We start from the raw sequence: 288,358 nt of genomic DNA, 5'->3' as shown, positions 1-288,358 counted from the left end.
ATGTATCAAAGCTCAGTTAGGACATGTCAAAGAAGAGCATTTTACAATGTAGAACAAGGAAATTCCTAATTATTATTACATTTTTAAATGCAAAACAAGTTTTGCATTTTGCTATTTTTTATCTGTAAAATAAAGTCAAAACAGTTGCCGATTTTTTTTCCTAATTTGAGTAGTTTGATGACTCAGAAAATTTGAAGACAAAAGTCAACATACATTAAAAATCATGAAGTTATACAAAATTAGTAATGAAAGCAAACCAACAAAAAAGAAAAAAAAATTAAATTGTGTTCATTACTAACATTTGTTTTTATTTATCATTTCATTTTATTTCATTTTTCTTACAATCATATTTCAATATATTGTTTTTTATTTTTTATTGATTTATTTTTTTATTTATCCAAACATTTTTTGTTCCATGCCATAATCGATCTGACATCAACAGGACATGTCTCAATAATTTGAAGTTTGAACACATCGTTCATGTAATGAACCATGAATTATCGTACTTGTTTAATTGGCTGTGAAGTATGTTAGTACACACATGCATACAAGACAATTAACACCTTGTACATACATGTATTTGTAGTTTGTACATTTAGATTTTTTATTACATTATAGAAGATTCTAAACCTATAATTGATCTGAAATAAACCATTTGGGGGTTTTATAAACCTTGTAATTTAGCATAAAAATTTGGGGATAGCTCTGAAACAGCTCTTTCTTATATATAACATATTGTGGCAACCCTCTTTTAAATATTTTTTTCAGTCTGTATTATGCAACTTACATGTACATGTAACTACTGAATTGAATTTATTTTATACAATTTCCACTTATGTTGTTTCACATATTCCATCACAAAAGATTTGTTTGTACAGCAATGGGCAGTCTAATCAATTAAAGTGTTATTAAAAGCAAAACTACATTAATGCTTTTATGTACATTCAGGAGATCCCTCAAAACATATCTTTTCAATGCATAAAATACCAACTTTGAACTAATGATCCAATCTAAAAATATCTTGATTACTTTACTCTTAACTTTCACTATTTCTTCTTAAAGCACATAGGGACATGCTATGCTATGTGTGATGCGCTATACAAGAATTGAGCAATATTATTATTATTATGCTCACAACACATATTTATCCTTAACATGGATCAAAATATCTCTGTGCAAAATTAGTGATTTGATGTGAATAATTAATATTATGGCTTTATGCAATTGTTTGTATATTTGGCCTGTATTCTGATCAAAGTATTCTGTGTTCAAAATTGAACAAAATTACACGAGCTTCATCTTAGCCACACGCAACATCCTGGAAACAATTCTTAGTTTCTAACCCAATAACCAGGGACTTTAGTCAACTGAAAAAAAAATCCCTGGTGCGGACTGCCATGCCAATCAATTCCTCTTAACATTTTAAACTCAAGTCAAAGCATCATTTGTATAAAAATAAGACCCAGTTTCAGGTCAATTAAACCCAAATGGTATGTACAGGTAGAGAAACATCCACATTTAGCCAATAGTACTCATTGTTTTTTTAATTGTGTCTGAAAAAGAGCCATTTTGTTGAATCAAAATACAATATTTGAGTGTGTTGTATATCACACACACTTCCCACTTTTTTTCTGACTTGATATACACCTGTGTCCGAGTAAAAATTATGAATGAACTCTAAGTGAAAAAAAAGCAAATCACGCAATATTCAAGTTAATAATAGAAATTTTGTCCTGCTAAACCACCATGCACTAGTGTGTTTTGAAGTGTTTAGACCAATACTTTGCTGAAATGTTTTCTATTTAAGATCTAATGGATAAATGCCTATTTTTGAGGGAAGTACACAGTCGATTCTTACTACAGTGATTCATCATAAATCTCAAATACTCAATGCATTAGGACTTTACCAAGGACTCCTTTTTATAATTATGAGGGGAGCAATAAAAATCTCTCCTAAAACTTTTAAGGGGAGTGGTAGGGAAGCACTGCAAAAAGCTCTTCTTTGACATACAAATGGATATTTTTTGTGCAATTACAAAATGGATGGAGGAATGTACACATAGTTACAAACAACAACCAAAGGAGACAAAAAATCAGATGTCCTGAATATCTCAAAAATTTATCTTATTTTTAATGTATGTTACTGCTTCAATGTAATTGTGTGTTATTCATAAAACCTTGACTGAGAATGAGGTTTTCAAGGTTGGTTCAAATAGTTTAATCATGGACTGACACTCATTCTCCATTCAGGTTAAGTGATGTCAGAATAGAGATATTTATACATAAAAGGGTTGTACAAACAATACAAATATCAATATGTATGATGTTGCTTGATTTCTAGTTCTTATGCATTTATCATTTTATGTCACAAAAATCCATTTTGCTTTAATACGCGAGCAATGAATCGCTCCACCTGAAATGGCTTAAGGTGAGCTGAAACGAGTGATTGCTCTTGCTCCCTGTATAATGAGTCCCTGCTTTTTACAGGGTTTTTATTTTATTTCATTTTTCAAAATTAAGTTGATTTGAATTCTAAACTTCTACCAATAGAGGACCCCAAATTATACTCAAAATGACAGATTTTGAGAGCTTTTAAGTTATATTGATAAATTTATTTTAAAAAATTGAATGTCATGATATGAACATATACACACATTTTTACTAAAAATACTCAGTAATGAAAACAAAAACATGTTAAGTAGAGTAGTTTACTACTCTAAGCAACATGTTTACTCAAAAGTTTACTAGCAACACTTATTTGGATGTACACTGTACCCACTATGTTGGGCTGCACTTATTGTGATTCTTGTTGTTTTCTTTTTGTTCTTTACTATTTTAAAACCAAATCCTTTGGTAAAATCCCCCTACATGTATATCACTAATCTCCTGAGCAAGTCTATAACTTAGCTCAATGGTTACCAAGTCTGATCATGGACCTAATACAACTGGACATTCAAGGAATCCTTCTTTTGGGCCAAAGATGGTTGCCGCTAATCCTTTAACAGAGCGCAACAGCTGATGATAATCAAGTAGGCCGTAAAACACGCTGTCACTGAAGGGCAGCAGAAATCAAATGTGCACTGCTCCCACACATTGCGATGTTGTTCGTTCACTTCCCAAAGCAATATGCACAGCAGTGAACACTAGCGCTGTCAAAATGATTGCAGAAACAAGAAAACGGCCTTGCATTTAAACAATTTTTTTATTATTTGTTTGGCGTCACCTGTGCCTGGGAGGTGAAAAGCGAACTGAATCACTATGACCCGCAGGTCTCTCCTCCCGATATAACTGGTTGGGGGGAATGCAGGTGGACCACTCCACCGGGGTTTCCCCCTACTCTTATACTAATAGTGCAGTGGGTTCTTATCGTGCAAAGGTGGTGACTCTCCTCTACACGGGGCCTCCATTTAACGTCCTATCCGAGGGACGGAGTGTTTTCAATTGTAACATAGCCTGCATCTATGAAACATGGGAGAGACGTTTTCACACAACGCACTGGCTTCAGTCATCCGCCCGGGGTGGACTCGAACCCATGATCTTTGGTTCGACGGGCAGACTCGTTACTGACTGAGCCAACACCGCACGCAACCGCTCACAGAATGCATTGCTATCACTGTGAAGATTATATCTACAACGAAACTGCAATGAAAATGCAGCGAAATTTCGTAGGGAAAATGTAAGTCTCACTAACCTTTATTCGAAAGTTGATTTAGACATGGGCGTAAAATTCCACAGGATTGACAGAATTTGTCCAGAGTTTTGGTGATGATCAGACAACAATCGCGCAATATCAATAATGTAATATCATACATTGAAAACTGGATGTTAAGAGCGCATTGCAAAATTTAAAAAAAAAGTTGCAGGGGATAATGAAACAGGTAATACAACTATTGTCAAACTCAAAACTGGTGTGCACCTCCAATTGACCGACCCACAACTGTGAATCATCTATTAAACAGGTAGGTTTTGAGTAGGGTTTGAACTGATTCACAGACTTGGCATTATGAATGTAAGATGGTAGCTTATTCCAAAGGGAAGAGGCAATTGAAGAAAAAGCGCGGTCACCATATTTTGTAGAGGTTCGAGGTCCAGGAGCACTTAACTGCATTGTAGACGATGAACGAAGAGGTCTTGATATTGGAAATGCGCGCATAACGTAATAAATTGCACATACCAGTATGGCAGTGAGTCCAAACTTCGCGCGTGTCCATACTTCGCGGACGATCATTATCTAAAAAACTAGCCAATATCCTTAGAATATGACATCACCAACGTGAAAAGCGACCCAAAATTACCCTTTGGTGTAAGTTTCTTCAGGATGGTTTCAGTATTCATGAAAATATTGACAAAAGATCGGCAAATTTGTCACCGTTAGCGCCAGTTTTGAAGAAATCTGATATTCTCAACAAGTACGATATCACCATTTTGCAAGCAGAAATCATCTAAAATGTGAGTTAAATGTGATACTTACCGATTCTATAGCATTTTGCGATCAATCTGATATAGATATTTCACTATCTGAGCTTGAGTTTGTGTTTAAATCTCCACAAATACTTTTGTCCGCGAAGTTAGGTCACACTTTTTTTAACGGTTTTCCAGCACAGCGCGCATTCGCCGATCGGAATAGAATTTTGAGATCGCGATACCGGCGAAACCCCTTGACCTACTTTATATTTTCGTCTATGATTTCATAATTTACGATCTTACCGTCAATGTGGTAACTATTTCTTGAACTGGTTTTGTATAAATTATGAATATTTTGTGAAAAAATGTAAGCCTGATGAATATTTTTGAAAAGTGCGCGAAGTTTGGACACCCCATCATAACCGTAATGGCGTGCTATCAATCATGGGCTTCCCAATCATACCTTTTAGTTCTGTGCAATACGGTACAAAGTCAAGATCTCAAAATGAAAAAGCCTATATATCTCCTAGCTATAGGGCCTACAGTACGGCCATTTTGAAGTGGCTGGCCGTTGCGTCGCGTCGGAATGTTTCTTTCTGAATTTAATTTTGATATAAAGCCAAGCCCAAGGTGCAAAAATTTGGCTGAAATTTTAAAGCTAAAATAGACATTCAGATTCAGGCTGGCTCAGAAAATTGATTTACTTGCGCTTTCTTCATACAATAAATAATATTAAATGGTGCATCATCATACATGTGTATAACGACGACGTTTATTCTGACTCTCGTAGCTCTGCGAATGCAGCTGCATGCACCGTACTTACTGCGTAGCCTGCGACTGGGGCCCCGGAGTTGCCGTTGGTTTCTTGTGTCCTCCGCGGTCATCCGTCTTCCGATGTTTCGGTGGCTTACGCTTCTTTCTCGCCTGGATCGCCATAACTGCAAATAGAAACAGACAATAATATCATTGAAATACAATCCGGAATGATAGCGTAACGAAAATCTTATTACAGATGAAAGATATCTACTCACCTTTTCTCGAACTCATGGTGACTTTTATCCAGTGTACTTGTCCACAGTATGGATTTTGTAGCCGCATGTAATAATGCACGGTATCGGTACACAAATCATAAGTTGCAAGTTAACAAATATACGCATGCGTGGAGACCTTACCGCGGGATATATTTGATTGAAAATTTCATCGAAAGCAAGGGAGATGATCTCCATACGTTGCCCCATGTTGCTTTTTACTTTCTTTCTCTCTTTTTTTTTCTTTTTAATTAGAGAGCTATTATAGGCATGTAATGCCTACATCAGCATATACAGGCACTGACGTAAAGGAGTTGGAGAGGGGTCACCCGAGGGGGGGGGGTCACTGGCGGCATTGGCGGCGGAAGCCCAAAAATTTAGGGGGTGTCCACCTGAAATTTCGGGATGGACACAGGTAAAAAATTGGACAAGCGCCCCCCAAAAAGGTTATCAACCTGAATTTTAGGAGTGGCTAACCAAAATTTTTTGACAAGCTTCCGCCGCCTATGACTGGCGGGGTCACTGTCCCTGAAACAACTTGAAATTGCACAACCAAGAAAAAAAAGTGAAAATGAAAGAAATGGATGGGAAAAGAGGTAAAATGTAATATTCGTTCAAATAATGCTGGTATTGTTTATATGTTTTTATATATATATATATATATATATATATATATATATATATATATATAATTTGGAAAGTGAATAAAGGAACTTAACTTGGCATTGCAAATATTGCATTACTCGTGATGTTTGTATACGTTTTGAACTGATCGAAAAGTGCCTTTTAAGGACTGCTTGCATTTAGCCACGAAGACGTTACATATTTCAACAATCAAAAAAGCAAGCGCGAAGCGCGAGCTTAAAAATGTTGACATTTCTACATAAAGAATGGAAAACTTTAATCAATTTTTTGTAAATCATAAAAGGGATGAGAAAGGGGGATCTTCCTACATTAATAATTCGAGCACAAAGGGCGAGCAGCAAAATTGTGATATTGTGATCTGAAACTGGATAACTGAATGAACATGCGCTCACGTGTTTCAGATTTAGACCTATAGAATCTAGGCATTCTAAATACATCTTTATCATGAAAATAAAAGCGAGCGCGAAGCGCGAGCTTAAAATATTTGATATTCTGATCTGAAAAGGGGGGTCAATTTCAGCTTTATATTTCAAACACTTTGTAGGAAAATTGTAAGGTGGATATAAATCTCACTTGATAAAGAGCTGATATTTTTCATTATTACTTTGAGTTTGAGACATAGGACCGTGACATCCTTAGGACATGTTATCATATGAATATGATGATACTATTTCTTCCTATTCACTTATTGCTAAGCGCGAGATCTTATTTATTAATGCATTATGAGGGCGCGGAATCTGATGATATTATGGCCTGAACACTGTACATTTCAAGCACTTTTTTATTATGAAAATGATGCATCAGTAATGGAAAAGCGCTATATGAATATAATGGAAAAGCGCTAGATAAATCCAATTATTATTATTATTAATCAGTTGATATATTTTTAACCATTAATGCGAGCGCAAATCAGTAGTTTGTTATATAGTCAATATTGAGACATACATAACCCGCCAATCAAAATGCAAGCATGGCAGCGCTAGCTGCGTTTTGACAATCAGACCTGAAAAGGGATATTTTGAAAACTTTATGAAATAGGCATGAAAATAATAGGTACCTGATAAATAAAAATTCGCGAGCGCGCAGCGCGAGCGGAAAATGTTAATATTTAGACCATAAAACTGACATTTTTACAGAGCACTGTTTAAAAATTAATTTGTAAATCACACAAAATAATGAAATTTCGATTTCCGAGGAAAAATATGTATTGTATATTGACTTCCAAACTTGATATTTAAGCTCTATGTTGAACAAGATATGTGAATCACTTAACAAGCAATGCGAGCGCGAAGCACGAGCGAAAATTTTATATAGTGACATGAAATATTTTTTTTCCAAGTCTTCCTCTCATCTTATTTTATTCACTCGTCTTCCTCCTCTTCTTTTTTCCCTTTTCTTTTCCTTCCTTTTTTCTTTCTTTTTTTTCCTGCTCCGCCAATGGGGGGGGGTCCCTCGGGCCCCCACCTGGATCCGCCTATGAATATATATATATATATCACTTAATCAAATTTTCGTTTTAAAAGAGATCGATTTTAAATAAAAATTCATATTTAAAAAGTGATCTGTATATATATTTATGTGGAAATAGGATCCACTCAAACGCTTGCCCCCCCCCCCCGCCTCAAGAAAAAAAATAATGATAAAGAGAAAGAGAGAGGAATTTCTGTTATTTATACCAAGATTTACTGGAAACACACAAGAATTCAAACCAATGGCTATAGATGGGGGTAGCTGTTGGCAATGCATGGCCTCAAGGAAAGGGGGCATATATGTTTGTACTCTCATACCCCAGGAGGGGGTTGACAGATTCAATTAAATATTACAGTCGTACTATATAAGGGTGGAAATCTGAATCCAATTAGAAAAAAAGCGATGTCCAATAAATTTCCAGTATGAAATTTCAGCCGACTCTGGTTATCTGCTTACGTCAAATAGGGTTTAAATGGGACTATGTGCTACTGGACCCCCCCCCAAAAAAAAGGGGGAGTTCCACGACAGAGAAAAAAAAGAAAGGTCAAGGGAAAACACATGGAAGGGAAAACATGAAAATATTATACATTTTTAAATATCATGTTAAAATCTGTTAGATATTCTTTATTCTACAAGGTAAAAAAAAATGTCGCTCCAGATGCCACATTGTGCCTCTCTTTATTTCTTTTTTTAGGGGGGAGGGGGTCATGACGCCACTGGCCAGATCAAATCCATCAGCAACCTGAGTATCAGTCTTGTATATCAACCTGAGCAAACTGTGAGTGTGTTGCATTTTTTACAAGATAAAAAGATTAATTATTAGAAACTAAATTGAATACCCTATGAAAATAGTATATAATTTCACTTCACAGGGGGAAAATAATATAGTCTGTTCTAAAAAATATAGGGATTTCGTCTGAAATTTCATATACTTCACAAATTATGCAAATGAAATGTGATGTCATCATATCATTTTGGCAAGTTAATTGTGTTGGCTCATGTGCACACCGATTGCTTGTAATAAAATCCAAAATAAGGTCTTAACAAACTAAAGTTCTCGGTGTGTGCATGGTACTTGGAAGATATTATTGGAAAATAATATTAAGCAATAATTAGGTGTGAAATGATACCCGTCATTATCATGGCAACGGGGACATGGATTGCCCTTGCAATAGGCCTATTGGGAGAAAGAAGAAAGAGGAAGGAGAGAGAAGAGGACAAATAATCAGAGAAATGCAATGGAAACATATATGTAAGAAGAGTAAAGGCCTATACTAGTAGCTGTCCCTGTTATATTCGAGAACAATGTAATCTTTTGGTAACCTTGCCCGTTATGCCGCCCTGAAACCGTCAAGGCAAGAACTTGCGATGACGTGTTCGGGAGAAGTAGAACGACGCAGGATGTGAGGGGGAAACAAAAATCTATACATTTTTTCATTATTATTTTGAATAATAACGACAAGAAGGTTGGAATGGAGAAAAAATGTAATCCGCATTGTATTATTCGAAATAGAAATCTGAAATACTCCAAAATTTATTTTGACCAATTGTATGCCGCCACCGTGCAGCGCCAAATCGACGTTGCTCTTTGGGGCATTCCCATCTTTCCTTTTAAAATTATTGTCGAACGCCGGGGTCGAACGCCAAACAGGATAGCAGCAATTCTCATTTCTAAAGGCTTGGTCACACCGCCAGAACTTTGCTGGAGCGTTCTTGGAACGGTGAAAAATATTAATAACAGCTCGTTACCGTCCTACACCGTTTAACAGAAGTTGGCTTCCTTTAGGCCTGGTCACACCGCCCGAGCGTTGTCTGGAGCGGTCGTGGAGCGGAAGGGAAAGAGGAAGAGGGTCAAATTTCGCTCACAAAATTGGGGGAAAATCGAAAACAAAAATCGAAAAAAACAAACAAAAAAAAAAAACAATCTAAATAAAAAATGGTGAACGGTAGCGAGCGGCGATAATTTTTTTTCTCTCCGCTCCAACAACGCTCGGGCGGTGTGACCATGCCTTTAAAGACAACGTCGTATACGCTCGGCCACCACTAATGGTCCCTTTCCCACTCCGAAAGTTTTGAGCTGCACAATAATTATTGCGAGCGGGGAGGAGCGGTAATTTTACGCTCCGGCAAAGTTCACCACAGTTCCAACAACGCCCAGTCAAAGTTAGGCACCGCTAGGCGCAAGTTCGTGGACGCTTGGGTCCGCTATAGGCCAACGCAGAAATTGTTGAACGCTGGACCACCGCTGCTTCGCTATAGCTATTCCCGGGCGGTAATTAAACGTTGGGCAAACTTTGGTGGAGCGGGTGTTTTACAAGCGGACACGGGATTGCTGGACGGTGTCGGGCGTTGAAGCAGCGATCCATTGCGGTGAAGAACTTTGGTTTGGCGTTGGTATGGAGGTGTTGGAGCGGACCAACGCTCGCTACCGTTAATCCCACGCTAAAGTAATGGAGGCTTCAGCGCACCGCTAAGGCAACGCCCGTGTTTTCGATTGCCCCCCCCCCCCATATTGTGCGCGGTGACGAGCGTTGTCGGAATTCGGCCCCTCTCCCTACCGTTCAACGCTCCAATAAAGTTCGGGCGGTGTGACCAGGCCTTTAATCTGACCATGGACCTACTGGTCCATGATCTGCGGCGGCCGGGAGTTGAACTTTCGACCTGGGACTGAGACTGACGCTCTTTCCCAACTAACTGAGCCAAACACGAAAAGAGCAGAGCATACTGTTTAATCACAAGGTGGCGCACCAAACATGACTTCTTTGCGATGGAATGACTCCTTTCACCGCGAACAATATTGGATTAGATCATGCAGTTTGTCCCCTTTTGTCATTTTTGTTGTTGTCTATTAATATTATTATTACTTATTATTTATACTGCGCTTTTCCCATTAGACCCAAAGCGCTTGTCTAGGCCTAAAGCGTTGTCTAGAAACAGTTTGGAGTGTTTTCTATGAAAAAATAGTATTATTAGCGGGATTGACGTCAAGAGGCAAATCTCCGTCCGATAAAAATTATGCAGAGAAGGGGGATGGGGGTATTGTCAATTTCCAAAATAATTATTTTTGCACCTTATTTTCCAATAAGGTGCAATTGATATGTAGGCAGGAATTTACGGTAATGATCATGATTATAATATAACAAACACGACGCCGTTATTAATTTCTTTTAGAAGAAAACTTACTACAGTTTATTTGTCGAAAATATGTTATTCTGTTCTGACGCTTTGGCATCGTGCTCATATTTCCATTGAAAAAGCTTTATAATAATGTTTTGTCATTACTTATGAACATGATACGGTGTCTATATTCATCAGTATTTGAAATAGGAACAACTGGCAGGTTATAGCAAAGGCAAATAACTTTACTATTAGCCAGTACGCAATATAAAAAGATTGCCTTATCACCCCCAGGCTGACCCCCCCCCCCTTAAAATAAATCGGTCAAATTGACTCGATCAGTATGGTCAGCTGGGTGCAACTGATGTACTTGAAACTTGAAAACTTAAGACTCTATATAGTGAAATTTCTGACGTATATTCTTGTCAGAAATAACTTTGCTCTATACAGCGAGCAGGGGCGGATCCAGCTTTTTATTAAGGGGGAGGGGTTGGGGTGGTATGCGAGGGAGCGTAGCGACCGAGTCCAAGCGAGCGAGCGCGGGGGGAGGGTGTGGGAGGGGGTGTCCCCCCTCCGACAGTAGGCAAAAATTTTGAAAATCTGTGTGTGAAAATGGCGTTTTCTTGCATTTAAAACACCACTTTTTTTGGTATAGAGGTCGTTGCCAAATTAACCCCCATGTTAATTTGTAAAATTAAGTTGCATTTTCCTGCAATGTAAGGCCAGTTAACAACACAGATACAAAGAATTGGGGACCTTGGAAAGTTGGAATAATAATAAACGAAATAAATACATAGAAATAGAATAAAATAAAATTACAAGTTTAAAAAAAAAGATAAGATTTAAAAAATGGTCCCCGGATTTTTTTTTTTGTGGGGGGGGGTTGCAACCCCCCAACACCCCCCCCCCCCTCTAGATCCGCTTCTGGCGAGTATCAAAAAAAAAGTTTACACTGTGAAAAAGTGTCAAGGGGAAATGGCGAAATCAAACTTACCCTGCAAAACATTTCTCATACATTTCCCTTGCACTTATAGTCAATTGAATAAAACGGATACATTCAAGCATTTTGTAACAATTTTGCCACCCTAATTGAAATTTTAACACTTAGTAAGCACAACCTACGCCTTTCATAAACCCAATTACTATGAATTAGGCGGCTAATAGCAGCATAATTTGGTCGTAAAATTGGAGGAGGACAAGAGTTATCCGCATTACTCTGATGCTGCTATTATCCGCATAATAGCAGCATCGGGATAAGATTTTGAGTTTATGAACGCATTTCCAAATAATGCGGATAATTGCCATGGTGCGGTCACAAGGTCACCCTCTTCCAACACAACCGCATCGGAGGGGGCGTGTCCAGTTGTCATAGCGATTATCCGCCTTTTTCAGGACGGGCGCTCGTAAAAATAATGCGGCTTATTTTCGGAGTTTATGAACGCAATTTTTATTGAATTATCCGCATTACTCTTAAGCGGCTAATTGGAGGATAGGTTTATGAAAAGGGTATAAGTCTTTACCCTTTTTGTGCCAGCTGCATGGATCTGAGGTCAAAATTGAATCTGAACAAAAGTTTATATCAGACATCTCCAGCATGTTTTCACTAATTTGTTTTTATCATTTAAAGTGGGTTTACATTTCATTTTTCATTTAATACTTGTTTTCCACACTTTTCCCAAGCTTGACAATGATTATCAAAATAAAAATCAAGCCTATATAATTTCATGTAAATCACAGTTCAGTGTAAAGCAAATATCGTCACAATGGCCTCGGTGTGTGGGGGAGTTGGGTGGGGCGCATTGCACACTTTGAAGTGTTTTGGGCAAGGAAACAAGTGAAACAAGATTAAAAAGGGTAAAAGATATCTTCAAATCAATTTTACTAGCTAAATTCCACGTGTTCTTCATGATTAAGGTCTACTTTTATTCGCATAACTATTTCAAAGTTCTGCGCAAATAATTTTTCACTCACTTTTCAAAAGTAAGTGGTGCTCACTCAAGCGGAAATATTTTCGACAGATATATCGTCATTTGCTTAAATGGATCTGTATTCTGTACCAATGCTAAAATGTGGAAAAATCTTCAGGATATTACAAATGTATAATTTTACAGGATTTTTCAAAGTGTATTTTTTTTTTGCTACGCACTGTATAGTACGACTAGAAAAAATATGACTAGAACATTGTTGCACCCAGCTGACCCGATTAAATAGTCACTTCGACTGATTTGTACACGCCTGCACTTTATGTTCTATACCATTTGGCTTTTAACCCACTCCCTCCACGTCCACCCATCCTCGCCTGTAATATTCTTTTGTTTCTTTTGTTCTTGAGATCCATGGATGCACGTGCGTACTCCCCCAATAGCGTTTATAATCCAATGGACGAGCTTCCGCCAATAGCAGCGCATAATCTGCTTTCTTCTACAAGCCGTGGAACGACAGCATGAAAAGTCAGTTGTGGTGGAACTGGAAGAAAGCATCGTGCGTATTGCTCCCATAACTTCCAGGTATAGATATATATATGTCTTGGTATATCTCTGAGGCTGAGATATGAATATGAATTTGTGACGCTTTCATACCAGAGGAAGAGGGTTTTCAATCTTTAAAGTATACGAAATTGGATACCTAATAGCTGAGAGTGAAGTGGATACGCGCGTTGAACAAAGAATCTATTCAGATTTAAAGGGTAAGAATTAAGAATATATACCTGCAAGTTCTCTTTCTTTTGATATACAATGAAGATACTTTTGTAAATTTATTTTGCCAAATTTTTCGGTCAACACATTTTCACCAACATATTACTGGTTACTTTGAAGATAGTTATTCTTGTTTTTTTTGCGATGAAATTGAATTGAGTGCTCTCTTTGCGTGATCTTCTACAACGGATGAGCGAATAATCTATCGATGACTTGTTATGAAGAACGTTTGTCATGAACAAATGAATTGCATAATTCTTGATTCATGTTTTGAGAATTATATTCTTCCCAATTTCACTCAACACCGATATATGTGTAACAGATGTACCCCCGACTGGGACTCGAACCGGTGACCTCCGGAGACCCATGTAGCCTGCAGAGCCCAGGGTAGAATTATGACTCATTCTTTTATCTCTCTTGCATGGAGCATGGACCTATTACGTAATCTCGTAATAGGTCCATGCATGGAGTGAAATAATCCAAAGATTGCGTAGGACTATCCCAAAGGTTGATCTTCATATGTAATTATTTTATATAGAAACTCGGTCTGTAGGCCTACTTGGAAATGTATTCGTGAAAGGAAAACAAAACAAACTTCGTGATTGTCCTGTACATACATTAGGCTCTAAATAATTGTGATTGCCAAGTAATTTACATGGTAATTTAGGATGTCTTTTTATTATTACTCAGAGCTCGTCTTGTTTTGAGGTAATTTCATCTCCGACGGAGAGATCATATGGAATTATAAAACACAGAGAGATTATGACACTATATTGCTTCAATCACTTCTCGATTCTTCATGAATACCTTGTAGAATACAACATGGGAAAACACCACACATGTCAACCGATATAATCCTCCTTCCTGACTGGAGATTTTAGTTTTCCCCTCCTTTGTTTGGGGATGGACACCCTACCAGGATAATTGTGGACAAAGCCCCTCATCTGCCTATCTACAATGCACGTGATATCAATTGGAGTTTCGTTCATACGAAGTTTGGTCCGTCGCGTTACCGATATAATTATATTTTATACGTTTTATTTATAGGAAGGAATTAAACATACATGTAGGAAAAAAACAATCAGGCCCCGCATTTATAAATAAGACAATAAGGAAAACTAGACTCACATTTAAACACAGAAGATGCGTATATGCTAGATCAGGGGAGCTATAAGGGAATACATTTTTCAAAGTCCTTTTTAGCATCGAATCTCAACTTTGTATTATAAGAGTGACTAAGGTAGCAGGTCATTCACACCTTTATTATTGCATCTTTTGTTCTCTAATCCCTTATTAGTTTGTGTGACGTAATGATACACACTGGCGGTCATATAGCAAGAAGTGAACTTTGAAATTTCAATTTTAAATGTGGAATATTACTAAAGCGTTCACGTATAAGAAAATGGAAATTTCGTGTCATGTAAATGTTCTGTGACATTTGTCTGTATAGCATTCTATATCTTTACGATTGCTTTTACAACTGCAATTATCTCAATCCCCGTCTCAATCCCATATGCAGCAGAAAATCGATTCTGAATGTGCTGGTTCGCTGCGTATTTTCTTCTTGTTTAGAGGCATGTTTGTGGTTCAGTTTGAACACTAAAATGTCGGTAGTTTGGAGGTAGAATACAAAGATTTCAATTTGTTAATCATTTTTTAAAGCATATTCATGTGTATGATTCGACTTTCCAAAAAGTTTTAATTAAAAATACCCCAGTTTTCACCGGAAAACAAGTACCAACAATTATTGTTAATCGTCACAAAGTCATTATATGTTTTGCTTTAGATCATCAAATTAAATTTTAATGATTAAAAGCAACCTAATGAACAGCTTGGGAGATTTATCTATCGTAAACAAGTTTGACAAAAAAATATATTATTTTGTATATTTTCTTTACGGGGTAGGAGAGGAGGTGGGGTCCATATTATACGTTCAAACATTTTAAAACAAAATTTGGTAATACAATATAGCTTCTCGGATTTCATACTTCTTTCTTTTTTTAAAAGAAAACTATATAAAACCGTAAATGCGATCGGATAAGCTTGTGTTATGAATTTGCTATGCATGAAAATTTGATAAAATATACTGTTTTAGTAATTTCTTTTTTTTTAACGGATTTCTTATTCTTAGTACATATACGGAAATGGTAACCATTTTATTAATGTGAAAGTTGGGGGAAATCACTTTTGACCCTATTATGTTTTGCAAGCGAAGCGGAAGTTACAAACTTTTCTTTCATCCGTTTGTGCCACCTGAAAGTTTGTCAGCATTGAAATATCATGCATTATACAACTTCCATCCTCTGTACTTGTTTTATACATGGGTCAAAATTTTACAGGTTTTGATCAGGCTTTTTATGAATACACTGTATTAAATTGTGTATCAAGAGCTGTTTCATTTTGTTAATCATTTAAAAACATTTTTAAAGAAAAAAAATCGAACAATAGTGGATATACAATTTTATACAAAAGTAAGGAATATGTATGTATTTAAAGCTTTAGTGGCCGATTGAAGAAAATTATAAATATGTATCAAGTACATCTTATTATTTTTCATTCTCTTTTTATTTTGCGTAGGGAATAAAATCCAGGTTCTTGGTAGTACATAATGTTACTCTGCTATTTGGTTGTTTATGCTTGTAATATGACCTCTCTATAAGAATTCAGATTGCAATATAATTATCGACCATTGAAGGATGTTTTCGAAACTGTTCACCTGATTAACACTTTCACAACAGGCAAAGTACTGAATACGTACTTGATACGTTTTATTTTATGCATAAAGATTCGGCTATTCAGATAATAAACCCCAGGAAAAAAGTCACAGACACCCCCCCCCCGACAACGTGAGCTCATGTCATACGTAAACAGAACACACGTTTTAAATAGGTTTACTATACAAGACAATTCTTGTTTTGCATCAATATGACAAATTATTGCTTTATTACAATGTCGAAAAAAGGAAATGGATTAAATAAAATCCATGTGAAGTGCAGAAAAATAAAATACATGTATACATTGATTTTATGATATAGATATTTACTTGAGAATAGTATGACCAAGGAAATGGAAATGCACGATATGAGATTATATACTTTCCATATTTTCCATTCCAGGGTGACACCATATTATGTTCTGATGGGAGGGGGGGGGGGTATCCTAACGTTTACCCTTTAGTGCATAAGAGGGGTACATTTCTGAGATCTCTCCTTTTGATACCCTCGAAAATAAGGAAGATCTCACCGTGCACCGCACCAAGTTAACATTCTCTCAACGCTTCTGTATCCCTGCAGGACTGGTGTTGAACGAAAACAGATCCTCATTAAAATCGTTATGAAAATACAAATTGAAACAGCAAGGGGGTTAATACTTATAAGTAGCAGAAAACTTTTTATTTTTCTACAAAACATTCATTATTTTAATATCTCTATATTTTCACCAAAGTTCCTTTAATATTTGACCGGTTTTATTAGTTAGAAAATATGGAATTTGGAGGCTCGCTCGCCTTGTTCACTCTTTCCAGAAAGAGGGCACCCGTTAAATTTTTTGCTTGAATCTACCACTGTTCTATAAGTTTGCATCTCGATTAGGGCATATTGATCAATTCTCAGTCGTCATCGTAGTTATCATCACCATATAAACGCGCTACAATCGAGAAAGATCGATTTGCCCACTCCCCTGTTTTTAATATTCTGACTGGAATAATAATATATGGTAACTCCCGCAGGAACTGGGCAGGATAGCAATTTGCGGGTAAACGCCGAGCTGATATATAACCAATTACCTAGGAAACATTTTACGTCTAGGCCGACGTTATAGACGACAGATATCACTCTCGGGTCGCTTTTTTTAAAGTGGGGACAATGACAGAGTTGGGATTCGAACTCACAACCTTGCTATTATGAGTCCAATGCTCTAACCACTGGACCACACGACCGTGGTATTTTCATAAAACCCTGAATTTATTCCCCTTAATCATCATAATCTTCTTGCAATTCCTCCTGCTATTTTTGTCGGTCCATTCCTCTTTTTCTTCCTCTCCCCACCCCGGCCCCTTCCACTCTCCCTCCTACCCCCTCCTATAAATACACCGATATAAGACTTAATGATTATATGGTTTCTAAACTAATACGGTTATGAATGTAATTATTTTCCATGCAGAATGATGGCTAACGACATCATCCTCCGTGCTCGACCACGTCGAAGTGAGAACTTCAACAACGCTGGCGCATGCTCAATTGGTCTGCTACAGCTACTAGGAGCTCTCTCTACCATCGCACTTGGTGTGGGTGCTTACGTCATCGAGGGGTCTCTCATCTACTATGGTGTACCCATTTGGTCCGGAAGTTTGGTAAGAATATGAAAAAAATATAAGAAAGTCGACTGAATCGTTGACCCGGCCTTCCTAAAAGAGATTTGATCTAACAATATTGGCACAATGATATTTTTCACGCCACATGATATTTCGGAGGTATATACCAAAAGAGACATTAATTTTCTTTCCATATACGAGGTGGATATTTCTCCTTTTTTTAGTTACAAAAAATCAAATTGTATGATTTATAATTCTGCGTATGATTGCTCTTAACAGTGTTTCATGTGTTCTGCACTTATCTTTAACAGCACACATGATTTATGTCAGTGGCCGCATGGCTTCAGTGGATCAACATGTATTCACCTTGTATTATTTCGGGAGATCAATTACGAAAATGCAATAGTTGAATCAAATATAACTTTGTTTAGATATGTGATTCAAGAAATACGCTTAAAAGAATTACACTATCATGAAAACTTGGGTCTTAATAGTTTCCCTCATTAATTACCTGTTGAAATGTGAAAAAAAACTTAAATTGAATAACTAAAGAGTGATGAGGAAAAATACCTTTGAGAATTCATCAATCCTTGTGGCCAAGTGGCGAATCAGAAGTATACATGACTTTTTTGTGGTAATTACAAGATGGATACCATATCGTGTTCGCCAATGGATTTTTAAAAAGTACCCTGCCCAAGTAATCTGGCTTCGATCTCTTATACCCTTAATAAATTTATTTTGTCATGTTTCCCAAGCATATTATGTTTCAATTGATTTTTCATATTATATTTTCAAAGCTACATGCACGTAATGCCGTTTTGATTGCCCTCTTATGTACTTTTTTGTGAGCATGGTTTCCACCTTCTAATAAAAGCACCCTCTCCCCTCCCGGTGGATAACTTGATTTGTACTTTCAACATGTTTGGATTAAAGAAATAACACCTTTGCAATGCACAATTTTAGCGAGCATTAATTTGAAGAGAAGGTCGGGTGACGAACACAACCGGTTGATTCTTTTGTTTACAGAATGGCGACGAGACGTTACCAAGTACTAAGCATTTGCTAAAATATACAATGAAAATGTTTTCGATATAAAAGTCATTGATTCTCCTTTCATTAATCCTGAGAGATTAATCGAGATGAAATTATGAGAGGGAGATCGAATAATAGGGGAAATTTGAATGAAATAAATAGAAAGACAGATAGAGATCTGCATATGGGAAATAAAACGCGTTTGTGTGAAAGATATAAAAAATTGAGTGTCACATGACCGACGAGATGGATACATATTCTATCTTATCTAAGTCGATTAATCAATATTATATCACGTCGTCTTATAGATTTTGTAAGTCGACATAATTTATGAAAAAAAAAGTTACATATCGCAATGATGACATGACATAACTTAAATCAATAGGATGACAGGAGACTGCTTTGAAGCCGACTTGGCTAGATTGCTATATCGACATGTAAGGGTCGAAGTAGGGTTGATAAGACAAAATATCTAGCCATCAGATCAAGCAGTACTATATGGATAAGATGTGTAATATAATCCCATTATTGTCTCCTGGTTTGGATACTTAGCCTTTCAAGAAACATTTTGTTATGTTTTACCGCAGTTCTTTCTGACAGCCGTCACAGCATTTGTATCCGTCCGGAAAACTATTTGTGGGGTGAGTTACGCAACCGATGATAACACGACTCTGAAATAATGCTTACAAACTTGTTATCCTGATTCTATAATGAATGTCTAGGATTCTTAGATTAATGACTATTTTTCTTTACTGAATATGAAGCCGAGAGTTCTTGCATCAATATCAATGTACGAAGTTTACCTATACGACATATAGATATTCGTCAGTGCATATCAATGCTCACTGATGATGATGATGGTGATTGATGATGATGAAAGTGATGATTGATGATGATTGATGATAAAAGCAATGATGATGGTGGTGTTAATGATGGTGATATTGATGGTGAGATGATGATTTGTGATGATGATGATCATTATGATGATTATGATTGTAAATAATAATGGTGAAATTTTATGTGCGGGTGATGGAAAAGGGGGAAACTAAAGTACTCTACATACTTATGTAAACATTTTATTTTTTTACCATTATAGTATTTCAATCACCATATACTTTCTAGTTTATTCTTCCCTTATGGACAACTTATTTCATTGAAGTTCAATTCCATGTGTTTATTTTTCAGATAACCACATTCCTTGTGATGTGCATGTTATCAACGGCTGTTGCTGCTGCTCTACTGATCTTATATGCCCGCCTCATCACTCTGGATGGAAGATATACATACTGTGATATAAGAGACTCCAAAACGTTACTCTGTATTCGTTACGCTTCACGGGTAAGGTGACCCTATGAGAGACTGGTACTCTTAAAAATATTCTTTAGCTAACAAAAAAAGAAGCATTTTACATCTTACTACATTTTTCATCAATACTTTCTTGCTTTTCTGCTTCTTACTTCGTTTTCTAACACTGATAATATGGTCTAAAATGTAAGCACAATGATTAAGCCCCTCACTTTAACAAAAAGTTGTTTAAACTCTTAAAAATGGTTATTTTTGGCAACTGCCTTAACTTTTTTAAACAGCTTTTTAACTTAAAACAATAATTGTTAGTGTGATAGGCTTAAAAAACATGCTAAAATTTTAAAAGCATTTTACAGTGTGCATGCAGGGAAAGCTAGATCCAATAATTTAGACTGAATACCATTGTCACAATTGCTAGTATGCACTTGCTGTAAGAAGCCTGAAGTAAAATACAATATGTAGATAATTTTCTTGTGGATCTCCTTGGTTTATCTTTCAGCCAACTCTAATGATAGTAGATGCTATCACCTTGGGCATCTTTGCAATCCAGTTCCTCACCGGAGCCATTGGGATGGGGCTCTCTCTCTGTGGGCTGTGCAGAAGAACCCTGGGGCGAACCTCCTCCATCCCGCCCCCTCAGCCAAGGGCAGCTGTTAACACCCATGGGCCTCCTGTCAACGCCACAAATGCCGCAGCTGTAAGTTAACTCTTCTGCATCAGTGAATTTGGTTTCTTTGCAAAGTGAACTTGAATGCATGGATGGCAGTGAAGAAAAGAAAAACTACAGAAACTCAACATGAGGGATTGAGAAGAAAGATGGAAGAAAAGGAGAATGGGGCATAGGGGTATGGAATGGGAATAATTACTACACTTCTAAAGTGACCATATATTCCAAGGAATGCTCAAGGAGCCTTACAATTCAACATTATACACAGGAAGGTAGAGTAAAAATAAAAAGGAAAGAAATAGAGAAATAGGAAGAGAGAGGGAGAGGGGGGGGGGGCATCTTATGTTAATGTAAATTAATGTATGTTAAAGGAATACTTTAATAATCAATGCCAATGTTTACAAATCAAGAGTTTTAATCCAAGTCAAGACTAGATGTCTCCATACTTGACTTCTGAGAAAATTATCATAAATGAAGGTTAAGGGAGGAAGTATGATGTGTATTAATTCTATAATGGATATTTAGATGCAGATGCAGAGGTATCCCAATGAAATCCCCGCCGCCATCCCCACTGCACCACCGGAGTATGTTGTAGCAGAAGAAGAATTCAGGGGTTCTGCACCACCGGAATACCTGGTATCAGAGGAACAAATTGGAGGTGAGAATCATTTTTCCACAACTGAATATTTGTTTTTCTGTGAACTCCTGGAAACAATTCCTGGACTTTGGATACCTTACTGGGAAATTTGATATGGGACTTACAGAGTAATGATATAAAATTTGAGAGACATGTTAGAGGATGATGTATTATTATATTATTACATGTACCTTTTTTTCGTTGCAAATGAAAATAGTGAGCAAAAAACTATTGATATATTGAAAAGGTTTAAGAAAATAAAACAATGATTAAGGCCCCCCCCCAAAAAAAAAAACCATAGTAACATTGCATTTTGTATTATAAATTCCTTCCACTTTTTCATTTACAGGAATTTCTCTAATAAACTTCATTTTCTCAACATTTCCTGGAAAGACTAGTAGTTTTCAGTTTTTAGAAGAAACGCTGGAAAAGAAAATATCAAAACCGAGCAATTTGAACAAAGAATGAAAAGAGGAGCAGGAAGAGAAGGGGAGGGGTAAAAAAGGATGGAATGAAGATGATAAAAACAAGAAAAAGTAGAGTCATTTGAATGAGTTGGGGTGGGGAGAAATTACTTTATTAAATTGTAAAATATGGCATAGCAATACATGATAATTATAATTTTCATCTTTTTATTTGTTTGTAATTAGTTTGATGAAGCTGGATGACTACTTATCTCACAGCAACCTTTGGACTCAAGACATTAAAGGGAGAGTGCTCAACCCATTATCATGTTTTCTACCAACTCAGCTGGAGTATCAACTGAAACCTAAAAACATTCTTGCCCCATTATGTATATAATGTATACAAGGTGTCCCAGAAAACATGGAAGAGTGGATTTTAAGTACTTTTTTTCATGTTGAAACACATCAACAGATATCCCAAAACAATATACATCAATGAAGGGCCATTCTTAACACAGTTCTTTTCTCATCTGTTGCTTGATTTTGTCAATATTTTCAAGCCTGAATAATGAGAATCAGGCATAGAATGGAAATATACTTCACCTGGTAGGTGTTTCATAAAGCTGTTCGTAAGTTAAGAGCGACTTTAAGAACGACTGGTGATACCATTTTGTGGTAAATGGCAATTACATTGGCGATGGTTTAGCGCGTAAGAAAGGATCACCAGTCGTTCTTAAAGTCGCTCTTTACTTACGAACAGCTTTATGAAACGGGCCCCAGATTTGATGATCTTGGTAGCATTTTTTGTTGTTGTAAATTTCAAAATTTTGAAGTCAAAGTACTTAAGACCCAATTTTCCCCTCTTTTCAAGAACACCTAGTATAAACACATTGAAAGATCTCAGTACTAACCTGAATTTTAAACTTTTTTTTAAACACATTCACCATGCATTTTTGTTTTAGATTTTGTAATATTAATGTGAAGTACTGATTTTTTATGGTTGCACAGTACTCCGTTTTGTACATAACTTTTTTTCTAAAAATATGTTGCGACTTTACATTATTTGTTTTGTGTCAAAGAAAAAAGATGCATGTATCATTTCATGAAAGTTTGAAGTTAACCATTCCTGAAAAAAGATTGCATTACAATATGGTCAATGACACATACATGTATTCTGTATTATGAAGTATTTCTCTGGAATTTCATGTTAATGTTGTGCCATAGTTTATTTACAGATGTTTGTAAGCCCTGTATTTATTAGTGTGCCAAAATAATATGAAATTGGCTATTTAAGGAAATGTATGATACAGGTGCTAAATTGTGTATGCCGATATTAAAGATTTCAAACCAGCTTGTTCGTTGGTTGATATACATGATGAACCAAGATTTTGAACAAGAGCAGTGCAGTTTTGCATTGACCGGCAACTTACATAGATTGTCACGTCATATGAATGAAGAACTATCATCATATCTATTTATGTCTGACAATGATTGGAATCTGTTTCCTTCCATGTCTGTTTTAAATGCATCCTATCAAGGACTTGTTCACATTCAACATTTTAAACTCCATCCCATTCTGGTTCAATGGTTTATTTTTCAAATATATTGGCCCGATTTCACAAAGGTGTTTTTTTCAAAACCCTGGTTAAAACCATCGGTTGAACCCATGGTTTATGCAGATTTCCTGTATAAATTACACTTATTTAATGCGTATATTAAAAAAGTGTCCCACACTGGTGCGTGCTTTTGTCACAGTGCGCCAAATTGACGCCTGTTGCCATGGTTATCCACGCTACTTTCTTCACGAGTCCACTGATTTGAATTAATGAGTCCACTCTTCAAACAGTGGACTCATGAATAAAATAGCATACTTAGCCACGACAACAGGCATCAATTTGGCACACTGTGACAAAAGCACACACCAGCATTGGACATTTTTTTAATATACGTGGTAAATAAGCGTAATTTATACAGGAAATCTGCATAAACCATGGGTTTTAAAAAACACCTTTGTGATTTCGGGCCATTCAAATGACAAGAGACACTGCACATCACAGCCATATCTTCTTTTATCCATATGCTCCAGCTGAAATTAAATATTAAGTTCAGGTTTGGTATACAACCTCACAAAGGATTTCAAACATTTTTTGTTAAACATTCTTCAACCAGGTGCAAAACTTTAAGATTCTGATTCTTTTTCCACATCTACATGAATAGCAAGCAAAAGAGAGCCAAAAATATGTTACATCTATATTCCATTCTGGATACTTAACAAACTTGGTTTGTCATCACATATAAAACAAAACCCCAAACCTCATGAATAGCTAATTTTGTCGGTCAGAAAACCAGAGTCATCACACTAGCGGAGGTCAAAGAGCCAATTATAAATTGTTTTGATTTTACTCAGAGACTGAAATTCACCTGAAAACGTTATTGAATATCAAATGATATTGCAATTTTGGTTTTTCGAGGTGGGTGATTTGACTTTAAAGGGATGGTCTGGGCTGAAAGTATTTATAATAAATAGAGTAGAATTCACTGAGCAAAATTTCATCAAAATTGGATAATAACAAAATTATTGAATTTTTAAATTAAAAAAAAAAATTGTGAAAACAGTTGTCATGAATATTCATCCCCACTTGTTCTTTTGTATTTTATTATATGAAATTAGGTTTATTCATATTATTTCCTCCAAGAACTAAAAAATTGGATTGACAACTGATTTAGTGCATTAGATATTTATTGCTGCAACTTATTCAATTATAAGAGAGACATGTTATTCAAACAAGTATGAAATAATGAAAAATTATGATTTTATGTAACAACATAAGAAAACTGAATGTGGGAATGTGACATCATAGGCCCACCTAAAGACTATTCATGACGACTGTTTTCACAAAGTATTGCTAAACTTTAAACTTCAATAACTTTATTATTTATCTGATTTTGATGACATTTTCTGCATTTTGCTCAGTGAATTCAAATATTTTTAACCCGGACCATCCCTTTTAATATGCAGGCAGAAGATAATATTTTTTGCTGCTGATAAACATAGCTTTCATGTCAGTACAGTAAAGAGTCAAGAACTTTCCAGATCCTAATGACCTTTGACCCTTGATTATGGCCTTAGCCCCAATCCTTGTAAGTGCAGAATCACACAACAGTATGGTCTGCATAGAGCTGGAACAACTATTAAATGTTTGAACATCTACAACTAGACATGTGTATTTAAACAGAATTATTTTAAATATCGACGAAGCTATGTAGAATGTGAGCATGGCCTTGGGGATATCCTGAAGACAATTTCCTGCAACATGGTGACCAGACCGATTTCGAGGTTTTTATATTTAAATGCAAAAACAAAACAAAACAACCATATTAATGTAAATGTATCTGTGCTTTGTATATATTTATGTTAAGTATGCTATATGTATTTATATAACCATTTGTGTGCTTTTATATATTTTTTTAAAACCCAACATGTGCATATACCGGTAGTAAGCTGTAGTAATGTGTGAACATATACAATCATTCGTGTGCTATTTATTATAAAGTATCATTTACACATTTAGTGCAAAAAGTGACAATATTCATGTATGTCATAATTGTGTGCTATTTATCCACTGTTGGTATCATTAATAGTTTATTTACCATGTAAGTACCAAAATGAATCAGTGATATTGCTTATGATTATTAATAATTTTCTGTGGATGTGGAATAAGCCAGTGTAATGAGTAAAGTGTGAAGGCAGAGATTAATCCCAGCAGTGTAATTCTCACTATTCTTACCATGAAATATAGTAATACAGGCAGCTTTTTATGAAAACTGCATAAACCTACAAATAATTACAAGAAATCAAAACATTTTGAATTATAACAGTGATGCATTTATAAAAACAATCTTTCCATGTAACTAATGTGTTCAACTTATGAATTCTGATTAAATCGAGGGGGAAGGGGGAGGAGTAGATGATGTCAGAATACATACATCAAAATACATGAACGCCAGTATTGGATCAGTGCACAGTTTGGGACAAAGGCGGTTCTCTCCTGTTTAACATTATTTTTACAGTGCATAGAATTGTTTAGAAGCTGGCTACTATTGAAATAATGGTTATAGTATGCATAATGGTGCATCATGGTCTAGTGGTTAAGACTCGTCTTTCAATGTGAGGGACGTGGGTTAGATTCCCAGCCATGGCGTGTTTTCCTTCGGCAAAAATTTTACCTACTTTGTGCTGCACTCAACCCAGGTGATGTAAATGGGTACTGGCAGGAAGTAATTCCTCAAAAAGCTGTGACTACCGGAAAAGGTAGACTAGCTTAGGTGGGGTAATATATAGGAGCAACTTGAGCACCTAACAATGTGGATATGTTGTCTGCAGGCACAGACCCTGATTGAAACTCTGATCAGCAAGTGAGTCTCCACACAAAGACTAGACCATACAAAATTTGCTATAGGCTGCACATTCAGACCCTAAATTCGAGAGAGGGGTTTACACAGCAGACTAGTGGATATGTGCGCTATTATACAAATTCAATATTAACCATACATTATGAACTAGATAATCCGAAACTGACATGGAAATATTGAATATACATGTCTTGTGAAAGAGCTCAAGTATTAAACCATCATTGGATGTAAAGATAAGATGAACAAACTTTTAATGGTTCATTATGTTAGTCCTGAATAAAGACTGTTGGGTTGGTGATATAAATAGAAAGTAATTCAAAAGGAATGAAAATGAAAGAGGTGAAGTGGAAATTGAGAGGCGAGAAAGTGGTAGCATTGGAGTGGTTTTAGGCTCGTTCTGAAATGGCATGACAAACCTCAGCAACATATTTGTGTACAAAAAGTCAATGGAATGCGGGGTATAAAAAGACGGTGAAGAGGCAAGGGGTTTTCATTTTGTTACCAGCATGACAATAATCTGCAGTCCAATCAAACTCCTTTGAAAAATGGGTTATCAAATAAAATGCAACTCGACATCATTATGTCGTAAATTTGCACACTTCTGGACATTTTGAGATTTGCACATTTATTAGATATTAATTAGATAAGTAGTGGGGTTTGTCTCACCACTATGGATAATGCTGCTCAGCTTTATCTCATCATATTTAAATAAGGCTTTAAGAATGGTGAATTATGATTTTCTTCCATATTGGAACAAGTAGAATGAAAATCACAAGTTTTCCACTTAAAAATGTAGATCTATTGCATATGATGTAATAATCTCATAGCACCCTCCCTTGTGTAAACAGAAATATGTCAGAGAGGCAACGACTTCAGCCTCTAAAATGGCGGTGCAATGACATCAATGAATTAGGTCTATAATCTTGATGCACAATTTTTTTTACAGAAACTTCCAGGAACAAAGATAAGTTAAAATTTCTTTCCGACATGTAACTAATAACAGCCCAATGATCCAAGTAATCACATTCTCTTTTAATATGAATTACTTATGAATATTACTTTATTCCTTTCTGTAACTTAATATGTACATCACATAATCATTGATCTCTACAAGACTGGTTTAGTGCACAGAACAAGAATGGGTAAATCTCAAATAGTTGAATTACTCTGGATAATTCATAGAGATTAGAAAAAATGCTAAAAAACATTGTTTGATTCTAAGAATGTATATAACAGAAAGAGAGATGAATGGTAATCAAATGATTATGAAATCATGCATTATTATCTGAAAAGATTGATTTACCGGTTTTGTGGAATTGAAAAAAGTGAAACAGGGTTGTTATAGAGGTATAAAGGTATACTTCCATTTTCTAAGAGTATTGCATTTCTATCCTTCACATTTGAATACAGTGTCTGTACAAAGTACAAAATCACATTCATTGCTACACTTTAACCAATCTCTTTGAATATCTTGTTCGTCAATTTCTAACATTAGAAATGATTGGAGCCATTTCTTACAACTGTTGCAACAAAATTTGCAAGTACATGTTTTGCATTTACAAATACTCTTTGTTTGTAATCCACATTCCTTACCAATAAACTGTCTTACAAATTTCATATGAAATTCCTTTATGATTTATTGCTTGTATGTCTACATTGCTCCTGAGGGTCAAAATAAACTTTATTACTGTTCATGGTAAAGTCAATGATCTAATTTCATTCTGAGTATATATTTGATTCCAAGTATAAAGGGAATTTATTTCCAAGAGCAGTGCTAAATGGTGATTGCACAGTACTGTTAAAAATATGATTTATTGGAAGTGAATTTATCTATTTCATCTTCTATTATGAAATTAATTCAATAATTAATTATCTCTCATTTCTTCATAATCACTTCACTACCATTGTAAAAATGCCCAAAAACACATATAGTACAGACATTATCAAACATATTTTGGCAACTTAAAGAATACAAATGATTAATGCAAATGAAAATACAGTTATTTTCAGTGATAAACTGATGCTGCTACAAATTAGATGCTGCTGGAATAATATGTATAATATTGCAAGTGTTGTTAAATGTTTGCTAAATAAAAATGCATATTTCATCAGGCAGAGTGAAAATGAGTGCAGAGTAGGCTGAAAAGTGACAAATCTGCTATAAGTCAACTTTCCATAAGTTGAATCACCAAAGTTAAAGGGATTATTGATTCTTCAGACAATATGCATAAACATGTTCATTACTGTACCTATGTTTTCTGGGGCCTGTTGCAGAAAGAGTTGCAATCAATCGCAACTCTAACAAACATGCGCAACTTGAATTTCAACCAATCAACAGCGTGCATTTGGGACTTGCGATTGATTTTTTGGCTTGCATTTAAACGCAATGGGTCCCTGAGGTCACAACAGATTTGACTATGGGTGGTTTCAGATATTATCATCACTTGCGATGAACACAGCTATCGGACAGTCACCTGAGGTGATCAGTAACTTGTTATTCATCACCACTTGCAATAGATAGTAACATGTGATCTTCTAAACTGGTTTTGTGCAGTGGTTTTAGGGAAACCAGTCCAAGAAGTAGACAAGAACGTGTTAAACATATCTTTTATGGGAACACCTATAAATCATTTATTTGCCTAGTTCACAACATTTAGATCCAGGCCAATTATACATGTACATTGATTTCAATGGGGCTAATTATGTATTCATGAGGTCATATCCTGGCGATCTTTGACCTATTCCCACAAAATTCATGTTGTGGAGGTATTTCAACATCCTATACTGAAATATGGTATGAAAACTGATCACACTTTGGTACTCATGATTTTCACAAATTATTCATTCTAGGTTAGTGGATATTACCTAAAACCTCTCTCAAGAACTTTGACTGAGATGAGAATATTTATTTCATGAATCAGACAAATCTCTGAGAATATAAGAATGACTATAATTCTTTCGTCATAATGTGATATACTTATCTTAAAAATTACCATTCTTTGGTAGTCATTGCATAGGCTTAAATGTGTTGTCCGCCAACAACATTGGGGGTGATCTTGACCTTGAAATAAAGTACTGATGCTAATGATGAACACTGTTTTGAGTTTACATACTATATACCTAACAAAATTTCAGCATGCTGATTTGACTTGACACAGTGTAATTAATTTGATCATGAGATGTGATATTGAAAAATATCCCTGAACTGGTTCATAAAATGTCTAAAACCCATCAACAAAATCTCCCCAGAGCCACATGATTCATTCTGAGAGAAAAAAATTACTTGCATATAAATAAGACTTAATTCAAGATCACCTTTTGGTAACCCATTCAAAGTGATTACATCTTGCCTCAGGGTTGTTCTTATGGCCCTCGGGTCTGTTGCACACAAAGAACTGCTTCCCCAGGTTGGGTCCAGCCTTCTTGACTGTCCGCAATAGGCAAGGCTCTTGGTGTCCTCTGCACTTTGGTGGAGGTGGAGGACCTTTAAAGAGGTTCTTCCAAGTAGATGATAGTTGCTGCTTCGCTTTGGGCTTGGCTTCAACATGTTCTTGACGTGTCTCTTTGGTATGGGATGTATCAGGCACTGAGTCATTGGAACTACAGATGCCAGTATCAACAATAATGTCACTAACACGACTTTGAGAACCAACACTGCCGTTGATGTCTCCGACACTTCTTCGACTGGTTGGCAGTGAACTGGGATCATCCAGACTGGTAAATACCTTGTGAATTTCAAGGTCAGTCTGGCTTTGGAGTTTTGCATCTACCTTTTTCTTGAAAAAACTTGCAATGTTCCCTGTCTTGGCCACCTTGGCATCAGTTTTGGACCTTTTACTTGAGTTACCCATCAAGGACTGCCCTTCTCGCTTACCAACACCCAGTCTGGACCCACCTCCCTGTTGATTCTCCCCGGACATAGCCTTCCCATGGATCTCAAACTTCTTGGAAGGAGACACTTTCTGGAAGAAGTTGGACAATTTCTGCTGCTTCCCTGCAAACTCGGGCATGAGCTTGGCACACAATGAATGCAGCTGTTCCGCTGGGGAGCAGCCACCTCGTAGAGTGGCCTTGACGGGGCAGTGGTCAGATCCTTCAAAGTCAGGCATAATGTCACACTCCGTCAACTCATCAATACACAACCGCTCATCAGCAATAATGTAATCAATCCTTGTCCCATAGTTTGTCTGTCGAGCCCCTGTTAGAGTGGACCAACAGGTAAATGCATTCTCCCGTGTTGGATGGAAGTAGCGAAAAGTGTCTACAAAGAGGTTATCTTTTGATGGCAAATCTTCATTGTCAATGTTACTGTCATTGTGGGATTGCCTCTCTTTATCATTTAACTCTTGGTCTGGAGATGATGGTGATGTATTTTCCTCCTTTGGACAACTGCAATCCTTCAAGAATCCATCTAGCCATCTCCTACTTGGATGAGATTCAAATTTACCCTGTTGATAGGAAAATGGAAATACAAAGAGTTTTGACGGATAAATGATACTGATACCGGAGTTCATGATTGTACGATCCATCTGCACAAAGCCTCAATTATAGCAGACTGATCATAGGTGAAAGACAATGAAAATATTGATATAAATAATTTGTTTATGCAATGAGTTTTCAAAATCCTGTTATCATATTAACGAAAAAAGAAATAAAAACAGATCTTTTTCAATTTTCATAGTCATGAAAAGTTTGAATTGCTTCATTGTGTCACATGATCATGACTGCAATACTCTGTGTTACAGGCTGTGTATCCATTATCTAGCAGTATGAAATACCGATAACATAAATTTCTTTTTTTTTTTAAAGAGAAAAAGTTAATAGACTAAAAAACTTAGGCATATCTAACTGCCCTCAAACAGTACTTACATTAGAATCAAGGAATGAGTAACAATAATAAAACAGATACAAGGATGTGGCCAGAGGTCAGAGGATTATGGATATATATGAAATTCATGGGTTGATGCTTTAATTTTATACAACCGACTAGCATTCATTTTTTTTAAGCAGCATTTGACTTCAAGCATGGACAAATTGAGATTTGTCATGAAATTAGTTTTCTTTCAAATAGGAAAATGAATTTTGTTGTGCTTGCTGAGGCACACATTACATTCTTCATGAATAATACGGTGATGTCATAATAGAAAGCAGATAGCCTTACTGTATTAAAGATCTATGTAGATTGTGAGGGATTCTTACAAATTTTCCTAGTGCTAGATTTCACCAGTGATCTTTAAGAAAACAAATAGACTAGTGTACATGACTAAATTTATGATTTTAATGGTGATGCAGGCATCCTGGGTATTTCATATAGGCAAAGACATCATACTGCTCTAGCCTCTAGCAGTGTTACAACACCATTGAATGTGCTGCTTACACACTCACATATTGTGAACTATTTGTATGCAGTATACCTAGTGCTAAGTATACCACAATACCCTACATAAAAGCCTAGAAGATCAAGTTCATGCTTACTTTATTGAGAGGCAATTGTGTGGGATACAAAACACAGCAAATATTTACCAATGAGATTCTTCGAAAGATAAAAAATATAGAAAGACCCCCACATTCAGATTAATACTATCTACAATAAAATCTGGGCTTCATAGTGCTAACTCCCCCCCCCCCCCCCCAGACTATGTAATTGTCAAACTACCCTGATTTCCACCAACCATTTTTCAAAAAGAAATTAATGACTATAAATTCATCTAGATATTCTGTTAATTGAGAAAAACTGCATGCGATAAACTTTTTGCACGATCCACCATATATTTGCCTTAGCTTTCAACATGGCCAAATGTTTTTCCATGGAACAGAGACAAATATCTTTCGGCTCCTTTAAACTATAAAAAATATTTTCAGGCCAAATTTCTTCACTTTATATTATTTAGATCTAAATGATCTTTTCAATAAACAAAAGTATTGTGATTTTAATAGTGTTAGATTAGCATTATCTTCTTAGTATTTCTAGCTGTGGCAATTATGGGGTTGTTCCATCTGTCATATTTTATGAGACATGATTTTCGGGTACTCAGTAACCTACCTGAAAATTACCGTGGGTACTGGAAGAGAAAAATAACCGAAATTCCCAGGCCTAATGACTATAATTTTAAAAGTGGTCCCTATATGCTTATTGATACTCTATCCCACAGTATATTTAATGTCTTAAAATTGGGAAAGGGGGGGTAAGAAAATACATGTTTACTTTTGTTGTACTTACCCCATTACCACTTGGATCACAGTGATCAATACGCCTGTGTGAAGCATTCACATCACCTACGATCACAACAGATCTATCAATTCAAAACAAATTGAAAAATGAATGAAACAGATAACAAGATCAGAGAAGCTTGTAATACAATATCATTGAAAAACAAGGAACTATCAAACCATTTGAGTGCATAAGTATCTAAGAGAGAAATATCAAACCAATTTGAGTATCAAATAACTGTCCACTGCAACATTCTATGATTATGGTCCTAGAGTTTTTAAATTGCTAGAACAGTTCTTTTGAGCGAATATCATTTAGCAATCAATTTAGATCAAGCATTGTGTTATAATAACATCCCTTTTTTCAAATGATGCACTGGCATCTGGAATGTTGTAATCAGTGTTATTTGATACCTCATTTCAAGCCAATCATGAGCAAGTATACATAACAAAGAAAAAAAATTAGTTAAATCTCTTGTAGTGCTCTGACATTGTTACCTAACCATCACTGATAATATATTCTAGGAATATTTTGAAATCATATCAATGAATAAATTTCATACTATTGATAATTGCATTTGCATACATCAAAGCTCAGCTACAGCTGTGGTAATACTATCATAGAGCATGTTGTTCAATAGAATCTGCAATATATTTATGCACAATGTTCTTCTTTTTTTTACTATCATTGTCATCATTCAGCGAGTGGTGGCTATAATTGGGGATTGAGTAAAAATAGAGCTAAAATTATAATACATCATTATTGTAAAAATACAGTAAGAGTGGAAATAGATACAGAAATTCGAACATCCCCCAAATTCCCCATCAATTTTGTTTTAGATTTCTGAAGATATCACAAAACGTTTAAGGCATGAGATATCCCAAAGAGGGTGGATACTAAACATGTTCATTATGAGACGATCCAGTGTCTAGTCACCCTTGATTTAACCAATAGACAAACGGCATTGAATGATTGTAATATCAGATTATCATAATTTCTCAGGAAGGTATCATAAGAATATTAATTTCTCACGGATAAATCAAAAGCATAATATTTACTTTCCAGACTGCAGCAAGGCCTCAGCTCGGAGCTGCAAGATACCATAGAATCTCATCTTAAAGCTAATCCTCTCAGGGTTATCATGATCTGCGCGAGGGCAGTATACGTTGATTATGACAAGATCTCCGGTCGTACCATCTTTCTTCCTGTCAATAGAGAAATAAAATTGGTCAGTGTTATCCATTATATTTCAATTTCACTAGCAAATATACTTTAACAAAATAGCACTTAGTACATTTACGAATACTTTTGCAAAAGCAAAATATTCACCAAATTAGGAATGGACATGAACATTTCTGATATTTGTACACTTCATTGTTTAAAGTAAATTTATGTACTGTACGGCATAATTTCTAAAATGAAGAAAACAATCCAATGTATATGAAACCCAAATGACCTCCCACAATTTGCAGTCATTGCATTCAAGACTAAAAGTAGCCTATGCAATGCCAAGTTTTCAAAGAACATGTATCCCAATTTTACTTATAGATACAACTAAGGCACACAAATCAATGCATAGTTTTCTACACATTGTATAAATGTCCTACATGGAGTGACAATCATGTTTCTCAGTCAATTTCTTTAGCCGTTTTTATTTCTATTCATTTATATTTTCATTTGTTAAAATTAATAATTCAATAAAATTACTCTTATTCTAATGTGCTTCACGCAGATCTGAATGTACATGTACATCTCCAATCAGGAATTTATACTACTGTGTATGAACTATGGGAACAAAGTCATTATACATACAATACATGACAGGACAAAAAATGATCACCAGATTTTATGTTACCAATATCAGGCAATTTAATTCCGGTCACAACAATTACCTGTATTGATGCTGAGTGATAATGGTCCTGCCTTCTGCATCAATAGACTGCAACTCTTCTGGAGTATACTCAGACTGGTCTCCATAGCAACCAATAAGACTCTGGTTGGATCCACGAGAGAGAAAGCCAGTCAAACCTTCTTCTACAATCACAGGCGTATGGCTATTTTTGCAATAAGTTGCTACACCTGGAGAATTATAAATTGAATCTGGATTACTATTCATGTACATGTAGGTATGCACTAAATAAATGTATACATGTATCTGTACAGTAATGTACTACATGTAGCACCACAACCATAAAAAAGGCATCATTTGAAGAGTAGATGAAGGAGGAACATTGAACAAACATTGATACAGATACTATAATCACATGCATATTTTAAACAAAAATATGAAAATAAAAAAATTACTGAAATTTTTGGCATTTTATCAAGCCCTCCCCTTCAAAGAGCAAAGGTATGGCGAAGGGTTTGAGAAATGCATCCATAGAAAAAAAACTTGAGCTTTCTTTATATATGCAGTGATATTTACAACTAAAAAGATTATACAGTTTATGTTCAATATTTCATATATTAGCTGCAGATGCGAATGACTGTTATCTTAACAAATCATATTTCAGGTCAGATTATCTATGTAATCATGGGTTATTACCTGAATATCCACTTCTTTTCTTGGAGAAACTGAAGTAAGCATTGTAGTCATCCACATTAACTAAATCATTATCTAGTTGATCTCCTAAGAATATAAACAACAAAAAAAATATTTGAAATGACAAAAATATACAGAATACTCAAAACCAGGGTTGGTTACCAGGGTTGGTCTCTGGCAACTTCCATAGTAACAGTACTGACTACCGACTGTAGCCAATCAAAATAAATGTTTCCATAATGGCAAAATTACCTTTTAGAATTATACATTGGCCTTGAAGTAATAGTAGTGTTTTTTAGATTCCCCTAAGAAACCAGGTAGTCTTTATGAATGAAATTGTCTTATCTACATGCCTAGGACTGTGGTCATTACCAGAGGGCAGTGGTACTGTACTGAACACTGAAGACATTGTGTCGACATATATTATTATAACATAAAATACAAAAAAGGCCACGGCCTACACCATAACTTTAAGAAACCCACTCTGGCACATTTTATTCAAGATAGTTTTGTGATCCTCTTCTTTTCCATAAATCTAAATATCTTTCATAATTTTATTTCAAGCATATTTTTGTAAGACTCTAGTATTATAATCTACTGAAATGGATTATACATTTGCAATTTTTTTTTTACATATCAAGGAAATCTAATCTAGTCAAACTTCAAGGGCAAGGCTAATAATGTTGGGAATCGTACCAGTTAGCTTGCCATAGTTCAGCATACGTGATCGACGCAAATGTATCACGGAGGATTCCATGTATCGACAGCGATGTGGACGACATCGCCATCATGATTATACTTGAATAAAGGCAACAGCCATCCAGATACATAACTTGAAACATGGTGTCAGAAGTGGAATCACCGGACATATGATTTGACAACACATCGAGCCTGTAAGAAAGCCAGAGTTCGTCGAGATGTCAAGTAAGTTCGGTAGAATTTGATTGCATTTCGCGGGCAGAAGTTGACCTGCTAAGGCCTGGCCGCGCCCCCGCGGACGAGTGGGTTAGCGTAGTGAAGGAGCCACTGAAGCCTTTCTTACCCAAGAGTGCATACCAGCACGGGAGCCGGGTCAAAAAACTTTAGCCCAAGATTTGCAAACGGTGAAGGATTATAGACTTTGACAAACTCAAGCATAAATTCGAACTATAGTTTGATAAATGATGGCTGCATCAAGCAATTTTCCAGTCCCATCACCCATGGATATGAAGGGGGATTTGAGGGGAAATTGGAAGTTTTTTCAGTCGCAATGGGAAAACTATGAAATTGCGTTAGAGCTAGATAAGAAGCCAGACAAAGTGAGAGTAGCAACTTTAGTATCACTCATAGGGAAAGAATGCTATAAGCTGTACACTACACTAGAAGAGAGTCAGAAAACGACAACCACACAAATCCTTGATGCTATGAAGAAGCATTTTGATCCTACGACTAATGTCATATTTGAACGGTACCAGTTCAATACTAGAAATCAAGGTGAGAGGGAGACAATCGATCAGTATGTGACAGCACTGAGAAGTTTGGCAGAAACCTGCGAGTTCGACACGCTAAGAGATGATTTGATCAGAGACCGCATCGTCCTAGGAACCAATGATCCAGACGTAAGGGCGAGGTTGCTGCGTGGGGAAAATCTAACGCTACAAAAGGTGATAGATGTGTGCCGTAGTGCAGAAGTGACTAAACAACAACTCAAAAGCATCGAAAGTGCCAGCACTCATACTGAATCAGTGCAAGCAGTGTACAAAAAGCATGTGAAGCCAAGAAAGGCGAATTCCGGTCATGAGAAGAGCCACAGCAAAGGACAGCAGAAGACACAAATGATACGAAATTGCAAGTACTGTGGTGGAGAACACAGGAGAGAGAAGACCGCTTGCCCAGCATGGGGAAAGCAGTGCGGCAATTGCAAGAAAAACAATCATTTTTCAAAAAAATGTTTGGCAAAAGGACCGAAGCCAGTGAGGTCTCTTGATGATGAGGATGATGACCTGTCAGATGAATCCATCTACACCATAGAGAGGATAAGCAGTGTTGGATCCAATGGTAAGCGATGGAGAGCAAATGTCATATATCGAGCTAATGGATCTGACAAAAAAGAGATGAACAGTCAGATTGACACAGGTGCTACAGTCAATGTGCTGAGCTACACTGACTTATGTGATGTCCTACAAGATGGAAACCCAAGGCTGGAGCACAGCAAGGTCAGACTGAAGCCATTCAAAGGAAAACTAATCAAACCAAGAGGACAGACAGCACTAGAAGTCCAGGTCAAGAATGGTCCAGTACACCTGCTTCAATTTCAGATAGTTGATGGATCAAGTCAAGTTCCAATCCTATCAGGTGACTCTAGCGAGGACTTAGGGTTAGTCACAAGAAACAACCCAGAGCGGATAGAGATCCTTAGTCAAGCAACAGAACAGCCTCTGACGAAGGAGCAGATAATGAAGGAATACAAGGATGTATTCACAGGGCTGGGATGTCTGCCTGGAGAATATCACCTTGAGACTGACAAGACAGTGAAACCGGTACAACACATGCCACGGAGGGTACCAGCAGCACTCAAACCAAGCCTGAAAGACAAGATAAGTGAGCTTGAGGAGAAGGGAGTCATAAAGAAGGTGACAACTCCCACTGAGTGGATCAGCAGCATGGTAGCAGTGAAGAAACCAGGGAAACTGAGGATTTGCATAGACCCAAAGGATCTAAACAAAGCCCTGAAAAGATCACATTATCCAATGCCTACCATAGAAGAGATCCTGCCCCAATTGTCACAAGCCAAGGTGTTCACGATCCTCGATGCCAAAGATGGATATTGGCAAGTGAAGTTGGATAAAGAGAGTAGTTTTCTGACCACATTCTGGACGCCATTTGGTCGCTACCGATGGCTGAGGATGCCATTTGGCATTGCTACTGCTCCCGAAGAATACCAGAGAAGACAACATGAAGTAGTCCAAGGGTTACCAGGAGTAGAGGCAATAGTTGATGATCTCCTAGTCTATGGAAGTGGAGAAACCATGGAGGAAGCGATTGTCAATCACGACCAGAACTTGAGGAGACTTCTAGAGAGAGCAAGACAAGTTGGGCTCAAGTTCAATAAAACCAAGATCCAACTGAAACAGACCGAAGTCAGGTACATTGGTCATGTACTTACTGACAAAGGACTCTGCCCAGACCCAGAGAAGATCAGAGCGGTTGCGGAACTGGAAAGGCCACGAGATGTAAAGACGGTTCAACGTTTTGTAGGCTTCGTCAATTACCTTGCCAAGTTCCTGCCACATCTGTCAGAAGAGTGCGAACCACTGCGGCAACTTACACTTAAAGAAGTAAAGTGGTTCTGGGGTCCGGCACAGGAAAGAGCTTACAGCAGAGTAAAGAAGTTGGTGACAACAGCTCCAGTACTCCGGTACTACGACGTGAACGAAGAAGTTACAATCCAATGTGACGCCAGTGACACGGGCTTAGGAGCAACCCTCATGCAGAAGTCACAACCAGTTGCGTTTGCATCTAGGGCTCTGACGGAGACAGAACGAAGATATGCTCAAATAGAGAAAGAATGTCTAGCGATAGTATTCGCATGCGAACACTTTCATCAGTACCTATTTGGGAAGGAGACAGTAACTGTAGAATCAGACCACAAACCTCTACAGTCTATCTTCCTGAAGCCATTGCTGTCAGCCCCAAAGCGTCTGCAGCGGATGCTGCTAAGATTGCAAAAGTACAACCTCCAGGTCACATACAAACAAGGGAAGCTTATGTATGTGGCTGACATGTTGTCAAGAGCAGCACTACCGCTGAAAACCCAAGGAGAAGGAGGATACTACGAAATCTACACAGTCAGCCAACAAAGACAAAGAGAATTCGAAGAAATCAATCCAAGAGAGTCGGTGAACTTCACAGACAAACGGTTCAAGCAAGTAGAAGAAATGACCCAGAAGGATGAGATCCTACAGGTGCTCAAACAAGTCGTGATCGAAGGTTGGCCAGATACAGTAAACACTGTACCAGTAGAAATACGCGAGTATTGGGCTTATCGAGATGAGATAACTTCGCACAATGGTATTCTCTACAAGGCCAACAGAGTCATCATACCGAAGCGGCTCAGAGGCGAACTACTGCAAAGGGTGCATGCCAGCCATCAAGGCATGGAATCTAGCCTGCGAAAAGCAAGAGAGACAATCTTTTGGCCCAAAATGAACCATGAGATACGGGATGTAGTTCGACAATGCAGTGTTTGCAACGAACATCAGGCACAGCAGGCGAAACAGCCACTACTTCCTCGCGAAGTTCCAGACCGACCTTGGAAGACACTTGGCACAGACCTCTTCACACTGAATGGGAAAGATTATCTCATTACGGTAGATTACTACTCAGACTTTTGGGAAGTAGATGAGCTCCAGTCGACCACAAGTGCAGATGTGATTACATGCCTGAAATCACAGTTCAGCAGACATGGCATTCCCAAGGAAGTCATCAGTGACAATGGTCCACAGTACTCCAGTGATGAGTTCAAATGCTTCATGGAGGAGTGGGAGATACATCATACCACATCTTCGCCTCATCACCCCCAATCCAACGGGAAGGCAGAATCTGCTGTAAAGATTGCCAAGAACATCATGAAGAAGTGCACAAAGTCAGGCACAGATATCTACAAAGCAATCTTAGAGTGGAGAAACACCCCCACCGAAGGAATGCAGAGTAGTCCTGTCCAGAGATTGATGTCACGTCGGACACAGACAACACTGCCAACAGCACAACACCTGCTGAAGCCGAAAGTAGTGACAGGAGTTAAGCGAAAAAAGGTAGAGAAAGGCAAGAAAGCAAAGACACAGTTTGACAAATCAACAAAAGAGCTACCAGACTTGAAGGTTGGTCAAGCAGTCAGAGTTCAATTAGCGATCAACAAAGGAAAACCAACATGGCAGCTAGGTGTTTGCATGAGAAAGCTTTCACCAAGGTCTTATGTGGTAAAAGTCAATGAACAGCTCTACCGTCGAAATCGCAAACGCATTCAGTCAACCTATGAATCTTTGCCAGCGACTCCAGATGTGTGGACCGACATTCAACCTACCACGAACACAACAGGCCCACAGTACAACAATCCTGGAGATGAAGAACAACGCGAGCAACAACAGCAAGCGACGCCATCACCGGTAGTAGCCCACACCCGCACGCGAACCATCAGGCCACCAAGTCGTTACAAGGACTATGTACAGCCGTAAAATATCAAACACAACAAATAACTGTAAATACAAAGAAGACAGAAATTGACAGTCTTAAACTTACCTGGAACGCTCACAATATATTTAACAGCGAACATATGAACAATGATGTCTACGAAACAATTAACCGCGGACAATAAACAAAGAACAATCGCGAGAAAAAAAAAAGTTTCAAGGACTGTAAGATAATTTTTTAGTGTTTATTGTCCAAGTTGATTTTGGATATGTTTTTTCCTTTAACTGCGATAGTTGATGCATATTGTGTTTTATGTTTTCCATGTTTATTTTGATGTAAACAGTTGAGTCGATTTGTATGTGGACATGCAAGCAATCGCAAAGTTTTAAACAATATTTTTGTTATAGTTAAAAAACAAAACAATAAAAAGAAAAGGAAGAGAAGGAAGAAAGGATAGATGAGAAAAAAACGATATTGATTTTAAACATCATAGCTACAACTGAACTCCATGTCAGTTAGAAAATTGCGTCAAGTACATGCAGTATTTTTATACACTGATTTTCTGGAAAAGAATTCATTTGCATCATTCTTTCATATGAAAAGGGGGATGTTGGGAATCGTACCAGTTAGCTTGCCATAGTTCAGCATACGTGATCGACGCAAATGTATCACGGAGGATTCCATGTATCGACAGCGATGTGGACGACATCGCCATCATGATTATACTTGAATAAAGGCAACAGCCATCCAGATACATAACTTGAAACAAATAAGGGATGGAATAATCAACTGTATAGTATAGAAATTGAGTATTTCATCCCCTATCAAAATCAAAATGTAAAGTGAATATTCATGAGATCATGACAATCTTTAACAAATTCACTTTTCTCAGTCGAGGTCACTAGCACCATAGGTTGTTGTTGTTATTTTGAATAGGCAAACAACAGGCATAGGTACAGGCGCATATGGCACGCTCATAGGGAAACAATTAAATTTATATTTCAATTGAAAAAAATATGTTTCTCTTCCACTAAACCATTTCACTTTTAAAAATTGTATTCCACTTTATGAAAAAAAAAATATATTTTACTTTTGAAAAAAAAATATATATTTCACTTTTAAAAAAAAAATATTTCACTTTCAAAAAAAATATATTTCACTTTCCAAAAAAATATATTTCACTTTTCAAAAAATATATTTCACTTTTCAAAAAAAATATATTTCTCTTATCAAAAAAAATATATTTCACTTTTCAAAAAAAATATATTTCACTTTTCAAAAAAAATATATTTCACTTTTCAAAAAATATATTTCACTTTTCAAAAAAATATATTTCACTTTTCAAAAAAATATATTTCACTTTTCAAAAAAATATATTTCACTTTTCCAAAAAAAATGTTTCACTTTTGAAAAAAAATTAATTTCACTTTTCAAAAAAAATATTTATTTTTCGACGAAGAATCATTTCACTTGTTACATTTCAATTTTGAGAGAAAACAAATCCTTTCACTTTTTATCTACAAATCTATATATCTGTCTCTTTATCTATCTATCTATCTCTATCTATCTATCTATCTATCTATCTCTATCTATCTATCTATCTATCTCTATCTATCTATCTATCTATCTATATCTATCTATCTATATCTATCTACATGTATCTATCTATCTATTAATCAGGGGCCGCGGAACGGTTTTCAAAGTGGGGGGGGGACCATGCAAAAAATCACAATCATATGGTCATTTTTACGTTTTTGTACACGGTTTCAGAAAAAAGTGTGGGGGGGGCTGAAGCCCTCCTCCCCAGTTTTCGCGCCCCCTGTTAATATATCTATCTATCTATCTTCTATTAATCTATCCACCTATCATTTATCTCTCCAGCCATCTATTTATCTATCTTTGTTATATATGTATCTGTTTGAATATGTATGTCTGTTTGTCTATTTATCTTTCATACTTATATCCACTCATTTGTTTAAATAATTATGTATGTTTATCTCTGTATCTACGACAGACCAATTAATTCGTCCGCACGACGAATTAAAATTTAATTTCACTTGTTACATTTTAAATCTGAGATCAAACAAATCCTTTCACTTTTGTTGGATAACACATACGGCTGCAGTATTAGACCGTAAGTAAATTTCGCTCTTCACGTAAATATCCCCATTCCTCTCGCTACGAAAAACATTTCACTCATGTTGCAAATTCATTTCACTCAATTGCAAAAAATACGTTCCTCTTTTTTCTCGGCCTGTAGGCGGCGCACACCATTGTTGGTGGGACGAGGACAATACACCACGAGGTGGGCCCATAAACACAAATTGTAAAGTTTGAATTTATCGCTGATTATACACAGCTGCCAGGGCAATCAGCTGTTGCATTCGGCCCTACGATCAATCGCTAACCTTAGCACGGCCGGTCTGGCTATAACGTTTTATAGGCATAAGGCATGAATGCTTTTTACATACACTATCTACGGAGCTGAATGGTCAAGGTATAAGTGTTGAAATTTCCCTTTTCTCCATTCTGTCTGTCTTTTACTTCATTGACATACGATGGTCATAATGACTGATGAAATGAAGCTTACAAAAAGCTACATTTCACTGGTCAACTCACTTGTACCTGCACTGCAAAACCAAATTCTCTCCATTTTGTCCGAGACGTGATGAGGGGGGGTCACCATCTTTAGAACAGACATAAAAAGTGAGTATTCGGGACTGAAGATGGATGATGACGTCATCGCTCAGCCCGAAAAGGTTGGTGTTAGCCATAGATACTTATATAAGGCGCAATTAGTATACATCTCTGTGGTGTTAGCCGAGAATGTCCATGATGTCATTACCCAACTTCAGTCCCGTATACTCACTTTTTATGTCTGTTTTAAGGATGGTGACCCCCCATTCATGTCTCATACAAAATGGAGAGAATTTGGTTTTGCAGTGCAGGTACAAGCGAGTTGACCGGTGAAATGTAGCTTTTTGTAAGCTTCATTTCATCAATCATTATGACCATCGTATGTCAATGAAGTAAAAGACAGACGGAAGGGAGAAAAGGGAAATTTCAACACTTATACCTTGACCATCCAGCTCCGTAGATAGTGTATGTATGAAGTATTCATGCCTCATGCCTACAAAACGTAAAGCCAGACCGTGCTAAGTTTAGTGATTGATCGTAGGGCCGAATGCAACAGCTGATTGCCCTGGCTATTGTGCATAATCAGCGATAAATTCAAACTTTACAATTTGTGTTTATGGGCCCACCTCGTGGTGCATTGTCCTCGTCCCACCAACAATGGTGTGCGCCGCCTACAGGCCGAGAAAAAAGAGGAACGTATTTTTTGCAATTGAGTGAAATGAATTTGCAACATGAGTGAAATGTTTTTCGTAGCGAGAGGAATGGATATTTACGTGAAGAACGAAATTTACTCACGGTCTTTACGGCAGCCGTATGTGTTATCCAACAAAAGTGAAAGGATTTGTTTGATCTCAGATTTAAAATGTAACAAGTGAAATTAGATTTTAATTCGTCGTACGGACGAATTAGGTGGTCTGTCGTAGATGCAGAGATAAACAAACATAATTATTTAAACAAATGAGTGGATATAAGTATGAAAGATAAATAGACAGACATACATATTCAAACAGATACATATAAGAAAGATAGATAAATAGATAGATTGATGGAGAGATAAATGATAGGTGGATAGATAATAGAAGATAGATAGATATATATTAACAGGGGCCGCGGAAGCTGGGGGGCAGCCCCCTTTACTTTTTTCCAAAACCGTAAAAATGACCGTATGATTGTGATTTTTTGCATGGTCAGCCCCCCGCTTTGAAAACCGTTCCGCGGCCCCTGATTAATAGATAGACAGATGGAAAGGTAGATAGATATAAACAGATAGATAGGTATCGGACAGATAGACATTGACGATAAAAAAATACGATGAGGAGGCTGATACTGATAATGATTGATGAAAAAAATACGATGATTCCCAGCGGTGATAATGATATCATATTTGATATACACATAGATTCAGAGACAGGTAGATACATAGGTACATACACAGATAGACAGACAGATAGATAAATAGATAGATAGATAGATAGATAGATAGAAAGATAGATAGATAGAGAGAGAGAGAGAGAGAAAATAGATCGATATATTTATTGATAGGTAGATAGATAGAATAACATATTAAACAAATTTGATAGATAGATATTAAATAGTTAAACAAACAAATAAACAGACATAACTATTTAGACAGATCAATAGTTATTAGATTGAAAGATAAAAAGTAGACATACGGATAGACATATGTATTCTGAACAGATAGACATAAGATAGATAGGTAGATAAATAGATAGATAGATATATCATGTACCTTCTCCTCGTCCCGCCAACAATGGTGCGCGCCGCCTACAGGCCGAGAAAAAAGAGGAACGTATTTTTTGCAATTGAGTGAAATGAATTTGCAACACGAGTGAAATGTTTTTCGTAGCGAGAGGAATGGATATTTCCGTGAGGATAGTTACGGTCTAATACGGCAGCCGCATGTGTTATCCAACAAAAGTGAAAGGATTTGTTTTCTCTCAAAATTAAAATGTATCAAGTGAAATGATTTTTTTTTTGAAAAGTGAAACATTTTTTTTTCAAAAGTGAAATATATTTTTTTGGAAAAGTGAAATATATTTTTTTGGAAAGTGAAATATATCTTGTAGAAGAGTGAAATATATTTCTTTGAAGAGTGAAATATATTTCTTTGGAAAGTGAAATATATTTTTTTGGAAAGTGAAATATATTTTTTGGGAAAAGTGAAATATATTTTTTTAGAAAAGTGAAATATTTTCTTTTTGAAAAGTGAAATATATCTTTTAGAAGAGTGAAATATATTTCTTTGAAAAGTGAAATATCTTTTTTTTGAAAAGTGAAATATTTTTTTTTGAAAAGTGAAACATATTTTTTGGGGAAAAGTGAAATACTTTTTTTTTAAAGTGAAACATATTTTTTAAAGTGAAATATATTTTTTTGATAAAGTGGAATATATTTTTGAAAGTGAAATATAAATTTCTTTAAGTGAAATGGTTTAGTGGAAGAGAAAGATATATTTTTAAAGTGAAATATATATTTAATTGATTCCCTATATGCGTGCCATAGGCGCAGGCCAAATTATTTAAATAGTCCCTACTTACACTGTACTTACTTGTTATCTTCGTCTCTTGAAGACATATAATGTCCGCGTCTAGATTGGTGAATAATTCCTTGAGAGGAATTCGGCAAGCTCGGAGCCCATTAATATTCCATGTCAAAATTTTCATCTTCGCAAGTTTAAATCAGTGAAGACCAAGCTATACTGCTACTGCCACAACTTCCACTTTAATACAAGTACAGGCTCAAGTTTGAGCGAGCTCGAGCGAGGGACGTGTGTGTAAATCGACATGTGCAATTCGAGTCATCTGCAAGGGAAAATCCCAACCGTGAATGGATAGTATACCCGCAATAAGAGTAGGCTGACTAACAAGAATTTTGATTGGACAAAACAGGGAGAGGCGTGTTATAATTAACCAATAACCTCCGCTTTCAAATGTGACGTCGGAAGTCTTCTGAAAATGCGCGCGGGCTTGCTCGATTGTCAAATACCAACAACAAGAAACAGATTTTGTATTTTATTTTAGCTATTCAGTATTTTTTTTATTTTTGGATACCGGCATGTCGACCACAGTGGGAAACCCAGCAAAGCTGACCATCAGCCAGCTTAAAGCTCAGCTTAAAAAGCTAGGTGTTGAAGCTCCAAAAGATGCAAGGAAAGCGGAATATGTGCAGCTTTTTGAGAGCACTGTCAAGGCGTCGCGTACCCAGAGAGCCAGGCGGGCGACTCCGAGGAGAGCACCGGTGAAATCTCAAGTCAAGCGGTCAGAGTTTTCAAGTGATGAAGAGACAGAACCTGTGTCAAAATCGAAACAGGTATACCATACTTAATATTGTTGTTTCATAAACCTCTATAATGTGCGAACAGATACCCGGACCAGGTAGAAATCGGTTTAGCGACAGCCACCCAAAATAACAAAATAAGTATGATGGTGGGCCCCAACTTCCCAAGTCTGCGCACCTAACAATTTGAGTTAAGATTTAACTTGAATTTCTTCTTATTTCAAAAAATCTTTAAGTTGATAATGTTCCTTACATCATAATGAGTTAGTGTGCCAAATATCTCATAAAAATTTGAAAGAAATATATGATTTTCTTGGATAAAACCTCGAGCAGTCATTTTCAGATTGAAAAAAAAATGGTACCCCATGTCTGCGCACGTTTCACTTTGCACACGATTCGGGAATTTTGATGACAAAAGGCCGCATTTTGAGACCGTCACATGAAATGCCCTGAATTCATTATTTTTCCACCATTTTGAGTCGGATTTTTTATGAATGTGCAAAGTTTGTGTTCGTTGCGTATATTCTTTTACTAGAATCGCGCAGATACGCGGGTGCACAGACTTGGGAGACCGCGCAGATACGCGGGTGCACAGACTTGGGAGACCGCGCAGACATGGGGGAACTGACCATATAAAATTTAAAAAAAAACCTCTTCTTGGAAGTTTGGTTGTTGATGAATGATGTTTCTTGAGTTGAGATTGGGGTTGTTTTTAAATGCTGTTTCACTGACACTGCTGATTAATTGAATGAGGTGGATGTCTGAAACACGAAACTCTGTCATATACGTGAGTGTGTTTGATTACATTTGTTGTTCAATTTTGTCATGTGTTTGGAATGGACAGAGCCTAGTAGATCTACTTAGCCTAGTAGATCTACTTAGCCGAGCCCACTTGTTCACTGCAACCATCCTGCCTGTGTGGGGAATCTACAGGTAGGACTTTGGTTAGACAGGAATAACCGTCGTTTCTGGGGATTTATTCAACAATTTCTGACATTTTACTATAATCCCCATTCACCAATGCAGTTCAGCGGAACAACCAAAATACAGAGACTGAAGCTTTTGGTCTAGACTATGGTATGCCACACTTGTTCACTGCTACCACCCTGTCTGTGGGGAATCTACAGGTAGGACTATGGTATGCCAATGTTGTAAAGAGCACACACTTTAAAAAGTCATTAAAATATCACTTTTGTGACCCAAAATTACTAATTTCCATACAGTTGCAATTTATTTTTCATTAGTAACTTAAGAATAATTTTTGTATTCACCAGAGCGCTCAAAAACTTGAATTTTGGGCATATTTTTTTGTACGCCCTCTATTGGTGGAAAGTAATATGGCAAGAAAATTTTCATTTTTTGATATCTATTTTTAATTAAGAAAAAAATAATTTAAAGAATCAAATTTAAATAAGAGTCAAGTTGTATGAATAATAGGTGTAATGGAAACTTTCAGTGTAAAAAAATCAAGCATTTGCCCCACAGAAAAAGAGAAAATAAGCCAAACATTGCCACCCTAATTTTGCCACACATGGAGATATAAGTGAGAACAAGGTTATATCATAACCTTGTTCATTGAATGAGTGGTATGCCAATGCTGTACATAGCACACACTTTAAAAAAGCATTAAAATATCACTTTTGTGACCAAAATTACTAATTTCCATACAGTTACAGTTTATTTTTCATTAGTAAGTTGGGAATAATTTTTGTATTCACCAGAGCGCTCAAAACCTTGAATTTTGGGCATATTTTTGTGTATGCCCTCTATTGGTGGAAAGTACATGTAATATGGCAAGAAAATTTTCATTTTTCAATCTCTATTTTTAATCAAGAAAAAATAATTCAAAGAATCAAATTTACATAAGAGCCAAGTTATAATGATAAATAGCTGTATTGGCAACTGACAGTGTAAGAAAATCAAGATTTGTCCCATAGAAAAAGAGAAAATACCTAAATAAGCCAAAATTGCCACCCTTATTTTGCCACACATGGATATGTAACTGAGAACAAGGTTATATCATAACCTTGTTCATTGAAGGAGTGGCCGAGCCTAGAGTCTAGACATGTTGCTAGACCGCTTTGCTAAAGCTAGTAGTAGTAGTAGGGGACTAGGGGGTCGGGTGTCCAGACACTTTATCTTTTTGAAGCCTTCTTTTTGTCTGTGGATTACACTAAAAATATGAATTCATTACTTGTAATCATCTATTTTGTTCTTTATAATATTTCCTCACATTTTGTAATAAAAATTGATGAAACTTCGCTTGTAAATTTTTCCAAATGACTTTCTAAAATTGATCGTCCGGACACACAACAACTGGGTATACTAGAGGCTAGATAGCTCGATCTAGATGGCACTCATTCTTATGAACAAGGTTATGATATAACCTTGTTCTCTGTTACTCCTCCCTGTGTGGTGAAATAAGGTTGACAATGTTTGGTTTATTTTCTCTTTTTCTTTGGGACAAATGCTTGATTTTTTGACACTGTCCAGTTCCATTACAACTATTCATCATATAACTCGGCTCTTAAGAAAATTTTATTCTTTGAATTATTTTTTCTTGATTAAAAATAGAGATTGAAAAATGAAAATTTTCTTGCCATATTACATGTACTTTCCACCAATAGAGGGTGTACACAAAAATATGCCCAAAATTTAAGTTTTCGAGCGCTCTGGTGAATACAAAAATTACCCCCAAGTTACCAATGAAAAATAAATTTCAACTGTACTGAAATTGGAATTTTGGGTCACAAAAGTGATATTTTAATGATTTTTTAAATTGTGTGCTGTGTACAGCATTGGCATGCCATAGTCCTACATGTAGATTCCCCACAGGCAGGATGGTAATGAACCCTTGGGTGAATACATGTAGATGGGTTAGACCTATTAAACGTTAGATCTCATCGATTTCCAGTGGATTGGATTTTGTCTCAATGATCGTTCTTGGCTTGTTTTCCTTTGCTTTTTATTAGACCCTATTTTCATTAACTAAAAACAAGAATATTATTATCTTTGTCGTTTCTCTTAGTGTTAAACTCTTTCTTAAAGAAAAAAATTTAAAAAAAATTAATGCATCATTTTCATGAGCTTTAACTCCCTGTACCGATGCCAATGTGTCTTTCATTGTTAATAAATTTTGTTGTTGATATTTATCTGAATTAAAAAATTTTAATGATGTTTATACTTTTAAACTTTAGACTTCTTCTTTTCTTCTCTTTTTGTTCCTCTAGTCTTAGGCCTAATATTCTCCACATTTCCCTGCCCTTTATTTCTATCTTCTTGTCTTCCCTTTCTCTTCAAACTCAAGAGTGAACTAAAGAAGTATTGGACTTTGGTGGATCAAGTTCAAAATTGGTCCAAGTATGCATACACTGGTTTGGACAGCCAGTTGTAGCAAAAAATAATGGAAATAGATTGTGTTAGAAATAAACTCCTGCAAAAAGAAATAAAACGTTTTTGAAAAATTATTTTAGATTTATAATATTTTTAATCGTTTGAAAACAGATTTTTTCAATGAATGGTGCAATTTCCTGTAATCAAACTAATGTATACATTATGATTGAGGCTCTTGATCGTGATAGTTTGAGTAAATTTTTGAAGTAAGCAAATTATGATTACTACAAAATCAAAGAAAATTTAATAAATGACAGTTATGGCATTTTGTTTTTTATGATTAATTTAATTTAGTGAAAGCTAAATGATCATGTTGCAATTCAAACTTTTGTATAGTTCACTGACTCCATTGAATGGGTAGTAGGCATATTATTAAAATTGTGCATGAAACCATGCTTTTCAGCCAATGTGCATATGGAAGTTTACTATAGCCAGGACAGAACAAATTTTGTCTCAAAAGATGTGTTAGATATTCTTAAAAAGTTATTGAACATTATTTGAGAGACATTGATTTTGTAAGTTACATATTTTGGTACAGTGTAGTTTGACAAAAAAATACGTAAATCATGTTTTCCATGCAGGAAGTCAGTGAATGGGAACAAAATGTCTCATAAATAACTCCCATTAATAGTAGCATGTCGCTTTGGTCATATAGCCTATAGAGCTTTCAATTATATGTTTTTGAGTTATGAAATGAAATTTGCCTTTGGTGTGACTTTGTGACTTTAATCACACTGAGTGTAAGTTTATAGTCTAGATGAAGTATTTTAGAGAATTTTTTTTAATTGAAATAAACAGGATGGGGGGGGGGGGGTGGGTGTGCCTCACAAAACCCTGAAATAGGGGTCTAAGGAACCGACTATAAGAGTGAAATACAACTTGCCCGTCTGTACAGGGTCTTGGGGAAATAAAAATACTGTATACCGTGCGATGTGAAAAACAGAGTCTATGGAATGGGATCGCGGTAAACTGTGCGCACTATTATATATATCGGTAATTATAGCGCTGTGCATGCGGGCCCCAGCTATGCTAGGCCTTAGTAGGGGCATGGTATAGAGGGAATGTGAATCTGTGCGTCCAGCTATAACTGTGGAGCTTGTGCTGGACAATTTCGGCAGGGCTGGGTAACTGAGATGTTTCGTTCAAGGGGTCTTGTGAGCGGGGTGGGCGGCTTTTGAACATAAATTTTGTCATTTGGAGTATGATCTAGGGAACTGAAAAAAGGGGTGTAATCAAAGCGGCACGCCCCCCATACTACAAATGTATGTGAGTGCCCCATTCCTTCCCCCCCCCGAGATTATCCTTCTCAGTGATATCAATCACCTTGATGGCTTGATGTTGAATTTTCTACAATAAACTGTCAGGGACCCTCAGGGTGATTGGTGGTGATTTTTTTTACCTGATTGCTAAGAAAGCATGAATGCTTGTAAGCAAGCAACCAGAGGACGGACGGCTTAAGGTATGATTGCTACATGTACATGTATCATTACATGTAATAACATTTGTAGTACTTTGTAGTAGAAGTAGCATAGTAGCAACTGCAGATATTAAGTTTACCTTGAAATCATTTTACTTTTATTTTTTACAAGAATGACAGTCTCTTTAACATGCAGTGGAAGGGACTTTTCCCCATGACGTCATGACCTATTATTAGAATTTACCGGTATATGAAAACTTTTATTATACTGGGGTCAGCTCAAACTGCCCATTCTCCATATAGTCTATGATAGCAGACCTTCATTAATTTTTAACTAATGATTTTGTCTCAATTTTTTCTTCAGATTTTGTGGGTTTTTTTTCTTGTAACTTCTGTTTCATTTATTGATAAGAAAATATAAAACATGACAGGTATTTAGTTAGACAGTTTTTAGAAATGCTAGTAGCCAAGAGCAATCCATACAGTACTGAGTAGTAAGCGACTGCGGCATCTTTTTTTGTATTACTGAACTCTTGACTTGTTATGAATGTATAGGCCAGCCTGCCACCTGACAGTATTATTTAATTGTAATCTGTTAAAGCCTGTCTAAAGCTGTAGGAATGGGTCAGCATTAATGTGAACTATACTCGAGAGTCGAGAAGAATTTCATCAAATATTACAAAATTCAAAAGCGTGCATGTATGTTGTAGTCACTGAATGCAAATTTTGACCCATTAGAATTTAAATATGGCATTTTTCCAGCCGTTAGGTATTTGAATTGAAATGTAGTGCCCTCTCTTGGTAATGTTTTTTCTTCTTTTTTTTTAAAATTTGAAATAGCTGTTTACATTGTCCTGAAAATTTCCAGCCCATTCTCTTTCTCTTAATTATATAATCACAACAAATATACACTAATATTTTATTTTGATTGAACACCTTATCAAATTAAAGTTTGATGTGAAATCAGTAAATTCATCCAATACATGTACCACAACTGTTTTGGGGTGGTCTATTACAATGGGTATAACCCGATTGTTTCCAATTATTTCGGAATTTCTATAATACATTTTGTCCTGGTAAACAGATCAAGTTCAAGTTAAAAAATGAAAGAAAAAGATGAACATATACTGGAGCAAGTATTTTGATTACTTATTCACAAATATGATTGACATTATTTTTCCCCTAAGTTAAAAGTCTGAAAGGTCAGACTACTTTCATATCAGATGTTGGAGTGGGTTTTCCCAATTTGGGAAATTTCTCTTTCTCTTTGTGAGCTGGGCCATGGACACTAGTCAAGTGCTGTACATGTGTTCGTCTTGCGGGTTTACTTGTAGATTATTGGTTTGAGTAGTTTCACTTCCTATTTCTGTCCATGAGTACTTGAAACAAGTCACAGATATACTCAGATTATTTGTGCAGTTTCAATCCAGCAGCATCAAAATTTAAGGTTAATGTTGTGTGACCCTGTCTCTCACTTCTGCATTCACCGTAAGTACAGTGTTGGTACTCAGCATGGTAATACATTGGGGCTTTATTTCTCTGTGTGTGCGCGAATAGACTAAGAGTAGGCCTATAATTTTTTTTAAATTGAGGTTATTGAGCTGTATTTCAAGTTTGATCATTCCTGACCACATACATGTACATGGGCATGTACTCTACCTTGTATTTGTATTTTGTGGTAGAAGTGAAGATTATTTGTTATTGTACAACGCCTACTTAGCTTGTTGTACGCGATCAAATGGGAGGCTGAATGTCACACATTCGTACCGTTGCACACAAGACGTACCATCCAAGACGTACCATCCAAAATGTACCATTGCACGGCTTTAGGAGGTGACGTCACAATGCGATTTCATTGAATAAGGTAACAATGCGCGTACAGCCCGCTGGCTAAATGCGCAATGCTGTCCAAGATCATTTGCGCTTGTGGGCCCGGCTTGTGGGATTTTGCTTTTCGCTTTCAATATTTTTGCTCCCTTTTCATAGATTACTGGAGGGAAAAACTCTTGTTTTTTTCATATTTTCGCTAGATTCCGAGGCGTTGTACAACACAAATAGCGAATATTCTTATTCGTGCAATGGTGCGAGATTTCGCATTCGGTGAAAGAAACCCTCTATTCAGCTCGGCTAACGCCTCGTTGATTAGAGCATCTTTCTTTCACCGAATGCGAAATCTCGCACCATCGCACTCATGCCTATTCGCTATTTGTATACTATCACTTTGATTATACAATATGGCCAGTATTGTCATGCTTAAAGGTCAAGTCCACCTCAGAAAAATTTTGATTTGAATCAATAGAGAAAAATCAGACAAGCACAATGCTGAAAATTTCATCAAAATCGGATGTAAAATAAGAAAGTTATGACATTTCAAAGTTTCGCTTATTTTCAACAAAATAGTTATATGAACGAGCCAGTTACATCCAAATGAGAGAGTCGATGATGTCACTCACTCACTATTTCTTTTGTTTTTTATTGTTTGAATCATACAATATTTCAATTTTTACGAATTTGACGATTAGGACCTCCTTGCCTGAAGCACAAAATGTTAAAATAATGGAATTCCACGTGTTCAGGGAGGAATGAAACTTCATTTCACATGACAATGACGAGAAAATAAAAATATTTCATATAATAAAATACAAAAGAAATAGTGAGTGAGTGATGTCATCAACTCTCTAATTTGGATGTGACTGGCTTGTTCATATAACTATTTTGTTGAAAATAAGCGAAAATTTAAAATGCCATAACTTTCTTATTTTACATCTGATTTTGATGAAATTTTCAGTGTTATGCTTATTGAATTTTTCTCTTTTTATTCAAATCAAGTTTTTGTTGGGGTGGACTTGTTCTTTAATGTTTTCTTTGATCTTGATCCCTCTTATGTGATCAAATTCTTTGTATTGTTAGTTTTTACAAAATGTGCTGCTCAGCATTTTCTTTTAACTCAAATCACAAGTTTTAAGTTGATGAGTGAGAAATCCTGCAAATGTATTACTTTTCCTTACTGAACGTTTGTACTTTGAAATGTTTTATTTTCAGATGCCAAAGACAAGAAGGAGGAGTGTTAAGGATGAGAAGATGGAGAGGAATCTTGAGACAGTTCAAAGTTTGACGGATAGGGAGCTGAGAGATGAACTCTCCTATTACAATATTTCAGCAGCTATTACAGGTAAATACATCTGCTATCAAATCTTTCAACATCTGTATGATGTCACACCAAGCTGATATGAATATTTCAGTATTTCACAAAGAAAGGATTGTCAACAATATTGAGATAAATGGGAACTAAGCTTTTAGGCAAATTCAATTAAAAAAAACATTCTTTATGAATTACAGCTGCAGATGTTTTCGGTTGTTGAATTATTAAAGCTTGATGCTATTATCATAACCTTGAGGTTCATGAAAGACAACACCCAAACTGAAGGTGAAATCACAAATACATGTAGCTCCAGATTCTAGTCTTGGTGAAGAGGGAGAAATAAACCAAAATTGTTAACACCACTTACACCAGACAACATTTACAAAGTTCTGTTTACTAGAAGAGCATTTTTTTCTATTTACTGAGAGCTATTAAAGGCCAGTCTGAAATACGAAATCACTTCGGGTGTTGTCTTGTCCAGGTAATTGTAAAGAAATTCTACTGCGCAAAGGGCGACCCTACCCCCCCCCAAAAAAAAAAAACCATCGCATTAAAGTTTACAAAGAAGTCAAAGTGCCCTTATGTCACTACAGGGTTAAATAAAAAGCATCTTTTCACACAAAGATGATGAAAAATTATATCAAATTTCAAACACCATCATTAGCTTTCAACATGAATCTTAAAACTTAACTTAATGGTGATCTTTGTTAAAATGAAACTAACACTTCTTGCCTCAAATTGTGTTTTATTTGTCATAGCTTTAAATATAATAGTTTTTTATAGCAATGAACATGCATGCTAAAACATGTTGCATACATGTATAGTCCCTGCGAGCAAATGAAGTGTATCAGCCAATTTAATTCCAAAAGCACTGTCAATGTCACACTTATCTGGGAATCATCAAATGAAGTTCATTTTCTACTACATATTTAGTTAGCTAATAACTTACTTTATAGCTACTCTATGCCTGGAGACAACAGTTGTACATATGCATAAAAAATTTTGCTATAAGACCCATTTTGATGACGGATTTGAAATTCATATGCACTAGGTCTGGGGTCACACGTGATTATCAAATATTTTGGCTCTCCATACCACCAAAGGATAAAGATTATTTTTACACAGAATGCATTTTCAAGACTCTTCATAAAATCCTAATGACATTGTTCATATGTAATATAAATGTTTATTATGCTTTAGCTTCAACAAGAGGGGCATATGAAAAGAAGTTGGCAAATCTGATGACAAATCCTCCAGCCCCACCCCCAAAACAAGAGGAGGAAGAAGAAGAGGAGGAGGAGGAGGAGGAAGAAGAAGAGGAAGAATTCAGTGATTCTGAACCAGAAGGTAAATATGATAGTCAAACTGGATTTGTTAATAATCATCATTCATTAGTGGAAACATGAGATTTTTTTCACAATTTATTCATTTTATTAATTAAATAATGAATGAATTAATTCTTTCATTTATTCATTAATTAACTTTTATCTGTTTATTTATTAATTTATTTATATATATTTGTTCATTAATTTGTTTTATTACTTTTTTTAGGCAGTGATTGTCATTAAATATTGAGTCTTTTTAGCAATCAAGGCCAAACTAGGAGGCCCTTACATTCCTTTCTTTTCCATTTTATTTATTTATTTATTCATTGCAACCATGACAGTTGGATTATTGACAATTCAAAGAAGTACAATTAAATACACAATTACATATGAAATAAATATTTAAAAACCAGTGAGAAATTTGTAACAATATACACTGTACATTAATACCAAAAACAAACAGGAAATAGGGAATAATCAAGAAAACAAGAATATCTATTCAAAGTTGACAAAATACTCACATGAAAGAGGGGGGGGGGGGGGCAAACAACCTGAACCGCAATTCCTAATAATGGTCAAACCAGATCATTCAGAATAAATTAGGATAGTTAATAGATAATTCGGATGGGAAGGAGAAAGAAATGGGGGAAAAGTAATGAGGAATATGAGGAAGGAGATAAAAAGGAAGAAAATGCAGAAGAAAAAGAAGGTGAATATGAAGAGAAGCAGAAGAAGAAAAAGAAGAAGAGAAAAAAAAGGAAGTTCAAAAAAAAGGAAGAAGAAGAACTAGAAAGAGGAGGAGGGAGTATGAAAAGGGGTAAGGGGTCAAAAAGAAGAAGGAATGAGGAAAGAAAGAAAAAAAAGAGATGAGAGAGAGAGAGAGAGATCATTTATCCATAATCCTAACAACTTTGTTTCACTTACTTTTACCAAGTTCAGGGCTTTGCTGGTGACATTAAGAATTCAATGTTGTTATAAATTTGTTACCTCTTTTTTAGTCATGACATGCCCATTTCCCTTTGCTGAAATACACTGTTACAGACATAAATATCCTATTTCAACCTTGTGCATTGTTAGAGTTGTTATTGTATTTACAAATCCCATTCAAAATTCATTTCATTTTATTGATTTATTTCCAAGCACACACCCTGTTTTGACAAGACTCCCATAAGTGGTCTGAGCACTCAGACTATTCAATTGAATTGAATTTCACACTTACAGCTTGTGAAACTAAGTGATGTGCAGCAAGTCGGAACTTCAGTTAGAATTTTGTCGAGACCACATTATTTATTAAAGTGCCAATTGGGGTCTGGGCCTGCAGACTAGTTGATGATGGTTAACTTCGGAATGAATCACATAATAATAATAATAATGATAATAATAATAGGCATTTGGTCGCATGTCATAAGGTGGTCCAATTTCGCGAACAGGGTAAAAATGGTCAAAAATTTTATTTTTTGATATGTTATAGCTATTACCATTCTCTAAATACTTAAAAAGTTTTAAGTCTCGAATACCGTTAGTTTTCCTTAAAATGACTAATTAACAGCTAATTATTACATGGATGTCAATGTAAATGTGAATTTTGAAATGTGTTTTTCTCAAATTGGACCTGCTGCACATAAAATGGTGTCAAAAGTTAATGCAACATTGGATCACCCTAGTATTTTGCAGTTATAATCTTGAAACATCAATGATTAAATCTGTACCAAACATCGAATGATTATCTATTATTTTATGCATATTAATTATACTAATTAATTAACAGTATTTAATTTCACATTTTTGCCCCCAAAATACCTGTCACTGTATTTGTATGCTTGGCAAAATGACAACATCATGTGTAGAAATGTTTGTTGCAATGATACAATTGCAATTGTACTAAAAATTAAGATTACAAATTAGATAATTAACCACATCTCTCCGGTTTACTAATTGATAAGGTTGCAGATCAGAGCTGACATACGTATGTATTCCATTGCTGCATATTTTCAAAATTGTCAAATTTTTATGACATTTAGTTGTTCCCTGCTTTAAAACACCCAGAAATATGAGGATATCAGTCATATTACATACTGTAGTAAGTTGTTAATTAGGTTTAATTAATATTTTATCATTTACCGCATCCACCGGCTCCGCCACCCCTGTTACTTCAAACTTAATGTGCTATAGTTTTTGTTCCTGATATTGTATTGATCTAATTCATAGTAATATATTTAGCCTATAGTTCTAGCTTCAAAATGAGATATTACTCAATAAATTTGGTCAAGATGCTGTGATGTAGCAACAATTTATCCATGGCACCGTGTGGAAAATTGTTCATACGCCACCCTTTTTGCATACCCAACTTATGAAATGCGACCATTTATATAGCGCCATCTATCTAGAAATATTCTATTCCGAGGCGCGTTATTATTATTATTACCCCGGCTTTAGCTCGAGCTGCCTCTCAGCGCTCATGCATTCAAGGAATTAATCCTGCCGGGTACCCATTCACCTCACCTGGGTCGAGTGCAGCACAATGTGGATAAATTTCTTGCTGAAGGAAATTACGCCATGGCTGGGATTCGAACCCACGACCCTCTGTTTCAAAGTCAGAAGACTTATCCACTGGGCCACAACGCTCCACATGCATGACTGGTTCAATTGTACAAATGTATGCATCAATCGATAATCTGATGGCATGTTTTTTGTAGAAAATTACACTTTGAACTGTTTTATTGTACATGCAAACTTTATTTTTTTATTTCTAGGATCTTCACATATATATAATATTTCCTTTTATAATAGAAAGAATGAACATTGAAGTTGTAATGTTAAACAGCTGCAACCTAATTCAAATTTTAAGTCTTTATACTTAACAATATTCATGTTGTTTTCTTTAAAACTAGACACCTCTGAAATTTTCTTTAGTTTTTCATTTTTCTGTTAAATGTTCATCTGAAACACTTATCAATTGAATAACAAAATACCAGGTTGAATGAAGAGGAAAAAAGAAGAAACTGAAAAAACAGAAAATTCAGCATCATCTGATCAGAAGATTTCCCATTACTATCAAAACATTTTGTGTGTGTGCAATTTATGTTTTAAAAAAATTATTACAAAGTAATATTTTTTCACTGTTGTATCTTGCATATTAATAACAGATAGTCTTAGTGGACATAATAAACTGCAGGTTACATTCACTCTGGTGTTCATAATACACACTGAAATTTGCATTTTTTTATCCTTTTAAACCTACATGTATAAAGTGCATTCATTAGCTTGTGCTGTATGTACATATAACACATATTTGTTTAGTTCAATAATCTCTTGTCTATTTATCTCGTTTTCAGAAATTCAAACTCCCAGGATATCTGCACGAGGAGATGCTAGAGAGTAAGAAGTTTATTTATTTTTTTGTGTGTAAATTTCATTATATATTTATGGTCCCATACTAAGAATCAGTTGAACTCTATCAAACATTGATAACTAGTGCTGGATAGTACATAATTTCTGTTACTTAGGAAAACTGTTACCCTACATTGTACCTTAAAGATCCTGAAAGTGGTCTGTTTTCTGTTACTAGTATTTGTGAGGATTTTTTTCAGTCTAATATATGTGCAAATTTCCCTACGAAAGTTTACATTTTCTTGTCTTGTCTTTTTTCTTGTTTGTTTTTCGATTGCTTATATAAAGCCATATATCATTCATGAAAAAATTAAAAAATCATTCATCAAATCAGACTAAACAATAATGATCTTTGTCAAATTGAAGTAATTCTCAATCACTTGTACCCATGCGTTAAGACTCTTCACCGATATTTCTTCTTTGTCTCGAGCTAAAACCTAAATTCCAAGGCCTCTACAAAAAAAAATTTGTCACTTGCCCAACAGGGCAAGTGATGAAAAAATTTGCTTGCCCGATAGAAAAAACTGCTTGCCCTATTTGTTTTATGATTTTTTTATAATTATGATGGCACTTTTACAAAATACCATACAAAATGACAACGATTGAGAATCATGTACAGTATGAAAGAACACACATTTGAAAATATATTTTTAGCAACGTAGGCCTGAGTCATTTCGTTTATTTCGAATGTTTATTCACTATTTATAAATGGGGCTTAATTTAAGGTTTAAAAAACCTTCACCAAAAGTTGCTAAAATTTCATATTTTGCATCTTTAAATCCACAAAATGGTTATCTGTTTGCCATATTTCCTTAGAATTATTTTGATTTAGTTGGAAACTATACAGAAAGCCAGTGAAAAATATTCAGCTCTTTATTGACTCTGAAAAAGATTGTTTTATGATGTTGGAAAAAAAAATCAAAAGTGGAGTGGCTGAAATTTCACATTTTGCATCATGAAATAGTCATTTATTTTCCATATTTCCTTGATTTTTCTTTAAGAATTAGAAACTATCAAGAAAATTAAGAATATTCACCTCTCTCTTGTCTTTTCTGCATCATTTTATGTTACACTCGGTCAATATTTTTTATATTGTAGTCCCGCATGTAGACTTTCATGTTTTTTTTTAATGTTGTTGTAGCGTTGATCGTATCGTTTTGATCGTTTTACACTTGGTCAACATGAAAGTCTACATGTGGGACCACAATAATAAAAAACATTTACCGAGTGTAACATCATCAGAAATCAGAGTAAAGAAAGAGCTGAATATTCTTCATTTTTTCAGTAGTTTCCAACTAAATCAAAACAATTTCAAGGTAATATGGAAAAATAGATGGCCATTTCATGGATTTTTGCAAAATGTGAAAGTTTAGCCACTTTTGGTGGTTTTTGCATCGGCAAATTGCTCAAGTAGTGCATGCACAGTCATTGCACACATAGAACGTAAGATGCGATGGTACGGTTTTTCGAACGAGGTACCTGGTGATAAATTATTGGTAATTGGCGCTGATTTTATATCAGTTTCCACTGTTTTTTTACTAGTTTGACATAATCTGAGAGACACATGTAGTTGTGATTATCCAAAAGATATTGAAATTTAGAGGGTCTACTGATATTTTATTTCCAAAACAACCACTTGCCCAATCGGGCAATTGACTTTGAGAAATGCTTGCCTGCACGTCATTTTCACTTGCCCCAGGCAAGTGGGTTTGTTGCACCCTGCATACCCATGTATCCCAGACAGAGGTATTAACCGTTTTTTTCGACCACCTCTCTTTTCATTCAAGGAGGCAAACTCCTGCCACCACCAGACGTCGAGCAGCAGCAGAGGAGAGAGTAGACCAAGAACAACAAACCAGTCCAAGGAAGACAGAGGTTGTCGTCGAAGAAGAGGGCGGTATATCATTCTGGGTCCAGCTTCTCATCCTTTTCTTCATCGCTTCTGTTGTCTTTTTGATTTGGTATTTTAGCAAGGACAGACAAGATGGCGGCTCCACTCCTGGAGTCACGCAAGTTTAAATAATGGTCCAATATTCTGTTGTCTGTTCCTCAGGTTATTTCTATTCAGCTTATCTGCTTTGAGCCATAATGGTGCTGTTAACTTGAGTCAAGAGTAAAGTGATATGAGTTAATAGCCCATATGTTATCAAATAATTCAGCAGAACCCCTCTTTCAGGAACCCTGCCATAAAATAGTATCAGAATTTGTATTTTAATATTTGTAAAAGATCTGACATGACAGTATAGCCAAACCTATCTACATGAAAGGTCACCCAAGGGTAGAAGAATGTGGTTGCTGTTGATGAATGTTACCTTGGTGGAAAGTGGTTTACAAGTGACCTTTTCAAGACAGCTTCCAACACATCCTACAAAATACATGACTAGATGCAAGTGACTTGTAAGTTTTCACTTAGACATGCTTGAGTGTATTTTGATATGGTAAAGCACTTGTTTTCACAGGGCTCAGAGACATTTTGTATGGATTTGAATGTCAAGAAATGTCAAAGTCTAACATCTAATTTATGCAACAGAAGATTTTTTTTAAAGATTTGCCAATTGTTTGCGGGTTCTCTTTGTGTCGCTTTTTGTTCAGAAGAAGTTTAAAGAATCAACATTACTCACGAACAAAAAGCGACCCCCAGGAAATATAGCAAAGCTATCGAACATGTAAGGGCACGTTTTACACACTTATTTTAGTTGTGTAAAATTTGAATGTTGCCATTTTTTTATTTTTGCAAACTTTTGGAAAACGCTTGAGAGCCCTTTGAAAATGGTGCTTTACTATAGATACAGTTTCTTTATCTTTCGAACAAGGTTTTTATGACATGGTTCTAGACATTTTGTTGTAAATATAATTTTGTTTCTTTGTAGATATATAGTGTAATAATAGATTGAGGAGAGATATAGGGGGGGGGGGGGGAGAGAGAGAGAGATCATTCAGCATGGAGTGCCCTGATGCCTGTATTATATGTAAGTATTACTGTTTGGCAGATATTACTGTTGCAGTTTATTTATCATCAAATTTGCAAATTACTCACTGGGAATGTAATTTTTGCAAAACAGAAGTTTTCTAGCCATTGATTTTGAAATCGTAAGAAACTTGTGCTGTATCCCACTGGTTACAGTGTGAATATGAGCAACATGGGATATACAAATACCTTGCTGTGAAAACATTGTTTTGATCCGCTACATCATTAAGTTTAATGTTTAAAAGTATTTTGATTGGAGATGACTTTTTTTTTGAGAACATAAAGTTTTGTCTGCTATGACTCAAGTCTTTTTGAAACACTAAAAAAAAAAAAAAATTCAAATTTTTTGTTTCATATACTGCCATTTGTTGTGAGTCATAATTTATGTATCATCCCGTTTTAGGAAGAGATTTTAAAAAGGGAAATGGCTAATTCATCAACTGTCTAGCAATATGAAATGAATCCACTTTGTGCTGCTCTTGATCAATGTGAAGTCCAATTTAATTAGCACTTATTTTTCAAATCAGCATCAGTAGTATTTTCATTGCTGCATTTTGCCTTTTAAAATTGATGTATCAGTCTCAGTTACACATGCAAATGGAGATCAATACAGAAATTCATCTGTTTATTTGCTAATTTGCATGAGAAAAGTAATTTTGAAGTTTCAATAATATAGCCAAAATGAGGATATAAGGGCAATTCCATAAAATATGTACATTCGACTCACAATATGTGGGACCTTCATGAAATTTTCTGTCTCTTATTTCTTGTTCTCTTGACAGTGTGTAATGTTCACAAAGGACCCTGACTTGGTCAGTTTATGAAGTTAAGTAAAACTTGAAAAAATTGAGAAAAGATTCGGACATACAAAAAGGGTGGATCGTTTTATGGAATTGCTCATAAGGGACTATTTTTTTCAGTGTTTATAGGCAGCTGACTTAAAATGAAGTATATTATATAATTTTAGTACTCTATTTCAAACCTACTTGGTCTAGAATGGATCAAGAGCTGATCAATGCATATTACACATATTCAGCTTTAAAGAGAAATTCCAGTAGTTGCAGTAAACACTGATTTCATGAGAAAGTCTGTAAAACAAGCTTAATTGTCAGTATATCATGGAGGATCTAGATCTGGTACAGTTACATTTGTACATTAACTGAGCAATTACACAATTTCTTCCAGATTCCTTTGGCACATGCGTTTTATTTATACAAACAGACACTTTGGTGGTCATTTCATTGGAATCTGTACGAACTCATTTTGATATCGTTACCAAAACTAGCATTTACATTGTATCTTTAATGGTATGGTCAGTAATACTATGCTTACAATGAAACCCATGAGAAAGGCTATTTATTCTGATGCTGATCAATAGTACTTGATGACAAATACCAAAGAATTAACATGACATTATGGGAGACATGATGTTATCATTCATTCGGTGTTCAATGGCCATTTTACTGAATGTAAATCATTGGTAAATTCTTTTGTTCTATTCCAAGTAATTTCATCACATAGATTTTGGCATGTGCAATAGCCGCAAATGAATTTAATCTGAAATTTTGTATTTGAATGGCCATTTAAAAAGTACCAGAGGAAGAAATGGCATTGGCTACTGTATGGTGTATAATGTTTACATTTTCACAAAATGTCTATGTGCTTCCCCTTTTTTCTGATAACAAAAAGAAAATGAAGAAAGCTTTGTTATCATTTCCTGTGCAGATTAACCATAATGCTAAGAAGTTGTGCCAAAATTGATTCATATTTGGTGATACGTGTACTGTTGAATATCATAATGCTTTGCTGGGTTTGGTCAGGTGTAATGCTGAAAACATGGCAGTCTTTTAGGGAATGTAAAATGTATACTTCATAATTCTGCAATTCTCTTTTTAATTACCACTGTACAGTAATATAGAGTGTTCTATTTAAATGTCAAATGAAATTGTTGATTTTTTCAGATTCAGAATCATAATGTAGCGTCAATTTTAATTCTGTTAAATATTTTATTGGTTCTGAAAATAGAAACCTTAAATCTAATTAATGCAACAATCTTTAAACAGTACATGTATTACATACATGTATATATATTTTTTTAATTTGAAGAACACGGCATTCCATGTAAATGTTCCATTTTATTATCATTTTTATTCCAATTCATTGGCTCCCTTGAAGGTTTTACTGGCTATTGATGAATGATGATCCATGTGAAGCCAATGAATTCAGATTTTCAATCCTTGTACATAGTTTATGACATTAGATGTCTTCTTCTTTTTGAACTTCTTTTGAGTGATGTTTTTTTGGAATGATTGAATGGATATTTCTACCTAGATGAGATATTTAAATAAAACTTGTACATAATACTGCCTTTTACCGAGAACGACTCCCACCAACGTATTGATTTGTTTGTATGTAGAATCTGGGCGCCGTAAGTCCGTAACACAAAGCTTAGCGATGAATCGCAAGTATGAGAGAACACTTCTGATTGGTTCCTGGTCAGCAGTTTGAACTGAATGCGTGTGTAACATTGATCTTGATTGGTCAGTCCATTTAGCAATCGATCGCTAATCTATGTGTTACAGAGCCCTGATTACTATTTGGGGAGAGAGAGGAGGGAGTTGGGATGGAGAGATAGTAAGAGATATAGAAAGGAAGGAAATGAGATGGCGAAAGGTGAGAGTTGAAATGGAGAGAGTGAGAGATGGAGAAAGGAAGGAGTTGAGAGAGGGAGAGAGAAAGGAAGTTGAGATGGAGAAATGAGGAAGTTGAGATGGAGAAAAGGAGTTGAGATAGAGAGGTGGTGAAAGGAAGGAGGCGAGAACTGTGAGATGGAGAAGGGAGCGAGTTGAGATTGCAAGAGATGGGAGAAAAGGAGTTGAGATGGAGAGATAGTGAAAGGAAGAAGTTGAGATGGAGAAAAGAAAGAGTTGAGAGAGAGAGAGATGGAGAAAGGAAGAAGTTGAGATGGACAAAAAGGAAGAAGTTGATGTGTAGATGGTGGAGATAAGTGGGAATAAATGGAGAAGCTAGAGAATTAGATACCAGTTGAGATCAAGAAAGATAGAGATGCGGAGTGTAGGATACATGTATTGGTATCTATCTTGCCTCTGCTGATTTGTAGGTTCATGTTTTACTATTGTTTACAATGGGAAAGCCCCCCCCCCCCTCATTGCCCTTTAATAGCTTGCAGGGACAAGCTCTTGCTTTGTCAAGGAACAATAAAGGGGTCTAAATGTTCAGGCTACAAGGGGCTAAATGAAACATCTGTGCATGACTAGTCTCCATTTGGTGAAAGTTTCAATCAGGATCCTGTATCTGGGGAGTTTTTCACAAAGATTTGAGTATGACTTAAAGAGTCGCACTTAAATGCCTAGTTGCGTGTTACAAAAGGCATGGCCACATTGGTCAGATCATGCCAAGAGGACGAACACTACTGGGCATTAATCAATAAGATCACCCAACTTTTCTGCATTATACAGGAAAAATCTGAATTCTTATCAGAATTTTCTTATTTTTGTTGATATTGTGAAACACTACCCAAGGGATAAAAGAAAAAATGCCTTTGTGAGCAAGTGGTCTTTAATAACCGGTTCCTTTTGGTATTTTGGGTATACGCTTTCCTATGAGATGCTGTTTGTTCTTTCCTATTTTGGGGGAGCAAAATCTGCACTTTTTTCAGAGAAAAGGGTCTGGAAGCCTGCTTCATAGGTTACTTCATAACACAAAATGAGTTCACTCTAGTGACCACCTGTCTATATAAAGTTCCTTCAGTCCCCTATTGAAACATTTATTGCAGGTACCTGTACATAAAGACCTGCACATTAAAGACATATGTTGTCTCACTTGGGTGATCTTTATGGACAGATTTCACTGCATGAGATATTGTAACCTGCAGTTACAAAATAATATATAACATAGAATCATACACATATACACTCACTTACCCACACATACACACACATGCACAACCATGATTCAAATGGAGCATTGAAATGGTAAAATTGATTAATAAGTAATATCAGCACACCAGTAGAACAACAGAAAAACAGTCCGAGACCAAAAAAGGTACATAAACAACATACACTGTACAAATTGCAAAGTCATACTTGGAATGAATTTTTATTACCATTATTAAAATAATACATTTAAAATTTGATGAAAAGTTAATGCAAATGATATTCAAATTTCAGAAAGAAAGTTAAAAAAAGAGAAAGAAAAATAAACTCCTAAAGCCTCAAATTAGCAGCATGATATGATATTTCAATCATTTCCCAAACACCAGCTATCATCAAGAGAAAGTTTCAGTTTATGATTATTGCCTTTATTTTTTTTTTTAATAAAGGTTTGTTCAATACTTAATCATGACAATGAAGTAAGATTCACATTTTTTAAATACCCCCAAATTTATGGGCAAGAATTATTTTTTGAATGCCAGCATAAATAAAAACAATGCATACTTCCCCATTTAACCAAATATTAATCATATTCTAAACTTCTTATCTGAGTTGTAATCTATCTTAATCCAAGCCATCTAATCCATTCTGAATCCTTAAAGATCAACCAATTATGACTACTCTTAGAGGTTCATCTTGAAATAAGCAATAAAAAATAATATACGCACCTCAAAATTGCAGGATTGCCAAACATTGCCTATGAAAAATACAAAAGCTATTCTCAAATTGACAAGCTGAATTCTTAAAACTATTTCATGGCACTTTATGCAGCATATTGGTTCTATACATATAACCTCGAGTTCATTTAGTTTCTACGATAGTAAAACTGCTTTTTTTTCAACAAACTTGTACTATGTCAATGTAAACTGTACATTGGAAAGGCATGCATAGGCTTATAGAGATAGAGATCATTTTTATTTCAGGCAAGATGAAATAGATACATTCATATCCATTTTTCTTCAATGTATATGTAAGGCATGACATGACTCCAAGCACGAGTAAAAAAAAATATAAACCATGTGAGGTAAATACACTTCCTAATATCCAAAACATTTTACACTCATTTAACTTTAATTGCACTTATGACAGAGTGACTGTTCAAATATCATATGGCAACAAAATACATGATTACAGGGATATAAAGACATTAGGTTTAACAAAACATATACAAAAATAGAGAATTGAAGAGTAAATTTTAAATATAAAGATTCAAATTTCTCTTATTTTAACCATAACCACCCACCACAAAGATCCCCCAAACACACCCCCACATAAAAAAAACCCACACCCAATAAAACAACCCTTACAATTCCTCATTGTTGAATGAAACACCATAGATCTATACCCTACTTTTGATGAATAAATAAATGCATCTGACTTTGTCTATAGAATCATGACATTGGCAACATGCTCCCTAGCCTATATAATCAGGTAGACGATGCAGCTTTAAGATGGAGTACTTGGTCATTGAGAGTAGGATCCAAGGAAATGTTTAAAATATTTGTGACAAATGGAACACTTTGGCATACAACACAGAATACAAACTGGCTATTATATGTACCATTAACAAAAGTTGTGTCCTCAGTTTTTTTTTGTCCTCGGTGGATTTCAAAACGGTCTTCCAGATCCACCATTGTTTTGTACGTGGAGATACTTGAGAATTGGAAGGGAAAAAGATTATATTCCTGCTAAAATCTGCAGTTAGACAAGGCTCAGTATTTTGGAAAGGTTATTTAGTTATCATTCACACAAACTATCAAGAACACATTTGAAAAAGTTAACAATGATTATTCTCCTATTGTAAAAGTTATTTCTCAGTAAATTGAGGCAATATTATTCCTTTATATTTGGATTACTTTAAAAGATAAAATGGCTTTACCACATATCATGCCATGATATCTTATATGAAAAAAATATGTAACAAGTAGGTAACCACATATGAATGTTTGATAACATGGTACACAGTAGAAACGAGCATCAAACTAAGAATATATGCATAATAAGCAGGTGATATAAAAGGTGTCTCGACATAAAAAGTAGATTTCTACATTCAATTAAATATATTTAGAAATTTAGAATCATTTTGTGAGAAACATTGCACACATCACAATGATTCTTGAGTATCATATTTGACAGACCTGAGAGTTATATACCGGTATATAAAAACACACTTTTCTATTATTAGCATCTTATAATCACAATACTACTTATTTCATCATCGGAATGTTGAAATTATTGTAAATGATAGCAATCATCCAATTTTCACCACAAAGGAAAGTCATAATACTGGAGAGAAACAAATTCTAACCTAAAAACTTTGCATTGGCATCATCGATCATGAACATCACCACAGTAATTTAGCGAATCACATTCAAGAACCAGAAATGCACATAGGAATGAAATATGGCAGTACATCACAGATGTGATCCTCCCTTTAAAATGAGTGTGATCCCACAGAGAACCTAATCACCCCTGAAGCTTTGATAAGAATGTTTTGCCATCCTCAAAAAAGATGAACGTAACTGTTGGCATTTACACATCTTTTTCACAGAAATCGCCCAAGGTACTCTGGTTGTATGTTTACATTTCACAGTGGTGAATATGTCCCTGAGTGCCCTATTCTCATTTCCACAATGGGTAATTCGTCAGCCAAGACTATCCCATGGTGATTCCAAGTTGAAATCACCCAGAAGTCAACAAAGACAGATGCCCCTTCTTAATAACACTCACCCAAGTATCACCTGGAAGTCATTAGGGCTCTGTCAAACACAAAGATTTTCAATCAATTATTAAATTGTACTGGCCAATCAAGATCATTGTTATATTTGCATTTTGTTCAAAACACAAACCAGCAACCAATCAGAATGGTGTTTTCATTTGTGTAATCCTTACCAAATCATTGTTTTTTTGGACCCATTTGACTTTCATTCATTCTAAAATGAGTGTACCTGATCTAGTTAAAACCTTCAAATATTCAAATATTCATTAAACAAAATTTCACAACGAAAATACCCAACAATCAAAGTGCTGTAAGAAGAGATGCAAGTACTTCACAAATTGAAGATGTAGTCTTGTTTCATCCCTTTTTGAGGTAGATCTACTTGAGGATATCTTTCAGCATCTCAATACACATGAACAGACATCTAGGTACATGGAAGAAACCTACAGATGAAACAAAGAAATTGAGAGAAATGGGTAGAGTGAAAAAACAGGAAAGGCAGGGGGGTGGTTAAGAAAAATAAAGAGGGGGAAGAGAGAGAAGGGATATAAAAAGAAGTTATATAATAAAGGCAACTATATAACTTAGAGCTTTACTTTCGCAATGCAAATTTTCACAAAATTCTACCAAAGGTTTGCATCAGATCCTTTAATCATATCATGAATACACAAAAAATGTTCTTGTATTCAGCTTGGATGTTTTGCTTCCTGACTCAGCTTTATACATTCCTTTCACCCATAAGAATAAAAAAAATTCCTGCATACACCCATGCCAAATATCGTCGGGATAAGCCAATGCCCTTTGTGTCACCATGAAACTATCCTCTCCACACTAGTCTATTTAGCATATCAGTACGAAGTTATTTCCTTTTATTATGAAATTATTTTCCTTGCTCCTTTGGAAGGCATAAGGCAAATGATCTAAGGACAGAAAATCCTACAGGCAATCCTTGTGAGATACTGACTTGAATTATTGAATTCAATAACGCAGTGTCAAGCGTTAAAGGGAAATCCAACCCAAATAAAAAACTCATTTTCAGAGGAAAAAGACAAATCAGACAAATTGATAGGTGAAAGTTTGAACAATATCAGATAAAGAATAAGAAAGTTATGAATTTTCAAAATTGGAAATAACTATACCCAAGGAGATTTCAAATTGGCCGCATATATGTATTGTCATAGTGACAAGGACTACTCTTCTATGTACTCCAATACACAAAATGGCTAATATGTCTTTTTTTTTCAAAAGTGTTCCTTCAAATCATATTTTTCTTTTATTAGGACATAAAACAATATACTACCTGGGTTATATTTAGATCTCTGCCCCAGAGGAATGTGTACATAGGAGAAAACCACAAATCCCTGACACATGGCCTATGGGAAAGTTGTTACTGACCCTTGTCATAATTTACTAACAGTTGCCAATCTGAAATCCAAATAGTCTTAGGGATCTTAAAGCAACCATAACTTTCTGATTGCTAGTCTGATTTCTTTCAAACATTCACCATTCTGTTTTCTACATTTTCTCCTTTCAAACACACCATTTTATGACCAAGGCTGGATTCCCCTTTAAGGAATTAGTTCATTTTGAGTGTCTCTATGCCTTCAATATAGTAAATATGTAACTTAAAGATAACAGTATGTGACCATGTCTATTTACCTTTCCATGGTCCTCCTTTGAAATCTTGACTGACGACTCCTTGCTTTGACAAATACCCATACCATCCTCCATGATCAGGATCTACAAACTAATATAAATATATATATATTATGATATTGGGGCAAGTTTTAGGAGTTTGTAATTTTCAGCATACGTGTATACGATTCCTCCAATATTTGCAATCTTTAGCAGACTTGTGCTCAAAACTTCATAATTAATCTGATTTAACATAAAATTCCATTAAGTCTCTAGCACACGTGCAAGTATATTTAATCATGGTAATAGAAATCACTAATTAATTCTATAAATCACAAAGTGTTTGAAAAAGTAGCTTCTACATTTTTTTCATGTAAGACAAGTTTTAAAAATAAATGAAAGTAGTTGCAGTAAACACTGATTTCACAAGAGAGTGTGTGAAACCAAGCTTAATTGTCACTATATCATAGAGGATCTAGATCTGGTACAGTTACATAAACTAAACTTTCCGAAATCTTGAAATCTATGCTGAAAAATGTTCACACGGAAGATCACCAACACAGATAAGTGCACATGGGACAGTGTATTATTATTACTTTGAATGTTGGCCCGCCGCTTGACCCGAATCCCATGCTTATTTGCTAATTTCTCAGCAATTACACAATTTCTTCCCGAATCCTAAGGCAAATATTTTTATTTATACAAACAGACACTTTGGTGGTCATTTCATTGGATTCTGTACGAACTCATTTTGAAATTGTTACCACAACTGGAATTTATCTTTAAAAACAAATAATATCTAACCTAAATATAGAATATAAAAAGGGCGTAAATTACCATCACGAACATGTGTTTTGATTTCAACTTTAAAACACATACACCTGTACATTTATGCACATTTCATCTCCTTATTGAAATTTTAAAAGGCTTTTGAATATGGTAAATGAAACATTATCTTTTTTATATATGTGTATATTGTTAAATGTATAAATTAGATAATGAATACCACATTATTGAACTCAGCAATGAAATAAACTGATTTGAATAATTCAAATTGTACAACGCCTACTTAGCTTGTTGTACATGAGCAAATGGGAGGCTGAATGTCAAACATTCTTACCATTGCACATGTACTGTCCAAAATGTACCGTCTATAATGGACCACTGCACGGGACAGGAAAAGGTAATGTCACTTTAAAAATATGATTCAACGCATTTCACACGCTTAGTAAATGCAGATGCAATATGCTTACTGGCTGAATGCACATTGCTGCTGCAGATCAGATGCGCGTTTGATTGATTTTTCTTTCGCTTTCAGAATTTTCTTTATTTTCATATGTTAACATATGAAAAATTTACTATTTATTATTCATACTTTCTCTAACTTCTGAGGCATTGTACAACACAAACAATGAATATTCTTAATCGTGCAATGGTGCGACATTTTTCATTCAGTGAAAGAAACACTCTATTCCACAAGGCATTAGCCAAGCATCTTTCTTTCACCAAGTGCAAAATTTTGCACCATCACACACTCATGCCCGGGGGGGCACTCAGTATATAATGCTTAGTGGGTATGTGCTGCCCAAATTTCCATTCCAAGCCATAGCAATTTTGTGTTATTGAAAAAACAAACAAAGAAAGCCGCTCCAAGGCATAGCATTTTGTTCTTAACGAGAAAAAAGAAGAAATCCGCTCCAAGGCTTTGCATATTTTTCGTTACGCCGTTCCGCATTGATCTGCTGCAATTTTGGTGAAAAGTGGCCGCAGAGCGCTGCCCGACCATCGTCTCTGCGCGAGCGCACCCAGCGGAGGCCGCGCTAGCTGCATCATGCATGGATGCCCATTCCATAGGGATGCATACACACGTACTCACACGCTGGCGGGCCGTTCCAAGGACCCTCGTTTTCACAAAATTGTAGTTCCAAAGCCCGTTCCGAGGACCCTCCTTTTTACAATAAGCCCGCTCCAAGGCCCCGTTTTTTGTCTCTCCCCCGCGGCACACCCCTACCATTTTTTTGGTCTAGTGCCCCCTCCGGGCACTCATGCCTATTCGCTATTTATATATTGCTCATATCATTGTTTACTAAATCAAATCAATTAACCAATATGCTTTAAAAAAACAGACAAATGGTAAATCTTCAACTAATTTTAACCTTTACTTTTATTGAATTGGGGATTTAAAATTGACCTCAAAAGTTCATTGCAAGTTTCGGGCAGAGCCTCGTAAGACTTGACATGCAAATTGTAGATCTAAATCCATTCATCCTTACATGTTTCATGGTGTAGTCCCAGACCTGCTGGAAGTAGTCCAGGTACTGTTGTTCTCTGGTGTCCCTGTAAGCCATCAGGAATGCAATCAGAGCTTCATTATGAGGCCACCATAACTTCATATTCCACTCCAGCTGTGTGGGAGAGAGACCATCAGCATCCAGGAAGTAGAATATACCACCGTCTTCCTTGTCCCATCCGGTCAAGAAGGGCTTGACCATGAACTGTGAGATGGCAATGTCACGGAGCTCTGGTCTGTTGCGTTTCTTAGCGAACTGCAGCAGGAACCAACCAGTCTCTATAGCATGACCTAGACAGAATAAAAAAAAGCCACACCTCAATACATCTGTTTCAATGGTGATGTGCCATAGTGATCAACAAAATAGGGGTTTAAAGACAGCCAGTATCTACAGTTGCAGTAAAGTGAGAAAAAAAAATGATATATGGAGTGAGACTACTGAGTTTGTGGATTCCATAGTCCTTTCTTGGCTAAAATTAGCCAAGAAAGATAACCCAACAGTCCTTTTCAGGGCAACTTAAATGGTGTAAAACATAAAACCTACCTAACATGAATAAAGAAGTATCATGTCAAACGTTGGTGAGTATGCAAGAGTATACAAGAGAGCCATAGCATAGGGAATCTTTGGGGATATCGAGCAGGGACTATCTTGCTCTAAACAGTGCAAGGGATAACACATAGTTGTCTCAAGAAATGCGAACAATTTGTTATAAATCAATGGTTATTATCTTGAGTATTGTCATCAGGACTTCAAAAAGGTCAATGTCATATTTGTGGCATTCAGCAGAAATCTTATAACAGTCAGTTAAACAAGAAAAGTACAAAGTAGAATAAGCTCACCTGGATTCATGACACGTCCTTGGGAACCGGGAAGTTCATTGCCCTCTGTACTAACAACTTCCAGTACAACCTCACCATTTCTCTAACAAAACATAGAATAAAGTAAGGAAATAAAGTACATTATTGACAATATTGACCAGATAAAAGTATATGGCTATCTCAAAAAGTGAAAGAAAATATAACAATTTCACACACATCATTCTACAAATTAACAGATTGACTAAATTGATTTCTTTTAATCAATTATAATTGTGAGAAAACAAAATTCGATGAGCATAATAATGTGCTTCTAGGAAAATTGGATAGATATATTAAGCAGTTACTGTTTGGAAGAAAGCTTAACATTGGCAAAACCAACAGAAATTTGATGATTTCTTGTGTGTCAAATTTTCTGAACACGCAAAAACTTTACTTAAAGGACAAGTTATCCCAACAAAAATTTGATCTGAATAAAATCAGAAAAATGCAACAAGCACAATACTGAATATTTCATCAAAATTGGATGTAAAATAAGAAAGTATATGACATTTTTAAGTTTTGCTTTAATAATTTCACAAAATAGTTCTGTGCAGATCCTGGTCGGTATGCAAATGAGGAGACTGATGATATCATCCACTCACTATTTCTTTTGTATTTTATGAAATATGAAATATTCTAATTTTCTCCTCGTTGTCGAGTGAAGCGACAATTAATTCTTCCCTGAACATGTGGAATTAACATTGTTAAAAACTATATGATTCAGACAAGTTGGTCCTTATTGTCATATCTGTAAAAAATTAAATATTGTATAATTCAAACAATAAAAAACAAAAGAAATAGTGAGTGGGGAACATCATTGGCTGTCTCATTTTCATGTCACTGAATTGTACATATCACTGTTTTGTGAAAAATAAGCGGAACTTTAAAATGTCATAACTTTCGTATTCTACATCCAATTTTGATGAAATTTTCATTATGCTAGTTTGATTTTTCTTGAATTATTCAAATCAATATTTTCTGGGGTGGACTTGACCTTTAATGAGCAAAACAAAAATCACATATACCTAATATATTTCAGAGTCTATAGCATTTTAAGACAAAAGGCCTACATCGATGATAGTGTTGCAACAAATCAGCTTACCCTACTGTGTGAGGAATAAACTATGCAAATTATTCTAAACAGATAATAAGCATTTTGATATTTGCAAAGAAAAATATGAGACACATCATTTTCCAAATTATATTGTACATTCTTTTCTATACCAGCATTCTACTGCAGAGGGCTCTAGATCAGGGAAGACACAAGCAGGTAATACATTATCCAAATCCCCCCCCCCCCCCCCGTAACATCTCATTTCAAGCAAGAGTTTGATTTGTGAGGGAATGCTAAAAACATTGATCCAGAAACATAAAGAAAAATGGGACGTGTAAGGACAAATCTCTTGGACTTGTGCATATTTGCCAAATGAATTTCACAAACTCCCCCTTCTAACCTGTATATGCTGCATAGTCTGTTTGAGACTCCATTCTTCGAGTGGAGCATACTTTGTTCTCAGTTCCGCATCATCCCAAGCTAATTCCTCAACCAGTATGATAAAGATCATAGCTGCTGCTAGTGTGTTAACTGGAGGTGAACCAGACAGGCGAGGGCGACCTAGAGTTGTGTCATCAACCATGACCCAGTGTTGGAGGTGGTCCATCATTGCTATCGCTTCAGTCTTAATAGAAGATAAAGAAAATAGCTGACTTAGACCCTGTTCTCATTACACTTTCTAAATTAGTTTACTGGAAACCGGTTCAAGAAACAAGTTTGGAAGATCGCTTTGCGAGCATTCGCATTTGATCACCCGAAAGTTGTTTTCAAAATAACTTCACGTAAAGCGATCATGTTGCTATGGGAATGCCCTCAGTGTAGGCATTCTACACGCAGTGTGTGGAGTAGTGCGCTCAAAAGGTGCAAAGATCGTTTCCCAAAGAACTGTTGTGTCCTCACTTACGCTAAACCCAGTTTAACAAGGAAAAGCGATCTTGATAACTACATCGCGAGATGGTTTTATGAACCGGTTTGGAAGATCGCTTCCAAGATTATAATCATAATAAATTTGCCAGAATAATTTGAACTACACCACTTTTGACTCTCAAAAGAATATCACAATCTCTCTGACATTTTTTTTCAAATAAAAAAAATATTTGAAGACACTGTTCTCTGTACTTAAATGTATAAATGTTATGTCAACATGATTATGAGCATCATATGTATAAATGTATTTCACTTTTCTGTTTTTCAGATGGACTGGTTTCATTGGGAGGAAAACTCAGTACACCTTCAAGTCTTATTCACAAAGATAGCCAAAAAGTCACCGACAATTACGGAAAGAAAGGCAAATCTCATACTTAGATTTGACAGACATACAGGATTATGTACTTATGTATTCAAAGGTTCCACCCAGATTAAGCTCAATCTGATAATCCCTTTTCAATGGATTAATAAGGTGGCTTGATTCAACTCTTTTATGCCATGATGCAATGGAGCTTGAAAGGTTTACTTTTAATAGACCTCTGCCCTTCACGATTCACTGGGTTTCCAACAATGTCACAATGTTATTGTAAATGAGTTTATTAAAAGTTAAGCATTATTTCAAAGCTAAGAATACATTATTTTGACCAACAATTGTTGAATCAAGCCACCTTATTAATCCATTAAGAAGGGACTATCAGATTGAGTTTAATCTGGGTTGAACCTTTGAATACATAAGTACGTAATCCTATACGTCTGTCAAATCTAAGTACGAGATTTGCCTTTCTTTCTGTAATAGTCGGTGACTTTTGGGCTACCTTTGTGAATAAGACTTTAAGGTGTACATGAGCTTACCTCCCAATGATAAAAAGCATTCTATGAATACAAAAATTGTTTCATTTTGAGAATAGAGAACTTTATCATTTAATTACAAAATGGCAAAAATTACCACAAAACAGAAAGGTTGCTGATGGTGTTGTGTTATAAAAATAGACAATAATTAATTACCTCTATATTGGGTGTTCCATAAAACTGTTCACGAAGTTATGAATTATTATATGAACCAGAACTGCCAAGAATGAGAGTACAAATATTTCATGATATATTGCAAACCGTGAGCTTTCCAAATATGTTCAGCTATACAAGCATTAAGAAGTCTAACTCGCAGTGCAAGTGTGTTTTAGGATTTTAAACATTATTATGTTGAATAAAAAATCTGCCTTTTTCAAGCCAATGAGACAACATATATCCTGTCATAATCCAGTCGTCATGAATTGATATATAATGAGCTTTGTTTCACCTTGTATTTTGCATCGCCTGTTGCTCTTGCCAGTTCTGCCATTGCAATCATGTAGAAGCACTCACTGAAGATGGTTCGTTGAATCTTTATTGGTTCCCCTGTTCTGGTGACCGCAAAGAAACATTTGTAGTTTTCTGGATTCTTCACATATTTCATTAAGAACTCACCTCCTGTACATAAAGAAGTTTCAGAGATTTAACTACTTTTTTTTTATAGCTGAAGCCCCAAGTCAACTATTGATCAGAAAGTATGGAAGGGGATTCTTTTTGTTTCTTTCTAGTTACTAATCTCATAAGATAAACTTTAATTAATTGTTGACAATTCTTTACAAGTTCACTTTCATATTCAACAGTTTATGTACTTGAAATTGTATATCAATGTGTAAAATTGGAAAATCATCTAAATATGAACTGGTAAAATATTCAACAATCAATATATTTGCCTTCTAAGTATTATATACTAGTAAGATGGAAGAATGATACCATAACATCAGTTAATCATATACAGTCAGAACTTTTGTTTCTTATAATGTATAAGACAAAATGCAAGTATGATCATTGTTTGGTAAAATGTTAATGGCTCACAAAATACACTACTAAGAATAACTTTTATTTTCCTTATTTTAAGTGACAAGAAATAGTTTATTGTTAACTAGCCTTCTACCCTGGCCCAAGTGTTTGTATTAAGACTCAATATGTGATACTATTATACTGAATTCTTCATACAATTTCTCTGATAAAAAAGGGTTTTCATTTCTTCTAGCTAAGCATCCAGAATTTAAAGTGGAGTATGGGTGATAACATTTTATGTAGAGCCTATTGAAATTGCAATTTTTAGTGTGACTATCAACAACAATATATGACATTGCTTTGGACCTGATATGTAATGTAAGTCATAAGTAATGATAATGACAAGATCATGACAACAAAAATAATGACAATATCTTCATTAAGTAAAGTACCAAGTAATAATGAAAATTATACTATCAATATTAAAATGTACCTCTTTTAGCAATGTTAAGTATTTCTTCGGTGTGATATTTGGGGATGTTATTGTACAGTTTGCAGTATGACCAAACCTGTGAGAAAATGGAGCACAAAATTAATGTAAAAATTTGTTGGAAAAGGAAGTTATAATAAAAAATGAGTGTACTTATTAGAAAATCAATGTAGGCCTACATATATTCATATTCCTCTTTACAAAATCTACAAGCAATCTGTCAACTTGTATAGTCCTGTACTTTGGTATACTACCCATCTTGCATTAGAGATTCTTCCTCTCTTGCTGTAATCAAGATAAAATAAAACTATATATCCAAATAATTTTTATCTACCTGTACAAACTTCCAGTAGTTCATAGATACTCTCTTTAATCATGCCATTATGCATTCAATTGTCATTTAGATGCAATATTGTAGGTTGCTTTCCATGTAATGTATATTTTCATTTTTTTTTCACATTATTCGTTACAGTACAAGTGGAAAGTCACTGGAATAAAGTCTTCAAAAACAAAGATAATAATTTATTATCTTAAGCAAACAATGGCAACTGGGTCACAGGTCTATGTCACAAGACCTCTTTTTAAATGGCTTAATCTTTAGACTTTGACACCATAGTGTATGTAGTTTCACTCAAACTGATCGCTGGGATTTTTATAACATCAAGGTAGAAGATAAAATGAAGCCCTACTTTCCTCCCATTGTCATTGCAAAAAGGCTACTAAAATGCATTGGCATGATAAAGTATGATGAACTGTAATATGATATGCTTATCAGCATAAGAGCTCTACAAGTATGTACAAGGTCTTACAGCGTAAAAGTAAATATTGTGATAAACATATTATCTGAATTATCAAAAAACAATCATGTGTATTTACTACACAAAAGATATCAGTGATCAAAGTTATGCTTAAAACTCATCTTTTTAAATCTTAAATTGATTATATCATATGTTTGAAATTTCTTTATTCATGATCTGGTGAGAAAAAGATGTAAATTGTAATATTAGTTTTGATACATTTTGTTGTGCAAATTATTTCTATTTCCTTTATACTTCATTTTTCCTTTCTCTTAACTGTTAGAGGCAATTTGCGATTATGCGGTATATAAAATTGTTATTATTATTATACCATACACTTAAGTGTCTTTGATTGAAAAACTCTTCTCTCAAATATAAACATTATCAACAATATATTCCAAACCTTCAACATAGTCTCTCCTCTTTCTCTCCTTACATCTCTTCCTCATCATCTTAAGCTCCCTGTCCTACTTGATCACCATCAATGATTTCACCAGTGGCACCATTAAAACATACACCAGTATATATTTCCAAGGGTTGTCTTCAAATATGTGCATCTTTTTTTTTTATTATACAAATTTAACAATTACACTTTGATTTACCTGTCTGCCTTGAAGCCAGCAATACTTTGTTTCATCATACACCTTTCCATCCCTTCCAAGACACACAAAGAATCCACTGAAATTCAACAGGGGTTGGGGAGGGTGAGGAAGACAATACAAGGTTAGCATGTACTTCACTTTTTTCAGAAATGTCACTGTATTAAAAATGAAAAAACACCAATGTAATTGTAAAATTATCCATAATTCAATGATAATCTAAACAGATCTTCATTCAGTAATTAAATTCATTGTGATATGCCTAGAGCATCCTACATAAAGATCAACACATGCATAATTCTCACATTTCCAAACAAAATATGACCAAATATATAGGTAAAAAATGCCTTTTATGAAGAAAACTTGCCAAACTCCCAAAAAAAAGAATTTTGGCGGTATAAGTCCCCAAATGTATCTGAAAATCAATCAAAATGATATCAGATCTCTCTTGTTAATCATTTACTGTACATCGAATGATTGCAGAAAGTTGGAACTATAAGATTACAATGAGCCAGAATTACAATGTGTGTATAGTATTACACATGTAATATACAGTGGTAAGTGCATGTGAAGCAAAAGACCAATAATGAAGGGAAACATGCATTTATAAAACAGCAAAAAAGGTGGAAAGATCATAGCCCTGTCCAGCATCTCAAGAAAGTGATTGATCAAATAAAAAAAAATGCTACAAAATGGAAGATTGCAGATTTTAGAACATTCAAGGGGTTACTTTATACGTATTTCAAACTATAAATCCCAAAAATGTTGCATATTTTCCTCACGCTTTCATGCTAGAAAGATTTATTTTGAAAGCCTACATGTACTTCTGTGTGTTAAAAAAATGAGTCTTGCAGACGATCTACTCTTGATGTGATTACATTTTCTAAAAGATCCAAAATCCCTCTTACCCATGTTCATCATCATGTGAGTTTGTAAGCCAAAAATTTGTGACCCGATCCAGTTCTGATTCACATTTATCCAGATAGGATTCAAGCTGTTTTCTTGTCGCCTCATTCATGATGAATATCCTGACTGCAGACATATATGAGGGGGTAATACATTAATCCACACACAAAGATATACAAAGAAAAAAAAAGAAACTACACAATGTTGACAAGAGTTGGCAAGAAAAAAATTATTGAGCAATTTAGCAGCCACTATGAAGTGGGCCCTTCATTGATAGATTCACAAATTCAGAGTGAAGTTACTCATTATTTCTTTTGTTTCTAGCTTCAGTTCTTTCTGTAGAGTACAAGAACAATATAAATTCCACCTTCTTATTCTCCCTTTAGGTAAACAATCCTGCAAATTCAAGCAAAATTTTTTGCTTTTGTACCCTAATTGTTCAGTTTTTTTTTTTTTTATAAATAGTGAATCTAAAATTCCTGCAGGTATTTTCTATTCAATTTAGTCCAATATTTATTTTTTTCATTTCTCAGTGAAATCAAGGGCTTGTGTTCAAAAGAATCCAAGAATTTTTACTTTTGCATGATATCCAACAGTTTATGAAAACCAGCCTTGGTGAGAGGTGATCAGAGAATGGGTTTTTGCTCTCCTAATAACCCCAAGATACCCGGTAATCAAATGGGACAAGATGTGAGAATAAACAAAATCAACTGTCTGTTCTGGGGAATAATTTATCAACACTGACATATTTTCTTTTTGGGGAATGAAAAATGTCAGCATTGACAAGTTATAATTCACTACAACATGACGACCGACAGTTAGCAGATGAATATTTACAAATGAAGAATCTGTATTATGAAATAAATGTTCAGAGAGAAAATGAGCTAAAAAAACACTCATAAATGAGCAAACAACATATCAAATAAAATAAAACAGGAACAAACTCTGAAGATGCTGGAAAAATTAAATAATTGAAAATGATGTTATAATAATTACCTTGAGCTGAAACAAAGAAAGTTTGGTAGTAATTATAAGTTGTTTGTTTTTTGCCTTATTACTAGCATCTGATAACTCTTGAAAAAAAATCAGCCTTGATAGATATTTGTTTCAGAATAAAATGATAAATCATTAATAATCATGAATATTTAGATACATGAACATGTGTTAAAAAAAGTAGGGTCTTCCATCATGCATACAATATATGAATCACATTTACAATAGTAATCACAAACAATTGTTCAAGAAAAACAGGAAAATTAATTATTAAGGGAAAAGGTATCTTTTAAGAGAAGATTTAAAATGAAGAACATTGATAGGGTTACAAATCCCACAATACAAGCACTACTTAAATATTAATCATATGGACCAGTATATGCAATACATTTTACATATGGTGAGCTCTCTCCAAATAGAAATGAAAATGCCTTACTTAGACTAGAGTAGTATTAAGAAGATGGTGGTATGACTGAAGTGGAAATGTGCAAAAAATATAATTTAGATCTACATATTCAAAATAATGTATTGGAGAAAGGAAATGATGGAGGATTGTAATCCAATGGAAATGTCGACACAGGATTGAATTAAGTCTTGATTTAATGGAAACCACAATAAATAAGATGTATTGTAGACTATTAAAGATTCATTCCAAATAATGAACCTATGCCATGTTCAACTTAGGAATGGAGCAACATCATGGGTAAATTGCCAACTCATCCACTCACCACATGGTCTACTTTCATTTAGTCTAATGCCATTCCGTCCATCAACATTTCGTCTAACAACCATTTGGTCCAATCATAGTTTAGTTTACTCCAACGATGTTGTAGGACTAACCCTGTTCATCGATCAAAGTAGAATGTCTATTGTTGCTCTCCTTCAGATGAAATTAGATGCCCTACTTATGTTGGCAGGGAGGAATGGCATCATCACTTCATCTAATCACCATTTCGTCTAGTATGACATTTTGTCTCATAACCGATTGGTCTTATATCCATTTCATTTTAATTTATTTTGCACAATTTAACATTTAACGTTAGACTTAGGCCAGGGCCTAGACCAAATGGCTATTGGACCAAACTGGTTATTTAGACAGAATGGCATTAGACCACGTGGTGAGTGGACGAACTGATGGTAGACCAAATGATAATAGACGAGTTGGCAATTGGACGAATTGGCATTAGACAAATTGGAAATAAACCGTTCGCTGTTGCAATACCGTTGTAGTAGTAGTAGTAGAAGTAGTAGTAACTGCCCGGAATTAGGAACTCGACTGGCTATTCAGTTACTACTTGGGTCAATGGGTGATTTCAAGTTCAGTCTCTCAGCTCAGTCTCATGCAATCACGAATCATCATATCACAGCACTATAGTAAAGGCTTTAACTTAAGCTTGGTCTGCCCAGCTCAGCATGCTCTGCACTGCCACCACTATCTGATGATCTGATCAAGTCGTCAAAAACTATGATGATGAGCTTGCTTGCTCGCTTAGTTCTCTATCCCTCAGCTCCGTCGAGCCTGATCATTGACACACTGATTGAGCTTGCTCTTGCAGCTTGCCTTGGCCGCAGAATCTCGGCCGCTCAACCTTGGGATGGGCGGCCCTGCGTGCCGCGGCCGTGGCCGTGGCGCTGCGGAGTTCCCGAGCCATCGACCCGAGTTATTGTTTACCCGGAAATGCAAATGAGACACGATTAGCATGACCTCATCTGACCTTCCATGGAAAAGCAGCTGTGGAAACTGACAAGGAGTGGCAAGTTTCTGAAAGTCGACGAGGAATTAAATTGAGGAGACCCGAAATGCCTGGAATTCAACTTTTGCGTCTCGAGGACGCTCAAGATGATTCACCTCAGGTAAATTAAACAATTGTCTCAGGAACTAAGGAAATTGATAATGATATGAGTGAAGCATCTCAAGGAGTCAAGCTCCCGTTGTTCATTTTAAATTACAGTCCCATCTACTGAACTATATGTGGGCCATTAATTCCGGTTCAGGAGAGAAAACGGCAAGGTCAAATTCATTCAAGCCCACTCATTCAATGAACAAGGTTATGATATGATCAACCCCCCTTCAAAAATATTTATCACCATAGGAAATTTGTAGTCATGGTGGAGAGTGAATTATCATTCACAAGTCATGTGTAGCTGTAGAGAGATAGCTTCAAGACAGAGTGAGAGTTTTTTCATTGTTGAGAACTTGAGTCTTGATTGAAGTCAACTTTGAAGTATGAAGACAAGTAGAGGAAATTTGGACAAACAGAATATATGATTAAAAAATGGAATAAAACACAATTAAAAACAAATGTGACAGAGTTTGATTACCATAGAGAATTCTGATGTGTATGTTTGTTGATAGTCTAATTAGTAATTCCAAGACCAAATAGCCTAGATTGTTGATATGTTTTATGTTTCACTTCAGATATATTATCGTTTGAAAACCTAGTATTGAGATGTTACTGTGTCCGTCCACTGATGTTAGATTCAATAATTTCATATTATATCGAGCCTGTAAATCAACTTGTCATTCTTACCCTTATCATATAATACACTCATGGTGACTTTCAATCCCACATGGTATGATCAAATATTTCATGCACGAGAGACATGAAAACGCACATAAAAAATCTGATATTTTTGTCCGTCCACCTCGTAACATCCCAACTTTCAAGTTTTTACCACACACACGATATGAGATTCATCTCAAAAGTTCTTTAGCATGTGCGCCGGTCAACCCTGTTCATACACATACAAAGTTTTCTCTGTGTGTTTTCAGTCACGTCGTCCCAGGAAAAAAAATGTCAGCCCTCTGTTTGCCGTAATCTCTAAATTTTTGTGCTTGTCTTGGGTGATTGTCATGTTTTGGTGTTAATTTCTCATATTTTTTGCTGTGTTTTGATTGATTAATGATACTTTGTCGCACTACCATCATTTCTTAACGTATTTGTAAAGGTATCCAATAATTTTCTTTCTTTATTAGACTATAATTTGCATTTATTTGAATATATGTTTTCAAAATAAGATGACGTAAATATTAATGATTATTACAAATATTAAGGTTAAATTAAGTTTTATATATATAGGTAAGGAGATGATCCGGAAAATTATTCAGATATTATTGACCACGTTACTTATTTGATGTGAACATGCTTTGAGGGTGTCCACCGTCGCGTCTCTAACTAAAAAAGTTTACTTACATGCAAAATCGGTATTAAATTCTGATCTACAACCATATCTAGTTGGCAAGATTATAATACAATTCTTATTGCCCATAATACTGAAAAATAAAGCATAAAGTTTTCTTACCTTTTTGCCATGCTTAACTTTCATAACAAAGACATATCCAATATTGTCTCCCATGACGTCCAACTTGTAAAAATGGCACATCGTACATTATCTACGCTTTGATGGATAGAAATTTGTATCTCGATAATAAATCTTACGGCCATACCTTCCGCGATATTTAAATAGTAATTATCAATTTTACATGTAAATAAACAATGTAAAAGCCATTAGAACTTACTTGACGTTATGATTTTCATGAGGACACTGCAGAATTAAATGTCCGCAATAGGGTCCTAGTAACAATTATGTATTTTTTCGTATTTTGTTTTAGATTTATTTTAATCTTCTAATTGTTCACAGAAAAAACGTTTAAGTCACAAAATAGGCTTTACGTTTATAAAGTGATTACCGTACGTGATGTTTATGGTTGCTCTCTTTACACGTTATGATTTTCTGTCTTCTGTAACGTCACAAGACTTTTTACACCATAATTTCTCACTGGTGATTCTTAAGGTTTAGGAGGTTATTTCATTCATATGAATTCATGAAATAGTGATCTTTCAAGCAACTTTGATTTTTCCGTTTTGGATAAAAAAAACATGAAAGATATAAAATCTACAAATTAGACGTTACAACTTTGACAGTGGACATTGGCAAAAAATGTGTCCCATATAACATTCATTATGCTTGAAATTTTCTTTGTAATATATTTTCATTTTCTTTTTACCTCACAATAAACTAGTATTCAAGATTTGAAAAGAAAATATGTTGATTTAGGCATGTAGTATCAAGAGATGCAGATGTAACAAGTTTCCTTTCAAGACGTTGTTTTATTTTTTAATATTCCACAAACAATGTCTCATAATAGTGACAAATGACATAAACACAAACTTATTGTAGACGCCTTAGAATTCAGGGATGGATTAAGGATATTTGGAAAGTGGCGGCTAACTTTTTTGACATCCGCCGAAGATGGGCGGAGATCATTCAAGGGCTGCGAAACAGGTTGAAAGTTGGGGGAGGGGAGGGTCCACCCTGCAAAATAAAATCACAATCACTGCAGTAATGTTATTAACGAGATTAAGTGCCGATGTGAAGCTCGGTACATAGGGCGTACAACCCAACGTTTAGCAGACCGCATTAGCCAACATGTGCCGGTCTGTACCCGAAATTGTTGAATTAGCACGCGTTCACAACCTCTGTGTGCATACAGAAAACGAACCGCTAGTACTGCGACAGACGGTGGTAGTTCAGCTAATGCTAACCACTTGCTGAACAACCAAGCATGCGCTGAACGATACTGTTCATTTTGGTTTAAGGTGCTCAGCCAAGCAAGGAGTTTCACTCATTTGCAAATGCTTGAGGAAGCGTATCTCCAGCTAACAGACCCGATTCTGTGCAGCCAGAAGCAGTTCATAAGAACCCTTGGTTTATTTTAGTTGCTTTGCTTCAATATACAGCTGGTACCAAGCCTAACTTGTTTACTTGACAGCCAATCACAGCTCGCCATTTAGCTTCCATTGTGTAGCTTCGGTTCTATTATATATTGTTTTGCTCTAGCGTTTTAGTCATTCATGCTATTTTACTCCGACGAGTGCATGTCAAAAAGCTTCAGTATGTCCGTTTTTAAGGCTATTTTATAAAAATACTCTTCTGTTTGTTCTTCAATTTTTCAGTTGAATGTATAATTTTCATGTTTTGTCCTGTATTCAGGCACGATCTTTGCTAAAGCTATTTGAGACGGATGCTGTACAGCTGAGTGGCTATATGAAGGGACTCTTAGATGTTTGTAAAAATGTTGTGGACTGCCAGGTAAGTGCAGAATAATAGTTGTTCCTTCCAAATCTTATTGATTATAGTTTTCAGTTTAATATAGAATTGAGCATTGTTACGTGACCTGTTAATCAATTATAATTGTTGGCAAGTGTAATTTGATTTAAAGTACATTTTCATTTCCCAATTATAAATCAGTATCATAAAATATTCAGATATTTGTTTGTGAATGTATAACTCCCTCTTTCAAAATCGACTACTGTATGGCATGTCTCTCCCTTCATTTTTTTTTAGAACGCACTAAAAAATGCTACTCAGGCACTCTCTACAAAGCTTGGAGAATTTGAATCATGGGTAAGTATCAAAAAGGTCTGTTAGTTTGTTGTAGAGTATAGAAAGAGGTAGTAAAGTTCCCTGCTAAAAGCATTAATTCCAAAATTACATGATGGCTTTATATATGCAGTAAAACTTCCACATATTTTTTTCAGATTTTTTTATAATTCATTATTGTTATCATTATTTATTTTTTCTGCCAATCTGAAAAACAAGGATAACTTCAAACCTTGTATATGGTAAAATATGATAAAACTTGAAAAGTTTGAAGGAGTCTAAATTTTCACCAAAAGCAAAAAATATTTCTGAACCCAAAACCTCAAACAGCTCATTAGATGTGCAGTAGCTACATGTATTCTTTTTTTTTTTTGACAAACATCTATAGAAGTTTGAGCTTGGAAGAGATGACAGCATTCTTGTGTCTACCCTGAAACAGTTTGCTGGTAATGTTGACCAGGTGAGTCTGACTAGGGATCCACGATTTGAGAGTAATATAAAAATATGACATCGAAACTTCAGCAAATAGATATATGATAACTCACACAAGAATGCTACAAATGTGATGTTTTGATATATATTTAGCAGGGTTGAGGACCAAACATGCGGTACTCTTTAATGTGTGATATACAGTGCGTATCAAAAAAAAGTTTACACTTAGGAAAAATCCTGTAAAATTATACATTTGTAATATCCTGAAATTTTTCCACATTTTATCATTGGTACAGATCCATTTAAGCATATGACGATATAACTGTCGAAAAATATTTCCGCTTGAGTAAGCACCACTTACTTTTAAAAAGTTAGTGAAAAATGATTTGCGCAGAACTTTTAAATATTTATGCGAATAAAAGTAGGCCTTAATCATGAAGAACACATGGAATTTAGCTAGTAAAATTGATTTGAAGATATCTTACACTTTTTTAACTTGTTTTCTTGCCCAAAACACTTCAAAGAGTGCATTGCGCCCCACCCCACCGAGGCCATCGTGACGAAATTTGCTTTACATTGAGCTGTGATTTACATGAACTGGCTTGGGCTTCATTTTCATTTTGTTATTCATTGTCAAGCTCGGGAAACGTGTGGAGAAACAAGTATTAAATGAAAATTGAAATGTAAACCCACTTTAAATGACAAAAACTTAGTGAAAAAAATGCTGGAGATGTCTGATATAAACTTTTGTTTAGATTTAGTTATGTCCTCAGATCCAGCTGGCACAAAAGGTAAAGGTTGTGCTTAATGAGTGTTGAAATTTCAATTTGGGTGGCAAAATTGTTACAAAATGCTTGAATGTATCCGTTTTATTTCAATTGACTAAAAGTGCAAGGAAAATGTATGAGAAATGTTCCGCAGGGTAAGTTTGATTTTGCCCTTTCCCCTTGACACAGCGTGAAAACTAGCATTTCTGCGAGCTTTGCAAGAATGGATAGTGCTCACTCAAGTTTAACATTCTGTCATAACTTTTACTTTCATTGGATAGATGAGACCCAAACCTAAGATTATATTTTATAAGATAATCAACATGTTGTATATTTTTAAATTCCCAGGGCTTTTTCAAAGTGTAAACTTTTTTTGGATACGCACTGTATATACTGCAGGTTATATATAAAGGGGATTTTTTTTTCTTGTGTTAGAAAACTCACTATTTCCAGACCACAGATACAGTGTTCATTAGCAGTGGGCACTATTTTCCACTTACTGGGTTGGACTGTACAATTGTTACAAAATGCTTGAATGTATCCGTTTTATTTCAATTGACTAAAAGTGCAAGGAAAATGTATGAGAATTGTTTTTGTTTTTTTTTGTGGTTGTACTGTGGATTTATTCCATAATTGCAATCATATCTGATACAGAATTTCACTGTGTGAAAAGGCATTTTATGTTGAGCTTCTCAGAAACGAATCAATGACCAGAATTGTTTGCGGGTGCGTCGTGGTCTAGTGGTTCTGATTCTCGCCTTTCAAACAGAGGGTCGTGGGTTCGAATCCTAACCATGGCGTGTTTTCCTTCAGCAAGAAATTTATCCGCAATGTGCTGCACTCGACCCAGGTGAGGTGAATGGGTACCCGGCAGGATTAATTCCTTACATGCACTGAGCGCCGGTGATGGCAGCTAGAGCTAAAGCCGGGGTAATAATAGCAGCGCTTTGTATCCTCAGGCAAAAGGCGCTTTATAAATACCGCTATTATTATTACAAATATAAAGGGGTAATTAAATACTTAAATCTGATGAAATTATTTTTTTCTAATCCAAGTAAAATAATGCAAAATATAACTTGTGCATTTGGTATAATCAGGTGAGTTTCTAACACCTAGATCGTATTTCATCTGATTAGTAATTGTGTTTTACAAGGTTTTACATTTTATGTAAAAGAGGGAAGTAATTTTAATAATATATAGCATTTATGAGGCGCCGATCTATCTAGTTTCCTATTCAAAGGTGCACTATATATTACCCCGGCTGTAGCTCCAGCTGCTAAAGGCGCTTGGTGCATTCAAGGAATTAATCCTGTCGGGTACCCATTCACCTCACCTGGATTGAGTGCAGCATAAGGTGGATAAATTTCTTACTTGAATAGTCAGACAAGCTTTTCTTGTTTTGTTTGGAGGTTACATTCAAAGTTTTTCAGCAATCACCTCGTGTGTATTATAACATTTCCAAAAATACCTTGTGTGAGTGATTTTTTATTCCCTCTCTAATGCTTATTGATGATGATAAAATCATAATTCATGAGATTTTGCAGGGTTGGTTCGGCAGCAGTAAAAGCTTTTTATTCCCCTGTGATTTAAGGGAAAGGGGAACATGAAAAAGGACAGAATTTGAGGAGCTCGTTTACATGCTATGATACTTTCATTTGGTTGTAACTACAGGTTAGCACAATGCACTCCACTCTTTCATCATCGCTAGAAGATACTGTGTTACATCCTCTATCAAGGTTTATGAACAGTGACATTGCAGAGATTATGAGCATGAGAGAACTCTACAAAACTAATCAACATGGTATGTTCCAGTCATTAAGTAATATTGTATTTCTTGAATGATGTCATCAGGTTCCTTGATAAACTGCATGTATTCTTCCTTGAATGAATGCTATATTATGGAGATTTGCAAATCTTCAAAGTATTTTACAAATGTGTGGGAAATGACGAGTAGCTGTACCTCAAGAATTGCATATACTTCAATCTCTATGATGTTCACAATGGTCAAAGTTTCTAAAGAACTTGATTTGTAACACAAAGGAATCTTCACATGAAGGGCTGAAAGCTGTTATGGATCTACCGAAATATTATAGAAGTGATGACTACATGCTAATCATATAGTTGTGTATACATGTAGCATGTTCTCAAAGTACATATATTTGACTGTAATTTATTACATTACTTATATTCATATTTTTATTTTTTTCAAACATAGATCATGAGGGTGTTCTGTCAAAGTATAGTAAGGTATCTAAGAAGAGAGAACATGAAACCAAACAGTGTATTGAGATGAATGATGAACTCTACGCATGTAGAAAGAAACTACAACAGGTAGGTTTAGTAGAACCATGTTCGAAGCTCCGTGGTAGAAATTTCAAGACTTTGTTGGTGCAGTCATTAGTATTTTCCTGTTATTTCATTGCTACTTTTCTTGCAAACACCATGATCAACACTGGTTCCAAGGCATATTTTCAGTTAATATAATTATGTTGCCCTCCTGAGGGCTGGTTTGATGATTTAACTGAGTGTTGAGGGTTACCTCAGAAAATATGACATTGTTGATTTGAGTAAGTTCCATATCTTTGAAACTGGCCTCTTGAGAATCGTAAAATCTTGATTACAAGTTTGTTGTTGGTCTCTGTGTTGGCAAACTTGCAACCACCAATGGAATGAAAATATTCTGGTAAATTTAGCTTTAATAGGTTGATTAGTTACAATCATTAGAGCTTTTACAAGCATCAATTATTGAAAATTTGAAGGTGAAGTTGAGACAATCATGCAAAGGAATGAAGTCATTTGATGTTGACCTAGAGATAATGTGATGGTGTCATCTTTTTTAAAATTTCCTGTGTGTTAGAAATGGACCCAGCTGTATAGATCTATTCACTGAACACCAACCTTACTTGAAATCACCCACTGCGTGGTATCATTCAGAGTTCAAGTTAGGATTGAAATACCAGTATATATATCAATAAATTACTATTAAAAACTACAAGCTTTAATGAATCTTGGTGTTACAGACAGCCATGAACTACTATACCGCCCTCAACCTGTTGCAGTACAAACGCACCACAGCTCTCCTGGAACCTATGATAGGTTATCTTCAAGCTCACATGGCCTTTGTTAAGATGGGACCACAGATGTTCACAAGACAAACCGAAGAATACCTCTCAGATATCAACACAAGTGTCCAGGGGTATGTGTACATGCCTGCTTGTCCTACTACAAATTCAACTGACTTATTAAGTTGAAAGTTCCACTATTTTTTATGAAAAAAAAAAATTTGAAGAAAGAATAATGCAATATTTGAACTATTTGAGATTTATTGGTAATAGAGTGATTGGTAGTCTATCATATATTTTGGTTAATACAATGTAACTCAGGATCCAGTATAACAATTATTTTACCATTTATTTTGGAAATTAATATAACCATCAGTGTTTCAAGTTGATTCAGTTAAGAAGGAGAATTTTGATTTTCTATTTAAACATGACTGTTAAAGATGGACAGTGTATAGTTATTGTGTAATCCTATAATAGTAGATATATTTATAGATCTGATTTCACTCCTCAAAATCTAAACAATTATAATTGTTATACCTGGTTACATAGTCTTTAAAAAAAAAAATCAAATTTCCATCTGTAAACAAAAGTCAACATGAACAAAAAATGTAAGATTTCATTTGAGTGTCTCATTGCCTTTTCAACAGTGATTTCATTATCATTTTGTTGGTAATATAGAAAGTGCAATGTGTAATAAACTTCATTTAAACAACTTTTATGAATGAATGGCATACATGTAGCATACTGCATCCAAAGTGGTATCATTTTCATTACATTTGTTTGTATCTAAATCATATTCCATATATATTTGCTAGTGTTTAGGATTAAAATAAGCTGCAATATCACCTCCTTTTGAGACACTGGCTTTATGTGTGATGGATGAAAATTAGACCTGTATCAGATTGGGAGTCCGGGATGATACTGAAATAAATATTTACCTATTTCACATCTCTGGATTAAACAATACCTTAAATGTACAAGAGCCATATTTTCTAGTAGTGATAAATTGTCATTTATTTATCATAACAGAGTCATGACTGAAATGAGTGTAACATGTGAGAGGGCAAGAGAACAGGTTAGAGAGTTGGACACACAAAACCCATACTACTACGTGCCTGAGCCAACCCCTGACCTCCAAATGCCCCCAAAGATCATCAACAGGAAGAGATATCAGATAGGGGGTTATCTCTGGATTAGATTGTAAGTATTTCATCATATTGTTTAATATGACTCTTTTACTGAATAAATACACAATCAGAAAGGGTCATTTCCCCCCCCCCCCAAAAAAAAAAAGTTGAACTTTGAAATGAACTGAAGTAGGAAAAAGTTTCTGTCCTGGGATGTTATTACATGTACCTTCAACTTTAGTAACCATTCATCCATGAAAGCTGCATTTACATATAATATTTTTTTATATGATGCTTCTAATTCAAACATTCACAAAAGCAAATTCATTCAACAAGGTGCTTTGCCTCTATAGATTCTATTTTTCTAATGTCTCCCTGAATTTGTCTTCATACTGTTGGGACTATGAATTATTTGAAGCCATATTTGAAGAGGGTGTATTTTAAATTTTTGCAACATTAATAGTAAATTTCAGGAAATTTCCTGCACTGTTCATCTTCTCACATGGCCCCTTTCATAAAATTGGTAGTTTTTAATCTTGGCTATTTCTGATTTTTCTCACAAATAGGAAATCAGGCCTAAGTCATCGATGGGAAAGACAATACTTCTTCATTCAAGGAAGTAATCTAATGAGTCAAGCAAAAAGCGATGTGAGTATTATTCATATTGTTCTGAGAGCCAGTTTATGGCAAATTTCCACCCCAGCAATAATTTGATTTGACTCGATGGAGAATAGTTGACATGAAGTGGATCCTGAAAGTTTTTCTGGAATTTGATTTCATAGGGAAAAAATGTATTTTTCAATATGTGCACAGTGTCATGCAATACAGTTGTAGTAATATACAGTGGTGGCTACGATTATTAGTAAACTCCATGCCACGCAAAGTTTATGGAATTCTTAACCCGAAGTGAGTTTGAGGATAACTATTTTATGCATCAAAGCTTTCGTGACTTTCTAGTATAGGGTCTAAGGCATCGTAATGCATAGCTAAGAAAATAGTTGTGCTATGGGCATTCAGTTTCCTTTTAGACCATGCATCAAACATCTAGTACCAAATGCAGAAATGTGAAATGGCATTTACATACATGGTGACAAATCAAAAATTTGGGATATATAGGCCTACGTATAAAAATTTGCAGACTTATTCATTTTAGGATGCCCAGAGGAAAAAGAAAATTAATTTGGGGCTCCATACTAAAATAATCGGTGCCCTCAAATTTTGTTTTGTTAAATCACCACACACATTTTTACAATTTTTCCCTCCTCTGTTACAGGCGCGTATCCTAGAGGGGGCAGTGCCCCACCCCCCCCCCCCGAATGCCAAGCACAAAAAAGAGAGAGAGTGAGAGGAGGGGGAGGGGAAAGAAAGAAAAGAGAAAGCATGCAAAAGGAAAAGGACAAATAATTAAAAATACAAATTCAACCCAAAAATTTTTAAATAAGATATTAGTTCATCACAAATTATTCTCTCTTATCCCGAAATGAAAGTCTTTCATGATCATGACATGTTATACTTCTTGGCACGTAGCATTTAGGGCACTCGTCCCTCTCGATGGCAACCACATGGTTAACTCACTGCTTATGTGTAGTCTAGTTATAAATGCTTTTATTGGATTTGTCGCTAACCTTACGCCAAGCGGAGTGAGCGAGCGACTTTAGATTCTCCCTGTACTGGCCAGAGGATCCTGGGTCGTGCACTCATGATCAGCTTGGTGTATGGTCGGCGAATGAAGCATTCAGTAAAAAATGTCTAGAACTAGACTAGGATATAAATCGTGAACACAGTATAAATCGTGCATCACTTCATTGGGTCGCTCCGCAACGTGTCTCATATGCACATAAAACTTCTGGCCAATCGCATGTTGTATTTTTATGTTGGTTTCATGGCATCGTGAATGGGGAATGGTCCTTTTATTTTCCGCTGTTGGCCAATGACAAATGTTGATAAAGTGGCGCTAGTATGCAAATGTATTTGGATATATGAGCCCTCACACATAGTGTCGTCGGCTTCTACAAGCAAGGTCAAACATTAAAGCTAGAAAGCGTCTAAGGAGATGATGAACGGGTAGCAACACTGCAATAGTATTCATTCCATTCACTTTGCCTTTGTAGAAATTGAAATGGTTTGCATTTATAACAGTTACAATATTTTAGATCAACCTTAGGCCATGCTTTGTCTAACGTAATCATGAAAACATGTATCTGACCTGCAAGTATAAGTGAAACTTTCCTATCAATAAGATGTATACATTATGTCAATGAAAGCATAAACACAATGGTGAAAAATTATTGATGCATATTTTTCATTTTCATTTTTTCATTTTCATTTATTTATTTATTCACATCCATTAAAATACATTGAGCATACAAAAAATATAAAAAATACATAAAAAACAAGGAAACAAAGACACATAGCAAGATGCAAGATAGATTTTAAAAAAGGGCTAAGATTGTATAAGGATAATTACAGTACATGTATAAAAAATGAACATGAAATGGGAAACTGCAAAAGAACAAAGCAAATGTTCTGTCGAGGCAGTCCCTATGGACAGTAAAATATAAAATTCAAGACTTGTACTGATAAAATAAACATATAATAATTAGGAAATGGAAATATGATGGGATAAATTAAATTAAGATGTTTGATGGTTGAAAAGAAAGTTTTTCAACTTGGATTTAAAAGAATTTAAGTATGAGATTTGTTTGCTGTTACGGGGAAGAAAATTCCAAATGCAAGGTCCTTTGAATTTAAAAGAAAAGGAAGATGCTGCATTTTTACATTCTTCAACATAATAATTTTCAGGATTTCTAGTGTTATAACTGTGCATCAATATTTTACTTTTGATCATTGAGGCAAGATTACACGGCACTTTATTTTGTTTATGTTTAAAAACCATTAATGCTACACAATATTGATTCAATTGATATACATTCAGGAAATTAAGTTTTTTAAAAAGTGGTTTTGAGGGAGCATTAAAATCAGACATGCAACATATTCTAACAATCTTCTTTTGTAATTTGAACAACCCAATGAGCCTGGTGGGATATGTGTTCGCCCAGACAGTGTTACAATACATTAAATAAGGCAAAATCATCGAGTTGTACAGTAAAATCAAAATATACTGTGGCAAGAAATGGCGCAGTTTGCTGATGATGCCAATATTCCTTGATATTCTATTTGATATGACTCGTATATGTTCGTTCCATGTTAAATGTTGGTCAATAACAACCCCTAGGAAATTTGTAGATTGCACACGTTTTATGACAACATTATTCATTTTGATGATTAAATTATTTGATAAGTCATCTGTAATAAAACTTTGCTTGTAACTAAAATAAATGAAACTGGACTTCGATGTGTTAAGTGACAACTTATTACAATTAAACCATTGTGAGACGTATTGTAATTCATCGTTCATAGTTTTCTTTAAGTCGTTAAAATTTTCATCACTACATAGAATATTGGTGTCATCAGCAAAAAGAATAAATTTCAGTTTATTAGAACAATTAATCAAATCATTTATGTACAATAAAAACAATAACGGCCCCAAAATTGAGCCCTGAGGCACACCACATTTGACTCTCTTTGGGTCTGACAAAACACCACTGTAAAAAGTTATCTGAGTTCTATCTTTCAAATAATCTTTAAACCATTTCAATACTGTACCTCGTATTCCATATATCTTTAGTTTTTTTAACATAATTGCATGATCAATAGAATCAAACGCTTTGCTTAGATCTAAAAATAAACCAACAGTATGCAATTTCTTATTTAATGAACATATTAAATAATTATGAAAGTCAACGAGAGCCATTTCAGTGGATACGTTTTTTCTAAAACCATACTGGCAAGAATTCAATATTGCATGTTTCGTTAAAAAGATTTCTAGACGATTATAAACAATTTTCTCAAGAATTTTAGAAAAAAATGGTAGTACAGATATTGGTCTATAATTTCCTATAATATTCATATCATCCTTTTTATGTATTGATGTAATTTTAGCAATTTTCAACTCCGATGGAATTTTTCCAGTACATAAAGAAAGATTAAAAATATGTACAAGTGGTTTCAAAATTAAGGCAGATATCTTTTTTAAAACACATGGATTAAAATTATCGATACCACAGCTATTAGTGCTTTTAAGTGATTGTACAATTTTGAAAATTTCAGATTCATTAACAGGAGTAAAAATAGTGACGATTCATTCAATCGAGGCAAGAATTTATAAAAAATCATTTTCATCACCTCGTGGAATACTATTGCACATATTTGGACCAATATTAATAAAAAATTCATTAAAGTGATTGGCAATTATGTTAGAATCATAAATATCTTGATCATTTATCTTGAAATATGTTGGAAGAGATTTTTTTGACTTACCAAATATTTCTTTGACCACAGACCAAGTTTGCCTAATATCACCTTTTGTCTTTTTGAATTTATGAGCAAAATAATTTCTTCGTGCTTGTTTCCTTAGTTTATTCACCTTATTACGGGCTTCATGATATTTTGTTTTATTTAAAAATGACCTAACTTTACAATATCTTTTATATAGCTTATTCTTATTTTGAATTAATTTTAAAAATTCAAAATTCAACCAAGGTTTTCTGCATTTTTGTTTACTTTACTTTTGGACTAATGTAAAGCTTTTATTGTAATAGAAGGCAAACTTAGTTTTAAACTTCTTGTAAGCAATCTCTACATCATCACAATGAATAATGCTTGTCCACTCTTCCGTGATCAAATCTGATTTCAAATTATCAATAGTATTATCATTAATCAATTGCTTTTTTACATTCTGTACATGTTTATTCGTATTGAATAAGGTATGATTTGTAATTTGAAAAATTGGCAAGTGGTCAGTGACATCATGATAAAAAATTCCAGAGGTGATGAATGAATTGATATTGTTGGTAAAAATATTATCTATTAGTGTTGCACTAAGAGCTGAAATGCGAGCTAGTATTTGATGATGATCCCTCTTGGTGTAACTTTTCCTCCAGTCTCCTCCTTCCGCTTCCCTACTCTGTAGCTTCTCTCTATATTATCAAGAGTGAGATTAACCTTTAATACGCCTGTAACTAAGTCCATTACTATTTTGTCAGTGTTTTCTCCCTTCCTTTCAGTGCATCCGAATAGCCTCAAACAGTTTCTTCTGGAGTATTGCTCCTGTTTGTTTGTCAAGTTATCAAGTCTTTGTATTTGTGTTTGTTGGATTTCTATCTTTTCTTTCTGCTTTGAGATTTCCTTAGACTTACTCTCATTGGAATTCTGTAAATCAAAGATTTCAGCCTTTTGCTTTTCTATTGCGACTTCCATTTCATTCATCCTTTTGTTAACCGATTCTTCAACAAGGCTTGTAAAGCGATCATTTTGTAGAATGTCTTTCACAATTTCTTGTATCAATGCTGAGTTAACAATTTGTTCTTTTGCTCGTGCTCTAGTGATCGGTGCCTCATTGTCAGCCATGGTTGCTAAGAAGTGTAACAATGGACTGCTGAATAATTGGTCTCCTGAAGATAGCACTAATGAATAGAATTCGTCTCCTGAAGATAGCACTGGTGAATCCAGTACATTATCTGAAGATAACACCGATGAATAGACTATGTACCGGTAGACAATGTAGTTGTGACACAAACAAAGAAGCACAGAGTTCACTAGAGTACATGCATGTAGGCTACTAAAGCTGGACAAAATCAGGTAGAAACCACATCAAACTGAGCAAATGGGACTGAAGTACAAAACATGGACTCCAAAATGGTTGAAAGTCAATTTGTATTTCACTGATAATAGTCAGCAGAAGTGGCTTCGAAATAGAAGAACATTCCTGGAAGTTTAAGTCATTCACACACTTCTACATACTTAAGTATGATCCACGAAATATATGATAGAAAGTTGAAATTTAGTCCTTCCTTCTGAGAATGTCAGCACAAATCAGCACAAGTCACACAGTATTATGACGAATGATACTGAATAATCCGTTGATAATTATATTTTGTGAAAATACCAGAAAAATGAATGTTCATTTGAATTAATAAATGATATCATTGATCATATTTCATTGAAACAACTTTAAAGGGGTACAATTCCTTTAAACACATTCATGACATGTTCATAAGCGGAGGGACGGCGAATTTAAATTCGTTTTGCATAATGGATGTTGCCGGACGGCACTCCGTCTTCTAAGATTCTATTGGTCACGTTGATGAAGAAAAGACAACTGTGAAGATGATTGGATAATTTTGTAAGACAGCCGGTCCATCAGAATCCTCAAAACCCTATATATATCTGGTCATCCAAGGGATTGAACCAAGGCATCTTGTTATAGTATCAAGTCTATAGCATAACGCTGAATCACGAAAGCTGTCACCCCGTCGCTATCGCATCTTTGACGTTTCATACGAAGATCGTGGCTGAAGTCAACTGCCCTAGTAGTATGGTGTCCAATCTGTCTCTGAGCTTGGTCGATGTGGTGACACAGTAGAAATACAAAAATCCACAGCCAAGAATACGAGAACCAGGCCTGTGAAATCTCCGCTATTTAGCGGAAATCCGCTATTTTCACTTTTAAGACCGATTTCAATTTCCGCTTTTTTCCTTTGTTCCATTTCCGTTTTTTCTAAGTCAAAATTCCGCTATTTTATCCAAAACGGCTGGGAACAAGTCTAGGTACATTGTAAATGGATGCGAGCAGAATGTGTGTGTTCTCTATGGTTGTGAATATACACGTTACGGGGCCTTGTATTTTGCCTTCGCGAAGTTTCGAATTTTTAGTATATGTAACTCTATGAAACTGCTGCGGATCACACCGTGTACCGTTGCCGTTGTTGGCATACAAGCGCAAAGCAGCGGCTCAAATCGCGATATTTTGCGACTGGTAAATACGTCTGTAAGGATGATGACGTCATCCAAGATGGCAACTTAAGTTGACCAACGAAAGGATCAAAGATGACGATGTTTCGATCATTATTTCAAAGGAATTAGCGGTAACTGCGGTCTAAGGTACGATATTTCTGAATTTTAAACATTTTTCCGTAAATATGGATGTGATTTCTTTTTCATAATGTGACATTTAATGTACAAAAAAACGATCGGAAAATCAGGTTTCCACTGTTAATTCTAACGTTACTGCTAAAATACGTTGTCTGTACGTACGGGCCTCCCAGCTCTTCAGTCTATGTATTGGTGAGTAGCCAACGCAGTTCAGCAGAACAACCAAAATACAGAGACTGAAGCTTTTGGTCTAGAAATACACCGTGAATCGTGATGGGCGAAAATGCAGCGGCTTGGCGATAGGTAGGTAAATTTTTAGATTTTTTCTGCTATTTTTTTGAAACCCCACTCACAGGCCTGGAGAACACAGTGAATATACTAGATTAGGTATAGGATTATGACTTATAAGTATCGCTGCTGCTATAAGCCAATAATAATTTTAATTGTTTGGGTGTAATTCATATACCATGTATAAGCGCGTTGAATCCTGCTATACGCATTACGCATTTGTTTTTCTCATTTTTCATAAATTTTTTTTGCCTCGAATCAACTTTGCAAAAATAGTTTTATTTTTTGTGCTACCTGGCTTAGTTCCCATTGATAGACAACTATCCTGATTTCAGATTTAGAATTGAAATATAAGTATCCTGTATGTTTTCAAATAGAAATAAAGTATATAATTTCATTTTAACTATTTATAATTAAAGGGGCGATAATTGTTTTTTTTTCACAAAGCAATTACCGTTGAATTAATAAAGTAGAAAGTTTAATGTCTTCTTAGATCTAAAACATAGTAATCATTCTGCTAAATCCCTTGTCTCCAATAGAATATTGCCAGCAATACAATGGATTGAAAAGGAATGCATCTGCTCCACGCAGTCAAACGCTGGACAAGTTCTTTACTTCAAAAAAGAAAAAGACTGGTAGGTCCACTCATCTTTTGTCTCTTCAAACCGAACTTAATAAATACAAAATCATTTTCTGATTAAGTTCATTTTCTCTATTGTATCTCTCGCTCCCCCTCTCTTCCACCCTTCCTCTCTCTCTATATATATATATGTAAAGCCCTCTCATCATGCTATGAGCGCCGGATCGGTAGCCTAGCAGATGGAGATAAATATGCAATGTAACGATTCAAAATAATTTGTTCATTAAATAAGTGTGGTGATGTAACAAATAGGATAATGCAAGTTTGATCACATTACAAAAATATATATCTATTCTTTTATCTACTTTTGCAGAATATATGGTGGGCATAGAGATTGTACCAGAACCCCAGTCTGACGTAGCTTCCACTTCATCAGCTTGTGATTTTCAGTCCCAATCACTACCTGAAGACAAGGCATGTGCGTCTAAAGACTCCCAAGCTAACTTAAAGATGAGAGACCCACAAGCAGACACTGGAGAAATGTTGGCTAAAGGAAAGGAAAAATTGCAACACACTGATCTAATACGTGCCATAAAAAAATCGCTATGTACCAAAAAAGGATCGTCTACCATATTCATTTCCCAAAAGCGAGGTATAATGGAGAAAAGGTTCCTTGGTAGGCACTACTATGATACATTTCTGTGGCTTACATCAAGTGAAATGGATGGATTTGAAGGTGCTTGGTGTATCTGATGTCCATTATTCAAGTCTTCAAGCACCTGTGGTGGCCACTGGGATATGGGAGGCACATTAGTAGAGAAACTAACAGGAAAAGATGGAGCTCTGACATCCCATGCAAACACCAACTATCACAAGTCTGTTGCCAGCAAAGTCACAGAATTTCTTGCTCGAAACCATGTGGATGGAAAGGATGACATAGCAAGCATTGTAGACAAAAAGAGGGAGGAGATAAGACAAGAGAGTAGATCAGCATTAAGAATTATTTCTGATACCCTGTGCATGTCAAAATATAGCATTAAGGATGCACAGGGATAGTGGGAGACTAAGTCTAGACGAGCCAGAAGAAAATGATGGCAACCTTAGAGCTTTCTTAATAGGGATGAGAATCTGCGCAGGCGATCAAACACTGCTTAATCATATCAAGCACGGTCAGGGAAATGCCCAATACATAAGCCCAGAGATTCAAAATCAGCATATGGAGTGCACTTCAGACCTAATAAAGAGGAAAGTTCTCAAAAGGGTTTACAAGGCAGGACTATGGAGTGTAATCGCTGACGAAACAACAGACAGGAAAATGAGAGAGCAACTCACCATTGCTCTAAGATACGTTGAGAAGAAGATAAACTAAAGGTAAACCTTGTAGAGTCTCCTATCTGTGTAGTAGATGTGCTACAAGAGATGGCAAAAAAGGTTGGAATAGACCCAAGCGATGGCCATAGTGAGCTGGTGATAAGTGGACGCATTATCAGTACAGTCATCCTAGCTAAACTCAAGGAACTCAATCTGGACCTAAGCAAACTAGTTGGTCAGGAATATGATGGAGCTAGTAGCATGGCCAGCCAGCAAGTTGGTGTAGCTGCTGTAGTGAAAGATGAAGCCCCCCCCCTTGCCAAATTTTTCCATTGTGCCATGCACATGCTGAACCTCTGCAACCAGATCTACTCAGGTCGTTTCCATTAGAAAGTGTCTCGACACAATACGGCAAATGACGTCCTTCTTCAACAGTAGTGCCAAGAGGGTCATCCACCTAGAAGCAGAAGTTGCAAATGCTGGTATAGATGAGAATAAGTAACGAAGGCTGAAAACTCTTTGTCAGACAAGGTTCCTTGAGAGACATGAAGCTGTGATGATCACCTTCTCTCTCTTGCCTTTCATCATTCGGGTGGTAGAAAATATGACAGGATGGCAAATGCCAGATGCCTGAAGAAACGCTTCAAGTCTTCTCAGAGCGCTTGCTTCATTTGTCTCTTGGTGTCCCTCTACATCCTTGCAAAAGTAAGCGGAATTCTCTTCCCAGCATCTCGAGGCATGCAGTCTGTCGGGCTAGATCTGATTCAAGCTCTGTCACTTGTAAAAGATGGTACAGAAGTACTACAGTCATGGAGGAATGATGACACATTTGACCTTGTATTTGTCAATGCTGAGAAGATGGCCAATGATCTGAATATGGCAGTAGAATGCCCCAGGATTGCAGACCGCAGCATGTTTCGCCCCAATGCCTCTTTTGGAATTCAAGTACAGAACCCGATTCTCGAATAATTACAGACCCAGTGTCTTCCTCTCGCGCAGTGACAATATTGTGACGCATCTTCAAGACCTCTTCAGTCCCACACTGGCAAAGATTTAATGGGCCCGCCTTGTGCCTTCATCACTTCATATGAAGATGTTCTTTCAGCAGAAGAATTGTATCATAGCCTAATTGAAATCAGTTGTCTCGAAGGGATTTCGCTCTGTTGATAAAGAGATGAAAGAAGTAAGAATGCAAAATCAGGAGAGAGGAAGCTTGTAAACAGTGATCCTGGCATTATAAGTAGGCTCGCAAATAACCCTATCAATAACCACTCGCTCCTTCAAGTCTTGGCACCCAACATGGAAATCTTATGATGAAATGTTGATTGTTTTGTGATTAATTGATTGAAATGCCAATACACTTATCACATGCATGATACCGGTACTCATTTCTGAAGATGTCCTCAAAGTATGAAATTTTGGCCAAACATATAAAAAATGAATATCCTTACAAATTTCAGACGGGGATTAGGAGTCGTGAGGGTGCAAGTAGCCGTCTTCTTTCTATTGTAAATAAAGGAGTCTGTAAGGTTTCTGCGCTTTGCGCCGGAGGGGGGGAAACTGCACCCTCTCCCTTGGGTTGCGCGCTATGCGTGCGGAGCTACCGTCCCCCCCCCCCCCCCCCCCCCCCCCGAAACCAAATCCTAGCTACACGGTTGCTCTGTTATATGCCATCTTTATTTCAAATCATCTCACAAAATGTATACTTTTTAGGAGATATGTAATACTTTTGACAATTATGACACTTTTTGCCTGATAGGTTCAAGATTTAAAGATTTTTTAGTTGATCGCCTAACACACAATAGAGCATGTTCAAAATGCATGACTATATATTCTGTTGTTTTTAAAACCCAGTGATTGATTTTTACATATTCCAACCATTTTATAGGTACCTGAATGGCCAAATATGTAAAAAAATGTAATTATTTGAATATGCTAGGTGTTCTTATAATTTTGGCCAATGTGCATCTTATGAGATCTTTATCAATTGATAATGATATAGTTTCACTCTTCCCCCATATGATTTGTGAAATTTGATTTACAGTTTTTTATTTAAAAGAGCCTGTTAAATTTTTTTCTGTAGTGCTCAAAATCATTTATGTCCAAATTGCTTTGTTCCTGTATTCTAATTCATATAAGAGGTTGTAATGCTTCCACATTATAATGGCTTGAGCATTAGTTCATGAAGTGAAGTTAGAGTTTTTAAAATGGGGCCTGGCATAAGACAAGGTTAATATGAATAATGATTTTGCTCATATTTTGTGAGGAAATCAGTTTTTTTCTATCTGTCAAGAGCTGGAAGTATAAATATAAGATATCACAAAGATGAGACAATGAAATTATAAAATCATTACTTTAAATTTTAAATATGACTTATGTTATGAATGTTACTATTTATCATAATTTCATGAAAATATTTGACACTTTATCCTAAAAAAACCCAATAAAAGTTGATATGATAGAAACTCTTGGCGGAATGTCAACTACCACAACAATAGTGAAACTTCCACCTCCTAATTGGCTCTTCCCACAGAAATTTGGTATCATAGCAACTATATTTATGAAATGGGGCCCTGGAATTTCCTTTTTATTATAGACCAATAAATGAATCTGAATCTTTGTTTTCATATCGAATAAAGGTGATACACACACACAAATTGAATAATTAAAACTGTTCAATTGTTTCCATATTGTTTACCTCATATGAAAAAACTGAAATAAAAGGAGAAGAAAGGGGAACAAATGAAGGAAGGTGAGGGAGAGAGAGAACAAAAGGAGGTGGATGATACAAAGAAAAGGGGGAAATCAGATAAAGATGAAAAGGATAACAAAGGAGATGAAGAAGATGAAAAGAAAGCTTCCAAAATTTAAATTAAGTTGAAAACAAATGATGAATTGGAGAGGGAGGGTAAAGGAAAGATGAGGAAAAGAAAAGAGAAACAAGAGGGAAACAAGAAGAAGATTAAGCTTGGGATGGTCATAGAGAAGAAGCTAGAGGAAGAAAGACAAAGAGAAATAAAGAAGATCTAGAGAGAGGAAGAGAAGGGGGGGTATCTTTACCTTAATTACAAGTAAAATTGTTAATACCTGGTTACCACTAGTGCAATCTGTTATGAATGCTATGATTGGTCTTTTGTACCTGATCAGGAAAATAGGTTTTTTTTCTATGATAAATGTGAATGCCATGATCTAATATGATACGATGTGATCTGATATGGTCACTATGATTACTCCTCAATTAAGACCATGGTTGACACGAATCATGACAGTGGGAAATAGGTATTAGGAATTTTGACTAGCTTAAAAGATTACATTATTTCCCCCAGTTATAAAAGCCAAATTTACATCTTATGTTTGCCTATTCATGAGACTAACTTTCAAGAAAAGTTAAAATTAAACCAGTGTTATTTTGGGGGTGCATATTGCGTGGTCAATTAGGACATGGACATAATTCATTTGGTAAAGTTGACAGTTCGGATAGTCTCTTTAATTCTAGCATCCTTCACCTTGGGCAATGGAAAACAGCAACCTCTTTAGGCATCTAAAGAATTTACCAGTGTACGTGCCACCTTCCTACCCTCACTGCCGGAATCAGTTGGGATTTTAAAGGTGGAATCTGTTATAATATATTTTTCTTTAATAAAAGAAGACAGAAAATATGATGTATATTTGCAAGAGTTTTTAATGCATACCAGTAGTCCGAGACAGATCAAGGATCTTAAAAATTTACATGAAGTTGTTTTCTCCAGATTTTGTTAAAGCCCATTATATTTAATATTGTAAAGTGATTTTATTTCCACAGTAAATATCATTTTCTTATAGCAGATTTGCAGTTTTATTTCATATCCTGCCCCGAAGATGTACAGTCTGTGTCCATTTCAATTTTGTTTGTCATGTTTTTAGCATTGAAAAACATTCATTTAAGTGAAAACAATTTATAAACAATCATTTGTCAACACTAAAACCAGGTTATTCTAAAGGTTGCTCAGAATGAATAGAATATTTACATGAACTCCCCTAGTTAGCCCTTTGTACATTCATAATTTTTCTTTCCAAGTATTTGATGTAGTATATGATACCTAGGGTGGATTATCCCTTTAAGTTGACCCTAATTGATATGATGACAAACACAGTAGCCTCATCCCTGGGGATTAGTGGTCTGATTACCGTTATGATATATCATCTGACCCCTTCTCCCAAGTGCAGCTAATGACAGGCAACTTCATTAAAGATAATTCATCTTGAGTACTGCCAATGTCAAGACAAATACAATTCAAAATATATTGTCTGAAAATAACTAGGTTATAGTAGTTGTGTACAGCATTGGACCTGTTGTAATTTTTAAGATGTGAAAACCAATCATTTGAATACATTTGTCCAGCTCCTAAATATCATATATTAACAAAAAGTGGAGATACAGAATCACATACCAGTACCTTTTATTTAAAAAGTCAAGATTTTGCTATATTTTATCTTTTAATTAACAGAATTCAATTTTTCTTCATGAGTGCATTCTTCAAAACTGGCATACATAATATTGAAAATATCACAAATCAATTTTAAATTCCACTTGGATGTAATTCTCCCTTTAAACCTCTAATTTACTTGGCACTTTCTATTTGTAATTGCTATTACTCCACCGTCCAACGGTACTCTCTGTCTAGATACAGGTGGCAGTTTGCACACATCAGGGAGTCTGCATAACATCCAGCACCTATAGCATCGCTAGGAATTCAGAAAGTCAATATTTGGCTCATAACAATTTTTTTAGTTGTTCCATCATTATTTATATTTGTATTCATCTTCAGAGGATCATCATAATTAAATTGATATTTTAGAGGATACATGTATACTCTCAGGATTTGAAAGTCGATATTTTGATGAACACTGTATATTGCAACTAAAGAGTACAAATACTTATTTGGAAACCACCTTCATAGGATGTGTCTACTCATTTATGTTCTTTTTAAAAATATATATATCAACAGCGATGATATATATTGTGTCGTCTGTATAAAGGCATTTAAGACGTAGTATCTATGGGCTTGCAGATTATTGTCGCCCCAGTTACCACATTCATCCATCTTGCCTATGTTCAATATATCCACGTTTCATCCTTGTTTTTAATGAAATTGATTAGTTAGGAGTGATATCTTACCCCCTCCCCTAGCACTGATGTTACAAGGATACTCCAATAAGTATGATTAAAGAGTTATACGATGTGTGAAAATCAACTATTTGTGTATGATTTCAGATTGGAGGTCATCTTGTCATAGACCTAGAAGGATGTTTTGTGCAGCCGTCAGATGTTGATGATCGTCGATTTGTCTTTCATGTTCAAAATATACAGGATCCAAAGAAGTAAGTTCAATTCACTTTAACATTTTCTATTCTCGAGAAGGTTAACTAATTTTTCTTGTCTGTTTTTTATCTTGAATTTCATTTTACATGTGATTGTTCACAGCATTCATTTTTCAAATCATTATCTACTAAAGAGTGTTTCTTTGCTAAATGGCAAATGCATTCAGACTTTTCACATAAGAAAAACATACTATTGTGTTCTTTATATTTTCTCTCTTCCCATTTCCCTCAGTTCTAATCCCTATCTGTTATATTGACTTGTCTTATTTGTATCTTCACCCTTTCTCCTCAGTGGCTTTCATTGCTTTTTCATTATTATTCCATCTGTCTTTTAGTACTACATTTTCCTCCTCGTTATTGAACTATCTAATGGTATATTCTTTATTGTTTGGTTGTTTTTTTGTGTGTGTGTTCAGGTCAGTCCATCTTCAGACAATGAGTACCCTTGATAGAGAAGAGTGGATCTGTACCATCAGGAACATCAACTCAGACTACAGTGCTGGATCCGGGAGCAATCGGGTAATACATGCAACCTTGTACAAGAAATATTGTTCAAATTGATATACCGGTACATGTATGCATAAGTTGAAAGACAAGGGAGATGGGATACTCTGATTTTGCTTGTCAAATTGTGCTGCTGCTGATTGCTGCCACTTCCAACCAATTTTGGTTCAGTGGGGATGTTTCTTAAGTGGGGGGGGGGGGGGGGGGGGGCTGCTCAGTGAGCAACGATATAAAAACAAATAAGACACAAAATCATACCTCTTGTTTTAGGATTTTCTAGCCCTAAACTATGTCTCTTAGAATATCATTATTGTAGTGGATATTGATAACAGAGGAAATAGATTGATGCAAGTATCTAAGAATTTTAAAATATAGCTTTAAAAAAATCGCTTAAATATTTTTTGTTGTTGATTTATGTTTTTGATCTTTTATAACCAGGGTAGCATCGTGAGTGAGGATTCAGGATCGGTCCCTGGGGTAAGCTCTGATGGTAGTTCATCAGGGAGTGTGACTGGGACCAGGTCAAAGATCAGACCACTTCCACTTCAGAACAAGTAAGAAAAATCCATTCAAGGTCATAAGGCCTGGTCACACCGCTCGAGCGTTGTTGGAGCGGTTGTGGAGCGGTAGGGAAAGAGGGTCAATTTTCGCTCATAAAATTGGGGAAAAAATAGAAAACAAAAAAAAAACAATCGAAATCGAAAATGGTGAACGGTAGCGAGAGGTGATGATTTTTTTTCTCTTCGCTCTACGACCGCTCCAACAACGCTCGGGCTGTATGACCATGCCTTTAGATGAGACCCTCATTTATAAACAATAATAAATCCCCATGTTGCCAAAATATTCTGATTTTTTTTCAAAGCAGTGTGATCTTAATTTCAATTTTCGATTGATATACTGATAATTTGTGTTGGGACATTTCTGGTAGTTTACCTGTTTCACCTTTGCAAAAAGGTGTGTGTGTGTTTATTTATCATTTGTATTAATGTTTTTTTTTGCCTTTTTATATTTCACATTTATGACAATTACTTTAAGCCTTTATATTTGATCTATTTTTATTCTTCAAATTGGAATTTTTTTAATTCACTCATTTACTTTCTCTTTCATGTATCAGAAATAGATGGATAAGATGTAGATTGTCTCAATAGAATTGAGAAAAAAAAAATTACATGAGAAACAGCAATATTGATAGTTCTAGTATGTTGCCAATTTCAAAATTTAATTCATTTAAACATTTTGTATCAAACCATCAATACTAGTGCAGTAAAAATGGCCAAATAAGTAGAGTTTTGTTGCACTCTTTTTGTATTTTTTTAATGGTTCTGCATCATAGTTACTTTATCTTAGGAGTTCCCTAAAATACTTTTTACAGATGTAATCATGAACACGAATAATAATTCGTGGTATGCATTCTCATGTCACAGCTCAAAAGGAATAAATGAAGGACAGAGGTCGCGATCAGGGAGCAAGGATGTCCCCTCGACCCCACCCCCTTCACCGTTTGACAGCATGCTGCCGACCACACCCATATCATTTGATATGATCTCTCCAGGGGAACCAGTGCCCCCCTCCTTGGTCAAAGCCAGCCCCACCCAGAGGGACAATCCACCAAGAAGGATCAACCCTTTCAGTGAACCTGCTGGGCAGATAAGAGTGGAACAGAGTATGTTTGTCAAACTCCTTTCTTTCATACACCCTCTTTCTCCCTCTCTCTAATTTTCTTTGTATTTTTTTCTCCCCCTCTCTCTCCTTATCTCTTTTATTTGTTTTCTGTCTACCTCTTCCTCTCCTCTTCTTCTCCATTTACTTCTCTCTCTCTCTCTCTCTCTCTATTTCTCATTTATTCCTCTCTCTTTATCTCTGAGGGGGTTTTGCAAGAAAATATTTGCCATCAATTGCAAATATTCTGTTCCAATTTTATAATTGATAAATCAATTTTAACTGCAGCAAATCAGATTACGCCCCTTGTTTCTAGAAGTAGATTAGCAATAAATCTTAAATTCACAATTAAATATAATTGATTTAGAGACCACAAAATTGACTTGCAATTGATTGCAAGTTTCTTGCAATGCCCCTTTAGACTTTCTCTTGTATAATCCCTCTCTTTCACTGTATGTCTTCATCAGTCCATTTCCTTCTTTTATTTTGTAACTATTCCACTGAGTAGTAAATCCACTCCTGCCTTTTCACTATTTGTATATCTGTGTAATGATGTAGGTATATAATTGAAATTGTACTATTAGAGCATGTATAGCATTTTTTTAAAGGCTTGAAAATGTGAATGATAATCAGGGACATCCGACATTCCAATCTGAACAAGGCATAATGTTCTTTTCTCATCCTTTGATTCTCTGAAAATTCAAAATCTACTTTTGGGAATATGTGCTCTCTCTCGGTCATGTTTTTATTTTTATTTCTAAGAAGGCAAATGTAATGATAACATGTCACAGAGCTACAAGCAGTTATTATGTTCTGACATTCTCAGTTTATCCTATGTTTGAGGAGAACTTTATTACCAAAAAGGAAAAATTTGCATTATTTTTATTTTGATCAGGATCCTGATCAACATAATTTTGCATGAATAGTTAGAATACGCATCCATTACATCATGCTTTTATTTCTTATCATCTCCCTTTACAGTCTTTAGGACATTAATATTCATACAATATGGCTATGAACTGGAATAGTGACAGACAATTACCCAAACTTAAGAGAGGCTTTAATCATCAGTTTGATGGTTTGCATTGATTATTATTCATATTCATACTTTCTTCAGGTAAATCCAGTATCCCAGGATTCCTTCAACAGTACGTGGTTCGCTTCCTTGGGTCAATGGAGGTCAACCGAGACAAAGGCTTGGATGTACTTATGCAGACAATACGACACATCATGGCTGCCCGGGCGATACACAATATTTTCCGAATGACAGAATGTAATCTGATCATTACAAATGACAGCATAAGGTATTATACTACTTCAAATATTTGATTCATGAATGCAGTTTATAAAGTAGTCTTTTCCTGTAATAAATTTAGGTGGTTAAAAAAAATTTACTATATGTGTTCATTCTGCTAAAAGATAAATGCATGTTGACTACATTGTACCTCCTAAACCTCATTATTATCTAAATTTCATTGTACATTTAGTGTGGGAAAGTGTTTCAAATTGTAGAAATGTTTTCTTCAGGTGTCAGTTTTGATATTATGCTTGGTACCATGTAATAGGATGATTAAAGGAATTTGCAAATGAAGTATATGTTGTATGATGTTCACATCTTTATTCTATTCCAAACAGGTTAGAGGATCCTAGTAATAACTCACTGAGGGCTTATTTTCACTTGAAAAACATCTCTTTTTGGGCTGCTCACCAGGAAAACAAAAGGTGAGAAAACATGGTCTGATACCTTGTCCTTAGAATGTCCATTGCATGAACATTTACAGTAAAATATGGTAATCATGGTCAGCTGCCAATCATATCACGGTTTACACGGTAGCTGGCTCATTTCTCAAGTTACTATAATAGTAACCTTCCAATAGCTTTGGACCCCATGCTTAATATTTATATGTAAGCCAACATTCACTCTGTTCTGTATGCTTATAGCATGGACTAGCAGTAATGAACATTCTACATTTTCTTCACTGTGTAAGAATCACCATTGCATGAAGATTTACAGTAAAATATGATAATGGGTCTCAGCTGCCAAATTAAATCAAGGTTGGCATGGTAGCTGGCTCATTTCTCAAGTTACTGTAATAGTAACCTTCCAATAGCTTGGGACCCACGCTTTATATTTATTTATATGTAAGTCCACATTCACTCTATTCTGTATGTTTATAGCCCGGACTAGCAATAATGAACATTTTACATGTTCAATGTTCAATGTGTACAAATCTAGAAGACTTTAAAGTAAGTAGCATATATACAAAGGTGTTTGTTCTACTTTAATGTCTAATTTCTTGATGTTATCCTCCCTTTTCCATCATAAAGGTTACTGGCGTTTATCACCATATCACGACCTGCCGACGCGGGTCGACCGACGTACACATGTCACGTGTTTGAGACGGACAGCGGGGGTGAGGAGATCTGCCAATCTTTGAGCATGGCTGCAGAAATCTGCTTCCAGGCCATCCTGAAGATGAGGACGTCTGGAGGGGCGGGAGACGGGTACGGAGGGGACATGTCAATGACCCCTAGCGGGCAGGTAACAGGAGGTCATTATGGGTCATGATGGACGCTGCTGCTCGCCTTCATTGTTTGCATGAGTAGCTGAACAAGAATAGAAAGCATAGTAAGCATGCTGCACATTCCATTCTGTCTCTTGCATTTAAAAGTCTCATTCAGATACTGCATGACAAAAGCTCAGCACCACTTTATAGGTTTATGGTGTTCAGACCTGGTTAGTCTTATCATCTTAATTAGGCTGATAAACACATAATAAAGGTAAAATAACAAGTTGTTCCAAAGTTGCACTAACAAGTCATGACATCATAATTGTGGTTGATATTATGAGTCTTATTATCAGATGTCAGAATCATCCTTGCATCTTTGGACAATATTACTTTGCACACACTCTTTTTAAGAATATGAATGGTCTTCTTTTTTTTTTTTTTTTTTGGGGGGGGTGCCTAGCAACGAAGGCATGTTCCACAAATAGCAAAATGTTTTTATGATGATTCATATTCCAATAGAGTTGCTGGCCTTTGTCATGAAATGTCTGAATGAGCATTTTACTATTTTCCTCTCTCTCTTTCTTTCTTTCTTTCTTTCTTTCTGTATTTATTTCTTTCTGTATTTCTTTCTTTCTCTCTTTCTCTCTTTCTTTCTTTCTTCTTTTTTTCTTTCTTTTTTTCTTTCTTATTTTCTTTCTTCTTTTCTTCCTTTCTTTCTTTCTTCCTTTCTTTCTCCCTTCCTTCCTTCCTTCCTTCCTCCCTCCCTCCCTCCCTTCTTTCCTTCCTTCCTTCCTTCCTTCCTTCCTTCTTTTCTGTTTTCTTTTAATTCTCACTTACTCTGCTCCCACTCTGTTATTTCAACTTTTTAAAAGTAATGTTATCTTCTCCTATTTCCTCTCTAATTTCCTGATTTTGAGATTTTTGTTTCCATTCTCATTACCGATATTTCAAGCTGTATTTCTTTGTTATTCTTTGTCTCTATTTTTATTAAATGATATATTTCTATTCTGTGGCTGTGTCAATTCCATTCTTTTTCCTTCTCTTTCCCTCTGTCTCTTTCAATTTTGAGTATTTTCCCTTGGTTCTTTTATTATCTCTTTATTCCTTCTATTTTTCTGTCAATATTTGGTGAGTCTTTTTCCTTTTCACTTTCTTGACCAATACAACAAGTACCAGCAAACTCACAATTCTATTAAGCTCTGTAAGAATGTCAATCTGTAAAACCATCTATTGAGATTTGCCCATCTTTTCTCTGTCTGAAGTCTTTCTTTAAAAGCCAAACCCACTCCAACAATAATTTGATTTGATAAATAGAGAAAAAAATCAAACAAGCAGAATACTGTAATTCAATGGGGATTTTTTTTTAATTAAATTTTTAATGAAAATTCTGTGTGATGCTTGTTTTATATTTACTCCATTCAATTTGTTGTTGGGGTGCCCCCCCCCAAAAAAAAAAACCCAGTTTGATGGCTGAATAATTTTTCTACATGATTTGGACACAATACCTCAAATTTAATAGATTAAGGCTATTTAAGTAGTTATATTGCTTGAAATTGTAGTTAGGCAGTTTATAGCAATTTTAGTGTCACTGAGTGTTACCCATGTGTAAGCATAGCCTTAATAATGTTAAAATCAACTATATCTACTGCTAAGTAAATGATCAAAGTACCTAGAAACATTTTTTTGTCTGGTATCTTTAAGGAAGAATAAATTAATGGTTCATTAAAACAGTGAGCAAAACTAAAGGAATAATAGCTTTGAGATTTTCATCAGAATCAGCAACATCTAAAAAAGGTTTAATATATGTTTGATAAAAATCAAATACTAAAAAAAAGAAGTTTGCAAGCCATTATGTTTTATTTTTTTAATTGTATGATTACAGTAATGTATCAAATACCAGTTCATGAATTTATATCCAAATAGCTTTGATATTTGCACACCTTACTGAAGTGCAATTATACAGTTACCCTGTTTATTGTGTGATTTCTAATTGTTAAGTTTGTTAGCAGCAAGATGAATTGTGAATTTGTATTTAAATGTCATATTGTCATCCTTTGCAATGCACATTGTTGAATTCACCCATTCAAATTCTCAAAAGTTTTGGTTCATACTTTATTATAAATGATCTTGGATTCATTTGCATTTCCTTCTTTTTTTTCTTCAGCCCACTCCATTCTGAAATGAAAATTTGAAAATTATAATTCATAAAAATTTTTCCAGCATGCAGGTTTTATAAGAAACTGTTGGTGAAAACTAGGCATTAAAAAAAAAACAATAAAAGCTTTACCAAGAGAGGTCGCTAGATAATATGAAATATAAAATTCACATTTTCACAATAATGGCAAAGAATGATCGGATCCTTTACTTCCGTAGTAAAATTGTTGAAATGTTAGAATATGATCCAATATTAATGATAATAATGAACCTTTTTGTAGCTGTAGACAGACTTTAAGCTGGTAGCTTTATTTATTTCCCTGCATTAAATGTTTTAACACTAAGGCTTTGGTATAGGCATATTTAAAAAAATAATAACTCCTGAAAAGTTTAGTGAATAATGTGTATGTGTAGAATAAGATTAACATTTAGGATATGCGTAGATATCAGACTTACCTGCTTCTAAAGGAAGATATTATGAAGCACCAAGGTGTAATCGAGTATGATATTTGAGTACTAATACGAACTATATCATCACATTGACAGATATGTAATCGGGGGATGAAAGTTGCATTCTGATATTGTTCTATTTTGTTTTTTGTGCATCTTCAAATGAAACCTGTATTAGAAGTATTTTGCATACTTCATCACATTTATTTTAGGATTACTGTTAAAACCTGCTATGAATAGTAATATATTATGAATTAAACAAATGAACATATTGAGCTAAATAGTGTTCATTCACCTAACCAGTGCTCACCTGGTTAGATGCATTGATAAGGGCAGATACGGAAAGATGAAGGCAATATTTGTCCTACAAAAGTAATGAGAGTATAATAGCCTCATAGGACATAAAAAAAAAACCTCTTAGACATCCATGTTCATCAAGGAATGAAGTGCATGTGCAGTAATGCTCCATAGATTTAAAAAAATCCTTGCATGTAATAGGTCTGCATAATATTACAATAGATAAATATTACATCTATGGAACTTTGATGAATAGATTAAATATTGTGTAGACAATATTTCACAACATCCAACAATTTACAAATAAATTGGGTCCCAGACATTAGAAAAAGTTCAAATTATTAATCGGTAATAGGTCAGGTATCCCTAATTACAATTCTGTAAGGTCCACAGGAAGGATCATGAGACTATCAACACTATAAAAAATAAGTTTTGACTAATTGCTTGCCAACTTGACAGAAACCAATGTATGTACATTATTTTGTATTAATTTTTGAGGGACGATATATTGCTTTATAGTGGTATAACTCTTGGCAGTAATATTGCGTAACTGTGGCATATGATGAATTTTCTTCCAGACTGTACTTCTTCCATTATGTACAACAGCCTATTTATCTATCTTTATGTATATATTTGCACATGATATGATAGCATCCATTAAGATGGCATCATTTGTGATATGATGGTGAAAAAAATAAAAATATTAATGTAAGGAATCATATAAATATTAGTCCATATTAATCCACTTGGTCCTGGTCCTTCTTTCTTGGAACAGGAACTTCCCAGCACCACAGAGGGCACCACGGCATCCATGCCCCCTCCTTCATCACTACCCCCTTCCATGGATCCACCACACCCCATCCACACCTCTCCCCCTCCCCCTGGTGATGGTCTCACCCCACCCCTCTCGGCCTTGGATCTCAACAGCAATCAGAATGCCAATATTGCCATGGCGATCCCTGATGCCAATTTTCCAGTCAATGTTGTGCTGAATCTTGGAGGGACAACTTCCAAGGAATCACAAGCTTAATAATATACCTAGGATTTTTCCTTTCTGCATTAAATGTATGTTTGTATAGAGAAACTATAATCAAATTTCATTTACTATGATTTGTATTGTTTTGTTTTGTTGAAGTACATGTGCTATATAAGTCATTTTTATTTCAAGAAGCCCAGTGGTATAATGCTAGGATAATGACAGGCCAAACAAGTTGTTATTATAGAGTTATTTGCTCACATGTCAACTATTTACACATGAAATATATTGGAAATGTCATATTTTTTCCATTAGAAAAATATATATATATTCGGTCTGTTTTATGTAGTGACATACCACTTGCTCCTTTGATAAATACTCCTTATTGTAATTTTAGAGATGTGATAAGAGTAAATGAGGAGAGTAAGGGTTTGATTTGAGATGTCCATGTCAACTGAGCAAATGTCATTGTCTTGATTTATGTCATATTATAAAATGGAACTTAATTCTGCATAATAGCATGACAATTTTTTATTTATTTCAAAGTCATATTTTCAGGAGAGACCAAAAAATGGTTGCCTTAACACTTTAAACAGATATTTATCCCTTTGACATGTTTTTTCTTGTAATAATTTTTTTTTGATAGAGAGCTATGATTTGGTCCACAGGATATTACCTATTGTGTCATTAAAAAAGTGGACATATTCAATTCCTCTTCAAATTTGTTATGTTGTGGGTAAGAGTGGTTGCCTTTTTTATTTGCCAATAAAGAATAGTTTTAAATGTTAATATTTCCTTCTCGGTTAAAAATTCCTAAACTTGATCATTTTTTAAAGATGTTTTTTTCCTTCATTTATAGAGATAGTATAGTTTGGAAAAGATAGAAATTAATATTGTGAGATTACAAATGCTTTTAATGATATTCAAGGAGGCTATTGTAGAAAAAAAAATTAGCCAAATGCTAATTATTGATCTTCAAATGCCCTCATATTTATTAATTATATCATCTACATGTATGTGTTTCTGTGTGCATTAATATGTCAACATTCAAACTCGCCAGAGTTTAATCAATTTGTTCCCATTTTAGTGATTCCAAAACTTTATAGCACAAACCACCAGTACTTTCCCAATATTTTGAGATAGTTTTATCCTTTATTTGAATTGCATAAGTTAGTTTAATTTGACTATCCATAAACCATATAAGTTTTCATCTTCTTATAAAGAAACTACTAAATCATGGCAAAAGAGAAGGACCTCCTTCTAGGGAGCTGATGAAATATTTATATAGACAGGGTATAAAATGAAATTATACCTTGAAAATTCTGCCTTAAAATCTTATCAGGGTTTTTCTATTTTGATGACTGACATTGATATAATTTTCATTATGGAAATATTTTTCTGTAACTACCAATGTTCCATAGGCCACCTGCTTGAAGTCTACATATTTGTTCATATTCCTGAAATAGTCTTAATGATAGATGAGTATGTTTGTCTCCTCACATCTTTCAGATTTTACTGTCAAACGTTGATCCAAGATGTAAGTGAAACATTGTTCTGACATTATAGGCATCGCGGCCACAGTAATGGTTATAAGATAACAGAGCCTCAATCGGCACATTGTTAGTGCTATCAACAATTGTGCATGGCTGATGCTGGCTGACACTGGTCCCATACGATGTAACCCTGTTTAGTAATATTTCAGTCCATGTCATTATGACAAAGGCCCTGTAACACAAAACTCAGTGATTGATTATAGAGCCAATTTTTATGGTTGATTTGCAAGTTTTAAAAGATCTTTCCATGCAACAAATTGTACAGATGTACTGTATGATTTGTTGCCAAGCTTTGTATTACATGTATTTGGTCTTGTCGCGACTTTTTTTCTGGGAATCAGGTAGTTTAGACATGGACTTCAATGATAAGCAAATGTTTTCACAGGTAACAGCACAGTCATCCGTGCTTATGATGCATGTGCCATTATGTCATATCAGGCATGCAATTCCCAAGAGATTTAAAAAAAATTCCCTAAAATTTTTTGTTTCACACTTTTATGCTGTCCATGCTTACTTAACACTTCATATTTATAGGGGTGGGAGAGGGGACAAAAAAGTATATCCAGGGATGCTTGCATATTTCAGTATTTTGGCATAGTTTAATATATGTCTCTATATTCAACCAATCAGATCACATGTACCTGATCATTGTACTTAGTATGGTCATGGAAATGATTTTTAAATCAGGTTCCACAATTGCCTTTAAAAGAAGTGTGAACACAGTTACTGTCTGATTTAGTTTTTGTCAATAATGACTCACAAAAGTTCATACCAGTTTGCAGAGTACACTTGAATGAGAAACAGAAGGTGCTGATGAGAAAAGTTGAAGCTTTTGTTTTAATCTGAATAGTTATAATTACGTATCAATTATCATCCATGGGAGAAGGGGGGGGGGGGGTGAAATTTGGGCCCCATAAAACAAAGCTAAGTAACTGATTGTACATCTTATTTGTGTGATTGATTGCACATAATTATCAGTGCAATCCATCGTTTAAAAAAACAGCACTGCAATCAATAAGTTTTTGTGATATGGGATCTTGATTGCTGTAGCTCGATCAACAGTTGTGCCTTGTCATATTCATATCAGTACATAGTGCTCAAAAGGCCAGCTGTGAAATAACTGTAAATGATGATTACTCATTTTTATGTATGTGAAATTTATGTAAAATTCTATGATGGTTGTAGCCATTTTGTACAGTGTAAGGTAAGATTGATATAATCCATGTCACATATTCATTTTATGCAAGATGTTATAAACATTTGATACTTGTTGAAAATTCTATAATATCGGCCTAATTTGTACTCTGTCACAAAAAATATTTTTTATTTTGTTGCAAATATTTGCTTTGGTACAGAAAGCGCTCCATAAGAATTATTCTTTAATGAAATATAAAAAATATTTCAAATAATTTGCGACCTATATATTTACATCATTTTCCTCTTTGACAGAGATTATCATTATAGAGTAATTTCATTCTTAGGTGTTCTAGTCTACACATTTTACCAACCACTTATTCAATTGGATGAAAGTATACACTATTACTGTACCAGATACAAAGAAATGTTATGGTGAAATGATATTCAGCCGTTGATAAGTGCATGCATGCATAAACAGCAATTTTGTAATATTTTTATCATTGCAGATGGGACAAGACAACCCTCTCCCATAGGATCCTGTACTAAATAAAATTTGTGGGTAGCACCCCCCCCCCCCATTGTTGCCCATGGCTGCATGAGCAAATACAACAATATCATGAACGCTGTGTCAACCACAGATATTGTCAACATATTCAAATTTAATCTAATTGTTTTGAAAATTTGATATTGAATTTTGAAAAATATGAGCCAATATTTGAAAAATGTAATCATATTTGATTGTTGGTTCTTGGAACTCTCATTTTGAATTTTTTGTTATTTAAAGTTTCAGATTATGTGTACAATACAAAAAGGAACGTAATTTACTGAATTATATTGTCTAGAAGGAATATGTCACAATGATTGTAACATATTTACAATATTTGTAAAATTATATGTTTATAATTTTGCTAAACTTGATAATCTAAATGTATATTTTGAGGCTTCTCTGCCAAGTCCTTTTCCAAAATTTTGATGAATTTGTTTGTATTCTAACAATGAATTGATGTCATGAATTTAAATATTTTTGTATTTATTGATAAGTTGATGAGATATGAAAAAAATATATATTTGTAAAGATATAAATGATTGATTTTTTTTTAAATATATATTGGATATTCAAACATTGAACCAGTAATTTATTTGTTGATTTATCAGGTTTATGAAGAGCCAGTAAGATGTACCACTTCTTCATGTTTTGTAAAACTTGCTTTCAATAACAAATGCTGTATAAATATTTTTCTGGGCATATCAGTGTAAAATGGCATGATTTTGGTAGCTTATTTACCTTTTAAAGCAACCACATTTGTGATTTTTTGTCTAATGAATAAAAATAATTTCAAATGCATCAGAAGATTTAATATTTATCTGATCTTAACTATAATCTGCTATCTGTCTTTCATTTGGTAACACTGCCCTTTAATACTTTTTGAAATCAAACTAGCAAACTTGTTCATCTTTTTAAAGTCTTTTGGTGTATGTTTCCAGTGTGGTAATCCAATTTCAATCCCAATGCCGCACCTGTGTCCTTTGGCAAGGCATCAAAATTGATTTTGCTTCTCTTTACCCAGGCGTTCAATGGGTACTCATGAGGATGAGAAAGCAGTAATATAGTATGCATAACAATTGATCTTTAAATTTCTTACTAGAAATCTGCCCAGGAGAGAAGAAAATACATACATTGTGTATGGGCAAGCATGTCTGTAAAGTCCCAATATATTAAGCTTTTTTATGAAAACTGATTATTATTATTAATATCATTATTCATATTGATATTAACATCAATATTATTATGATGATTATTATCATCACTATTTTCATTGTAATTATTATTATTATTATTTTATTATCATTGAATGTCTAATCATGAGTGATGGTCATCATATATGTTTTATTAACATGGTTTCATTTCCTATGTCCCCATTTATTGCTTATATTTTAACTATTCTTTCATGATTGATATATTGTTACAATATCATAGACTTTATACACAAAGGGTTTTTTGTATGGAGGTAGATGTAAACTTGTTCAGAGTGTTGTAGTGTTTTGCTAGTTGTAAGAATTTATATGTTATTTTGTCAACTGTGTAATATCGGTCTATGTTTGTTTCCCAGAGAAAACCAAGCAAATCATTTAACTAGTTAATGAGGTGTTGAATGATGCATTATGTGGTTTAAAAAGTTATTTATTCAAGCTCTCAAGTTCACAAGCTGTGATAAGTTTGCTTTGTTCATTGAGTATGATGTATAGAAAAAATTATTAGGTGCTCTTTTTGTTGCCATATGCTATTTTTGCTGACCAATGTTTCATTAGTCCAATCATATGCTGTAAATGCCTTTCTCTGACCTGGTTTGCCATTTTTTCATTTTGAAAAATGAATTTGCAAGGCATTTTAACAGTTTTCATTAGGTAATTCTACACAAGAAAAATTCATATTGAGAAGTTTTGATTATTAGATTAAAACTTGGAGAAAAAATTAGAAGTGTTTGACTTCGAACAGATTTCTAAATCAATGATGGATTATAAATTGATATTCATTTCCCCCTTTTTTATTCAAAGTAGGTATGTTTTGCCTTGTGTTCCTACATTGTTATGGAAAGAAACATATTTGATGCAGGGGCCGCGGAATCGGGGGGGGGGGGGGGGGGGGGGGGGGGGGGCTTCAGCCCCCCAACTTTTTTAAAAAACCATGTACAAAAACGTAAAAAGACCATATGATTGTGATTTTTTGCATGGTCAGCCCCCCCCCAAAAAAACTTTGAAAACCGTTCCACGGCCCCTGTGATGAAGTGTAGTGATCTCGGTTGTCAAAAAATTATGACCTTTCTTAAATATTTTCTATGACGTTCAGACTTTTCTTTTCAAGATTTTTCTCATGATAATACACAAAATTTCTAACAACACTTTTTACATATGTTTTAAAGCATAATTGAAAGAGAAAGAAGTATAAATAGTACAAAACATTTTAAGAATATATAGTAAACAACAAAGATTGTAAATGGAAAAAAAAACATAATTTCTGCATTTGATTAGAAATGTAGAAATAATCGGCCTTTCATTAAGGTTTGTTTCTTTTAGAGCTTATAATTATTTAAAACTTGTAACATTCAGATATTCTTGCTGGCCTTGAACTTTTAAAGGTGCAGTTTTTTTTTTTTTTTTTTACAATTTGAGTTACGTGCAATTTTATTTCCTCTTAAATCCTATATTTGTTTCCTTTTCTTTCTTTTTTTTTATTATATCATTGTATATATGGCTTTGGGTAATACAATCCTGCTTCTTTTTGTTTCATTTCTATTATGAAGATACATGATATTTCTATAACTGCCAGTCTGTAAATAGGTTAAGAAAAGTGTACTCCTTAAAATAGAGAATGACTATTCAAGAAATAAACAAATACTTATTTTAGACATAAAAGTGTGTCAGATGTATTTATTATAATAAAAAAATGTTCTGAAGGCAGTATGTAAAATATTACCCCCTTTCCCCTCCATAATGACTTTCGAGACCACTGAGCAGAAAAAAAGTTTTCCTAGTAGGAGGAGAAGTAGGAGAAAGATGAAGAAGGAGGAGGAGAAGAAGGAAGAGAAGGATGAAGCCGGGATGAAGAAGAGGGAGAAGAAGAAGAAGGAGAAGAAAAAGAAGGAGGAGGAGGAGAAGAAGAAGAAGGAAAGAACAAGCTGTCTGAAATACATTTTACCACTTAGGCGATATCCGAGCGCACCGGGCCGTGGATATGGGGGCTGATAGTCAAGACTGCATAATTAACAATCACGCAGAAAACCCGTGATAATATTGTAACGATCCCGCAACAAGGATCGTGACGTAAACAATCAGCCCTGCGCCTGACTATTGTTTACTCATTATTCATAGCTGTCGCGAGAACTCATTCAACCGTGAGTATTATGTCTTTCGGTTATTATTAGAAATTACTTGAGATTTCATATTCCAAATCAGAAAATGATTAATGTATTAGCTAGTTTGTAAATGAGGCCTGAGTTTTTAATGAAGAAATGTTAGGAGATAAGTTGATTTGCAGTTTTTATGATCGAATTGGTGTAGATATAGATTGAATAATTCATCGCTGGCTGTGTTTATGAACGTACATAATTTGCATAAGAGCACAGCCGGCGTATTTGCATAAGTGCGGATGAGCGTTTGGAATGCACAGTACGTCCGATCGCAGCGCTGGTCGATTTTGATAGATTTTTGACTAATTCATATCTTTTTGAGTATTGATATGAACGGTTCTGTATATATTTCAGTGCAAAAAGATATATCCTTTTGGAAACGTATCGACTTATTGAATGTTTTGAAGTAATAAACGAGAAATTGTGAATAAACTGGCTTCGATAAAGCACAGTTCGAGTTCTCTGTACATTATACGCTGCGCGTAGACGTGTGTGTGCTATCCAAACCCGCTCGGCGCACCGTTTTCACCTACGTCCGCAATTTGTCCATATAAATAAAATACGTTTAGTCGCCGGGGCTGGCACAAACAACGGAAATCTGACTGCGGAAGGCTTGCCACGGGGAAGACTTGGAAAACTTGGAAAGGTAAACAGACGCAGGAAACAAGCCTATAGCCAAGGCATATAGACGCTGGAAACCTCGATATGAATTGAATTAAGTCCCTATATTGACCCGTATGTTTGAATATGAGAATTCCCCAATAGAGGTCCAGATTAATAAAAGTATAGATCTTGCTATGATATAAATTGTCTTAATAATTATTTTGGGCGAGCGACCTGAAGTAAATAGTCTAGGAATCAATCTCTTCGTATATATCGACGCCGGAATTAACAGACGTGGAAACGAATGTCGAGACTGGGAAGCTGGAAATAGAAGTTTTTCTCTTAAGCTAGACGCCGGTTATAGATTTGGAAAATTCTTATACTTGGATGCCCAAAATAAAAGTTTAATAATTAGCCCTTATTTCTCTGATAACAAAAACATCTTAGAGCTTATCTAAATATTAGACATTGTTTACCTGTAACAGTGGCGAGTAAAGTACATGTATATATATATTTATGCAATTTGAATAATAAAGTGCACCATTTTTCTTTTTGCCATTGAAACTAAAATCTGAGTCACAAACCCCTGTGTCTTAATTTCTTTGCTGTGTACCCCCATAGTCATATATTTTGACGAAACGACCCTTAATTGCAAATAAACTATAGCGAGCCGCTCTAGCATTTTCTTCCACTCTTTTATTATAATTATCTTGGAAACTGCATGCTCGGAAAATATTGAGATAGACAAAAAAATGGAAATAGAGGAAAGCTCAGGTGATCCACCACAGACTGAACACCATCCTGACGTAGAGGTCGGAATGGAAGAAATAAGCGAGAGCGGCGGCCGCTACAATATCTTACGTGCAACTTATCACACGATAAACGTCGCGAGAAATTCATCAGAAAATGGCCCAGAAAAAAACAAATTTTGTTGGGATTCCAAGAGATATTGATTCTGACGATGATGGAGATGATGACGAAGTTGGAAAGACGGAATTGCGAAGAATTGGAAAAACACCTTCCCAACGATTATGGCACTTTTCTGGCCCAGGTAAGTTGTGTTCGTGACGAGAAAAACAAGACTGACATGAAAATGAAGTTGTAGGACCGTGCGCTAGCTAGATAGAGTGTAGACAGCTGGCAGCCGTCTGTTTCGAGGAGTGTTTTAACATTTTTTTTTTATTTCTCCTCGTACACAGACGGCTCACTATCGTGCAGCCACCATTAGGGGACTTGCAATGCAAAATCCCCCCATCGGGGCTTTTCAATTTTTGTCTTTAATGAATAAAAATTTCGAAAATTATAGTGACCAGAGTGCAAATTTATATTCCCTCTTGGCATCAATTGCCAAAAAACGGAGAAAAATGAAGTTAAAAGGAACAAAAACAGTGACCTCGGCTGTCGCGCAAATTCTCTTCCCCATTTTATCCGATCTTAAGTACATAAACATATGGCCATTTAGTCCCTGTACAGATCGCGCTAGAACTTCGGTCTCTGTATTTGGTGAGTGAAGCCAACGAAGTTCAGCTGAACAACCAACAAAACAGAGACCGAAGCTTTTGGTCTAGATAGAGTGTAGTAGAGATCGAGAGCAGACGAGAGAGAGCGAAAGAAAATAAAAAGTCATGACATGTCATGGACGGGGACTGGGGAGCCAGGGCAGGGGCGGTATTCTGAAATTGTGTTAACTTTGGTGTTAAATAATATATCATTTTATCTTTCTTATTTAACATGCCCCTAACATACCCCCCAAATCGGTATTCTGAAAACCGTGTTATCTGCGTGATATACCCAGTTGTTGTGTATCCGGACGGGTTGTGTGTCCGGACTATCAATTTTAGAATGTCATTTGGAAAAAATTTCAAGCAAAGTTTCATCAATTTTTTGTACAAAATGTTAGGAAATATTATAAAGAACAAAATAGATAATGATTACAAGTAGTGAATTCGAATTTTTAGTGTAATCCACAGACAAAAAAGAAGGCTTCAAAAAGATAAAGTGTCCGGACACCCGACCCCCCATCCTACTAGGAGTTCGGTGACTTTTTGGAATCTTGAAAGTAAGCCTGAGTCGAATCGATTTTAAAATCGGTGTTCGATCGATGTCATCGAACACCGGTGCAGATTTTGCAAAATCGGTGCATCGAAAAAAAAAAAAAAAATATGTCGGCCGGCCGATTCGTTTGGTTTACACAATCAATCATCAAAATATCAGTAATGTCCAACTTTACTACTACTTACTTGATTTCTATTGCCCTCAAAATGAAACAGAATGAGTAATTATGATGCTATTCACCATTAATTTGAAGTTTATTTCGATCATAGTTCGAGTCTTACTCGTCTGCTCGTGCCGAGATAATTTATGCACGATGAATTCATGAATGGAAGTCATGGCCATCGATCGTGCATGCGCAGTACTGTTCTTTAATCAAACCAGAAAATGGCCGGAAATTGACGCGATCAACGTAAAATAAATCTTGCTTTCATGAACAATATTAAAATCATGACCATAGAACATTTTTTAATCGTAATATTTAACAATAATTTGCATATGATAATCATTAATATGAATTTAGAGCTTGATGTGAAACGTTTGTATTTCGTTTCAATTTTCAATGGCGGACATCTCATGACGATCGACTTGACTTCTTGAGTCGAGCTAGTGCACTTGTCTAAAAAAATAATCATCACGTCAGGATTGATTCTCGAACATTGTCTACATGCAAAAACTCTGTTCAAGTTCGTAATATCACCATATAATATCATTTTACATGACAAAACAGAGAAAATTGCGTTTGATATTTTTTCCCATCAATTTGAAGCTAGTTTGTGCCCAACTTTGGGCTCTGATTTTATGAATGGGAAAATATGTCATACGTCATCAAACACGCATGCGCATTGTGCTTATTTTCTCGGAGCTTGGAGGAGACGTCCAGAGATGGAACAATAGAAATAATCCCGTATTATTTCTTCCATATGAACATAACATACTTTGCTGACATCGTCAATATTCTTAGTATGACCATAAAATCTTGTTAAATCGTAATAATTTAGATGAATTTAGGGCTCGATTCGAAACATTCGTATTTATTTTGATCGCATGCTCAATTGCGTCTAAAAAACTGGATTGTCATTATCAGGATTAATTCTCGAACATCGTCATAACTCATATTCCACAATCTTTCCTCACAATCGTTATATCAGCATTGAATAGCAATTCAAATGACCATCCAGCGAAAATTACGTATTTATTCCCATAAATTTATTTGGAGCTCATTTTGGATCCAACTACACAATCTCAGGCAAGTTACAGCGCTCTCCGTTGATTGCAATTGTTTGCTGGCGCTGACGTCAAGCACGCCTGTCGTTTCGGGAGAGTGAGTGTACGGAGCTGCGGACGGGGCTGGTGAATGGACTGCGAATGCTAGTTGACCGAAAATCATTCGGATCGACTCTGCGTGATTCATGTCTTTATTATTGTTTCATTTTAAACTTATATGTTGTCATCTGCAAATATCATTGTTGAAGATATTTTGGGAAGAATTCTGCTTTGGTCCCCGCCTTTTTTGTGTGTTTTGTGATCATGGAAAATACAAACGAACTTTGCTCTGTCATCTGCTTGTGCAACGCTCACCCGGCCAACGCCAGCGCATACCGTCAGTGCGTAGTGCATATGCAAAGCGCATCGCATCGACGCAAAAACAAAAGACTAAATTTTCCCCGCCTTCAATATTCGATGCATCGATGTTCGATCGAATTAGAGCTGTCGAACACCGGTTTTCAAAATAATCGATATGACTCAGGCTTACTTGAAAGGAATCCCAACAAATTTGAAAATTTTGATATCATTGGAAAGCTTGTGAAATAAGAAAAATAATGGTGCTTCAATCAACTCATTGTCTGATTTATTGATGGAGATATTCCAATTTACAGGGGAAAAAATATGCAGATTTTGTTCTGTCAAAGATATAAAAGGCTTGTTTGAGTGGGGGAGACAGTGGCAGGGTGACCAGATTTCAAAAAATGAAATACTGGACAATCAACAAAACATGCTGCATTAAGCGGATCGACCGAGCCAGGTAAAAAAAAAAACAAATGAGGCTACACAGTGTTAGACTTGCAAAACGAATACAAAGAAAAGGAAGGGAGGGCTGAGGGAGGGTGAAAGAAAGAATGAAGGGGAGAAAGAAAAGAGATTGAGAGTAAAGAAAGAAAAAAAAATGAAGGGGCGAATGAAGTAAAGAAAATTAAGGAAACAAGAAAAAAATTAAAAGAAAGAAAGTTAGAATAAGAGAAGGATGACAGAAAGAAGAAAAGAAAGAAAAAAGTTTTTTCCGTCAATCTTTGAAATGAATAAAGAAAGAAAAAAAGGAAGTGAATTAATGTGTGTAAAAAATAAAGGACAGAAAGGAAATATGAAAATAAGGAAGAAAAAGGAGGAAGAAGGAATTAAAGAATGAAGGAAAGAAAAATGTTTCCTTCGTTCTTTGAAAGAAAGAAGAAAACAGGAGAGGAGGAAAGAAAGAATAAGAGAAAAGAATTGGAAGGGAAAATAAAATAAAGAAAGAAAGGATGAATTAAAGAGAGGGAGGAAAGAATGGAGGGACGTGAGAATGAAAAATGAAAGAAATAAAGGAGAGAAAGAACAAAACCATGAAGGTGAGGAAGGTGGAGAAGGAAGCAAAGTAAATTTAAGGAAAGAAAGAATGAAGGAAATAAATACAAGGAACTTTAAAAGAGAAAGAAAAAAAGAAAAAGAAGGAAAGACAAATGAACAGAGAGAAAGGATCAGAAAAAGAAATATAGGAAAGATTGGAAATAAAGATAGATGGAACAAAAAAGGCAAGCAGGAAGGATGAAGAAATGAGGATAGAAAAGAAAGAATGAAAAAAAGAAAGGAAAAAGTTAAAACTTGAAGAAAACAAAAAAATCAAATCATAAAAATCTATTATGATATTTTGGGTTTTTAAATATATTAAAAAAAAAAAATGTTTTAGAAATAAATAAAATTCAAAATAAAACATTGTCAAACTTGACAGCATCACTTACAGGCATCTCTCATCCCGTTGCAAGTTCGCACCGATCACAGCAAGACTCAAAACGAAATACTGAATGAAAGTAGATTTTCATACCTTACACAAAATGCAACGAATGGGACTGTGTATTACTTTTTTAAAAGTGCCATGCGTGGCAAGGCATGCCCTTGAATTATACATAATTTTATCCGTTAAACTTCAGTTTCTCATGGTATAGGTTTCTATAGGGTTTTTCCTCCTAATGGCTTCATACTTGTTTTTATACATGGGTGCACAGACAGATACAAATTCTGAAAGTGGCATTTCACCGAACTCCCTACTTATTTCGTGTTATCTTCAGGCAGCTCCTCCCACTCTGCATCTAACTTTTACATGTACCATATTTAATCCAATCAAATGCGCTGTTAAACAAACCGCGCAAAGTTTTCAGGGAAAAGGGGAGTGCGCGCATGGTGACGTGAAGCCTGCATTGTGACATTTTTGCAAGTGCATACATGCAACTAAATATAAGTTAAAGCTAGATTAGGCACTTCAGGTGAAAGTTATGAAAGGCTGTTCCAGCATGTTTTTTATGCTCACAATGAGGCTCAATATCTACGATTCACAAAACTTTTTAAATTTTCAAATTCCGACTTCCAGAAGTCGAGTTATTGACATTTATGTGATACAAAAATGTCTGTAATTATTCTCTTTGTTTTGGGCCTGGCACACTTGTAATACATAGCTTATGGGGAATGGCATGTTCCCCCAAGTCTGTGCAGTCCCCCTTGTCTGCGCACACGTGTATCTGCGCAATTGTAGTGAAAGAAGATACACAACAAACATAAACTTTACACATGCAACGAATAGACAGATATTCATTTAAAAATGCAACTCAAAATGGTGGATTAATAATGAATTTAGGGCATTTCATGTAACGGCCTCAAAATGCAGCCTTTCTCATCAAAATACCCGAATCATGTGCAAAGTGATTGGGTTCGCAGACATGGGGTACCATTTTTTTTTTCAATCTGAAAATGACTGCCTGAGGGTTTTTCCGAGAAAATCCTATATTTCTTTCAAATTTTATATGAGATATATGATACACTTAAAATAATATAAGGAACATTATTAACTGAAAGATTTTGTGAAATAGAAAGAAATTAATGTTAAATCGTAACTCCAATCGTTAATTTCGCAGACTTGGGGACCACCATCATACCAGCTCTTTAATCTATTGAAAGCTTTTTTGCAATGATTTTCACTACCCCTGGATGATTACACTCCCCCCCCCCAGACAACTACACTGTACCCCTATCCAAAAATCTATACCTAATCCTATTTCGGGGACAATTGTCCTGTGGTAGGTTTGTGCACAGGGTAAACATGACTTGATATGGTTTTCTTTTGCTTGAACATTAGAAATTGAATTTTCAATGAATATAATTCGAAATCAAAGAAAGAGAATTAAAATAATAATCTCAGAATTTTCAGACAAAAAAATAAAGACAGATTGGTTTCAATTGTCTATTATGATTATCTCATTTTTGTTGTGGTCTCAATAATGTTATTGTCAAAATTATTATGATTATATTATTGTTATAGTAAAAATTATTGTCTCATTAATATTATTGTCTCAATAATTATTACAATCATAATTACTATTGTAATTGTTGTAATTATAATTATTTTATAATGATTATTGTTTCAATAATTATAAGGCCTGTAATTATAATTATTTCTTAATGAAAATTCACAAACACCTCACAACACTCAAAATTTAAGTTCATTTCCGCTGGCTCTTTACTAACCAAATTCAATTCAACTTTCACAGAATGTTCTCAAATATTCAATTTCATTACTTATCGAGTTTAGATAAGATCCGATGATTACGAAAAGGCGATTTCAAGCAAAGAAAAATTAATATCTTAAAATTAGGTCCTTCCATCCCACTATGGTAAGTAAAACTCTGTGTTGTTTATTTTCGATATTTGCCAAAGGTATACGAAGCAACCACAGGAATTTTTTCACCAATCAAAATCAGCGGAATAAAGGAATAATAATAATTGTAAATTTGTATTGCGCAATTTCTATTTGGATCTACTCATCTGCGCATTACAATACATAACAGATAAGCAGAAAAACAATTATTAACAGGATACGCAAAATTTTTAAAGTAAAATTAAGTTCGCTAAATTAATCAAAGAAAAATAAGTAAAGATTTATTATTTCTATAAAATACATAACCAAAAAGAAGAAACTGACTCTGTTTTATTGAGCAATTCCGAATGCAACTCCAGCACTTGGCCGAAGTGCCGAGCGAAGCGAACTGTGTGTGTTTGACATGTGCTTGCCATTCACTGCAAAGCAAAAATCTACGTCCAGGTGATTTGTCCGCACGATGGCTCGCTCGAGTGAAGTGCCTAGCTAGATAGAGACGTGGGAGGGGTGATTGTGACAATCAAGAATGGATTATTTCAGACAGCATGGATACACAATTATAACAGGAGACAGTGGCCTCGATCGATTGTGGAGCGGGTAGTGACGATCGCCCCTAAAATATGAGGGCAAGCGTAATTTATACATGCCCCCAATAATTTTGAGAACTTGACTAAAATAAATATGCAATGCAAATTTTGAAAAGCATCTTAAGAAAAATAAAACCTGACATAGAAATATCATTCATACAAAATTGTAGTTTTCTTTCTTTATTATAATTTGATGCATAGAGCGATCAGCCAAAAAAAAATCAGTTTTGCCTGCCCCTCCCCCATTTCAAGCATATCTGGCAGGATAGATGAATAATGGATAACCTATCCATTATTTATCTATAAATCCTGCATAACCATTGAAGTAGGGTAAAAAAATTGCGAATATTATAGAAGAGTTCCCCAATCGGTAATTCCATTCTTTTTACTTTCTATTTGTGCTTGTGTTTACGTTTTAAATTTTCTTCCTCCTTTTTTTATATTATGGCAAAAGGTAACCAAATAAATTACTCATGAGTATATATAGTTTTAATTAATCCGAATTAAAGATGCATTTGAAGTGTATAATTTTCACCTGAAATTTCAAAGAAATTGTTGGCTATTATTATTTGTTATTAATCATTGTTAGTAGAGAGAAATTAGATGGAAATAAAGCTGGACCTATGAAAGAAATTTACAGTAAATTCTGCCAGACGAAATCTATATGCCCCTATATGCACTTTTTGATGTTTTTGTCTGCTAGAAAAAGTGCAGCCATCGCATCGTCATCCCCAACTTAACATCTCCTTAATGCAGTCTTAATGGTTCATGTTATCTTTGAAAAATTTTTTAGCTAACACCATTTTTAGAATATTTTGTGTTATCTTCTTCCATAACACTGTGGGGGTTGCGCACTGCGTATTTCATTACCTGCGCGGTGTTGCCACTTGGGCAAGGTGTTTTTCATGCTAACATGATTTTCAGAATACCAATCGTGTTCGCTAACACCATTTTAGTGCTAACATGGTTTTCAGAATACCGCCCCAGGAGGCTCCTAAAGATATTGTCACATCACTGACTAACCCAGTAAGCTCTGGCCCGCTTCGCGGGTCGGAGCCCAGGACTCGTTTGTGTAATTATTAGGCAGAGGGTACTCTCCAAAATGGGTAGAATGGGGTCGCAATAGCACCCAAATAAAAGGAGAAAAAATAAATCATGCACCCATGGTACATGTAGGTCTATCGTGACACAGAATCCTGACATCGAGGCACAAACTGGACCCTTGTGCTTCAATCTCCACGGAGCCAGGGACAGGACACTCACACGTATTGTGAGGTTAGTGCTACACTTACCTCACACTACGAATATGTTTACGCAATGGATTTTAGTGTTGCCGGTTATAAACGCTTCCTAGCGGGAATAATGTTGGCCGAAAACTCATTCAGCTACTCACCAGGGCTTTTTCTGGTGAAAAACATTCCATTTTCAATTTTAAAATATTTTTTTACATAAATAGCACATAAAAAAGCAAAATCACTTACCACGACCTGGAAAGTGGCTTCGCATCATGGCTCTTCCACGGAAATAAAAGGAAGGTCATTGGTGGTGCTAATACAATTCACCTTAATTCAGCTTGTTGGTATTTTTAAAGCTAGATTTTTTATTCATTGTATGTGCAATTCCCATGATTCTTTGATGAAATATAGACACCAATAAATGCAATAGCTTAAAAAACATACTTTTTATATTATTTTTGCTGACGATAATACTTTTTTGAAAACATTCAAAGCGATGACAAATTAAATAAAAAAAATAGAAAATTCCTTGAACAAGGAATTCTTTGTTTAAAAATGGAATCAATATCGTAGAAATGTTGGAAATGAAGGTTGATTAATAGCATTTAACTGTTTTCAAATAAACGTTATGACGCAGGCCTAGTTTCTAGTGTACCGTGAAGCCTTCATTCTGGAGAAAAATATGATTATTCATTCATTTCATTCTTTCTGTACATGTAGGTCACTGTATATTGATGTTAAATCACTATCCCAATAGGGCAAGTGATATAAAAAAATAATTGTAGAGGCCTGATTGTATTATAAAACAGAGAAGTCTACCCAACTAAATTTTAACAAAGCACACACGTTCACTCTTAATCTTATGCAGAAACAGAAGATGGCATATTCAGATACTAAATTAGTTAGACAGTCCTTGCGCACAAACTCTGGTAGCGCCTGCCGCTACGTTGCGGGCGGAGCTAATCAAGTAACGGTAACCAGCTTATTTTGATGAAAAAATAACTGTTGGAGATGAAAATAAAAAAAAAATAATAATTTAATTTTAGTTTTTTTCATTGCCTCTGTCCTGATTTACCGGTAGCGATTGTCTCGTGACTCTCTATGCTATTTTTATTTTTTCAAACATTTTAGGAAATTTGATACATTATTTTTTTTTCAAAATTCTCCTGAAGATGACAAAACACACTTGTCGAAATGTCAAGTTTGGGTGGTCCCTTTCAGGACCAATACATGCCCACTATAGAATACATGGTGTACATGTACTACCTTGGAATCACTACACTCTTTCTTCTTTGCAATGGAAACTTTCAGAAGTTCCATTGTTTCTGGTAATCCTGACTCTGCTGATGAGACAATCACTAGCACATTTGAACATTATATTAGATCAAATTACAGGAGCACTTATAGTGACATTTTATATTTTTGTCAATTAATACTATATTGCATATAAAGAGAAAATCAAATGATAAAATAAAAGCTAGACAAAAATATTGAACAGTTAACATGAAGAGAAGATTCCACCTTTACAATAGTACAATAACAGCTGAAAAAACAACAATTTTTTATATAAAGTTTTAGCCTATAGAGGGCACCATACCATGTAGTCACTGCAATACATACATGCCTGTACGTGTAGATCTATTATGAAAATCAGCATTGAAATCTTTCTTGATAATGTTTACTCTGTAGCCCCTTTCTCATTACATTTCTTTGTTGTAACTTAATTTACAAATACATGTAAATACTTGTAATTATATGTACAGTAGAACCTTTGTCTCTCCTGTATAGTAGCTCCATGCAATACATATTCTCATTAGTTGTGTCTTGCTGATGAGACTACATGCAGTCTGATCTGGTGCAGCGTGCATGCATGCCAAAAATGAACAGCATTTAATAGCCACACAGTCTCATGTCAACAGCTGATCAGGGAACAATTTTACATTGCATGCATCATGGACCAGGGTTCTGCGCTGTTTACATTTTCAGTACTCAGCTCTCAATGGACCAGAATCACTGAAGCTGGACTCTGAAGAAATTCCTCATTTCTCCAAGCTTTTTTATAAAGAGATTACGATTGCCTTGGTGCATCACTAAAGATCTCATCCTTTCTCATTCTTTGCTATTTGTGGCTGAAACTTATATTTGTCAGGCTTGGGTACACTTTATTTTTGCAATGTTGAGGCTGTGATATATATCACTTATTTGTGCAGATTGCTTTTTTGAGGAGTGAGGTTTTGAAAAGTACTTTTTTATATATTTTGGATCTGGACTCTGATATTCCTTGATATCACCATCATGACAAATAATGGGAATTACTGGAACCCTGTGTATCTTTACAAGAATGAAAATGGAAGTGAGTATGACAGATGTATTCCTGACTTTAATCATTCTTCTCTTGCTATTGTTTTTGAAAGGGGAAGTTCACCCTGACAGAAAAGTTCGTTTGGAAAATAGGAGAAAAAAATTGAAAAAAAAATATTGGCGAAAGTTTGAGTAAAATCCATCAAAGATTAAGAAAGTTATTAGAATTTTAATTTTGGGATTTGTGAAGTCATATATACTAGCAGCTGTCCCGAATATGATATAAAATGCATAAATTTCTTTTTTAATGGTTTGTGATGACTTTTTTTTCTTTTGAAATGATGTTTCTATTGTTATACTGAAAGGTACAATAAAATCTATTTTCAATTTTTTGAAAAAATGGTTTGCTACCATACGATATGTACAAAAGCTATTTGCATATGATGTCACAAATCAAATGATTAAAATTATAACAACTTTTTCATTCTTTGATGGATTTTTCTCAAACCTTTAATATCAATATTCAAAAATATTTTATACTATTTTTTTAATACTTTTTATCAGGGTGCGCTTTCACTTGAGGTTGAGTCAAAGTTTTTATAGTAGCTTATAACAGTTCAACAATAGAAAACTTGAAGAAGAAATTACTTACAATAATTCTTCATAGTTTTACGTAATGCTTTTGATCACATGCAAACGTTACATCTCTTTTTCTTCTTGGAAAGATTTCAATATGTAGCCTACACCCTTAAAAAATGGTTGGGTATAAAATGCTTTATTATTCACCTGCATACCTTTTGGCTTTTGGTGGAATGAGGAAACAACAATCTTTTTTCTCTTGTTGACGTGCCAAGGAATGCAGGATTATACTGACTCGCCTTGACAAATGAAATGAAGATACTTATGTAGGCCTGTATATTTCCCCTTAAAAATTGGAGAATCTACAATTTAAAATAATTAAATCAAATTAATAAAATCAAATTAAGGATGCTTTTATACATTAAAGCTGTTATAAAGCAGCAGTTCTATGATTTATCATGCAAGTTTTCCTTTTGAAGAACCAACATAACTTTCTGTGTAAAAAAATATTTTCATTCAAGTAGGTTGATAACACTTTAATATATAAAGATATTGCTATTCACCCCAAATATAATTCTTTCCCAACAATGGATATAAAAAAGAAACAGAATTCTTAATATGCATACATGTAAGTCATGATTGTAAACTATGAGCTTGCTTTATACAATAGTTAGGCTCTATACAGGGGCCGTGGAACAGGGGAGGGCACCCCCCCTTAAAAAAAACACTGTATACAGTAATGTAAAGGAAAAATTACCATCTTGTTGTGATTTTTTGTATGTCAGCCCTTTCACTTTCAGCCCAGCCCCCACTTTCAAAACCATTCTACGGCCCATGTATATAAAAGCCAGTTGCTAGTTCCATTTTGCACATGATCAGAAGAAGGTCATTTTAACTCAAATGGAATGGTGGTTTAATATTCAATGAGATAAGCACCAACTTTGATTTCTTGACTTGATTATTCATTTATTTTAAATTGTGCATTATCAGATCCAATGGAAAACAACGTGTCCATTAGCAACTGGTATTTTATGCATAGCCAAGTACATCATAAGAGTAGCATGATATACATTCAAAGTAGAAATGGAACATCCATGTGCTATTCTAGTTACCTAGTCTTTGCAATTTCTGTATCCTGTTTATGTATCGGAAATGCTCACATAAAACCTTTGCTTTGAAATTTGCCTTTATATTAAACTAATAAAAGAAAGGAAATGTCATTTGTTCAAACTTCCCCATGAGGTACTTTGAACTGGCTTTATAGCATAAATATTCTTAATTTTCATGTTATGATTTTAGCCTCCATATAGCTATTGCTAAAAAGCAATTGAATCTTTCCAGGCCTTGTTGGACATTGGATATGGGTTGCTTGATTTCCTTGAACCAGCTAAGGCCAGATTGTGGCAATGGGTTCCAGGGGTAGGATTCATGTTTCACTTTATAATTCCATACAGCTAGTTATGCCACCTGAGTGAAAGATGTCTTTCTTCTATCAATGTGTCTGTGTCTGAATGTGTAGAGAGACGGTAGTCAGGCATTGATGTATATGTATTGATGATAAATGAGAATCAGGCCTTCTATCAGAAAGTAGAAAAAATCTTGATTATCAAGCTCCAAAAATGTTTAAGTTTCATCCTTATCAGCTTGTCAGATTCAATCAACCTTTCTTGCAGACAGTATATGCACATTCTCCACTCCGTGAGGAGTAATTCATCCATCCAGTTAGAATACAAGGTTCTGACATTGATGGTTAACCAACATGGTAAACAAAGTACCATATTTAAGGACATCAGACCAGCAGGATATTACATGATACACAAACCCTTTTTCCCAAAACAGGAAGCATCATTATGAGGATACCAGGATACATTAATGAAATTTTTCATTACTGTACTCTCTTTTATGGACATTTTTTTATATATACAAGTGGGTAATATCATGAAGCATTCAGGTATTTAAATTTTAATCCTAGACCCTGTGGAAATTCTGATGCACAAACCCTTTTCCCAAAACAGGAAGCTTCATTATGAATAACATTTTATTACCAGGATACACATGAATTTTTTCATTACTGTACTCTCTTCTGGACATTTTATATACATGTGGGTAAATATCATGAAGCATTCGGCTGTTGATATTGCACTCATATGGAGACATAAAGCAAGAAAAAAGGTCTGGTACATTTTCAATGTTTGATACAGTAAACACTTGGGGTTGCCGAGAAATGAAAACTTGTATGTTTGAATGGAAGTCGTCACTGGCTGACTGGTAAATTAATTAACCTTTCTTTTTTATTTCATGTTTTGGTTATCATTGCTATTGTATTTAGTACAATCAATATATTGTTTGTGAAAATTGCAATGAAGATTTTCTGTGATTGAAAATTGAAATAATAATTGGGCTTTAAATTATTCAAAGGTTTCCTTTGTTGTGGCAAACTCTACTGACAAGTTTGAGAGAAATACCAGGCCTATGTACCAGTACTTGATCCTGAAAAGATTTATTTTACTTCTTTCTGTAATAAGTTCTTAAAAGAACTGTTTGGGAAAAAAAAGGTCTTTACATTCCTGACATGATTTGTTTCTTTTAGAGGAGCAAAACATTTTGCATGCAATGAAATCTTGCCAACAGCCCCTAATTTACTTGTGATTTAAAAAGCTTTTATTTCTTAAAAATCTCTAAAATATCTGAGTCATCTTGAACTGTATATTTTTACATTAAACATCTGAAGTATTCTGTATAGTTCACATGATCATTCTCGTGCAAAATATTCCTATCTGTATTATAAGCCCTCATATTTGGCATAACTCTCAATATATTTGAAAATTTCCCAATCTGAAATGTAATTGTGATGATCAATTAGTTTGATACACATGTTGATTGTATGGTACTCTCGAGTCTCTACAATGTATGATAAGATTATATTACAGTTCGCATCACTCTACCTTGCCTGAAATCAGGCTATGGAAATAGAATACCCATGATGTCCAGGACAGAGAGGTCCAGGGTATTGGGATCATGCATTGGATGGGACGACACGACACACACCACACGTGTCAGTTGTTTGTCTGTTGTCGGAACAATGGATACATTGCATCAGCTTCTAATCATCATGCCAATTCATCTTGGAAAAATGTACTAATGGATCACATGAGTAGGGGTATCTCTGGATGAAAAGTACACGGGGCGGCTTCTTTAAGTCCTCACAAGCCTACATGTACATTCAGGGGCGGATCCAGCCTTCGCCAATAGGGGGGGCCCGGAATTTTTTTCAGCCATATTTTCCCCGATCGGCCGCTCGAATATGATTTTTGCCGGGATTTTTTGTTTCTTTGAAGGGGTAGTCCTAATGGTGACTTTTTAGCTTTATTCTTATGAAACATAAATGTATAATACCATAACCCTCATTTATATAATGCGAGCGCGAAGCGCGAGCTAAATTTTTTGGAAATGTTATGTACTTTTTCCTAAAATTTTGAACATTCTGGGAAATGTTTGTTTTCCTGAAAAAAAAGATGTGTATGTAACTTAATAATTACTACGAACGTAAAGAGTGAGCAGAAATGAAGTGATGGAAAAAGTACTGTTAAATACTTGCTTGCAAATAGCCATTAGGACGTTATACATTTTAAAAATCAAATAATGCGAGCGCGAAGCGCGAGCCGAAATTTTTTGACATTTTCACCTCAGGAATGGAAATTCTTCGCACGTTTTGTAACTTAACAGAATAGGTATATAATTAAACATGCGAGCACGGAGCGTGAGCAAAAAAATCGAGATTTAGACCTACTGAACAAGACACTCTATTCAATTAGTTTTGTAAATCATGAAAAGGATGAGTAAGTGGGGATCTTCCTTACATTAATAATGCGATCGAGCGCAGAGCGCGAGCAGAAAATTTTTGTATACGTTTTGAAATGCTCGAAATTGTACCTGTCATGGACTGCTTGCATTTAGCCATTAAGACGTTACATATTTCAACATTCAAATATTGCGAGCGCGAAGCGCGAGCTGAAAATTTTTTGACCTTTTTCACCTGAATAATGGAAATGCTAAGCACTTTTTGTAATCTTGGAAGGACTCTAAGTATTATTACTTTGAGTTTTTACATAGGACCGGGACATTCTATAAGGGCATTATGTTATCATAAGAAAATGATGACTATCTTTCTATTTCTCTTCCTATATAAGCATGAGAGCGCGAAATAAAATATTATGGCCTGAAAACTAGAAATTTAAAGTACTTTTGTAATTATGCATAAGATGCATGATATCTATTAATGCGAGCCGAAATTGCGAGCCGAAATTTTTGATAAACTGTCATCAAAGTAGTTTGATTTAGAATTAATATTAGGATATACATAACTCACTAATCAAAATGCTAGCGTGCAGCGCTAGCTGATACGTTTTGACAACTGACCTGAATAGGGAACTTTTTGAGAACTTTATGGAATACAGAAAAATAATAGCTACCTGACAAATGATAATATTCAGACCATAACACAGACATTTTTACAGAGCACCTTTTTAAAATCAATTTGTAAATCAAACAAATAATGACAGTTCAATTTCCCAGCAGAAATATGTTTTGTATATTGACGTCAAAGTTTGTTATTTCAAGCTCCATATTGAGCAAGATGTGCAAATCCCCTAAAAGACAATAAGAGCGCGAAGCGCGAGCGAAAATTTTATATCCTAACAAACAGATTTATCAAAAAATTATTTTCAAAGTCTTCCGCCTCATGTTATTTTATTCAATCACGTTCCTCCTCTTATGTTTGCCTTTCTTATTTTCTCCTCTCTTTTCCCTTCCTTTTCTTTTTTTCCTTTCTTTTTCCCTTTTTTTTCTTTTTTTGCTCCGCCAATAGGGGGGCCCGGGCCCCTCGGGCCCCCCCCTGGATCCGCCTATGTACATTGTTGGCCTACATGTTGAAGATTCTGTGAATATGATTGTCTTGCCCCTTCTAATTTTGATTATTTGTACTAAAGGGTCAATAATGTGAATTAATCATCCAATATTACGACAGTGTTGTCATTGAATGTTTTTAAGCCATTAGAATTTTAATTTAGAATTCAATTTGGCATGTTGTGCCCTCTCTATGTAATTTTTTAAATTTTCTTTTGAAAAAGCCCTTTCAGCAGTTTAATTTACAAGCATTACTGAATATTAGAAAGCTATTTTAATTGGGTGCTGGATCAAAATAGATTTTGAAGAAATCAGAATCAGGGTTTGAATCATGATTCAGATCACGATTCTTGGGTAAAACAGTGGCGCATAAACGCACCCGTAGTCAAGAAGATTATCATTTGGAATACCATGGTCACAACATGGACATCCAATTGGCCAAGACCTGATGAGATCATGGGCATGCACATTTCTACCTGCATAGATCATCTCATCAGCTAGGAGGGGGGGGGGGTACTTCCACTGTCAAGTGCATATCATGCATGCCCAATCTACATTTTATTTCAAGATAAAGCATGTTACCAACATTAAGTAATGAGGATGTCAAACTCAAAACCACTAAAGTACTGGAAAAGGTATACTTTTCATGCAGTAACCTACATGTATGTGATTAGGGTCTGATTTATGAGGTAAAAAACTAGAATAATATTTAAAAAGGGTACCGGTATAATATTTGGGGGAATGGGGGTTTTCTTCCATGATGTACATGTAAAGTCCCAATAAATACTTTATGGTTAGCTCCATTCTTTAGGCTTGAAGAAAGCATTAGTGTGGCTCTTTGTTGGGACTGTAACAGTACATTATGATTCTGCTTGCTAAAATGATAATATTATATGGGAATATACTCAACTTGTTAAGGGGTTACTCTTTTCTACTCAATACTTATAAAGGGTGGAGTTCTTTAGCTATATAATTAAGGGCGTGGTTTCTTGATATCGTTAGGATTTCACCCTATTATACTTGTTAAGGGGTGCATTTCCAGATCACTGAACGTTCTTTTTAGGGTGCTTTTGGAATCCCAAAGGACATGCATGATATCCACTGATGAGTGGAAGTGTCCTCCCCCCCCCATTCCAGGTCATCAGGAGTAAACACTAGTCTGTTGTGCAAACCCTTCACTCGAGTAAAGGAACTGAATTGCAGCCTACTCATGCCTTGTAGACTAAACAGCAAGTTTTTAGTCTTTGCGTGGAGACACACTTGTTGATCAAAGTTTCAATCTGGGTCAGTGCCTTCAAACTATAAAGTAAACAATGTATTCTTCAATTATGTTTCTGTGCTTTGGAAGTCACTCAGACCCGTGGACTCTGAATTATACTTTTTTAAAGAAGGTTCTCTTGAGACAAGTCAGGTGCAAGTTTCAACTCACATTGTACTGTGTATCAGAAGCTACTGTACCATGCACAATACCTACCGTATTTACTTTTAGTAGTTTGCAAAATCAGACCACTATAAAATATATGCAAAAAATCTTGCAAGTTCAAACTGTCGAAACATAGTATAAATATTTTGACAGTTTGCATCTACAAGATTTTTGTAAATAATTTTATTAGTAATCATTATTCACCAAATGTTGTAAACATGTACTTTCACTCGGTGGTCAACATGTTTTGCCCAGATATATTCCAGTTTAGGTTTATGACAAGCTGCTGTCAGGATTATTTCCACAATGTACAAGGTACTCTGAATATTGCTTGCTGGTGTTGTCACACAGCTGACCAGGGACACGATATTGAGGTCATGGTTATCTGTTACAGATGAAGTAAACCGGGTACACAGAGATGTCTTTGTATGTACTGTACGTGTAGTTCAGTTCGACTAGAAGCCACACACATACACCGCATGTCCTGCATAAATAATATGTTGGCCCAAGGGCAAGGCTTTGTAAATTGTTATTCATCCTATAAGTGCAAGGTCATTGCGTTACTCCAGATGATGGGATGAACAGTGCATCCAGTCATTTTTTTTATGTCAGCCTACATTCAACATTGTCATTTTTGTGTGATGTTGTCCCCCAAAATAATGATTCAATAAAAACAAGTCAAGAAATCACAAAGAGTTTGTGCAGTAAAAAAAGTACACATTTTATTGCACCCTTCTCTTGTCTCGACCTGCATGGATTTACAAGAAAGAGGAAGTATGGAGTCAAAATCATAATTGCAATATATATCGGAATTCAGCCAGGAACATATTTTCTTCATAACGTAACATCCTTACAAGAAGATAACATGCTGTGTAATATAAATAAATGACCTATAAACCAACCTTTTCATCAATTGTTCTACCATTACTAGTGTTACTTCTACCCTTCCCAAGGTTGAATATGTACATGTGGTTTCTCATTGAGCTATATTTTCATAATACCATGTACTTCAATGTTTTGTTCAGGAGGTAATGTCATTAAGCTCACATTTTATGGCCGAAAATGTAATCTAAAATCATCACCAGTTTCACCAGATTATTTTTATTTTGCGAAACTCAAATAGAGTGGAGGTTTGGCATTATACATGTACATGTAGGCCTATAATTTAGTAGACTCATTATGTTCATTCAATGTAGTTTGTATTTCCCTCTTATCTTAATATGTACATGCCTGTGAAAATCATCAAAGAGGTACCAAAATTTCAAGTTTTTATTTAACATAAATTTAACATAGAAATGATGATATGGATAGCTCTCAGCTTGAATATAAGGGAGCATCAGCTTTGATGAACAAACTTGCTTGAACATTCTTTTAACCATCTTTTTTGTTTGAGCTTTTTTATTTGTGATTCAAGGTTAAAGGGGAATCCAGCCTTGGCCAAAAAATGTTGTGTTGGGAAGGAGAAAAATAAATTAAACAGAATGGTGAAAGATTGAAATAAATCGGACAAGCAATAAGAAAGTTATAGCTGCTTTAAAATTGAGATCACTAATACCATGTAGATTTCAAATTGGCAACTGGGTAAGTAAATTATGACAAGGGGCAAGGACTATTTTCCCATAGGCCATGTACTTTATTATCAGGGATTTGTGGTTTTCTCCTAAGTACCCATTCCCCTGGGGCAGTAATCTAAATATAACCCTGGTAGTATATTGTTTTATGTCCTCATAAAAGAAAAATATCATTTTAAATAATACTTTTGGGAAAAATGACATTTTAGCTATGATATGTATTGGAGTACATGGAAGAGTAGTCCTTGCCTGACATCACTATGATATCCCATATGCGGCCAATTTGAAGTCTCCATGGGTATAGTGATTACCAGTATTTACAACTTTTAAAAATTCATAACTTTCTTGTTGTTTGTCCAATATTGTTCAAACTTTCACCTATCAACTTGTCTGATTTTTCTTTTCCTTTTAAATGCAAGTTTTTATTTGTTAGATTCGCCGTTAAGGAAATCATTTGAATGCACCCTTTGAAATGAGTCTGCAGAAGGTGTTAAGAAACAGGCCCCTAATGTTTGGAATGGTGACTAGAATTCAGAATATTCTTGTTTCTTTTTGTCTCCTTCAGCTCACATGCCAAGCCTTCACAAACCCCATGCAGTGATCGTAATGGTTGGGTTGCCTGCTAGAGGGAAGACATATATCGCCAAGAAACTTTCCAGATACCTGAATTGGATTGGTATCAATACTAAAGGTCAGTATAAAATGGCAAACAGGAATTAACACAAGTTACATAATGATAAAAGGTTTAGGCACCTTGAAACCTGCCCAATCCAATAAAAAAACCACCTATTGACTATTCAAAGTTTTTACTTCGCAAGAAATTTACTTTGATTTTATTATAACCTATTACGGTTCCCATGTAGCTCTCCCTCATGGCTGCTATTGTTTCAAGCAGTTACCTGCTTATTATAGCTGGCCCCTGCATTTTTACCCAACTTACTATTTTACATGCTTCATTTTATAGTTTTCAGTCTTATACATTATTTATCTTTTCAATTGTCCTACAAAAATGTACTCAATTATGTCATCGTTATTGTATCAAGTTTTTCATTTGTTATTGAGTTATGATAAAAATGCAGAGACTCCTGGAAAAAAAATTGTACTTCAGTATTAAATGTAAGCCAAAATACTACTGAGAAGCATTGTTACATTGTGTTATTATTGCCAGGTCCCACCAAAAGCACTACTTTACACTTCTGTGCAGCCCAGGATGACCGAGTACAAAAAATTTTACCTGTCAATGAGATTTCAAAATTATATGGCTCTAGTCTTGGAAACATAAGACAAAATACTAAGCCAAATTTATAAACTGAAAACCAAAATTGGTTAGGTATCTTATCTGTTCAAAAAGTCTATTCCGATCAGAATTTGTATTTGTAATTTCAGTATTTGCCATTGGAAGGCAAGTACTGCAAATTAATAGATTCTTTCCAAAACTGAGAACAGAGTCACAGAGATTTCTTCAAAGGTCAGGGGGATGTTCGCAATTCTCTATGACAGGAATTAAGAAAAATTTTGATGTGAGAATGCACATCCTTTCCTAAAGAATGCAGTCTTATAACTTAGTTTTAACACTAGAAGTTAATGTGGTTCAAGTAGGTAGTCATGTACCAACAAAATGATTGTGTTTATCAAGCCTAAGGTAGTACTTGCAATTCACAGAAATTTACATGATTGGGCAGATGTGAATGTGTCAACCTTTCAAATCAAGCGTTTCCTTGTTGGTATGTGTCTACTTTTCATTTAGAATCTGACCTAGTTGGGTAAAAATCCTCTGAAAATAACCCCACCATTCCTCCCACAGGCATTTCCTGCGTTTGAAAAATTACAATGACCCAATTTAAATGATAGTCCAAATAATTGTGTTTCTATCAGAGGTATTGTCTGATCTAAACAGGGTCATGGCCATTCAATGAATCCATTTATGCAAAACAAATATTGATTTTTTTTTATTACCCCCCCCCCATTTATTTTCTTTATTATTATCCCTGATGAAACTCATGCTTAGAGTCGAGGTTGTCTACAAATTTAAAAATAAAACTCTTGACAAAACAATTCACACATCACTGGCTTTATACATATTAGTAACTGTTTGATCTCTGAAATGTTGATTTATGAAAAGGTTTGGCACTACGGCAGTATTTATGAGTTAACCCACTATATATATATGAACCTCTAATTAAAATATCACCTGCCTTGTAATTTGTATACATGGTGACTGCTATTTTTTATTACACTGCCTTGGTTTATGAATTACGGTGTCAGGGCTTGCATTGTTAATGTGAAATAGGGGCTTTGCTTGATTGGGACGATAGGTAACGAGCAGTGACTGCTGTAGTGTCTATGTGTTATTTTGAACACACAGTTGATTGGGTGGTGGTGGAGTGAAGGCTTTATAGGAAAGCTTCAGAGTCACACCCACACATAGCTGAAACCTGTTCAGCATCCATTCAAATCTATGCAATTTGTAATTTTTGTTGGGGTTGACTTGGCCTTAAAAGGTGTACTGCGGACTGTAAAAAAAGATAGGATTTGAGATTTTGAAGAAATTACATGTAAGTGAAATTAATCAATTTGCATGAAAATTCATCAAAAATTGGGAGAAAATAGTTTAGTTATTGAATTGTTATGATAAACAGTCATATTGTCATCATGAATATCCATTGAGTGAACAGATGAGATCCCATCTATTATTTTCATCTGATTTTAATGAGATTTTAAATTCTTGCTTGTTTAACTCCGTTCATTCAAATAATTTTATTTCCAACCTGGAGTACCCCTGTACTAAAGTGTGCAGTGGAACACAAAGCTCTTGAAATGACCTCTGTGTTAGTGCTCTATTTGCCAGGAGGTTGTGGAAAATAAATACCAAAGGAGGTCAGTTGTCTAGAATCTGACCTCAAGATGGTGTTTAACTTACTGTACTTGCAAGGTGCATGTATAAATAAATAAATAAAAAAAAACAATCCTGAATTTCCTGATTAAATTGTTTTTCATTTTGTCAGTACTAGATTACTCTTAATTTGAATTAATAATTTGCTCTTTTTAGGTCCTTTCTAATGAATAACATAATTGTTTCACATAATATTCTAATCTACTCACGTTTGGAAGAAAGGAGAAGAGGGTTTTTGCAGGCAATATTTGAGTAGTACATGTAACGTATGATTTTATTTTCACTAGTGTTCAATGTCGGTGAGTACAGGCGAAAGGCTGTGGGAGGAAAGAGTCCTCACGACTTCTTTAGGCCAGATAATGAAGAAGCGCAACAAGTAAGATTGTAAGTACATAAAACCCATAAACCTAGATGTCTTTCAGCTTTTGAGGGAAGGTATCAGCTCGAGGGTGGGGTGAACAGTTGTTAGGTGCATATTTTTTTCAGTGGAGTATATACCCATTTTTTTCTTGTCTCCAACCATCTCCAGTGTTCAATGTTGGCGAATATCGGCGCAAGGCGGTGTCTGGTGAAATATCCCATGACTTCTTCCGCCATGACAACATGGAGGCTTATAAGATCCGGTTGTAAGTATTCACTCTGGCAAAAATGGCTATGTTGGTGGGGGTCTTTTTGGTGCACCTTTTTGGCTGGGACTCTGAAATTGCCAACACTTTTACTTCAATTCTCTATTAACATCACAGCACTTTTCTGATAAACGGAGGTAGGTTAGTCTTAAAGCTGTAGAATAGAGCTTTCAAGAAATGGCAAGTTGCGTGTGCTATGAGAAGTGCCTTATTGCTGCTAAACTAATTAGGAAAAGGGTAGATATTTCTCTGGAAAATCTCTTGAAGATATTAAAGAATATACTCCTTTGATTGCCACCAACATGGCCAATTTGAATAAATGGACCAAGCTGCTGTTGTTCAACATAGCACCAAATTTATTTTCTTGCCAGTCTCTCATTGTTCTTCCATTCATATTCAGGTTCTATTTAGTTTTTCTGAAAAATACATTTAGTTGTTTTTACCTTTTACAAGTTCCATTCAATCCTGTTTTAACCCAGACCCTGTCATAGAAAGCTTTGTGTTTGATCATATCATCAATTTAAACAGTCGACATTGCATTAATGCAAGCAGTCATGAAAATCATGTGTGATTGATTGTTAAGCTTTATGTTACAGGGGCCCAGGTCTGCTGCTGGATCAAGTAATGAGAAATTACCTGAAACGGAACAAGACTCAAACTATTGTTTAATTTTTACTACACTGTAGTACTAACACAACATTTTTTAAATATCCTTTCCTTGGATAGAATGTTATGTTTGCATGATAAAGATAACATTTCAAATGATTTGTTCATTGCATGACAATGTAAGAAGTCACTTTTGTAGGAGTGGTTCACCTATCTATGGCATGTTAGATTCTTTCGGAGTTATATTCTCAATCATAATGTACATTTTATGTCCAAAGTAGCATGATTCAAGGGTAATGTTTGCCAATACCATTTTAACTGCCATCACTGCTTTGCTTTTATAGTTGATATAGTGTATATTTAGTCTGTGGCTAGCTTTTATATTTTGATTGTATGTTGTATCTAACAAGCAATTTCATGCAGTTGCACATATTGCGTGAAGTGAAAATCAAGCATTTACTACGAAGTTGAAATGTAGATTAAGGCTTTGCGTGCATTCTTTATAGTATTTTATTTTTCAAGTTGCTCTGTTGGACTGTATATAGGAGTTCCCATTTTCATCAGGGTTTTGAATGGAAGAAACACATTCAGGCGAAGAAAAGGTAAAACTTATGTTATGCATGAGTGAACAACTGAAGAAGTTGATCCTTTGACCTATTGAAAATAGATCTATTTCGACGAGGTCCGTGAAAGTGCAGTACATCCACTATTATGCAAATTTCTGATCCACTTCATCTCAGTAATCTACGCTTAAACGGGGGTGGGTCCAGGATTTTCCAAGGGGGGGCACATTTCTTTAATGAAAATTTGAAAAGCAAATAAATAAGGACATTCACACCAAAATTTGATCAAACACTTTAAAAAGGGGGGGGGGCACACCCACCTGATCCACCAGTGCCCTTAAAGTGTTTCGAGAATACGTAAGTGTCTCACTTGTGACTGGCTAACAACATATTTTCAGTTCAGAGGATTATAAGAATATGATGTGATGCTTCAAGATTATAGATTAAAGGTTTCTTTCATTCTATAAATGAAATGCTGCTACTAATTTTATAGTCAGCAATTGCTATTTTGAATATTTCTTGATCTAGTTGACATACATGTATATATGTTGACTACCTTACCTTTATTTTCAAAATATTATTTATGCCCATTTCATAGTGAGTTCTTGCCTGTTACCTGTTGAAATTTACCACCTAACTTTGTGAGCATGCATCCCTTCACTTATCTGGTGACCCTATGAAGAGAAAAGTATCCTTTCATACTACCTTCTCTTTACCAATCAAAGTAGGGTTTATGACGAAGCTCTGCTGGAAGTACAGCAGGCTGGTGTTTTTAGGACATAGGTTTTGTAATTATCTAATTGCAGGGGGGGGCAGAGAGTTCAACTTTACCTTTGACGTCATGAAGCGGTGAAACTTGTAGCACCCCTTTGACGCTGCTAGATTTAAGTAGCAAAACAACTTCCTCACCCAACTTCACCACAGAAGTTTATATCTTAGCCTTTCATTCTGTGCCATTCAGTTCCTTTCATCACCATGCTTTCTTTTCCCCTTTTCATTAATCAATAAAGAGCTCACTATGAAAGGCCTGGATGATGATTTTACTTCTGCTTTATGTTTGCTCTCAAAGAATTATAAGAGATACTTCTCATAAATGTTTTGTTCGAGTTTCTGTATTATAATAATGTATTTTAAAATTTCCTTTCCTTATTTTTTTTTTTTGGGGGGGGGGGGTGGGATGGGCTGGGACAGCTCTAGTCTTGTTGATAATATCTCCCTGTACAGTCAGTCATTGACACTTTTGGTTTAGGCCAAGTTTTGGACAGCTAAGGTGGCTCTCAAACTAGGGGAATGTATGTTGCTTCTACACACATGGAGCTTTACCTGAAGGGCAAATTCTCTAATTCCATGCCAGGATAAGGGCAATTCCAGCTCCTAATTATTTTGTCATTTCATTAAAACTGTATTAAATATTTGGCAATAAATCATGGAAATTGATAATATTTGTAACTTTGAAACTGCCAGATTGTTCACATTGTGCACCAATTGGCAACTATATTTACTTTTGATATCTGTAATTTTATATAACACACATGAAATAAAAAAACAGATTCTTTAAACTTGATCTCAATGAGGATCTACTTTCATTATTATTACCAGTTTTTTTAAATATCTATGTGCAGTTATTTCATGCTTTTTTTAATTTGGAATAAAAACTTGGATTACCAGGGTGATTATCTGTGCAGTGTTAACAGATTTTGTACTATCTGATTCTGAGTGGAATACCTGATCCACCAATGAAATGATGTGTAGGACATGTAGCACCAATTAGCCTTGGAGGCACTGGGATTCAACAGAATCATTAATTATTGTAAGGACAGATTTGAAAGCAGTATTAACTTGGCCTATCTGTTATTGCTTTGAGTTTCTACTTATACCATTCTTAGGCCTACCCACATATTACCTGTCATTTTTTGAATATTTTATGTGTTGAAACAATAGAGGTTGCTTGTGCTGGAAAAATAAAGTTTCTGTTTCACCTAGTTTTATGTTAATTTGACATTTTGCATTTGAGTAGTGTTACGAATACAATAGTGATATTTCAATTTGATTTTTATGGTGCCAAGTGGTCACTCATTTTCAGACAATGTTATATCCTTCATAAATGACTGATAATACTAGAGACAGCCATCTGATTTGAATGACCTGATGGGAAATTGGCAGGTAGTGATGCGAGATTGTGAGTAGTTGTGTTTGTGTAGCAATCAGGCTTTAACGGAAATTAATCAGGATGTAGAATTCTTTTACCCTATAATACAGCTATCTTGCAGACTGAATTATACGTAGCTAACAAATTATCCTGCATAATGTGCAAATTCAAGATACTAATACCCCCCCTTCCCCCTTCCTCTCTCTTTCTGATGCAGTCAGATTGTCCTCTTAAATGTTATTGAATCATTTGTAAAATTTTGATAGGTTTCCTCAATAGTGACAATTTATTATGTGAAGATTGTTATCCTTTTAGATGGAGGTAAAGGCTTTGTGTTTTAGGTTTACTTTGTAGTTATTATAACATGTAAAATCATACAAGTCAATGATAATTGATCAGAAGTAAAAAAATTACACCCATTTTGTTGCTGTAGAGGGAAAGTGATAACTATTCATTAGTAATATGACAAAACAATGAATAAATAAAATATTTTAATGGAAAATACAATATTCAGTGAATATGAATAATTCTGTATGAAATAACTTTTTGTCATCTTTTTATGCTTATTCGTTGCAGCCTTGTTGAAATTCACAATTTTTTTTTTAATCTCATACAGGTTTTTTTTTAAGGTGTTTCCATTTGTGTGATATACATGTAGTATGTATTTACTTGTGGAATATGTCATTGTTATGATATATAGTGTACTATAAAAAGTGACCTTCTTCATGGAGCATGAATTTTTGTTTGAATTCCTGTTTATCTATTCACAAACTCTGCCAATTTGGAATAACAAGGAGTCAAAACTTATTGACGAAATTGTATTGTAATATTTACAGGGTCAAGGATAAATTTACAAGATCCAAACAATTATCACTGCCCAAAATCATGTTATTGTTAGTTTAGACTGGTGGAGGTGGGGGTGAACATATATACATGTAGCAGTACAGTAATTATTTTATTTTTATATGTCAGTTTAATAATGCTCAGTAGAAATGCCTCTTACATGGACTGTAAAATGCTGTTTAAATTTAAGAGCATTGTTTAAGCCTCTCACTTTACCAACTATTATTTAAAATTTTAACAAGTTGTTTAAAAATATGTAAATATTTTTTTTAAGTTTAAACAGCTATTTCAGAGTGGCAGGGTTAAATTATTGGCCTACTTACACTTAAAATATTTATTTCTTTCTCTAGCGATTTAGAGCTATCAACTTGGCATCATATCAAGATTACCATATTGCTATTATTTTTAACTTGATCAGATATGATATGTAAACCCACTTTCATGGCTTGCCACAGATTATAGTTTTTGTTCTTTGTGCAAACAGCTAAACTTCATAGAAAACAGACAAAAAGCACCCTTGTGCAAAATAATAAGTTGGGTATTAGCCAGGAAACATGATTTCACATTTTTTCACCACATATTGTCAATTTGCCTCCAACTCAAGGATCTCATCATTAAATGGCAAATACTAGATTGTCATTGGGACAATGCTTCCCATAAAAGTCCTTCTCATCTGGAATTCAGCAGGAAATAACTGATTGAATTGGTTTCTTGTTATTTTTGACTACCATATTGTAAACCATACAAGGAAATGAATTATAGAATATTACCGTTAAACTTGGCAATTCATTTTGATTTTACTATATCCGTATAGAGTGATTTATTGACAGTGATATTCAACATGTCATTGAGTGTGGGGGGAAGGTAAAACTTGGTACCCAATAAGTGTATCATGGACCTACCACTCTGATGAGTGTATTAACATGTCACACCTCCCAATCAGGAGAAATTATTTAAGTCTGAAAATTCTTGATAATTTATTTTGCACATTCCAACCTGCCTCAAGCAGATGTAACTTTCTTGTGTTTATTACCCCAAAACAAGACTCTCACATTTGAAAGTGAAGAATGCTTGCGAATTCATGTTTTGGAGTTGCATCAAAATGAAAGTTTTCATGATTCGCTATCGTGCTGCAAATATTTTTGTGACCTTGAGGAATATCCCTGTTAAAATTAGGTGGTTTCAAACCGCCTCGGTCATAAGAATCCCAGTTAAATTACAAGAACTTTTTTAGGCTAAAAAATACCCATTTATTATTCCTGCATTCACTCTGCCCTGAAACATACCCTTCGGGATAAGTTCCTGAAGTTACGAGCATGCGCAGTTATGGTCTGATAAGCAAGCGAGGCGCGAGATTCAAAATCACTAGCCCAGCAGCCTCCCACGGCCCCCGCGCCCAACAATACGCTGGGTCAAAAGTTCCCGTATATTGCTTTCACATTGCCAAAATACCTGCGACCTTGGAAAAATCCCCGCAAAAGTTCTCGTTATTTCGCCAAGTACCTACTATTTAGCGGGTATTTTCTTCCGGGGAAATTACGTGTAGTTTGCTTTCACATTACCAAAATACCTGGTATTTTCTGATTGGGGTAAATTTCCCGATCAGAGAATACCTGGAACTGACGAACTTCGAGGCGGTCTGAAACCACCTATTGCCAAAATACCTGCGACCTTGGAAAAATCCCCGCGAAAGTTCGCATAATATCGCCAAGTACCTACTATTTAGCGGGTATTTTCTTTTGGGGTAATTGCGCGTAGTTTTCTTTCACATTACCAAAATACCTGGTATTTTCTGATCGGGGTAAATTTCCCGATCAGAGAATACCTGGAACTGATGAACTTCGAGGCAGTCTGAAACCACCTATTCTTAGAATTTTAACTTTGAAAAGTATCCACTAATTTGCAGGTATTTTTGCAGGATTATGTACTTAAAGAGAAATTCCAGTAGTTGCAGTAAACACTGATTTCATGAGAAAGTCTGTAAAACCAGGCTTAATTGTCAGTATATCATCGAGGATGAAGATCTGGTACAGTTACATAAACTAAACTTTGTGAAATCTTGAAATCTACGCTGAAAAGTTTACACTGAAGATCACCAACACAGGTAGGCACACGTGGGACAGTGTATTATTATTGCTGGAATAAAGACCCGACGGAAGTGACCGAATCCGCGCTTATTTTGCTTATTTCTCAGCAATTACACAGTTTCTCCCTGAATCCTTTGGCACATATTTTTTATTCATACAAACAGACACTTGGGTGGTCATTATATTAGATTCTGTAAAAAGTCATTTTGAGATCGTTACCAAAACTGGAATTTATCTTTAAACTTGACACTGGCAAAATACCAGGTATTTTTCATCATTGGGTTGGTGTAAAAATAAATATGAAGGCCATCGCAAGTTGAATGTTATGCACTATGCAAACTTACGCAACATGAAGAGTAAATATTTTCACCTGTTTGAGGTGTCTTTCTTGAGAAATTCAGTGTCCAAAGTCCAAACAGAAAGTCACATAAATAAAACTACTTTACTTTGAAAGATGATTGTACAAGTAGGTACCAAGATGTGTATCACTGATATTGCAGACTGTCCAGTAATAATAAAATGCAGATTGTCATTTACACATGTAGTTTGCATGAAATTATGAATGGGCTTTTAGGCTCGACGGGATTTGATATATGGTGTTGTTGCATTAGAGAATAAAACCATATGTTACTACGTTCCTCTCAATCCAATTCAATTCATTGTCAATGAGTTCAAAGCTTAAATGGATCATCGCATTTGATGGGTCGGATCCAGAATTTTTTAGCAGAGAGTACCCCCCAACAAAAATTCTTGCAAGCCAATTCTCCCCAAAAGAGAGGCTACCTGGTACTTGTAAATTTGGGGGTGGATACATTTTATCAATTTAGGCTTAAAAGAGTGGATTTTTTTGGGGGGGGTAAATAATTTTTAAGCCCCTCCCATCTCCTTCCCCTGATCTATGGCAGTGCATATATTGGTTTTAATTTCAAATGTATTAAGAAAAAAAAAGTCTTCATGTGTGGTGCATTCAGTATGTGCATGTTACTTCTATGATATTCTGTACAATTTGACCCCCCCCCCCAAAGAAAAAAGGGGGCAACAATTTAATTTTCACCAATGAATATAAATTCATACAAAAAAGTATCAACTCTTTTCAATTGATCACTCTTAGTCAGTCTCAGGCAGTGATATACATTAAATCAGTATTTTCACAATTGTACTGTACATATATATAAAGCACTTTGATATATTTGATGGCACATTCTTTAGTTGGTGAAAGATGAAACTGTTTGACCTATTACAGGTGTGAAGCAGGTGAATTCTCACCAGAAATGGATCAACATCAAACTTGACATATTCTCATCCAGAAATTGAATACCATATTTATTGATTTTTCTAAATGTGTTGCAAAATACTGGTCTGTGTTACTTACCGATAGGAATTGCTATGAATTAGGAATGAAAGAAATAGATTATTGATTTTTTTTCCACAGCTATTTAAAGTAGTGTGTTATGATGATATGAACACTTATTTACAATAATGCTTGCTTGCAAATGGGAGGAAAGCAGTGTACAGTTGATTTAGGTAATTGTCTGATCTTTTCTTTTTAAAATCAATGTACTTCATCTTTATTTTTTGTTGCCATTAATTCACATTAATTTCATAAAGTTTGCCTTGTTAAAAATAGACTTATAATTTTCTAATCCATAATGAAACGATCCTTTAGTTTTGTAATTTTATTTGTTTTATTTCATTTTAATTTGGAGTAAACTTTATTTCAATCCATTAATAACCTGATATGAATGCAATTCTGAAAGGGCTATGGAAAATTCAGATGCCACAGGTCATGAATAAGCTTTAGAGATCTATTTGATAGATACAATCAAGCTGAATTTATTAAAATGGAATATTAATGAAGGCATGAGAGCTCAAGATGCTGGTGATAGCATTATTCTTTGCTCAGGGAATTTAACTTTGCAGATTGTATCCGTATCTCTAAAACATGGGCTTCCATCTAGAGATGGAAAATTAATTTGATTTGAAGTTGTAGGCCAGTAGAATATTTGATTATATGTACCTTCCAATCAGAGTGAAGTTGTACAGTCTGCATATTCATACCCTATCAATAAAAAACTTGAAGAAAAATGGCATTGGATCTTTTATGTTCAGAATCATAAAAACTTTGAGACTGCAACATTTTTACTTTAGCCCTGTCTTCATGTAATTTGAAATTGTAGTGGGACTCAATGTCCCAAATTCATGAAGGTGGTTTTAAAACAATGGGTTGAATCCATGGTTTATGTAGATTTTCTGTATAAATAATGCTTTTTTACTGCGTATATTAAAAAATGCCCAATGCTGATGCACGCTTTTGTGACAGTGCCAAATTGATGCCTGTTACCATGGTTACATGCGCTATTATATTTATAAAATAGTATGGATAACCACTGCAACAGGCGCCAATTTGCCTTACTGTGACAAAAGCGCCCATTAGTATTGGACATTTTTTCATATGTGGTAAATAAGTGTAATTATTACTGAAAATCTGCATAAACCATGGGTTCAGCCGATTGTTTTAAAAAAAACATTCTTTGTGAATTTGAGCCTATATGTCTGTGTACTACATATGATATTGATTTAAATTTATTCATCTTTTTTTCCTGGAAACTGGTAGTAACAAGGTATTCATATAATTTGTTTAAAATTTGAACTACAAATAGTACAAACTTGAATCCAGTTTATTGCAATGCAGGATCTGCTGATTTTTTTTTGTTGTAGTAGTAGTAGACCAATATATAAAAGTGGTCTGTTTTCAATTCCAAATTCAATACAGAAATTATATTGTCAGATCCTGTTTTGAATGTTATCTAATAATTATGATACTGTAGTTTGCTGCATTAATTGGAGATAACTGAAATTTAAAGTTTTGAAATTTGGAAGCTAATATTTCCATGATGGTGATGACAGCAAATGGTATCCCAATCATCATATTCAAAATGTGTAGACCTATGCAGTGCAGTTGAACTAAATCTTACATTAAAGGTAAGGTCCACTGACCCCAGAACAATGTTGACTTGAGTAAGTAGAGAAATATCAAACTAGCAAAACACTGAAAATTTCATCAAAATGGGAGATAAAATAAGAAAGTTATGGCATTTTTAAGTTTTGCTTATTTTTCACAAAACAGTGATATGCACAACTCCAATGAGACACTCCATGATGTCGATCACTCACTATTTCTTTTGTTTTTTATTGTTTGAATTGTACAATATTTCATTTTTGATAGATTTGACAATAAGGACCAACTTGAATTAATCATATAGTAGTAAACAATGCTCATCCCATATGTTCAGTGAGTAATTAATCGACTTGACAATGAGGAGAAAAATAGATTATTCCCTATTTCATACAATGAAATACAAAAGAAATAGTGAGTGGATGACGTCATCAGTCTCCTCATTTGCATACCTACCAGAATGTGCATATTACTGTTTTGTGAAATAAAGGAGAACTTTAAAATTTTATAATTTTTTTATTTTATGTCCGATTTTGATAAAACTTTACGTGTTATGCTTGTTGGATTTTTCTATTTTTATTCAAATCAACTTTTTGTTGGGGTGGACTTGTCCTTTAAACTAACACCTTCCCTGAGAGATATCACACTGCAAGATATTGTGAAACTATCTTTGATTAAACCATAGTATAACTGATTATATTTCATGCAATATATACAGTATGTTTCGTCTAGAACATTTATCTTTGAATTCATGTGTATACACATTTTATGATGATGAGCTTGGCAGGAGAATGTCAACACATTTGTTTTAAGTCAACAGAATTATCAAGAACAGATAGAGATATTACATCTTTTTTTTTTAGTTCAGGTCATAACAGGCCTACAAATTTTGTAGTATAGACTGATGTGCTTTATACCCATTGAAAATCACAACCTTTTTTTACTGAGAATGCAACTACATGTAATTTATCTTTGCTATCAATTCATCTGTTTGTGCCATTCAAGACAGGTTTTATGATGATTTATTTTTCCAATTGGCTGACATCAAGCACCTGAGCCAGATGTTGAGAATTGTTTCCTATATCAACCTGCAGCATGTCATGCACTGCATTTGAAATGATTAATTTACATATTATGAAGAGATAATCTTAATTTGAATTGCTGATTATAATTATAAAGAAAAATAAAAAACCTAGTAATGCAAGGATTTAAAAACTTCAGGGAAGCAGACATTTTATCTTTAAAAATAAATCAAAAGTACCGGATTATGATCAAAATCATTGTTTTTGTCGTGCACATTAACCACTTGAAGCTTGTCAAAGACAAACATTGACTATGGTATATCACGATATGAGTTGATAGTGAAGCAAGTGATCCATGAAGTTTTAGGCCTTTCTTATTTGGACAATGCTTTGTATTGCACTATGAATGAATTCATAGGATTACTTGAATGTTCCCAATGCAATCTCGGTCTTGAAACTTGAAGCAAATGTGTTCCAACAATTATAGCATGAAGATTAATGCAAGTCAATGGTAACTCTTCAATCATGAGAGAAATAAAACGCTGGGTTTTTTTTCTTCCTAGAAACCAAACAATAAGCATTCATGTCTCCCAGGTATCATACAACCCCTGCATTGCATTGGGATGATATATTGATGGATGTTATGTCTTCTCTTCCCTGTCTAGGCAATGTGCCAAAGAAGCCCTGGAAGATATGGCAAACTGGTTAGAGGAGGATGGGGAAGTAGCGGTAAGTAGCCATGGTTCATTAAAGGATTAGTTTCTCACTTGTACTAAATCAAGGCCCCGTCTTACGAAGAGTTGCGATTGATCCGATCAATTGCAACTATGGACGGCCAGCAACATCAACATGTATTATTCATGTTTGTTCAAAATATTTTCAAAGTATGTATATTCATGCATTTGTTTTCTTGAAAATTCACTGTGCTTCTCTTTGTTTAACAAGGACATTTTGCAAATTTCCTGTAGAAAAAATTATGACATTGATGGATTTCCATAGAGTTATGATGATTGGATCAATCGTAACTCTTTGTAAGACGGGGCCCTGGTCTACAGTAGGAAAGGGTGTAATGGAATGTTATTAGATCATTATAAATAGAAAATTATGTGAAATCCCTCTCCTTCCGTGATATCATACAATTCTATTTCAAACATAAATGGAGTATAGTTTAAGTAATCAACCCAGACAGAATTAGGTTTGTTATTTTCAATATCTACATGTACATGAATTTTAATTATGATGGTTTTATTATTCAGTTGTTATTTATTTAAGTGCTCTGGTGCAAAGGAAACTGATTCCTGAAGTCTCGTTTACACGTTCGTGGGTAATATTACATGAAAAGAGGACATAAAGATTCTTGCTTTGATGAAAAATTTGGGGAATGTTTTAAGTGAAGGATACTGTACATAGATCGTCTGTAGAAATTATTTGAAGATAGATAGTTGGAAGTGATGCTCAAAGTAAAAACATAGCTGAGAGTTATGGAACATCTTCTGTTTTCCAATGAAGTGCTTTAAAGGATATATTCTTCATTGTTTTGAATTACAATTTTCTTCCAATCATAAAGTGTAACTGCTGTAATAGGATTAAAGAAAAATAAATTTTCTGGCAAATTACCATTTACTTTTTGCTATAATGAAATAGTGATATGCATACAACACCATTATTGTTTCTATATATATTATTAAACAGAAGTGCAAAGTCACCATACAGTTAATTATAGATTGTATTTATTTGTAGTAGACAATTTCTTTGAATCAGTAGACTGCTGATATTTTGCCGTAAGGCATTTTTGCCAATGTGTACTTCAAATATTTACATGTCAGACTTCCAGTCAGAAAATGCAATGTCATTCTCCAATGTATGAACATAAACATGAATAAACATTCTAAGTATTCCTTATTTTTCTATTCTTAAAGGTATTTGATGCAACCAATACTACACGGGACAGAAGAAAAATCATCCTTGATTTCTTAGGAGAGAGGCAGATCAAGGTATTAAAAATATCAATTCAATCAACCATTGCACCTATTTGTGTGTCTTTGTATTCAATAATTATATTTTTCACTGAATTTCATATTAAGAAAATATGAAATTATTTGTTGCCAGTGAAATTACAGTTACAGGTAGGAAAGTAATGTGATGTACATTCATTGACCTGAATATTTATCTTATGGAAAATATGTAATGTAAGACATTTATGATATGATAGAAGTGAAGAATATAAAATACATAATCTAATTAGCAGAAATATCACCCAGTTTTCCTTGTACAAGCCTATGGAATCCCAATGCTTCTACCACGACATGATGTCGTGGTCTAGAGGCTGTTGGAAAGCACACAAAAACCCTTATTTTCTAAGCCTGATAATATTCTTAAGCAAAATACTCAGCTGGTTAGCAATTAAAATGCACAAAGCTTGCATTGCTGTGTTTGATAGTTTATAAGCTGTCAACTGGTATATGGATAGTCATTTTCACTTTTGGGTCTGGTCTGGATCTTTAATAATGTAGACCCAAATTACTACTATGTGGATAGTGACAACTCTCCCTCTCACTCTCTCCCCAGTGAGGGAGTTATTCTGAGAATATTGAATTATGGGTTAGGCTTTCTGATTAAAGACCAAATTGACTTAAGGACGGTCATCTGTCTTGTCCTATTTCATCATGACTGTTAAACTGTTTCCTACTGGAACCAGGTGGTTCCTGCACAAGCATATCAATAGGAATTACAGAATTCAGAAGTCGATGGGTCAATAGGTTTGGATGTTAATTGGGAATTTAGATTACTGATGGACTTTCTTTATATTCTTTCTTTGTGCAATATCTCACATACACAAATATTGCTATGAGATCATTGTTAGTTGAGATTAAAGTCATGTAGTCAGAAAAGTAAAAAAAAAATAAAATAAATGAAAATAAAAAATAAAAAAAAACATTGAATTCTTTGCCAGTGTATTTGTTTTCTTCATTTATGCAATAAAAATGTTTTATGAAACTTTTATTTCATGTTTTTCTCTCTACAGTGTTTCTTTGTGGAATCGGTTTGTGATGATCCCGAGACTATACAGTCAAACATCAGGGTAAGTTGCCCTTTCCTCATATAATCTTCAATCAATAGATTATCTGTTCATCAGGGTTTAGAGCCCAATTATTCAACCATGCAGTGTTGGAAATTTCATCTCCCTAATGGCAACTTTTCAAGTATTTTTTTTTCTTTGGGATTGGTGATGTTTTGTTATCTTTTCTGGTATGCTTCCAAATTTGTTGGTTCTCAAGTGAGGCCATTGTTCAATGAACAGAAAGTTTAGAGCCATCTTGATTCAGTGTGTAGTCTTTCTTCTTGCCACATCTCCAACCAAAAAAGTCTCATCCTCATATTCTGTACTACTCCCAACAGTCCCATTAATTCGAGGAAGACTGTGATCTTCATTCTGTTACAAATAGATGCTCTGTGTGTCATTCACCTTATTCTCATCTCAATACCATTTCAATGCCCATGTTTTTAATCCCATACATCATGCATTTTTCTGTTTTACTAGCATTGCACACATTCCCTTTAACACTTAAAGATGATGCCCTGGAGTTAAGGAATGGAGTTAGTTCTTTTTTACTTTTACCGAAAGCTTTGTATCCTCATAGTGAGAGCTGTTGTCTCTCCTATGACAATCACCACACCTCTCAGAAAGCAGACCATACACTTCATCATACTTGTCAATTTTAGAAATTATGCAGTGGGATTGTAAATAAAATGGTGATGAAAATTCTGTGATCTTTTTTTATTTTGTTGTTGATAGGAGGTGAAACTGAATAGTCCTGACTACTATGACATCAACAAAGAGAAAGCAATCAAAGACTTCTTACAGAGAATAGAACACTATAAGGAGACGTATCAATCGCTCTCAGATGACCATGATAGGTAAGTAGCACTCTTAAGTCATTTTGTGATTGATATTCATTTAATGATTACTGCATAAAGCTGTTATCTATGCATATAGACATTTAACAATCAATGATCTCTGCTGCATGTTCTTGGGAGATTGTGTTTTGCATCCAGGGACATAAGCATCAAATCTTTGATGGAGCAAAATATGAGTGCCTGGGGCAAGCAGTAGCTGATTGCATTGTTTAAACTAAATATACATATATATATATTTTTTTTTGGGGGGGGGGTACTTTGTCAAGATATTTTTGTGTACTGTGAACTTGTGTTTATTTTTCCAATCATGAAATTTACAAAAATAAAAGTGTTAAGATAACAGGTTGTATGATATAGCCGTAGACTTGAGGATGTAGCAATGATCTCTTTCTCATGGTAAAAATCATATTTTTAGTTAAATTTTCAACCCTAGAAATTTGTCCTACATCAAGATCATCAATGTTGGGGATCGTTTTCTTGTAAACAAAGTCAGTGGTAAGTTTTTTATTCAACAATAGATTTGTTAAAAAAAACAATAGGTGGTTGTGAGAGAATTTTCAAACTTTTAAACCTATGGCCCGTTGCAGAAAGAGTTGCATTTAAACGCAAGCCAAAAAATCAATCGCAAGTCCCAAATGCGTGCTGTTGATTGGTTGAAAATCAAGTTGCGAATGATTTTTAGAGTTGCGATTGATTGCAACTCTTTCTGCAATGGGCCCCTGATATGTTTCTAGTATGTGAATGTTTTGTCTGCTTCATAGTGTAAACAATCATTTAAAATGGGGTAAAAGGCTTATCTCTGTTTACACCAAATTTCAATTTGAAGTGTAATATGTATACCAATGTATTCATGAAACTTTATATTCAGTGAAACCTTGATCTATTTGTAAATTAGGTGTAATAATTGATATGCAGCCTTGAGCTAAATAATTCAGTTTGTTCAGATACCTTGTTCTACATATCACAATTCATTTATATTTTGATATGAAAGATTTCTTCATTACACTCAATATTGCATCAAAAATTGTTCAACCAAATGTTTCCACTGTGCTGAGCTTCATGGTGAACTGTTTTACTTTTACTCATGGTTCATTGATAGTGAATAAAAGAAGTTACGTTTTTCATTATTATGATTTGGCCAAACTTTAATCATTGTGCAATATGTAGATATGATCCTGGTTCATGAAAATGGCTATCAGCATATGTACATATCTGAAGTATATGTATATTTGATTATGAGAATATTTAGAGAAAAATGACATTTATGGGATAAAAGTGTTAATTTTGCCTTTCTTTTCTGACAGGTCATATTCAAAGCAGGGTAGTCTACTATCTCATGAATATTCATATCATCCCAAGAACCATCTACCTGACAAGGGTGAGTTATTTTCATTCTTAATTAAGCTAAGTATATGAATCTTAGGGTGTGTTCAATGTTGATTTTCATATTTAAACAGCAACATGAATCACAATTGAAAACTTGATAAGAAAACACCGAACACAAATACGATCAGCGGTGCAGTGTTCATTGTCAAAAATATAAAGCCATTTATATGTTGATTGTCTTTAAATTTTCCGCTTTCGTAAGTGCAGCTTAGGTGCGCAGTTTGACCAATCACAAGAAAGGTCAGTTCTGGCACCCGTTTGTGTAGGCTTCCACTGTGAGAGCAAATTTAAAGACGTTTAAAAACTTGATTGTGTTCAATGTTGCATTCGCGATGCTCAAGGTTGTAAAATAAGAACTGATCGCATTTACAAGAATCTTTTTCGACGTTCAAATTTTCCTTCGAATCATGATTTGAAAGACGTTAACTTTTACAACCGGGAATAGAGGACATTGAACACACCCTTTGTTTCTCATTACATACATGTTTTGTTATCGTGTCTTCAATCATGATCTGAACACACCCGTAATATTGATATACATTGTTTCGACAGACAAATGAACTTTGATTTTAAAAGACTGTCGAGAATGTACTTTAATGGAAACTGGACACCTTTGATGCTTGTCTATCATGGGGTATTCTCCATTAACTTGAATAGAATTAAATTTTATGACCAATAGTTTTGATATAATTGCAATGAATATTCTTCCCCTTGCCTCTTTTGGTGGAGTCATAATCTCACTACCTCTGCTCTTATTTTAACACTATCAAAGGAATTTTCTGTTCAGACAAGAGATTGAAGGTGTTAACTGCTCCTACAAACCTTTGTCAGAGAATAACATTCCAGCACCTCTGCTCTGTAACATGTACAACGTAAGGAGGCAGAGTGTGCAGAGCTACAGTACATGTACGAAATCTGCAATTGCATTACTCTTTTATCATACATTGAATATTTGAAAATAATCAAGCTAAAAGACCACAACTGAAAACCCCATGTTCCTTTTCCATCCCTTTAGCATGGTGAGAGCAAGCACAATCAGAAGGGTCGGATCGGTGGCGATGCCAACCTATCTGAGAGGGGATGGGCGTATTCTAAGGCTCTAGGAGAATACATGTCATCACAGAACCTTCAGGATCTCAAGGTCTGGACCAGTCGTCTCAAGAGGACCGTCCAGACGGCATCCAGCATTGACGTCGCCATTGAGCAGTGGAAGAGCTTAGATGAACTCGATGCTGTAAGAATTACACTTTGAATTATTGAGTTAGAATTGAAATTTTTACAGTTTGAGTAAAATCCAACAATACTGCAACCATTTAAAAAATAATGTATATACAAAAGAATTGTACAAGTTGTTTGCATATTGTAAAATGGATCTGTGGTGATTTTTAAAATTTGTTATAAAACCTTTCATGAAAGAAACTTCAGAAAATATGTTAAAAGAATTTGCAATTCAATTTTGGGTCCCCAAATCAATCTTAAGTTAAATCATTGCTAATTTGCAAAATGATTTGTAATCTCTATCATTTAACAGAAAATGCAGATTTATTTACCATAGTAGAATTTTATCTTTTAATTGTTAGTGTTTGCAGTTGATATTTGTGATCAATTGCAAATGAATTTCTCGCAACAACTTCATAGTGAATGTATGCAGACAGTGTTGTAAAGATATGTTTGTATTATATATGCAGGGTGTTTGTGATGGCCTGACATATGAAGAGATCCAGGCAAGACATCCAGAAGAGTTTGCTTTGAGAGATCAAGACAAGTTCCATTATAGGTACCCAATGGGAGAGGTAAGCTTAATACATTTCCATTTCATCATTTATTACATAAATGTACAAAGATAATGAACCATCAATTTTATATGATGGCCACTTGTACAGCAATAATTTGGACAAGAAAATTGAGAAATGTGACACGCTTATCTTACTTCCATAGTTTGGTTTCACTGATTTAGTTCCAGAACTCAATGTCGTTCAATGTTTATATGGTAGGTCAATAATTTCACCTAATTGGAACATGAAACTCCATGATTTCTGAATATTTCCCAGTTTCCAACATTTATCTATAAATTCATAATACCAAAAAGAAAAATTCTGACATGATTCAGCCCTGATTATGAAAATGAAGTGGGTTGGTTCATTGTTTTCTCATGTGAAATTTCCCTAAAATACTTGCAACTTTTGGTGTGTCCTTGCAAACAGAACAGAGACAGAAAAAAAGTGAATAAGCTATTAAATATATGCTTAAATATATGCTTTATAAAGTACTTAAGGTCAAAGTATTAGTACTCTCCGAATGTTAAAGAGGTTTCTCATGTATACCAGGTAAAAGAGACTTGAAATTAGATCATTTTTTACCCAAAACACTCAAATTTAGCAGCCTATGACAGATGTTCTCTTCATATAGATAGTGGTTTTACATATAAGCGTTTACTCGGAAATGTCACCCATTCAGTGTGTTGATCCTCTTTTAATGAATTATTCATTTGATTACAGTCATACCAAGATCTTGTAGCCAGGCTAGAGCCAGTTATCATGGTGAGTTTGGACATTGAACTAGTGTGCCTCCGATAGATACTACTATATATTCCTATTTATATCATTACTGTTGTAGTGTTTCTGACATCACATTATTTGGTGATGATTATTTTTGTTGTGATATATCTAGGTTTGAAGAAAAATATGCAGAAATTTTTAATTAAATAGGTGTTGAAGTATTCTCTCTTTACTTTGAAATCAACCTATAAATTGTATTCTTAAATTCATCAAATTAGTTTTAGTTGATTAACTTTATGACTTAAGAATATAAATAAATAACAACTACATAGCTTAACACTATTGAGCCACAGAAATATTTTGTGTGAACAGCAAAATGCAATACAGTTCCGTGTCATTATCAGTGACAATGATTTTACATTTAATTATTACAGGCTTGTATTCAAATATGAATTGTATTTAACCATTATTTGGAACATATATCCATTTCTGACTATGAATGATACTCTTATAATCTGTTATTCTAGGAGTTGGAGAGACAGAAGAATGTACTAGTAATCTGTCATCAAGGAGTCATGAGATGTCTTCTAGCATACTTCCTTGACAAAAACTCAGGTAACATTCATCTTTTTTTGTACTGAATAACAATTTTACAGCTCATACACTGGTAGTTCATGTTAATCACAAATTTAGCAAAATATTTATATTTTTTTGATTAGGAAATACTCTTTAAGTTGGCGAGTAGTATTAAATTAAATGTGAATTTATCTTCAATTTTCTGTCTTTCCTCCTTTTTTTGGGGGGGGCTGATTAAAATATTTTTTAGATATCAAGATTTGATATACAGAGTATTGTACCTTCCTTCCTCTTTGTAAAATAATGAATTAGAATATTCTTTTGAAATAAATTATTTGCATAATGTATTATTTTCATTTTATTTTTTTAACAGAGGAACTTCCATACCTGAAGTGTCCACTGCACACAGTCATAAAACTCACTCCTGTGGCATATGGTAAGTTTACAAGATAATATAACCACTTCAATAGAACTACAAGAACTTCTACAATACATTTACATGCATGTTTACATAATCCTGGGGAGCATTTCATCATTTCTCTGCTTTGATATTTTATTTTGTTTATATTTCTTGGGAGTTTTCTCCATCATATTGCAAAAAGATATTAAATAAATCCATTGATCAAAATCAAATGTTCAAAGAGTTTAGCATGGGTTGAAGTGTGACCCAGATTCCTCCCTGTTTATAAATCAAGTGTACATTTCACAGGACTCACAAATAATTCTCTTGTCAATTACATCCTGCCTGATAGTGAATTTCACTATTTGATTGACAGCTTGGAATTTGGAGAGATGACCTGAGAGTTAATTTCTTGTTGATTTCATGAAGTTATTTCCTGTATAGTAGATTGCATCCCCAGTTGTATATTTCAATATGATAACCTTTACATGACCTTATAAGATTGAAGTTACGAAAATTAGGGGTCAGTGACTTGTCTGATCGAACCCTTGTTGTCTAAATTATGTTAAGTATTATTTTAAATCAAAGTGCAAATAACATGGAAAGTATATCCACCATTGAAAGGTTTCCTTTTATTCTCAAGCAACTTGAAATGCTCTCCTTTGCTTCAATATCTGCTGAAAATTATAAATTTTTACTGTAACAATTAAACAAATTTGTAAAGTTTTATTGATCAAGTATGTGACAGATATTTGTTGATTTGTATGGAGGATGAATACCTGATTTTTAGACAATTTTGGTTCATGAAAAAATGATTCACTTCCCAATTTCAATGGTAAAACCAAGAAATAGAGTTAGAATACTGAATGATGGTTTTGTTTTTAATCTTTTCAGGTTGTCGGGTAGAAACTGTGACGTTAAACATCCCAGCAGTAGATACGCACAGACCTAAACCTGAAGTAAGTAGATTTCAAATAATTTTTGCTATTTACTCATCATTTATCAGATATATTGTATTCTTAAGCGCATCTAATCTACTAGAAAGGATTGTCCAGTGTTCAATGGATTGAAGGTTAAAGTGTTTTGATGCAGCTTATTGCTGCACTGCCAATATCATGTACTAATCATTTCTTAACTTACATGTTACACCTTCAGTGATAACTACTCAGTATGGCTACATATACATGCAGCACTAACCATAACATGAAATAATATGCTGAACCTAATTCCATTTAATAGAAGCCATATCTAGAGGCCACCCAATTGGAAATGATATTTAGCTATGAGGAAATCAAGTTTATTGCCACTACATGTATAAACAAATAGAGACAGAAGCAATTGCTGCCACATCATATAGTGGCTTATCTGTGAAAAAGAATTTTGGCTCTTTACTATTGCCAATGCACCACCATGGCGCATATTGATACGCCATGTATGCCATGTTTAGGGGTGGTATTGGTTCTTAATAACTTCTGTGATGATGTATTTTTCCCTCCACTCTTAGAACTGACTGGAAATTAATTACATTTATATATTCTGGGGAAATTACTCTTTGTTGTAAATTCCAAAGCTAGTTTAGGTATAACAATAACTGTACAAAATAGATGCATTCTATAGTTGGGCTATAGTGTATTGTAAGGGAATTAGTTAATAAATGAGGTTCCTATAGAGAAATATTAAAATTCATATTTATATATAGCAAAAATATATTTGGTAAAAAGGTTTATTGACATTCATTGAGTAATATTGCCATTTTGAATGAGAATGTTCAAGGTCACCCATGGCAGGAGGATGTCCATGGACTCCGAAGGCCAGTTGTGGAATCAGACCTGAAAATATCACTTCTCCAATGGCAACGGTTTGTGGGTGTTTAAGAAAAACGATTTCCAGTCACTTATCTTCTAGAATCTCTGGAAAGCTGTAGTGCATCAGCCTCAGTTCACGTAGGCAACAGGTTAAGGATGTTATATAGGTAGTTTTGATCTCCTGTTAGTCTGCGTCCTTGAGGTCTACCCCTAAATGGCATAACCGCGCTCTCAGAGTCAAGGTGCACTAAAATGATTCTGTGAGAAGGATCGCACCATCCAAACTTTTTGATAATTTACTATTTCCCATTTTCTTTCTCCCTAATCTCAAACAGAATATCTTACCCATTCCAAAGGCGGTTCCAGAAAATCAGTGACCCACGAGGCTTCCTCAAATAGGCAACAGGAGATCAAAACTACCTTTATAAAGGGGTTAGGTTTCACCCTCTCAGCTAGTTCTTCCTGGGTCTTGTGACAATACAGCAACATCCTTCATCCTCCTTGTTCGTGATGCTCCTAAGAACATGTATAGACTTTAAAATTTGACTCCAGCCAAAAGATTGAAAATGACAAACAAATTCCCTCGAAATTTCCAAGTAACTTTATTTGGCCAAATTAATGAGACCCTGTAAGGCCTCGATGTGAAAGAAGGTTAAGATATGGCCAATGATTTATCATTTATAAAAAGGGTCACTTAAAATGTTTTTCTCATCGGTATGGAGATATGTGAAAATTTTCTTTGTTCTCTCTCTTCTTGACATTCAATCCCATCATGCTGCATCACCTACTATGGCATATACAACAAAAATTTTAGCATTGCAAGTGAAACAGAACAAGTAAACAAGTGAAATTTCATGATTGTGATTAAAGAATACTTTCATGTAACAAAAAAAATGTATTTGAAAAGTAATTTTGTCTATTGATATTTTTATATGAGAATCAATTTTTGAGGGAAACTAAACCCCAAGGAGCTCTAGTGAACAACTGATTTTCCATAGACCATACAATAAACATTTCCTTTCCTAAGCAAATATTGTTATATGAATGTTATTTAGATTAGAAGAAAATAATTAATGTCTATTGGGTATATATTATTAGACTATATGATCAAAATGTTGCACTATGTGTAAAGGATCCAGGGACTATATGAGTAGTTCAGGTCTTGGGCTGTGGCTTTAAGATATGACTGATCCATTCCAGCTTTAAGAAATTATAGACCAATCCTATTTCAGAAAATTGATTTTAACTGTTAAGCTAACCATCCCTGACCTCAAAATTCCATCAGTCTTGTAAATTATAAGTTGGGAACTATCTTAGTGCTCTTTTGAAATGTCTCTCTATTTTTTCAGATTAATTTTCATAACCTATGTGAACAACCTTTTTCTAATAATATGTAGAAATGATGATGATAAGTGCAATGAATTGAGGCTGTATTTGTGTTTTGATGTGTGCACTCAGGGTTCACAATATTCTCCCTAATTGAACTCAAGATTTCACACTGACTAGATATTTTCTTTTGTAATCCTCTTGATTTTTAAAAAACTGATTGTTTACTATATTTTGTTAATTTATATGTTTTAATCCTATCTAGGCAGAGATATTTTTGGAGATCGTAAGGCCGGGATCTCGGGCGTCAATCACACAATTGCGCGGAAAATTGGCACGAAGGTTGTCTCGGACATGATTTGCAAAATTGTCTATTAATTTATTTCATGCAAATTGCCATTAATTGATTATGCTAATTTATGTTATGTGTAATTGGTATGCAAAATCATACTTTACATAACTCCCTAAATATAAAGCTCTAAATGTTCTAATTTTTGGTGTAGAAACTCATTGTGGTGTTCGTAGCAAATATACGTGAAAAAAATTGCGATATCAGATCAATTTCTTTGGACTTTTTGTTTTTTATGAACTTTGATGGGGATTCTTTTGAGATCAGAAAGAGCATAAAATAACTCTAAAATATAAAATAATTATACCTACGATTTTTGGTTGAAAACACAATTTGCATTGACTTTGTACACAAAATCATGTTTTTTAAGCAATTTTGGGTCTGACATGCACTTAGAAAATGTTGCGTAATTTCAAAATAGCGTACCCAGACATCGCAAATTTGGTCTCAAAAGATGTGAAAGACTTGAAAGTAAAATGTCTGTGAGCACCGCGGTAAAAAAAGATCGCACAGCGAAAATATTGCGCAAATCGTTTATGGGGGGCCTCCGATGACACCACTCCTCCCACCAGCCTAGATAGGTTATATATAGAAACAAATGACAGTCATGACAATCAAGAACAATTGTGAATAATTAGCAATTGTTGTATTCTCAAGTCTAAGCACGCACAAACCTGATAACAATGATATTTTATTTAATTTTTTGTTTTGCAAGTAATGAAATTGACTTATTTGCATCTGAAACCTTTTCAAAAATATTTAAAGGATAAGTCCACCCCCCAAAAAAAAATGATTTGAATAAAAAGAGAAAAAAAGACATTAAAAATGTCATCAAAGTCGGAAGTGAAATAAGAAAGTTATTACATTTTAAAGTTTTGCTTAATTTCACAGAACAGTTGTATGTACATTCTGGTTAGTGTGCAAATGAGACTGATGACGTCATCCACTCGTTATTTCTTTTGTATTTTGTTATACCAAATATTAAATATTCTAATTTTCTCCTCATTGTTAATTGAAACAAAGATGAATTTCTCCCTAAATATGTGGAATTAGCATTATTTTAATAACTACATGGTTCAGTCAAGTTGGCCCTTGTTGTCAAATCTGTAAAAATTGAAATATTATACAATTCAAACTATAAAAAACAAAAGGAAATCATGAGGGTCATCATCAACTCTCTCACTCATTTGCATGTCACCGAGTTGTACATTTAACTGTTTTGTGAAAAAAAAGTGAAACTTTAAAATGTCATAACTTATTTTACATCCGATCTTAATAAAATTTTAGTTTGATTTTTCTCTCTTCAAATCAATATTTTTCTGGGGTGGACTTGACCTTTAATTGTTTTGCTCTTTTCTTTGATAGGGATGATTGAAGGATATTCATAAAAATATTTGAGGTGATAATAATAAAGATTGAGGTGCTGTAGACTTTCTCTAGTAAATAGTGAATATGATTGAATTGTATCAATTCTCTACAGAGTGCTGCAAAATATTCTATAATTCTAGAAATGTTTGCTTTACAGACTAAGATGAGACCAGTTTGTATTTCAGGTGTATTGAGAGTGTATTCTCTTTAAATGTTTTTTTCTATTTCTAGTGTTAGGTTTTGCACATTCCTTCGTTTTTATTTTGAGTATTGCACAAAATAGAGATCTACATATAGTTGAACATTTCAAAACTTGAAAGGCCTCTTGTGCAAATAATACACATGGATGTGTGTAACAGAGATGCAAGAAGTATATGGCTTGTCAAATGCATTTGTATCGGACTTTAGAATAAATTGAATTCACAAATTTAAATCTTTTCGACATTTTCTTACATAAAGTTGGTTGATGACATCAATATATGGGCAAAAAAAATGGTTAAAATGTTTTACGTTTCTAAAAATACAGTTAATCGTATAAGGATGCAAAAAAAAAAATCTAACATCATCTCTTCTATGACATGGCAGAAATGTGTATTGCATCATAATGCATATGAATGCTCTTGAGTTCCATATTTGTATGGTATCTTTTTATAAGTTGGCCCAAAGATTTCAGACATTCATAATTTACTTTTGACTTTTTATTCTGAATGTTTACATCTAAAGATCATCAAATTTAACTTACCTTACTTGACCAAATTTTCTCCCATCACCTCAGACCTTGAATTACATTCTAGTTTTCAATGAGCATATTACATTTATGATGTGGTTAGCATTGTGATAAAATCAATGCTAATTAAATGGTTATTTGCCTTAGGTAATTACATGTATATTTCAGAAGAACTTACTCTACCCTTTGATATTATATAGCAGAATTGTACTTCAAATGATTTTGAATGTATTTTGCTTAAAAACCACTAAGAGAGAAGAATCCAGAAGGTATGTCTCAAATACCACTTTCTTAGAAGCAGCTTAAACTAGTATTTATAGTCTATGCAATGTCAGAATGTTAAAAACACTTTGGAATGGTAAAGTGCATTAATAAAACATGAATGAAGAATATTTTATTGCTATTTTTGAAGGAGGTATCAGGTGTGTGTTATTTTCTTTCTGTTTTGGGGATGAAACATAATAAATATAAACCTTATTAGAAGAAATCATGTATGTGGTGTTTTTATTTCAGAATATGAAGACCTCAGTTCCATAGGAATTATCTATATCTTCATAACTTCAGAGAAAAATGAATTTGTTTACAATATTTTTACACAGCTGTCTGGCAATGTGATAATAAATAAAAAGTAAATTTTCTCATGTTACTAAAAAAAAAAAAAAATACCATGATTGGTCACTAAACTGAATAAACATAAATCAATTTTAATCACAAGTGGATATAATACCTTTTGGAACCAAGCTCTTCATATATGTACTGGGGCTCTATATAGTAGCCATGTTTTTGTCCCCATAAGGTAACTCATCAGTAGGGCCTAACAAATGTATGTTCCACAGTAAAAGGGAAATTCAGTCCAACTTCAAGTTGGTCTTGTTGGAAGTAAAAAAAAAAAACATTGATGAATGTTTCATGAAAAAGAAAATCAAATATACATGTAAATAGATTTATGGATCATTAGGGTTAGGGAGCTGATACCCCATATTTCATGTAAATCCATAAAATGCCATACCTCTCAAAAATTGAAATGATGTGAATAGACACATGATTTTATACATGTATGTGATTTTATAAGAAAAAATTTCAAAAAAAAATTTCATTATATGGCATTTGATTAATATTACTTGACATTGCTGCTTATTTGTGAGGACACAAATTTAATTAAGAAAAAGTAATCTTTGATAAAACTCATTTTCCTGCTTTCTTAGAACCAACATTATGCCAGGGTGGACTTCCCCTTCAATCGCTTAACCTTTCAGAGATAATTTCACTCAACATCTTACTATTTTCTATACAATTTCTACTTGTATGAATGGCAATCTTTTTTACTTTTTTCTTAATCCTGTATCTTGCTATCATTCATTCCATTCTTGACATGAAGAATTGCCTTTTGTAAACAGTTCAAAATATCAAGAAATCAAATGTTTGTTTTAAGTATTCATTTTGTGTTGTTATTAAAAGGCAATTCTTGAAATAAGAAATAGTGAGAAAATGGCTTGCCCTATGTATGTTGTCATAACGCTGGTTAAAGGTTCATGTTTAACAGCCCCTCTAGAGAATTGAAAAGATTGGACTATGACTGGAAGTTAGTGCAGAACTTATATTACACAGAGGAAAAAAGTTTCAATAACAAATTTTATTTTCATCCCTGACCTCCTATCATTTATTAACCACTACAGGAATGTAACACCAACAGAAGCCCAGATCAAGCACTGTCGACAGTTCCTGACATTGAAGATTTTACTGAAGGCCTTGGTGAAAATGATGTGTATGTCAATGCCAAAACCAACTATTACAACACTTGGTCAGGTCTTGCTGGATGGCTCAGCTAGGGGGCACTCTGTATCGAAGCTTACAGCAATTAAAGGACAGTGCAGTTAGCTATAGCTACAATATTTGTCCTGTTTATCATAAGTATGAAAAGAAGCATGTTTTATTTATTAGGATCAGTTGTCACTATCTGGATATTTTTTGCTCACATCTTATGCAAATATTAATGGATCCTGTATCAAAAGCTCAGTGATTGACTACAGGACTGATTTGAACAAATGATTACTATGACAGCCATTATCAAACAATCATGTGATTAATCTGTGAGCTCTGTGTTAACGGGTCCTAATATGAAGTCTCTTGATTTTCAACACTGTTTTGTGCTCGATCTTTTCATTGAACCATATACATGTAGTTCCTGCTCATACATAACTGTATTATTGGGATTGTCAAACATCTGAGCAACTGCAACATGCACATGGCAATGGCATTATAGATCAGAACAATGCAGTATAAAATTTTACAAGAAAACCGCAAAAGGACAACTACTTCAGATGGTATTCCCACATTGAGCTAGAGCATAGTCACCCACAAACGATAACTCCCTGGTTTACAGAATTCCAAAGAGAAAACCTAAAATCAAACAACTCTTAAAAGATATCCTGCCATTCACAGGGAAGGGAGTTGTCCTTGAACAAGATTGTAGATTATTGTAGTGCAGCAGTTGTTCCATGCATCAAGTCAAATTGGAGATTGGAGGTCTAGTTTATACAAACAAGGCCCAGCAGCAAATCACAACAAAGGTTTCCATAATATTTACAATAATGGCAGAAGTAATATAGTTGAACATCTTTATGAAATGGGCCCCATATCGAACTAGATTTAAACATGATTTTTATTAGTGAAGATGTTATCACACTCTCTGCATGCAATCAATTTTGAGGGCACACAAGTGTAATAAATCAATTTGCATTGTCATATCACTAATTCTAGTTTGCCTGGTGGGTATTCATAAAGTTGTTCATTAGATAAGAGCGACTTAAGAACAACTGGTGATCCTTTCTTGTGGTAAATGGTATACAACAAAATGTTCATTGGCGATGGTTTAGTGCGTAAGAAAGGTTCACCAGTCGGTCTTCAAGTCGAGCTTGACTTTATACGAATAGCTTTATGAAATAACCCTCTGGTTAGATTCATATAATTGTGTGGTAAACAAAGGAATTATATAAGTTTATTGTCATAACCTACTCATTTGTTTTTTGCACTTTACTAAAAACTGCCAAATATCATTTGACTTCCTTGAAATGATAATATGAATATTTAGTGATGTTCAACTGAGTCACTTGTAACTACAGCAGGAATTAAGTTGTGCAATTTAAATACATTTTTGTATTTAAAAGTGAATTTTTATCAGGATTTTCTTAGTTTGAACAGATATATGAACATAAATGTAGTAATTTAGGGATAACTGTGTTAATACAAAAAGTTGATAAACTGCAATAAGGTACCTTGTTATATCTCAATAGCTAGAGCTGGACGTGAAAAAAATGAGGGGGAGACAAACTGTAATATCCTACATGTTGGAAGAGCAGTGGTGTAGTGTTTCTGACTCTTGCCTTGTAGTCAGAGGGTGGTATATTCAAATCCCTCCACTGCATTTGGCAAGGCGTTAATACAAATATTGCCACTCTCCACCCAGGTGATAAATGGGTACTTGGTAGGATGTGAAAGTCATTGTAGCTTGTCCACTAATGTGTTTGCCCCAATGGTGATTGGCTGGAATACTCCCCAGGGGATGTTGGACATGAATACATTTTGTGCGGGAATGAATGATTGAATCTAGTGACCGGGGCAATGATACCTTTAAAGGGGAATGAAACCTTTGGAACAAATAGGCTTGTGTAGAAACAGAAAAATCAAAGAATAAGAATAAAGAAAGTTTGAGAAAAATCGGACAAATAATGAGAAAGTTATGAGCATTTGAATATTGTAATCACTAATGCTATGGAGATCCTCCCATTGGCAATGCGACAAGGATGTGTGATGTCACTGATGAACAACTTTCCATTTGGTGGACTATAAAATAGCCTCAAAATGTCTCTTTTTGCTTTTTCTTACGATGATACAAACTCTTTATCCATTATGTATTCTTGAAAAATATGTATTACATGCCCTCATGTAGAAAGAACACATGATCTATGGATAGATGTGATAAAAGAGGCAATTCAAGTGAAATATATACTAAAGTAATGGGGAGAGTTGTTCATCAGTGACATCACACATCTTTGTCGCATTGCCAATTTGCTATCTCCATAGCAATAGTGATCGCAATATTCAAATGCTCATAACTTTCTCATTATTTGTCTGATTTTTCTCAAACTTTTGTTGATCTGTTTCTTTGATTTTTCTGTTTTCACACAAGCTATCTTGTTCCAATGGTTTCATTCTCCTTTAAGCGATAATGTATTGAGCACATTAAAGATAACCATATTATTTATTATCCTTTACATCTGAAATATCAAATGCTTTTTGTTTTAGTGTACAGTAACATAAAAATGAAAAAAAAGATGAAGTGAACTCCCTGGAGTTGTATTAAGGGTATCAAAAACACCAAAAAGTGTGGAAAATGGCCTCAAATTCAGTGCTTCATATTCAGTTCAATCAAGAATTGAAAGATCAGGGAAAATGTAGAAAATGTTGAGATTTCTCTCAAAAGCAAGTGAAACACTAAATCTTTTTAAGGATCTAAATATATGAAATATAAAGTGGGCTTGAAACCTTGTTGGGTGCATTTCAGAAGGCAATTTCCATGTATTTTTTAAAGTGCTAAGTGTAAAATACCTCCCAAGAAAGGATACACTGTATTCTGAAGTCTGATTTAACTTAGACCATGGTCTAACTCTATGCCTAAAATTATGGGAAGCTGAAAATGTCAAAAGTTCATTTACATTTTTTGTGTCTCATGTTTACTTTGCTCTTTGGTCAAGAAAACAATTTTAGGTATTATTTCCTGATACAAAGTATGATTTGAATGTCAAACAAGGTGATGAATTGAACTTGTTGAGTAATGTTGAGAGATATATTTCACAGCTGGATATCCATAGTTAAAGAGAAATGCCCGTAGTTGCAGTAAACACTGATTTCATGAGAAAGTCTGTAAAATCAGGCTTAATTGTCAGAATATCATCGAGGATCTAGATCTGGTACAGTTACATAAACTGAACTTTGTGAAATCTTGAAATCTACGCCGAAAAATGTTCACACTGAAGATCACCAACACAGATAGGCACACGCGGGACAGTGTAATAATATTGCTGGAATAAAGACCCGATGGAAGTGACCGAATCCTCGCTTATTTTGCTTATGTCTCAGCAATTACACAATTTCTTCCAGAATCCTTAGGCACATATTTTTTATTCATAAAAACAGACACTTGGGTGGTCATTATATTAGATTCTGTCAAGTCATTTTGAGATCATTACCAAAACTGGAATTTAACTTTAAACCACTGCTTTAAACCAGAGTTTGAATTAAACTGGAGTTCAAAATATGGGCCTTTATGATTAAGATCAAGTGAACAACCAATATGAAGAATCTGTCATGTAATGTTTATCAATTTATTAATCTTCTTTATAATGATGATTGAGTTATCTTGTTTGTGTACACATTTATGATATACGATGATAGCTGTATCTGACAAATATTGAATTGTGAAGATTGTGAACTTTCTTGATTTTTATGAGTGTATACCGGTAATCAAAATGATGTGTTTCTCTTACATACTTTTTTTTCCAATGCATGCTGACAGTACTTAAGATTGTAATATGGTACATGTGTCCAATTTATGTGCATACTTTCTAGTTGATATATTTGTATATTATGTGGATGGAGTGAGAAGGGCAGGTCTAAAGTCTTCTTGCAATCTTTCAGGATATTTTTTATTAAATTTTGCACATTGCTAATTTTTTATACAAAGGTCACAATATATGTTAATTACACTCACTTATGCTATATGTTACATTTGAAATTCATCTAGTTTGGTGTTTATGAAACTAACTCAAATGTTTTATGTTTATCAATTAAAGATTTCTATGAAATAACTTGAAATTGATATAGATAGGCCTATATTTATAATTTTCAATTCTCCTTTATTTCTATCAACGTACTTTCTTTATTCATTCTATATCATTTTCCTTTTTTTTTACAAATATATCAATGTTACTATGAATCATGTCACTGTAACTATTTAGTTTACTGGAATTTGTTTATTAACATGTTGTATTTGCATGGTATTTTTTCTTTCCTTTAAGTGGTAAATTATTGCTCAGTGTATCAAATTATATTTTCTTGATTGGTCAAGTAATAATGATGATGGTTGGGGTAATGGTGATGTTATTGATAATGATCACAATATAAGATACGTAATCATAATAATAATGATCATAAAACTTAAAAGCATATAAGGATAATAATGATAAGGGTATATGACATTTAAAAAAAGCAAATGACAATACCATTAACTGATGAATTGAAGTAAAAAAAAAGTATGGTATCAGTTGATAATTTCCTACATATTTCTAGTAATTATATTAGTTTAAACTCTACATTTCTTGCTACATTTTTGTCTTGTGAGAAATTTCTATTTTTGTAATGGATCCCACCTTGCAATATTATACCTCGAAATAATTTTTCATAATCTTCCATTTATTATCAAATAGCTGATATTTCTATTCTTGAACATTGCTATTTATGTTCCGTTTTGGTTAAGTAAGGGAACATGATTTTCATATTGATTTCCATGACACTTGTATTTTTATTGAAATCTTTAATATTGGTAGGAACATCCAATGTCTATCTGGATTACTGCATTTTGAAAAGGGTCTCTTGTATCTTCAGCAATAAAAATGATGTATTTTATATAAAGATGTAGGTTTATTTAGAAATTATTTTTTTATTATACAAGTATTTTATACTGCAGCAGAGGAGGGGGTGGTCAAATATTCATTTTCATAAAGCAAGGGAGGATAAATCCTTTTTCAAGTTTATATGAGAAATATGTATGCACAGTTTATTACTATAACCTATAAATTAGATCTTAATGATTAAATACCTCATTAAGGGTGCCTTTCAGAAGGCAAATTCCATGTATGTTTTACAGTGCTATAACCTATAAATTGGATCTAAATGATTAAATATGTTAAATCTTTTTGTAAGTATATGTGGAGAACTGCCATTTATCCCCCCCCCCCCCTGTAAGACCTGCGCTGAATCTATGTTTATCTATTCCTTTTTTATTAACTTACCAAATGTGATGAAAATAACCTTTTCTTTTCAAGAGCCTTGGTCTATGTAATATGACTTCTGCGCTTCAATTGAAATTCAAAATGGTCATTATTTATTGGTAAGTAAATTGAGCTTTAATGGTGAAGTACTTATGGTAATAGGTTGTAACCTTTATTGATATGCATACATCTCATGATATTTCTGTTCGAAATGAAATATTTGTATATTTTGAATAGTCAATGTTTTTCCTTTTTTGTTTCATCTATCATAGTAAAGTAAAATCATAGTTTTTTATGTGATGGGTAATGAGTTTGGAGTATATGTCAAATGATAATGTATACAGGGTAATTTTTGTACTTCACCTATGTATTTTGATAGTGCAAGTTGATATAGTTCCAAGAATTTCAATGAGTGCATGATGAGTTTCATTTAGTCTAGGGGAGGCTTTTCATAAATAGTGTGTGCACCCTGTGTAATTTTAATTGTGCAGCAATGCAAATTCTCTATGAAGGCATGATCTTATATATATTGTTTAATAATGCATCAAAACCACTTAAGGGCTTAAGGCACAAAATTGAGTGATATTTATATAATTCAAACACAACTCAGAATCTAAGTTGATCTTAAATCACACTTCATTCTTTGTGAAAGCCCCCTATCAATCATTCTCTTGATTGAAACTGATGCCAACCTTGTACAAACAGTCACAAGTAGTTTAATTGCTTCATGATATCCCGAGTCAGTTTGAACCCATTCATTGTACATAATTGGATTCTCTTCCATTTCTTTGGTGATATTATCTTAACATATCTTTATTATGTAACAATTTTTATACAATTGTTTGCACACTAATCTTTTTCCTTAGATATGTCATGCACTGTTTGCCTATAGATAGTTTTGGTTGTGCAATTCATTTGAAATCAATGCAATAATTTGTAGGCTCTCTGTAAAGTTTTTTTTTTTTCATGCTCAGCTTGTTGAGAATATGTTATTCATAGAAATACTTATTTTTCTCCATCCTTTCATGTATTACCAAATAGGGTTAAGAGGAATGAAATAGGTCATTGTTCTTTCATGTTATATCAAAAGTTTTATATCATACTGCTGTTTATGCCAATTCAACATTGTCATAACATGCAAATGAAGGGTGAAATAATGAATGTAGCAAAAGACCTAACAGTTTTCATGTTAAGCATGTTTAATTGCCAATCTAAACATTTAATGTTGTATATTATCCTTTCCAAAGTTGGGTGTATTAATGATTGTCTTCATCAGAGGGATACAGACCATTATTTACTATAAAATACATACTGAGCAACTTCCAAACATACCACATCTGATCTGTATGAGAATTGCTGAAAATACAAAGATACTGTATACCTCCATTCTCAATATCTATCATCCTTACAAAGTTCTTTCTATTTGGACTGCAGAAATCTGTTTGGGTTACCTTGAAGAGGCATATGTTTTGCATAATTATGTCTAAAACTTGCTAGAATCAAGACAATCAAATTATGCAACTTCTCCTGTCTTGACCAAAAAGTAATGGTTATACAGTTTGTTTGCAATAGAATAGTTTCACAAACTTCCAATGGGCCTACAGAAAAAAAAATTCACCATATTAACCAGTACATTATATATCTTGTCTAGTGCTTTCATCCTGCCAAAGTAAAAGAATATGTAGTACCATTGTTCTGCCTCATAAGTTTGCCATTTCCAATCAAGTTGAATTGGGTTGTTTGAATAAAGCTGTTATTTAAGGAACTCATTACTTTGTACAATTAAACAAAAAAAGAGAGTTTTTCTTTAGAGGATTTCATTTGAATAAAGATTTTAGAAGTATTTTTGAGTAGCTATCAATAAATCAGCATCTGCATATTTTTAGCTTGGGCTGGTACAGCAATTAAAAATTACTGAGATGTTAGGCAGCATGGCATAGGTATTCCAGTTAATTTGATTATTTCTAATATTAATTAACATTACATTACAAACAATTTTAAGCTAAAAAGAGCAGTTTCAGACCTTATCACCACTCACAATGGATAGTGCTAACAATCACTAGTGGTAATCAGTAACATGTCATCCACACATCATGGAAACTTACAGTAGATCGCCATATGTGATCAGTTATATGTCATTTACTTGCAATAAGTAACATGTTACTGGTATACACTCTTCATCTGTAGCATTTTGACCTATGGTGCATAGCTATGCAAAGTATGACACTGTATTACTAGTGAATTTAGCTACACCCAGTTATCACCAGTGGTGATTTGTGAGACATTATTGTGTCCGTCTTATCCGTAGCACAAACGTATGTGAGTGGTGATAGAGGAACGTTCCAATGTTTGATCTATAGATCACCTCTCAGTGATGGTCGATAAGGTCATCCATCCCCATTGGTAATGTCTGAAAAAGGGAAAAAGGTGTTGATGCCTTGCAGTTATAATTTGAATTGTGAAAATGCCATGTCTTGGTGGTTTAATCTACCGGGAAAAAAGACATACACAAACAAATTTGCTCAAGTCTTATCCCTTTGGATCCAAACAATCTTTTTTGACATCTGTAGAGATTCAACTTATAAGTCAGAGCTTTGATGACAACATAGTTTGTTTTGATTTATATTCTTTGTACTGCATGAAATATGTATATATTAAAATAAGATGTATATTTTGGTATTTGAAGTGTTTAAAACATTTTGTAAACATTGGGAGATAGGGTTAACTTGATATTATATGATATAGATTTGTTTATTATAGTTTATGTCACAATTGATTGTATGTTTTATGGATGATTAGGCTACTAATGATATGAAAATTTATCTAGTGCAAGATTGGTATTAAAATTACTTTATTACAATCTTATGATGTACTTGTGCAATGTGTTGTGTATCTAATTGTGTAGCTCGAAAATTGTTCTAATACTGCATTCATCATTGTTTCCCCATTTCCTCTAATTTCTCTCTTTCTTACTTGATTATTTATCATCTTCTATGGCCCATATTCTGAAGTCTGGTTAAACCTCATATATAATCTGTGCTAGAATCATGGCTGAAAATGTCAACAATTTGTTAACATATGATTCTTATGCTCACTGTGTTTTATCATGCTTATAAGGTGAATAAAACCAATTTAGTTATTAATCTCAGATATTAATGATCTGATAGATGAGATGATGAATTGAACTTGTGTTGTTAAGAGATTTGTGTCACAACTGGCTATCCAGAGTTAAACTACAACTTCAGACCAGAGTCTAAATCAAACTTGACTTCATATTATGGGCCTATGATATGTGTGCACCCCCCACCCCTTTCTCTCCCTATCTCTCTCTCCCTTCTCTGTCTCCTCTTTCTCTCTCCTGACTCTTTCTCTTTTATCTTACCAATTTATAATATTTTCATTTCTTTAATGATTAATGTCTAAGTTTTGATTAATCCCCATAATTATTGGCCACTATTCCATTTCAATACTACTAGCACATTAAATTAAAGGACAATTCCACCCAAACAAAAACTTGATTTGAATAAAGAGAGAAAAATTCAACAAGCATAACACTGAAAATTTCATCAAAATCGAATGTAAAATAAGAAAGTTACGGCATTTTAAAGTTTCGCTTCATTTCACAAAACAGTTATATGCACATCTCGGTCGGTTTGCAAATGAGGAACTGATTACATCACTCACAAATTCTTTTGTATTTTATTATATGACATGAAATATTTTTATTTTCTCGTAATTGTCATGTGAAATGAAGTTTCATTCCTCCCTGAACACGTGGAATTCCATTTTTTAACATTTTGTGCTTCAGGCAAGCAGGTCCTAATCGTCAAATTCGTAAAAATTGCAATATTGTATAATCCAAACAATAAAACACAAAAGAAAAAGTGAGTGAGTGACATCATCGACTCTCTCATTTGGATGTAACTGGCTTGTTCATATAACTATTTAGTTAAAAATAAGCGAAAGTGAAGTCATAACTTTCTTATTTTACATCCGATTTTGATGAAATTTTCAGCATTGTGCTTGTCTGATTTTCTCTATTGATTCAAATCAACATTTTTCTGAGGTGGACTTGACCTTTAATATGTATATTCTAAGATTTTTATGATATTAATTAGAAGTGTAAGAATGGATATATTTTAAATGAAAACAAATATTTTTGGTTGGATCCCAGCCAAAAAAAGAAATGAATGTACTTTTTCTTGTGGTATATAACCAAGTCTCAAGTATGGAATTGGCTGAAAATTTCATGATCTATGCAATCACATAATTTGTAAGATAACTACACATAGCATTTTCTTTTTAAAGAAAAGTTAAGATAATACTAAGAGAGTGTGCTTATTAGCCTCATGTAAAATCAACATTTTCACATAGAATAAATGGACAAAAATATAAACAGCAAAGTACACTCTTATTACTTTGGAATGTTAGATGATACCTCAATATTTCATTTTATTCAACCTTCTTCAAAGTTGTAACACATAAAAACTATTGCTTTACATTTCAACATATAATTGCAAGTTTCAAGATTAAATCAATGTACATTGTTCATCAAAACAGAAATGGCCAGTTTGTAGTTCCTTTCTGCGCATGATCAAAAGATTCTATGCATGATCAGAGGAAGTCATTTGTACTGAAGTAACATGGTGGTTTAAAATCTAATGAGATAAGCACCAACTTTGATGTCTTGATTATTCAAATATTCTTTTGAATTGTGGTTTTCATTTACATCCACAAAAAACAACAATACATCCACGAACGACTTGTATTTCACAGTTTGCCAAGTACATTGTTCAACATGCTATGATATGCATTCAAAGTAGGACTACAACAAATACCTTCATAAAGTGTTCATTGATGTGCTATTCTAGTCACCTGGTCTATTCAATTTCTTCATTCTGCTATGTAAGGCAAGCTTACATAATATCTTGCTTTGAAATCTGCCTATCATAATGAAAGAAATCAAAGGTCATTTGACCAAAATTGTCCATGAAGTAACTATGAACTGGTCTATTCTCATTATTCTCAATAAGATGTGCAGCACTGAGCCAATGACACAAGGCAATTAGATATTTTCCCCCCAAATGTTTGAAGAAGCTCTATACAATCTGTCAAAAAAACTTGAGGGTACTGCAAGAAAATATTTGCAATCAATTGCAAATATTCTTGTCCAATTTCATAATTGATAAATCAATTTTAACTGTAGCAAATTAGATTACACTTCTTGTTTCCAGAAGTAGATTAGCAATCAATTGTGAATTCACAATTTTAAGACTTATGATTGATTAAGAGACTAAAAAATACATGCAATTGATTGAAAGTTTCTTGCCATGCCCCTTTCAGACTTTTGTTCAACCAACATTTAGCCTGATGACTCTATGGACTGGAGCATGTAAACACTTATCTTCACATATGTGATTTTTGTCAGAATAAATACAATTTTCATGGACTTGTCCGTATGGAAGTCTTTCTCTTCGATTTTGTCAAGAGCAAATTTGACACAGTTTCAAGAATCATAAGCCCATGTACACCATAGATTACATTGTACTGTATCATTTTCATTTTTCCGCTGTTGGGAACACATCGTCTAGGATAAATATCTTTTTGAAATGGATTACATATCTTGATATGATGAGCCAAAAACCAGGGTAATCAGTTTGTCTGACATTGATCATGGGGGGGTCCTTCACACAGAGTTAAGTGTGATTTAGAGTCATGCTTAACCCTAAAAGGACTGGGGGTCCATGATGCCCGCGATATTTCCGAAAGGCAAAGAGACAGCGCCGCAAAATTTTATGATTTTTTTCTTTGAAATCTCACGCAACCTTTGAGACCAAATTTGTGACATACGGGTATAGTATCACGACGTCACATGACTTTTTACGATTGCTGAAAATGGCTCCTTTCTATACTTTGTATACAAAGTCTATGGGAGATAAAATTCATAAAAGGGTGATTATTTTTAATTAATTCGGGGTTTGATTTAGTTAAGTGGTTTGTAATAATTTTCATTGAAAAAAAAACAATAAAAAACAAAAGATGAAAAAACAGAGAAATACATAAAGAAAACATTGGCTTTCACAATTTTTCTTTGTGGAAACGTTCAATTCAATTACAAAGATGACACCAACATCTAGAATGCACATGACTTCAGAAAATTGTCTAAATATGAAGTATAGTGATATGTGAATCATTGTGCTGACTGTAAATCTTCTTAGTTGCCAAGATAATGTTCTGTGCATTTCTTATTTGAAGAGTTATGATATTACATATGTTTCTAACACTGGCCCAGTACTGATTCATCAATTAATTTTTTTTTGTCTAAAACATTTTTTGTAAATTGATTTCAGAGCACATAATTGGACAAACAAGAAACACGTTTTATAAAAAGATTATTTTTTTCAACCGACACGAAATTGCATGAGAATCATAATTCAGCTTTTACAAAAATCTTTGAAACATTGAATAACATTATTCAGTACCACTTTTTTCAAAATATACTATATGATATACATTCTCTTTAAAAATCTGATCAAAATATACACACATTTCACTTAAGATGAACAATACAAGTACCTTTATTTTGCTTCACATTTTAATAAAAGAAATTAAATTTCATACTTTTACATGCCATTTTCTTTGAAATATTTTTATATGGCAAGATTTCAATATGATAGAAGAAAACAAGAGGCTATTCATTTCCTCTGTAGTTTTATAAAGAAATAAAATACAGCAATATACTGATCATGAATGAATAACTAATTTTCAAAGTTTATTTCAATGTCACAATTGGCATTTACACCTCTTTTAATACACATGTTCTAAAGAGAAAGGAATTACAGATAACAATAAAATATTTGGTTATAGATAAACCACATTTAAAGGCACATATTCACACAAAGTGGTTTGTTAACCATTCGTCAACTGTTTCAATTTTCTACAGAGTCATTACAAATGTTTTGGTTTGATGCTAAATCTACGAATGCACAGCCTTGAAGCAGTGGCAGTGAGCTATGATTTTAAAAGAAATGCTTCAAAATCATGATCAATGGTTACCACACTATCATGACTTCTAAGTTTTGACATTTTTTTCTTTAAAAAACCTAAAATAAGATGAAACAGAATATGAATTGAACCCTGAGTAAGCTGAAAATCACATATCAGCACCCACGAACATGCACAGTATAATTATGGAAAACAAGCTGACAAATGCTTCGTTATTTCGCTATTTCTCTCCAATTATTCACTCTCTTTGATGCATACAAATGCTTGGGAGGTCATTGTTGAGAGGTGTTGTGGCTCAGTGGATAAGTCTCTGGACTTTGAAACACAAGTTTCAGGGTTCAAATCCCACCGCAGCACTCGCATCCTTTGCCAAGGAATTTATCTCCATTTGCCACTCTTCACCCAGGTGAAGTAAATGGGTACCTAATAGGAAGGAATTCCTTGAATGCTTGAGCGCCCCATCAGGGTAGCCGTGCTAAAGCCGGGGTAATAGTATGCAGCACTTAGAAACATTTGTATAAATGTTGCATATTATTAATATTTTTATTATCATTGTTCAAATTTATTTTAAGATCATTGCCACAACTGGACTTTATATGTTTACAAGTTGAAATAGATAAATGATAAGTATCATTTTTCATGAACTGCTTCCATACTGTAGGCTTTACATATCAATGACAATTACTTTCTGGAATACATCAATATCAAAGATCCCTACATCTTCTTTTTTTGTGTGGATGATGTAAAGCCCTCAAAGATGCATTCCCTGAGTTGTTAAGAATTGAACAATACTTTCATTCTGTTTACATTTTGTTTATAATAGGGAGATTTAACAAATTTACACTTAATATTGATAATGCACATTAAAGTCATCTATCATTCAGAAGTAGCACCTCACCATGAAACCTACAGTCAAGACTTTGGCCAAACTTAACAAAGGGGATTCTGAATCCATGTAATGCAGATTTCAAGCTAAACTCATGCTTGTTACAAAGTAAATGTTAATGATCCAACACTTCATGTAAATTAATTTACATTTACATTATGCTCACCACTTCAAAACAATTGGCTCAATAATGATTTCATCCTAGTACCAAGTGTGAATTTATCCCCTGTGACAAATGCCTGCATTCAATATTGGACCCTTTCTAAATAAATGCAATGAATCAGGGGTAATTCATGCAAGAAATCTACATAAATCATGTTTACAGACCAAGGATTCAAAATCACCTTTGTACATGTACATTTGGACCCATGAGTATACTGGCATGACACAACTATACAAGCTCGTACAGAGAAACTTGTAATAATTATTTGCTTGGATCATACATTGGCCAGTCTGTTGTCTAATCTACTCATGTTTAGAGGTTTCACAATCAACCAATACCTTAACCTGTAATTCATAATTCCTGGGAGTGACTATGAGGCAAGCTGACAGCCATCTTATCAGCATTCTGCATGACATGATAATAATAATTGACCACCTTCTCGTAGTTATCGACTGATATTCTCTCATTGATACCATGGAAAAGCTTGAGGTCCTCCGGTCCCATGGCAACAGTTGGAGTGAAGCGATAGATATTGTTTGTAAGGTTCCAGTAATACCTTGTATCTGTGTTGCCGATCATGACTCCTAGGAGATTTATTAAAGAAAATGAGGAAGCAAATTTGAGAGTAATCATAACATGAACAAAACTAGTAGTTGCCACAAATACAATAAGATGTTTACGCATGATATCACACTTACATGTATATTGATAAAGATAAATCTCAAAGTGCTTTACAAACACATGTTCAAAATGATAGAAATATACCGTTACGTGAAAAATATGGAAATTTAGTTTTAAAATGTGACGTGGTAAACCAGTCCAAAGTGTAGATGCATCCTAGAACCACATTAGATGGCAAAGTTACCAAATCATAGTTCTTTATGAAACTAGGCCCCAAATGACAAGATCTGTCACCATCCAAACATGGAAAAAGAGTTTGAATAAATAAACTGAACTTACCAGGGGTTACAAGAACAGATGGAAAGACTTGTCTTATACTGTGTGAGATAACCTGATAACCGTGAGCATCTTCATCAAACGGTGACGTAGGGGATGCATCCAATTTCTCTTCTACCGTTATCTTGACCCTGTCATCACCGATGACACTACGATCATGGTCTATCACCTGAACAAACAAATATATAAAAATGGGTTCGTGTATAATGAAGTCCCTATGTCTTGCTCACATGAAACATTGTGACCATATGTATTTAATACGATCTTGCTTTTCATCTAACTATGGGTTTATTGTAGATTTTGTAGGTTATTCTCATTGGTGATTGCATTGAAATATACATGCACATAAATCATTCAAGAGATATCGACATATGTTAAGTTATAACAGATCATCTCATATTGAGGCTTGCAGAGCAAATAATTCTAAGGGGGATTTCTGCAACTAAACTTGATAATCAATTCTGATTGTTGAAATCTGTATGATGAATCAAATGTCTTATATCATTGGTTAGAACCTAGAAATAAACATGAACTTTCAAAATGTATTCCAGAGGTTCTTCCATCACATAAAACTGATATTAATATATGGATTGAAATTGATTTTGAGATGGATGAAAAACTTCAAATAGATATTACCTGTTGTATACTCTGAGATGGATGTATTCTGTGATTGACTATAGCCCATGCTGAAGGAGGAAGTACATTGGTCTAGAACAAAACAAAACAACTCATTATATTATTTCAAGGGAACCAAAGCCTTTAGCACAAATAAATTATATTGAAAAGAAGTAGGGAAGCAATTTAAGATTAAAAAAATCATCAAACTCATTTGAAAAATTATAGTGTTATGAAAGTTTGAAAAGTCTATATTGAATTTCTAAGATTATCTTTATATAGGCAACATTGCTTCAGTAGGCACAGTAAATATACATGTATATACACAACAAAAAAAGTAAGTCCCCCCTTAAACAAACATCAATAATTTCCAAACCAATGCCAGTTTTTAATATATTTTTATATGAGTGTGTAGGTAATTTTATAAGCTACCCTCTGGGTAAATGTTGTGGACGTATTTTGCGTCATGCTTCAGTGAGCACCGTCAGAAGGCAAAAATGTCACTTTTCAAAAGTCACAAGCCAAATATCATGACTTTGATTCCATTTTATTGGAACTAATTCCACATTCTCATCATGAAAAATAGCCAGAAGGCTTGTAAAAGGTGCTTTCTAAAAGACGATACAACTTTTTTGGCTAAATTTCACAGTTGAATAAACACAAGTCCATACTTGCTATAATTTGATTTTTTGCACCTTTATATCAATAAGAATGAAAGAATATGATGACAGTTATTTTTGGGAAGAGTATCTTCAACGATATTCATCGTTTCACGGTTCAATGAACATTTATTGAAAAACAAAAAATATACGATTTTCAAATATCATAGGCAAGTATTGTTTCATTTTGGTAACTGAAAATGATCTTTTCTCAAATTTTTCGTTATGTTCACGACCATTTAACATGCTTCAATGATTCAAAGGCGTTTAATTAAACATTCACGCTTGAATGAACATGTGGAATGTGATAAGCTTTTTTTTACGTTATTGGAAAAAATGCAATTTGTAACTATGGATATCTGTCACAAACCTCCTTGCATAGTTCATTTGATTTGATTTTTATGAAAATCCTGATGTTTAATGCATCAGTGAGCACACAATATTCGAAAATTATGCAAATGAGAAGAAAGTTCATTGCCTTGGCCCCACTCTGTGCCGTATCGAATTGTTATTTTGGTGTGCGCACCTTTTGGGTAGTGTTACCCTGAAGCCATGTGCAAAGTTTCATGTAAAAACTGTTGGCAGAAGTAACAAAAACCGTCCATGAAACAAACCCTCATTTCATATTTGCTAAAATTTTGACTTCCTCTCTCATAGACTTGTGTACACTATGGGTGCATATGTTTAAGAGTAAGTAACCCCTTATTCAATTTGGTGGAACTTTTTTTTCAAGGCTGTCTTTAGCAATGTTATTTGGCAGTAATGTTTATCAACCTATGGGCAGAATTCTGTGCAAAAATGAAATCGATATGTTTATTCATGCATGAGTGAGCACGCATCAAAGTGGGAAAATTGGTATTTTCAATGTCACAGACTCATTTTAAAGGGTAATAAATTGAATATTGAGGGCAAATTCGGTTTCAAATGCTTTTTTTATCATCCATCATTTCTATCACCACACACTTTCCGAACTTTAAACATTTTCATGGTTGAGCGAGCACATTCGAAAACTTAGGAATGAATACTCTTTATGCGGCGTAAATGTATTCTTTTCGTAACAGTTTCTCATGACCAGTTTAATTTACGGGCAAATCAGTGGTGGATTCAGAATTTTAAAATGGGGGAGGGGCCTATAATCGGGGGAGCCACCAACATTTTCAAATTTTTAACATGATCTAACAAGTTGTAGAGGATACTACCATAAACCCCTATGATGATACGTCACAATACAGGGGCCGCGGAACGGTTTTCAAAGTGGGGGGGGACTGAGCCAAAAGTGGGAGGGTGGGGGCTGACCATGCAAAAAATTACAATCGTATGGTCATTTTTACATTTTTGTACATGCTTTTTGAAAAAAGTGGGGGCTGAACCCCCCCCCCCGCTTCCGCGGCCCCTGCAATACAATGTGCTTACTCAACCATGAACATACGATATCAAAATTGTGTGTGGAGTGGTTAAATGATGGATAGTAAAACAGTATAACACCATAAAATTCACCTAAAAACAACTTTTGCCCAACTTTGTATTTGCACAATCTGAAACACGACTCTTGTGACTTTCAAAAATGGTCATTTTTAATTCAATCTTTGATTACTCATGCATGACTCAACCGATCAATCTCATATTTCTTCAGGAGTTGCTTAATAAGTGTAGAAAACTACCTACGAAATATCATATCTCAAAACAATTCCGTTCAAAAGTTACAGCAATTTGATTTAGGGGGGACTTACTAAACCCCTTTTTGTTGTGTATATATACCATTGTGTGTAATCTATAATGGGATATTGTATACCTTATAGTGATCTAAATTGTATCTAATAAAAAAATATAAAAGTAATCCAGCTTACCAACTATCACACTTATGATTGTATAGAACAAAGATACTTGATTGGTCTCATAAGTACTCACTCAATATCCATAACATAAAAACTACCTGTATTTATAGTTTCAGGTAGCTGTCACTGTTGTATACAAGGGATGATGAATGCCAATTATCACAAACATTTGGGTAATGAGGTGCTTGATCATCAATGTTATGACAGGAAAATGATATTTGTAAAAAATGTTTGAAAAAGACAAATTATGTATTTTTCAGAAAATATATCTCCGATATCATTTTGGTGGTCTCCTTTTCATAATCTATTTATTAAAAATTAACTAACTAAAAACCCTATGTGTGACTGGTTGTATATCTACATTGTTCACATTCTGCTGGCTTAGATATGTGAGACATGTGTGTTTACAATGGTATTTTTTTCCTTTCTTGTTGACTCTGGCAAGATTGCTTGTGATCCAGTTATTGTTATTTTTTGCGCTAGCTCACATGGCCTGGAGTGAATTGTGTGCTGCATGCATGAACCAATGCTAAGAAACCTATGGCAGAGAATAACACTCAAAGTCTTACTTATTGTATACAAAGCACTTCTTCTTCAAGCTCCTGGCTACATTACAGAATTATTGAGGTATAAAACCAGTGATCATGGTGGCAATTTGCGCAGTTCAATGGATCCTCTGCTTTTACAGATTCCATCCCTTCCATCTGGAATAGCTTACCCCTGGAAGTTAGGAAAGCACCACCCGTAAAACAACTATAAATGAAAGCTCAAAACACATATATTTAATTGATAACAAGCATTTCAGGAGTCCCATAAAGCGCAGTAGAATATATATTTATGGAATAGTTTCTGCGCTCTATGAATTTATATATCATTATTATTATTATGACCATTATTTACCAAAGCAGAAAAGTGGAAGTTCAGAGAATGTCTCCCGAGGTCTCGTTCTCCCCTATTTTTTCCCTTCCCTTGTCCCGTTTGGGGTTTGGACATGACGATCCACATATCAGTATAAATATGACATGTAGGTTGAATGGGGGTAAGGTCACACGCTCACATTGTTCCATAGAACCAGAAATATTCACCGTATGTTCAGCAGAGTTCGCATGCAAAGCAAGCTGTCACTAGCGATTCCACTTCGCCCGGGTTGGCAAAAGCCGCATCACTCGCAGATGAATATATTATTCAATCATGATAAACTTGTCAGCTATGAACCAACAGACAAGAAAACTTCATTAGAAGTTGAGTTCATAGGCCTATCATTATTAGTTCTATTTTAAAAATACCGGTACTTGAATATCAAGCATGATATTTTAGGCAATCACACATAATGAATTGTACATATGATGGAAGTTAATTACTTCCTCTTGCTCTTCTTCCTAAATATTGCACTCATACACTGTAGATCGCAATTGTGCTGGTTCATTGATGCTTGCATTACCCCCAGCTACATGCATGTATTCTTTAAAAAAGAACGTTTGTGATAATTGTACACAGAAATCCATTGCCTAGTTAAATACTGCTTCATTATTTTTCCTCTGAATAAAGTAAAACTCTATAGAATTACCCACCTTCCAGTGCAAAATATAAGCTATATTGGTAATATCCATGAATTTGTACCAAGCTTGTACACAACTCAGAAACACAACCTCATAATGTAACGTCACCCTGAACAAACCAATTTTCCTCATATATTTGCAATATTTGGTGAAGTTATGTCAGTCTAATTTGATATGTCATTTTGTTTTGTGAACTGAATACCATTATGTGCTATTCTAGAGATCCAAAGCTTTCTATTGATGTGAAAATCTCAGTACTAGCCATTATTTTCTTATGTCTACTTTAAATACAATAAGCTTATGCATATTTGAGATGGCAATTAACTAAAGAAAACACAAATTGGATATTCTTGAACACATTTTGCAAGTTTTCCACTCATTTGGTCATACTCATTAATCAGAGAGTTTTTATACAACTTAATAACTGTATGATTTCCTAAAAAGAATTGATTTTCCATCATAACATAATAAATAAACTGGAAAGAGTAAACCAAAAATCAGACATACTGAAAGTATAATGGTTTTACCTTAAACCCACCATGAACCATTGTGATTGCAGTTGTAGTTCTGGCAAATGCATTGGTACTAGGTCCCATTTTGGTCAATACCCTAAAAAGCAAATTCAAGACAAAATTTTCATCATCTAATCAATAAATACAGATAAAGAGGGAGCAATTATGATTAATAATTTCAAAAAAGATTATGTGATGATGATGATGGTGAAGATGGTGATGATGGTAATGATGGTGAAGATGGTGATGATGATGATGATGATGATGATGATGATAATGATGGTGATGATGATGATGATGATGATGGTGATGATGATGATAATGGTGATGATGATGATGGTGAAGATGGTGATGATGATGATGGTGATGATGATGATGGTGATGATGATGATGGTGATGATGATGAAAATGATGATGATGATGATGGTGATGATAATGATGATAATGGTGATGATGATGATGATGGTGATGGTGATGATGATGATGATGATGATGATGATGGTGATGATGATGATGATGGTGATGATGATGATGACGATGGTGATGATGATGATGGTGATGATGATGATGATGATGATGATGATGATGATGATGATGGTGATGATGATGATAATGGTGATGATGATGATGATGGTGATGATGATGATAATGGTGATGATGATGATAATGGTGATGATGGTGATGATGGTGATGATGGTGATGATGGTGAAGATGGTGGTGGTGATGATGATGATGATGATGGTGATGATGATGATAATGGTGATGATGATGATAATGGTGATGATGATGATGATGATGATGGTGATGATGATGATGATAATGGTGATGATGATGATAATGGTGATGATGATGATGATGATGGTGATGATGATAATGGTGATGATGATGATAATGGTGATGATGGTGATGATGGTGATGATGATGATGATGATGAAGATGATGGTGATGATGATGATGATGATAATGGTGATGATGATAATAATGGTGATGATGATGATGATTCTCATTTTTCTCATCACAATCAATACAAATTACATTGAAAATGTTGATGATAAAAAATGTAGATGTACCATGTATCATTTGGCTTCTTTTATGTTTGAATTTGAATAATATTTTCATGCAGAAGAATGCTTTATTCACTTTGCTATAATTATTTATTGATTCATAGTTCTTACCATCCAAATAGAGGTCTAAAAAACCACATATTGGTGATGATAAAACGCAGTGGAAATTTGGCCTGGAAAAGAAACAAACAAGGAATGAAACGTTTTATGTACATATTACTATCATTTTATTCTATTACAACTCTTCAATGTAAACATCTTCAATACATTAATCTACTCTGCTTGATAAGTTATGAAATAATGATTTTTTTTAAGTTGTGAGGAGTATTGAAAGTACACATACATCAAAATGATTTGAAAATACCTACATTACATATTAAATACATTATTTCTTTATAAATAAGATTAATGGGGAGGATAGACAGGTCAACATGATAGTCTAATTTCAACAACAAATACTGAATTGGGTCAAAAGAGTACTAAAGACCACAGAAAGAGGGGGAGAATATGGGGGGAATGAAAAAGGGGAGATATGACGAAGGGAGAAGGAGAGTGAGCAAGAGAAATTGAGATAGCGTAAAAGATGGAAAGAGTAAATTAGCCTTTGATTATGAAGAATTTTAATTTTTACCTCAGATGCAAGATGCTCAAACATTTGTTTTTCTGGTCCACTACCAAAGAAAATTGGTTGTCTTCGGTATTCAAGTCTGTATGAAAACAAACAAGTTCATCTGTCTTCATAATGTAGAAGATAGTTCAATATTCTTAGTACGGGTAATCCTAACTGTATCAATTATTGTCAAAGACAATAATTGATACATGATAAATTTTGAGTAGATTGATTCCTCAATGCGCTCGGACAGATTAAGACAATTGATGTAACTGAATAAAGCAATTACCATGTCCTGAATGTAGTTTGCAGGTACAACTCCCTGGTTTGCTGAATCATGCTACCAATACAGTGGTCAGAGGATGAGGACTAGAAGAGAGGAATGTGAATTGTGAACTGTGTAGCTGCTCAATTTCTAGAAATTGATAGACTTCACTTAAGTCAAAGTCAAAACCCACTTGAGAATGAAGTGTCATACAGGGTTCGTACCTGCAGATTGTAGATTAAGTTGACCTCGCAATGTGCATGAAAAACTATAAACTGTCCTGACGTATACGGGAATTTGAATCAATTTATTTAAGTAGATTGTGTAGCTTTACTATTCTAGCCAAATGCAAAGATGATAAAGATCTAAACAAAAAAGATAAATGAAATAATAAACAATTGAATTATTAAAAAAAATATTGCTTTGCAAAAATACAAGATGTAATTTTGTCATTATTCCAAATATAATAATAAATAACATGCAAAGATTAATATATTCATGAGCTTACCTGCTCAATGCCCTTGTCAAGATGCCAATGTTTGACTCTGGTGTTGGCATTGAAGAATGACCTGTTGGTATGGCTTCTACACTAAGGTTTAATGTTAATATACCTTTCTCTGCCACACAGACACTGCAAGAATATCAATGTAAGATTTTGTATAATTAATGATACATGTAGATATTAATGTTACATGAAGATGTTGATGAATATATTGCTTCTGGATGAACAGTACTTTTAATCAGCAGGAATTATTTCATATTCACAGAATAAGGAGAAAACATGGTTTGGAGTTTGAGGTTCTCTAAATGAAATATTCATACCAACGATATTTGTTGAAACTGTTTCAAGTCAAAAACTATGTACCCAGTAGATGGATTCTCAACTGCAGTCTCAGTCAAAGTCTGCTCCTCCACCATTGTAAGAGATTTGAAACATATTGCACACCTAAATCCTTGAATTTTCAAGAACTTTCATTAACTCTTCAAATTGTCCTCCCTAAATGAATTCATAAACCAAATATAATTCTCTTATTTATCTGTTATTTATATGTGGATGTATCAATTATTATTACAATGAGCCATAAACCTTGACCTTGACAATGTAATAACCTTTTGGCTCTGTCATGTTAGTCTTTGTTTTACTTATGAGATTTGGAGTTCAAATCATCTGTTTTGGCTCATAACAACTGTGCCCTACAACTTAAGATTATCTGAGATATGAATCAAGTAGTAGCTGAATGATGAGAGTACTTACATGCCAATAGGTTTATCTAAACCTTTGAATACATTATTGACAATGATGCCTCCTTCATCCAAGATAAAATCCAACTTTATTCCTCTCTTCATGAATTCTTCAGCTATTTTGCCAGCTCCATTTTTACCATAGACCTACACATTCAAAATTCAAGTAAAATGAAAACAAAGAAATATGATTTGTACCAAAAATGTTAGACATTTCGACAAAGATCAGTTGTACTTTTTAACAAATGTTTGTTGAACTGTATGCTGTGATATATTGTATTTGCTTAGATTTCATAACTTTACCCCCCACACAAGGACAGAGAAAGTTCGAACCACAAAATTTTTACCCAATTTTCGCTATATCGCCGCACGCACCACGAACCGTCCTTTCTGCGCACTTCGATACGAAAGTTAGTTTCGCAGAAAACGCATTTAAAGAAAAGCTTTTTTAAAACCAGCAATAAGTGCACCTACAAGAAAAGCAATTTATTTGCCGGTGTCTTCGTTTGATAGTTTAGGTTCGAAAGTTTCATCCCGTATCTTTATATTTTCTTGAAGTGAATTATTTACGCCACAGTGGGCATCGTAACAGAGAAGATGGTTCGTGGTAAAATCGCGAGGCGCGATAGCACACTGTATCTATTCCACGAGGACGGTTCGTGGTGCGTGCGACGATATAATACATTGTTACCATGGCAACATGATTCAAGACACACAAAATATTTAAGAGTGTCTTGCACATTTTAACCCTAAGACCAATGTGTGTTCCAACTTTCATGAGAATTGATTAAAAATTGAGGGAGTAGTTCGAAGCACAATATTTGCAACGGACCGACTGTAACTCATCGCTACCCGACCGTACCGTACGCTGATTCCTACATAAAATAAGGGAGAGCACAGAATAATTGTCCCATTAGATTATTAAAGTCAATGAATTTCAAAGTTCATTCCACTTCAAAAGGATAACTTTATAGTAATTTGGGGAATTTACACCAAACAGTCATAAAAAAAAACCTCTGGCGTCACAGTATCGAATAAGAAAGATGAAGATAGATGAATATCCTATTTTTTTTCTTACCTCTTCGTCATGTCCAAATGCTAAATACATAGTTCTTATTGGAATTTGCTTCAGCTTCAGACGAAATTCAAGTGCTTCCATGATTCCCTGTTGGATATACAAGAAAGGCGAGATAGAAATACACTACTGAAACATACAAAATAGCAAAAAAATCAAGAAATGCCACATGTATATCTATATGTTTATTCAGCAAACTGACAGAATGGGAAAATAAGCTGGTTTACTCATCAAGATTTTTGTTTTATAAATAACAAGTAGATTCTTTTCTACTTTCTTTGCAGTAAGTTTATCTGTTGTGCCAAACTTGAAGCAAAGTTGTATTATGCCTTATATTCAAACTGTGAACAAGCTGAACAAAGAACACAAATCTAATACACTCTGTCCCGGGTTCTCCAGAGGTTATAATTGTACTATGAAATAAAACCATGGATTATGCAGATATTGTCTTATCGCGCTTCAATTGGGCGTCCTTTGCCGAAATGCCTGCATTTGTAATTTGACTTTTCTTTATAGTGTATGTAAAGATATAAGTGTAATTATGTTTAAAAAATCTGTATAATCAATGCTTCTGTACCATGGAACAATTGAAACCTCTTTTTGAGAATCACAGGCCAATATGTCAATTACCAATGCTATTCCAAAAGAGGCCTTCCCATTCAATTCTTGGCTTCAAAAGTCAAAATGACCCAACACTCAGTCATGGGCCATTTCAAAAGGATGGATATCACAATGTCAATGCTATTAAGTCAAATCTACTAAAAATAGCCAATTGATTGTTGAGAAGAAAATTTCATAGAATTCTTGCTTTTGATAACAACAGATGTCAAATAAATCACACGAATATATTCATAGTTGTAATTATTCATGACAGAAAGAGTGTGATTTGAAGTCATGCACATGGTATTTGATGATTAAGAATTAGGACTCATCCCTGTATGATCTTCCCAGTGCTGTGATGTGTCATAAGCAAGATAAAACAAAAACATAAGTGCAAAATAATGGTATGGGTCATCCTCAGATTTGCAATACTTACCATCAAAGAATGTTTGTCATCAATAGTCCCTCTCCCATAGATATACCCATTGTCTTCCCTGGCCTCGAAGGGTGGATATTTCCAGTCCTGGTCCTTGACTGGGACTACATCCTGATGTGCAGCTAGCATGTAAGGCATCAACGATGGGTCACTCCCCTTAACGGTGTAAAGGAGACTGTGGCCGTTGATCACCTCCTTGGTAACAAGGGGTGAAGTGTGGATAAGAGGAAAACCTGAATAAAGATATATAATTCAACAATAACAAAATATATTATACTCATCTTCAACCAGATACATGTACCGCCCAAGGATATCAAACTCTCCTTGAGATGTTTATTGGTTACAAAGTTGATTTTTTTTTTACAGTCAGTCTATGCTACTGTAATGTTAAGAGAAATGTATGATGAATACACAATAGTGAGCAATTACTTTCTAAACAAACGCAGCACAGACTTTACAGTCACGGATGATCTTACACTGTTATAGGGCTCAGATGTGACTGCTATTTGCTGCTGAGGCCTTATAATTAGTAAAATTGAAGGTTAAGATAAAAAGATCAGATGCTGAATTCCCTAATAATCAAAGGGTGTATTTTCACTATTTTATCTCCAATATCGATGAAAGAAGTAGAACTTACTTTCCTCAAGGAATAGATGCAGTTTGGCCACTTCATCTAGTTCTACCACAAACTTTGACCAGGAGATGGTCTGGATCTTAATGGCCTCTTGAAAGCGTCTCTTGAGGTCTTTGTCCGCCTGGATGAAGTCTGTATCCAAAGCCTTACACTCTGTCACCTCTGGCTGCATGGATGGGAAGGTTGCTGTCCTGATCAGCAATACGGCAATGAGACCGACAACCACCAGTCCAAACCCCTTGCACACTTGGACCATCATACCCATATTGATAAAGGTATCTCCTGGAAATAACAGATTAAAATAAGAACTGATTAACATCTTTGACACTACGTTTTCTCAACCTTTTGGAAGCCTCTATTGAGGTCACTGACTTCCAGGATGATGTCTATCTCCAAGGCCTTGCATTGATAAGAAATGTCACCGTTGCAAAAAAAAATATATGGACAAAATATTGAAAATATGACTTGATGATTAATAACACATTGCTCTGACCCTGTAAAATCAATGATTCATGGTGGACCAATAAATCCAACCACTACTAGTATTCAAAAACTAACATGAAAATAAAAAATAATTTTAAAAGCTATAAGGCTAGCCTTACACAGATCAATAAATATAGAGAGAGTCTGCAATAACAGAGAATTGATGCATGCATGTGCTTTTACTTGAAATACAGCCTGTCCACCTACTGAATTAACTACAATAAATGAAGTCTAAAGAAGAAAAGGATTTGGATGCGATAAGTCATTGATTTGTACACAACTGAAACGTTGATCTTGTAGAGTTGCCCTTAGCATTGCATATGATGCTATAGCGCTCAAACTCAAAGTTCACCGGATTATCTTATCAAGGTTAGTCTTCCAAAGTAAACACATGAGGCTTTCTATTCACAATGAAAACACAAAGGTGTATTACCACTTCTCAAATACGAGCTGAAAATATCAGAATATTATCTTTGTATATAACTTTCTGGTATCCAATCACTATGAAAGCTCAGCTTTCAAAACTGCCTTTTTAAAGAACAAGTCTACCCCAACAAAACCTTGATTTGAATAAAAAGAGAAAAATTTAACAAGCATAACACTGAAAATTTCATCAAAATCGGATGTAAAATAAGAAAATTATGGCATTTTAGTTTCGCTTCATTTCACAAAACAGTTATATGCACACCTCGGTCGGTATGCAAATGAGGAAATGATTACATCATTAACTCACTATTTCTTTTTGTATTTTATTATATGAAACATGAAATATCTTTATTTTCTCGTCATTGTCATGCAAAATGATGTTTCATTCCTCCTTGAACACGTGGAATTCTATTATTGTAACATTTTGTGCTTCAGGCAAGGAGGTCCTAATTGTAAAATTTGTAAAATTTGAAATATTGTATAATTTAAACCAAAAAAAAAAACAAAAGAGTGAGTGAGTGACATCATCGACTCTCTCATTTGGATGTAACTGGCTCATTCATATAATTATTTTGTTAAAAATAAGTGAAACTTTGAAATGTCTCTTACCTTACATCCGATTTTGATGAATTTTTCAGCATTGTGCTTGTCTGATTTTTCTCTATTGATTAAAATCAACATTTCTCTGAGGTGGACTTGACCTTTAATGCATATCGCATCGCAATATAGCTTATATTTCACGCTGGAAGCTGGGTAATTTGATAGATTTTTACTTTATTCAGAGGAAAAATAGTGAAGCAGTATTAGGCAATGGAAAACAAATACCATGAGAGGGAGCTTCATTTCCTTTATATTAAAAATCAAATTTTTGCATAGAATAATATTATTATAAATAAAATCTTGAAGCAGAATCTATTGCTAGCTTGCGACTTGTAATTTGAATTCTTATAAAGTGTATGCCTATATTTTAAATGAATCATGTATACCTACGTTAATATAATATCCTTCTGTTCAAATGTTATCATATTTTCTTTACATTTCTATAACTATGTACACCAGTGGAAAAAAATCTGTCATGGACAATAAAGCTTTTCTATTCTATTCTATTGTACAACAACTGAAAAAGAAAATAACTAGCCATTGTATTTTCATATTTTAGATGATAATAAAGTACACGTATTAACCCTTGATCAAAGCTTGAACAGGCTTTAAGGGAATGGCTTTTGCTAATACCAACTCTCTAGTCAATTGCATACCTTAATATTGTTCTTAAGAAGTATAAAATGGTATAATGCAGTTTTTACATGGGACATCGCAAAGCTTATTATCAACTTTGAAACAAACTTCCTTTCCCAGAGCCCTAAACATGTAGATGTAAACTTTTAACTACCCTATCAAACAATTTAACCGTTCTGTACTAGTCTCGATATTCAAAGTTCAGAGGCCACAACACCCCTACACACAGTGCTTCCAAAAAAAACTATACACTTTTGAAATGGCTGCCAAATAGAAAATGTAGCACTTTGGGGGAAAAGACTTAAAGATATGGAAAGCCATCAACTTTCGGATGACACCAAAAAGTTTGAAAACTTAATGCTTGAGCGAGCACTGCCCACTGAAACAAAGGGTATGAAAATTATGGTGGGCTGGAATAAGCCTTCCAATTTATGTCAGTTTTTGAGAAGCGAATCTTTTCGAACTTGCAAAGTTAGGGGAGTTGTGATAAATTAATGATCAACCATGACCAGTTTTTTGCTGCATAAGCAAATTTTATGAATTATTAAATTGAACTTTAATGCATGAGTGAACACAAATTACACTTTTTTGGCAGCATTTCAACTTTATAATTTGGATCTCTTTTTGGGCAGCATTTCAACTTTATCATGTGGATCTCAGCTATGTGTTCATGGGAGTTGGGAGAATAAGGGTGAAATAGGACTTAAGTGGGAGAAGTAGGTTGATGGAATAAGAGTCAAGATAACATTCAGCCCCCGGCCCCTCCCTCTTTCCCGCCCTCCCCTTCTGTTGAGAGACTGATGGCTATTGTCATGTACTCAAAGTCCAGAGCAGAATGTTGATTTAATGATTAATTCTGAATTGGGGTATCAGCTTTTTCCTATAATTTAATTAACACTTTATCAGTAAATCAGCTCATTCAATGTGCAATGTGATCAAGCAAACATTCAGTTTTTTTTCAATAAATTATTTCATTAATCATCATAATCATTAAATTTCTTCATAATCATTCAATAAAAAAACTGACCATCAGCCACCAGTCACTTGGCAGTTAAGTTTTGAATAGGCTGCAATAATCTAGGAAGTGAGACAGAGAGGGGGGGGGCGGGGTTGGGCTGGGAAATGGAGATGGAGAGGGGAGGGTACATGTATGACTTTTAAATTTTAGAAATAAAAGGTCAAACAGAAGAGGAATGCCCTTTTAACCAAGTCTGAGCATATCTCGTCCTCTTGCTTGTAACAGGTATGCATCACATTACTCTGACTCTCACGAACACACTTCTGAGGTCCACAAGATATGCTGCACCAAAATTACAAAACCTGTTCACTCATGCATTAAATTTTAATTTAGTAACTCACAAAATCTGCCTAGGAATCCAAAACTTACTCATTAATTTACTTTAGCACGTTCCAAAAGGACTAACCACTTGAGAAGGAGAGAGGGGTTGCTAAATGTTCTGTTGACCTTTATCCCATCAACGTACCTCACCTATACCTAAGTCATATTACCCCCTCTTCTGACTGCCATGAACACATTGCTGAGATCCACATGATAAAAATGCTGCACTAAAATTTGTAATTCATGATCATTCATTCATTAAATTTCAATTTAATAACGCATTAAATTTTAACAAACTGATCACAACTGATCTTTAATTCACCAAAAACCCTCAACTTCGCAAGTACCAAACAAACAAACCTGAAAGAAATTGGAAGGCTAATTATTCCGGCCCACCCTAATTTTCATACCCTTTGGCTTTGTTTCACTGGACAGTGCTCGCTCATGCATGAATAGTTTTTCAACTTTTTGGTGTCATTTGAAAGTTGACTCTGTTTGCTTTCCATATCTATAAGGTTTTTCCCCAAAAGTGTTACATTTTTTGTTTGACAGCCATTTCAAAAGTGCATAGTTTTTTGGGGAAGCACTGTACATCCGTAACACCCCTGCTGGATTTGTAATATAAATCCAGCTATTAAACTTTATCAATTATCAGTAATAACGACAGGAATAGCCATCATTTCTGTGGATTTTATTTTTCATACAATTTCTGACATTTCACCCAGGGCAATTAAGAGTCAACATAAACTGGTGAGTGAATGTAGGGGGGGGGGGCGAGATCTGGTTCAGCAGAACAACCAATTTAAATTGTTATAAAACTTAAAAGTTGATTTCAAAATTATGTGCAGTACCATGGTACAATTACATGTATTACTATTACTATAACAAAGTCCCCCCCCCCCCCAATATAAAAAAAATGCTTAGTTACACCTGGCTTAACAATATTAACAACTCTATGACTGAAAGTGAGAGTAAGCACTAAGACCATAAGGTCCATAGACGTAGACCTACTACACGGTAAGACTAAGTAAGAGAGCTCTAAGAGTAATCATTCTTGCTTGCATGCCAGGCAAAGCAACAAGAAATATGTTAGAACCCTGACATTCCCAGCTGAACATCTCCAACATTTGTCATTCCGATTTGTTTTGTTTACAGTTAATTGTCCTTTGAGTTTCAGCAAGCTTTGCGTCTGATTCTGAACGTGATGTTAGAAAATCACAGATCGAGGGGCGGGGACAAAGATTTTCTGGCAGGTGGTTGGCTGAAATCTGCATCAGATCACAACAGCGCAATGTATATGGCATTCTGATACCAGCTCGTTCATCGAAACTTTGTCTTTTGCTTCTGCAATTGCATTTGCAGTTCTAACGTTCAACCACTCTGCTTCGTGCTTTTATATGCTCGTCATTAAACTAGGGGGAACTAAAAACAAGCTTACAAAAGAAGATAATAGAAAAATAATTACCGGTGCCGGTATCTAGGATTCTCGTACGCTACAAGTACAACACAGCCACAGGTAAATCTTTGATCCCAGCCCTTGCGGTAAATAGCAAGGCAATTCGTTCTTCGGATCATGTATACAAATTACAACGTTACACGCGCCCGCTTGTTATTGTGTACAGGTGGTGTCGGCGTCGTCGATGGCCAGGGTCCAGGGCAGCGGCTGCCGGCCGGTGCCGGAACTACAATCAGCCGCACGACCGTACCATGCACTTAGCTCTGCATGGATATGCATGCATCACAGATTGAGAGGCCATGTGCACGCATTGAGCTGACGCCATGGCACACGCCCACGGGTTCGTCCATATTGCTATAGGGAATCAGAGTTAGAGTTGGATTGTAAAAAAAAAAAAAAAAAACTTTCTTTGTCATTTTATGAGTAAAAAACTATATTTTGTAAATATTATAGGTTTTTTAGACATTATAAACAAATGGGAAGAAATATATATGACTCGTCTTTGTATACTTTAATCAAGTTTGTTGCATACATACCCTTTTGAAAAAATAGATGGGTCCATAGAGACTTCCGTATTTTTCCATTGCACTTGGAAAAAGGCATCGCGTCATCATATCGCCAACAGCCAGCTGTAGCTTGCGACTAATGTAACCTGTGAATGGGTACACTCCGCGGAACGTGTAGGGTATTCAAATTTAGCATTGCATGTGCATTGTTATCTTCAGCTGGCTGAGATACATAATTCTATCGTAGGAACAATAGTCTAAGGAATATTATATCGATCGCGGAAAGAATGTTGTCAGCGAGTAGATTTGCTGGGTTATCATGCCGGTTCATGAGAAATTATTCAACATCAAGGGTAAGCCTGCTCAATTGAAATTGCATCTGACGTTAGAATTAGATCCCTACCCTATTTCCAGGACTCTAGATGGGGACCAGGCCAGCCAGGTCACTCAGCTGGACAGTACTGACCTGCGAGCAATGACCATGTGGTCAAGAAAATGACTCCTGCATGCAATACTGGTTGGGAATGGTGGCAACTTAGGATTCAATCCATCCTGAAATTTTGTTAGTTTGCTAAGTAACAACGTTATGTTACTTAGAAATGTAGGCTTAGGCCTAGTAGTAAGCCCTAATATCTTAAAATGACTCAAGTTATGTTGCTTCATTCAAGTTCAGTTCATCACACTCACCGTTATGAATGGTATTCATTTTAATTAGTTTATGTTAGTTCTAATATAGTTAAGTTAGCATGTCCAGATCTAACTTAGATTTATTAACATTAGGCCCTACTTGTTACACTTACATTACTCGTTAGATAATCATGTCTGATTGTAAGCTTGCTGAATGTTATCAACTTAATTGTGTCGACTCGAGATCTACATTTTGTAGTTATGCTTATGGCTATGCCTAACTTTAAGTATGGTATGGCAATGAAAAACTCATGTACACATGATGTAGTCTGGATATAAAGGTGAGTGACTTCTTTTAGTCTGAAAATAGAAATGAATATTATAGGGTCTGTCTAAGTTCATGTTTCTAATTCTAACCTGTTTCGAATTGGTCTGCATTGAGTCAAACCCTGTTACATCATAATGTATTAAAGAAGTAAATTGTACCTTTTGTCTAATGCTGGTCATCACAATAAAAAAATTTATGCATAACAAATTGATGCTTGAATTTGAAGGAAGATTTTGTAGACAGAGTATCTTTGGAATTTCAGACTTTGCTGTAGACCCATGTGTAGAATGAATGACCATCCACTTTTCAATAATTATTCAATTTCTCCTGAATATCCTATAAAATTGATGTAGATATACGCACTCCCAAATGATTTAATGCTAATGCTAGTTTACTTCAAATCTTACTATAACAACCATACTGAAAATTGTATAAACTCTGGCCTTGTATCTTAATCATGATGGTTAATTGAATGTGTTCTTTTAATTCTTCCTCATTTTTATCCCCTTCCCCCTTTTAATGCAGACGCTACTACAAGACAGGATGAAGATAGCTATTATAGGTCAAAGTCAGTTTGGAGAAGAGGTCTACAAGCTCCTGAGGAAAGATGGCCATGAAATCGTAGGGGTTTTCACAATCCCAGATGTCAAAGGCCGTCCTGATCCTCTAGGTACAGTATAGTGATCACTCCACTCTTTTCTTTCTTTGTCCCTGAAATTAATGGTCAGGGAGAGTGTATTGTATTGTGAAAATTGCTTCTGAGGGCCACATCAAGTTGAATAGAAAGTGCAGAAGAGCTTACATAATAGCATACCCCTGTAAGCCATCCCTACTATTTGTGAACTATTGACTATCTCTGTTTTGTACAAACACTTTGTTAGCTAGGTATAACTGTTAACAGTTATATTCAGATAAGCCATGCTGATAATGGATGAAGTTCAAACATCTACATATGTATAAGCCCTGGTTCTATAATGATTGCATCTTTGAAGTCGTGGGTATTGCGAACAGTTTTATATGTAATTGAATACTAATTATGTGTCAATTATATGCATCATGTAGGTATACATGTATGAATCTTACAGTAACATTAAAATATAATGGGCGATTGAGCATTCTTATTCCCTAAGCAATTATATACCTGATGACTTTAGTGCTGTCTTGAGATTAATTTAACTGTTAAATTCACGAGTGGAATTTTCCACCGTTAAGTCAGAGCAATTATGCATTCATTTCCCTGTCTGGATTAGATTACTGCCTTTGTGGGGGAAATGCTTCACTTCCTATTGTCAGTACTTTGTAAAACCAAAAAATTAGAGCTGGCTATTTTATGTAACTGCACACTTAGAGTGTCACTTAAAACTTTTGGAAATAATGCAAATTTATAAAACTCATTTTCTAAGTTTGCGTATTCACAGGGAAAACAAATTTTGTTCACCTGTACTTTCAACACACAGAGGTCTTGCTATTTATTACACATGTAGGGCCTATATGCTTCAACTAATTCTGTTAATCTTAAAGTGACCTTTGGAATACAAAAATGCAGATTCAGCATTCCTGGCTTCAGTGATCTTTAAAGGGGAAGTTCACCCTGACAAAAAGTTTATTGTAAAAATAGCAGAAAAAATAATAAAAAATATTGCCGAAGGTTTGAGAAAAATTCATCAAATAATTAAAAAGTTATTAGAATTTCAATTATTTGATTTGTGACGTCATATGCGAGCAGCATTCCTACTTAGCGAATGGTAAAAAATCAATGAAATGTCATTTTCTCAGAAAATTGAAAATGGTTTTTACTGTACCTTTTGTATATCAATAGACAAATCACTTCACACCCGATCATGAATAGAAAACAAAATTAAGTCATCAGGAACCATACAAAATTTGAAATTCATGCATTTTATATTACATAACACATGGGGCAGCTGCTCGTTTATGACGTCACAAATCCAAAACTTTGAACTCTAATAACTTTCTTACTCTTTAACGGATTTTCCTCAAACCTTCACCAATATTTTTTACTATTTTTTCTGCTATTTTTACAACAAAGTTTTCTTCAGGGTGAACTTCCCCTTTAAGAGGTACAGAATATGAGGTGAAAAACTTGTCCTGTCTGGAATTTTTACAACTTGATTGAAGAAATTGAGTGAATACGTGAATATTAAAAAGGAATAAAAGAGATCTATGGATTGATTGATGATTAACTGAATGATTACAATAAATATAAAGTGAGGAAATGAATAAGTATATACATTTTGTTATTATGATTCAAATTTGCAAAATTTTCCCCATCAGCTTCAACTGCAGAAGGGGATGGTACAAAAGTATTCAAATTTCCTCGCTGGAGGACGAAAGGCCAACCCATCGAGGATGTTGTGAACGCTTACAAAGAGTGTGGTGCTGAACTCAATGTGCTTCCATTCTGTAGCCAGTTTATTCCTATGAATGTGATTGATAATCCTAAACATGGTTCCATTATCTACCATCCTTCACTTCTCCCAAGACATAGAGGAGCTTCTGCTATTAATTGGTAAGAGAGATTCATTTGATTTTTTTACCTTGGTTTGTCCAGTTTTTGTTGAATTATAAAGAAATGACACTGACCTATGTGCTTCTGTCAGAGATATTGTGCACCAGGCACAATCCAGATAAAAGTCAGTCACTAATTCGTCAGTTGGATGTGGTTATCTTTCCACTAAATGCACGAAGACCACTTCTATGATACCGTAAGTAACGGTGTATTAACCGCACCCGTGTATAAACCGCACCCCCAACTTTGGACTAAAAAAAAAAAAAATTAAAAAAAAATAAAAATTCTTCTCATATTTACATGCTTATTTGAGGTACGAAGAAACAAAACTAAGTTTAAGATTTCGAAGTATCCAAAGAGATTACCGGTATGCGGAAATCTGCTGTTCTTGATCAATTCATCTACAAATATTAGAAAGAACAATCCCGACAATATTGGTAACTTATACACTCACCTCACAGTCACAGTGTACACACACACAGCACTGCCATTACATGTACATTGCAAACTACGATACAGTACCAGTCATGCCAGTAGTATTTTATCAAATCATGATCTGTGTCTTTCCCAGCGTAGGAGGAAGAAACATTCACATTTCTTGCATCAAAATCTCACAATCAATTTCAGAAATTTGATGTCTTAGCATGAATTTTGGATACGGGATTACAGGAAGGTTCAAGAAACAAAGAAATTGACATTTTTTCCAGTTGTTTCTTACGGCTTTGTGCCGTCTCTCTCGTGCGTGGCTTACATGGTATCTTATGAAAAGCAAACAGGAAGAAAAAAAAACAAGCTGGCGCGAAACGGGACTTTGAATAGCGCCAGCTTAAGTCGCACTGTAACCATATCACAACGCAATCTCTAAGCTCACTCAACTCTCGCTCAGCGCAGCGGTGACAAAATATTACCGAGAATGCTTGGCGTCCCTTTTAACTTAGCCAGGGAACTTCACTTCTTTGAATCGAGAATAAAGTCAAAATTAGTGTCATGAAGGTGGGTGCGTTTGTTATGGACAATATTTAATTAATCGATTCCCATTACCCGCGGCTCATACCCCTCAAAACGACATTGCCTGGGCGGCTACGCCCGGCCACTCGATGTGTTGTGAACTGGCAGACAACGTACATGTACGGGAGGGGTTACGGCGGGCTGGCTCAGACCCGTCACCGTGTATAAACCGCACCCCCGACTTTTGCTACTATCCCGCCGAGAAAAAGGTGCGGTTAATACACCGTTACTTACGGTAAATAAAACAATGAATTGCATCAAAGGGTAAGGGGGGACTTCATTTGTCCGATATCCTCAAAGGAACCAAAGTTACCAAACTTTCTGCAGTGTGACCCTTCAGCTTCATTTGACAAGTCACAAGAAACATGGTACATGTAGACTCATGATATATTTTGTTATGTCCCAACTACCACTACCAGTAGATCTGTTTTCCCAAGAGGCTCATATTCTGAACCTCAGTTTAACTTTCAATGTAAAACATTGTTCATATCAGTTTGTAACTTTGATATGACATGGTAACTGCTGTGTGTAAAATTTAATGAATGTGGACATGGCTGAACAATCAATGAAAGTCATGGTTTCTGTCAGTTCAGTCTTTTAAAGTAACATTACATGTAAATATTAGCATACTGAAGCTTTTCAGCATCATGTACTTGTCAGATTTCAGTCTTTAACAAACAAGATCATATATTAACATCAGTTGATGAAATCACCATTATTATAAGTATAACAGGCTCTTTTTTTTCATTCCTACTTCAGCATGATTGTTATGTGTTCAGTCAATATGAAATGGGAAGCAATGAAAAGGAGATTTTACATGAATCACCTCAAAGTCCCCTGGTAGTAATATGTTCAATTAAAACTTTAAGCGAGTACATGATCAAATAGTGTTGATTAACACCACCTAAACTGCTCAAATCTAGCTTGATTCCTTACCCATAATGCAATATTCTGAGCTGTGTATTATAAGATAGGTCCACTTGAATCTATACTTACAAGGGGAAGTTCACCCTGACGAAAATTTTCTTGGAAAAATAGCACAATAATAATAAAAAATATTGGTGTAAAGGTTTAAGGAAAACCTATGAGAGATTTAGAAAGTTATTAGAATTTCAAGTTTTTGATCTGTGACGTCATAAACGAGCAGCTGTCCCATATGTTAAGTAATATAAAATGCAAAAATTTCATTATTTTTTAATGGTTTTTGATGACTTATTTTTTTATTTTCATTTTAGGAACAGGTATGTAATCATTTGTGTATTGATATACCGAAGGTTCAACAAAATATAATTTCTTAGAAAATTATATTTAATTGATTTTTACCATGTGATAATGTAGGAAAGCTGCTCACAAATGATGTCACAAATCAAATAATTCAAGGTCTGCTATTTTTTAGTAAAAGGTAAAACCTTTTGTCAGGGTGAACCTCCCCTTTAACTTGCTACTCAATACATGCATACCATAATAATTATGTTGTCAAAACGAGTACATTTTTCTCCAAAAACACTTCAGTTCCTCTTCACATATTTCATTTTCGGATGATTTATTCTCAGTATTTTGTGTATTTTGAAATGAACTGTATCTATTATACAGTAACACAGTCACTGAGTGACCACACACAGTTTGCTTCCCATTTAAGAGCAAGGTACATTGTACATTGTAGGCAAGGTAGATTGTTGACCTAAAGCATTAAATGTTATCTAAGGACTGTTCATTTATTTCTTAAGAATTGCTCACCAAATAGCACAAACCCTTGATATGTACAGAGTACAGTATTATATAGTTGAATTGATCTTGAGATGTCCTTATGATTCTTTCATGCCTCCATCAATGAATTTCATTGAAAATGTAGAATATGTTGTAAATTTTGTTAATTTGTCAATTTTGTGACAAGTGAAGCGAGCAGTCTTCAAACAAGCAGTGACAGTAATATGACAAAGCAGGCCTGTGACAAAGCTTTGATGAATTCATAGTTCTACTGTTTATCATCACACCTGCAAATTTAGGTAACCTTGAAGCATTTTCCTTTATGATTTATTCACTAAAGACACCTCTTTCATCTTCACATATATACTTTTCAACAGTAGATCAAAGGTTGGTACTGAAAATGCTGATTCAGGTTTTTTACAGAATATTTGGAGTAGGTCTGACTTTGGTTTGTTTGTCAACCAAATAGATTGAGTAGGTGCTTAGTGTTTGGAAAAGTACTGAATACCTGGTAGTGCGAAATAAGATTCTGGACTACGTGTACACTGTTCGATAACTGTTCGCTCATTGCTCATGAATGTATAATCTAGAATCCTTGAATTTATCACTTTTGACATTTTTCATACAATTGATCATGAACACATCCAAAATATATCCTCTCTTAATCAATTTAGGTTATGACAAAGTGATTGACAATCATACTTGACACCTCAGTAGAAAAGATTTATCTTAAATTATCTAAAGTTGATTTGATTTTAGATGCATTTGTGTTTATGTAGTCGATTGATCCTTTTAAGAAAATTTAATATTTTGATCTTTTAATTTAATCTTTAAAAAAAAAATCAACAAGGGAGGGTAATGTACCTTTAAAATGACCGCATTGTTACCCTTCACTGCAGGCATTGTTTTATGAAGCAATAATAATTTTTATTAGTGTAGACAATTACTGGTAATGCATAAACAAAACTGTTGGTGTACTTAGAAGTTCATTATAATGATAAATGTGAATTATATACAGTGGTTGATGGAAAATTTAGAGACAACATTTTAATGATTTGATTTTTAGATTCATATGCAAATAACTTCTCCATATATGAGTATATGCATTTTTTCATAGCCACTAGCATGAGCCTCTGTGCGGGGCATGATCAGCCACTTGTTAATGCATGACAAAAGGCACACAAGTCCCGTACTGAGAATCCCTGCTCTATCATAGGTTAAAAAAATTTAATGTAGATTTACAGCTGTCAATAACAATTGTTCTCACTTAATACATAAATCATGTTTTACAGAGTGTTCAACTCTACTATATAGGCATTGCTAAAAATTTTGTGTATTTTGTGAGAAAATAATGTACATGTAAACACAATTTTAGTTGTTGTTTTTTTTATTTTTTAGGACTCTTATGTGTGGAGACAAAAAGGCAGGTTTTTCAGTTTTCTGGGCTGATGATGGTCTTGATACAGGTCCTATTCTCCTTCAGAAATCAGTTGATGTAGACCCAAATGACACAGTGGATACCCTCTACAACAGATTCCTTTATCCAGAAGGCATTAAAGCTATGGTGAGTTGGAATAAAATAACTCCGCTGTTGCTGGCTGATTGTTTGACATACATTATAAAACCAGACCCTCAGTGCTTAGTTGTTGTTTGATGGAATAACCCATTTCAGTTATAAAACTTTCCAGCTTTAAAAATGCATTGCAGTAATGCAGTTCAGTAATGCAGTTAATGTTACTATCATTGCCATTTAGGCATTGTACCCTGGTTAGATTACTAATTGCACTAAAACTTAATCGGCAGAGAAAAGTATAGCCCTAATGCAGTACATGTAACTGGCTAATGTACAACATTGGGCTTTTAATTGAATGTGCTTTTTATTCACAAGTAAACATCACTGTTATAAACAAAACTTGACAGAAAATAAAGATAAATCATAATTTAAATATTAAAAAAGGTGTAGTTAAAGAAGAGATATGGCAATAACTTGCACATTAGCCTATAGGATACTTTTATTATTTACTGTGCTTTTGAATCATTGTTTTGTTGGAGGGTGTTTTTCCCCCCATTGTACATGTATGTTATGTAAAATGTTAAATATTGCAATAGATAGATGTGAAATTAATCTAGGAATGCCATATTTTACCCAGGAATGAAAGCACTTTCATTGTAGGCCTATTTAAAGGAAAGGTGATGTGTAATAATTTGTGTACATCCTGTATTTCAAGTTCATCACCAACACCCCTGTAGCCCTATAACTCACCATGTACGGTGAGTAAAACACCACAAGCTTGGCTTCCTGCCATGAGGGATCTCCATAATGTCATGGTAGACTGCAGCTGTTTTGAAAGCATTGTCTGTGACCCTCGACCTATTGTGGGTATGGCAAGGGTATGGCGTGGGTATGTTGGGGGTGTGTTCATGCATATTCATGAGCTAGTGAATGTGTACACCATGCCCGGATGGATCGAGTTGCATGGCTGGTTGCATCTAGTTCAAACATGTCACATGTCACATCCGATATGTTACACTAGTTGTTTATATTGACGTCAGGAACACTCCTGCATAGTATTGGGGTCGTGTGTTGAACCATTGCCAGTTTGTTACATTGTACTGTAGCTTCCTGCACATTCAAAACATTTGCTTGAGGTCATATGTACATGTACAAGTGCATACACGATGTTAACAGCATTGACCATATTGTAATGTTTTTTATAGTGTCAGCAAATTCATGATTGAAGGGGAAAGGGGAATATACACAGGCAAGCTCTATATGAATCACTACATGTACGATGTGTTTCAGAAATGATTTTTGATAAGATGTCTACAGTACATGTACATGTATAATATTGCATCCCAGTGGTTAACCAGGACTTAACTATTCTTCTCACTCTGAAAATATGGTTTGTGGAAATATATTTCCATATGGCCATGAGGGGATTTACAAAGAATTGATTTTATTGATCTGCAATGCATAATGACTGAGGTTATCTACTTGACATGTAATATTGTGTGGATGTGTCTTTGCCGGATTACACTTCCGTGCATCAAACATACGGTATTCATGAACGGCCATCAGTATGGTTTACCTTTTTAAAGTTGTATTTTTTATGAATTTTGGTCACAAAAATATGCAACTTTTAATTAAAAGTAGTGCAATTTTTACAGTGTTTCATTGGATCATCATGTCCATGGAGATGTAGAATGGCCACAGAGTCAGAGTTGCACTTCATAATCAATAAATCAATATTCAGGGGAAACTTCCAATGGACATACATTTGCAATTGAATACAAACTCCATTGGGTGTCTGTAGAATAAAATGAAGATAAATATTTTTAACAGTCCAGCATGCCTTACACTTAATAAGTTACACGTGACAGGCATGAACAGCAACCCTTTCTTGTGCTAAGATGGAACTACCCCAAATTCTCCCTATCTTAACATAATGGGAGACTTTTGAGACTTGCATTTCCTCTTTCGAGTCAATCGTTAGCAGTTATTAAATTTACCAATCATCTTTTCGTTTAATGGGTATTAAGTATATGCAGTGATTGGAATAAAAATGATTGAGAATCTCTAAAACCAAGTGAAAGGTAAAAAAACTCGCAAACTGCTTATCAATTAACACCCCATTCTATGTGATGCTCATACATGTACATTGGCCTTGATTTTTTTAGATGGTTTGTTGTAATCCCAAATTATATCATACATGTAGTCAATACATTTATCGTTAACACATTCCAAAAAGATTTGTAATACAATGTACTTGTATGATATCATTAACTTTGTGCATGCCTAAGTGATTTCTTTTATTAGGAAAATCGGTAAAATGTAATTACATATGTGTTTTATATTGAGCAGACAGCATTTTGCCTTGTATGATTATTTTGTGTTGTACAGTATTATTATTTTGTGTTGTTCCATTATTATTATTATTTTACCTTGTATATTTATTTTAACCAGTATTTTTTATGTTTGATTTTAGGGAGAAGCAGTTAATCTTATTTATGAAGGCAAAGCTCCTCGCATTGTACAACCAGAAGAGGGTGCCACATACGACAAGATCTGGAAAAAGAAGGAAGTTGCCCAGGTAAGATTCATTCTCAAACAGCATTGCATTTGTAGCTTAATTATTAATAATCCAACTTCTTTGCATTGTATCTAAAAGCAAAAATCCATTTTGTTCTCTTAATTATGTAATAAGCAGTTTCTATTTTGCTGTTATTTTGTTGAAAAATTATGAAGATTATCTGATGATTTGGTCATCAATGTACATCATTGAGTGTCCATCTAGATCGGTAAAATTCTGTTCTATTGATTTTTAGTTATATTCAGATTAATACTACACCATTCATTTTCACTTTGAAAGCGAGTGGTTAGGATGTTGAGAATTTAAATTTTCTTGTTTTGTGAAATTTTTATTTTGATTAGTCACTTTTTAGGTTTCATTTTAGCCTAAGGCCCATCAGCATTTTCTTTTTGTATAGATCCCATTTGGCCAGTCTGCAGAAACTCTTCACAACTTCATCCGAGGAAATGACATGATCCCTGGTGCTTGGGCTAGGATAGATGGACAGGTAAAGAAATTGAAATAAACTTCATAATAACACAATTATAGTTAAATCCAAAGAAATTACATGATCCCTGTTGCTTGGGCTAGGATAGATGGACAGGTAAAGAAATTGAACTAAACTTCATGATAACACAATTACAGTTAATGACACAAGATTCCTATTAAAAAAAATTGTTTGTTGTAGATTACTTTTTAAAAAGTATGAATTGAAATCAGAGTATGAGATATAGGTTTTTATATCTGACAAGTTGATTCTGTTGGATTTTCAAAGTCTTTAGAAAAATAAATTGTAAGTTGTAAGTAAGAGAAACTTTGTTAGGGATGCTTTTTTGTGTGTTTTTAATGAATGTCACATCAAAATTGATAATTTTATTTTGTTGATGCAGCATTAGTATACTGTTGGCAATATTCCAGGCAATTTGTTGGAGGGATGGCAGTGATGCACATTTGTAGTTTCTAAAGAGATTTTTCCCTAATTTTGTTTTATATTGTCAGTGATCATTGATCACATAATCATTTTTATGATCTTATAAGAAAGTTTGTAGCTGTTTAATGCTTTGAATCATGTATTCTCTCTCTCTCTATCTGTGCTTTTGTTTTATCTCTTGTCCCTTACAGCAAGTTACTATGTTTGGTTCAACCCTCCTATCAGGCAGCAAACCAAATGGTACACCTGTAGAAATAGAAGGCTGCAACACACCAGCCATTGTTCATAAAAACGGCATGGCTATCATTGGCTCTGATGACAAAATGGTAAGAACAAAGAATACTTGATGTTTATTTGCAAGTTGAAATTAGATTGTATTGAATGCCAGACAGTGTTTTGTTTGGAAGGTCTTCTCAGGGCATGATTTTTTTTACAGTAATGGGAAAGGTGGAATTAAGGGTAGATGAGAGTACATTTAATTTATTAACAGGATTTTGACATGAATTATACATATAAATCAGTTTTATTAGGGACTGTCTAACAATTTTAGCATTGTGATTTATAGGATTTTAATTCTATGATTTCGTAGTCTGATTTGTTCTACCAAATATAACATACAAGAATTATTTTATTTATTTTTGAGAAAAATGATGTGCAATTGTAGTGATTTTTTTCTCATGTACAGCTGAACGTCAAGACCCTTCAATTTGAAGATGGTCGGATGATCCCTGCTGCAAAGTACGGACAGTCAATGGATTCCGAAGAAAAGCTGGAGCTCACACCAGAGGAACAAGAGATGGCTAAAACTGTTAAGGTAAATTGTGGTTATAGTGATGAGGAGGATGATAGTGACTGCTGCTGATGGTGGTGGTGGTGGTTGTGGTGGTTGTGGTAATGGTGAATGATAATAAAATCCGAGTAGGAGTATGAAGAACATGGGGGGTGGATTCATCTTAAAACTTGAGCAATACTTGCAATTTCTATATTTTGTCCATAGGATATCTGGGCTGGCATCCTTTCGACACAAGACATTGCTGATGATACTGACTTCTTCAAGATGGGAGCTGGATCTATGGATGTTGCAAGGTAAGGCAAACTATTGTGTTACATACTGTTAAGAACTGTCACAAAATACTATCGGCAAAAAATGCATCTGTTTAGTAGACTTCTGACATTTTACTTCAGCTGGTTTGCTGAAGTGTCTAGTAATTCATAGACAGCCCAAGGGTTGAAACTACTGGATACGTCGAAAAGTTGAATTTTCATCAAAACCCTATGATATAATTATATAAATATTTTGATGATAACAGATGTAATCATCAAGTGGTAGTGAGTGGGCCTGTATGTTCTTGTTTATATGAAGTACAAAATCACTTATCCAAGGGAGCCCAGCAAGGGATTATTGAACAGAACTGTAGCACACTGTCCACCAAATCATCACCATCTACTATTAATTGTGTATTTAGTCAGTTTAATTGATCATATTTAAGATGGGAACGGGATCAATGTATGTTGCTAGGTAAGGCAGACCATTGTAGCATTCATGTTCTGTTTATGTAGGTTGGTTGAAGAGGTGAAGCAGAAATGCAGTATTGAGCTACAGAATGAGGATGTATACATGGCCACAACCTATGATGCCTTTGTACAGAAAGTGGCTAGGAAAGGAAGGGGTCTTGATGAGCAAGTCTTTGAATATGATGCAGTAAGTTTAAACCCTTTATTCACACTGCAAAGTAAACAAGGAACCAGTCATATAGATGCAGGGGGCAAAGTGCAATTCACCCTTGAATAAAGTTCATAAGTACCCAATGAAAGGCTATTTCTTTCTGCAGACAAAATGTACTTTTTAATGAATAAACATTTTAAAATTCAGCTTGTTAAAAAATTTCCTTTCCCGGAATTATTCATTCTACACTGTATGAGCTACAAACTTTGGCTATCGAAGTGTAATCCTACATTGAATTAGTCTAGTGTCAAATTAGTACGTATTTTATGAGTATTACCTAGTTTTGAATGATTCAAATGCCATAACAAGAATAGTCATGAACCAAAAGACAAGTTTGTATTTATACACATACATTTAGGAGTTCATAATTAAGTGCTAGAGATATTTAAGTCATTTTGTTTATTATGAACAGAGAATGTCATGAATCTCTATTTTCCTTAGTTATTTTATGTAGTTTATGTACACATACATGCATTGTCTCCCTCAAAAGTGATTTCAATACCATTTCTTAAAAATTCTCTATGATTACCCATGCTCTCTCCTTGTTTCATGTTGTACAAATAATACCTATGATCTCCTCTCTTTTAGATTGAGATGAATGTCAACAACATGGACATCACATTCCCTCATCAGCTATTCATCAACAATGAATTTGTTGATTCAGAAAGCGGTAACACATTCAAGACCATCAACCCTCATGATGAATCTGCTATCTGTGAGATCTCCAAGGCATCCGTAGCCGATACAGATGTAGCAGTAGCTGCAGCTAAGGTTAGATTCTTATATTACCACATTGGCATGAAAAGTCTCAAAGAATTTAATTTTTTTTTTAGTGTAATTACAGACCCTTGTACTATAGAAAGCTACAAATAATTATTTCCTGAAATTCTCTGCTCATTTTAATTTTTTTAATTGACTTAAAACCAAACAAATAAAAACAAGCTCTTATTTTTTGGTCCCCCTATCGAAGATTAAGTTTTCTGAATAAATACTTTAGCACCTAGATCAAAGCAAACATTAAACCATTCAGATATAGTTTGAGGTCTCTTATTAAATAGCTCAAAGTCTGTCACGATGTTTTCTTTACATCAAAGATATTGAGTAATTTCTGAAATCACCGTGATAAGATAATGCCTCGGTAACTATAGTGGTTGGTCTATACAGTGAGATCATTGAGAGTTCTTACTATTTCATAAAACTGACCACATGGCTTTTTTGCCAACTGTCATAAAACAAAGTTACATTTGACTTTACTTCTTTCGACACAGGAAGCATTCTATGAAGGAGAATGGGGCAAGATGAACGCTAGAGATAGGGGCAAGCTAATGTTCAAGTAAGAATCAAATAATTTAAAACTCATATTTTGTTATGTAATTCCATTGCTGTTGTATATTTCTCCTATTGGGGCCAGGTATTTGGTTTGATTGGTGCTGAGAAAACACTTTCTTGATATAACTCCTATTTTGTTCTGTTAAGCAAGATGATTTCTCAGCTTTTGATATGGATATCCCAAGGTTTTGGTGATTTACATTTCTGTTAAAGTTTGACTGCCTGTTAATTGCATTGTTAGCTATCAAACATCAGTATTCCCCACCAGATAATGTTAAAATTGAACCTTTTAGACTAAATTGTTGTTAACAAGCATTTGAATGCAAATTTCATCATTTCTCAAAATTTAAACTGCCAGTATATTAGAACAGTAAAAATTACAGCATCTCATTCAATGCGAGAAAGGATCACTTAATGTGCATAAAGTTGTACACAATTTTATAAAACCACCCCCAGCTTGTTTCCAATGATGTCAGCAATATTTCATAAATGAAATATTTTTTAATAACTACAGGTTAGCTGATCTAATGGAACAGCACACAGAAGAGTTGGCCACTATTGAGAGTATAGATTCTGGAGCAGTATATACATTAGCACTCAAGACCCATGTTGGCATGTCAATCGATACCTTCAGGTACTTTGCTGGGTGGTGTGACAAGATCCAGGTGAGTAATATGATGGGTGAGGAACTGATTCCAAGGTTCTCTGAAATGTATATTACTCCCAGTGTATCTTGATCATCTTGGATTGTAATCCTGCTTAAGAATGACCTGCCAAAAAAGTATTTCAAACTAACATCTCCCATTCAGAATTTGATGGACTGGTTTATTGCTTTTTTTTGGGGGGGGGTGGTCATCTCTGACTTGCCATAGTGAATTGCTCTCCTACATGTTTTATGATAGATTACTTGTTTCGATAAAAGATATCTGAAAAATCTATTTCAAGCAAAGAACAGATCCAGATTTTCAAACATTGCTTTTTAGAAGAATTATTGATAGGGGTAATGGGGTCATGAAGATTAAGTCAATGCTCTGAAGAGATGCAATAAATCTCTATGAATTTGCATTTGTTTTTTTGTGTTTAGGGAGTGACCATTCCAATCAACCATGCTAGACCAAACAGGAATCTCACATATACAAAGAGAGAACCTCTCGGGTAAGTAGTATCCAACAAGTTGGAACATAATTTTGTTTAAAAGATACCGTAAGTAACGGTGTATTAACTGCACCCGTGTATTAACCGCACCCCCAACTTTGGACTAAAAAAAAAAAAAATTCTCACATTTACATGCATATTTGAGGTATGAAGAAACAAAATCCAAGTTTTTAAGATTTCAAAGTATCCAAAGAGATTACCAGTATGCAGAAATCTGCTGTTCTTGATCAATTCATCTGCAAATGTTAGAAAGAAAGAACGGTCCCGACAATATTGCATCTTACACACTCACTGACCTCACAGTCACAGAGTACACACACACAAAGCACTGCCATTACATTGCAAACTACGATACAGTACCAGTCATGCCAGTACATCTTATCAAATTATGATGTGTCTTTCCCAGCGTAGGAGGAAGAAATATTCACATTTCTTGCATCACAACCTCACAATCACTTTCAGAAATTTGATGTCTTAGCATGAATTTTGGATACAGGATTACAGGAAGGTTCAAGAAACAAAGAAATTGACACTTTTTCCAATTGTTTTTTACGGCTTCGTGCCGTCTCTCTCATGTGTGGTTTACAAGGTATCTTATGAAATTAAGCAAACAGGAAGGAAAAAAAACAAGCTGGCATGAAACGGGACTTTGAATAGCGCCAGCTTAAGTCGCACTATAATGACATTACAACGCAATCTCTAAGCTCACTCAACTCTCGATCAGCGGTGACAAAATATTACCGAGTATGCTTGGCGTTTCTTTTAAATTAGCCAGGGAACTTCACTACTTGGAATCAAGAATAAAGTCAAAATTAGTGTCATGAAGGTGGGTGCGTTTGTTATGGACAACATTTAATTTAGATTGTAATAATCGCTTCCCATTACCCGCGGTTCATACCCCTCTAAACGACATCGCCTAGGCGGCTACTCCCGGCCACTCGATGTGTTGTGAACTGGCAGACATTGTACATTTACGGGAGGGGTTATGGCGGGCTGGCTCAGACCCGTCACCGTGTATAAACCGCACCCCGCCGAGAAAAAGGTGTGGTTAATACACCGTTACTTACGGTACACAAATTGAGTTTTATATATCAGGTTTATGAGTGTAGAAAAGGATAACTGGAAAAATAAAAAGAGGTTTAGAGAATATACAATTTGTTGAATAACTATAAAGATTCTCTCAATATTTGAATTGTATCATGTAGTAATGCAAAGTTCTGCTCAATAACTACAAAATCATGTATAGAATGATAGTGATACAGCAGTCTCTTCTTTGGTTGGTGAATTTTTGTAAGGGAAGGGGGACAATATTAAGTTCCTAAAGCACTACCAATATGTAGATTCTCTCTTAGGTTCCTTTCTTAAAGTAAGAGGGAGGTGCTTGCTTATTAGCCATTATAAAACCAAGGATTTGACTAATGTCAGACCTGACAAAGACTGCTATCACTGGTGCTAATCTATTTTAATGAACCTTCAAATGAATCAATGCTCTTAGTGCAGAAAGTTTACATCTCAAAAATAGCTAGAGAATATAATTGGACACCCATCCGTTTTGTTTCTGTACAGAGTATGTGCTATTGTTGTTCCCTGGAACTACCCCCTCATGATGTTGGCATGGAAGATGGCTGCTTGCCTTGCTGCAGGAAACACTGTAGTCCTCAAGCCTGCCCAGGTTACACCTCTCACTGCCCTCAAGTTTGCTGAACTAGTCGTCAAAGCTGGATTCCCTCCCGGTGTTATCAACATCCTACCTGGCTCAGGTGAGCTTTCACACCATAAAAAACACAAATGAGTATGATACTGAAGATGCATAAACCTATTGGTTTATGTCATGAGAAGATGTATTAAGAACCATTTGACAGATCAAGTTACAACTTAATTCATCTATACACATCAGGGTGACATTGATTGAATCAGATGTGAGAGTTTCAAGGTCAAATTGCTTAATAAATAGTAAATAATTAACTTTCTCAAGTTTACTATAAAGAACCAATCTGAAACTTTATGCTTGAAGGAAGTGCAATATAGGAGTCAAATTTTGTTTCATGTGAGTATTATATTTTGCATACATTATTATGAAAGTATTTGATAATGTAAGGAATGTAATAAAGTATGTGACATCTGGCAATTGTCAAGGCATACATGAATCTTTGACTAAGGTCAATAGAGAATTTTGTATTTTATGTCATGAATTTTGCTCACTTCATTACTAGCCTTCATTAGATTTGATATCTGAATTTTGTTTTTTATCTCTCTTACTGGCATTAGCCAGGGGGACATGACAGTCCAAGATTATGACCGTTATGTTTGGGAAGAGAGTAGAGAAAACTGATAGCTGAAGTTTAAGCAATAACTAGACCCAATTTTGTCTTGCTTGCTTAACCCATAGCTAATAATATTCTACTTGTTTGTATGATGTTGTCCATGTCGAGATTTATATAAGGCTTAATACCCTATACTTGGGACCTTCCTGAATGTTGTAAGGCTCTCGAATTATGACACAAGAAGTTCTTAAAGTGAAGTTAAAAAGGGGAAAACATGTTTTTTAAGAATTGTCCAAACAACAAATTTTTCTGTCAATGATTGATTTCTAAATTTGCAATTGTGCATGTTTATACTTTGTCATTGTCATCGTTTTGATAATTGATTTTTAAAATCCTGCTTAATTTCTCAATACTTGATCAGGTTCCGTGTGTGGTCAAAGAATGGCTGACCATCCTGATGTTAGGAAGCTTGGTTTCACTGGCTCAACACCCATTGGTATGCAGATCATGAAAAGGTAATTATTACCATGTAGTTGATCTTATTTTGGTTTGTGGGTACCCTTTCTCCTGATAAATACTCCCATGGTCTAGTAACAAGCCAATCAGTCTTCATTTTGTTATCAATTTTTTGACCAGCCATTTCAGCTTATCACCAGTTTGTCCATTTTTAGCTTGTCCTACAAGCTTTGGCTCATTTTCACCTCTACTAAAATAAGGTGGAAACTAACTTGGTCTAATTCAAATGATTAGACCAAGTGCTAATAAGCCAAGATGTCATTAGACCAACTGCCAGCTATTTGCAAAATGAAATGTGGACCAAGTGATATCTACTGGATTAACCCCTTGTCTACACTCTTTTCTCATTTTGTTGGTACTCTAGAAGTAATGGGCAATTCCAAGCAAAAGTGGACATTTTCCAAGCTAGAACAACATAGAATCCAATCAATAACTCAAAATTATGATAGCCATTTAAAGTTCACAGAGTTTGAGCAATATGTTTTCTCCTCAAATATGCATTTCCATTTTACGTCACTCCGTAACCATGTTTATGAATATTCATTTCTCATTAATTCAGTGGATCAAAATAACAACTGTTATTATTTTAAAAATTGGGTTTCAGCAACAACTGTCAGGTACTATTTCTTTGCAAATAACCATTTAAATATGGGTGATATCTTTATTTGAATGCTAAAAACTTGTTTCTGAATGACACTCCGTAACCTTGGAACTGCCTTAATGAATAACTCCAGGTCATAGTTTAACGAACATCACACATTTATATTGTGACATTCATCAAATAACTCTAACCCTATAGTGAATAGTAGAATCTGTTTATAGCATTGAATATGTGATCAAATCACACCACTTGTTAATCTCATAGAAAATTACCCAGGATAGTTTAACAATGATTTCCTATTGATCCAGTACTAAACTATGTCTATATTGGTATCGTATGTTACAGCTGTGCTGAGAGCAACCTGAAGAAGGTGTCTCTTGAACTTGGAGGCAAGTCTCCTCTTGTCATCTTTGCTGATTGTGATATGAGTGCAGCAGTCAGACAGGTCAGTAAATACACTATGATTATAAATTGGGTATTTGGTCATATGAATAATATGCTATATGCATTTAGCTCCTCTCTACAAATCTCCAGTGAAGAGAATTCAGCACTGAAAATTCTAGGTCACATACTGTGCATATAAAAAATACATTGTCACAAAATTTTTCTGCGCAAAATATAATTTCATTTTGTCTTGGTACATGGAAAATTACAAAATCCTGTATGTATAAACTGAACATTTATGTTAAATGTGGAAATATTCCTGGAAGATTCAAGTCTGAGGTAATATACACCTCACACTTGGCAAGAATTAATATGGAAGACTGTATGTTAATCATGCTTTCAAAATGTCTTTTTAGGGACTTGGTTCAGTATTCTTCAACAAAGGAGAGAACTGTATTGCTGCTGGAAGATTGTTCGTTGAAGACACCATCCACGATGAATTTTTAGCAAGAGTTGTAAGTTACTGCCCATATCTCAAGTACTAAGAAATTTTTCTTTCGGCATCGATTGAAGTTATTATAAGACAGCTACTGGAAAGTAAGGGGAACTATCATTTTTATCCATTGTTATGGTGATATCTTCCCTAGACTCTTTTCATGATGCTTTAAAAATAATGACACCCCTCTACACTGTCAGTCTTTCAGATTATTTGCTCACAGTGCACACACATAATGTTTATTCTTTATAGAACCAATGTTACAGATGTTCGGTGTATATACAAATAAGAGTGGTTTCATTTACAATAAGCGATGATTTAAAAAAAGATGTGTATCCACTGAAATTGAAGATGAACCAACGGCACAGCAAGTCCATAGTTGTAGATGAGAAACAAATGCTGTCTCATATAGATAATTTGTAGATATAATGTTAAAATTATCATGATTTCTTGAATAGGAATACTTGTGCCCTTTCATTGGTGATGATCTACTGCTGGTATCCCAAGTTTAGCATGCACGCTGTGCATTTCTTTCAAGTACTCGTACTGATTTACTTCACATAGGATGAATGTGACATATCTACATTCTATGTTCTTTATCTCTGAACTATTTATTCCTGATCAATATCTACACTCTTGGCTACATACAGTTTAACTCTCATAGATTCACCCATTTGGAATCATGTGTTTTTACATGGATTCAGTTCCTGATCCATCTAAAGATATTCATTTTAGTCATTACTCATTTATGCTCATCATTGAAGTGCACACATCATGTACACAGCTGTTGATTCGGTTAGGGTGTAAGAAAATATCTGACCACCAGCTCTTCCCATCAGACAGACAAAAAGTTCTTAAGAAAAAAAAAATTAATGCATGCCAGGTACTGTAGTTCAATACCTTAGGATTAGTATGTCAGCGACTTTTCCATTAGACTATCAAAGTTAAATTATTTGATTTGACCAGGTGGAAGAGGTCAAGAAGATGAAGATTGGTGACCCCTTGGACAGGTCAACATCACATGGACCACAGAACCATAGAGCTCATCTTGAGAAGCTTGTTGAATACTGTGATATCGGAGTCAAAGAGGGTGCTACATTGGTCTATGGAGGCAAACAAGCTGATATGCCAGGTCAGGAAACAATCATTAATCAACAGGATTTTAGCTGTTATCATTTTAATAATTTTCATCATTGACCAAGAAACATAATGAAAGAATATTAAAGATACGTTGAATAGATAGTTGAATAGACGTATACATGTACTTCACATGAAGTTAATTCACCATGAATACATGCGTGTACTGTTTTAATGCTTACAGCTGATGAGAGCACTCATATTTAGTTTGTTATTTTAAAAGTTTATTTAGGAATGAGGTGAATAGATTTTAACTCCTGATGGATTAGGCTGAATCTGTGCATTATGTTTTTGTTTGATGAAAAACAATCCACAATAACTACATTGTCACATGAAAGGAAAGTAAAGAAATCCCGAAGCCATATGTTTGATATAACCTTGATAAAGCTATACATACGATAGAATCTCTACCAGAACAAGAGGAGATAATACACAACAGAAGTCAAATTGATTTAAAACCACAACCACCAGCCTTGGATTGGATAATGACACGTGGAATAATTTTTTTCTTTGTAAATTTATACTGGAATAAATCGGATGTAATGAAATGAGTCAAAATATTATTACTGAATTGTGTCATGAATCCACAAGGCAATCGAATCCTTCTTTCAAGGGTAGGAAATAATTACTTTTAGGGACAATTTTTTTTCATCACATTGGGATGGTTGCTTAATTTGGGGGACTTTTTAATTTTAAGGGCTACTTTTTTTGCGCAATGAACAATTAAGGAATAATCATTTTGCTGTATGTGGTGCACAAATTTTCTAAATGTTCTTGAATATATTTCTGGCAGATCTTGGGGAAACCTTTGAAAAGCTTGTCATCCTGAAGCTTTCAATTTTGGGAGTTTTAAGGGCAATTTTTTGCTGCCATGAAGGCAAAATCACCTGTCCCTCCATATGTATTTCCTTCACTGCAGAGAGTAGTGTTGAAGGGTTATAGAAATGAGCTTTCAATTTTTACCTAAATATATTAAGATCAATAGATTCACATCCCAGTGTTAATGAACCATGTTGGAGGGAAACCTTGTTTTGCAGTGAGCATTCAAATGTATTCTATTGCTACCTCTGCACCATTTACAGATCATGCATTAATATCGTCCTTTTTGTGATGTGCACTCCTGTTTGTATGTTGAGTTTGAGCCTGTAAAAAAGGGAATGAAACGAACCCAATATTTGCTGTTACAGGTCTATACATGGAGCCTACTGTATTCACTGATGTCACTGATGATATGATGATGGCTAAGGAAGAATCTTTTGGACCAATCATGATCATCACAAAGTTCTCTTCCAGGTAAGAATTACATTTTATTCCTATCTTGTCTAGTTTCTTGAGCTGGCTTTGATAAGAAACATACATTCTTACCTGCTATAATCATATTTCTTGATATAACAGGAGGTGTGTCACATTGAATAATGTGGCGATGGAGATTACTAAAGTATTTGTAATAACATCATTGTTGAATTCTTCAGCAGAAATCAGTGCCCTTGAAAAGGGAAGTTGTGAACTGTTAGAAAAAAAACAAAGAAAGAAGGAGAGGAACGATTTTAAAGGACATGTCGAAGAAAAGAAAGGAAATAACAATAGGCCCAACGAGTTGGCGGTAATAGTCAAATATTGACTGGTCGCCATTAATATTCAACAAACAACAACAACAAGGTTTATGAATTGATTCTTGAGAATGGTATATAGCATGGGTCTTTTGTTTAATATCAATAGAAAGTGGATGGCCAGGTTGGTCAATACTGTATGCATAATCTATTTATAAAAACTGGGGGTTAAAAGTTTGAGAAGGAGAAATGTAGGCTGTAGTCAAGGTAATATCCCTCTCATCCATTGGATTTTCCAGTGACATTGATGGCATGCTGAGGAGTGCTAATGGTACAGAATTTGGTTTAGCATCTGGTGTCTTCACCAATGATATCAACAAGGCCATGTATGTCAGTGAGAAGCTGGATGCTGGTACTGTCTTTGTCAACACCTACAACAAGACTGACGTTGCTGCTCCCTTCGGTGGATTCAAACAGTCTGGATTCGGCAAGGATCTAGGTGAGTGATTTTTTGAGGGAATAGTGTATAGTAACTCTTGGAAGTTCCTGTAGATTCTTTTGGGACTATTTAAATGTCAAATTGGAATTGGTACCTAACCCATGTTTTGTAATATCTTTAACCTCATCTTCTGCAGGCTTAATAATTATGTGTGAGGCGAGAGCGAATTCAAAAAGTAAAACTTTATTCAAAGTCAGAACATTAGCTGAATTGATATTTAATGTCCAACTTGGAAGCCAGGCTTGTAGGAATCCCAATCAGATAAATCTGTTGTTTGGACATCAGTGAGTTTGTCACATATTATGATACTTCTCATATTTCTTTAAGCACAGATCTCTAAACCTTGGGCGGAAAATACCGGTAGCGGTAATTACCGGTGGTAAATACCGGTAAATACCGTCCGGTAAATAAGATGGGCGTCCGGTAAATATGTAAAAAACGGGAAATATGATTTATAAATTATTTTTTTCAATAATTTTAGTTGTTTTTAACCTCAACAAGTGAAAATAAGTGTTCTGAAATAATTAGAATCACAAAACTCATAGTAGAAACACACAGATAAAATCCATACTGCATACATGTACGTACATGTACCCAAACACACATAGGATCTAAGTCCACACATACGGACACAAACTCAAATTATGTTCCTGGAAATTGAATAATCATATTAAAACATATTTCTCCCGGGGTTTAACTTTTTCCTTTAACCCTAAATCTCCCAGGGTATTTTGATTCTTGTCATTCCGGGGGGGGGGGGGGATAAGATCTCAGCCGCGAATTGTGCCATCACAAAAATTTGCATGATGGTAGAGAATGACGTAATCTACGCAGTTGCATTGGTAAATTTCACTGAATTCATATACATGTATTCTTATTTTAATTTATTCATGAAATCATACTTTTTGCTCTGATTCACTAAACTAGTCTAGAATGCAATTTTTTGCTGAAAATCTAACAATTGTGAATGAAGAAAATTCTGGTACCAAGACCGATTTCTTATGTATTTTATTGTTTTTTAAATTTCTCTTGTATTTCTTTGTTTTTTATTGTTTTTTCAATGGAAATCGTTCCAGACTTAATTCTGATCATAAACAAGCAAAGTTAATTAAGTTTAATCAGTAAAAAAGAAATAATGATACATTTATGAATTTTGGCTAAATACACAATTTGCATTGGATTTGTACATGAAATCACGTTTATGAGCAATTTTGGGTCTGACATGCACTTACATAATTTTGCGTAATGTCGTCACCGTGTACCCGGGCGTCACAAATTTGGTATCAAAATATGCGTGAGACTTGAAAGTAAAAAGTCAGTGAGCAGTGAGGTCAAAAAAATTTGCGCAGCAGATATACAGCGAAAATTGTCGAGGGGGGGCATTATGCCCCCCGAAGGAATTAGGGTAAGAAATATAAAATGAATTCAATAACAACATAATTGGCATACTTTTAGCTACTGCATGTTTCATGGGAAATGTAAAATAAATAACTTGTACAGTTTGTCATATTCATATTGATTGAAAGCTATTGTAAACAAATCAATCTTGGAGCATGCTCCATTGTTTCCCTTTACAATAGCTTCTTCTCTTTTTAATCAGTCACAGTGAGATCAACAAAATTTCAAAAGAACGTCTGGTGCACATTGAGACAAGGATATCCTCGATATACATGTACATGTATGACCAAGGAGATGGTATGATGAAGAAAGATATAGCAGAGATACAATGTAGTGACATCAATGAGGATGACAGAGAAATTAAAGAATCTAAATTAGATGTATATTTGGAATCTTTTAGTATTTTATTTTTTCCAGCATTTCATGATAACAGACATAGATAACACCCAAACACAAACATAAACACACACACAAACAAACACACACACTCACACAAATGGTACACACCAGAGCAACCATACTGGCCACCTTTCTTTTTATATTCAAAATTTGACAATCCCTATAGAAAACTGAGTGGAAAACTATATTTCCCAGTATTTCCCGGTGAAAAGTGGTAAATACCGGAAAAAAGCGGTAAATACCGGTAAATACCGCTTATTTCCCGGCGTCCGGGAAATAAGCCTCCGAAGCGGGAAATATGCCAACCATTGATCTCTTTGAACATGATTAAGTGTAGATTGCAAATTGCCCGTGGAAATTTTCGTATAGAATGCAACAAAATTTTAGTTCTTTTCCAGCAGATTACCTCTCCATTTCAAAGTAACCATTTTCTGAACAAACATTTTTATACTCCTATTTCCTTTCTCATGCATCAGGTCAAGAAGCTCTGAATGAATACTTGAAGACCAAAACGGTGACAATTGAGTACAACTGAATGCCATGCTAGCCAGCCTGTTAGCATAAACTGGTTCCATCCAAACACAGCATTAAGTCATCTCTTTAACATGGAGAATGTCAAGAGAGCCTGACTAGAGAACCAAACAGAAATGAAGCTAGAATCACACCATCACTTGGCAAAAAATGAAGAAACACCTTTCACATCTTATTTTCTCCTGCCATCAGCAACTGCGCCTTTTTCATTGTTTTTATTTTGTTCTAAACCAAATTATGATTTGAATAGTGTATTAAATACTGATATTTTTTCCTTATTGTTTTCAACATTTCATTATAATAATTATAGTTATAGATTTATTGGAACTACATCAATATTTTTATTCAATTTTCAAAAAATCACTTGCAACTGACTAAAACGATACATTGTGTAACAATGAGTATATGAGACATGACATATATGAGGAACAGTTACTGTTCAAGATCTGTTATCGTACTTGGTACTCTTATTAAAGTTGGCCTCAAGGTCTTTTATTGGGAATTATGAATTCATATATGAAGATGATTTATCACTCACTTTCCTTTGGAAAATAAAAATTAAAAGACCATTTGTTAATAATACTTAGTAAATGTAAACATTTCAAAAATTATTATTTGATAAATTTTGTCCTTAATGGGCATTGTTGCCATTGACGTTTTACCATCCAACAAAAATTACCTTTAAAATATTTTTCATGTGTTAAAAGTATTCATTGTAATATTTATACATTAGCAGGGAGTTTACAGGCAAAACGTGCCATATCCTTATGCTGATGCAGTTGATATATTACATGGTGTTCATTTTGATCAGCTGCAATCCAACAGAGCAAAGGGATATGGTCCTTCATATTGAAGGTTTGAGTTGGGATTGAAATTTCATTTGGACCAACATCATGTATGGAGCACTGAATGAAAAGTATTTTACTTTTTGGATAGTTTTTAATTGTGCTTTTGTGTGTTAACTAGTTACCAAAGATACTAGTAATGCAAGAAGGTTCTTGACTTGTAGTATGGGTATTATCAGTTTAACTGCTTTGTATCATATTATTCATGCATTGCTAGAATGGAATCGATCAGATATGTAACTACTGCAAGGTCTATGTTATCTTTTTATTTTAATTGTGTGTGTGTGCATAGTGATTTGGAGAAGAAAGGTGTTAATGATAATGCAATTATTCCTATTTAAAAATATGGTTAAGAAGATCTTTGTTCACCAATGTGAACAAACCCTCCCCTCTCCAATTATTTAGTTCTTTTGATTCATTTTACTTATAAATATGATATCCTTTCCGATATGGCTATACTGCTCTCGGCAGGTCAAATACTTGCTGAGCAAGCTTTGTTAGGTGACTAATGAAAATATTTAAAGTATCTTGTTCTTCCTCCCCTTTTTAAAATGTCTGTCAATAAATTGATACAACACTTCTTAAAGGGGTACTCCAGGCTGATAATATGATTTTAACGGATAAGGTATAATCGGACAAACAAAACACTGAAAATTTCATCAAAATTGGAGTAGGAAACACAAAGTTATTAAATTTTAAAATTTTGCATTATTTGTCGTGAAACAGATCTATGCATGTCTTCATTAACATGCAATACCAAAGCTAATGTCACATCTCCACTTATTCTTTGTGAATCACCTCTGACTTCTGAGTAAAAAAACGACTTCAAAATTTGCCATTTTTCATGGCATATTTTATTTACAGAAACATCATATGATTAGAGCTACTAAGTAGTTTTGCATGTAATTGAAAGTACATTTTTATGATGCAGAACTTCTGCCATCTATAATTGTACCTTATGTGTTGGGGCCTGTGCAGTGAACTTGCCTTATGATTCATTTTTTAAGAATTTTACAATTAGGAGGATTGTAATTGCTTTGACTGTGATTATATTATTGATGTGAAGCAATCATGAACAATATGTTGAAAGTATACTTATTACTGAATAAAACTGTGTGCCAACATTGGAGTTAAGAAAAAAATAAAATGCATGTATATACAGAACAAAAGAAAAAAAGGAAAAACATTTTCAAACATGTAGATATCAGAAAATCCTAAATCAATGCATGTATATTTTTATCAAAGTTGTATGATTTTCTCATGTAAGAGTAAAATGTGTTTTGTGTAAGATGTAGACCTAATGCGTTAATACTCTTGTCTACCTTGGAAAGCAGCTGTCATTTTCACAGTTTTCTATAATTATTTTGATACTCTCTCAGTATTACCTAAGCTGCCATGGTGAAAGATTCTAGTGTTAAGACCTCTATCACACTGTAGCGATAATTTATTCAAGATTTTATCACACAGACAGCTAAGGTAATTTATGTTTCCTGTTCTATTTTCTGCAGTTGTGGATTCAAACAAATAGTATGGGGGTTCTTTCTTGATATTCAGTTAGGTCATTATCCTACTTAAAGCCCTCAAAATACTTTGGAAGGTACTTAAAAAAATTGAATCATGAAAATATGTTAAACATTTTCATGCCCACTTGAATGCAAATGTACTCCACTTCTAAATAGCCATTACTAGGTAAACGGGCACGTTTCAAAATACTTTGGAAGGTACTTGAAAAAAATTTAATCATGAAAATTATGTTGTCAAAAATTTTCATGCCCACTTGAATGCAAATGTACTCCATTTCTAAATAGCCATTACAAGGTAAACGTACACGTTTCACTGCATTATGGAATTGTTAACAAAAATATTTTCAAGCAAACATGCATTCTTTTATCACAAATGTTTATTATGACACTCACATACATGTGGAACATTTTTATCTCTCCCTTTTTTTTAGATCTGCAATGTGTTTCTTTTACATGTAATAAATGTAAGTTTTTTTAATTCATCTTTTTATTCATTTTTATTCATCTTCTAAAATGTAGATATATTCTATTCCACAGAACAACTTGAGAATCAAAGTCCTATCTATCTTTCTCATGTCTATATTATTGTCTCTCCTGATGGTGAAATTTTTAAAGATCTTCATGTCTTTACTTTCATTCTAAAAAAAAATCAAGACATTTGCAGATCATGATGAAGGTCCAAATATCAAAAACTAATTTGATACAATTTAACCCTTTACCATATGAGAATATGGAGAAACATGTTTGAATGGATAATTTTTCTGTTCCTTCATATTTGTTATTTTTTGTTTGATTTGTTTTCATTTCTTTATTTCTTAAACTTAGGAGATTAGTATTATAATTATGTATCTATGTTTGGAAAAAACATAAAAAAACAATTCTGAGGTATAACATGTGTGTCATTGCCTTAGTAATACTCTGTAAATGAATACATAACCTCTTGTAAAAAGAAAGTCATTTATCTCTGTGAAGACAAAAAAAAGATAATGAATAAAAATTTGATCCCAATTGAAGAACGTGTCTCATTAATTCAACTCTATTGTATTGTTTTGTGTGTTCCCTGAAGAATTCATGAAATAAGATTGAAAATGCACCCAGTTTTTTACCTGGAACACTCACACATACGCATATATATATATATATATACACCAATGAAAATGATTAAAGTGGTGGTGGTGGTTGTGCAAATGGTAGCAGTTGTGATGAATATGGTTATGGTGGGTTGAGTTGAAAGTGACGATGGTGATTGAAATGGTGATGATCAAGATTGGCAGTGGTTTGTGATTAGTCGAATTCTGAGTTTTATTTCAATCGTAAAGTCGAGTCATTATTTGAATGGAACATAGGGGGCGGTAGAAAGAATTGCTTGTGTGTCGGACCAATAAATATAGCAGAGCTGAATCCATGGTCCATGCTAAGGACTTTGGTTTCAATACTGGGGAGCGTTTCATGAAAGGACTTGTCAGACGTTTTATCCGACAGTTACTATAGTAACAGTGCTTCTCAACCAATCGGAATCCAGGAAGTTGTCAGATCTGACAACTTGTCGGACGAGGAAATATTGGTGAAACGCCCCCAGATCCGCACTAAGTTTTCTAGAGTGCAATAAACTGGATTAAGTCTATTATCGAGTTTATAGATTTTTGGAATTGATTGCACTATTTACATTGCCTTCTTTCAGTACACTCTTAAAAAGTAGTTAGAGCCGCGTAACCTGGATGTAATTTCTGGTCATATATTTCCCAATATTCCAGTAAGAAGTATTATGCTGTGGTCAAATGAGACTAGAGTGATAGTCCAATATTGTCGGACTCATCTGACCTTAACCAAATCTCTCCCATCCCATCTCTGATTATTTGATAAATGGACAGTAAAAGAAGTTCATACAAAACATATTATGTTATTCTGTTTTAAACATCTCTCAGGTTACTCTATCATACCACGTACTAATGTCGAGCGTTTTGATAATTATGATTTTAAAAAATCTCTCAAGATTTTTTAATATCAGTAGTCTACCACTCAACTCTTTCACAAATGATGATTATTATTTTCTAAATCATTCACAACCCGACTGGTTCTACCCCCCCCCAAAAAAAAAGATAAAAGGGGAAAAAGAGGAGAGGGAGGGAGGAATGGATGGATAGACGGACGGACTGACGGATGGATGGATGGAGAGAGAGTGTGTGTGGGGGGGGGGGGGTTGAGCATCCAAAAATGAGGAATGTCCATCCGAAGACTGATTTGATAAATTAATACTATTGGGTCTAATCTATTTTGTATGTTGTAATTACATATTAATTATTGGTTTCTCATAGTGGCCCATGTTATTGATTTGAACTGGAATGTAATCCTAGGCCCTATCTAATTATCGGTTAAGAGTGACCTATAATTATATTACTTGAAGAATCAAGATGATTTATTGTCATGTAAAAGAGTGAATATTAATTATACATTAAAATTTTAACAAAAAAATTGATTAGTAACGAAATAAAAGAACCATAACTCTGGTTTATATTGACCTCTCTGGGGAATCGAATAATATATTCACCAACATGAAAACGACTTTGTGTTCGCATTAATGGTTTGTTTTCTTTTTTACGATTACAAATACCGTTTTCAGTTTTATATCAACAAAATTTACGGGGTTAATACCCAGGGGTTACGGGGTCGTGTGGTCTAGTGGTTAGAGCATTGGATTCATGATCGTAAGGTTGTAATTTCAAATCCCCGCCCTGCCATTGTCTCCACTTTGATGAAAGGCCCGGGAGTATTTTTTTTTTCGTTTACAAGGCCAGTCACTCTGCCTGATTAACTTAGACGTAAAATATCCCCTATGTAATTGGTTATTTATACCGGCTTGACGTTATACCAGGAATTTCAGGAAAAAATTGTTTGTCTGACTCCCTGACAGAAACATGTTGATTAAATATTAGGTATCATGTTCATGAATTCAAACGGTGCTTAATACACCAAAGCAGGTCAGTTTATTATAAAAATAGCCCGCGCTATCATTATTGGTTCAGTGATATACTTATCCTGTTCATGAATTCAATCAATGTTTGAGATGTCCCTTTTTTTATAGTTCAAAAGTTTTCAGTTCGCGCTTTACAGTTCTATGCTCGCATTATTGGTTCAGCAAAATACTTTTTTCTGATCGGGAATTTAAACTGTCCGATGTATAGGCTCTACGCCAAAAATAAAATCAATTCACGCTTCACGCTCACACAAATGGATTTTTTTTTTTCACTTTTCTTTACTGACTTTCTATCTGCTTGAAGGCCAGGGAAAATGGAAATTGCAATATGTTTATGTCATCGACCTTGGAATTATCTTATTTTTATTCATTCTTTTTTTTTAATTGGGTGGAATAAGCTGGTAGATATTTACTTCATCTACAGGGGCCGCGGAACGGTTTTCAAAGTGGGGGGGGGGGGGCTGATCATGCTAAAAATCACAATCAATTATGGTCATTTTTCCTTTTTTGTACACGGTTTTGGAAAAAAAAAGTGTGTGTGGGGGGGGGGGGGTACTGATCTATCAGTATATGTGCTCTCTCATTCATGTATATTACTGGTATTAAAATGTGTATTTTTATGTAAAAGTGCATAATATATCATGCCATCTGGAACAATCAGAGATTGCCCATTATTTTTATCGATAAAAAACAATGGAAATGTTAAATTAAATCGAATTGAATTAATTTGCTTTTGTATTGACTGAGTATCAGTGTTTAAAACATTCAACTTTTAAAAAATCACGAGTTATCAAAAGTATTAAATGCTTAGATTTTTCTAAACTGTAGTAATGTAATATTTGACAAAGTGAATGGGCTTTGTATGTCCATCATTAAAACGAGATTAATGCAAATACTAGCCATGCAAGGTATCAGTATACCAAATTAATTTCACTGTATGATATTATAAAAAAAATCACAACAATGATAAGCTATTGGCTGCTTTGGTTAAGGAGGAAAAGTGAAAAAGAAGGAAATGGGAAGGGTGGTGCATGTTCAATATAATAATAGGAAAAACTGAACTTTAAAAATTAATGCAAACAAGAGTTAAAATAATACTCCTTACAGTATATGTACCAGATTGCACAATTTTGACCTAACAAGTGGAACGCCTATAGCAGTCGAGCCTGCATTACGCAATACAATATGACAACAGTGCTGACTTTGAAAACAGCTACTGAATACTTATTAACAAAAGAAAACAATTATGATAATAGAATACTATGTCCATTGACCCAACATGACCTCTGACGATAACCATGTGACCTAAGACGTGTGCAAAACCGTTGATAACCATTATGTCTATATTTCATGAGCTACATGTGTAGATCTAAACACTTTTAAAGGTTGTGACGCCAATTCAACAAATACCCCCAACACGGCCAGAGTTCATTGACCTATAATGACCTTTATCTTGGTCATGTCACCTGAAACTCGCACAGGATGTTCAGTTTCATGAACTAGATCCATAAAATTTCAAAGTAATGATGTCAATTCCACAAATACCCCTTGGTCAAGGTTCGTTGACCCTAAGTGACCTTTGACCTTAGTCATGTGACCTGAAACTCTGGCAGGATCTATCGTGATACACTGTTACCTTTATGTCGAAGTTTCATGAACTATAGGTCCACATACTTTCTAAGTTATGACAACATTTCAAAAAACTTAATTTCGGTTAAGATTTCCATACTGATTCCCCGACATGGTCTAAGTTCATTGATCCTAAATGAGCCTTGGCCTGGTCTGGTCATGTGCCCTGAAACTCAGAAAGGATATTTAGTAATACTTGATTACTCCTATGTCCAAGTTTCATGAACTAGGCCCATATACATTCCAAGGTATGATGACATTTCAAAAACTTAATCGCCGCCGTCTGCTTTGCAGGCGAGACAAAAATTACAAATTCGTACTGTAAGAAGGGGATACCCATTTCACATTTTCACATTCTCTTAACCTCGGTCTCTTTGCTCCCTATTAGCAATATCACCCCCCAAAAAAAAAATCAGAACAAAATGTTTATGCCCCCCCCCTCGTTAAGGAAATTCCCGGATCCGCCCCGCTTTTATTTAAACTATAATGTCGGATGTTTTTTATTTAGACCGAGCCAAAAATTCTGTTTATAAATTATATATTTCTTATGTTCACTATTTTGTTTCCTTTTGCTTTCATAAGGAAGAATTTTTTTCCAAAATACTTCAGTTATCATTTCCAGACAATTTGGGTGTCATATGAGTTAAGACATTGGATGTGTACTGTTCGGGATGTGTACCCCAATAGCCTCTCCATAGTTAAGCCACAACTTTAAACCCGAGTTCAGAATACGGCTTATACGGGCCTACGGTCTTTTACATATTTTTGGTCATGCAGGGACTGGGCATTTCTGGGCTAAGGCCACCCCGCACCTTATACGACTGGTCCAATCCGATTTTGGAACTAGTCGCATTTTGCTCATATTTTGAAAATGTGAATAAAACGTATATTTTTATTTGAGGTTCAAATTAACCGGAATAATAATATTACAATTTTGGATGATTGCAAGCCTTTATTTTGGAATTAAGGCCAAATTGGTTTCAAATCGTAGCATGTCGTAAGATTGCTATGACGTCATTACGACTAGATATTAAATTCGCTTTTATTCTAGTAAGGATGATAGCATAGATTTAAACATAGTACGATGATGAATCAGAACAGTAGGGGAAGGCGGGATAAGTTGAGCATAGGGGCAAGTTGAGCCACCAGCCCCAGGCCAATAATGAATGAGTCAGACATTGTGGTGGTGTCATGTATTGATGACCCATAGCATAACCCCTAACCCCACCACATTGTTTTCCACTTTGGAACAAAAAGTAGTTTTTAGAGGGAAAAGTATGAATTTCAGCCAAAAAAGTAAAAAAGAGTGTGAAATAGATAAGTACTATATTCACACACACGTCTTTAAATATAGTAAAGACATGATAACAACAGTGTTAGTCCAGGTATGGATCTTCATTCTTGTCATAGTCTATGATAGATGCATAATAAATGTGTGGATACAAAATTATCGCTCGGACTGGGGTAAGTTGAGCCAAACAGCATGGGGCAAGTTGAGCCATGGTAATTCTTATGGTAATGTATCTTAAAAAATAAACAAACCATAAAAATCGATTGAAATGCAGGTTGAAAGGAGCAAATTTACATGACTGCTCTTTTCCTTTTAAATAGTATTTATAGAGAATTAGCAAGTGAAAAGACTTTAAACAAAAAATTGACACGCTGGTTCTCCCCCCCCCCATACATTTTGTACGTAGTTTTTGTGGCTCAACTTACCCCAGACGGTGGCACAACTTACCCCATATATGGGGCAAGTTGAGCCATTTGACATCGTTTTTTTTCAAAGGTCACGATGACTTTCAGTGTGGTAGTAGAAAGTTATATGTAGGTGAAAAACATTTCCCAAGAATCAAATTTAAAGGCAAGGTTCTTATTTCTACAATAGTACTAGTCATATCATTTCTAACATGCAAAATGCAAAAAGTGTAACAACTTACCCCGCCTTCCCCTACACATTTATATTCCATGTCTCAACTAGTATTAAATTTATTCTACTACGTTTTTTGTTATTCCAAAATCGGGTCGCAGACCAATCGTAAGGTGTGCGGTGGCCTAATTGGGCCTATACACCTGTAAAAGTCAGTATCATAAAATTTTGATTTTGATGTTCATATTTCATATACTTTATTTTTAAAGCACCCGGCTCTGCTTTCGGAACTTAACTGAAACTTATTTTGGACACGCCTTCCATAAAATTCGCGTGGCGTCTTTGTAGATAACCGTGGCGCCTCGCTTCCAACTCCAACATGGAATGAAAGTGCACTATTTAGTCTATAAAATCAGACAGTAAAAGCTTTTTGCAGCATAAAGAATAAATCCCATGCAACTCGAGTCAGATCTTGTGGATAAATATGCTCCTATAGTTATTAATCAATTTTCGAATTTATAGCTCAGATGAGATCCCATTGTTTCATTTTTTTGTGGTTGTTTTTTGTGAGAATTCAGCGGGGGATAAGAGTTTTATTGTCATTCGCTCGACTGGTCGCCAAACCGAACCCACTGTACTGCATGGCGCTCGCTCGTTTGATCACCGATTAACTGTATGTGTGGTGTGCAGTCTACTTTGCGACGCAGAAGTTGATGCATTTCTTCTCTCGCGCTGCTGTTGCAACACTGCTCCGAAACGTTGGACTTGGTGGTATGTTTTGCTGGTTTAAAAATATTGCATTTCTTATTCTCAACATAAGATAAATGGAGTCTACCAATGATAGTGGCCTATATTTCACCTTGCGAAAAATTCTCTTCGCGAAAGAGTGAGGTGATTTTTTTTCTCCCAGGCCGTGGCGAAGTACTTACCTGTAATCTGTAGGAACACATGAAGCAAACTTTCCGCACCCTTTGGAAGAGGGAGGTTCTCCACTCTGTAGCCCGCTAGCGCTAGGGATAACGAGTCTCTTAAACTGGGGACGGTCGCTTCTTTATACTCAACTTTAAAAGAAGGTTGCTTTTGCTTCCTACTTCTTACAAGAAAATAGGGGTAACGTGAATTTGTGCAGCACCATGGCAAGTACAAGTAATCAAGATCTTAATTCTAATATGAAGAGGACGAATTATCAAGATGATTGGAGTGGAGATGAAAATGAAAAACCAAAACCCAAGGATGAGGAAGTCAAACACACAGCCAAATCACTATTTAAGGAGAATCTTCTAAGTACAATCACATACTGCAGTGTTTTCGGAAGTTTTGGAATGTGTGTTTCCCTCCTCGGTCCAACACTTGAAGATTTAGGATGTCAAACTGGAAGTACTGTGATTGAAATGAGTTGGGCTTTTCTTGCACAAGCTCTTAGCATCCTTATTGGATCAATGGCAGGTGGATTTCTTGTAGACAGGTGAGTTTATCATCGTCATGGTCTTTTACTCTACGATCAAGTGTATGCCATAATTGTTCAACATATATTACAAGTAACCATGATTAAGGCAAGAGTTATATACTTTCCCTACTAAAAATTAGGAGAAAAAGGTCAACTGCTGTACATCATGAGGATTTACATATATATTCCTGTTTGTCTTCAAATCGATCCTCTCATTAGCATGGGTGGTATATTCCATATAATAAATTTTATCTTCGATGCTTTTGATATAATTTTTTTTTAAGCACAGGAAAATAAAAAAAAGAAATAGTTGTGGAAAAGTGAGAGATGAAATGGGTACAGACAGAAATGTAATTGTCTTGTTTGGAATTCATTTATCAATCAACATTTGTATAGCATCCCCATCACTTTTACATGTGTATAGTGGAACTTATTGGAACAATCTAAAGAACGACCTCCGGTACAGGGGCTAACATGATTTTTAGTCTCATTTTGATATATATCATCACAAATGACAAAAATGAAATACAACACATTAAAAAAATTTTTTTTTAAAAGATGTGTGTGTAATAGACCTATGTATAATCGACCTATAATCAGACCTATTCTCCAAATGGCCAGAAAAAAAGTAATTGTTTTATCACTTATTATTAGGGGTGGGCAAATGACAAAAAAAAATTTCAAACGGGTGAATTCTATTGCCATTTTTGCTGCTGAACACAAATCCGCCAACCATTTTGACCTCCAATGAGGTTTGATATTGGTTCCAGCCATTTTTTTGAAAAATGGCAGGAAAATTGCCCTTTTTGCCCTATTTTTATATATAACGGCATATAACGGGTGTGTATTTGTCTCTCTCTTTGTTTTTGAGGGTGCTGAGTTCAATTATCTCAATATGTAAATCATTGGATGTATAGCCATGGTAAAAAATTGCCATTTTCCCTCCATTTCTTGAAAAATGGCGGGAAAATGGCATTTTTCCATGTTTTTTACATTGAGTAGCATAAAATGGGTGTGTGATATGTCTTATGTGTTTGAGGGTGCTGAGTTCAAATATCTGCACATACATAAAGGACATTAGATGTATAGGCTGGGTAAGATAAAATTGTTTTCCCGCCATTTTTTAAAAATGGCGGGAAAATGGCATTTTGGCCATATTTGTACATTAAACATCATAAAAGGGGTGTGCGACATGTCTCTTTATTTTTTAGGGTACTGAGTTGAAATATATGCATACTTATTGAGGTACAGGCATGGTGATAAATGGTAAGATCAACATTGTAAGCAAAAATAAATGCAAATAGTGAATTTCATATGTTTAGTAAAAATCATTATCATACATGTAGTTATGAACAAAACAAAACAAAATCAAAGATTTAATAATCTGCAGACCAGCTGCTTTAATGAATCAATGTTGAAAATACATAAGCATACAGTTGATATGAATAACATGAAAGCAGACAACATCACCAAAACTGGACATTCAGGTAAAAGGACATCCCTGACCACAGGTTATGTGGGAAATTTGATGCATAGTGGTCAAGATGGGGCTGATCAAAGCTTATGTGTTCAGGCTCAAGTGCTTAATAGCCATTCTTGCCAACTCCACAGCTGATGAATTGAAATCAGAAATAGACTTCTGGATGACAGATCGAGCTGCTGACAGAAGTCCTTCTTCAGGCTCTTGAAGTAGACCTTACTAAAATCCTAAAATGCTGCGCTCATATAATTTTGCATATAGATCATGCAATAGATGTGCAGAAACATAGAAAAGAAGATTTGCATCCACCAGTTACTGGAGGTATCAGCAGGTGAGGGGATATTTGTATCTCCAGGATTTTCAATCCATACTAGGGTTAATCGCAATCTCCAAGTTATTGTCTCCTAGCCATAATCAGCAATAAGTGTCCCTCTTGGATGGAAAATAACAATATTCAGTGCCAAGGATTCAAAGGATTTGTAGCCAATAAATTCGGTAGAATTGCATAACTTGCTAAGGAGTACCTGTCATGACGAGAATTCATCCAAGCTTTCTTCAATGCAGATGTGGACACCAACAACTACAAACTTGTTCTTGCAGTCACGTGGCTACATTCATTCAGAATGAGTGGTTCACATGCTGTTGAGAAATTTACACAATGACAGGTTATCTTAACATCTTCCTGATGAAAGAACTGCTGGGCATCAACAAGATGGGTGAGCAAAATGCTGGGGATAGAACGTGGCAGGTGATTCCTTGAGGAAAAACTAAACGGGTAAGACAAAATTATGGTGGACAAAGAGAAAAGAAACAGGATCGGGAAGAGATAGGCTAGTTGCTGATGTGATTGAAGAAGTTATAGTACAGTGAAGAGCCAGATGTCCAGGACCGATTACTTTATCGGATGTTGATGGCATGCATGATTTATGCTCCTTTTACCAACTTAGAATGTGAAACTGAATTTTCAAAGCTAGTGCACAGATTCAAAGTTACTGATGAAAGTTCTTCTGTCCAGACTCTGTCCAGAAAAAAAAATCTGCTGGCATCTGGTGGTCTTCTGGTACACCCTGAATTTGAAAGTAAGAGTATAGAAGAAAGGAAGGAACTTTTAGGTGGAAGTGGGCTCGCTGTTCTGAAGAGGTGGACACAGTATAGAAGCTCGAAGCACACTTTAATGCAACTGTTGTATCTTCACAGAAATTTGCACTGCATAAGAATGAGGAGTTAAAGAAGAAGAAAGCTTGTAAAACTCTAACAATCTTAGAAAGATGTAAAGACCATAATGGCCCACTGACTCTTAACAACTTAGATATGTTAGCAAATCTCAGTGAAAATGGCTTCAGAATTAAGTTGGCTATCTTTGTCTCACAGTAACTCCAGACATTCGTCAAATAGGTGTGTGAAAGGATCAGATGACATACAAGATGGAAAAATGTTCTGTGGAGAAATTGAAAGTTTTGATAAGAAATGCACAAAGAGTACCAAAAAATGGATGCTCTGCTGCTGAATGAAAAAGTTCATATATTAATTCATTATACACGTACACACATTAGTACACTCTGTGCTCAGACTCTACAGTTTCATGTAAACAATTTTAATTTGTCAAAATATTTTCGTTTTCCCAAACTTTGACACAGAGTACTTGTAGGCAATCGTATTAGTCAAAAATTATGTTCCAGTTTTACTAGTGTTGAGATGGTCTTGTAAATCACTGCACCCAATACTGCATATTGGTAACAGATGCAATAAGTACATTTTAACATCTATAATTCTGACTAAAGTCAAGGTGATATCTGGCAAAAATTTCACCAAGCCAAGCATTACCCCAAATCTAAAATAGAAATATATAAATCCTCAAAGGAAAACATTGATAACTAACAAGTAATTCATGTAGCCTCCTGCTTTAAATTTTCTTTAATCTAGTGCTGATCATGAAAACATGCAATATAGGTAGTTCGACTACTTGTTCTCTTACGTTATGTACATTGTACACCAAAAATATTTCAAAGCCACATACATGTATACCCCCCCTTGCCTGACAATTTCTGGGATTTTTCTCTAGAAAGACAATGAAATTATATCATCATATATGAATCATCTATTTTTCAAATAAATAGCATGAACACATATCAGTTCATACTATAGTATAGGTACAGATGCATGAATATTGGTTTTTTTATGAATGCAAATAGTGATTTGTGATCATTTATCACCACATGATAAAAAAAGCTGATTTCACCCCCAAAAAATTTACAAATGTTGGAACAGATTTAATTTATTGATTGTTGGCTTCAGTGGCCATGAAAACATATATTTAGATATGTAACAAACTACAGATAAATGAATAGTTACTGTTTTATGTCAAAAAATTGTGATTTGAGGGCAATTCATACCAAAAATGGCCCAAATATGCTGTTTTCACCTAAAAACATCATTTTGAATGACCCAACTTATCTGATTCATGCATTTTTGTGCTTAGTGACCATGAAAACATAGAGCTAGACATGCAACAAGTTACAGATGAATGAATAATTAAGGATTTATGTACAAAAAATGTGATTTGAGGACAATTTTTACCAAAAATGATCAAAAAATGCAGATTTTCACCCAAAAACATCATTTGGAATGACCCAACTTATCTGATTCATGTATTTTTGTGCTCAGTGACCATGAAAACATATAGTAAGATATGTTGCAACCCTTATTTGTACAGATATTTAAGGATTTACAAGTGAAAACACTGATTTTTGAGGAATTCGGCGGCCATTTTGAAAAATCGCTCGGAACCAATATCAGACGTATTCTAAAACAAAAATACTTATTAGATTTGTGTTCAGCAGCCAAAATGGCAACAGAATCCACTCGTTTGAAATTGAATTTCCCAAAAAAGGTTTTATTTGCCCACCCCTATTATTATAATCATTGGCCTACACAAGTCATGTTCATTGACATCTGTATATGCCTACTGTCTGGTTCGGTGATACAAAAAAAAATCAAATTATTTTTCTAGTGATTGCAATCCCTCTAGATGCAGTCTTCTGGTGTTAACATTTGCTAATATACCATAATCACTGTCTGTCATGCAACCTGTATTATGCCTATTAGGATAATACGTTGTCATACCAATGCACAATACATGTACATTGTAGAAGACTATGGTTATTGTATACCGGTATACAGTTTGTCTGCACAGCCCTTCTTTTTTATATTATGCAAAAATATGCTTCAGTGATTTATTCATGAATGGTCGGAGCTTTTAAACTGAACAATTACGACAGGAGCACACAGGCCAAAGTGTTGACAATTCCAGAAGTCGACTACTGTTCATAAAAACGAAATAGATTCTCAATTTACAATGGTAATTCTTCTTTTAAAAATGGAACTCCAGCCAACCTAAGTTCCTGAGTGTTCATAACATGAAAACATGCAGTGCACAGTGCATCTGTAGCGTTAAACTTACCAAAAATAAAAATATAAAAGGATATAAAACAAAAGTGTTCTTTTGATGGGGCATCAGTTTTTAGAAGACATGCCCAGTCAGATTCTTCATAATCTACTTTTTTTTTGCCAATGTAAAAGTGTGTTCTCTTATTTGTTTAATTGAAATGTCTGTCTTTTCAGGCTTACATCTAGCTTCACATTGTTCATTTTTTATTACATTCGTAAATGTAATATTTATGTTGTAGGGCCTTCAGGCCCTTCAATGTAGTCAGATACCAGTTACTGATGAAGAATCCCTGCCCTACTAAAAGAAGACTTAAAATAAATAAATCAATGAATGAAGAAATAATGGTATATTAAATTCATTTACAATGATAAAGTTTGTGAGCTCCATGACCATGATGTCAGTACTTTTTAAAGTGTGTAGGATCCACTCTACAATGTTGTCATAGTTCACAGTTGGTCCTAGTTTTGGTATTTTAACATCAGTTGGTTAATTTCTAGACTCCATTAAATTGTATTGTTATTTCTAATAATAATCATATGATCCGATTCCCACCTTGAGTGGTAAGGGCTTGTATGTACATTTTTACTGAACTGAGTTGTTATTCAAAGAAACTGGCTTTAATAGCCTTAAGACTAAGTGACAAATGATAAATAAGATTTGTTTAAAATGTTTTTTTAAAGTGTTTTTTAAGACAAGTTGCCTTTTGACAAATAAATCTGATTAAATGTAGATCATGTGAGATAAGATGGGCATTAGACAAAATGGAATATTAGACCAAATGGTGATCACTTTGTAAATACCTGTATCAGTTTGTTATTTACATGCATGTAGGCCTATAATAATTTCAAAAGTGTTTTGGTGACATAATGAAAGAGAAATATGATCTTGTGGTGGAATGAGCAATTTTCAAAACAAATAGAGATATGTGATGCAAGAGTGAGAGGAAAGGACAATGGTACCGTAATCAATTAGCATTAAAGAATGAACGTAGAAATACACCTGAGGGAGAAAAGGAAATGTATGAGACAAAATTAATTGAATAAAAGAAATCAGCCTCTTGATTAGTGAATTATTTCCATGTCTAATATTCCATTTTCTATAGAGTTAAAAATGAAGGCAGTAAATCTTGAAACATGAACAAGGCATTGTCACAGAATACATACTGTGTAATACATATTGGGTTACTGGTCATGTTGATGGTTTGGTGAGTAAAGAAATGGCTGACATTTAAAGTTTTCTTCAATTTTCATCACAAAAGGTACATGTATAACATGAGTCAAAGCTGTATTTGAATTCAGGTTTATAGAACATCAATGAAAATTTGACAGGAAAATATGTGAAATTAATTGTCTCCGGGATTGAGCAAAGATGTAATCATTGTACAGTAAAAAAAAGAAGTCAAGATTTCACCCAAACATTGATCTCAAATTCATGTAGTTGCATTTAAATGAATGACTTGTAGTGATGAATTATGATTGAATCAAAGAGCGAGAGCTATGGTTGAGATTGAAGGTCTCTTTTTAAAAACCAAAAGAAAAAGATCGGAGAAAACACACTGACATTTTTACAGGTTTTATTATTGATTTGAGACCACTGAAAATCTATACCTTCTTTGTGCATTCTGGGTCAATGTCACCGCCATTTAATTCCCACTTGTTTGCTTCTTTGTTTAATTGGAAACTGTCACTTCTCACATCTGTATAATTGCTTGGTTGGCTTGAAAGATTTTCTCATTAAAACTGACGATATATTCATATTTTCTGTCACCTTAGCAATTTGGTGTGGCCTTTACACTGGCATCACTTAACTGTAAGTGGTCCATTGAGATATATTTGATTTGATTGTGTCTCCCCCCCCAAAAAAAAAGGAACTGCAGATTAAAGGGATGCTCTGGGCTTAATATAATATAAATAGATAAAGAAAAATCAGACAAAAAAACAAACAAAATCAAATAACAAATTTATGGCATTTTGAAGATTTGCATTATTCGGATGAAAAAGTTTTAGGCACATCTTCATGAATATTCAATGAGCAAATTGATGATGTTATATGATCCCCACTTGTTATTTTGTATTTTATTATATGAAGTTAGGTTTATTCACATTTTTTCTACCAAGTACTGAAAATTTTTTGATTGACAACTGATTTAATGCATTAGATATTCATTGCTGCAACTTATTTCATCATTAAGGAGACACTTTGTTCACACATGTATGAAAAAATGAAACAATTATGATTTTACACCTGTATGTAATAATACTTGTAAGAAAAAGGATGTGTGGATGTGACATCATCAGCCCACCTAATGCATATAACTATTTTCACAAAATATTGCTAAATTTTAAAATTCAATAACTTCATTATTTTTTGTTTGATTTTTGATGAAATTTTCAGCATTTTGGTCAGTGAATTTTACTCTTTTTATTTAGATATAAATATTTTCAGCCCAGAGCATCCATTTAATAGGCTGTGAGACTGTGTTGCTTTGTAGGCAAGTGAAGTCCACACTTCTATAGAATGGTATTTTGTGTAGGTTTAAGACTTTGTTATATTGACAACAATAATGGATGAGCCACAGAATCAATGGTATTTCATCCATTGTTGCACTTATATTTTTCCCCCTTTTAATTTTTGGACACTTTATTACAGAATTAGACTTTGTACTTAGTGAATAATTGTTTTTGGTTTATTTAAAAGTCTGTGTTTAATCTAGGTTTAATTTGATAAATGCTCTGATAATACATGCCAATATGCTTTTTATGATTCATTCTCAAGTGATAAATCAGTGTATTTATTTATTTATTATTATTATTTTTTTTTTTTTGGGGGGCAGTATATTCTGTTCATTGAAAACAGCTCATACCCCTTTCATAAACCCCATTAAAATGAATTAGGCGGCTAATAGCAGCATAATTTGGTCGTAAAATTGGAGGAGGACAAGAGTTATCCGCATTACTCTGATGCTGCTATTATCCGCATAATAGCAGCATCGGGACAAGATTTTGAGTTTATGAACGCATTTCCAAATTATGCGGATAATTGCCATGGTGCGGTCACAAGGTCACCCTTTTCCAACACAACCGCATCGGAGGGGGCGTGTCCAGTTGTCATGGCGATTATCCCCCTTTTTCAGGACGGGCGCTCGTAAAAATAATGCGGCTTATTTTCGGAGTTTATGAACGCAATTTTTATTGAATTATCCGCATTACTCTTAGGCGGCTAATTGGAGGATAGGTTTATGAAAAGGGTATCAGACTTCACCATGTTTTGGTCCGGCACAAAAGCATGAAATAATAAAACCCTTGCATGAACAAGAACCAATGAATAGAATACAAAATTTCATACCAGTGCAGTTCTTTAATGAAGTTGCAGGTTGTACTGTGTTTTTGTCCATTGCCAGTGTTCAAAAAATAAAATGCTTTTGTGAAGCACATGGACCTAGACCTGTCCACAAAAGCACCTACATGTACGGTACTGTCATAGAGTGAATCAGGGATTTCAGACCACTGTATTATTATTTCCTTGCATTGTAGAACATGTAACTGTGTTTTGGTCCAGCGCATCAGCTTGCTGTACAAAAACAAAATCCTTGTGTGTTAAGTTGTAATGGAGGGAATACAGGAATTCATTAATCAATAACTTCCTCTGATAATGGGTATCCTAGCTTGTTGTGGCTTGAATGAAGTACATGAACAATAAATTCAGATCACGTTTACAGTACTTTCATATGTAAAACTCAGATACATGTGTGTTTCTAGAGAAAAAATTAACACAGAATATAGGCCCGATTGACAATTTTTTAATGGCTGCACACTAAAATTGATGCAATTTACATATTTTTCTGTACTTGCACAAGTGGGCATGCTATTAACACTGGAATGAATCTATTGTATTGCTCTTAAAAACCTGGGGCGGTTTTCTGAGGTCATTTTATCCTTAAAATATTTTATTCTTAAAATATTTTATTTCATCTCTTAAAATGAAATTGGTATTCTGAGATGACATTTTATCTCTCAGATAAAATTAAAAATTTTATCTTGCGTATCTATAAATGATACGCAACAGAACAGTGGCTGCGTAGACATACCCATCGCTTATATGAACATTGCAACGCAGATGATGTGCTTGCGCCCATGTTACTTTGAAGAAATAATAAAATAAACTTAAAAGAGGGTAGGGGCTATTTTATCTCTGTGATGTTGATTTCATCAATATTTCTAAGTGATTTAACCCCAAATGATGACATTAAAGGGAAGAAAAAATATATATTTACTGAGAATAACACCTTAACATCATTCTTGAACAATTAGGAAGCATTTCTTAAGACTTTTCTTGACTAATATTGTCTTTGAAATGATGCGATATAGACTTTGAAAAAAGATGATATTATTGTCATTTTTGTTTAAAAAGAAATCTCTGTAAAGACGCGCAAGCGTATAGAACAAGTGTACTTGAAGTTAATAAATTGACGCAATCTCATTACTTTGCCACACCTCCTGGTGGAATTGATTTCCATTGGTTGAGTGGCATGAGAGAGCTATAAAAGCGCATTTCTTATTGGATATTGATTAAAAAATAGGTGTGTCTTATAGAGATAAAATGTTCAGATAAAATTGTTCTCAATATACCAATTCGGAGATATTTTAAGGGTATTTTATTCGTCTAACTGATTTTAATGGAGATAAAATATTTTATTTTATCTGAGATAAAATGGATCTCAGAATACCACCCCTGGGCGGTATTCTGAAAATCATGTTAAGTTTTGGTGTTAAATATTGTATTATTTAACACACCCCTATCATACCCCCAAATCGGTATTCTGAAAACGGTGTTTTCTGCGTATTACCTCATTTCATGTTATCTATAACTCCTCCCTCTTTGCATCTTTTTAATCCAATTCAATGCGCTATTAAAGAAAAGATTGCACAGAATTTTCAGGGGAAAAAAACGAGTGTGTGTGCAGTGACACGAAACCTGCATTGTGACATAGTTTTGTAATTGCATACAGCTAATTAATAGTTAGAGCTAGATAGAGACATCGAGGGTGATTGTGGCAATTAAGAATTATTTCAGACAGCATAAGTACAAAAATTATAACAGTAGACAGAGGCCTCTATCGATTTTGGAGGGGGCAGGGGTGATCACCCCATGAAATTAGGGGGGGCAAACATATCTATTTTTTGCAAATAATTTTAAAACTTGAAAAAATAAATGAAATGAAGTGCAAAACTTAAAAAAGCATGAAAAGCACTTTAAGAAATATTAAAGGTCAAGTCCACCTAAGAAAAATATTGATTTGAATCAATAGAGAAAAATCAGACAAGCACAATGCTGAAGATTTCATCAAAATCGGATGTAAAATAAGAAAGTTATGACATTTCAAAGTTTCGCTTATTTTTAACAAAATAGTTATATGAACGAGCCAGTTACATCCAAATGAGAGAGTTGATGATGTCACTCACTCACTATTTCTTTTGTTTTTTATTGTTTGAATTATACAATATTTCAATTTTTACGAATTTGACGATTAGGACCTCCTTGCCTGAAGCACAAAATGTTAAAATAATGGAATTCCACGTGTTCAGAAAGGAATAAAACTTCATTTCACATGACAATGACGAGAAAATAAAAATATTTCATATTTCAAAACAATAAAAAACAAAAGAAATAGTGAATGAATGACATCATCGACTCTCATTCGGATGTAACTGGCTCGTTCATAAAACTGTTTTTGTGAAATAAAGCGAAACTTTGAAATGTCATAACTTTCTTATCTTACATCCGATTTTGATGAAATTTTCAGTGTTATGCTTGTTGAATTTTTCTCTTTTTATTCAAATCAAGTTTTTGTTGGGGGTGGACTTGTCCTTTAAGCTTGACATAGAAATATCATTAAACAAAGTATACAAACTTTGATTTTTTTTTCTGTGCGCTCCGCATGCAAAAATCTTTATTTTAATTTGGTGCGCGGATCTATCAGCCCAAATTGATTCTACTTTTGCCTCCCTCCTGTTCACATCAGGATTATATATTCTCTAGTAGTACATGTATATTATCAGTATTGATGTCTTTCAAGCTTCATATAAATTTAAGGTCTCAATTAAGCCCTCATGTATATATTTATACCAGGATGCAGCTATGTATCATTTTCCTTCCTTTATTTTGGCGGTTCTCGTGCTACTCAAATTATTTTGAGAAGGTGTAAAGTTGCATTATATAGGAAAGGACATTTCCCCTCGATTACATGTATGCCTATATAAATAGTATACTTGAAGAGTTTATGTTGGCAAGGTCTGATAGGCCCAGAGGTACTATGTTACATTAATATAAATGGGCATAGCCTACTTGTTGAGGATTGAAAGAAAGGTTGCTTTTTACTGGTACCGGCATGCATAGATTGTACTTTGAAAGTAAAAAATAATTTTTAAGGTTACATTTGACTATACTATGAAACAAACTAGATCATTTCCAATTCCATGTATTTTACAATGAATTATGAGTTTTACAACATATGATATTAAGTCAATTCAATTTGTATCTTTAAATTTTTTATACTAAGATATGACTTCAATTGATTTCTCACTAAGGTGAATTTTTTTTCTTCTCATTTCATTGCAAAATCCTGAAAGATACAAGTTCATCTTTCCAGATGGAGCCCTCTGTTCATTTGTTTTTTTTGTTTTGTTTATGGCTAGTACAGTTTATATTTGATGTTGGGGCATGCAGCATTTTCTCAGAAAACTACATTTTTTTGAGTGATTGAATGAAATACTGAAATACATGTTTTTGGATCAAACAAATTGTGTGAATCGCAAAGGCAGACAGGCTGTCCGAATCCTGTAATAAAAAGTTGTGTTCATGTACCTGAATTCCCTTCTTGCTCTCAGATGTGAGAAGGCTGTAATCATATTTCTTAATGTCTTTTACACAATGGATCTCATCATCCTCTTGAGGATTAGCTTTATCGCTCTTCTATCACCACTTCTTTATTGGATGTCTCCAAGAACAAGCTGCAATCATTTTGACACAATGTTTGTCAAAACCCATATGCATCCCACTCACGCTCATGCTCACGCCCAGAGCAATGATCTTACAAAAAGAACAGGGGAAGAGAAAGAGAAAAAGGTAGATGAAGAAGGAGGAGAGAATATGACCTGTAAAATTTGTTGTTTCATCTCCAGTGCTGGAGGGAACTGATAGAATAAAGGAATGTAATTATCAGCCCTTTGAAAGAGTGAGAAAAAATTGAACGCTAACGTGAGAGGAATAATTTTGTTTGGTTTACTAGGTGCTTTTATACCCACCATATTACAAAAAACCTTCTGCAGGTGTCATCGCATAATTTTACTTCTTGCACACCTGCCTGAACCAGATGAAGTTTCTGCAGTTATGTACCAGGAACAAGATTCTTGCATTTGTATGGGTATTTTAGCTTCACATTTAATAAAGGTTTTGGAGACACCCATGCGAAAGTTCCCGTAATTTGGAAAGCACCCACAATAATTTTTGAGGATGTTAGGCAAGGCATTGTTCAGTCTATTGGAATTGGAGGAGAGTTCAGGCCATTGGTCCGGTGTATAAAAGGGAGAAAAATTACCCCAAAAAATTCCTGTTGAATTACATGTTGGTAACATTTTTTATCAACTCTTTTATACTTTGTGATCCAATCCATTGGTCATATAGTAAAACAAATCCTACCATTTAGCACACAATATCTTAAATATGAAATATTCAAATTTTCTCCTCAAAGTAAACAACAATTAATTTCTCCCTGAATGTTTGGAATTAAAATTGTTTAATACTACATGTACATGTATGTATATGGTTCAGTTGAGTTGGTCCTTGTTGTCAAATCTCTAAAAAAATGGAATATTGTATAATTCAAACAATAAAAAAGAAAAGAAATATTGAGGGAGGTACATCATCTACATGTACTGTCTCATTTGCATGTCACGGAGTTGTGCATATCACTGTTTTTTTTAAATAGGTGAAACTTTAAAATGTCATACAATGTAAATTGCTTATTTTACTTCCAATTTTGATATTCATATCAACATTTTACTGGGGTGGACTTGACCTTTAAATATGAGGTGAGTTGATATACCTAAGGAAAATGTCATGTTGTTAGCATGAAAATAAAATTGAAGAAAAAAATTTGTACTATGTGTAGTTTTGTTTGTGTTTGGGCTGTTATTCGTAGAACAATGATTTTTCAAATTATTATTTTCACATTATTCAATCACTTTTTCATTTCTACATGTAGTTTGTTAAATGAAATTCAAAGTAAATATTTCATGATACAGATACCTTGTCATGCAAAAATTAATCAAAAACACATTTCATGATGATTTAAAAGTGTATTCATTCTTTGAGCAAGTGTAGAAAAGATCAATGATGAACAAAAGAATAAATAAGATAAGTGAAAAGTGAGGGAAATGCCTAACAGTTGCTACTTGCTAGAAATTTTTAATTGTAAATCATCACTCTTGTTTGTTTGATATCCCTGTTTAGTCAGCTAGTTTTTTTGTCTCACCTGCGAAGCAGAGTGAGACTATAGGCGCCGCTTTTCCGACGGCGGCGGCGGCGGCGTCAACATCAAATCTTAACCTGAGGTTAAGTTTTTGAAATGACATCATAACTTAGAAAGTATTTGGACCTAGTTCATGAAACTTGGCCATAAGGTTAATCAAGTATTACTGAACATCCTATTAAAGTTTCATGTCACATGACCAAGGTCAAAGGTCATTTAGGGTCAATGAACTTAGACCATGTTGGAGGAATCAACATTGAAATCTTAACCTGAGGTTAAGTTTTTGAAATGTCATCATAACTTAGAAAATATATGGACCTAGTTCATGAAACTTGGACATAAGGTCAATCACGTATCACTGAACATTTTGCATGAGTTTCACGTCACATGACCAAGGTCAAAGGTCATTTAGGGTCAATGAACTTTGGCCGAATTGGGGATATCTGTTGAATTCCCATCATAACTTTGAAAGTTTATGGATCTGATTCATGAAACTTGGACATAATAGTAATCAAGCATCACTGAATATTTTGTGCAAGTTTCAGGCCTAATGATTAAGGTCAAAGGTCATTTAGGGTCAATGAACTTTGGCCGAATCGGGGGTATCTGTTGAATTACCATCATAACTTTGAAACTTTATTAGTCTAGTTCATTAAACTTGGACATATGAGTAATCAAATATCACTGAACATCCTGTGCGCATTTCAGGTCACATGACCAAGGTCAAAGGTCAATGAACTTTGGCCGAATTGGGTGTATCAGTTGAATTACCATCAAAACTTTGAAAGTTTATGGATCTGATTCATTAAACTTGTACATAAGAGTAATCAAGTATCACTGAACATCCTGTGCGAGTTTCAGGTCACATGATCAAGGTCAAAGGTCATGTAAGGTCAATGAACTTTGGCCATGTTGGGGTTTTTTGTTGAATAACCATCATATCTCTGTAAGTTTATTGGTCTAGTTCATAAAAAGTGGACATAAGAGTAACCATGTATCACTGAACATCTTGTGCGAGTTAGAGTAGTATTCAAAGTCAGCACTGCTGCTATATTGAACCGCGTGATGCAGGTGAGACGGCCAGAGGCATTCCACTTGTTTTTATAACTAGCCTCTGTATGGATGTTACATTTGGAAGTACATGTAAACGAGCATTGCATTGTTATTTTTCAACATTCATCTTTAATGTATATAGCACAGTGTACCAATACTTTGTATGATATTCTGATTTAAGCTTTTACTGTGCCCAAAGTCATTCTGTATTACTATTATACAGTAATTGAGCCTAATATTTGTCATATCGCTAAAATAAACAGATCTGTAAATGCACTTATCTCCCCACTATAATGAATAAGTGCAAATATTGTTTCCAGATAATCAAACAGTCATTCAGAAAAGTAAAGTTTATTCAAGAGTATCAGTGCTTTGTGTTTGTGCATTCAAAACCTGGCCTTATTTATAAATCTAGTTGATTCCAAGTGTTCACTGTATGCATACATGATGTAAGCCTACAGTAATTCATTGAAACTGCATTGTAAGTGATTTTAAAACTTATTTTCATAATGAGTATTTTTTTTTTTTTCTGAGTGATAAGTAACATTGTGACATTATTTTTCACTGCTTTGTTTGTTTTAGATATTCAACTCTAGTTTTTGCCTCCCATTGTTATGAGGGGGGGGGGGATGGGTTGACATGTGTTGAACAGGTTTTAGAGAGAGGGAATGATTTTTTTGTTCTGTTACAACAAACTTATTTATTTCATTTGGATTAAGATTTTTTAATAAACATGAGATTAGGAGGGTTGGAGAACTTCAATGTTTACCTCATGAAAATTTTTAAGTTTTTATGTTTTGATTAAAAAAGATGCTCAAAGTAAAATAATAAAATAAAATCAGCTTTTTCATCCCATCTGAATTCTATTTAGAACAGATTTTTGAAACAACAATCTTTACAAAAATGGACTTTCTAAATACTGAAAAATTATTTAGAAACAAGTACAATGCTTCTCAATGCATGTACTGTAACATACAAATTCTAGATTGAGAACTTACATTCTGTACAAGTGTGCTGAACATTTATTGTGCTGCTACAGTTTGATGGGTTTCAAATTGCCCTTAATTGTGTCTGCTGTTGGCGCAAAATAAAGGGGTGAGACGAAATAGGATCGGATTTCAACTTGCTCAGATTGTAATAAGATTAGCATTTAGATCATCCATTGCAGGCACCATACATGTAATATGATCAGTTTTACTAGGGTTTTATTGGATCCTGTGATGTTTTCTGCAGGAAAAGATGAACATTAATCCAGTGATACTGATACTATTGCTGTCTCTATTTTTTTTCATTTGCACCAATTACCTGGCCATTTTCTGCAGAAAATTTGCTCCAAACTCCTGCTTGGATGTATTAAGAATAATATATGAAGTTCAAAATTTCAATGAAAGTATCAGTTTTTCTATTGATCTATTTCTAAAGTGTAGCAGATTATGTAACTTGCTATTTTGTAGGGAGTTCGGATTAGGTTAAAAGTTCATTGTCTCTTGGTTGGCCAATATTTGATAAACAGATATATAGGCCATTATACATGTACATGTGTACGTAGTAATTACGGCAGCCAAGCTACAGCTGGGGTAATAATATCCAAGTCCTTTGGAAGCGCACAGAGACATTCATAATTGTGATATGCGCTATACAAGAAGTGTTTATTATTATTATTATTACGTGTATGGTTAAATTGAGAGAAAAGATTATAATGGTGAAATTCGATTACTTATACTTTTAAATAATTTTTTGATAAGTTATGTTCATGGAATGATTATTGCAAATTAAACATATGAGATTTCATTTATTGTCCAAAGTAATGATCAATCTCATTTTGATCAATACAGAAAATACACTTACTCAAATTTCATTTGAAACATATAAATCATCAAACTTAACTTGAAGAAATTCATTTCTTTGTAATAATTACTCCAAAAGAAAAGTTGCAATCTGAATTATAAGAGCAAAAATATTGGCTGTGGTTAGTGACCGTCCCTGGATTATATTTACATTTCTAATATTTCTTTGTTCATCTCATATGATTTTTATTTGAATTTTTCAGCTTTGAATTAAAATCTTTTTGGTTAAAATCTGAATCCAGGCTGGTCACAAACCACAACCAACAAGGATACTTAGATCCATAATATTTAGTGTGAAAACCAATATCGTATTTCAGTCAATGTGGAAAAAAAAATTAAGTGAAGTAAGTAATTCCAAACTAATGACATGCTTGATCCTTCTTTTATGTTTGTAGGTACTAAATGAAAGAAGGTTGGAAATGTGATTGAATAACCCCCCCCCCATCCCCATGAATAATGTGAAGGGAAAACAAAGAAGAAAACTTGATCATAATTAAATACCTTAGAGGCTTCTCCCCTTGTAGTTTTCAAAAGGAATATTGAAAATGTGATTGCCCTATGTCAGTATTGTTCTGCTTCTTTATTTGCAATTCAAAGTGGACAATGATTAATGGGGGTGTATAACTCTCATCTCTTTTTCCCTTTTTCAATTGAATAACATCTCTTTCCGCCCTCTGCATCGTGTCTTCTTTTTTCATCACTCTGAAAAATAAACTCCTTTGAAAAGGAAAAAGACACCAGGATGCTTCCCCTTGGGGAAACGCAGACTCATATTTGTCATTCAATTTCATCTCTGCCGCAAGATGATGGAGTAACCTTTGCAGTCGTTCGTTTGATTGATGTAAATCAAGGAAGGATGTAAAGCTGAAACCACTTTTCGAGGGATGTCGTATTGTGTTCTATTACAGCATTTCAGATGTTGATCATCCTCTTTCTGTTTCTAGGTTCTGTTGTATTAAAAGGTTGCTCCACTTGTTTGCATGACATTTTAGAGACTCAAACTCAAATTGCAAGCAAAGCAAATTTAAAAAATAAACCATAACTTTCATTTTTTTATAGGAAAAGATGGAACCTTATGAAATATGAGATGAATAAACTCACACTCTCTAACATGATCAGCCACATTTATGATTTAAGTTCAATTATTAAATACAAGATTTTCTAGTAAAAACTGATATGTTCTTGTCCACAAAATTTACTGTAATCTGGTAAAGACTGATTATTAGCCCCCTAGTTAATATGATCTCATCCAGTGGGATTGGGCAGATGAGTTTATGCCATTGTATGATATATCAATTTGCTGCATGGTTGCCAGATGAACACCACATCATTTACGTGCTATTAGTCCTTGAAACCAATATACATTTATTCTGAAGAAATCAGACAAGTTTGAATCTGACATCGGGGGGCCGTTTCATAAAGCTGTTCGTAAGATAAGAGCGACTTTAAGAATGACTGGTGAACCTTTCTTACGCGCTATACCATCACCAATACAATATACCACTTACCGCATGAAGGGATCACCAGTCATTCTTAAAGTCGCTCTTAACTTACGAACAGTTTTATGAAACACCCACCAGGTTTATAGAATGCAAATCAGATCTGGGGCCCGTTTCATAAAGCTTGTTATAATAACAAAATTGCAAGAACAGTTTAAAGCTACTGAAATTCTGCAATTCGATTGGTTGATTCAAAATTTGCCATAGAAGTCTTGCATGTGTTACTGTAACAAGTCTTTATGAAATGGGACCCTGGGGTACAAAGCCTTCCATGCTCCCCCTCCCCCTTCAAAAAGAGAAAGAAAATCAACATTATCAACTCGGAATTTTGGTAGGTTAATTGACAAGCATTTGAATCTCCTAACTATTTATTTAAAGAGAATTGCAAGTAAAATTGACCCCCCAACAAAAAAAAAAAAAATAATAATAATTATAGAGAAATGTGTGGGGTTTTTTCGGGGGGTTAGTGTTTGTAAAATCAAAATATTTTCATTTCTCTCCACCAAAATGTAAAAAATTGTTTTAATTCTTAATGAAAATGTTAGGGAATTATTAGTCAGCTTATTGTGAGTCAGTGAAGACCATCTCTATAAAAAATATAAAAAAAGTTAATCATATATATATATATATATATTATGTCTAAAAAAATAAAGGAAAAAGGGTGAGTGTGTAGCATCATTGACTCCCTCTTTGCATTGAAGACCGGATGTGCATATAACTGTTTTGTGGAAAATGAATTAAAACAATGAAAATGTTGTGACTTTATACTTGCAATTTTAATGATTTTTTCAGGTTTGATTTTTATATTAACTTGTTTTTGGGGTGGACTTTGCCGTATACCATCACGGTGAGGCTAAAAATTATCAGAGTATACAAAACTAGACATTTATCCCATGTTTGCAACCCACATTCCTCTGTTGCTATAATTTGACTACATTTGTTGACTAAATGCAACCATATTTGCTTTATGAGATGAGACTAGATGAGCTTTAGGTGATCAAACACTTTGACATTTCAAAAGTACCCCCAATGTTTGAGATGGCCATAGGTACTGACAGAGTTTAGTACAGACAATGCATGGCATTTCTCTGGCAAGTGTTTATTGACCTGTAAATAATAACTAATTTGAAGGAAAGTTCCATTTTTAGTCATACATCAATTTCATAGTATTTTTGCTTTTGCATTCCCATTCTGTTACTATTCTCTTTATTGAACCCTAAAGTAAAACAAAAAATAGTAACAACAAATAAATATATGGGACAATACAAAGAAAGCCACACTGCATCACTGGCAGATAAATGACTCAATTTTTTGCTTTTGAATACTTTATGTAATAAATGTACATGTAGTATTATGTATTGATAACATTATTTGTATTGTTACATTATCTTTCTATTTTTCACTTTGTATAAACCGCATGTTGAAACTTGTGTCTGTTTAGCACTTTGAATGATAAATCTGCTTATTATTTAGAATTTCATTATAATATGATGTGTACCTGTAAAACTATATACATGTAAGGTGAAATATAGAAACAAATATATGTGTATGCCTAGTTTAATGTATTACCTGTGTAAGATTGTGAAGTCTTATTTTCTCAATATAGATATTACCTCTCCTGAAGCATGGAGAAAGTGTTTTCCCCCCATATTTTTAATGCTGAAGAGTAGGGAAATTCATTTTGGCACATTTTGCTTTTAGTTATTATCGATCTAAAAGTCGTACAACTTCGAAATACACTGGGGCAAAAAAGAGGGAGTTCACTTTATGTAGAGTATCCATAATAAAAATTTGAATTTCTGGTCTCATTAAACTCAGTATTACACCTGTACGGTGACATAGAGTAAAAGGATATTTGGGCAATTTATTTTGATGATTATGGGGCATACTATTGTTGTTGCCTACCGGGTTCCACATTTGACCTACCCTATTGAATTCTCCACACCCACATCCACATAAATTCTTTTTATTCACTATTGTGTTTTATCAAGCTTATTAAATTCATAATTGAAATATTACATGTCAGTAAATGTTATGCTTCGATTAACCTCCGTGGACATAAAGATATTTCTTTGAACAGAAATGCAGTACATTGTCAATGAAGGAGTTGCAATGCATTTATTGAATATGATGCTAAATATTTGCTTCGCAGTTAATGGGATGTTCTTGCTTGTAGTGAAGAATGATAAGAAATAACAATGACGATGAGGTTGATTTCCTGTGTTTATCAATTTTCATTGTGTTACTATTGTCAAATTGACATTTACTTAATTCAAATGTGATTGAAAGAATAACACATAAAATGCAAAATATCAGGACATCTTTTAGGAAATAGTACACGTGCAAAAACAGGTTCAAGTTTGTGAAAATCCAAGGAATATTAATGCTGGTAGTACTGATTAGTATGAAACTCATAACTAGGTGTAGTAGAGGTAATTATTTTATCAGTAATAATTGTAAGTTTAACTATTTACTAATTCTGTAATTCACAAGTCTATTTTTTTGTATTATATGTATTTTGTTTTCTTTATTGTAACACGTGTAGAGAAACTTTCAGTTTATTACTCACTATATAAGAGAAGTATTACTATTATTATTACTAATTATATAGGATTTCAAATATATGCATGTGATGGCATATAATGTTAGTTTAATTTTTATTTATTTTTACTTTTTGGGGGAGGGGTATTAGACTATAATGTATTTCCTACATAAACATGCACGGCACTTGTACATGTATGGCTGCTCAGCCACCGCCAGGTTGATACCATTCATTAAGTTAATTGTGATATAAGTAGCTGCACTATACTAATGGACCTATTAGTATTATTTTTCTCTTGTTTTTTTCCAGGTATGGTGGGGATCCTCTACTCCTCATTTCAAACACCATGATTGGTATCACCCTGAGTCTCATACCTCTCTGTCAGAATCTACCTGTCCTTCTTGTTGATCTAGCTATCATGGGATTCTTCATGGGTATCATTGACACCACAGCCAATGTCTCACTGCTCAAGATCTACGGCAAACTGGTCTCGCCGTTTCTGCAGGTCAGTACACCTCTCTCTATGGATATTGCCTAGCGAGCGTCGTCTCGTGAGGATTATGTGCACAATCTATGTCAAGACAGTCATAGATCACTGAATCAATCATAAATCTTGCAACTGATTGCATATGCAAATGAATTGGTACTCTGTTTTTACAACAAAAAGGTAAATTGATATGTTGTCAATCGTGATTGATATTTTGTAATCAGATTTAATTTCGTTTTCCTTATGTGATTCCCTTTGATTGAGTCTATCAGGATCTTCGAGTTATGAATCCATTTATTTTCTATATTCACCCTATTTAGAGAATCTAGTTTTCAAGCGATTTAATTCTAATGACAAAACTAGGGAGTCACGCATGACTGTCATATATAAAGGCTTTTTCTTGTACTTAGTAGTTCATGTGACTCTTGCAGTCTTTTCGACCAGCAGATAAACACCTAATAAGATATTTTACTGTTTACATGATATAATTTTGAACATGGATCTTTAAGACTTCTACTTAGGTAAAATTAACATTTCATTCAAATTGCATCTTCAAGTCTAGTCCTTGACTACAAGATATATAGGAAATAAAGTTATTTTAATCTGTGACTTTTTTTTCATTACATATTCTTTTCTCAATTATCAACATGATCAAAGCTTTTTAATTTTGACAAGTGTAAGGCCAACTGCTATACATTAATTTTAGTAGGATTTTTAGGAAAACGGCAGTAGTTGAACTGCAGAGAGGATGATTTTTTGTTTAAGTATGAATACATGCAGGTTGAAAACCATCAAATTAATTTCAACTTTGGTGTGTATTATTACAACGACATCACAATGGAAGAAGATGCCATGGCATCGTGAAGCATGCAGAGAAGGCTGCATGATTACTGGCTGACTAACAAACTAGCATGGATAAATGACGTGATATCAAAACATGATTATAAATGCTCACAAAAGTGACACGTGCATTCAGAATTACATATGTTTGCATGGGTAATTGGGTTTTAACAGACTTGTATCAATCAGATATAAATATTTACATCTTAGGGTGTGTTTATGCTTCCATTGCGAGGACAGAATCAGCGATTTCAAACGTCGATTCAAAACGCCGATCGTAAACGTGGTTCTGGGAGTGCTGTTTATGCTTAACTTTTCAGAGCAAATCATGATCTCCAGCTGGCTTCGCATCGTAAAGCGAGGTCAAATTGGGCGCGCCTTTTTTCGAAAGTTTTTTTTCCGATTGTTGTTTTTACGTAGAGATAACAAGGAGCAATACGACTGTATTTGCCCGCGGATTTTCATCTCACCGGAAGCATGTACCAAATGACGTCATTTAAACACGTTTACGATCGTGGTTCTGTTTATACTTCCCCAGAAAGCCTGATTCTGGTCAAACAACGTTTACAAACGCACCTTTTTGTGAGTTTACGATCGGCGTTTTGAAACAGCGTTTAAATGAAAGTAAGCATGGACGCAACTGTGTTTTGGACTAATCACGTTTGGAAACGCTGATTCTGGCCTGAAAAGTGGAAGCATAAACACGGCCTTAGACCAACATTTAATGCCACTATTTGGATAATAAGTAACCAGCGTTCAATGTCAAATTTTTTGAAAACCCAGGGCTTGAACTCAAACCTCGCATCAATTCATAATGACCTATCTAGCTTGCGTTAACAGGTTTACACCATTATAACTAGTCAACCCCAGGTTTATAATGAGGCCTCATTTTCATCATTAGTCTGCCCTATAATCCACAGATTGCCATACCTTTCATCAAGGTCATTCAAACTTTAAAATCAAATGAAGTGCTTTAAGCCATTCAGTCCTGTTCCTAAGTAAAAGCAAGCTAGCTAGTGCTAGGTTCAGTCATGGTCCATGGTTCTATAGAAAATCTGATGTGTTCTAGACTGAAATTCAAGTGGTGTTTGAGCACTGTGATACACTCCTACAAATTATTGGAACTTATTGAGATCGGGATAAAAAAAACAAAGCAGATGAATTGAAGCAAAGATTTTTTCAACAAAGTTATTTATGACTTTAGAAATATCTCTTTTATTTGAACCTGATGATTCCGCCAAACATGTAATTCCACTGCCATTGGAGCATATAGTCAATGTTTTTTCAAAGAACAAAATATCCCAAACCCTAATGGAAACAGAGATAAAAATTTATGTTTTTCCAGGGGAAACTTCCTATCAATCTACTGCATTTTCTCCTTGCTTAATTTGGTGTTCATATTCCTAGACTGGTGTAGAACTGAGATGTTAGATATTATGCGGTAAGAAGCCGATCAGTACTGCCGTAAGAATGATTCTCTTTAGATTCCAGTACCGGTTGAGATAAGTCATCTTCGCCTATACTTCCCACATCTCTCTGTATAAAACCTGTCTTTTGGTTTCATTTCCTTGTTCTGGCTCTGCACTCATTATTGTCCTCCCACACATAATCTCCCCATCATAAAATCTGTTTGCTTCATATCATCCTCCTAGGGCGGTCATAATCACCATAGCAACCATCGTAACATAAATACCCGCTCATGTCCTATTCTATTCATATCTACCAGAGTTTAGATGAGATTACGAAGCAATGCGTGCCCATCTTGGTGTTGTTTCTTCCATGCCCCTTCCTTCCCTTCTCCACTTTCTGCAAACAAGAAAAATAATATTTCTAGCAATAATAGGACAGGGTGTCCAATATTCATGCCGGACATAAAGAGAAAGATTGAATCCTTTTGGGGAGATGTTTTCTCAACAGCGGTTTGGCACGTTCTTTTGATATAACTTAATCTTTCAAGTTTTATTATGTTTAAGGAACTTGAGATGTTATTTTGATACTTACTTTCATGGCCTGCTATTGGTCAGCAACTACACTGGGGTATTTTATATTTTGTTTTCAATCTTTGTATTGAGTTAAACTTTATCGTGGGAAGGTGAAGTTGTACTATTTCATCTGTGGCATTTTATAGGTCTGCTAGTGATCAAAAACTTGTAATGATAATGTACATGTATTGATTCTGAAAATGAGAATATACTCATGAAGCTTATGTTTAAGACTCTGATGAGTTTAATCCTTATCTTTTCATGTAGACAAAAAAAAACTAATATTTCTTAGCTTTATGATGGATGATAATAGACACCACTTAGAACTTTGTCTGAAAAGCATTTTTCACTACATTTAAATACCTACCCGGCATTATTTAATGAAACATCATTATAGTAAAGTGACAATTTTGTTCATCTGCCACCTCCTTATATCTGGTAACTTTCTAAAATGATATTTTAAAAATGTTGCTTTTTTTGTTCATATGGAATGTCATGCTTTCTAAATATTACTGCTCGATCAGTTCATGAAGTGAACTAAGAATAAAGAAAAAGATAGGTTGAATGTCAAAAAGGGTTTATTATTTCATGGAATTTTCTCTTGTCCGAACGATTTGTTGTGATGTTACTATTGGAATATCCACAAATAATGTTATTTTATCTCCCTTGCAGGCTCTTCATTTCTGTTATGGTCTGGGGGCAGTTATCAGCCCCCTTCTGGCAGAACCTTTCCTACTCAACACTGATTGCACTCCATTGGTTTCCAATGGGTCATCTAGCTCCAGCGATGAGCTTCCAATATTTGTTAGAAGCAGTGACGATGCGGGCTTGAACGATGTCTCAGGGACAATGAGTAGCTTAGAAGATGTCCAGTCAAAAACCAATGTGAAATATGCCTTCTGGATCATGGCTGCTTTCCAGGTAATGATGATAATGGTTGTTTATTGTGATTTATGTACATAAATATAGACCTGTATTTGTCACCAATAAAATTGTTATACATGCATTACATACATTATTACTGGTAATCAACATTATTGGGAATGGTAATTTGTTTTAATTATGAGCAATGCAAGCTAAGGGTAATGGTGAGAGTAAAAGTTAGATGATGATAAAAGCATAGTCTGGGTTCAAGTAAAAATGGGAATGAAAATGGGTTTTAGAATAAGAATAAGATTTTAAATAAAAATGAGAATAGGAATAATTGTATGAGGTAGAAGATGAAAGATGAAGAGAAATATGGATTGGAGTGAATTGGAATGAAAAGGAGAATAAGAATAAGATCAAAGTAGAAATAAAAACTGAAATTAAAATTCCATTAAAATTGATATTAAAATCAGAATTGGGGAGCGTTTCATCAATATTTTCATCCGACAAGTTGTCAGATCTGACATCTTTCCATGATTTTGATTGGCTGAGAGGCACTGTTTCTATGGTAACTGTCGTATAAAATGGGACTTGTCGTATAAAACGTCCGACAAGTCCTTTCATGAAACACTCGTCAGAATTGAAATTAAAATGAGAATAACAAGAACAAGGAGGAGATCAAAACAGGAATAACAAGAAGGTCAAGAACAGAAATAGAATAAGTATAAGAGTACATGTAAGGGGGAATTTTAAAGATGAGGGTAATTGTACAAATACCCTCATACCTTAATTATTTTATTCCTGTTCTTGTTATTATGTAAAAGTGGCTTATTCCTACACTTATTGTCCTGTTCCTTATCTATTATATAAAAAGTGTACAATCTATTGTACAATATACTGGATTATATGACAAATATACAATTATCCCTCGTGCAGGCCTATTTTGAGTTCATATAGTCCAGTAATATTGTATGTTAGAATATTCACTATTTATTATATAGGGATACCTCGATCCAAGTCCCTCTTCATGATTTTTACCCTAGTGTAGATTGCATCTATCTAGATGTCATAAGTTCTATTTAGATCTAGACCTTATATTTGTAAAATTTCAATTTAATACTTGGGAATGATGAACTCCAATAGGCAACAAAAGAACTCCAAACATATCATTACATCCTTTGAATGCAGCACCTATATAGTTATCAAATTGCCGGTGCTTCAAATTAAAAGTGACACTGCAAACCGTACCGAAGAGTGATCATCGACCTCTTCGTATAGCACTCCCTTCCGATACCTTGGCAGAGCTCCGCATAGAAAGACTGTAGAAAATCATTTCTGGTGATTTGCATCGCTCAGATAATACTGCAAAATCCACTTCTTTCTGCCTACATCACAATATTTAAAGAGTAGATTATCTTTCCTTTAGTCCGCATGGAATCCTTGTCATATAAAGTGGAAGCAAGATCCTCTTCTGTAAGGGAAGTTGTTATCTATTTGTAGTTTTTCGCAATTTTTTTTCCGGTCGTAGATCAGTGAAAAAAGGCCACTTTTGGGAAATAAAATCCAAATATATCGATTACAAAACAAATTAATCGATATTCTCCCCATTAATTTAACACAGGTTTTACCCTCCAATTGCACATATGTACAATATAACTTTTTGAAGGGAGATCACGTTGTACCCTTGTACCAATCTCACCATTTCCAGCTCATATTTTACTACCACTATTTACTATATATTGTTATTCCGATCCACATCATTGCCCTGTCTTGTTCCTATTTCCACTTTTACTACTCCTTTTTATTGATATTCATATACTTATTCTATTTTTAACTATAGTACTTTTTAATAGTGCTTAAAATGGTTTCCCCACCATGATTAATAAATGAAGAACTACTGGTAGTCAGTGTCGCAGGTTGTGGTTAAGAAGTCTAAAACCACTATGTGCAGCTGCGCACATTGAATGCAAGGCGAATATTATCCTGTATACATGTATGTTGTTAGGTATGTAATGGACTTGTTGGAATGACATTTGAGATTTCCGAAAAATAGATCTTTTCGCACTGCAAAAATAAAAGCAAGTTGATGGGGCGCCATTATGACTGAAATATGTAAAGTGCAAAGCTTTTAGAGGTGATTAATATGAATAGACATGACACATTATAGTGGGTTAGCATGGACACAGAAGAGACTGTTATACATGTACCTGGGAAGTGGTTATATTTACACACTGCTGTTTGCAGACTCAAAACCTATATCATGAATAATTATGAAAAATAGGCTTTCTTAACCAGTGAGGCTTCTCAGTTTGCATCGTCTTCTATATCATAAGTTCATCTGCTTCTGACACTGGCAGATAGCTATAGGATTAGGCTCTGATTGATGCTTTTCGACATTAATTGTGTTTGAAGTGTCAGATCAGGGTCTGTGATTACAGACTACATTTGTTTGCACCAGACAAAAATCATCTCCTGTTAATGAAATGTCCATCATTTGCAGCCGTTAACTACGTCCACTAATGCTCATTAATTGATCTATTTTCTCCTTTGGGACGTTAATCGGTCAGATGCGAGGTGAGAGATGGCCAATGCTCCGTAATAAAGTCCAGTTTCAGACGCTCCTCCCCTGCATTATTTTATGATATGATTAGAATTAATTGCGGATCCTGATTTCAGGAGAGTAATTAGCTAATTTGGGAGAGCACTAAAGAACAAATAGTATTAGCAGGAAGGGTTGTACATTTGAAATAGGCAGTGGTGGTACAAGTGGGATAAATGATAATTACCGTAAGTAACGGTGTATAAACCGCATCCCCGACTTTTGATTCTGTCCCGCCGTGAAAAAGGTGCGGTTTATACACCGTTACTTACGGTACATGTATCCATAAGAAAATCATATCCCATTTTGGCAATAGGGAGGGGATGCCATCCTCTCCCCCTTAAATTGTGTCAAATCTTTTTTCTATTGCAAGCTTTTACCAAAAATCCTCTCAGTATTGTGCATGAATTTCAATTAAAAATGGTATTTTTCAGTAACAAAAAAAAAGGGGTAAAGATCTTTTGGCATCAATGGTATTCCCAGTTTGGTTTCTAATAAAAACCTTAGCTATCAAATGAATGCCTAGATTATTATATTGAATATTGAATAAACTGGAGAATACATATTTCACTGAGTGTAATATTACATAGCCAGGGATTTTCCATTCAAGCTGTTGTACACATGGAAACATACAAGTATTTTGAAAACTGCTTTTCTCCAATCAATATTTGTATTCGTGTTTGAAACAGTTTTTGTGTCGGGTCCTTCAAATTCCAAAACAGATGTTAGCGCAGAATTTTTTTTGTCTATGTTGTCGATTCTGTGACAAATATCCATACAATTCTTATAGAAGCATACATTGAAGCCAGAAATAGATACTCCTTTCTGTAATTATTTGCAGGTATTAGTGTCAACCTTTAATATCTATCTCTGTATCACAATGGTAATATCCAATGATGGAAAAGGAATTAAACTATTTCTTTTCTATGAATATAAATTGGTATTGAATATGTACAGGTATATCTGTTTTATATGATCATGATATATCTTATATTGACTTTTAGATGTCACAGTTGAATTATTACTGAAGTTTTAAAGGACTGAAAGTGTATATGATTGCATGATAAATCAGACCTTATGTCACTTTATTAGCACTTGTTTTGGCCATGTGATCAATGTCTATTTATATTGCACTTTGAAATAGTTAGGTCGATGATCTAGGTTTGACCCATTTTAATGATTATGTGTCGGATCATTGTCTTGGATTTAAAAAAAAGTGAAGGCAACATCGATGATGAAACTTAAAGAGAAATGCCAGTAGTTGCAGTAAACACTGATTTCATGAGAAAGTCTATAAAACCAGGCTTAATTGTCAGAATATCATCAAGGATCTAGATCTGGTACAGTTACATAAACAGAACTTTGTGAAATCTTGAAATCTACGCTGAAAAATGTTCGCACTGAAGATCACCAACACAGATAGGCACACGTGGGACAGTGTATTATTATTGCTGGAATAAAGACCCGATGGAAGTGACCGAATCCGCGCTTATTTTGCTTATTTCTCAGCAATTACACAATTTTTTCCAGAATCCTTTGGCACATATTTTTTATTCATACAAACAGACACTTGGGTGGTCATTATATAAGATTCTGTAAAAAGTCATTTTAAGATCGTTACCAAAACTGGAATTTATCTTTAATTGAAGAGTTCATCACCTTGAAAAAAAAATTACCCAATAATTTGGAGGGATCCTGTTACTTTGTTTTATGATCTGTTGCCAAACAGTTTGTGAATATCATTATATCCAATTTTGTATCAATTTTACCTGTGAAATATGCTCTTCACCTAACATTTTATCCAACAAACATGTTACCTTTTGATATTTTCTTTTTTTTTACTCAGAGTGCATTCAATGAAAATCTTCTTTTCATTTGATCAACATCCATTTGATTTCTATTGAGTAATGAAAAATCATAAAAATATCACCAACCACATTTATTCTCCTCAAGAGGCTTTTGACTACTCCATGTATAGAGGATTAAACCTGTCCTTATTGACTATTCCGACTCCAACCTTATCAAGTTGAAGCAGCCCATGTCTTCCCGTCTCATTGCTCTTGATTCTATTACAGATTCATCTTGTGTTTGTTCACCGATCGGGTTACCAATGACGACAAGACGAAAGTCTATGTCGTTTCGGATGTCACATCAAATGATATTTGTTTCTGTATCTGGAAGAGATGTGAATTTTGAAAATTAAAGTGATAGATCTCATTTTGCTTGGAGCTTTGTTTGTACAGCTTTCAGTTGGTGAAATACATTTGGTTGTGTGTAAAGTAGTTTAGAAAGGATATTGATTGCTTTGCAGGATGGATTTCCCAATTGATTAAAGATAAGTCAAAAGTTCTGAAAAATCATGATGTAAATACAGTAAATGATTGTATATGATTCATTTTTTTCAGTTGTTAGGAGAAAATAAACATTTATTAGCTTGAGCCCTCAACTGCTCAAAGTGTATTCCTGGTTTGTCACTCAGAATGCAATGTTTTTATCTTATTGCCTTTAAAGGTAAATGCCATTTGTGGTAATGATATCTAAATGAGTTCGTACAGAATCCCCTGAAATGACCCCTGAAATGACCCCTGAAATGACCACCAAAGTGTCTGTTTGTATGAATAAGAAATATGTGCCAAAGGATTCTGGAAGAAAATGTTTAATTGCTGAGAAATTAGCAAATAAGCACAGGATTCAGGTCAAGCGTTGGGCCAACATTCAGAGCAATAATAATACACTGTCCCATGTACGGGGGCTTATCTGTGTTGGTGATCTTCAGTGTTAGCATTTTTTCAGCATAGATTTCAAGATTTCACAAAGTTAAGTTTATTTAACTGTACCAGATCTAGATCCTCGATGATATACTGACAATTAAGCAAGGTTTTACAGACTTTCTCATGAAATCAGTGTTTACTGCAACTACTGGTATTTCTCTTTAATTGTAACCAATAGAATGATTACAAATTGTTGAATGTACTCCATTGACAAAACAAATTGTTGACAACAAAATCAAGACTAGTCTATGGCACAGACATCTGTTTGAGGACCTCAAATTGTAATTGATTTTGTTGGAGGACAGTTTGCCTTTGAAGCAGCATTAAACTTACACTCTCATTCAATCAGTTGACCATCATTTGTTGTGATAAAAAAAATTTATGATATTGACTCTCTAGACATCAGAGGGCTTTTGAATAACCAATGTAAATTAAAAATCAGAAAAATCATGTGGATGGGTATACCATTCTTATACATGAAATCATCTTTTGATACAACCTGGTGGGTGTTTCATAAAGCTGTTCGTAAGTTAAGAGCGACTTCAAGAACGACTGGTGAACCTTTCTTACGCGCTAAGTAATCACCAATGAACATAACATTTACCACAAGAAAGGATCACCAGTCGTTCTTAAAGTCGCTCTTAACTTACAAACAGCTTTATGAAACGGCCCCCTGGTGTAAGATATAAATTTGAATTAGATTCAGTCTAATTGTTCCAAGAAGAAAAGGAAGGAATCAAATCCATGTCTGGTTCTAGCCATTTCTGGTAATGTTTGACCCATTAAAGATGATACCACAGTCCACATGGTAAACGTCATGAATAAGGAGCTATCTATATCCATAAAGCTTTTATCTCTGTAATCTGTCTAATCCCTTGGTGTCCCATGCTCCTGAATTATGGATAGAAGTTCACTTTATGGCTTATTGTGCAAGCCTCTTTGATTTCTGGATCAAGGAGGGGGATTGGTGCTCCCACGAGGTGACTGTTAGAGCATGAATCGCATGAGCAGTACTTCAGGTAGAGTTGTGCATTCTTCCTTGCAGTTTGAAGTTCTTGGATGTGTTCAAGCTATTTCCTTTATAAGCTGTGATCACAAACCTGAATCAGAAATCAAAGAGCATACACAAAACTGGTTACTATGGAATAGCATTCAAGCAATTTTTTTTATCATTTTCTCCCTTATTTCAAGCCAATTATTCAGTATGTTGTGTACTTTGATCCAGAAAGTATAGTTCAATTTGAATTCTTCACAATGCAAGTGCCTTTAATCAAATCTTAATCTTTGCGGTTTTGCAGAGTCACTTTTCAAGGTACACCATAATCGGCATTCCATTTTTGTGTCTTAAAAACATTTTATTTCGCCAATGTTGTTAAATCTAACCAGTGGACATTTCTTACAGACAACATCAACAGATAGCCAACTTTAAGATAAATAAATTGTATCTGAATTTTGACATTGCCACCATAGAAAAAGAGGACAACAGGGTGGTCTTTCATGTGGTTGCTTGTAAGACAATTTTGTTGTGAAATATATGTATCTACGAAAATAGTGTTTTTGTCTCGCCTGCATAGTAGGGCAAGACTAAAGGCGCCGTTTTTCCGAAGGTGGCAGCGTCAACATCAAATTTTAACCTAAGGTTAAGTTCATGGGCGGAAATCTGTCCCCAAAGGTAGGGGGACCAGGGGCTGGAAAATTTGACAAGCAAAAAAAAAAAGTTTTCACCAAAAATGTAAGGTCATTTAGTAAAAAATACATGTATTATTGATTATTATTTCTATTGTGAATGATGTATCAAAAATAGTACTGTAGTAGGGGGGCATTTGATATTGGGTCCCCCTACTATTTTTGGTAAGGGGGGACAAGTCCCCCCTGTCCCCCTGGGATTTGTGCCCATGGTTAAGTTTTTGAAATGTCCGCATAACTTAAAAAGTTTTTAGACCTAGTTCATTAAATTTACACATAAGAGTAATGAAGTATTACTAAACATCCTGCCTGAATTTCAGGTCAAATTACTAAGGTCAAAGGTCATTTAGGGTCAATGAACTTTGGCCATGTTAGGGGCATTTGTTGAATTACCATCATAACTTTGAAAGTTTATGGATCTTGTTCATAAATCTTAGACATAAGAGTAATCAAGTATCACTGACATCCTGTACCGGTTTCAGATCACACTACCAAGATCAAAGGTCATTTAGGGTCAATGAACTCTTATCATGTTGGGGGTATTTGTTGAATTGGCATCATAACTTAGAAAGTTTATGGGTCTAGTTCATAAAACAAAGACATAAGGGTAATCAAGTATAAATGATTGTTTTGCGCACATCTTCGATCACATGATCATGGTCAAAGGTCATTTTGGGTCAATGGACATAGTATTTTATTATCATATGAATATTTTCTTTTGTGAATAATTATTCATTAGCTGTTTTCAAAGTCAGCACTGCTACTATATCAAATCGCGTAATCCAGGAGAGACAGCCAGAGACGTTCCACTTGTAAGGGTAAAAAAGAGTGCCAATTGAGTGCATTCTGAGAGACCGGATCATGGAGAGTATAGCGTATTCCCATGAGGGCACTGTAGGAAGTGATTCTATGAAATAGTTCTTCTGTGCAGATGCTGCACTATCCCTCTAAACTGGATAGATAATCAGGGGCTCAAGAAGACTTGGGATGTGGCGCCTCACAAAGCCATGACATGCATTAGAAATGACCATTTAAAGTCTCATTGTTAAGTCTAACCAATGGGTTTTTCTCAAGACAGTGTCAGTGGAAAGCCCAGCTGTAAAGTGAAATATATAAATTGCATCATGCATTTTGACATTGCTGCTACCATAGAAAAAGGGGGACAACAGGGTGGTCTTTCAGGAGGCCGCTTGTTAGTTACAAACAACTATACGCATGACTTTTGACCTGTTTTTAGGCTTTAAAAATTATGATTTTCCCTGATTTTTTTTTTCTGTGACTTATTTTCTTATAATCCTTGTAAAATTGTGACAAATAGTAAAGTTTGCATTCAGCTGCAAGTTAAAAGCACAAATTTTAATCTCCAAAGATCAAATTTTAACATTTTTTGAGCTGATGGAAGAAAAAAGTGGTTGAGTTTAGAATTTGACACCCACGAAAAGGGCACCAGCTATGCTTAAATTCTTGCATAACTTATAAAACAACTTTATAAAACACCTTCACAACTCTATTAGTGATGGTAAAAATAAAATCAGATGAAAATAAAAGTAAAGTATAATGGGGTCCCCAAATTCAAGACTGTTTATTGTTTTTAGTTCTAATATTTTAATCATGTTACTTGGGATGAAAAGAAATTAATGCAGAGAAACTCCTTTAAAGTATTTTGATTTACATTTGTTAACCAACTAGAATATAATTAGATTAAGGCTTTGTCTCATTGGACTGTATTGCCCACTCTTTTTTTCCACAAATAATATAGAAATGAAGACGGTTCAATCAGTCTCTCTATATTATTGCGAATATCATAAGTATGTCATCACTCCAAGGCGTAGGTGGCGTGGGAAGTATAATCACATTACAGTCTGGTCGCTCTTAAAATATCTATTGTTAACCAAGAGATTATTTGCAAGAGGGGGGGGGGGCTGATAGCTTTTTCTTCAGCATCGTTTGAGATAATATACTTCATTCATATGCATTTGATCAGTTGTGTGATGTTCTCACGCAAGAGATAATTGACAGAGCCATAGGATGGTTTCTTCTACTTGACACACTTTTCTGCAAAATATGGCTATAAAGGACAAATATTCTACTACTAATTACATTCCATGATTAAAGTTGGAAATTGAATTTACCTAATTCATTGCTCTATTTTGCCTGAAATGTGAGTGTAGAATTAATACCACTCTGGGGAATATACATTTTAGTTTGGAATTTTTGATGGTTTGTCCCATTTGAATTCTTTATCTAAAGAACCAGTGATAAAGTTATCTTTTGAATGAACATAAGTTTAATAAGCTTGATAACTTAAATAACCTTAATGATAATCAAATGGAAAATTTTTGTGAAGATATCTTGTCATGTATTCAGAGGATGGTTTGGGTAAAGCTACATTTGGTATCATGATCATCATAATTATTAGCATCACTACTACCATGACTATTACCATCAGCATCATCACTTCATTATTGTCATCATCATCTCTATCAATACTATCATCACCACCACCATCATCATTATTGTCATTAATGTCATCATAATAATCTTAAATTGATATTTTCTTTTCTGTATGCTTTAAACATAATTATCTTTTTGTTTTTTATTATCTACAGATTCCCATTGTAAGTCTTGTTCTTGCCCTGAACGTCCGTCGATACTGCTGCGCTCTAGCCCCAGACCAGAGTTTTATCACCGTCTTAAATCGCTCAAACTATGTAGATCTTGATGCAGGTGAGTACACCAAACATAGAGGTAATATTGATGTCATATCACCTGGTTGAGAAAGGGGATAACATAAATATTCCACAGGTTGTGGAATACTGCACAGATTGTTGATTCCTTTGATTGTCCGTTTATTAACACTGATGCCAATCAAGTTCATACTTTTGAGTATTATGTGCTGCCTGTCATGTGTGAAGCTACAATCAAGCACTTTATCCTTTGACATTTTGTAATGGGCCAATTTTTGTCTCACCTGCGAAGCAAAGTGAGACTATAGGCGCCGCTTTTCCGACGGCGACGGCGACGGCGGCGGCGGCGGCGTCAACATCAAATCTTAACCTGAGGTTAAGTTTTTGAAATGACATCATAACTTAGAAAGTATATGGACCTAGTTAATAAAACTTGGCCATAAGGTTAATCAAGTATTACTGAACATCCTATTAGAGTTTCATGTCACATGACCAAGGTCAAAGGTCATTTAGGGTCAATGAACTTAGACCATGTTGGAGGAATCAACATCGAAATCTTAACCTGAGGTTAAGTTTTTGAAATGTCATCATAACTTAGAAAATATATGGACCTAGTTCATGAAACTTGGACATAAGGTTAATCAAGTATCAATGAACATCCTGCATGAGTTTCACGTCACATGACCAAGGTCAAAGGTCATTTAGGGTCAATGAACTTTGGACGAATTGGGGATATCTGTTGAATTCCCATCATAACTTTGAAAGTTTATGGATCTGATTCATGAAACTTGGACATAATAGTAATCAAGCATCACTGAACATTTTGTGCAAGTTTCAGGTCACATGATCAAGGTCAAAGGTCATTTAGGGTCAATGAACTTTGGCCGAATTGGGGATATCTGTTGAATTCCCATCATAACTTTGAAAGTTTATGGATCTGATTCATGAAACTTGGACATAATAGTAATCAAGCATCACTGAACATTTTGTGCAAGTTTCAGGTCTCATGATTAAGGTCAAAGGTCATTTAGGGTCAATGAACTTTGGCCGAATCGGGGGTATCTGTTGAATTACCATCATAACTTTGAAAGTTTATTGGTCTAGTTCGTTAAACTTGGACATTAGAGTAACCAAGTATCACTGAACATCCTGTGCGTGTTTCAGGTCACATGTCCAAGGTCAAAGGTCAATGAACTTTAGCCGAATTGGGTGTATCTGTTGAATTACCATCATAACTTTGAAAGTTTATGGATCTGATTCATGAAACTTGTACATAAGAGTAATCAAGTATCACTGAACATCCTGTTCCAGTTTCAGGTCACATGATCAAGGTCAAAGGTCATGTAAGGTCAATGAACTTTGGCCATGTTGGGGTTTTTTGTTGAATAACCATCATATCTCTGTAAGTTTATTGGTCTAGTTCTTAAAAAGAGGACATAAGAGTAACCATGTATCACTGAACATCTTGTGCGAGTTAGAGTAGTATGCAAAGTCAGCACTGCTGCTATATTGAACCGCGTGATGCAGGTGAGACGGCCAGAGGCATTCCACTTGTTTGTTCTAACCATGAATTAATCATCTATTTCTATCAGGATGACACAATCAAATTACTATTTGAAGTTTTAAACTACATATTGAGGTTCTCTGATAATTTGTTTTTTCATTCCGCTATGTTTTAATGGTCACAGACCAGACTTTGCCCCATTGATACTTTTCAAGTTTTAATATTACCAACTAGGCAATTCTAGCACTTTGTTGTTATCTTGAAGTATCAAAACCCTCCATTCCAGGAAGCCCATAGGATATAAGATTTTTATCTGCGTCATACAGGGTATTGTAATGGGGGCAGTTCTACCAATTTTCTTAGTTTCACCCTCTATCTTTCTTTAGCCTAGCAACGTGAAAATGGATATCACCATGGCAACCACATTTTCTGCAAAAAATGATATTTTCTTTCCCAAATCAAGTTTGGCTGTTGTAATTTACCACATGTGCTGCAAAATTTATGAATTATGAGAATGTTTTATTTTGAACACAGAATTATTACAAATGGAAATAAAAAATGTAACTCCATTTTTTTGTATCATATCACCAATTACAAAGCTAAATTCAGTACAATTTCCCTTAAATATTTAAGCCTCAGTAAAGATTTGTTAAAGGGTTGATAGAATTAGTTAACGTTTCATCTAACATTCAACTTTCACAAGAGTGTAGTGGCATTTGAATTTTTTCAGTTTGATTCTTTGTAAAAATTATATTTAGGTTTTTTTGATATGTAGTTTCCTCTTTTGGTAATGTTTTCATTTTTTCTTTAAAATGATCCCTTAGACATTATTATATATTATTATAATTGTTACAAAAATTCTAACCTACCAATGACACTTTTCCCTTCCCCCCAACCCCCCAAAAAAAATATATATAGAGACTAGTTAGTCTAGATATACATCCCATTTTATGCTTGAGAAGTATTTTAATATAAAAATGTTTTTGAAAATACTTGATATTTTACTTATAATAATGTTTCATGTAAAATCATAAAATCTATCCAATAAAACACATTCTTGATTCATGCCTTGTACATCATCCTTGTTTTAGAACATATGCTCTTTTAGGAACATTATCAAGACCTAAAATAAGCTTCCATTTAAGTTATTAAAACAATAAATTTGATAGAAGGAATAATAAGGGGGTAAACAAGGGTAAATTGAAACCTATCTTGGAAGAGCTGGTCACTAATCAAATCCAATCTGGATTTATTTTAAAGCTGTGAAATTTAGAGTCCACTTGGTGTTGTTTATGAAAAGGGCATATTTGTTATCAAATTAAGAAGATCCAAGTCTCATTGGATAATCTATTAATAAAAAAAGGTCAGATGAGGGCCACACATTTCATCTAAATATTAGTTTAAGCAAGCTTTATGGAGCTGAAAATCTGAGACTTGTTGGTGTTTGGGCAGGTCAATATTTGTGAATTCTACCATCAAATTTTTTACACATTTTACAGTTTAAACAATTCTCTCTGTACCATTTTGGAGCTTGAATTTTGAATGGGTTGTTGAATACCTAAGAAATAATAGGAGACCTGGTAATGTAATAAATGAAGTATGGGTAAAATAAACTTATACCTTGTGCCATAATCTACAGTAGATGTGAACATACCCTGCTGAGGGGAACACAGCATCATATAGTATGTTCACACAATTTGTTCACACAGTGTGATCAATGGAGATTCACAGTATGAAAATGCTCCAATTAAAGTATGAAAGCAAGTTGACTTACACAGTTTGTTCACACAGAGTGATCAATGGAGATTCACAGTATGAGAATGCTCCAATTAAAGTATGAAAGCAAGATCACTCACACAGTTTGTTCACACAGAGTGATCACATAGTGGACTATATGAAGATTCACAGTATGAAAATGCTTGGATTAAAGTATGAAAGCAATATCACTCACACAGTTTGTTCACACTGAGTGATCACATAGTGGACTATATGAAGATTCACAGTATGGAAATGTTTGACTTAAAGTATGCAAGCAATATCACACACACTGTTTGTTCACACAGAGTAATCACATAGTACACTATATGAAGATTCACAGTATGAAAATGCTCCAATTAAAGTATGAAAGCAATATCACACACACAGTTTGTTCACACTGAGTGATCACATAGTGGACTATATGAAGATTCACAGTATGAAAATGCTTGGATTAAAGTATGAAAGAAATATCACTCACACTGTGTACATGTTGACGGTGTGACTGTGTTCACAGTGTGTTCATATAGTGGATTTTGTGAAAATATAAGAGTGCCACTGTGATTTCACAGTGTGGGTTCTACACTGAACACACTGAAACACTGAAACAGTTTTTCCCCAATGGGTCAATTCAAGCATGCAGTCTCCTCTTATTTTTGATAGCACAAAAAATTTGGAGAAATATTTTAGCAACTATTATTAAGGGATGGTGGCTTGTAATTACATTTAGTTGAAGAGGTGCCTGTGATTTATATAACATTGCCTTGCTATTCACAGTTTATGAAAATTGCTCTTTTGATGAATTGAATTAAGATAATCTTGGATTTAAAAAAATATATAATATGCAGATGATGTTTATCACTCCAAGTAAAAACTAGGAAAATTTTACTTTTACAGAAGGCCTGGAAATCAGGAATTCAATTTATGTAAAAGAATTTACCACCATCTTATAGTGATGATGATATAAACATTTATCAATTATTTTTAGTCACTAAACTGAATTCACCATTTTTCTTCCAAAAAAGCACCCCAACCTATTTAATTTATATCAATTCCTTTAAAAAAAAACTATATGGTAAATTGAGTTAATGTTCATATATGGTGCATTGCAGACCATATTTGACCATCAAATTTTTAAAGAAAAAAAAACATTTGAAATGTTTCAATCAGCAGTTATAAAATTTGATTTTTTCACCAAATTTTACTCACTTTTGGTCTATTCAATATTAAAACTGCTATTGTAACTTTGTGGTGGAGATTCACATATTAGTGAGGCAATTTGCGATTACGTAGAGGGGTCGTTGAAACTGCTAATTAGAGGCAGCTTAATATAAGCCATGCATGTGAAGTTAAACCCACTTATTACTAGTGACCTAATTGAATAATTATATTTCATCCCATGTGATACTTAACCACTTATCAAGCTCAATAAGTATGTCAGAGTGCTTATAATGTATGTGCTGGTATTTACAGAGCATACATCTGTTTCCTTTAACTCTTAACATGCCAAGCACACTACTAAGCCAATGCCACAGTGCTAATCCGATGCTAATCCCCTGTGCCAGCCACAAAACCCCCCTGTGCCACATTGATTTCGGGATCGCGAGTCGTATTCACTCCTTCCAATAGTCATGATTACAATTGCTTGTAACTCTCTAACGATTAGTTTATCCACAAAATATTGTGTAGTAAAGTTGTAGGAAATTTCATACCCCTTATAATGATGTCCTCATTATGTGGATTGGTTATTATCTTTACCGCTAAAATATGAGTTGTATCAAGTAGTTCCATTTTGTGGAGTGTTTTGTATGGATCAAAAACCTAGGTCTCTTCTCTCTCAGAGGCGGAGCCATATCTTGTAAAAAATGTAGAAATACTCGAAAAAGTCGAATGTAAACCGCGTGAGTAAGTTTATCTGTCAGAAAGCAGAGTTCACACTGCACACAATAGTGCTAATTACGGCATGCATGCGATGCGCAATACAATGCAAAACGGCGTAACAATGATTGTTATTCCGAATGTGCGCAGTCATGCACGAAGCAGGCGAGGGTAGGAAACAATGCAAGCACAAAGCAATCAATAGTAGGCGTGCGAGCACGAGTGTGGCATGTTATAGTAGGATACGTAGCGTGCACGAAGCACTCAATGAGTTAACTACTTTTGCATCAATTGACTTGTGGTAATATCCATACCACTCTGTATATGTATAAAGTGCTGGTTAATTACCTGCATGTGATTACATTTAATCATTTGGCTAAGTTGTACTTTCCCAAAAAAGTTTTTATTGTGCTTGAAAACGTAGCATTCACTTAAAGGTAGCCATACAACCACTCCACAAAATTTTCTTCCAGCTTTTGAAAAAAAAAGTCAATTTCTGATAAAGATTAGCCAATGCACCCTGTTGTGTTTTTCATATTAATGGAACTATATTTGGTCAGCCCTGAACTCTATTTGAGCATTTAATTGAAGTATTCAACCTTTCAAAATGAGCATTTTGCGGGTTTTGATGGAAAGCTCATTAATTACATGAAATGGAGTCATCCCTCAGTCTGCCTTGCAAATTCTCCCATGATTCAACTGATCCCAATGGGAGATAGTGGGGCATGAATCATAAGTCAGTGTGAGCATAAATCATCTTTGACGGACTGCGGTTGTCAGACCTTAGGTAGTGGTAGTCATCTAAATCAAATTATTAGAAGGTTTAGGATTGAGGTAGTGATTAATAGAAAGCATGCAACAGGAAGCATGTAAGATGGGAGATTCATGGATGGAGAATGGTTCCGGCTAGCTTTTTAGGTAGTCCCATGCACTCAAGTTTATGTTATTAAAACATTTTCCTTGTTAACAATCATTTAATCACCGTTTTCAAGTTGTGATGATGTATTGACCATCACAAGAGTATTACTAACAATTGAAAAGTGCATTTGCGAAAAGTATGGTAGAGTGCAGAATTGGATTAAAGGGGAAGTTAACCCTAATGATAATTTACTATTGATAAAATAAAGAGAAAATATAGAGAAAGAATATTGAAGATTTGATGGAAATCCATCAAAGAATAATGGAGTTAGATTTTTTTTTTTCATGATGTCACAGACGGGCAACATCTCATTATGTCTTGTAATAAAATCAGATAAAATAGCGTTTAAGAATTTTAGCAAATATTTTGATTCTAGTTTATATGATGAGTCCAAGATAAAAGACCAATTTGTTTTGTTTTCCTCATAGAACAACTGTAACTTTAACTTATAGAGTGCGAGTATTGTGGGAGTGTAAAGCACCCATGCATGAATGACATCTTTTACAGAAAGACATTCTAAAATGTTGCACTTGAAAACACACCCATGTCAGAATTTACTTCAATTTCATTGTCATTCACTGCTTATTTTTCAAGTTGTTATTGTGGTTTCTTCTACTTGTGGTAGATTTTTGTGAGACTTTTGAAGATTTCTTTTTCAAGCTGTCACTAATCACAGTTTTGAAGTGTAACCATCCGAACACCACAAGAACTATAGAGAAAAGTTTAGCACACCTACGCATGTAAATTGTTGAGCATGAAAGATAGTATTTGCAGTAGCTTTGTTGGAAGGGGGACAAGGGATGTAAATGCAGCTATAATAGCACAGAAAGGGCAAAATGAAGAACAAAAACTGCATCATTAAACTAAATTTTACAAGAAAAAGCTTTGAATTTTATTTATGGAAATCTTTTAATTATTTAGAAAGGTTGTTGAAAAGAAGAATATACCACACCCAAGTTTTATCTAGTGCAGGTGTCCTGTTACCACAGGCCTACCCTGAACAATAACACAATATTAACTTGATATTACAAAAAGAACACATGTAGTTTGATTTTATTTTCAGTGAATGGAAGATAAAATTATGTAGGACCTTGCAGGATTATTTTTCTTCTTGCTTTTTATTATTTTGATGTATTTTTTTATATATCTTTCAGACCAAGACATTGCCAAGCCAGAGAGCCCAAAGAAAACTCAAGGAAGATGTTTACAGAATGACAGATCAAAAATAGTGGTTATCACAATTATAACAGCCTTCCTCCTCTTCATATATGACGGATTACAGGTAAGATTTTAAAGTTAGTAATAACATTTCATGGTGTACTTGTGTTTGACGCATATTCTAAGGAGCGTTATTTTCTTCCAGTTTTGAGTCGGAATTTGAGTTTAAAGAGAAATACCATTAGTTGCAGTAAACACTGATTTCATGAGAAAGTCTGTAAACCAGGCTTAATTGTCAGTATATCGTCAAGGATCTAGATCTGGTACGGTTACATAAACTGAACTTTGTGAAATCTTGAAATCTACATTGAAAAATGTTCACTCTGAAGATCACCAACACAGATAAGCGCCTGTGGGACAATTTTTGCTGCAATGCAATTCAATTCAATTCAATTTATTCACATCCATTAAAAGAAAAATATACAGCATACAATATTATATGAACAATAAAAAACAATACATAAACAAATCAATATAATTACAAAATAGAAAAAGTAAGACCAACATGCGGTGGATGTGGGGGATTGGCAAAGGCCAAAGACCTATCGAGGCCAATCCCCCTTGGTTCCGCGCGTTGGTTAAAATAAAACAAATTAATAGCGATTAAATAGTTATAACATCAACATAAACAGACAAAAGAGAAAAAAAAAACATTAAAAACAAACAAAGAAAAAAAACACAAGGCTCCCTTTTATATAAAAACTGACGGTGAATTGGCAAGATATGATTTATATTTCCGTTTAAAAGTCAATAATGAGGGGCAAGTTTTAATTTCAGATGGCAAATCATTCCAGATGACAGGTCCTTTGTATCCAATAACAGTTCTAGAAAAATTATATGTATAATTTGGCAGATAAAAGTCATTGATATTTCTTGTTGAATACATATTTATACTACTATTAAGGGTGAAAAAATTATTAAAAATATCAGGTAAAGTTCTTTTAGAATAAGAATACATAAAACAAGCAACAAAATAGCGATGCAAATCATATATGTTCAAAATTGTAAGCTTTCGAAACAATGGGTCTGTATGGGCAAGAAATGTTGAATTGGTGATTATTCTTATTGCACGTTTTTGTATTAAAAATATTTTTTGTAATAAATAAGATGCGGTGCTTCCCCATATTATATTGCAATAGGTTATATAAGGCAAGATCATTGTATTATATAAATTAGTGAGAATAAAAGGTGGCAATGTGAACTTTAGTCTACTCATAACACCAACAGCACATGACATTTTATATGATATTTCATTAATATGATCTTTCCATGTAAGGTTATTATCAATCTTAACACCAAGAAATTTTAATGAAGTTACCTTATTTATTTCTTTGTTATTAATATGCAATTTAATCAAGTCTTCGTTAATTTTCCTGTTTTTTGTTTTAAAAATTATATAGTTAGTTTTTTCAAGATTTATCAATAATCTATTGGCAAGAAACCAGGAATGTACTTTTCTTAGTTCAGAATTGATTAAAAAACCTACGTTTGAATGGTCATTACTGGCAAGAAAAAGGCTTGTATCGTCAGCAAATAAGATGAATGATAAAATATTGCTAACATTTGGCAAGTCATTTACATATAAAAGAAACAATAAGGGTCCTAGTACTGATCCTTGAGGAACACCAAGTAAAATGTCTAAGGAAGAAGAATTAAAATTATCAATATTTACAAACTGTTTTCGATTATTTAGGTAATCTGTAATTAATTCTAAAGTAATACCCCTTATACCGTAAAAATACAATTTTTTAATTAAAATACCGTGATCAATACAATCAAAAGCCTTAGAAAGGTCTAAAAATATACCAGTTAAAAATTTCTTCCTTTCAAAAGATTGAGCAATTTTTTCAGTAAAATCAATAAGTGCATGGAAAGTACTATAACCTTGCCTAAAACCATATTGTCGACGATATAAAATGTCATTTTGATCAATAAAAGATATCAAATTATTGTAAATTATTTTTTCAAATATTTTGCTAAAAACTGATAAAACTGATATTGGACGATAATTAGTTAAAAGTAATCTGTTTCCTTTTTTAAAAATAGGTATCACCTTGGCAATCTTTAACGAGTCAGGAAAGACGCCCTTCTCAATGGCAAGATTGATAATATTGCACAAAGGTTTAACAATTGCATAGCCTGATTTTTTAAGAACTTTTGGATGAATATTGTCGTATCCTGGACTCTTATTTGGATCTAACTTATCTATGATTGATATAACATCATTAGTAGCAACAGGTTGGATAAATACAGAGGATCTATAATTTCCTTTTAACCACTGTGAAATATTAATATGCGTATCATTTTCAGTTTCTGTACACGTAGTACTGAGTTTATCTTGGACAGTTTGTCCAATACATACAAAAAAATTGTTAAAGGCATTAGCTATGTCGAGTCTGTCTGAAATATTATCCCCATTAACTTCAACTTCTCGTATACTGTTCTGTTTTGTTTCTCTTTTGTTTAAGACATCGTTGACTATTTTCCAAGTTGCTTTCATATCACGCTTAGCGGTGGCGAATTTATTACAATAATAAGTGCGCTTTTCACTTCTTATTTTGCTGTTCACACAATTTCTACAACTTTTGTATTTTTCATGCAGGTCTGGGGAAGGGTTTTTTACAAACTTCTTAAATATCCTATTTTTACGCTTTATCAATAATTTAGTCTCTTTTGATATCCATGGCTTAAATTTCTTACAGTGCTTCAATCTATTGCGAACTGTAATAACAGGAAAACATTCTTCATACAATTGCTTATATATGAGTATAAAGGTATCGTACGTACTGGAATAAAGGTATCGTACATGCTGGAATAAAGACCCGACAGAAGTGACCGAATCCGCGCTTATTTTGCTTATTTCTCAGCAATTACACAATTTCTTCCAGAATCCTTTGGCACATTTTTTTTATTCATACAAACAGACACTTGGGTGGTCATTATATAAGATTCTGTAAAAAGTCATTTTGAGATCGTTACCAGAACTGGAATTTATCTTTAATGATTCAAAAACTAAAGTAATGACTCAAAACTGGAGTTTCTTGGAACTCACATTTCTGACCGTAAATTTTGAGAACCTAATTTGATCTTAACTGGACTTGACATGCAAAGTCATTAATTTAAACTGGAATTTCTTCCTCAAAACTAGACACAATACTTCAAAACAGGAATTTCTAATTCTAAACTGATTCATCACTTGAAACTCAAAGGTACATTCTTGAATGCAACAAAAATACTTCATAACTTGTCTACAAGAATATGGTGTAATAAGATGAAGCCATCAGACTAATAGGACATAGCTAGATACTTGCAGTTAATCACAAATTTATTGTGTCCCGAAATCATGTCTTGCAATTGATCACAATTTGCAATTGATTGCTGATGTACTTGCAGCAAGGAGTGTTAATTGCTTTGCTATACATAAATTTATCTATCATTGTAAAATTGCCAGAGAAATTTGAAATTGATTGCAATATTTTTTGGGCAACATTTTCTTAGTGTTACCCATGCCAATAAAATATATTTTATCATATGTGTTACAAACAAATTCGCATCTAATATCCAAATGCTGATGAAATCTATTTACATTCTCCACTTCTTCATTTTGGATCTGTTCAGCAGGGTTTCATTATTGGCACCAATTTCAGAAGTGCTCATGAGGCTCAAATTAATGAAATATATATATGTACGGTATATCATTCATTCATTTCATTTATTTCACCTTCATGTGTAAAAACATATATGTATAATGTGTAGTCTACAATTAAATAAGGCATTAATACAGAAGGTGTGAACCCCTTTCAATATGTTGAACTAAACAGTCATATGTTTGTTATCTCATAAGACATCAATGGTCTCTCAGTGAATATCTTATCATGGTTTCAGAAATGATATCAATCACAATCTTTCAGCCAGCCTACCAAAAAAGCTGCAAAATAAAAAATAGACTTTAAACGCATTACCTAATCTGTAATTTTTTTTTTGGTATATTGGTATTATTCATGTGCAATTTTGGGATGAACTCAAATGACTTCCACAGTGTTGCAAGTAACCTGCTTTGATGGAAAGATAGATAACATTCTTTGAACACGTGATGTGGAAGATCTGAAGCACTTGAAGATGGTACTGGGAGCTCTTCCGTGCCTCTCAATCTCTGAGTCCTGTTCAGGTGCATTGCCAAACAGCAATATGTTGGGGATTAATGATCCATCAAGTACAGTGCTCTTACATATATGATACATGGGTAATTCCAATTCCAACAGGTTGCGTCAAAAAAAAAAGATGACTGATCCATGTCGTGCAGACAGAGTTGCATCCAAGTCATTTTCTTGCAATTCAAATGCAGGTCATTCATTGCAAATCAAAGTCAAGTCCCAAGTTTTTTTGGCAACAGGGCGAGTCAATTAAGAATACTCCACTCTCTGTATTACTACAACTTTCCCACGCAGTTTCTACTTCACCTCTTTCTTTTATCATGTTCCACCACCCCCATTCCCCCATCATCATCATTCCATTTTACCATTGCCAACCTGACAGTCCTTGCCATAATTAACCATATTTTGTTTATTTCCAATTCTCTTAAAAATACTAATAACATTTTGAAATAAAAAAGAAGACATATGCCTAAATATTTCCGAATACAAAGAATATGGGGGAGCCAGCAGAGAGCATTGACCTTTCACATGCTGGGATCCAATACCATATGATGGTCAATAAAACCCCTGTACTGACTGGTCAGCGACCTTACAGACTAGACCTTGATATGAATAATCATTTATATGAAATAAACCCAAAACAAAAAAGAAATGATGCTACTTTCATCATGGACCTACTAGTAGGTCCATGCTTTCATTAAGGGTTCTGTCACAGGTTGTCAAATATTTTCATATTTATATGGTCATAATGCTTATTTGCAGACATCCACATTCAATTTGAACATGTCCAAATATTTTAAAATGGTCAGTACCATCAATCAACATCTCAATACCTCCAAAAACTAGCTGAAAAATAAATTTAGAAAAATGAAATAAACACACTTATTTTTAAGATGGTATTATTGTTAGACTGCAGCGTGTATCAGCCCCTTAGAATTGCATGCGTGAACGGACCTAAAGGTTCATGGTACTTTCCTGTAGATTGAAAGAATGGGAATACTAATCAACAGCCATGATCATACCGTCAGTTCTCTGTTCTCTTACTCTCTTAGAGAATACAGATGCGTTCATACCCACCAGATCATAGAAGATATCAGATATTTGTTTAGAACTACCATGGTGACAACACTCACCAGCCAATCGGGATCAAGGATTCCAAGGCAAATATACCATAATAGCATGGGGGCTGCTGCATGGTTTTGAAATTGGGGAGGGTTGACCATGCAAAAGGGGGGAATAAAGCACCCCCCCCCTCTGTTGCATGGCCTTTGAATAGCAAGAATAATGCTATTATACAATTGGCCCAGTATTTTACCATTGTGAAAGCAAAATATTCATAATGCCCCCAATAAAAAACTAGTAAAATGAACTAAATAAATATATAAATAAAATTATGATATTAGCAATAATAACAATATGGCTAATGATAATAGTAATATTAATAATAATGAAATAGATAAAAGTTAAAATAAATAAATATGTCAGAATAAAATAGATGAACAAAAATAAAAAGAAAATCTGCAATTCAGGAGATAATTTTCAAAGCAACAAGAATCTTAACAGAATTTTTTCCAAGTTTTTAGGTATTCTGAAAATGTGAAAGCATTTACATAATTTAGATGTGTGGTAAGGAGAATGAGAATCTTTTTTGGAGTATTTCTGCTGATATTACTTTATCTGGTTTAGGAAGATGTGAAATCAATCGTAGGGTACTTTGAAGCATGAACACATTCAACAAATATATTTTTCCTTGTTGTTTTGGTATAAAAGCACCCTATGTATTGCTAGGAGACAGAATGGTAATATCTCATATCATTTATAACAAGGCTAATGACCTTTGGATACTCAACAGATCTTGTTATGTATAGCAATAACAGCTAACCAATTAATAATGTAGGGGGTTGAAAATGATGGAGCTTATCAAGATTAAACAGGATAAATTAATTGCCCATCATCATGCACATAGAGTATACAAAATATATTATGAGTTCAATAGCATATCATATTAAAGAGAAAAGCCAGCTAGAATAGTCACAGTATTAACTTTTTTCACTCTAAAATGTCAGTATTAACATACTTTCATCAGGGCAAAATTTAATAATCTGGGCTAAAAGTGGATAAATACAGGAAATGTTATCAAACCACATTATTACATTTTAATGTTTTAATGAATAGCAGAAATTGGATTGAGGTTTCTGCATTGGAAGTAATCCTGTTTGTGGTAAAAAGAATAGAAGAAGCATAATAACAAACCTCACAAGGGACAAGGGGGCAGTGCGCCTCTTAAGGTTTAAAAATTTCTTGAGTATTTCAATGGAATAGAGAAGTAGACATTGAAAACACATTTTTGCTACCCCTCCTTCTGGTACCCAATCTCTTGTTTCAATCACATTTAGTGCAAAGTGCAAATGGAAAGAAGGATGAAAATAAAATGTGTGATGTTACTTATAATTTGAATGTATAAAATAATATATCAAAAAGGGTTTTCCTCAGTTTTCCTGATGGTAGTCTGCTTGCGTAGGTGTAATTTGTCAACACATCTTAGGGGTACAACATGAGGAGGGTGAGGATACATGTATTTCTAAACAGCTGCAAGGGTGAAAAATTTATCTTCAATATTTTTTGGACAGATTTTAGCATACTGATCAGAAAATTGATATTAAATTTTTACTGTTGCCCCCTTTCTTCGTATTTTGCCTGGCCCCTCCTATATGTACATGTCTGCTAGTGTTTGCCATAATTTCCACACCTGATTTGTCCAAAAATACCATTTAGTCATTAAAATACTTCATGATTGATTTTATGCATGACTTTGTACCATGCTGTATTTTATTCTACAGGATTGAAATGATAGTATGCTCCAATTATCACAAACATGATTGCTTAGATGTCCCTCATAACTTGACTTCAAAATGTATTCATTAGATACAAAATAATGAGGCCTATGCTTTATAAACATGTTACAATTGTGTATAGGGGGAAAGTAATCAGTGAATAAATCGTATTAAAAAAGTAAGTTTGCACGTCATGTTTCAAGTGTATTGTGTAGACCCTAATGTTAATTAGATAATCTATCCTGTTTATTACTACATTGAAAATATGTTTATATTCTAAAATCTGAATAGAGACATTATTAAAGATCCATCAAACAGATCATTATTTGAAAATGAATAAATTCTGTTTGAATAAAAATGATTAACTCAATTTTGTAACTTCAAATAGAAGCTAGTCATTATTTTGAATAGAAATCTATTAAGTGCCCCTCTTGCCAAGGATTTTTAGTAGTGTTTTTTTTCTATAGGCCCTATTGATAATATCAAGGAACCAATGTGAGAAGGATCATCTTTCTTCTCCTAATCCATAATTAAAAAATCTCAAGAAATCTCTGCCCCTCATGATAAAATTGACTTTGATGTCGATATTGCAGCTTCTTTTTGATCATGTATTGTCTTTCATGAAAAGTTTGTTTTTTAGCTCATCCGGCCCAAAGGGCAAAAAGAGCTTATGCCGTGTCGTGGTGTTCGTCGTCCGTCCACATTTTCAAAATGCTTCTTTGTCATTTCAAGTCCGATTTTAATTCAGTTGGCTTTATATGATAGCACTAGATGGGGGATTCAAAACTTTTACACAGAATTTTGAAACTCATTAAATATGCTAATCCATGCACGTTTTTCAAAATTTGAATTAAAAAAATGCTTCTTCTTTATTTGTTGACCGATTTTGATTTTTTGCTTCCATCTGGTAGAGATTCACGAGGTACACCAAACTTCTACACAGAATTTTGAAATTTTGACTAGAAAATTATTTATGCTGATTTATATGAAGTTCATTTATGAATCACAAAAAATGCTTCTTTGTCATTTCTTCATCGATTTCAATTCTGTTTCCTCATTTTATGTCACCAATATAATTCACTACAGTGTCAACTGGACTGAAATTAAAAATTGTGTTAATGTCGTTTAGATGCCGGAAAAGCTCCACATCATTGATGTGCTAGTTTCCATGTATGGCTCTCTGTACTTGTCATTGGGTTTACTAATACCTTTTTACATGAGTTCACTATGCAGTAACTGATCAGTATTTATATTTAAGATGACCAAAAGTTGGTTTGGATAATTAACCAAAATCATTGACATGTGTAATATCAGTTTTATCATGCTATGGCACGGTCATTGTCAAATTTTTGTAATCTGGATGTTTTTAATCTGAAGGTTTTAAAAGGAAAACATGATGTGAGTGCCGATTTTGCTACCCTCGTTCTGAATTTGCGAAACAAATAAATATAAACTCTGTATTTTATTTGCAGGCCGCTTATGGAGGGTTTATCTTTGAGTATGCTGTCAAGAATGTTGCTATCGAGCTCTCTGCGACTGATGGAGCATACCTGACTTCAGTCTACTGGGGAAGCTTTGCACTTGGAAGATTAATATCCATCCCGATATCTACTTTCTGCTCACTCTCTCTCATGCTTCTTGTCAATCTGGTGAGTATTTCATTCACAGTTTAGAGGAAGCATTTCATGAAATGAATAGTCATAATATCCACTATGTGGAGCGTTGTGGCCCAGTGGATTAGTCTCCGGACTTTGAAACAGAGGGTCGTGGGTTCAAATCCCAGCCATGGCGTAGTTTCCTTCAGCAAGTAGTTCATCCAGATTGTGCTGCACTCAACCCAGGTGAGGTGAATGGATACCTGGCAGGAATTCATTCCTTGAAATGCGTGTACACTGTAATCTGAGCAATTAGCTGCCAAGCTATAGCTGGGGTAATAATATCCAAGTCTTTTGGAAGCGCATAGAGACATTATTCATAATGTGATATGCACTATACAATAATTGTATATTATTATTTGTTATAAGCTTTAAATTAAAATCCTTGCATCTTGATAGGTTCTGACAGTGAACCTATTGTTTAGGGGGAACGTCTATTGTTACAACCCCCCCCCATGGTAAGACGTCATGGATTTACGCCAATGGACAAGGCACTTTATGCTTTTACGATTGTAGGTAATGTCATCGGACCCCTCATTTGGTCACAGATTTTATAGAGTACTACAAATTTGATTTCATAGCTAATATTGTAGTGAGTTGACCATAAAGAAATCTCTATCATCTTCTGATCTGATTTATGAGTAAAAATACATTTAAAAAATGATAACTAAATGCAGATAC

At 34.5% G+C, this 288,358-nt stretch overlaps 9 protein-coding genes across 18 annotated transcripts; 6 read left to right on the top strand and 3 right to left on the bottom strand.

Moving 5' to 3' along the window:
* The first annotated feature begins 12,965 nt into the window (after window positions 1-12,965).
* On the top strand, window positions 12,966-22,643 carry LOC121411082. 4 transcript variants are annotated; one of them, XM_041603585.1, is made up of 7 exons: window positions 12,966-13,171; window positions 17,522-17,711; window positions 19,292-19,345; window positions 19,890-20,042; window positions 20,509-20,706; window positions 21,202-21,334; window positions 21,964-22,643. In XM_041603585.1, the coding sequence occupies exons 2-7, from the start codon at window positions 17,523-17,525 to the stop codon at window positions 21,966-21,968; spliced, it is 732 nt and encodes a 243-aa protein (XP_041459519.1). In that variant the 5' UTR covers window positions 12,966-13,171; window position 17,522; the 3' UTR covers window positions 21,969-22,643. The 4 variants fall into 4 exon arrangements, with proteins under 4 accessions (XP_041459519.1, XP_041459518.1, XP_041459517.1 ...); XM_041603584.1 differs by having other exon boundaries at window positions 12,968-13,350; XM_041603583.1 differs by lacking the exon at window positions 12,966-13,171 and adding an exon at window positions 13,598-13,747 and having other exon boundaries at window positions 21,208-21,334.
* A 2,052-nt stretch (window positions 22,644-24,695) lies between these two features.
* Window positions 24,696-45,543, bottom strand: LOC121411080 (DNA-(apurinic or apyrimidinic site) endonuclease 2-like). The gene is made up of 6 exons (XM_041603580.1): window positions 45,250-45,543; window positions 34,887-34,970; window positions 34,234-34,420; window positions 33,400-33,546; window positions 32,351-32,423; window positions 24,696-30,578 (listed from the first exon to the last, which is right to left on the bottom strand). The coding sequence occupies exons 1-6, from the start codon at window positions 45,371-45,373 to the stop codon at window positions 29,442-29,444; spliced, it is 1,752 nt and encodes a 583-aa protein (XP_041459514.1). The 5' UTR covers window positions 45,374-45,543; the 3' UTR covers window positions 24,696-29,441.
* A 117-nt stretch (window positions 45,544-45,660) lies between these two features.
* Window positions 45,661-63,994, top strand: LOC121411081 (nucleolin-like). The gene is made up of 5 exons (XM_041603581.1): window positions 45,661-46,019; window positions 53,839-53,968; window positions 55,139-55,285; window positions 58,599-58,641; window positions 60,441-63,994. Exons 1-5 carry the CDS (start codon window positions 45,765-45,767, stop codon window positions 60,670-60,672), a joined length of 807 nt encoding a protein of 268 aa, XP_041459515.1. The 5' UTR covers window positions 45,661-45,764; the 3' UTR covers window positions 60,673-63,994.
* A 3,184-nt stretch (window positions 63,995-67,178) lies between these two features.
* On the bottom strand, window positions 67,179-81,929 carry LOC121411079 (N-acylglucosamine 2-epimerase-like). Of its 2 annotated transcripts, none has more exons than XM_041603578.1 (10): window positions 81,871-81,929; window positions 79,658-79,781; window positions 78,753-78,828; window positions 77,357-77,432; window positions 76,355-76,524; window positions 74,531-74,755; window positions 73,059-73,140; window positions 72,202-72,509; window positions 69,953-70,040; window positions 67,179-68,736 (listed from the first exon to the last, which is right to left on the bottom strand). In XM_041603578.1, exons 2-10 carry the CDS (start codon window positions 79,765-79,767, stop codon window positions 68,672-68,674), a joined length of 1,200 nt encoding a protein of 399 aa, XP_041459512.1. In that variant the 5' UTR covers window positions 79,768-79,781; window positions 81,871-81,929; the 3' UTR covers window positions 67,179-68,671. The 2 variants fall into 2 exon arrangements, with proteins under 2 accessions (XP_041459512.1, XP_041459513.1); XM_041603579.1 differs by having other exon boundaries at window positions 81,853-81,887.
* A 429-nt stretch (window positions 81,930-82,358) lies between these two features.
* LOC121411078 (DCC-interacting protein 13-alpha-like) lies at window positions 82,359-118,957 on the top strand. The gene is made up of 17 exons (XM_041603577.1): window positions 82,359-82,502; window positions 85,644-85,742; window positions 85,998-86,057; window positions 86,422-86,493; window positions 88,904-89,033; window positions 89,448-89,563; window positions 90,253-90,428; window positions 91,324-91,494; window positions 91,988-92,069; window positions 105,848-105,954; window positions 106,371-106,473; window positions 106,897-107,012; window positions 107,883-108,121; window positions 109,235-109,421; window positions 109,753-109,839; window positions 110,446-110,746; window positions 114,304-118,957. The coding sequence occupies exons 1-16, from the start codon at window positions 82,449-82,451 to the stop codon at window positions 110,684-110,686; spliced, it is 2,040 nt and encodes a 679-aa protein (XP_041459511.1). The 5' UTR covers window positions 82,359-82,448; the 3' UTR covers window positions 110,687-110,746; window positions 114,304-118,957.
* Window positions 118,958-122,555: 3,598 nt separating this feature from the next.
* LOC121411077 (6-phosphofructo-2-kinase/fructose-2,6-bisphosphatase-like) lies at window positions 122,556-171,265 on the top strand. Of its 4 annotated transcripts, none has more exons than XM_041603573.1 (16): window positions 122,556-122,756; window positions 141,827-141,952; window positions 144,684-144,780; window positions 155,672-155,735; window positions 156,926-157,000; window positions 158,032-158,088; window positions 158,803-158,924; window positions 159,358-159,419; window positions 160,229-160,302; window positions 161,326-161,544; window positions 161,999-162,103; window positions 162,809-162,850; window positions 163,336-163,423; window positions 163,758-163,820; window positions 164,679-164,743; window positions 171,036-171,265. In XM_041603573.1, the coding sequence occupies exons 1-16, from the start codon at window positions 122,612-122,614 to the stop codon at window positions 171,186-171,188; spliced, it is 1,557 nt and encodes a 518-aa protein (XP_041459507.1). In that variant the 5' UTR covers window positions 122,556-122,611; the 3' UTR covers window positions 171,189-171,265. The 4 variants fall into 4 exon arrangements, with proteins under 4 accessions (XP_041459507.1, XP_041459506.1, XP_041459510.1 ...); XM_041603572.1 differs by lacking the exon at window positions 144,684-144,780 and adding an exon at window positions 144,442-144,538; XM_041603576.1 differs by lacking the exons at window positions 144,684-144,780; window positions 171,036-171,265 and adding exons at window positions 144,442-144,538; window positions 165,925-167,122.
* A 12,645-nt stretch (window positions 171,266-183,910) lies between these two features.
* On the bottom strand, window positions 183,911-201,582 carry LOC121411076 (N-fatty-acyl-amino acid synthase/hydrolase PM20D1-like). 2 transcript variants are annotated; one of them, XM_041603570.1, is made up of 12 exons: window positions 201,475-201,582; window positions 196,529-196,807; window positions 195,892-196,124; window positions 194,859-194,945; window positions 193,794-193,927; window positions 193,047-193,169; window positions 192,295-192,370; window positions 191,775-191,836; window positions 190,615-190,696; window positions 186,056-186,127; window positions 185,423-185,588; window positions 183,911-185,046 (listed from the first exon to the last, which is right to left on the bottom strand). In XM_041603570.1, the coding sequence occupies exons 2-12, from the start codon at window positions 196,788-196,790 to the stop codon at window positions 184,814-184,816; spliced, it is 1,530 nt and encodes a 509-aa protein (XP_041459504.1). In that variant the 5' UTR covers window positions 196,791-196,807; window positions 201,475-201,582; the 3' UTR covers window positions 183,911-184,813. The 2 variants fall into 2 exon arrangements, with proteins under 2 accessions (XP_041459504.1, XP_041459505.1); XM_041603571.1 differs by lacking the exon at window positions 201,475-201,582 and adding an exon at window positions 197,128-197,226.
* LOC121411075 (mitochondrial 10-formyltetrahydrofolate dehydrogenase-like) lies at window positions 201,290-230,489 on the top strand. Of its 2 annotated transcripts, none has more exons than XM_041603569.1 (22): window positions 201,290-201,525; window positions 203,452-203,596; window positions 205,222-205,456; window positions 209,570-209,735; window positions 212,158-212,262; window positions 212,660-212,749; window positions 213,364-213,498; window positions 213,858-213,986; window positions 214,170-214,258; window positions 214,733-214,874; window positions 215,487-215,669; window positions 216,167-216,231; window positions 216,742-216,892; window positions 217,312-217,382; window positions 218,949-219,142; window positions 220,068-220,161; window positions 221,109-221,208; window positions 221,564-221,662; window positions 222,610-222,775; window positions 223,968-224,073; window positions 224,630-224,829; window positions 227,103-230,489. In XM_041603569.1, exons 2-22 carry the CDS (start codon window positions 203,470-203,472, stop codon window positions 227,159-227,161), a joined length of 2,706 nt encoding a protein of 901 aa, XP_041459503.1. In that variant the 5' UTR covers window positions 201,290-201,525; window positions 203,452-203,469; the 3' UTR covers window positions 227,162-230,489. The 2 variants fall into 2 exon arrangements, with proteins under 2 accessions (XP_041459503.1, XP_041459502.1); XM_041603568.1 differs by lacking the exon at window positions 201,290-201,525 and adding an exon at window positions 202,058-202,324.
* A 6,118-nt stretch (window positions 230,490-236,607) lies between these two features.
* LOC121411074 (major facilitator superfamily domain-containing protein 4A-like) lies at window positions 236,608-287,762 on the top strand. Its single transcript, XM_041603567.1, has 6 exons — window positions 236,608-237,460; window positions 258,151-258,346; window positions 261,823-262,071; window positions 271,683-271,800; window positions 278,971-279,098; window positions 287,495-287,762. The coding sequence occupies exons 1-6, from the start codon at window positions 237,129-237,131 to the stop codon at window positions 287,693-287,695; spliced, it is 1,224 nt and encodes a 407-aa protein (XP_041459501.1). The 5' UTR covers window positions 236,608-237,128; the 3' UTR covers window positions 287,696-287,762.
* The last annotated feature ends 596 nt before the right edge of the window (window positions 287,763-288,358 follow it).

The sequence above is a fragment of the Lytechinus variegatus genome, chromosome 3 (genome assembly GCF_018143015.1).
Source record: "Lytechinus variegatus isolate NC3 chromosome 3, Lvar_3.0, whole genome shotgun sequence".
Classification (NCBI taxonomy): Eukaryota; Metazoa; Echinodermata; class Echinoidea; order Temnopleuroida; family Toxopneustidae; genus Lytechinus; species Lytechinus variegatus.
The sequence above is the reverse complement of the archived record's forward strand: the minus strand, read 5'-3'. Positions and strand labels throughout refer to the sequence as shown.

Coding starts and splice junctions, on each gene's coding strand:
- LOC121411082 (XM_041603582.1), top strand. CDS start 13,683: ATGTACCCCCGACTGGGACTCGAACCGGTGACCTCCGGAGACCCATGT. Junction 17,712..19,291: donor CCATTTGGTCCGGAAGTTTG/GTAAGAATATGA, acceptor GTTTTACCGCAG/TTCTTTCTGACAGCCGTCAC. Junction 20,707..21,201: donor ACGCCACAAATGCCGCAGCT/GTAAGTTAACTC, acceptor ATGGATATTTAG/ATGCAGATGCAGAGGTATCC.
- LOC121411080 (XM_041603580.1), bottom strand. CDS start 45,373: ATGAAAATTTTGACATGGAATATTAATGGGCTCCGAGCTTGCCGAATT. Junction 34,421..34,886: donor GAAAAGAAGTGGATATTCAG/GTAATAACCCAT, acceptor ATAATTCTCCAG/GTGTAGCAACTTATTGCAAA. Junction 30,579..32,350: donor GTGATCCAAGTGGTAATGGG/GTAAGTACAACA, acceptor TCCTATCAACAG/GGTAAATTTGAATCTCATCC.
- LOC121411081 (XM_041603581.1), top strand. CDS start 45,765: ATGTCGACCACAGTGGGAAACCCAGCAAAGCTGACCATCAGCCAGCTT. Junction 55,286..58,598: donor CAGTGATTCTGAACCAGAAG/GTAAATATGATA, acceptor TCTCGTTTTCAG/AAATTCAAACTCCCAGGATA. Junction 58,642..60,440: donor GCACGAGGAGATGCTAGAGA/GTAAGAAGTTTA, acceptor TTTTCATTCAAG/GAGGCAAACTCCTGCCACCA.
- LOC121411079 (XM_041603578.1), bottom strand. CDS start 79,767: ATGAATGAGGCGACAAGAAAACAGCTTGAATCCTATCTGGATAAATGT. Junction 76,525..77,356: donor ACTTAACATTGCTAAAAGAG/GTACATTTTAAT, acceptor CTTTATGTACAG/GAGGTGAGTTCTTAATGAAA. Junction 70,041..72,201: donor GGGACTACACCATGAAACAT/GTAAGGATGAAT, acceptor TATTTATATTAG/TTTGTAGATCCTGATCATGG.
- LOC121411078 (XM_041603577.1), top strand. CDS start 82,449: ATGCCTGGAATTCAACTTTTGCGTCTCGAGGACGCTCAAGATGATTCA. Junction 108,122..109,234: donor GCAGATAAGAGTGGAACAGA/GTATGTTTGTCA, acceptor TACTTTCTTCAG/GTAAATCCAGTATCCCAGGA. Junction 109,840..110,445: donor GCTCACCAGGAAAACAAAAG/GTGAGAAAACAT, acceptor TCCATCATAAAG/GTTACTGGCGTTTATCACCA.
- LOC121411077 (XM_041603573.1), top strand. CDS start 122,612: ATGGCCCAGAAAAAAACAAATTTTGTTGGGATTCCAAGAGATATTGAT. Junction 155,736..156,925: donor AGGAGGATGGGGAAGTAGCG/GTAAGTAGCCAT, acceptor CTATTCTTAAAG/GTATTTGATGCAACCAATAC. Junction 163,821..164,678: donor ACTCACTCCTGTGGCATATG/GTAAGTTTACAA, acceptor TAATCTTTTCAG/GTTGTCGGGTAGAAACTGTG.
- LOC121411076 (XM_041603570.1), bottom strand. CDS start 196,790: ATGGGTATGATGGTCCAAGTGTGCAAGGGGTTTGGACTGGTGGTTGTC. Junction 192,371..193,046: donor TTGACAAGGGCATTGAGCAG/GTAAGCTCATGA, acceptor GTTTTCATACAG/ACTTGAATACCGAAGACAAC. Junction 191,837..192,294: donor TTGAGCATCTTGCATCTGAG/GTAAAAATTAAA, acceptor TTTCTTTTCCAG/GCCAAATTTCCACTGCGTTT.
- LOC121411075 (XM_041603568.1), top strand. CDS start 202,259: ATGTTGTCAGCGAGTAGATTTGCTGGGTTATCATGCCGGTTCATGAGA. Junction 202,325..203,451: donor GAAATTATTCAACATCAAGG/GTAAGCCTGCTC, acceptor CTTTTAATGCAG/ACGCTACTACAAGACAGGAT. Junction 220,162..221,108: donor GGTATGCAGATCATGAAAAG/GTAATTATTACC, acceptor CGTATGTTACAG/CTGTGCTGAGAGCAACCTGA.
- LOC121411074 (XM_041603567.1), top strand. CDS start 237,129: ATGGCAAGTACAAGTAATCAAGATCTTAATTCTAATATGAAGAGGACG. Junction 237,461..258,150: donor GGTGGATTTCTTGTAGACAG/GTGAGTTTATCA, acceptor GTTTTTTTCCAG/GTATGGTGGGGATCCTCTAC. Junction 258,347..261,822: donor TGGTCTCGCCGTTTCTGCAG/GTCAGTACACCT, acceptor TCTCCCTTGCAG/GCTCTTCATTTCTGTTATGG.